The sequence below is a fragment of the Rhopalosiphum padi genome, chromosome 1 (assembly GCF_020882245.1).
Source record: "Rhopalosiphum padi isolate XX-2018 chromosome 1, ASM2088224v1, whole genome shotgun sequence".
Taxonomy (NCBI): Eukaryota; Metazoa; Arthropoda; class Insecta; order Hemiptera; family Aphididae; genus Rhopalosiphum; species Rhopalosiphum padi.
The window spans coordinates 37,257,905-37,546,262 of NC_083597.1; the positions used below are offsets into that span (position 1 = coordinate 37,257,905).

Genomic DNA, 288,358 nt, shown 5'->3' on the forward strand with positions numbered 1-288,358 from the left:
AATTTTTTTTTACTTTAAAATTGTTTTTATTAAATAATCCGTTTACATAATCTTTAAATAAATAAAATAATAAGTGAATATGACAAAATAAAATATATTTCACAGAATGAAGAAGCTTCCCAGTGGAGAAACTTCCAACAATAAAATAACTAAAAATCGTAATATTTCGTTTATAAATAATATTTCTTTGGCATACTTAAAAATTGTTTGTGTATAGATTTATTTATTTTGAACTTTTTTAGGTTTCTGTAAACACAAGTTATTAGAAATGTTGTAACAATTGTTAAGCTTATTTTAACTTACGGAAAAATATTTTATATTACAAGGTATATATCATATAAATATGTTTATTAATCATATTTTCCAAATTTGAATTATCTGTTTGCTACTTCTATCAGTGTTTTTTGATTTGACTATTAATATTCTGGTACACATTTTTAAATGAGTTTCAGAGGTCATCGGAACGCTATAAATAGGCAAATATTGTATGGATTCAGAATCTTAGAATTATATTAATATATTCTATCTAATATATTATTTATTGTCATTGAATCTAAACGACGAAATCGAATTGACAACACGATATACGGTATAGATATATTTTATAATTTATTTTAGTAGTTAATTGTTTGTTAATTATTTTCATATATTAAATTAAGTTTAAAACATTTATCTTACATTATTATAATATTATAGTTTACAACAATAAAATCCAAACATCATCAAACAATTATGTAATTTAATTTTCCGTTTTGATAATTAGACATCCCATTTACCGTTAAATGAACAAATATTGTTCGGTGACAATAATACATTTTAACGTATGCAAATCGTTTAGTCTGAGCATGGTTGAACTAGTAACAGAATTATTAGCATATGCGTGTCTAGTGTAATAATTTTAGAGTAAAGGGAGTTAAAGAACCATCGACACGTTTATGCGAAAAATTTAATAAATAACAATAGACTATCTAAAATATGTAAAAAAAAAAAGCCTTTAAACAGTTTAAACTATAAGACATTTTTAATGGGATAATCCATCTCTCCTCATTGTACCAATTATTAATGGAGTATGCCGAGTATAGTTAATAATATTTCAATTTAAAAAATACGCATAACGCATCCGTGAAGTTCTTTGTGCATAAATTAATAATTGAATGGTCGCGGACGTAACGTTACGTACATATCAATGAAATAAATGCAAAAATCGAGTAGAGAGAAATCTCATATACACTTGGCACCGACCCCCAAAAACGTGTTGAAAAATATAATAGGATTAACAATTCGCAGTTGTTATTTATATAACAATATATTCTATGAGTTATACTGTATTACGCAGTACCTAGTTTCTCTGTCATTATGGTATTGGAAGTTGTGATACTTAGATTTAACAAGACATACGAGCACAAGTTTTATAGAAAAACCCGTTTGGTCAGCCGATCCAGAACTAATACCAACGCGAAAACGAGAACAGGGAAAAACAGAAACCCGTAACGATCAAACAAAGAAATTTACAAGCAGGTGTATTGTAACGTGATTTGGAAAAGATCAAAAGCCGAAAGAAAAACTTCAAAATAAATCGCGATGATGCGTAAACGGCCGTATCGTCGTCGTTTCGCGGTTTCGGTTGCTCCGAACTGCATCGTGTATAATATTATCTGCCGACGGCGGGCGAGGAGGTCGCGCGGTCTGAACCACAACCGCGAGAGAGCCGCCAAACCCGTCGTAACAAGAAAATAACGACGGCGACGGTCGTACAAAACGAACGCACTTTCATCTGTTGGCCTAGATATAACAGCAGACGAGACACAACGATTGCAACAATAAAAACAATGTTATTATACGGAACCCGGCAGCTGTGATACACAGCAAAGGTCTAGTGCTCTACCCGTGCAGTTCTCGTGTATTTATTCGAAATATGATTTTTGAATTTTTCAAGTAGGCTGGTTTCGATCAAATGCGATAGTTTCGCTTTTGTGCGCAAATTTTAATTCCGGTTATATTTTTGAAAATGTCAATATACTCTGAGCGAAAATTCACACGAGTAGTTTTTGGATAGATTAATAGCAAACTAACGACTAACAAGTATAATCTATTTTAATGTGTATCCATGAGTATACTACACATACATATAGGTAATATATATAATATCTGTTCGTATGTTATTCTATTCAAATGTCCATCAATTATCAAAAATTTCCTTATGCATTTAGAACAACTTGTGAACTATTCGTTTTGATTATTTGAATATGTAGACAAAGATTTTTAGAAAAAAAAAATCACTTGTTTAATTTTTTTTTTAAATATGTTTTTGATCGTTACGAAACAATTCTTTAACTTCTTTTAACGGAAAAAAAATCTGATTGTTAAAATAATTGATATATTATGTTCTTCGAATGTACATATTTAAAAAATCCGAAAATCTAAATTTGCTTGCAAATACGTGATCTGAGTATAAAAACGGCCGCACCATCAGGACGGGAAACCGATCGCGCCCGCCAAACCACGCATCGCATCCTAGGTAATAATCATCGACGTCGTGTGCGCACCGACGTTGACGCGTACAGTCGTGTGTTGTGTGTCGTGCCGATCGCGTCTCTCACTGTTACTATTATTATTATTATATTATCGTTTCCCTAGTCTCCGCCGACGTTAAAGTCACCGTCGCCTGCGATTTTATTTACCGGTATAGTTTTTACATCTCGCCGGTCTCGTTTTCCGATTTTGCAATCGAACGTTTTCGACGAATGTAGTTGACGAACGTGTAAGGATATCGCACACTCGTTATTGTCGTCGCCGGTGAGTACACAATATTATGAGTTATATCTAATAAGCGTAGTATTTTTTTTTTATGTTGTTGCTGTATTTTTAAAGTATTTTTATCAGTCTTGTTTGTTTGTTATTCTTTTTTCGTTGCGTTCTCGCGAATTGTTGACGTTCCGATGCGATGACAAATGACTCTCAAATAATAAGTATATACCTAGTGTATATAATATATATATATATATATATATATATATATATATATATATATATCGTACCACGCGTGTCTCTACAGCGTTCAGAACAGTTTTTTTCTTCCGAAATAACATTGAATTTATTGTTTTATTACGTTTTATTTTCAATAGCACATTTTGATACTACAAATACGTGTTAGATTATCCTGCATGTATTTTTTGTTAAAGATGGAAAAAACCTCAGTCGATCATTTTTTCCTCGATAAGTATAACGTATTTCCTTATTAATGGTTTTATTTTTTTTTAATATGATAGTGGATAATAATTACGCCACATTATTCATTGCTCTAGTTTTTAGTTGAAAACTATTTAAAATTTAATTTTTAATAAAACCAAAATGTAAAATATTTGTTTTTATGTTTGAGATATATATAGACAATAATGTAACTATTTCAAAAGTGTAATCGTTGGTTTACACTACACTATTATAGTATTAAAATAGTTTGACAAGTTTTGAGGTTTTAGGGTGCGGAAGTAAAGAAGTATTATTGTATGAAGATTGTAAGTAATCTCATCGGTCTAGTAAATTTTCATCTAGAATTCGGATAGCTCTGTACCAGATATTATTAAAGTTTTGTAGATATGCCTACCTACCATGACGTGGACGAATTCTCGATCTAAATGAGGAAAAATCGATTACAGTACACCGATTTCAACGTCGAGACGCGCTTCGTCGGCAACAGTCACGTCTCGTTTGTTTATTTTTTTTTCCAGTTTGATTATTTACTATATCCAATAGAGATATACGAACTAGCCACTGAAGTCTACTCGCTGAGTACGTGCTATTTTAATGCAGACGAGTCAGACTACAATAACATGGCATTACAATTTACAATGATGGTATTACAATATTAAATCAACGTATTCCGACCAATTTCCCGCTATTGTGTAGGTCAAAAATGTCTAACCATGGCTCGCCGCTCAACGCTATAGATATTAATTTTAAAAAACTCCCGCTATCAAATCAAACGATTTAGTCGACTGCGAATAGAAATGATTTTGGCCGTTTTATCGGCAAATCGATTTCGAGAAAGTAATTCATTGACAACGCACATCCGGCTAACAAACGCGTTGTTGTACGTACCTACCTACCTACGTATATAGCGTAATAACTAATAATATAATCTCGACAACCGAATCGAACGAGAACAAAGTCGATGCGACATGCATATAAATATATAATAATATACAGGACAGACTGATATAGTTGTAAGCCGTCTAAACTCAAATATTAATACGCGCCTATATTATTACAACCAAGTACCTATGTAGGCTATACAAGCTACATAATGTAGTAGCATTGATTAAATATAAATATATATATTATAGCTACCTATATATTATGTTATACCAATAAAAGTAATTATTAATAATTTATCAAAAGTTAAGCATTAAAAAACAAAATGTATGGCTACTTTTAATGCAACTTGTGTTCGTATCAAGTGACGACTTTGGCGTTTTTGTTTAATTGTAACATAGAAAAAATGTACTCTTTAACTTATGTGTTCACAATAATGAAAAAATAACTTTAAAAATAATTGTATCGTTTAAATCCGTTAGTCATTATAATGTCTAGACTTACAAAAATAAATATGTAGGTACAATGCATACTTTTTCAAAACAATTTCTAAATAAATCATACTTTTAAGGCTATTATTCATCGAATGATATTGTGGTTTAAAGGTAATACCATTAATACAAATGTCATATTCGGTTAATCGTATTAAAAATGACAAGGATTTGAATGACAGAAAAGTGATTCAAAATCATTATTTTAAAATTAATATAAAACACATATTTGCTATAAACATTGAAATAATAAAATGTTACACTGGTATTTTTAAAATTTTATTTTATTTTAATAATAAATATTGTGTATTTTTAAATCGTTATGAATACTACTATTAACCTTGAATTAATTTAGTATTCGTTTTGTTATTAACAACAAAATACTTAAACAAAGCTAAATATTAAAATATTATTTAATAAACAATAATTATAAAAGATAAAATAAGTACGTTTTTCTACTAATGAATAATATAATCATAATAAAACTATCTAAAAATAATTTTAACTATAATATAATATTCTTTTAATACAAAAACGTTAGATATTTTATTTTTTATTTTCATACATTTAATATAATATAAGCATTATATTATACATCGTATATTTTTTAAATTCTAATGTTCCCCTGGTTTACATTAGTTGTATTTGAAATTTTATTGAAATTTAACCAAATAATAAAAATATAGCACTGGCTATTTTTTATTTACTTTTAGTTGATTTTAAGTTATTTTTTCTATAAATTATTATTAATTATTTTATTCTACGATAATATTATCACAATATAAAATTCTAAAAAGTATATACATCATTCAGTATTTACTAGTTTCATTACAGTTTACATCCTTGCATGGCAAACATAGACATTTTATAGTTTGTTTGATTATCGATTCACATTCAAACTCAAATAACTATAATATTGTCTGTATATTATCTTCTCTTGGATATAGGAAATTATTCGTTTGTTTATTAAGAGTGTATAAAATACGTAAACTATATGCACTTATAAATAAATATGACTAATCATTCAAATATGAATCCATAGTTAAAATAAAATTTTGTATATAAAATCAGTTTAATTTGAGACCCTCATATTTCAATCACTTATAATCAACACAACTACGTTATAAGTATGACGATGTAAATTCAGATAATTCCAGTTATGATGATTAATAGTAATAACTTAACAATAATAACAATAGGTAATATTACCTATAAAAAAGCATTGATTATACATACACAATTATTAAATGTATATTATTCGATGTAGGTAAGCTTAGGTTAATTAAGCACACAGCCAAGGTTTGTTTTGTACGTTCAACCCATTAATTATAGTGAATATTAAAACAAAACGAATAGGTATGTATGAAATACCGTAAATAAAAAAATGCTATCATTATAGTATATTTAATATATGTGATATCACAATCTTATATAATTATGAATACTGATATATCTGTATAATCTTCATTAACCAGTCACATTTAAGTACATATTTATATACACATATAAATATTATTTTGTTTAAACTACGTTGAATATGCAACATTAACGTACATTTATTACTAATATATATCTTTGCAGTTTTATTTGTTTTTAATAATTAAATTGTACATACATAGTCTATAAATATACCAAGATCGAGTAAATTTATCCAAATGAGATTTATAATTTATTCCAGGTTTTAAGAAAAAAGTGGCCCTAACGACTTTTTAAAAAAAATTTTGTTCCTGACCATGATTGGCTTATAATGTTTTTTATAAATATCATATATTTATTTATCACTAACTTCTAGGGTAGTTCTTTTCAAAATAATTAGGAAATATGGGATTTTTGCGAAAAACTAGTTTTTAACAAGGTCGATTATGTTGTTTTGTTGTAATTTAAAAAGAATAACCGCAATAACTTGCATTTTCACTAAATATATCTTTGTGCATTAGTATTTACTAGTCACGTTACAAAGTTTAATATAATTATCTCTTTTTTGGTGTTTATAAAATATGTAACTTTTTAAAAATAATTTTGAATTATCTATGTATAGTTTTTTTTTTTTTTTTTTAATAATAAAGCCTGTTAATTTATTAGAAGGTCCCTCATAAGTTATTCTTTCTAGAAAAATAAATTTCAACCTGACTAACTAAATAAGATATCTATTGTTACCCAAATAAGAACTAACCCAACTTACTTACACTGAGACCTACCAGAAGCTAGTAGTAATACATAATGCTTACTTATGTCCGATGAACATTAAAATAGCTTATTATATACAAGCATAATATTCTTTGTCATAAATTATGACTCATAATTAATAATATGTTATTATTATTTATAATGAAATGTTATCAATCGTTTAAATTTTCGTACATTTTTATGTTCAATTCAGAAAAGCGAACGTAATAAAATTGTTATAAAACAAAATAGGTACGTGATATTAAAAATTACATATTATCATGGCATGGTACTTGTTATGATTCAAATACTTGTCAGTAAAATTATATACATTTATACAATATAACTTAGTGTAAGTGGTTTAGAAATTAATAATTCAATTAAAGCACATAGACTTGGGTTGAATATTCTAGTTAAAGTGTATAGGCTGACATATATATATATATATATATTTATAATGGTGTAATTATTAAAAAAATATCATTTTTTTTATTAACATAATAATACATACATTAAAAAATTTCGATTTTTTTCTTACGAAGATAATAGTTTATAACAGTTTCATAATAGTTTATAAATACAGAAAATTCTTCTTAAAATCTTGATAATCACCTGCACTCGGATTCTAATTAGATTTATTTTAAGTAATCTTCTATTTAGACTGTGACATGAAATTATTTACGAGAATCAATATTAAAAAAAAAAATACACATCATTGTAAAATCAATATTCTCTTCGTTTCGCTCAGAGTACAAAAAAAAACAATTCAAATTTTCTAAAGATTTCTAACAACATATAATTTGTATTTTGCATTCTTTTATTATAATATTTTTACTACATTAATTCATTATTATAACAACATTATTATAACATACACTTAAAAATTCCATATTTTTAAAATACACGCAGACACAACATAATATACAGTATACTGTTAGTAGAAAGTATTTTTTTTTTTAATTTTATATAAAAAAAAACTGTGTGAAAAAACCGGATTGTTTGCGTTTAAAGTTTCACAATGTGTTTTGTTTTCCACACATATAGGACTATGTGGAACCAAGATCATATTATTTTTGCTTTACGAAATAATCAGCTTGATAAAAATCGTCCATGAAACGCAATATTATTCATGAATTTACGACACACTTAATATATATTATTTTTTTTTTATTAGTCGTTATCTTCAATTTATGCTATTATTATGTGTATGCATACTGCATTTTTCAAATTTAGAATTGGTGGACAGTGGACAGATATTTATTTAATACAACTAAATTGAATACAAACATTTCCTTGACTCAGATGTTACAAAGCGTGAGCTACATTCTGTGTGCACAACTATTTTATGATTATTAATGATATTTTTTTTTAATCGGGTAACGTACGCTTTTATTATTTTTATTGAGGTTAAACGTTTTTCTCAATTTGCATAATCGACGCTTAAATGTATGCATAGATGGAATATGGTGTTCTTTTAAATATTATCAAAAGAAAGCAAAACACAATTTTCGTTGTTCTTGTACTAATACGATAATGTACGTACATTATAAAAATAATAATAGCAAGAAAGTAGGTAATAAATATAATAATATTATTATTATTATTAACATACATAACATTATTGTATTGTAAATAATTTTCTAATAGTTAAAAAAAAAAAAAAACTAAAGGTACTTAGACTGCTGTATTCAAACTTTTTTTTTTGGTTTTCATATAATATAATATATAAGTGAGTTAAACAATAATATTAGTATCGCACGAATACGTTAATGTCCTCTTGGTACAGGTAGGTACGCTTTCAATACGACGACAATTTAACCGCCCAACTAAGTCAATATATATTGTATTTAAAACAATTTCGGACGCCATACGTATAGGTTCTATACATCATAATCACCGTCGGCGCTTTTAAAAACCGTACCGGTTTCATTTCGAACGTTTCGAAAGTTGTCAGTGCATGTGCTCAACGCACGTCATAATAATATGTAACAGTGTAACAATTGAAATGTTCACACTATGTTTCTATGTTTTGTACGTATTTCGGACAATAAATTATTCATGGTTTTCCGGACGGTAGTCAAAAACTCGCGGATTAAAACATGCAGTCACGTAACGTATAATCATATAATATTGCAGAATATTTTTTCGTAGACATTAAAATTATTAATAATTATTAATAATGATCATGCACTTTTATCCGAATGTTCGAAAACATTGCTTTCCAAGCACAAAGTTTATTTCATACATCAATGAATTAAAAAATGTAACTTTTATTTTGCATTTTCTTGCAATTTTAAGACTTTTTTTGCTTATTAGAACATTTTTTTGAAATTTTTAGTGTATTTTTTATGTATTCAATTCATTTTATATAAGGAATTGACGGTAATTGATAAAAATTATGCACGACTTAATTATACAGTGCTATTATGAAACATAAGTTAAAGGTAGATATAATGAATGTACTAGTGTATATTAATTTTTTGGAAATAATTTTCAAAGTAAAAAAATGATAGAAGAACTAGAAGTTGATGAAAATGATAAACCAATAATTAATACCTAAAAATAAAATTTTATTTAATTAAACATAATTTTTTCAATGTTAAAAATAATTTCAAGAGCATTTTTTTACTGTATTTTAAAAAAAAATTCTATTATAAGTGCATTAAATCATATTTTTAAGGCATTTTTCTTGTTTTTAGAGCATTAAAATCTGTTCCCTAATAATGATCAAAAAATAGCGTTGTCCGCGTTATGTTTTTTTTTGAAAACTTATGAAATTAGGGGTTAGATAATAATTAAATATTTAAAAGCTCTAATATTTTACCGACGACAACGGCTAAATCGTATGTATTTTGTATAAATTATATAATATCTAAATATATATTGGTCAGTTTACAAAATTCTGTACGTTCACCGCATCGTATTATAACAATGAAGAAAGTAAGATGTTTATAGTGATATCATCTTAACATCGTGGTTCAGTGTGATTGTTAACGTCGAATAATATTATTATTTATTTTTGGGTACCGTTATATGCCGCCGCCTACTGAGTATAATACTCCTCTCACCATAATATGTGTTACGTTCAAGGTCAAAGATCAACCGAAATATTACCATATTATAATTTACAAGGTGTATATACATCATAAAGTAGTGGAAGTAGTCGAGTAGTAGTAGTAATAGATATAACAGTAGATAAGTAGTATTATTAGTAACGGAATAGTATAATATATTAATGCATAATATAAGACAGACACTGAGTGATTCTCTAAGTGTTCTTAACATTTATTCGAAACTTGATTTTTAAAGCTTAAATTAAACTTGAAGACAATATTTTAAAATATTCAAGTTCTTTGTGTCATTCTACAAATGTAATACAAAATGTATATTTTATTTTCAAATGAGAACTGCCCGCTTTCATCGTATATCGATAATAATCAGTTGTTTTTTTTTTTTTAATTTATCACAGTTCTAGAACCAATATTCAAATTAGAATATTAGTTTCTGAATTTATGCATTTAATAGGTAATATTTATATATCTTAATTAGATATAAACTAGTTATATACATTTTTTCACACTTAAATTATGAAGTGTGTGCTATTATTTCAGTACATTAATAATATTATATCGTAATGACATTATTATTTATAATGTACAGTTTATATTTTACGCTCGTCTGTTTATCCAATTCGCTCGCTATATTGTACAGTTGTAGTATACGCAAAGAGCGTGTTAAATTTTAACCGACTAGAAAATGTCGTCGCTGCCGTCGTCAAGCGTTTAATACGATAATCCAAACGAACGAAAACGATATGCGGTAGATCCAGTAGGTATGATACATCGTCCGAATCGTTTTTTAACCGATCTCTCTCGTGGAACGAAAATTGTAACGTTTAAATTACCATCGCGATGTCGTACATGTATTACACGCTCACAAACGAAACGAATAACCGTGATGATTGTACACATACACGCGTTTAATTTATAATGCTATATTTCTGTCTAACATGTTGAATATAACGTAATAATAATTTCGTACTTCGAGTATAGCTAATACTATATAAAATCTATCAAGCGTTACATACAGATACAATATAATATGTCAAATAGGTACACGGACATCGTTTTAGTTAAAAAAAATAAGAGTTTTGAATCAATAGTGTTATCACAAAATAATTCGACACTCAAGCATACGAAATTGAAGTACTTATGTATTTTAAACATGGTCCTTAAGTAGTACTTATACATTCGAAAAAATCAAAAATTGAATCCATTTATTATTTAAGAAAAAATAGGTGTGACATTGCTTAGTAAATTATTCTGTATATTTATTAATAGAGATTTTGACAATTTTACGCTGAAATTCCATATAAAAATATAATTATATATTCCAAATACCACTGTATTTTATCTGCACTTCTGTCATTATACGACTTTTTATTAAAATTGTTTTATATTTATTTTCAGCTACAACAACAATACGCAAAAGATTACGTTCATATCCCTCACCAATCGCCAACCAAATGTCACGTAACCCAAGTGTTATAAATACATAAATCAAAAAATAAATAATTCACTGAAATGTCTTCGTCGTACTTGTGGGTGGTTTGCACCCTGTTGGTCGGCGTCGTCTGCAGAGCCTCCGCTGCGAACAGCCCGACTAAAATATACACGGGATACAAGCTGAATCCAACGTCTCTTCGCATGATTTACTACCATGACCAGACCATAGCCATTGTTGAAATTGGCGAAGGTAAAGCTCTCCTCAACTGCGAGCTCGTCGAAATATAGTGAGTAAATTGTGATAAATACATAGTATAATAACGAGACTTATTTTTATACCAATTTCGGGGGCCAACAAGTATAGGATATACTTTCTTATTTTTCGGAAGGGGGAAGAGCTGGTGATTTAAATATTTTCAAGACTATGAGGCAAATAATAATTCGTAAGACTGCACTTTCATTATAATCGATCTATTTTTATGACTGCGATTGGCAGCTGTTGGTGACGTATATGTGTATTGTAAATAATTAAATTTAGTAATGCGTTTCTTAAGTCTTATAATATAATATATAATATTTTATATCTATATAATAGAGTCTATAATATTACGATGACACCTTTTAAAGACCTCTTATATGCACTGTTTTGACCTATTTGAACTATTTGAAAAAAATATTTTCTATACTTTCTGGGATTGAAGAAATAATAGTTGGAACCTATTATATTCATTTACCTCTATGTATAATAAAATATAATACAATTATTATTATGACGCATTGATTATTTAATAATATGTGAAGTGAAATATTTTATTTGTATGGAGTTTAGTAAATTGTACAACAATGATATTTAAACATTGCTTATTATTACTGTTGCCGGGAAATACATGACTTAGCTGATTGTTTCCTATTATAAGATTCCTTGATTGTATACATTTATAAGATTACGTTTTAATTTCATTATTTTTAACTTAGAAAAATCCTATGTTACTAAACATTTTTTTTAAACAATTAAATTTTTAACCAGTAACCACGATCAAATTATTTAATCGTATATAAGTGTAAATAATAAATACGGTAAATAGAACAAATATAAACTTACTTTTGTTTTTTTTTTCATCACATTATATAATATGATATCATGATAAATGTATCCATCATTATATAATCAATTTCTTACATAACAGTTAAACTCACACGTGCTTAAAGTGTTATCAAAAGTATTTATTTTTGATTTATATACTCACTTTACAATATATCTCTATCACTTTTCATAACTAATATTAATATTAAATAATACATAATTTTATGTTATTAATATCATTTATATAATATTATTTTTTTTTTTACAGTTGAATAACTACATTTTTAATTTTATATTCCTATAAGCAGAAAATTGTTTCTGTGAATTTCAATATACATAGTAATTAAATAAATCAAATTTCAAATGAGTAATAACTTAACTAGTACAAGTAATAAGTTATTAACGATTAGATAAGCTGAGTATTGAAAAATAATAATACTGCTGGGTACTATTGTAACAATTTGCGATATACCTATCTACCACGTATTCAAACTTTAAGTACTTATATAGCTAATTAACTGCTCGTTTAAAATTTGACTTTCATTAAACTATCATTTTTAAAAATTATTCTACTTCAGGATATGAAATTTAAAATAATACACGCCCCTTAAAAAAAGTACATACTTAAAAAATAAAAAAAATGATAAAAAATTATTATTTTTCATAAAATGTCAGAAGTTATATAATTATGCAAAAACCATATTTAAAAAAAAATACACTTCGAGATAATTATAATGATATTTGCTCTTAAAATAATCACTTTGTTAATTGCAATAATGTATGTATCGCATCATATAAAAATATATATACATATTTATATTTATAAAAAACAACGAATATAAAGTAGAAACGATGAGGAGTTTCGTATGTACAGATGAGTACAGATGAACAACAGACATTTATAGTGCACAGTTTTTCCATTGTCACCTAAATGGCTAAATCACCTGGTTTCCGCGGTTTCCAAGTGATTTTTACGCCTCAGGAAATGTGTATAATTAACGGTAGGCGCCAAGAAACCAAATTTCCGTGGCATAGAAAACGAACGACCGGTCGGAAAACTATTATATTATATTATAAGAAAAACGATGTCATTATTTAGTATAACTATAATACCATTCGACGCCACTTTTTAGCAACAATTAAAATTAAAAAATACGTAAATAATTATTACATTCACGCACCTAATACTGCTGATGTGAAGCAGCACGTAAGACGCTCCGAGGAGCATTCGTAGTGGTAGCATTACAACAGTTTCAAACCACATGTGGTGATCAGTAGGTGACTTACAGATGCTTAGGCCTCTCAGACAATTCACAAGCCGCTCTCCCAAATAAAAAAATTCATGTTCCGGTTCAACGAATATTGCAATTATTTTTAAGCATGACGTTATGTTGGAACTATTTATTTATGTATTGAATTCTAGAAAGCAGAATGTATTAATAAACATAAAGAACCTGCTAACAATTCATCATCAACAAAATCATTATATGAGATCTTAACGTACATTTTATATTAGACTTAAGTAACTATAACTTTGGCAGTGATAAAATAATAAACGATTTTGAGAGCAATTATAAGGTACCTACTGTAACCTGCCTACAGTAAATGGTAAAAATATCTGGGAAAAAAATATTCACGGAAAAATTATTTTGTAAAAGAAATATTCTCGATAATTATGCCCTGCGGAAATAATATACATGAAAAAACCCATGAAAATAATACCTGAAAGAAAAATACCACATAAATCGTAACAATAACTTCGGGACAAGAGTACTGCAGTGTACTTATTGGCTTAGTAAAGTAGCCGAGCTTAAACATAAATTTATTAAATTATTCAAAATATATCAAAATATATAAAATTCATTAAGTATGACTAATGTCTATTTACATTTTTTTTTTAAATTTATTGTCAATCGTTATTTATTATTCAAAATATCTTATTGAAAAAATATTCATTACAAATATTAATTTTTAATATTTTTTTCCATGGATATTCATTTTTTTGGATATAATATTTTTCCTATTTCTAAGATAGGATATGGAAAAAAAATTGATTCGCCCGTGTATATTTTAAAACGTCGTTAAACGGTGGAGAAGTTATATTTACGTAAATGTTTTTGTCTTTGTTTAAATACAATCTCTATTATTATAGATAACAATTTATACTTAGTATAATATAGGTATAATCTAGGTAAAATCTCTATCATAACTATTTTACGAAATGTAAACAAAATCCCGACTATAATCCAATTTATTCAAACGTCAACGAATTGGAATTAAAAGCAACGTAGTGTTATAAATACTTATAATATTATAATATGATGATAAAATATGTTCTTATTATTATGATGTATCGTCCGTAAAGATGATAACCCAATAAATTATACATTTATATTCTGTAATGTCTGCCTACAAATTACAATATATTATCATAAAATGGCCAAGGCCTAAACGTCCGAGTGCCATCGAAGAATATTATATGAAGCGTTTCTCTCCACATAGAAGTTATTGATTTATATTTTAATTATTATTTTCTTGGTATTATGTAATAGGGCAGTCAACACGGGTCTCCCGGCGAGACGCGATTTACTGTATTATATTATTATTTATTATTATTATGCATTATATTAAAATATTGTACGCACATAGGTTTTGGTGTGTTGAATTCGCTGTACGCACAACATATTAATAATATAATAATAACGTACGTTTTTGGTTTTGTTATACGTTCCCGGCACGTCGCTCGACGGACAATAATATTGTGTTGACCTCTGCAGCACACGTTCGCGAAATTAAAACATGCTCATTGTTACACATAATATTATTATTGTGCGCGCCACCAGGAAGTGGTGATGATGGTCGGACGGCAATAAATAATATAATAATACACAATAAAGTTACGCGTAGGTACCTCAACGAGCGAACCTGTACAAAAGCATAAAGAATAACGTTAATCACCGATGGCTATTATACTCCAAAAATTCGTGTTTATGCCACTCATCCAGACCGACCGATTTTTATACATATAAATGCACACAATTAGGTAGGTCTAATAGATTGTAGGCACATATCGCGTTTAGACAACAATCGAAAAATATTTTATTTTATTTTCAAATCGTATATACTATATACACAGCATAAAATTTTTACATTTCAGAAAATATTTGTGAGTTTATTTTATTGATTTAGACACTTTTAACCCCGCAACAAGTATAATATTATTTTAATAATGATTATTGATTTCGTATTATTTTATGGTTTGGTAATAAAACGACTTCCACTCCCTTCCGAGTATCAAATTACAGACTGAACTGCATTGTACATTTGTATTATTAAGTACATAATAATATCGTTTTTGTGAAAATGTTTTTGTTCACACGAATAAATCAAATAATACGTATATCCGACCAATAATCAAACAACGTAATACAAATTTGTAATTCGTAGAGGAATATAATATAGCAGACGAATAATATTTAAATACAACCTTTCTCTACGCACATCGTTCACGTCGCAATTCACATAGAGTTTATGTTATTAATAATTATTACTTAATAATAACACGTTTTATTTACATCCACAGGTGGGTATTGAAGTGAAATGCTTAAGGTTTGGTCCACTTACAGCACTTTTAATATTAATACATTCATTACATTAAATTAAAAATACTATATAATATAATATTATTTATTTGTTTATTTACATTAATTATATTATTATGCTCATATAAATTTAAGGGAGCGAAAACTAGACGATAAATTGAAGGTTGATGTCTGCTCGAAAATGGATAAAATCATCAAGCCCCCACCTATACATAGATACATTCGACTAAATATTCACCAATGGCGTATCACCTCGCGTCATAGTTATGTACCGACCTATGCAATCTTCTCACGGTCGTTCGAATTCAAAGTTTAACAAGATGACGGTGTTACCGCGACGTTACGTAAACACATTAATAGCATAATAATAATATTATATTAACATGACGTGTAAAATAAGAATCAGATCTACGAAAGTCTAAAATAGAGCAGACCAAAACTGCAACAACCGGTTATCGTCCATACTAATATACTATACTTATTATAATGTATTATCATTTAAAATAGTATGCAGTGCATGTGAGTTGATCTATCACCATTTCAAAAACCAGCAGCCTTGATGTGTGATCAATGATCATAGATCATAAAATTATATTTTATTTCTAATTGTCAACTGTATTATCTGTACTGTCGACTATACATAAATTGCGCGTGGCGCCATGGCGCATGCGTATGAAAGATTCGGTATTTTAGAGTAGAGTTAAAAAAATTTTAATAACATTTTATTAGTAATATTAATATACTTACTTACATCAAAATTGTCTGTTATCTTAAACTAGGAACTACTTACATATTGTCTATACCATAAACAATAAACATGAATAAATTTAAATACAGATTGCTATACAGACTTTGAAAATAATTATTAGTATTTAATTTTCGTTTTGTAATTTTGAATTTTATGTGGGATCAATGAGACTTGGTCAGGCATTATAATATTATCGCAATTTACCGAGAGCAGATTTTACTCGGAAAACCTATACATTATTATAATATTAGCAGGGCAACATAGAAATTTATTAAAGTGCTTCAATTAAGATTTATAGTACGAGTACGATATTATTAAAACATAATATAATATACATAATACATTTTTTTAGTTGTGTTTTGTTACGAGTACAATTTAATTTAATTATAATAATGACCAGATGCAATTTGCATATCAATCGATTTTCTTTAGAAATCGTAATGTTATTATTTAATAGAATAATAAATACGATAAATTCTGATTCAAAAGTATGCTTTAAAAGTATTTTAAAATGAATGCTACTAATTACTAATTGCATATAAATAGTTTTATTTTTTTACAAATATGTATATAAAATATATAAGTTTATTATATTATTACATTGTCGCTCCAGTGACCAGTGTTATAATAAAAATAATAATAATTGATTTATATAATATACATTATTATTTATTAAATAGTATTATTGATAGGTACCGGAACTATAAATATTTTTGATAAAACTAATTTTATTTATTTAAAATATTAACCAATTAAAAAATATATTGTTTCCTAAAAATATGTTATACAAATTGTTTAAAATTTCGTAAGTTTACTAAATAATTTATTTAAAATTCTTATATTTCCATTTAAAACAGTAAAATGTTGTCATTAATTTTATTAATTTATTGGTAAAATATAATGATAATATAATTTATTTTTCAAAAAATGTTCAGGATTTTTAGCAATATTTTTAATTAATATTTAGTTCTATAATTAAATATAATATAACAATACCTTTTCATTATTTTTGATAGAATTAAAAACACTATAATAGAAAGCAGTGCAATCAAAGGCAACTATGTTTAAGTGATATAAGCAATATACATAATTATAAAATACACTGGGCTTCTTCAAAGTTCAGAGTATTCATGTAGAAACGTTTTTTTTTCTCTGGAATAAAATATTAAAAATGGCCTCCTGTGCGTCGCCAAAAGAAAATAATAATATTACAGCGTACTTATTATGTGCATTATATTATATAATATTATCGTCCTTGCGATGTGACGAGCATATCCTTTGACTACTCTCGTGAGAAAGAATTACAATAATTCGTGTGCCGAAACTGTTATTAACAGTTTGTTAGATTAAAAATTAAAAAGAAAAAAAAATCGAAAACCATTTATTTGCTTATTAGTACCTACCCGTGTATTATACACAAACACAATCGGAATGACAATAGGCCATGAACGCTTATCAAGGTTACAAAGACGTATAGGACATATGTACCTAATCACTTTAGAATAATAGGTAGGTAGGCATGCGTAATTATATCCGATGCGTGTACAGTATACCTATGGACGAATTAAATTTCAACGAAATCGTATTAAAAGGAAGTAAGAACATTCCCACAAATTATTGTTTTTTTATTTTTTTTTAATCTAATTTTAAAGATACACCCGAATAACAAATTTTAAAACAATTAATTAATTTTCTATTCACGATATTATCAAAAATAAGAATAATTAATTTGGTTTCTATGATTGCCGTAGACCACTGACCAAGTCGTAGTTCTTTTTCACGCGAAACCGCTTTCTATAATTTCATAATAATATTATGCTACTACAATGATACTTGGCATTGGACCACTTGTAAGTTATTTTGAATTAGTATTTCATTAGGAGGTACCTATATTTAAGAGTTTATTGCCTTGAATTTTAAGTTTTAAATATTCTTAAAATTTTATTAAATTTGCCTATATCAACTCCCCGACAAGCTAGAGTGCGTGGTGCCTTCTTAATATTATGATACAAAATGATATTTTTTATGATTATCGTCTATCGTCGAATGTCGAATATCAGCTATAGAAAAATAACGCAATAATATTAAAACATTTAAAACACGTTTATCGGAAATATTGTAATTTTTCTGTCATTAGTTTAATATTATTATATTATTGCATACGTAATAATCTTTAATAATGCAAAAAATAATTAATATTTTCAGCAATGACGAAGAAGGCAAAGAAATGTTGAAAAATCTAACAAGAATCAACAAACCATTGCGAATCACTCTAGACCAAATGATGAAACTAATTGGCCAATGCGATCTGTTGGATCCACACCAAGTTAATCCCGAAGAGGTGAAGTTGCACGCACGTGGTGTTACCAGTGGTGACGAAATGAACTCAAACGGCGTTCCAACGACTACCTCCAGTTCGCTGTACTCGGGAATACTACCAGGTACGTTGTTTATGATTTACGAATCCTCGAATTTCCTTTTGAATCTTTTACGTTGGCTATAGCCACCAGATAGCGCTAACTATTATAAATTATAATATTAAATGTCGTTTATAAAATGTATTTAATTTTGAGTTCAACAGTGTAATTTATACATAACACCCTTGTATTATATTTATAATAATAACCATCGTAATAAATAGTGAATAACATAAATATCTTATTCAAATCGAAGGGGACTGCGAACGATCAGTTATTTTGATCAAAATTCAAATGATTCCAATAGTTTATCAATTGTAATATGCATGACATGCAAGACAACAACTCGGTATCAAATCCGCGTTGACATGAATGTGTGAATGTGTGCTTATTAATAATACGAATCATACTTACAACCCACGTAATTTTTGTCGGTGCAATACGGTTGCGCCCGGCTTACCTTTTTCTATTCAAAAAACGCAACACGATTATGCTCCAATATATAATGTGTCTCTTATATTATGTATTATAACATATACATATTATATTCTAACAATATTTTCCATTACACTATTTAAAATACAGTTGGACTTGATTTTCCTTGAGCTTGATTAAGTTGGAGTTTAAGTTAATAGTTTGAAGTGTCGACTATCATACTATCATTGACACATATACTGATGTCTACAGTCTACATATAAGAAAAATTAATAATAAAGTAACATTTCGATTACCGGTTAAAAATATATTGGGAAACCAAGTCCGACTTTACTTACAAATAGTGTATTAGAAAATTGTTAGAATATATATATATATTTAATATACACATAATTTATATATATATATATTGGAGCGCAATCGTGTTGCGTTTTATGCAGGTAAAAAAGGTAAAACGAGCGCGATCGTGCTAATTGGTCGAACGCAATCGTATTGCACCGACAAAAATGACGTAAATTGTAAGTATGAATCGTATGATATTATTAATAAGCACGCATTCACACATTCATGTCAACGCGTATTCGATACCGAGTTGTTGTATTACACGTGCGCATGAGAACTGCTCCTTTATTTTTTTAGACAATATAGTGAAATAGTAACGATCACTATTAGTTATTACTGCAGCGCACGTCGAAAACAAAACCGTTACCTATTGCAAGTGTTGTTTAGAAAATTGCCTATACCGAATTCCTTAAAACGGTCTATTTTGAATATTGAAATCGAATACTGTATAAAAATATTTAATAATATGATACAAGATTTTGTTATAGCATATTGGTATATATGATAAAAGTTCGTGATAAACAAATACAAATAAAATGTGGATAATATAACTATGATGTAAAGTAAACAATATAAATAATTAGAGGTTTATTTTTACTGGTAGATTAGGTACGAATACAATAATTATAAATAATAAATACGCTTTTGTAGGTAAATGATTGGTCAATTTAAAATACATTTTTATCATTATGTAGGTTTACAACATATATTCGGCGGTGTTCCTATAAGGTAAATATTGCAATATACGCACAAGTCTCAATGAATTCGTGAAAAAAATTAGTCATTGTTTATGTAGTGAGTGATTTATGTCTTAAATAAAAACCGAATAAAATATATTTGTGATATGGAAATTATTTTCCGCTGGCGGAAACTGTACACTATGATATCGTTCGTGGTTTGTCGTTGAATAGAATATTATTTCAATCTCACTGGCTATACTGTTAATAATAATTATTATAAAAATGCATATCCAATGCTATGATGACAAGTCCCTTTCACAGGACGCGCTTGTTCAGAATCAAAATAATAAACGAATATATAGATATAATTAAAACATGGATAATTTTATGGAAAAGTATATATTATAATCACATACATTTCAGAATGTTCCTTTCAGTAAAACAATATAAAGAATAATTAAAAAATGTTACCGTGGATACTTTATTAAATATAAGCAATGATGTTCCCGTTAAATTTCTTGAAGTAATACTCAGCACAATTTTAACAATTTCAGTTCAAAACTTTAACGTGTTAAAAAAAAAGTTTTTCTATGTAACATATAATATGACATAATATAATTGCTTTTATAATAATAATTGTGTGGTAAAAATAAATTTGGTTTATTCAGTAATCAGTGTAACAAAATCGTCACCGGCAAAGCAATTTTTAAATCGTAAACATTAGAAACGTTTTTTTTCTCTAAAATAATAACGATTAAAATATAATTATTGTTTTTGAGCTTTTATTTAAAATACCCTATCAGGCTATGGTACTAATTGTTATTGCACGTAGATAAATAGTTAAAGTGTTGAAACGGGTTTGTCTCCCTCTCCCTCAGAAAATTGTGTTTTACACTTTCACACCATTCGTACATCACTTGATCGTTACTAATTTACCATATTATACTAATAACATTATATTATGTACGTGTGTGTGTGTGTGTAGACATTGGTTTTCCCGTACTGTTCTCGTACTTGTTATAATAGTATTATAGCTATTGATTACGAGATCTAGAACAATTAAGTCGATAACGATATAATAAAATAATTTTAACAATCATTACCTATATTATAATGTGTATGTTACGTGGCATAAATCAATAAATACTTAATACCATGAACCATTATCTAAGCAATTAACCGACTATTATTATTATTATTTCAATGATTAGCAAACACATCTAACGTAACAATTATACACGATTTACGCGGAGCCAAGCCGTTTTTTTCTTCCGAATCAACCGATAGAATTTTAAATGTTTTTACACCGCGTTCCAGTTGCAACGTACATAAACATAATATAAAATAGAATTTAAATTATTTCACTAATATTTTTACACATAAAAAGTGTAAACGTAGCATGTACAATTTATTTCTAGTACCTGCTTGCATATATTACTTTCAAAACAATTTTACTTAGATATCAAACGAGTGAATGTTAATTATTAACCCAAATTAAATTTGTACAAGTTTAAATTTCATTAGCCAATAATTAGAAGTGAAAATATTTTGTATCCCTACAAGATTGTAATCTGGGTTCTATAAACATAATAAGGGTACAGAAAAATAGCCATCGTCATGATGTCAGATGTTTTTAATAAATTGTCTTTAGAAAGCCAGTGCACGAATGGATAATATAATGTTTATATAATCATTACCATTCATTATAGTTATTACTTGTAGGGAAATCGATCTCGTTTGTAATAAATATTTGATATTTTTCATTGCTCTCGTATAATAATAAACTATGGCTTTATATTTTGTTTTATTGTAACTTAATTACTAATTAGTGGTGAAATTTGTTTGATTTTCTAGGGAATAAAATTTACAGAATACCTCTCGCGTTAGTTTTTGGACTGTAAGAGATATATGTGGACAATGTATCTTTTGTTTAAACTTCTACATTGAGTTCTTTTTTTTCTATTAAAAATAAGCAAATTATTTTTTCGTTTATAAGTATGGTGTCTTACCATTTTGACCCTTTTCATAATAAAACTTTCTAAAATAAAAATATTGTGCATATAATTATAATTATTATAATAGTGGTTCGTATTTATTATATTTAAATTGTTTATATAAATTGTATTGTTTTTATCAAGTAGGTATTAGTTCGAATAATCAATTTTAAAGAGGAATTTCTATAATACATTCTAACAATAATTTATAAAAAAAAAACTATTTCTGAATATAATCGTTAACTGTTAATTAGTTAAATTTAAATGTATAATAAAAAAAAATTATATAAAGTTTACTTATATGTTTGTTTGTTTATTCATTTTTTTTTTTTTTTTTTTAATAAAATAGGTACAAAATGGTGTGGCAGTGGAGATCTTGCCACAACATTTTTTGATTTGGGACCAGAAGTCAAATTGGATATGTGTTGTAGAACGCATGATCTGTGCCCATCCAAAGTCAGATCGTATGCCACCAGATATAACGTCACCAACAATTCCATGTACACAAAGTAAGCATTATAGTTATAATTTAATACAGAACGTCTTATTATTAACCGTGTTCAAATTACACAGAGATTTTTTTTTCATTTTAAAATTTCAATTGTATAAATTGAAAGTATTTGTTATTGCATTTTATATTTTATAGTTATGCTTGTTTAAGTTAAAAACAAAAATAAACTTAAATTAATTAAGTTTATGATAGTAAATATATATATTTTATTATTAAACCATAAATATCTAAGAAATTCCTTAATTTTTTGTTCGTAGAAACATGTAGCACAATTTAAAAAATACCTAATGACTCATTAGTAATGAGTGATAAAAATGTATGGAACCAATGTACATTGTACATTGAATAAAAGTAATGATTTTTAGGAGTTCTGTGTAGGCAATATAAACTGACATTTTAAATAAAAACATGTCTATATTTTCATATAAATTTAGTCGTAATCCATGTACATGGAACATCAATACTACTTGATACTTGTTTGTTGTGCAATCAAAAATTGTTGAAATAACCTGTTTCTGTGTGAAAGAAGCTTGGATATAATTGCATCCTTATGTTTGTTATGAAACCAAATTTTCACTCAATAATATTGTTTAAAATAACTTTATAAATAGTTTATAGAACGTTCCATTTCAGGATCAATAAAAATGCTATGTATTATAATAGATCATTCTTAAGAGGAAACTTGAATCCATTAATTGTTTATTAAAATATATTTTGCGTTAATAAGAACTACTCAGCTAGGTTATAGACATAGTTTTAATTCAAAACAACAAATTTTCACTACTAAAAAAACTTTGACCATGAATACCGTTTAATATTTTTTTTTCAATATCGCTCAAATAACAAAATGTATTGATTTAATATTCTCTTCTTAAAAGTTTTACAAATTTAATATAAAATAAATTAAAACGATACTGCATAGCAAAACTTACAAAAGGGGATCTTTTTCATAGTAACATTTTGTTTCTAACCTATATACTATAACACTATAACAGTAGTTGGAAAATTTTTTTCACACATATAATAGCTTAAATGTTTAGGCTAAAATGTCGTGAATACACAATAATATTATCAATGATAATAACAATTATAAGTCACTTTAAATTAGAACCTACATAAATATATTTGAAATTTGTTATTATTATTTTTTGATTTTATTTTATTTTAAATGACTAGATATCTTCAAATAATGATCATAGTATAAAGTCGAATTTTTGATTTTTCTAAATTTTTGAACAATTTATTTTATTAACTATAGTCTTGAATATAATTTATTACAACATAACGCTATAAAATCTTAGTAATGTGCTAATATCAATAATATCATCTATACTGATGTTATTACATCATAAATATTACACATTTATCAATAATACCTATTTAAGGCGTAACAAGACTATTTAACAAACTTCCATTACAAATGTTACTATATTTGTTAAATGGTCCTGTTACACCCTGTGTATGTATAGATTATAACCATAAAATTATTAATTGAAAAAAATACACAAGATACATCAGTATTATTTAATATATAAGAAACGTATTATATGGAATTATTATTTTATTTTCTATTACAGATCACATTGCATTTGTGATAAGACATTTTACAACTGTCTGAAAAAGGCCAAACATTCTACCGGAGATCTCATGGGAACTATATACTTCAATATACTTCGTGTGCCATGTGTGGACGAAAGGAATGGAAAAACAGTTTTTAAATTACCACCAACATATTAAATTATCATTAATTTTTGTATAATTTATATTTTGTATTAGTTTATTTATACTTATTTTAATATTTATGTATGAGAATAATCTGATCAACACAAACAAATTGTATAATGTATATTACATCATCAAAATAAACGTTGACAATAATATTATTATTAATATTATTGCCAAAATATTAATTGTTATAAATTTACGTATTAAATTTTAATTTTATATATAAAAAAAGCAATTTAAATATCGTATTTATTTGGTACATAAGTATAAAATACAATTTGTTACATATTTATTTAATTTTTGGTCAGTGTTTGATCATATCATTATTTTACATATTATAATATGAGGGCATTTGCAGTAATCACGTTTAATTATTTGAGAAGATATTTTGTTCCAACATAATAATATAATATCTTCAAATTTGAGAATGGTTTTTATCATTTAATTGTATATATAATTGTACATTGTGTATTATTTTTGCGGTCGAAATTTTGTCCTCTATTTGGAGGTGTTCGCTATACAGAGGGAGTGCGCTGGTTAATATAATGTGCCTATATATAGATATATAATACACATATCATATAAATTTATACTGTTTGAATGTATGATTATGTATGAATATTATTACTATATGTATTACTATTTAAAACAAAATCAGTTTCCGAATGAGACGACCATTTGCCACGGCGGATAAGGCAACTATAATATAGTGTAATAATATGTACAAATAAAAAATGCACTTTGTAATAAAGTATACTTGGACAATATTATAATAATTAGGATAAAAATTATCAAAATTTAGCCATAAAAGTGTCCGTTATTTAGAGGTTTGTAATCAGTATAACAAAGTGACATGTCTAATACTTAAACATCTAAATCATTTCATGTTCCCCTGTTTAGTATTTATCTGTGACTGCTATACCGTATTAGATGTAGACAACGTTTTAATTGTTACCTACCACGTAACACTATGGTACGATTAAAGCAGATGATGTAAACCTAGGAATGTTTATGAAAAAATCTATTAAGGAGGAAGTTAAAAAAATTAAATATTGTAAGGGTTTATCGACGAGAACAAAAATCATTCTGATCGTCAGATTTTTATCTAATAATTAACGCGATAATAATTGGATTCAAAGGGGTAGACTGAAAACTCAAAAAGTTGGATAATATGAGAAAGATTAGCAATTATCTATGGCATGGCATGGTTTGAAGATAATTAAGTAGAAAAGTAAAGAAGAGTAGAGGTAATATTGTAAAAAGAAAGGTAAATAATGCAGAATCAACAAATTTTCTAAGTAGAAGCCAATGCCAGTTTCAGAAAACTATGTTTCGAATCAAATATAAATATAAATACATTATATATATTTTTTTGTGAATATAAAATGGTAGTATTTATAAAAATTTAAATTTTTTTAAATTTAAATGTTAATCAATAATTCTTGGAAAGTACCTTTTTTTATTTATTAAAGTTTACTATTTATATTTACTAAAATTTAATAATTGAAATATCTAAATTTAAATTAAAATGCAAGATTTTAGATTAATATAAATCAGAAATACTTGATTTAATGAAATTGCCGTTTCCGTGTTTTTTTCTGGTTATATAACTGTTTAATATATTATGTTTATATAAATACAATTTTAAATAGTAAAATTATATCAATAAAAAAATACGTTTATTATATAACTAATATTATTATTATTTTGAATACTTATATATAATATAACGGAAATCAAATGTGTATAAATTATGAAAAATAACGGGCGTATTATATACATTGAGATTAAAATAATATAGTATATAATATTATACATTATGATATATTAATACTATAATCTATGAAGTTAACTTGATATTTTTTTTGTACAAATCTGATTTTAATTGATGCGTGTAAGTATCTTTGAGATAAGTTGTGTCTTAAATATTCGTCACTGCGTCCAACTAATATATTATAATAACACATACGTTTACAGCCCGCATGTCTGCAATACACAAAATGTTTGAACACTGAGGTTCATCGCGTTTGCTATTTGTCAATTAGGATTTAGCTCAATATAGGTAGTATCTGGTATAAAGGAAACTAAAACCACCATCGCACCGCGGGGCAAAAACACGGCCCGTTTAATAATTGTCTCACGTGGCGTCATTTGTCAGTGTTACTACATCGTTTCGACGAATGTCGTCGTTGTTCACATTTCAAATTTTTCTGCAGACGGAGATCTTTGGCTGGTTGAATTCGCAGTGGTAAAGTTTGCATCATGTCTTTGAAACTCAATGGGCGGGCGGCATTTGCGTCGTCGTAGTTCAATGGCACTTCGATGGGCTGTAGCTTGGCGTTCGCGCCCATCCGGTCTGCAGTACCCGAAAAGTGATCGACGAAGTTTGTCTCCAGCATCCACACGATTTGCCGTATTTGCTTTTGTGAGGTGGTCTTAACAACGTCTTCTGAATTTTGGTCCACATCGTCGACGCCGTTCCCAATAGCCGCTGGGGCAACAGAAATTGCGACAGGGACGCGACACGTCTGGCCAACCCGGACCAACCGGAAGTCACGTTCATCGATGTACAAAAACGGGCCGGTCAGCTTTTTCTTTCCACTAAATATTTTCCACGACCATATGTCGTTAGTATTTTCTAATCGAAAGTAAACGGTAGTCCCTCCACCCGCGAAACTCTCGCCGGAGACGTCTGTCTGCCGGCGGTCCGTGCCGAGTATGACCATTCGGCACGGTTTCCGGCCGAGAACGGCTAGAGTACCAATGATCGGTGACAGCGATACTGGGGTCGTGTCGGGATTGTCTTCGTAAGACAGCGGATCGGAGGTGGAAAGTTCCAAACGGAGCTTGTACACTTCGCGGCAACCGTGGTAAGTGATCAACAGCCGGAGTTGACCCGGTCTGATGGATAGTGGGGCCAAGTAGAGTATATCTCGGATCGGGGGCGTCGGCCATCGGGAATGCCGACGAGGTTTCGGCTTTTTCACATCCGGTTGGCTGTCGCCATCGTCATCTGGGTCGTTTGTACCGGTTTTCTTGTCGGCGTCGTGATACGCATTGTGTTCTTCTTCCAGTGGTAATATGATCTCAGCGAATCTGTCGTTACTGTGCGTGTACACCAGCACGCGATTAGTGCCAGCATCGCCGATTACCACTAGCGGCCAGTCTAAGGTGCAATTATTCGCTCCATCACTTCCACCACTGTTTGATGTACAACTGCTATCATTTTCTTCGGAGTCCAGGTAAATGGACACTATGTATTGGAAACAGCTCACTCCAGGTCGCCACACCCGTGACAGACTTACAACGTCGATGATCTGAAACGTGAAATGCTACAGTTTGACGCGTTATTTTATAGCTGACATTTATATCTTGGAGTTAGACAAATCGATCATTTGAATATTTTAAATATGTCTAGATATTTTGTATGGACTACTATATGCGTGCCATAAATAATTAATGGGTTCGAAAAAAAACATAACAAAAGTCAAACAATTAATCTAATTACATTTTTATTGTTTTTAGTAGATTCTATATGATAAATGCAATTGATATGTAGAATAAGATATCAACCATACATGGTGGTTAAAAATAAAAAATGTATCTAACACGAACGCACAGTGTTTTGGACCAAAACATAATAAAAACCAGAATTACATTGGTCCATCAACACAACAGCCACATCAGGCGGATGGGTCTAACCAACTAGGTAATCGACTATTAACACTTGAATTCGTCCGTTTATTGTGGCATACCCCGTATTATAATGTTATGTACCTGGTTCGTATACACGTCGATAGCGACAAACTTTGGTTGCATCAGCTGATCGTCCTCGGACGCTGATCGATCACTATTGGGTGGCGTGTTGCCATGGCACGCGTCTTCGCCCCCGCGACCCGTGTCCAGAACCCAGAGTATCCGTCCCCGATCGTCCAGGAACGCGTCTACGGCGTTCACGATGCGCTGACGATCGCTGTTGTCACTGTAACGGTTATCGGTGGGAATTTTGGAACAGCGCCCACCGATTTCGTCCGATTCGGTGGTTTCCAGGTCCTGTTCCGTCACCGGTTCCGGATCCGGCGAGTCCGCGTCTACGAACGTCCGCCAATCCGGAAACGGCTGCACGACCGGATACAGGTTATTGATGCCGTTCTTGAGGCACACCAGGCCCAGTGAGAACTGTGCAAGCGTGCCGTCCGCGCAACACCTTCGGCCACCGTCCCCGGTGGGCATGATCAGCACAGCTGCCGTGCCACCGCGGATCATTTGCATCCGGCTTATGGCGTTCGGCGTCGCCGTGTTATTGTTGCAACTGTTTCTTCCGGTCCACAATGGCGGTGGCCATCGGCCTGCTAAGTTTCCCGTGTTTATCAGCCACTTGATGGGCGTCCGAGCCGAAGAATCGACTCGTCCGATCCACAACTGCGCTACGACCACGACGGCCGTGACGCACATCGCCGTCCCGGTGTGCCGTAGCATTACCATCGTCGTCTCGATTGATCGTAACCTGTCCAATGGATTTCAGACCAAGAGAAGTTCAGTGCACTTATTTTTATTATAATGTATTATACATGTTTCACTATATTAATATTATAAATTATCACCAGGATTATCGTGGGAGCAGAAATAGTCCGTTTCTAGGGTAACGAAACTATTACCTCCGATGACTGTGGTACTGCGTGTATTATTTAACATATTTTAATTTCAGACCATTTGTAATATTATATACAAACAAAATAAATATTTTAACATAAATAACTACCGTTATCGATCAATAACGATGTAATTCTTTTATCGTATTCATAAAACGTTCAAATTATACGCCTTAGAAGTTCTTAAACTTTTTTCGCATACCATTAACGATTTAAACTAAACTATTCAAAATGAAAAATCAGTAAAATATTATAATCAATTCCAGTGTAACTGTTATTTATTAAAAAAAAAAAAAAATTGTATGTGTTGTTCGTTATTTTATATTAATGGTACGTTTTACGTACTTTACTTCCATTTCGATCAGGTAGTCGTGCTTTACTTACTATCAATGGACTGCATACCATAGATGAAGAGCCTGTATTCTATACAATATCAGAAGTATTGTTAAAGTTTATATTAAAAAATAATTTTTGAACATATATATTTTAATTTAAAATAAAATCCAAGAACTTTATATAAGCCAATATAGATTTAGTCTTAATGTGTGACTATGAAAACATACGATGACGAAAAATCAAAATCAGATACACCGCCAAGCACAATAATTGTTTTTAACGAATAATACAATAAACTTGCTGTATTAGGTGCTAACCCATAAGATAGCAGACAAAAGTTAATAAGTACAACGGTTTTCTGAATCTTTAAGTAAAGCATATTTTATCCTTTAACCAGGGACATTTTAACAACGAAATATTTTAAACAGCAATCAAGATTAATCGATTAGATTGCCCAAATCAAAAATATCCATACAATTGTTATTTAAAGCCATACAAATATGTATTGTGTATATAAAAGGATAAATCTATAAACTGTACATCGTTTTAATGTGTATTAATTATAAAATTGTCAAGTGAAAACTATTCATTGTGGAGAAAATCATTGACGCATAAAATATGTTTATATATAATCCAAGTTTCTTAAATAAAAATCAATATAATAAATCTAATTAAATCAAATACTTTCAATTAATTATTGAATTTAGTTAAAATTAATTTTAAATGGTGGATTTTAAATGTATGTTATAACATAGTCGTAAGGTGATAAACTATATTAGGGAGCTGAATGGTAGAACGTCTAATATGGTTATAGCTTGATTTAATTCAATATGCATTTTATATCATGGGCATGTAAAAATATTTGTAAAAATGTGTTTATAACCAATATTATCAAAACACCATTGATTTGACGAAGGATAATAAAATATAATTTTTTTAAATGTCAAATGATTAAAGAGTTGAATATTTTGAAGTTTAGCGATTATTTATAAATTTAGACAAATTATTACTTAATTCAAACGGATTATAAATTGCATTTTGTTAGTCTTAAAGGCTTTCGTTTTATTTTAGCCTGACATAAAATGTCTTTCGTCACTTCAATATTTTAAAAATATACATGTTAAGCCATGGGGTTGTTTTATATTTATTTTTACGATAAAAATGTTATAAGTACTTATGGTGTAATTATTAGGGAAGTTATTAATTATTTTCTACGTTTTCGTTGAAAAATTTTAATTAAAGTTTATAGTAAGTTATTGATGCATGTATTTCGAAAAAAATCGAGTCAATGTAGTTATGATGTGTAATATTTGTAATAATATGACGTTATTATATTGACGATTTAATAAATTATTTTTTTTTGATTTGAAGACGGTAGTACTATAAGCATACTGAAAATTGAGTGAAATCTTATCATATTTTATGTTATTGATTATAATTAATATTTAAATAAATTATTTATTTTTGAAACGGTTACCGCAAATGGGAAACTTTATTTAACAAACAATTAGTTATTCATTAATTAATTAATTAGAATTATTAAAGCACAACAAAAGTGTACACATTGTAAAAATATTATATTATGTTAAAAATTGTGCAATGTAAATATTGTGGTAATTTTATTATCATGAATATCAAATTGTTTAAATTAATTAGCTGGCAGCATTTTTTTTTTTTAATAGTATAATCGATTATTCTACTAAAATATATAAAAAACATCATCGGTATTAAATAATAATAATAGTAAAATATATTATATATACACATTTTAGTCTGGTACATAATATCTATAACCACCCAATATAATTATAGGTTTAAATAAGGTTATGGTTTTAGTTTTAAACGTTATTACCTATTTATTAAAATATAATATTATGAACATTATTATTTAGTTAAGTTTTCAAGCAATATTTCACAGTAAAAGTGGGTGATAGATTTTTATAAACATTAGGTGGCAACTTAAAATCATTTTCATAATAAATATGTGATGTTCCGCAAAATTTTCATTTTCTTTTTCTGTATTATTCTCAGTAAATTGTATTATTCCATTTATTTACCACCCGCTGGAAAAAAGTTCAAACATTAAACATCTCAAAAAAAATATTAAATTTTAAATTATTCTTATAAACCACAAAACTCGAATTATTTAATCAACTAAAATACTTCGTAGATTGTATAAAAATGTTTACTGTTTTTAATATTAAAATCTCATTAACTATGTAGATTCATATATCCGTGGAATAGTGTCAGCGTGGACTAAAAAATCAAAACACCACAAATACGGTTCAAATAGAATCGCACTCAGAATATGCTAGTATTTTAAACTCTGATGTAAACTCTTAAAAAAAAAAAATAATTGTTACGATGTAATAGAATAGTTTTGAGTTATAGAGCAGGCCAAGATTTTGATTATCGGGTGAATATTAAAAAATGACCTTAGTAAGTTACAATCAGCGTAGAAATACAGTATTAAACTTGGTAATTTTTTTTAAATATTTAGATAGTGATTAATTATTATTCTTTGGCAATTGTAAACAATTAATATCTTGAAAATGTCAACGATCCATTGATATCAAATATATTTTTGCCTAGTTTGCTTAAAGATTAGGTAATGTTAAAAAAAACATTTTAAACAAAATCGATTTACCACGTGGGCACTAGAGCGATACGTAATACTTTTGGTGGCATACTGTACGTGAATACAGTACCAACGTCGTAAAACGGCGAGCAAATAAGAAGAAAAATAAACGCAACGAAACGATATCGGCGGTAATCGACGGTCGATACAGGTACGGTGTGTGCGAGGAGTGGTACGCAAGTGGCGAGTGTGATATAAAAACGTTTGGTGTTTTTTTCTTTTCACGGCCATCGTAGCTATTTCGCTGCGGTAAATACGAAACAGAAAGTTTTATAAAACCAATGTGCGTGGGCGTTTGCAATGTTATCCGCACATGAAGGTACGTATGAGGTGGTGGTGATTGTGGGGGGGGGGGGCAGTGAGCGGTTCCCCGGACGTGCGAGCGGAACTCACGCGCGACAAAAGTTTTTTGTGGCCCGTGACGGAGGTTTAAATAACGATCCCGACGCTGAGTGGTGCGTATATATTTTATATTATACGGAGTAATTCTTTTAAAGTAAATACTCATTTTATCGAAAAGTTCGTAAGATAATATTTGAAAAGAATTATATTTTATCTTTGTAATTGTTTAAGATTTTTAATGTTTTAAGCGACTGTATACATTTTTAATTTTAAGTTGAATATTTTTTTTTTAAAATTGAATCTTAAACGAGTGGGTGTTATAAGTACCAATTTAAAGTTTTGACGAGAGAGTAGTTTGGGTTATTTTTTTTGAACTTTAACAACTTTTTTAAAAATCTATATTTTACTATACGATTTTCCACGTACAGTTCTCGATCGCGTGTTTTTACAATTGTATCCCGTAGGTAATTACCTTATAATAAATATGTATTATTATTTATTTTTTAGTTTTACTAATTTAGTGCAAACTCATGAATATGAGTGTCTATTTTTATGATATATTTAAAATGTACAGAAAAACATTTTGAATGAATAATTTATAAATAATAATTTGATTTTCTAAAACATTTTATACTAATGTCATAGTTGATTGTTTTAAAGGTATAATGCACTTTGATTTAAGCCCACTTATAATACCTTATCACATGTTTATGTCTATATCATTAGTCATTACTCATTACCATTTGTAAAATAAATTAATATAGAAATACCTATAGAAATGTGTCGTAAAATATAATTAGTAATTCAGGCTAATGGATGGTTTCACTAATAAATGTTTTTTTCGTATGTAATAAATAATAATTACATTTAAATTTAACTTATATTTTACAATGACTTATTCATTGACGAGGTACACTCAAACACTTCTGCAAAACAATGCGGTTGTACCTAATTTTCTACTTTTTTTCTGTAATTTCTGATTAGTATTGATTACTTATAATTTATTATAACTTAAGTAAGTACTTATAACTTCTTCAAACGAAAAAATCGTCTTTTATAGGTCTTTATCAAAAAATTTGACCGAAACTCTTATATTATTATATTATGTAGGTACCTGTAAATAACGTGAAATGTCATCGCAATTGTTTATGTGGGTAGGTACAATAATATTATATGAATATTATTAATTGATAATACCTCGCATTTGTCGATTTTCGAAAAATCCAAGTACCTTTCATAAAGAGTATATGACTTGTTCTAAATAATTTATACTTACTCTTTCTCTCTTGCTCTATCAATATAATATATTATATACAGTAATGTTTTTGAAAACATTCCTTTTCTTCTTCGTTGGGGATCACGAATATTCGTTCTTATCGCCCTGAATATATTTATGAATTTTTCGAATTTCAATCAGAGAAGCCGTGGATCCTCTACATTTTACATATTCTGTAATAATATGTTATATATTGATATTATTAAATATTAAATTTATTTATAGATTTGCAACGAGAACGCTCGTGATATGGTATTAAGCTAGTAAATTGTATAACATAATAATATAATGAGGAAATTTAAATACAATTTTTCTAACTGTATAGAGTATTTGTTTATTTATTTAACTATTTTTATAGCTGATAGAATTATTTGTTGGATTGCTAATATATTATACAAAATATATTAGTTTATGATTAATGTAAATTTCAAGAAAATATTTTCTGAAACACTTTTATCACTAATTAAGTAAGTAAGTGTTTATCAAAATTCGATTTTTGGTTTTTAATTAATACATTTATTTTATTTTGTAACAATTTAGAATTCAAAACAATTATTTAAACAAAAGTTCCAGTTGAATTGTTATTGAAAATAAATATACATAGCAGCTATTGGTACAGACATTTTAGGTTTTAAGTTCTATAAAACAACAATTATTACTGATTCAAAATATCGATCATCTTTCAACACGTACCTATTTGTGTTTAAAATATTATTCAATTACACTATATCAAATACTACTTTAAATTACAATTTTCTCGTTTATACTTATATATTATAGTAATCAATTGTGCTATATTTATATTTTACTTTATTTATATTTAAATACGTAAACAGAATATAACAAATTGAATACTTATAAAACAAATTGTTTTGCCGATTATTGGATTCTTCTTTAAGTATACTATTATTATTAAAATAAATGTTCTATCTTATTCAACTGAAGTTAAGTTGTACGTTTTAAAATGTTCTTAAAATATATTGATATACCTACCATATTGTATTGAATAATAATTACAGTTGTATACGCTAAATAGTATAGGAATGTAAAAATAATGTGTACTGTACATTAAATACAACAAAATATTTTTAATAATCTAAATATAATATATTTTAGTCTTCTTAATTTGACTTTTAGGGATTTTACAAAATGTCACAATTTTTGGTTTTGTGAATATAAAAGACAAACAGACATAGTTTCTAATTACCTTAATAATAACCCTGAAAGTCGTATAAAATAAGAAATAATTTACTTGCATAGCCCTAAATATTACTAAATAATGTTAAATGTAAAAAAGTTCTTTGTTTACAATACAAAAAAAAAAAAAATAATAAAACGCTACAAAACAAATTGTATATATTTTATAAAGTCATTATAAACATAATGTACAATATTTGAATAAAAAAAAAAAATCGTAATCAAAACTCGCATCTAACAATAAATTTCTCATTACTAGTGTTGAGTTCCGTTTTTATTATAGTGTGAAGAGGATTCTCGTGGAATATTAATTGTATACAACTAAACGTATGGACATTTATTAAAATGTCTAACATTATTATATATATAAAGATAAGTGTTGTGTTATATTTTCATTTATGTATATGATATTTCATATATCATATGTGTTCTACTGTTACAAAAAATATAAATGGTTTTATTAAAATATAAAATGCAAAGATTTGAGAGTAAATTTGATATTACATTTTTCCTCTTCAGTTGATCGAGATTAAATCAGATTGCAGAGGTAGAAAAATGATCGTTTAATGTATAATATGAATTCATACACAACTCACCATATATTATTTTAAATATACTAGTTTTAATTTTACATTAATTCTTTTTGTCTTTATTATTCTCTCGTCTCATTTTTTTTTTTTTTGGCAGTGTTTGAGACATGGAATTTGATTTAAATTTATTTAAATATACTTAGATATTGTGAGTTCGGAATGAAAAAGTTTGAAACCAGCGTACCTATAGTTTATATAAGTACATATTATATTATTAAATGTTATAATGTTAAAATGTAGCTAACTTATGTCCAAAAATCTATTTAGGTTCATATTTATCTATAATCAGTTTATATGAAAAATCTATTATATTGACAATAAGAAAAAAAAATATTTTTGGCAAGACCGATATATTTAAATTTAATGGATTTTGATTTTTTTTTTAAATACTCTACCTATTTTATTTATAGGTAGTTATAATTTTATCAACGTGTGTGCTCTAAATAGTACTAATTAAAAAAAAAATCTTATCTTACATTGAAATACATTTTTTTATTATTACTGACTTTTGACTGCATAGAACTATTCACAAATTACATTTTAAAATTAATCGTTAAAGTACCTACTAATATTATTTATTTTTGGAGGAAAATTTTTAAATACAATATGCGTCTTTATTTGTTTCTTCTGAAAACAAAAACAGAAATAGAACCTTTTAATTTCAATCCCACAATATGCATGGGCACAATGTTATGTTACTGTTAATAGTGTTAATATAGTCTAATTAAAATAGATAGTTGAGGTTCAAATAACGGTGTGAATAAAATATTTAAAATGTAAACATTTTTATAGGTTGATTAACAGTTACCAAATTGGCTGTCGTTGGTTAACCACGTTCATATATATATATATATATTATTTAATATTAAATTAATTTATGATATTTCATTAAATCCATTAATAATAATATGTTGTTTCTTAATAAATTATTCAAGTAGTATATTAAATCAGAAATGCCAAAATGTGACGGTATTTATCGACCAAGGCATTAAAAGCATTGCTTGTAATCTAGATAATTCGATAAGTAATAACTATTATTCATAATCTGTTTCAGAGTTAACACTTTATTATGAGTCGTTAATTAGTGATCCATACAAGCATTATAAACCACGCGTTCGAAGTATATAGGTACTGTAAAATAATAATATAATAATTAATAAATAAACATTTTATTGCACTACACGTATTAAATGTAAAAAATACTATATAATATAATATAATACATAGTGAACATAGAAAAACGGTAAAACACTGTGATCCACACTGGGTGTATGTGTGTATGTATATATAATTAAACAAAATACTATTTAGATGTATTAAACCCATTTTAATTGTTTCCTAATAATAATATGTACCTTTATACCTACATAAAAAATTATTCAGAAAACAAACACTTGCAACATCTGCGAATGAAAATCATTTTTTAATCGCCCAATTAAATAACTTATTATATTATAGTTTTAAAACGCTTTTTAATAACGTTATTGCTTTATAGCTTATGGAAAAACGAAAATCGTAGCTATAGCAATGATAATCACGGTAGTTTAACTCCGTTAGTACCCGTACACCTAGAAATATAATTTATAACGAATAGACAGTGATGAAGGACGATTTCTGGACACTAAAGTATATCATAATGACAATATTATAATGTTTTGTATGTTTTGTTGATCGAGCATTTATTATTATCATTATTATCATCGATGCAGTTGCTGTTTGGTCCACTCGTCGATTGTGAGTTGGCGGTACACACATTACAATAATACGTTTCATACCACGATTACAAGGACGCAATAATATTATTATAATAAAATAAATACAAATTAACAACAATACATAAAATAATTATCATTAATAGATTTTCGGTGGTATTCAATTTCCCTGTGCCTCGTGTTTGTGTCAACTGCCAGTATCGGCCTGCGCAGAAAACAGTCTAGTCTGGATACTGACCGGTGAGATGTTTAGTTTGCAACTGGACCGCCGCCGTTCGGTCGCCATAATGGGCACAGTCAGCAAGTCACCCCCTCCGTCCCTGTCCGTCACCATGGCCGGGACGCTGCACATAAACACGGAAATGTTTTTTGTCATCCATCATTTACATAATAATAATATCATAGAACGCGGGTAGGGCGACGATTCATAGTCGTCACTTTATTATCTTATCGTAAAATTATCGAAATGGTACAGTATTAACTTGGAATCATCTCTCGAATCGGGACGATTAAGCTATTTATTTTGTATTTATTATTTCGAGGATACAGTTCGATCTATACCCATTGTCTACCACACTTTATTGTCGTGGTTCATTCACAAGTATATTTTGATTTTTCGTTGTAAACTATATTATATTATACGAGTATAATAATATATGACTTTGTACAGAGTCCTTTAAAAGAAAATAGTTGTCAGCATTTAAAGCAATCAATGTTAATCGAGTGGTTGATACAACTGCGTGCATGAATATCGTATGGTGTACGTCATGTTGTTTATGTTTACATTAAAAAGATTACAATGGCAATTTAAAAGAAACAGTTTATATTTTTTTTTAATTGTATTTTATCTATAAAAAAAAATATCGTGAACAACAACATTAGCAGATACGCTCGGTATATAACATATTATAATATAGTGTGACCAACAACTTATGTGATCAAACTGATTGTCATTATTTTATTTAATGTCGGATGTTCAATGTAAATTTAGGTTTAGTTCTGACTGAGTGTAAGGTTTACTTACCATAAATTGTCAGTGAGAAATTACATTCGAAATATTTTTTTAATACATTATGTTTGTATCCATGAAGAGGAAACCAAGTTATAATTGTTTTGCCTCAATAAAACTAAAATCGATTCATATAACAACCGATAATATAACACCACAATTAATAATAATTTAAACATAAAAATATATAAAACGTAATTAAGTTTTATATATTTCTTCGTTATTCTCAGCTGTGAGAGAGAACGTGTATATTATATATATATATATAATATTATATATAATATGTTTAATTATTAGCACATTTTGCACTGCTGTCTTTTTCTTTTAGTATATTAATAACGATTTGTTTGTAAAACGCACCGAGAATAATTAAAATAATATCATTATGAAACACCTCACATTTTACCTGTGAAAAAGACCATAACAATTTGTATTGTTTTTTAATTAAATTTATTAAAATTAATATTGGCTATTTAATAATCCGTTCACAAATTTATTAAAGTAATCCATTTTTTTTTTACTTTTTTCAAGTGTCATAATAACTTGGGACTAAATCTGTTTTATGACAAATACAAATAAATTATGAAGGTTTTTTAAAATGTTTTCTTTTATTTAGTTTTCAGGCTAATTAAGAATTATATATTATAGTTGTATGGATTCCTTTTGATGTTCTATTGAAAGTTTAATTCAGAACTATGAAAAAAAAAAGTAATGAAGTATTGAAAATTAATTGAATGGACTCGGTGAGAATAACTAATATTATGAAATTGATTTAACTTTAATTCCAATCATAAGTAAAAAAAAATTCATTCAAATCTTATTGATCTTACTCCTCCATAAAAGTAATTAAATATTTTAATTAGTGCTTATAATTAATTAGTTATTTATTTTATAATTTAATATTAAAATTATCTATTAATAAATTATTGTTGTAAGTATACGTTTTCTTGATAATGATCAATAATAACTATGGATAATTATAAATAATACTATTTAGCGTTTTATTTTCACATAATATTTATTTGAAAAAGTTGAATATGTTGTAAACATATAGGATCAATAATAAAACCAAATTACTAAACTTTTCGTATAAATGTTTACGATAGTCTACAAATTTAGCTAGAAGTCATTATTTAGAAATAAAACGAAAAACCCAATATTTTGAAAATAAATAAAACTTTTATAAACTTTTATAAACGTTTTTAATTATTCAACGTATATGAAATAATAGATAATAGTACCAATTTATAAGTTTATCAAATATTTATTTCAAGTAAAAGTTGTTGATTTTACAGCCAAGGCATGATGGTCTAGTTTATATCATGAAAACTATGTGATTTCAATGATTAAAACATCATCTGTTTTAAACTTGACAAACACCTATTTTGGTTTTATAAAATATTATTTATCACATCGGAAAATAATGAATTAAGTGTATGGTCTTGAATGTAAGTATATTTTATAGTATATTACACATAATATGTATCGATATAGGTACTTATAGCGTTTTTAAATCCCATTATTTATTTTTTTTTTTTATGATTAATGGCTGAAACAAAAATAGGGACTTCTGCACGAAAATTAATATCAATCCAGGTATTGAAATTTATGTTTCAATTTATATTTTAACCATCGCATAAAAATTAAATAAAAATATTACAGATATATCTTACATCTTACAATAATAAAATTTATAGAATGAACAAATCAATAAAGCATGCTGACCATCGATATCCGATGATTTTTTGAATATTAAATCATCGTATAAAATAGAATCGACCAATGAGATACAATTATAATCTATAAGGACGTATACCTACACCACTGAATTTTACGAATGCGATTTATGATGCGATCAATGTATCCAATTAATTATAGTCTTTGTATTTATATATAATCCTGTTGCAGCCTGTGGATTAAACCATTTAAATCATTTGAAAATACGTTTAAAAATGTCTCAAACAATCCTAGTATTCACTCAATTGTATTTTTTCGCCAAATACAACGAATCGTAGTTTTTAATTTTATATTTTCTACTTTTATGTTTTATCCGCTTCTCGTGCAGCGATACGTTTCTAATATTAATCTAAATTTATCACTGATAGCGTTCAAACTTACATTGCTGGTATTGTCGAGGCGTTCATAGCTTTAATTAGTTCCTGCTCCCAGTCGTGTTCTTTGCGTTCCATTTCTCGCCTCTCTAGTTCTTTCTCGCGATTATAGCATTTAAAATGTTGAAGTTGCCTGCTAGTTTCCGTGTCCTGAGAAAATCATGAAAAATTAATCATTACAATTTCCACAAAAACAAACATTCTTACTTCAATTGTCATGGAAGTTCTGAGTGACCTTTGCTTTGCCAAACGTCTAGGCTTTCGATGTAATGGGTTGGGTTCAACGATCATCTCTTCCAATTCAAATGTTGGATCACAGTTCAGCCGATCTTTCTAAATAGATAGCAAATGATCACGATAAATTAAATATTAAATACGATTATAGTACAAAGTATTCATATAATTTATTTAAATTTACTTTATACATTTTAAATGAGTTCCGAGTTCATTATGTTATTTAAAAATAAATTACTATATATTATAAAACAAGAACAATTTACCTTAATTTCCAAACAATGTTCATACAATTAAACTCTTGTTTTACTGAATTTTTTTTTTATTATTTCATTACAACTTTATTTATCCGCCTTAATTTATATATTTTTAGTTATTTTTAATAGCATATATTTACATTTTAAAACAAAATGTTACTTTAATGAAAAAGCTAGTTCAATTTAAACTTTAAATTGTATTTTGTTATAATAACTGCTGTTCACGCCTCATTATTTTTTAAGTGAATTTTAAACTAAACAATTTGAAAAAGTAATTTTAAAAACCATTGGAAAAGTGAGTGTTTCATAAATTATCTTTGTTATTATTATATTATTATTATTATTAGTATAATCTATAATTTCGAATTACGTGTAATATAGTTTTAAAATTATTTTGCAGATCCTCAAAAAAAATAATCATAATTTTTTATTTTTTATTTCTATTTCGTGACAGTATGTATTAAATTAAAAATTTTATGAATGGACAATTAATTTTCAAATTCTGAACATTCAACATACACGTAAAATATGTAAAACCTATTCAATCTTTATTTTCTTCGACGTCATGTACGAATATAATACATATAATAATTTAATTGTTTGATATTTGATACAAAATGATGATTTTACATTGTTCAATAATCCCTCTATTCATATATATATATAATATGATCAAATCTTCAAAACTTGAGGTATTCAATTGAGCAGTTTTCACACTATCGATCTTATGCACATTACGTATACGTATAGCTACTATATTATTATATAATAGTCTTGTTTCTTGTCGTTGATTGGGTAGTTATGATGATAACATTGTTTTGGATTAATTTATACGGATTTCATTGAGTTTGGTTACAATTATATTGTTTAAATTCATACTGTTTGCTTGAAATACATCATGGCGTTGAAGCGTAGAGAAATCTGAGAGCCAGATTTTCGGTTGTATTATTATGATACAAGTTTATACTGTAATATTATTTCATGCTTTTGAATACAATACTAATTAAAACATGTTTTGTTATTACTGCTTGTTTTGAAACTATTGGTTTGTATACGTCCAATACCTCTAAGTCCGAAACACGAACATTACAGTTCGATGTATAAGTATTATTATCGCGTGCGACTTACCGGCGGCGTAAACGGTGGCCTGATTTGTTTTTCTAATATCATTCCGAAATTGTATCGATTTATACATGGAATGGATTTCAGCTTCTTGACCGTAGTGATTCTTTCCTCTGGGTTAATGCACAACAGCTGAAATAATAATTTAAAAAAAGTATTATTATTACTAATAATAATATTATAATAGTAAAAATTCAACGCATCGTTATATTTTGACCACAGTTTGATGAAGAATTACGATGAAAAATTATTTTTAACTTTTAACTTTTACTAACGCTTAGTTATTAAATCATATTTTATACATAGTTTATTTAAAAATAAACATTCTTCCTAGAACTGAATCATTTTTTAACAATACGCTATTGGTTAAAGAATTTTTTGTTTTTTGTTTTATGTAATATAAATAGTGTTATGCGTTTCTTTTTAAAGGTGAAAACTGTATACTATTTTTTTTACATTTTTAATTTAATGTATAAGCCTATTAATCATTTTGTATTTGTATGTATTATATTGGTAAAAATAGGCAAATGTTTGTTTGCATTTAGTTTCATACAATTTTACTATGTTTTAAAGTATTTTTGTAATAAAATGTTTATACTTGATAATATTTGACAAGCTTTTTTAAACTATGATTTATTAAGTGTACTAAAAAATATCTGAACGTCTTTAAAGAGAAAAAAATAATCACACGGACAAGATAATAGAAAAACTAAAAAGTCAAATTGCACTTTCTTTGACTAACTTTATAAAGATAAACTAATTTTAGTTAACTAAAATTCAAAATCCTTATTTATAAATATCTAATTTATCTTATAATGGCATTCAAGTTAATTTAAATAGTACGTCGTAGAAAAAAATATTCACGCTACCTTCCTATCAAAAAAGATCAACTAATCATAAATCACAAAATGTATCATACATTAGTGAACCATTAGACCATAATATTTACACTTCTAAACATCCTTATATCGTCTCCGCATCCTCAACATTACAAAAAGTTTTATGATCCAAAACTATTCTAAACCACTAATTTCTAAACTTGCTAGTTGCTTCAGACAAAACCCCTGGAAAACCTTTCCGACAACTTAAAGGAAAATAAACTTTGGTAAAACTTAAAGGAGTTCTCATCATTTACATATTTAACACATTATAATAATAGTAAAATAAATTATAAAAAAAAAGATGTCATGTTCCTTATAATCAATACGTATTTCTGATTTCACACGTATTATAGTTAAAAATCTACAACAAACTAATTTTAATTTAATTTAATATTTAAATTCTGGGATTCAAAGATCCATAATATTTAAAAATAAATTAAAATTAATGTTTTCCAATCAATAAAAATGCAGGAATTATTTAAATTGTTGAAGCAACGACTATTTTTTTTGATTCCACACCACTATTGGTTCCAATTAATTCCGGATAAAATCACTTTTCTATTGTTTATATAATTAATATGTAACGGCTGACGTTTTCGTTTCAACATTTGCTTTAGGAATATTAATAAGACCACACACAAATTTAATTTTTTTTACCAATTTTTATTTTTATTTTAAATTATAAATAAAATAATAATTCAACACCATATTATATTATGATTGGTGGCACAATATTAATTCCACTGGTACTTGTGATCGTACTTTTTATACATTTGTAACTAATATACTCGTTTTTTCATTTTTTTTTCAACGAGCTTCTTTTATTACTTATTTTAAATGAATAAACCAACTATACGACAGAAAAAATAGTGTTAACTGTTATTAATATTTTATTATAAATATTATAACGAGTATGTCTAATAATATGTCTCTTATACCTATTTAAAATTGTAATTTAAAATTTAATTGATATTTCAGCCTATAATTACCACTTATCTGGATAAAAAGAATAATTATTTGTAAAAAAAAAAAAATATTATTTCAAATAATTCATATATTTTTACATAGTTGATGAAATTTATTACTTTTTATGTCTACCATAACATTTTAAAACTATATTGTATCTGAGAAAAAAATGAAAAGTATAATTCAGCAAAAAAGAAAAACGAACAAGATTAAAATATACTATTCTTATAAACAAACAATGATTTGATATTTTTCAATTTTTTTTTTGCTTCTTAAAAATATATATTTGTTTTTAATATATATGATACCAAATCAAAAAAAGAAAAAAAAATCCCATATTGAAAAGAAAATATATTAAAAGTGTACGGAATTCGGTTGGGTCATAAATGTGTTGACTAGCTGTGCTATGACAGAAACAAAAACTAAAAAAACATAGAGTTTATTTGTATGAAGTACATTCTTCAATGTCATATTCTTGTATTAATTGAAAATATTTAAGTAGGTAGTTATAATAAAAAATTGATATCTACTTATAATAATAAATAAGATTTTCAAGGATAACAATTTTAAATATTATATATTATTATTTTACTTACACGTGCATTATTGTGTACATAAAGTAGACACTATATATTACAACTAAATAATTTCGTAAAAAATTTAATTATTTATTTTCATTTTATTTCAATTTTAATATTACTTTAAAAAACAATTTCAACACAAATAATATTAATTATTTTGATGAGTATTTTATGTCTACAGGGTATTATGGTTATATATTTTATTTACAAAAGTAGTAGTAGAGACAACTGAAACCATTATATTACTGTGTTTCAGACAGTGTCAAGCTATTTGGCGCCTAGGGACAAGCATTTACAAGAAGCATCTTTTTCCTCATCATCCATTAGGTGGGTATAAATGGGGTAAACACTGTAAATTAGAAAAAAAAGAATTCTATTCTAAGTGTATTCTATAAAAAAATATTTATCAAAGAATAAAATTATCTGCCTGAACTTTTTTCTCTAACCATGCAAATCATCTTCTATTTTCAGTGTCCACTAATAAATTGGTGTATTAAAATATTTTACTACTACACTTCACAAAAATCATGTGAAATTTCAAAATATAATATTTTATCAATTAAAATAATAATAATAAATTAATGTTTAGGCGCTCGGCAGTATTTTATCAAGCTTAGGTGTCTCCTTCACACATTTTGAAATGCCTTGTTTTCAGATCTTTATGATGTTGAATTATTCTTCTATTAGCTTTATTATTCACATATATTGAATAAATACATGTTTTAAAAGTTAAAATTTATTTTAGAGTTGTAAAAAATAGATTCCTCTAGTAGGTCTATATTATAAATAAATATTAACTTTAATAAAAAGGCGACATTAGTGTCGAGGGATGAGGCCTAAACGACTCAGTCATGGTAGAATATAATAGATAGTATATTAATTAATTTCAGTGCATGCCGAAAAATGTGTAATTGATTTTTCATTGTTCCTTACTCTTTGAAATAATACGCTCAATTGTTCTGAACATTTTGGTGGTATTGCGGTGGACGCCGTCGAGTTCATCAACATTGACCGAACTTCCCTAGGCGTTGTACCAGAATGGATGTCGTACGGTCGACACCTTGACATGACTTCATAAAGTGTAACGCCTAGTGACCACCAATCAACAGGATACGAGTATCCAGCGCATTCGCCCAAAGAACATAAGTATACTTCTGGTGCTGTTTTTAAAAGAATTATGGAATTAGTTGAATAAAATTAGCTAGAATTATTAAAATTCTATAATATAATTACATTATTAGGTATTAAAAAAAAAAAAATAATAATAAATAATAACACTTATAACTACAATAGCTAATACATAATACGAAATATTGTTGTGATGTCAAAAATAATCGATCTGAGTAAAAACAAAATATAAAAATTTGATATGAACCGTTTTTAATTCTCGAGTAAATATATAAAGTATCAGTAAAATAGATTTTAGATTAATACACAGTGTAAGACAATAATATTATTCTATTAAAACACAGAAAACCTTTTAATTTGGACATCGTCCGTATTCGGAAATGTTACGGTTCGATGTCAGTAAAGCTTAGGAAATATGATCTATTGCAATCAAATCCCTGATGGTTGTTTTAGGATGGGATATTTTATAAGAGAAATCTTGATGTAAAAACGATGGCGTTAAGAGTTTAACTATTATATAACGTAACATTTTTTTACAGTGGTAGCTTGTTTAAGGAAAATCGTCATCGACTGTATGAAAAACGAGAATGACAATGATGGTTTTGAAATCTAATAAGTGTTCTGTAATGAAGTTGCCGTTTATCGAGAGGTATAAAAAATAAATAGAACACGATCATTATGGCATAATATGAATGTTGATCCGAATAAGCTGTTTGCTATTAATTTTTCAATGTGGCACCATCGTTTATTTTAGTAAAAATAAAATGTATAATCTTTTACCATTAATTATATTGATTCGATTATTTTAAGATTTACCGCAGTTTCCTTGCGAAGAAGTTAAAATTAAGGTAATTATTCAAAATTTCGCCATTTTCTCATTGCGAAAAAAGTAAAGTGCATATTAGATAATCTAATGTAAAATTAAAAAAAAAATCCCTTGAGTAGAATAAAATGTTAATATTTTTAAATCTGAATATGTAGTTAAAAACAAAATATATGATATAGTGTTCGAATTATTGCAATATTTTATATGTGAAGAGTTATAGAAAGTATAATAATATCATAAATATATTATATAAATCGTAATTTATAAATTTTTGTTTTTAATGATTACATTCATATTCTTTTCTTCAGTTTCTGTTTTTGATATCCCAATGATCCCAGTGATATTACAATTGTTGTATGCTTAAGGGCACTTTTTAAGTTTTGATTTTTTTTCTTGTTCACTTACATAATACTCGGCGGTATTCGTGTAATCTATGGTATTTGTATTAAAACTTTAATAACAAATAAATGGTCTTACAAATAAAATACTGTGTAAAGTAATCATCCAAAGTTTACTATTGTTCATTTTATTTTCACTGATATTGTATATATTATAGAACATTACCACGATAGAATTGGAATTCATTTTTTCATTTTGGTTTAAAAATAAGTGTAAGACCAGTTTTAATAATTTATAATTTAAGTTCAGTCGTACTTGAACTAGAAAATAACTAAAACAATATATTGTTCAATATATACGTCACATTTTAATTGTACCTATATTATTTATGAAGAATGAAAATCAAATAAAAAATGCCAGTTTCCTAATATTCTTTGAAAACTAATTAAATGAGTAAATAATTTCAATGTTTAGAAATGTATTAGTTAAATTAATTTATCTACTCTTGAAGTATTTTTTTTTTATATACAAACAATGGTATTGAAATTTAATTTATTTATCTTTAATACATTTTAATTTTAGGTAATTTGTCGTAGTTTTATTTTTTTAATGATTACCTATTATAAAATGTATCATGTTATTTGTTTAACTCATTTGTTATAACTAATAACAAATAAAGTAATATATAATTTTTATTGAATGTATTATTAGCTATTTTTAATTACTGAAGTTATGAACGTCCAAAATATTATTTTGTATTATTTATTGGCACACATATATTTTCTTATTTATACATTTTCACATTATAGTTATTTTTGTAATGATAGTATATATATATATATATATATATATACATAATATATTTTATAGAATACACAAGGCCAAAACTGTTATGATACTTACATTGTAAACAACAAAATATTTTTAAAAAACATGTATAAAAATTACGATATGGATAAACATTTGTATATACCTATGTACGGTTTGGTGCCGGATAACGATGATGCTAATTTTTTACCATGTAGTGTAGCTGCTATATTAAAGTCGGTAATGTGGGCATGACCTATAAAACAAAATACTAAGATATTAAATGGTGAATAAGTTGATCATAATATTTATAATTGAAATATTTGTTAAATGCTTTGTAGAGTCTGTAAAATTATATTACATCCTAAGCTCAAAAATACTTGAAACATTTTATAAATGTCATTAAATTAACAAATAGCTTAAAAATATTCTTGTTTTTATGGTATTATTTTAGGTATTAAATTTAATATCAATAAATTAAAATATCTATTTTCATACTTGAGATTAAAACTGATATGAGATTGTTATTATAAATGATTGGTATTATTATAATGAGTTTTTCTTCCTTTGTTTAATACTTTATAGAATACAAATACAGTATTAACAAATTTAATACAGTAATTCAAAAAGTAACAATTAAAAAAATTGATAATTTTAAATTTTAAATTATTAGTTTTGAGTTTTTTGTAATTTTTCTTAGTAATTTTTCACCATTAAACAATATTAAATGGTAAAAGGATTTAGGCAATCACGTGTTTTAATTTTTTTTTATAATATATGAAAAAAATAACATTGATTTTTGTGCAGAGACTATTTTCAAATACAAATATTATACAATGTGAACTTTGATGATTATAATTTTAATCGAGATACAATATTTTATGTAGTTTTTTCTAACTATTACATGAAATTATATGTAAAATAATATACTAAAATTGTTAAATATGTGAAGTATTGGATGCTAGGATCTTTAAATTTGTATAAGTCTTAATGTTTTAACCTTAAATACTAAACTGTTATTATTATATTAGTTATTTGGTAAAAAAATCTTTCTGATACAAACAAAATTAAAAACCAACAATCAGAAAAAAAAGCCGCAAGTTTTTAAAATTAAAATTAATTAATTTTTTTTTTTTTTAAGTAGGGGAGAAATAAGGATTTTTTAATTTTGATAGGTTAAATAATATTATGATGAATAATATCTGGTGAAATGTTATTTAAGTAAATGTTTTAAAGAGTGCGGTGATCTTTAGTCTCTAAAAATTGTTTTTTTGTAGTGCAACAGCAGCTAAATAATAACGTTTCACATTAATTGCCAATGTTATTTCCAGTCTACTGCGGCGCTGGGTCAACGCATTTATCGTGATAAAACTAAACTTTCTAGTAATATAATAAATGGTTTAATGGTGATTTTCAGTCACGTATGAATAACGTTCATCCACGATCATCCTGTAAGTTGAATAACATAATACATAAAAATAATTATGTCTATCCTTACCTTCTTCATCTAGCAAAATATTTTCCGGCTTTATGTCCCTTAGAGAGCATGTAAAAGATTATTGAATAAAAGTTATGGATTTTAATAATATTTTTTTCATTCAATTCATATATTAAACTTCAGTATTTTCAACTAAGTTTCAAAATCAATAATAGTTATTCTTTTAAAAATTATTTTCACATATTTTACAATCGATCATCTTGTAGCGGTCAGTTCACCATGATCACGATATGATGATTCAACCAAGGTGTATAATATCAAGTTTCGCTAGAGGCTCAACGCGAAAGAACATTAGTCGATCAAAACCTGGTTGGTTATTACTACTTTCGTGTAAAATGATAATATGTTTTTTTTTTTTTTTTTTTTTGAGATCACTCAGTGGCAACGACGACGCCGCACAATCAATCACCGGCAATGTACTCACACATCTTTCCAACATTTACTGAGCCGACCCGTGTATAACGAGAGCGTCCTCGTACTTATTCGTAACAGTGATCGCTCAGCCGTAACCATTCGGGTAGTGAATAACATAATATTGTGTATTAGATTGACACGAGAGTTATAAAAAAACTTTGCTGTTAATACAAAAACCACATTCATTTCTAAATAGTGGTTCTTTTTATCACTAAACAGCAGTTTTCTAGATAATTCGATGTTTCTGTAACTACTTTTTTTTATACATAATTTAAAATCAATACATCACACCTATTTTACTTTAGATGGTATATACATTTTTTTTTCAAAGGTGTTGTGTGTTATGTACAATTTATAATGTTTTCAAAAATCGATAAATTTACAGAAAAATTGACAATTGTTCAGTGCAATTAGAATATAACCGCCATGCACCTATGTACTATATGTAAAAGGTGAAGACGTTTGAAAGTTAAAAGTTTGAAGTTCATCTTAAAGAATTTATTAAAACTGAGGCGGACCACTAAGCTTTTACCACAGCACATTTTAAGTTTTCGATAGTAAACGTTTTCGCATATACGAGTATAATACCGTACATATAAAGTTATTTGTTATACCGTCCGTTGTATTCGAGTATACTATATTATATTATATTATATTATACGTATCTACAATCTAGTATACGGTAACATATATGTAAGAATATGATGGAATTAGATACATGAATGCGCGCGCGTGTCGCAGACGTATTTACTCATACAGTGTTTGAAGTGAAGTTAATGGCCGAAAAACCCTAACAATATAATCGGTGTGCTTAGCGCAGCCAGTGAACGTACTAGAAATACGAGAAAGATGATAAACAGTTGTGAATATAACAAAAAAAAAAAAAACCATTCGTCGCATTTGGTACACACGAATACAACGATTTTATAATAGATGATTCATCTATACACGAAATACACAATGCCCCACTTACATTTGTGTCATGTTTTTATTAAATTTAAATACTTCACACACCGTTTAATATTATTCGTTTTTAATAAAAAAAGTTTACTTTATATTTTTTTAAAAGTGAATATAATTATGTATAAATAATAAATGTTGAATTAGTGGATATTTATTTATAATTATTTAAAGTTTTAGTGAGCGTAAAAGTGCGTTTTGATTTTCCGGGAAATCTTTACAGCTTTACGCCTCTCACCTAAATTTAAAATTCTTATAAATAAATAAATAAATACTATATGTATATTCGTTTAATTTTGTATTTATTCGTCGAAATGATATAACAATAATATTCTGATTTTTATGTTATGAAGTTTAATAGAAAATCATAATTGTGACTTTGTGAGACATAGTGAATTATTCAATTTTTAATAAATTATATAAGTATGTATGAGTACTTTTAAATAAATATTATTTTCGAAAACTCAATAATAATTAGTAGGGAACGGATTTAAATGCTCTAAAAAACAAGAAAAATGCCTTAAAAAAATATGATTTAATGCACTCATAACAGAATTTTTTTTTTAAAAATGCACTAAAAAAATACTCTTAAAATTATTTTTAACATTGAAAAAATGTTAATTAAAAATATTAATTATATGTATCATTTACATCATCATCTAGTTCTCCTATCTTATTTTTTCTCTGAAAATTATTTCCAAAAAATGAATATACAATTTAGACAGTATACATTCGTTATACTTTTACTTTGTGTTTCAATAGTACTGTATAATCAGGTGCTGCTTAATTTTTATTGATTTTTATCGATTTATATATAAAAATGCATTATAAATGTCAAAAAAAAATTCAAAATAAAAGTTAATTTTTTTATTTTCTTAATGTATGAAATGAAATTTGTGCTTGGAAACCAATGTTTTCGATAAATTTGCATTTAAATCCATTCCCTAATGATTAGGTAGGTATTTCAATGAGTGGTTTTTGGCAATGGAATTATTATTATGTGCTATCTACGAATAACTAATATGATAATATTACTGTGATTTAGATGTTTATTCTAATGTTTTATTCTATTAGGTAGCTCTATTATTCGTGCTGAAATAGTTTAAAAAAAGGATTCGATATAATAAGCTGGTATTATAATTTATCGTTGATGATAAAATGACAATATTAACTATGGCCCAAGAGATAGGCATTCCTAAACGACTCTATCCTAGTCGAATCGTTTTATTTTGCCGTTATCACTGTAAATGTTATTAATTCTTATAATAATAAATATTAGACAGATTTTTGAGGCAAAGTTAATTCTAGGTATTTTTTAAACTTAAATAAATATATTTTAATATTTATTAATATTATTGACGTTTCTAATATGTTCAAAAATCTTTTAACCCGAAAACGTCTTGAATATCAAAAACAATCTACCTACATAATATCTACCTTCATTACAAAACTAATTAATACAAAGTCCAAACAAACATAATAGAAATGTGGTTCGTACATACATTTAGTATACATAATATATGCTTTTGCCTCGAAACTACGGCAAACATTGAATTGTTGTCATGTGTACTCACCTGTGAACTATGTGCTCGCTTTGCAGATATTCTAATGCAGAGCCAATTTCGCACGCAAACAGTTTTATTGAATTTTCACTGAATTTGACGTCTTGACCCAAGTGGTACCTTAAGTCGCCTCCCAATAATAGGTCTGAAACCATGAATAGGTCTTCCTCGTCTGGAATACAGTGGTTAATAATGTTTAACATAGTTTTTGATTTATTGTCATTGCACAATGCACATAATATTATTATTTATAGCGACAAAAACTACTACCAGTAGGTAATCAGAACGAATACAATAAAATAGGCAAATCAGTTCTATAATAATGTGAAAAACCCCCCGAAACATAACGATTGAATATCAAATTCAATAAAATATTTTTGCTCTACTATAATATTGTATTATAATCTGTATATTTGTTTTATTTCTATTTTATTATAGTTTGTAATAGGTAGGTAGTCAACTTTCAAACATTTAATTACGTATTTAAAACAAACGAGTTCTAAAAACATTTACTAGCATATTGGTTCAATTGATGGATATTTTAAGACCCATCAACCACAGTTCTAGTTGGGTTTGAACTCAGTAAATGGAATAAATAATCAGGTGTAACACGATTCCACTAAAAGTGTGTACCACGCGCTCTTCTATCTAATGCGATATTAACCGATTTTACATTTCCGCCAAAACATTATTCGTGCTATTAAATTATGTTAGCTTTATTTAAATTACTATAAAATATTGAAAAATAACCTGACATTATATTATAGAATTACGTAATATCGTGAGAATAATAAAGCAATTTATATGAACTCTGTAGCAGTTGTCGGGACTGAAGTAATGAGTAGGTACAGTGTACAATTATGTATACTGCAAAGATTTAAATAAAGTTAATTTTTTTTAATATTTTAACGTAATGGTAAACAGTTTATTATAAATATTCATAAATACAATAAATCTACATAAAAACAATTAAAATAATTTTTAAGCTGTAACGATAGTAAATACATATAATATACACAAGTATAATAATATTAATGTATTTTTTTTTCAAATTGTGGGATACGCTTTTTGTAAAATCGTACCTATAATACGTTCAACAAAATTTAATTTTAATAAATATTTAATAAGTATATTATTTCACTATACACAATTAACCTGTCAATTACTCCATTTCTGTAGTCGGTTATAACTTATAATCAAATCATTTTTCTTTTGTTAGCTTTATGTTTCACATTGTTTTATATTTGTATTTGTATTGCCCAAAGCTTTGTGTAGCCTTCCAATATTTATCGGATTTTCAGATAAAATATTTTTATGAGCTTTATAAATAATTTTTCTAAGTCGTTTTACGTTGTACGTCATCATTGATGAACTCAGATATACCTTATATTTAAGATAGTTCTTTTAAAATTATTTCTATTTTGGTTTAGAACACGGATCATTGATTACTTTGCTCTTGCAATTTGAGTTTATTATTTTTCTTTCAATGGTGGTTATTGTTAAATATGGTTTGTGGTTGTGAAAAATTAATTAGTCTGATATACTCAGTTTTTGCATTCATTTAAATAAACGAGTTTTTTTTATGTATCGTCAACGAATATTTTTGTTAAATGCATTAAATGGTAAAATAAAAAAAAACTGTTTGTATAATGAATTTTAACTATAGAATGTAGACATTTTTTTTTTTTGTGAAAACGTCCAGTATCATCTCATTTTTGGGAATTGGATCTTGCCTAAATAGTTGTCAAATTATATAATTAACACAATTAATTATTGTGTAATCGTCCGAAAAAAAATCTATTTCTTAAAATTAATGTAGTACTAATCTTTTAAACATTTCGATTTTGTCTCATTTAAACACCCGAGAAACTTGAACAAGTTCGTTTTAATTACAGGATAATATATTTTATAAGTTATATTATAATATATAGTACTGCTCTTGTGAAATACTGGAATCTTAGACATGATTATTTATTTAGTTCAACATTAAATGTAATATTGAGACAATACCATTATTTTATTAATCATACAATGTATTTATAAACGTTTAAGATAAAATATATCAATTAACCAATCATGAACTCATACGATAGGGAATTACTGAGAATTTATATCATTCAATAATATTTAATTTTAAACAAAACAACTACCTACATAAAATGTAATATATACGTAGGTGGATCCATCACAAACACATTTCTGTTGATAGAGATGTAAAAGTCAGAAAGAGAGTATATGCTAAATTTTGTATTATTGACTTTATAGTATATTTATATTGATTCATACCTTGAAAAGAGAACCATAGATTTACCAGGAACGGGTGTTCAAGCGTAGTTAATATTTCCATTTCTCTTAGAACATTTTTTAAGGCATCTCTTTCAATGCAACGACTCTTCTGCATGTACTTCATTGCGTACATTTGACGTGAATTTTTTTTTTCCACTATGCATACCTATAAAAAAAAAATCATACACAATAACCTTTTATCTAATTATAATGAAATATAATATAAAATATTTATAATACTAGTCACGTGGAAAAATAATATTTTTAAATAGTTTTCAAAACATTTATGATCGAGTATCGATTTTTAAAAAAATCAGTTTATACAATGTAGAGTTAATTCAACAATAAAATTCTGATAAATGATTTTTTTAATTAAATACACATCAACAAGTATATTAAACATATAGATACATATAGATATATATTTTTCATACATCATAATTTAATTATAGTCTACAAAATCACACCCCATTTACTTATATACTCCTATATTAATAAAATTCTTTGAAATCTAGACTCTCATAATACAAATCTATTAAAATTATATTCAAGTATTCGTAAAGATATATTATACTGGTTATCCATAATGTCCACAAAAAATGACTTTACTGTACCATATACCACCTTTCAAGTCCAGATATAATATTTATTTACTATACGATCCGTCAAAGACCGAAATCATATTCTTAGTACTATAATGGGTTTGACGCCTACTCATATATGTATCAGTGAAAATAATTATTGTTATTATTTGGTGACCAAATTGTTGACCAACATACCACGTACTCGTAAATTATTAAACAATTATTAATCTAGAAAAATATGATAAATTTCAAATGCATTGTAATTTGATATTTAAACATCATAACTAGTTTATATTTTATATTTATTTGGGAGAAGAGTAGATAAAATTAGTAAGTTAACTGTTAGGTATATAATTACTAGAAATTTGAATTTCTGAAATAATATTTAGTCTATGTCTTTTTTTTTTCATTTTTCTTCACTAAATCATATATGATAATAATACAACATTAAAAAAATAACTTGTACTTTCAAATAACTCTTTAATAATTTTTGTATCTATACTGTATATTGTAAAAAAAAAAAATTATCCAAGCGTAATTATAACTATTTCAAGTAGTTAAATTTAAAATAGTATACTCCCTATAATTGTTTTCGATTAAAAATATATACAAAATATATAGTTTATCGAAATTAAAAAAAATAATAATAATAAATAATCGTTTGGAAGAAAAATTAACAGTATAATTAGTTTAATATTGAGAGATGTACACGTCATATATTTTAGTGCGATGTTAGGATGTAATATCCAAATGACACCGTCGATTGTATTACACTATTAATTATGTTTAACGGATCCAATAATGTCTTGTTGGACACTATAATATATTATAATTTTTGCAATGTTTACTCATGAATAAAAGTAGATAGTATAACTTGAGAACTTACTGTATTATACTTATGAAATTCACTTTATTAGATATTATTGTACATAAATCATAATATATATAACTACATATAAGGTTTAATATATCGAGAAGTAATATTGTAGCAGTAAAAATAAACCAATGGTAGCATACAATTTGTAAATATAAGCATCAGATAGATATAGATAAGCAATATATATATAATAAAACAGCTATTCTCGGAACTGTAATAACGTTGCGATTATCCTGAAAATATTTACCTTCTGATATATAGCTTAAATAATATTATGAAAAGTCCATGTCATACAAAGGATAAATATTTTTATTATTGTGTACAAATAAACTATTTATGAGATAGAGAGTATGATATATTTATATCTCACTTTAAAATAATAAAATTATAAAATTGGTATTGTTTAAGGGTTTCCATTTATAATGAAATCAACAAAGACTATATATTAAAGAGACATTATTTATATATCTACAATCTAAATTGTATATACATTTATATACGTATATATGAATATAATATGTGTATAATTAAAAACATTGAATACGACATTTTCTGGGCTCAATAAAACGCTAATAGTTATTTTGGATGTTAATTATAGATAAAAATATAATTTAAATTATTTTTAGACAAAAGTTTAAGTGGACGGAATTATGTTCGATGAAATTGACTTTTGGAAAAAATAAATAATAATATGTATATTATACATTTATATTTATTAAATTCTACCCTTTTCATCATTTTATGTAATATAAGTAACTCTGTTAACGAATTGGGTGATTAAGAAAGTTGAAAACACGATTTTATTTCATTTAATATAATACGATTGCTATAAATGGTATTATGTACTAAATATAATTCTTTGTATCTACAAAAAGGTAGGTAGTGAGTATAAAATATAAACGTTCATATGCTGTCTAAATTAATTAAACGTTTAATTACTTAGTATAAATTTATGTAGCTAGGTATACAAATGTTATTATTGTTAGAATTATTTAACTTATGGTTCAAAACCATATATTTTATACATTGTATAAGTGTAGGACCTATTAAAGTAAAAGTAAAATAAGTTTTAGAGTTAAACGAAATCATTTTAGTGACGATGTAGGAATTAAACCACAATTATATAATAATTACTATTTTTAATATTTTTTTTTTTGTTTTGATCAAGTAAACAATAATTGTATGTAGTGCAAAACACATACATTTATATATATATATATTTTTATCTATTGATATTTTGTTAGACATACAATATTATATTATCATAATGTAGAAATTAATTATGCGTTTTTTCTCAACTATGAATTTTTTGTTTTTATAGTTTTATATAATTTAAAAAAAGTTATTTTATTTTAAATAAATGATTAATTAAAAATAACAATTTGCCAATTATTGTATCTAGACGTTTCGTCCACCCTTGATGTATTACAGCTCAAATAATAATCCTACATCACTAATCCAAATTCGTTAAATTTCAAAACAAAAACATAAAGCTACACAAATATGGGATTTAAAATTGTATATTACACAAGCGTGATGACTGAATAATAAATATTTTTTTATGAGATTAAAAAGAGAAAATGTTATTTATATATGTATATATATTTATTAATTAACTTAAAATAATACTCATTTTGTACTTAAAAATAAAATAAATACTTTAGAGAGTTTATCAAGATATTTTTAATATTATTTTACGTTGATAATAATGAATGCCATGTTTTCATCTTGAACATAGTTTATTTAAATTAAAATGCTTGTATTATATTTTTAACATTATGATTATATTCAAAATAAAACAAATAACAGTTTTTTGGTAAAACGAAAAAGCCTTATTAAATGTAAATTAAAAATATATTCTTACAGAACACATAAAGGGAATGCGAAATTGGACCTTTTTAGAAAAGATATTTATGAATTAAATAAATAAATACTTGTTTAAAAAAATAAATTAGAACTTATTTTTCGTTAAAATAAACTGTTGCTTACTTATAATGCTAAAAATGTATTCACGTTTACCAGCGTATTCCAGCTTACCTGATTTATGTATCAAAGTATTTGTCTTAGTATATATTTATCAAAACTAAAATATATAATAATCGTATTCTATGGACATCATTTTTTAGATAATTTTATATTTTTTAGGTTTAGTTATAATGTAATCTATTTTTAAGTTATAAAAATATCACATACTAGGTATATATATTATTAGCTATCAAAATCAATTTTTTCTCATTGATTCAAAATTGTAGCATTATTTTATTTTTATTAATAATACCTAAATTAAAATTAATAATTACTTCAAAGCCATATAACTTCATTTTTTAAAAATTTCTTTAAATTGTTTCAATTTCTTTATATTTTTAAAATATAAACACCGTGATTCTGAATATTTAAAATAATTGTTGAGTTATTTAAATTACATGTTATACATAAAATAATACTTATGTTTTATATATTTGCACTCGTAGTATTAAAATGTTTTTTTTTATGTGTAATCGATATTCTGAATAGTTATTTAAATATTTAAGATGTATTACTAAAGTTACTTTTTGATAGTAAGTTTTTCCACTACCCTAAATACCCTAAATAATGCCACATAGGTCTATCTTCTATAATTACCTATATACTATAAATGTGTTTAGTAGTGTAATTTCTGATTAGATTGTATACATAGTGCATATAAAATCTCGTAGCCAGTGTGTTTTAGTTATTGAAACTCCTTGGTCATATGTATACGAAAAATAAATTTAATATAATAATATGCATTAGATTTATACAAAATATATTCTCATATAGTCTCATCATTATTGATATTATTAATATAAATATAATATAATGACTATGCTGTAGAGTGTTTAAAATCACAGGTTATATTTAAATAAAAAATAAAAACACCCCTTTATAATCAGTTCTGGCTACGCCCCTCTGCACACGCACTAAAAGAGAGTTGCAAAAAATACATTGTGCATGAAATACAAAAACAATTTTAAAATAAAATTGTTTAAATGCATGTATTTCCAGGTTCAAAGTAAATATAAGACACATAACATTAAATGAAAAATATTAAAAATAAAATATAAAATTACGTAAAACATTTTTTTATGATTTATGGTTGTTACGAAAATATTAATATTTAATTAGGAACATTTGTGTAACCTGTAATCAATAAGCTGTAAATTACGACTGAATCTTTTTCAAAAAATAAATCAATCAACGAGTGGATTAAAATGGAAAAAAAATATCATAATCATCGAACAACCAGTAGGCAGTAAGTATTGACTGAGCTTATAAAAAAAATAAAATTTCATTGACTGTAATATGAATCTAACCGTCTAGACAATTTAAATAAGTAGATTAAATAATTTTTAGATTGCAATATATATATTTTATTTTAATACAATTAAACTGCAGTAATGAAACATATTATATAATAATATTCTTCTTCTACGTTAGTTAGTTTATTAGTGTTTATTTTTCAGTCGAGTTCATCATATTGATAATTTTAATACAAGGTTTATAAATTGCTATATCATAAAATTTCCCTCGTATTTCGTGATTAGATGAATATATTTTTATTACTTACATTCCAATTTTACCGTACGAATAAAATATTATATATTATTTAACATCATTCAAAATACGACATCAATATATATATATATGTATTTAGTCACTACATTTTTATTCTATTTTAAATGTCGCAATACATAAAATCAACTAGTTATTACATATAACTGGCACGGTTTGTTAGTACTTACTTTACCAAAACTGCCTTTACCGATTGCTCGCAAAATTTCAAAGTGATCAAAGTTTACTGAAATCAAAAAGAAAACTTTTAAAATATCTTTCAACATAACAATTACATACGTATTAATAGTAATTTATATCACGATAATTAAGATATATCATAATATCAATAAATAATTATAAACACCCTTTGCAGGTTATTTTGATAATTTTTTTTTTATTGTTGTTTAAATGTATATACAATTTTTTCCTTTAGGAACAATAAAAAAATGTGATAGTATAAAAAAGATACATGGTTATTTGATGAGAGAAGTCACCCGGTGATAACACTACCCTAACTTGATGAAATGTTGATATAAAAAAATAAAAATAAATAAATATTACTAAAAGAAATCAATATTAAGATCCAGATCCACAAACAAAATACGTTTTACTAAAATATCTTTAATATTTGTATATAAGAACTAAACAAATACTTAGAATGTTTGAAAAAATATAATTCAAATATAATATGTATGAAATGAATGCAATTATGCAAAACCTATTTAATAAAACGTTAAAATAATTAACTAAGATTATCTACTGTAAATAAAAAGACAATTATAATTCTATAAGATTTACTTCGATTGTCTATATTTCTTTAATATACTCGTATATTTATATAATATTATGTAAGCAAATATTTGTATCACAGATGAGATTAAAGTTATCAATACTATTTTTTTTTTTTTATATATAAAACAATAATGAATTCATTTTTGTAGAAAAAATCATGCATAATTTCAATATACTTAAAATATATTTATTTAATATTTTAAATTATCAATATTGATTTACTAGTTATTTAAATTTTCAATTTGTATAAGATAATCCGGTATATATTGTATTGCATATATAGTGTATTTATACTGTGTTCACAAAATAATTAATCCAAATGTTAAAATAACAACAAAACCTCAAAGAAATTATTCAGACATAAAAATTGTATAATATAATATGTAAGAATGTAACTTACATAGTTACATTCATGCATTTAATTTATAAAATAATGAAGGGTTTCTTAAGAATATTTATAATAATTTAAAGTGGTTAGACATTTAATTATCCAACCACTCTAAATAAGTTGTTTTTCGTGGAATAACTATTCAGTAAGTAATAAATAATTAATTAATAAGTTTGACCGGTGTTAGAAGATTATTTTGCGTTAAACACATAATGCAAATTAAGAGCTATGTACATTTTCTCGTTAAGTGCAATATAGTTTATATTTTTTCAAAATAAATATTAGTGTTTTAGTTCTTAAATAAAGATTAACATTTGAATATTTCAATTCTTTATCATTAAATATTTTTATGGTAATCATTTGCTGATGTAGTCTAAAATCGTTTGGTACCTAATTAAAATAGAGAGTATTTCTTGAAATATAACATACAATTAAAACCCAATTCTATTTGTTTTGTATCAATAAATTAATTTGTTAATGAATATTATGTACAATTATACTAAACTTTCAAATTAATAACGACATAAATATAATATGTTTATTGAACATATTTACGGTTTTTTTTTTATTAGTTTATAAAGACTTCCATATTTACAGCTACTAATGTTAACCTTATGCATCAAACTAGTATCAAACCATTTTTAAATAAAAGTTATAACATTTAAAAACGAATATTTGATAATTATGTATTCTGCTAATACTGTGTAATATTATTTAAACAGTTGTGTTTGAAAATAATAACACAAGTATCAATCAAATATATGATTAAATAATGTTTACATTCCAGGAAAATATTATACTATTTTTCCAACAGCGTTTGGAATTTTTACACTCTAATGTAACGAATATATATTTGAAATTAATTTAATATTGTTAAAACACTTTTAGATTATCCAAAACATTCGCAAATATCGTAACATTAACATGGCGTACAGTTTATAATTAATTGTTTTTAATATGATCTTGTTACTTGTAAAATATTTAAAGAAAAACTCTGGAATCTGACTAAATTATTTTAAGTATTTTTAATGAGAAAAATAATTATTCAAAGTTGTTTTTAAGCCAATGAGAAATAAATTAAAGATCGAATAAAATGCCAGATTTTTTTATTTTGTTTTTCTACAAAGAACAACTAAAGTTCTTAGTTATATTAATGATTCAACATATTATGCTTTAACATAAAATAATGTTTTGAGTAAATATGCTTATAATTGTTTCTTCTGTATATTTACATTTCATACTTGTCCAACGCTTGACATTTTTGAGACTATAAAAAAGATCAAAAAATAAAATTTTTTTTTTTTAAGGGTTTTTTGAAAATCTTTTTTTGGCATGCTGTGAAAATAAACGATAAAAGCATGAAAAGTAAAAACTCGCGTTTTCTTTCACCTAAGTTGAATATTTGTTTAAGGACGCCATTCGCAATAATATGTTGAAAAAGGGTAAAAAGTTCATAGAGGTAGAGTCTTATGAAAATCGATACTGTATCCTATATTATATAACATAATGTTGTATTGTGCTCTCTATACTTCTATACTACTTTGAAAATCAATGTTTCGTTTAGTTTTGGACCAAAAGCGATATTGCACTCAAGTTAATTTATCAAAGTCATACAAATACGTTTGAGTTATACTTTATTTATCTTTATAAAACTATTCCATTATATGTTTAATTATGTAAATCTTAGGAAGTTCAAGAAGGTGAGAATATTTGTAGTCATAAGATTGTATTCAACAGTGGGTTAATAAATGCTAATTTATTCGTGTTTAATATTGCTCTTAGCTATTTGAAAATAACATTTTGGTTATTTACAAATATATATAAATATAATCTTGGTATACCTAATAAAGTTTTATTTATGTACACACTAAGAAAACTTACGAGTTTTCTTCGTATATATATTATTTACTATTAAATTATAAGTTTCCCTGGTATTGGTATATTGTATATTATTAAATATAATATAATAATAAATTGATACGTTATAATTTATCCAATAACATTTATTTTACACTTTTTTCTTATAACCTATATTAAAAGTATTTCTTAAATACGTCAATAAGGGTTAAAACTGTGTATAAATAACTTACGTAGTTACGTGAGTAAATACATAATAATTTTAATTATAGATATAAATTATGAAAAAATCATTTGTCAGTAATATTATTTTATATTATAAAATAGTAACAAGTCATACATCAACATTGGTTTAAAATAGTATTGCATATTTAAAACAAAATACAATTATCAAGTAAATTACTGTCAACTAGAATAACACTTGATTATAGTTGATTAAAAAATAATATAAAAAATATTATCTTTAAGATAAATACTTAGCATATACGTACTCTTAAAAATGATTTAAAACTCAAACTAATAAATTTGTATCTAATTTATTGTTTTTTTTTTTTTTAAATAAAAAAGGAATATATATATATATTCAATATAATACATTGATTTATAAAATAAACTTATTTAGACAGTACAATCGAAGAGTAAAAGTGTTAAATTTTGTAAATATTTAATTTTTACTGTTGTCCTTGCAGTAGTATTATAGTATAATAATCCTTATATAATTAACTTGAGTCGTTCGTTAGAACTAAACTTCTGTTTTAAAATTACAAAGCAGATTATTTTTATAGTATACGAGATAAATTATCTTTTATATCATAAATTCATAGGAATGCGGGTCAAATAATCATAATATAAATATTTCATACGCGCTTCAAAAAATGTTACGAATCACCAGTATTATTATATTATATAGTTTGTAATATTAGACCAATTTTTTATTATTATATGATTATATTTAAATAAATTCAATTAACCAACCCAGCATATTTCATCTGATAAATTGAAAATATATCAAGATATTAATGTTTGATTATTTGATAATTTAAATGTATGATGTTTGGTTATTATTAATACTTAATGTATAATTATTAATTCTGCCTTAATATTTTTCAGACGTTCATTTAACAAATTTTAAAATGGACTGCGAAGAGAATGTGCGATTATACAATGATTAATTAAGTTTTTAAATGTTATCTTTATTTTAGAAATATTCGTTACTATTTGAATCATTCGTACATAATATAATTATAAACATTACATTAAGAACCTACCAAAAACTCATTTAACAAAACACTATGTATTAGTTTATATTTATAATATTAATGCAAATGAGTTAACAAACTAAGCATTTACACAAATGAAAATAAAATAAAATTGTTACAATTTCCGACAAACTATTAACTGCCAATTAAATAAATAAAAAACATTCAAATAAACAGAAAATAATATACATTGTAGATATTTTTTTTTATGTAATTGAAGGTTTAAAATAATTTTCCACCATATTATTTCTTATAGTTATGTGTCCATGTATAATTCATTTGATTCTTGTTTGTTTGTTTTTCGTGATTGTTCGACCGATAAAAAATATTTCGTAAAAAACGTATGTTTTTAATAATATTTATTCTTTAGAAATTTGCATAGAACAATGTTTTTAACGTACCTATACATATTTAAATCTAAGAAAAACACTTTGTATACTATTTTGAACATTAAGAGAATGTCTTACTTGCATGTGTTGTCTCTGTCTCACTAATAATGAATATACTAACATTTACGTTCAGCGTTTTTCAATTTCGTAACATATTAATTTTTAAAAGTGCACGTTACTCGCTTGAAAAATAAAATATTTTAAGAGTCAACGATATAATGGATTGTGATAATATGTCGTTGACTCGTATTGTTCTTAAATTTAAGTTTGTATAGGTCAGTTCCTTTGAATATTAAACTAGAATTGAAACTACTGGACACTAATGTGCAATCACTATTTGGAAATAATATGTAAGACGGAGAAAACACACGTGGATGAGACGTTATAAACGTCGATATGTTTTTTATTGGTTTATTTACTTTATTTGACATACAATTCTGAAGTCCGGTGAAAATATCAAGTGCCAATTAATTGTAAATGGTCCGATCCCGATTCCATCGTTTTATCTTAACAGATTATCTCTATTTATGTTTTCAACGTTACTCCGCTTTACAAAAACCTCCATTGTATTAGTGGAGTAGCTAAAGTACACTATAAAATATTTAAAAATCGTTTCCATAAACATTGGACACCCTAATCCTTTGATTTAGTGTATAGTTCTTGGTGGCAGTGGTCTTTTTAAATGTTTTCAACCTCCCTTCCTATTTTATACCAATAACAATAAAACTACTTTTCGCCCATCTACCTAGTATTATATACGACATCTATTCATAACCAAGACACAAATAAATTCGATTTTTTCCGATGCTTGCTAAACGAAGAATGTATTTTTTTTTTTATATATATAAAGAATATACTTCAAACTACCTCAATTGTATTTATAGATATTTATCTATGGCGGAAATTTATTCTTTGTTATTTTATCCATAGTCGTTACCTTTATGGTTTTGAATTTTATAAAATAAATACATTATTATTTCATTAAATTTATTGGCTTCGATTCATAATGAATTTAAAAATATTATAACGAATTTTTTATTTATGTTTCCAGTTGTATTTTAACGACCTTTTCGTAGATTACAGTTGTTTGTAGTATAAGAACGAGAATTGATATTGTTGGAATGACGATGTTATTTTTTTGATCATAATATAATCATTATTTCGTTTGTAACAACTAAAAATTATTGTTTTGGTTTGGAAATTGTTCTACTCAAATATCCTAAAGGATTATTATTGTTTCCATTCGACGCATTATTCTGGAAAAGGTCCGATTAATGTTCGTAAAGAGGAAATTCGTTCAGGCGCGTAAACACAAAAATAAAATAAAATAAAATAATTCCAGTTTAATAAATAGGTTTGCTGAAGAAAACGTTTAGTTATGCTCATTATCTTTATTTTATTTTTTATATTTTTACACAAAAATAATAAATCGTTCCATTATAAAATGTATAATAGCTGATGCCGTTCAACGATCACTTTTTGCAGAACGTAGATAGTTTATTTTTATTGGGTTTAGTGTGTTACAGTTTTACAGATAGACAGATTTATTCGTTGTGTTTTAAATTTTAAACGACATTTTTTATGATACCGTTTGTTTATAACACAAATAAAAGGTAATAAATGTTGTAAATAATTGATAGTATATAGCTAGTTATAATTATAGCTGTCTACATTTGTATTTTCATGATCACCTAACATTTACGTAAACGACTTACATACAACTTATTATATTAATTGATCAAATAATAGTGTATGTTATAATTTTAAACTGTATTACCTGACCATAAAATATTTTAATAAGGTTATCAACTCATAAAATGTCCTCATTGCGTAAAAATATAAAATAGAATGAAAATAATAGTAATTTTAAATTTGATACTTATAACTATAATCAATAGCTAATTAAATAAATTAATAATAACAAGTTCATTATACAAATATGAGACAATTGCAGGTGTATCTTAAATTAAAACGACATTAGATAATGAATATTTAAAATTGTGTAAACTGTTAAATCTTTGTATCAAATTAAAATTATGATATTGATATGTATGAATGCGTGTAAAGTAGAAATGTCGATTTCATAAAATTAAAATAAATTTATATCCATACAGTGTATATTAAAGGTATAATATTATTAAGTTATATTTTTTAATGTTTAAATTATTATGATATTGTAATATCCATATTCAATTGATGTTCATACAATTTATATCCAACGATACCCATATTATATCAACACTCAAATATTATTATGATTTGTATATTAAATCAATATTCTGATATCGTAAATGTAAAATGAAAAACCATATTTTTTATTCTATTTAATTTATTTTATTATTAAAGCCTTAACCATTAATTAAATTAAAAACAAATGAAAAAAAATGTTATGCATCGTATTGGCGAATTCTATACAGACTGACTTCTGTACATGATGACTGAACATGCATAACCAATCAATGCTGTGTGTATTTTGGTGTAGAAGTTATCGGAGAAATAAGCGTTGCCACTTTCAGTGGATTTTTTTTTTCGTGCGGTTATAATATTATAGTTGAAATAGGCAACGTGTCGACCATTGTATTGTTAGATGATTATCTGCTTAAGAAGACGTTATACCCGCATGTGTTGTCCCTGTCTATATAGATCATAGAAAATTTGCGTTCAGTTGAACACATTTTGTGTTGTCAGCTTTAATATTAGAGTAAATTTATCTGTAATCAAATTTAAAGGTAAGAATATTATCTAGAAAATGTCATATTATACTTTTATTGATATTGTCATTTTAAAGTGAGTTATAGCTATGTAAAATATTACAACTTTAAAATATTCATAACTCACTTTAAAATGATAATACTATCAATAAAAGCATATTACATTTTCTAGATAGTATTCTTACCTTTAAATTTTATAATAAGTAAATTTATTTTAATATTAAAGCTAACATCACAAAATGTGTTCGGCTGAACTCAAATTTTCTATAATCTACATTAGTAAGACAGAGACAACACATGTGGGTATAACGTCCTCTTAATTACTTTTTTAACTATATGCGATGGTATATACAAGACGATTCTTTTATCGTTAAACACTCATTATTTTGTCAAGTATTGACATTTTCATTTTTTTTTTCAAAATATGAAACAAATTTCATGCTTTCCTCAAACTATTGGATACTCACTAGTAAATTTTTTTATAATTAATAAGATTTATCATAGATTTTAAAATACTATTATTATTCTATATTTTTTATAATGGAGGCACGTAAACCGATAATATTTACTAAAAATCGACTCGTGAGCGAACGTATACAATCATCCCTTTCATAGTCATTCGTTCATTCGTATCCAATACTTACATCCACGGACGTTCAACGCATATCTATAATTAAATAAGTCAAATTCTTCAGCGTGTTGATTTTTCGATAGTCCTGCTAGATTACACTCGACTTCAGTAAGTCTAGTATATTTTAAAATCTTTTTTTTCCCTTATTATAAATTAAGCTTAATGTTGTATTAGATTTCACCGCCATTATTTCCCGATTCATATTACGTCATTCATGTACATTCGTACATTCATACGACAGCGAATATTATAAATAACGTTACCGATGATGAAGACAGAACATCGGATTTCGATCCAAATCAGCCTTTTCCATGGCACACCTAATTCAGATACCACACATGTGACCGATGATGAGATACTAAGTCCTTACTTGAGTAAGCCACTTGATATATATATATATATATTTATAATATAATATAATACTACGGTTTTTAAATTTGAAAAGTATCATTATTTTTTATTTTTTTTTCTAGATAATGCCCAGTCTTTTCATTGGTCGAATAGTACATGGTACGATAAAGAATTGCATTAAAAAAAAAAATTTACAGAGATTTCTGTAAAAATATTTTACTCTTTTAAAAAAAATATTTTATGTATTATAATAATAATATATCATACTCAGCATAAATATTAAATAAAATGTTTTTTTTTATTTCAAATAGTCTTAAACCTATAAGAATATTAGATAACACTCTAATTCTTTATTATATTATTATTATTATTCAATTTTTTGAAAAGATAATAATATATTGATATTATTTTTAAAAATTAAAATATATTTGTTACCAATTTCAGAAATTAATTTCATTATTAGTATTATTATTTAGTATTGAGATATTATAAGTAAAACAATTTTACTAAAACTTTATAAATTAAACCGTCATGATATTTTTTCTAATATATAAGTATATCCGTAAATAAATATTAAATAGAATAATTTTTATATCAAATTATCTTATACTAAGAATATTATTATTATAATTATTATAGATTACACCTTATAATATTATTATACAGCTCGTTAAATGTGTAGAATATTTCAATATTTTAGATACATTTCTAAAAATATTGATTGATGAAAAATACATTTATTTTTAAACATGAAATAATATTTAAAAAGCATATTGAATATAATACAAAAAACAGAAAATGAAAAAATATTTAAAAAAGCATTATTTTGAATAAAATAAAAAAAAACAGATTATTAAAATTAATCAAAAACAAAAATAAATGCGTTATACAAATTTGATAACGAATTTGTTCTTGTTTTTCGTTGTTGTCGTTATTGTCGCTGAAGCAGCAGTGGTAACAATTTGGATCTAGATAATAAAATATTATAAACTTTATTATTAAATTTTAGTTTTTGAAATAGTATTTTAATATCTGGTGCGCGAACATAATGTAATATATTAATTTATCACTGGTTAATTAAAATATTGAGATGTACTTGTCTTAGACGGTTGCTGGAGACAACTGAATATTGATCCACTGGACGTGATATATTAACTTACTATTAACAAAATCAACACCTCCCACTATCTGACATGACACCACATAATATTAGTCACCCGCAACGATCCTTGTTAGTAGACTTGTATACTTCACGATAAATATTATTATTATTGTTGTTGTTGTTGTTTATATTGAAAACAATTATTATAACGTATTATTGATGATGTCTGTGAGATTTGTTTATCGATTCTGTATTCCGTATGCACATAGTACATACGCAGTCCCTAATACTAAAGGCATTCTTCTCATGGCGTGAAAATAATATTATGGTATACGGAATCTCTAAATATCTGCTCATTATATAAAATGTATATACAGATAGTAAACATTATAAACATTCATAAATTTTAAATAAAAACGCTGCGAGAAAACAATATAATATATGCAAGTGTTTTATTCTAAAAATATAATATTATTATATAAAAAATTAAGCATGGTATATATGAATGTCTTGACATTGTTATAGAATGACCGGTCATAGTTAACAATTTTTAATAACTGATTACTTTACCCAAAACTAATGGGCACTGTGAACAATGCCCGACTATTCCACATTGCCGCTAACACACACACACACACACACACACACACATATATATATATATATATATATATATAAACGAGCTCAGTAACTTGAAGGATGCGTGAGCTATTCTAGACATTCAGTGCATACTGAGTGCGAATTTCAAATATTTGTCATTTGATAAAATAAATGTCTAAGGTGGACGTACACAGTCGCGCTAGACAACAATGGATTTTCAAGCACACCCAAACACCACATACGACTAAAAATAAAGCCGTGAACATGTGGTTGTATCATACTATCAACTGTTTATAGATTGCGGAGACGTACAGTGTTCTGAAATCGAGAGGATTTTAAAATCACTACATTTTGAATGTATTAACGTGAAAGGTGAAAAAAAAACGGTAGATCATTCAAGATTCCATTCCTCAAGTCAATGTCATCGATATGGGTATAGATTTAGGCTGTCCGCGACTGAACCAACTTCATCGGCAATTGGACTACGTTAATATTATTAATAATAATAATAATAATATTGTTAATCATATTATGAAAAATTGTAAACTGTTATTTCCTTGTTGTATATCTATAATCTGTATGAATTTAGATCACTCATCATGTACGCATAACAGAATTTTCGCATTACATAGATGGTTTATAAATAATATATTAAATAATATTGTATATCGTGTTTAATTGTACATATGTATAATTATAATAATAATAATGTATTATATTATTATTATTTTTATTACTAGGGAGAGTGCCAAATTTTAACTTATCAATTAACGATCAATACATTGGCGATTATTTTTTCGAGAATAAGTATTCCGGCGTTTGTTTGGGCCAAGGCGGCTTTTAATTTTATAATATTTTTGTTTAATATTATCTTTATGAATTCTATGGAGGCGGACGGCGGTGATTTAAATATTATTTTTTTTTTTTTAATGTTATCGACTATCGACACGAATACCAATTTTAGGTGGGTTATTTTCATTTCATTTACCCGAGCCTCTTCATTAAGTGTAGAGATTTTTATAATTTGTTTTGATTAAATTAGCATGTAAACTCAGTTCTTTTGTACATTTTTCGTCTATCGCAGCGATTTTCGTGTTATTAATCTCGATTAAATTAACATGTGAATCGAGTTCTTCAGTAAACTTTTCGGTAATGTCAGCGATTCTCTTATCCAGCCGACTAACCGGCGAACCATCGAACATATTCATGGTTTCGCGATAGCTATATTTATATTTTATGATCGTCTTTATTTATACAACTATTATGTTCGTCTGTAAAACCAAGCAAACGAACGAATGAACGCCGTCCCTTGGTGTGGATAGCTTTTTCCACCAGATAATTGTCGGATAGTTTTGTTTTGCGAATTTCTTCGGCATAAAAAGCCAGTGGGCTATCGAACTACCCGTATAGTCTTGGAGAATAAAATGTGCTCGGTGTTGTTCTGTTCACTTTAATAGTTGTAAATATTTCCGTAGACCAAGAATTGGGTAAATATTCTTTTGTGAAAACACCTTTGTATACGATAATGGATATTTAAGGTTATTAAATAATAGTGATGCGTTATCCTACTATAGGCTATACGTTCACGAGGTATTAAATCATGTATTAACACGTTTAAATTATTTATTATGATAATAAAATATTTATTTATTATAGTATTAAGGGTTAAAAGTAAATATATATATATATATATAAAATTTACTAGCAAACAGTATTATATGACCTAAATTCATAATCACATCTACAAATATTGTTAATCCTACAGTATTTTTTTTATCACATTTTCAATAAACTGATTTCCTTTAAATAATAGTAAATATATTATACATTTCGGATTCCATCTTGAGTGTTCGATCCATGAATTATCATATTTTTCTGAATTATGTAAGATAAGTCTACAGCAAAAACATTCAACGATATATTTTTTTCCTGAATATATAAAACCGCATTCAGCTAATGAGTATTTATCTTGAGATGAAATTAGCGGATATAAGTTGAATATTTTCAATCTTGATGAAAATGTAGTATATTTTGAATGTGCAGGATATGTATTGTTTGGTACTTAAGTAACAAATGATCAAAATTTGTTGCTACATTTTTGAAAATTCATTTTTTTTAAACCGAAAATATTTTTTTGTTAAAAAAAAAAACTTTGTATGATTTACAGGGAAAAAATTTGTTTGAGGACGATATTATATGTTAACTCAAAAATTGTTAGACAATTTTAAATTGTATTAAAATATAATACAAATAATAATATAAACAAAAATAACTAACTCAATTTCAACGTATAAAACTAAATGGAATATATTAATGTTTTTTAAAGCTATACAAATTGAATATTATAAGTATTTAAATTATGCAGTGTTCATATAACTATACTATATTTTATATTATAATATAATATATTCAATATCGTACAGCTTTCCGACTTGTTATATACTCACACTGGTGACAATTTTGTATGAAAAATTACTAGCTATAACACGTACACAAGAGAAATTTAATTCAGTAATATGGTATTATATTAAATATAGAATGTACGATGTAATATCTATGCACAGTTTTCTTTGAAAATAACTAAATAATAATAAAAAACAAACTGTTATCATATTACATTATTTACAAAACTGTTCATTCATACTTAATTTGAAAGAACTAAAACAATTTCAATTGGAAAACTTGTATTTTATCATATTATATATTTATTATTTATAAATTTTAAAATTAGTTTTGCTTTTATTTTATTATTTTCGTTGAAACATAATAGTACTTCAAAAATAACGTGTATATCTCAAATTTTTCACTTTGCCACATCACCGATTAAGAGCACATCTCGATGCTATTTTATCGAAAATGATACTCAAGATTATGAGTTGCAAATACGTTATAACATACGCCGACTTTTATTTTATTCGAGCCCATTGTTTTAATCATCTGCGGTTGAAGTTAAGCATTATCACCGTCACACACGTTTCTTACCCATTTATAGGGATTATACGGATAAAACTGCCATGTTTTATTTATTAACTTTAATTTTTCAGCAACATCAGTAGGTCAACAGTTGACTAACATTTAAACGGACACCACGAGCGGCAGAACATAATAGACATGACTAAAATGATACCCATAACCGTTGTTGTAATGTCCGATACGGAGACACGCGAAATACATCAACACTATGACCCAACTCAATATACTATGTATATTTTTACTATTTTATACATCGGGGACTATGTCGAGACAAAGTTACTGACCCTTACATCTGGTTATAGTGAACGTAAATAACAGAGATTGTAAATAAATTCACAAAAAACTACTACTAATACTACAGTGATATCTATGTAGAACGACCTCCACGGTGTACGGAAACTATGTATGGAAAATGCAGTACAATACCTTATATTTACTCAGTGGGATTCCCGGAACATTTTTAAGAACACGTACCGTGGTTTCACGAAAAAATTGTTTTACGTCGTGAATAAATGTAACACGGCGCTCGACGTATGCAATTTCGCAGCACAATTGTGTAGGAACCACGTGTGAGTATCATGATGGTGTTATAATAATAATATCATTATTATCTCCTTATTTTATGCAAACAAGCCAATTATAGTCCTCTGTCAAACAACAGTCTATAGCAAAAAACACTGAATGTTCTAACTATATTAGTTGGATTGATTTTTCAAATCAAATTCGAATATAGTTTATATATAACTGTGTAAAATATTTTCCGATGCATTTTGTTTATACATATTATAATTATTAAGGCAATGTATTTTTAAAATATATACATTTTTTTTTTAGATTACAGTACCACTATACTACTATTTAATTTGAATAAGTGCATAATAAATATTAAATTGAATTTATTAGCTTTCATTTAGATTTTTACTTTCATTTTGACATTTTTAACGTTTATATTGTTTTATTCTCAGAAAAAAAATGTCTTCTACTTATTTTTTTTTTATTCAATAGAACATTTACAATATTCATATTTGTAAATTATTATATATTTTTACTCAAGCAAATTTGATAATAATAAAATAGTTGTGGTATCAAAATAGACAAATGTTAATTATTATATATTTATTATTTTTATTTTTGGAATAATTAACGTGTAGATCACTAGATAGTTTGAAGCGTTAAGTTAGATTATTGAGAGTAGTTTAATGAATTAAACACGATTTTTGAATTTTTTTTTACATGTTATATAGGTTGTATACAATTGTTTTTATTATAATTTGTAAGTACCTATATTTAATAAAATTTAAATTTTGATATGGTTCCGGTACTTAAATATACATAACAATATGTTTTTTTTATTCTTTAATAATTAATAATGTTTATATTTTTAAATGTATGATATTTAAGGGATTTTTAAAATAATTATTTAATGTATTTTTAGGGATTTCAAGTGTATTTATCAAGGTTCTATAGCATATTAATCTATTATATTTTCAGCTGTAGTTATAATTATTATCTTATAAATGAATAACTTATAATATTGTATGTTTCATTCAAAAACCTAAATTTATACTGCTTAATAACTATTATAATAAATAGTTATTATTATTTTTATTTCACTTCGTAGGTAATATGATTTTTTTTAACCTTTTATGAATGTATAAATATATATTATACATAATTTGAGCAGAAAAACTCAAAAGTATTAACAACAACCATTATATTTGTGCATGAGATTCCATTTATTTATTTTTCCGGGTGATGAAGTTGGCGATCAAAGGCAATTATAAAAGATACGATTCTTATATATATATATCTGTAGATACTCAACTTTGTATTCAATACTCGTGTTTTGTTAACGTCGTGATAGTAATATGTACGTAGTCGTTTTATAAATTCAATTTTTCAGTCATTTTTCAATTTGTGATATTTTCATAGACGTACCTTTACAACAAATGTTTTTGATTATTTATACGTGCTTATATTTTTTTTCCGAGCACGAGGTAGAAAATTTCCATAAATCTCAAATAGTACTCCTTTAAAGTGCATTTGTTAGTTAAACATGTCAGAAAAGACATTTTATTTACTATGCGATCTAAATATTTTTAATATATATTTTCAAAATAAAATATTTATATATATATATTATACTTTTCTCAAATTAAATAATAATATATTAAACATGTTATATTATGTTTTTGGGAGATATTTAATAATATAATATATATATATAAATTTTAATGTAATATGATATAACCTATGACTTAACAAAAATATTAATTTATGAGCTAATGAAAGTTCAATGATTTTCTTTTTAAAGATTTAGAAAATCTACTTATTCAAAACGTTTAGGTCATTAAAATAAATTGTTTTCTGATAAAAAAAAACAAATGAATAACTTGTTTCGTATACACATAAAAAAAATCTATTGAAAAAATCAAAATATTTTAGAATGTGGAATTTACAATTGTAATACAAACGTTTATTGTTCATACCATTGTATTTTTTTTTCATGGTTTCTGAATAAAAAAAAAAAGAAGACAATTCTAGTATATTTCAGTTGAACAATGTTAAAATTATATTGAAAGTTGTTAACTGGGTAATTAGATTTAAAACAAAATTTCGATCTTAAACCCAGTTTTGATTCTTCTATTTATAAAAATAAACTGTTCATTCTATTACTATCAAATAAATTGTAAACTTGAATTTTATTTTGAATTATATAAATTATATTTTTTTTTATAGTTAGTTAGTATATTGATCACTAGATAATGTTTAAAATGTATGATAGTTGTATTTTTTCCTAGCTATGTAACACATTTTATGGTATTTGAAGTACTTCTAACTAATAAATTAACAAACTTATTCAGTTATAATATAATTTTAATTAGAGCTGAAAATATAATTAACTAATATACTATAGAATCTTGATAAATATATTTAAAATCCTTACATTAAACAATTATTTTAAAAATCACTTATTTATTCTGATATTCATCAGAAATTTTAAACTATTAATTAACAAACTTGTATTCTTACAAAAAAAAAATTTCATTAATAATTTAATTTAATATTATTCATATTTTTAAACTAAATTTAAATCATCCTACTTTCAAACATTTTACCCACTACGAATGAAGAAAGTATTATGAACCTTTTAAAAACTAACAAAATATTTAAATATTTTTAAAAATAAATGAATTTAACAAATTTAGTTATTTTACTATTCAAATTTCATTAAGCTAAATTTTTATATTATTCACATATTAATTTTAATGTTTTAATTTATATACATTCAAAGTATTGTTTTTCTCAGTTAGCGTATTAAAGAAATAAGTAAACTAATGTAACTTTAAGTTGAGAGCTTTGAACTTAGAAGTTTCTTGGTTCGTCATGAGATTGGCAAAGCATTATAAGCAGGAATCAACTGTTAAGTCGCTTTATTTTACATTAGTTCATCATATTCTTGAATAAAGGGGATAGAATTTGAGTAATATACGGTAAGAAGCACCATCCGATAATTACTGTTGATAAAGATGCTATCAAATTATAAATAGAACGATAGACATTCGGTACAGATGAGAAATATCTGAAACCTATTAAAGGTAATATTATTAAAAACCTTTCTTGTATGACATTTTGGGTTTTTGAATTAAAGCTTAAGGTTAATATTATGATGCATTAATATTTAGGAACAAGGAATAATTAATAAAATGCTGAAGAATGAAAAATACAAATGTCTACTTTGTAATATTTGTTTCACGAAACAAATTATTTACTTAAAATACATTTTTCTAGAATACCTAAAAAAATATATGATTTTTAAAACCTATCACGATACTAAATCATTCCAAGGATGAACTGTTTAATTTTTAAAACTATATTATTTTTAAAGCTCAAAATATAACTACTTTGTTTGCTTATAATATACTTTACTTGATACTTGCTCATAATTATTATAATAACATATTAAAAAAAATACACATTTGTTCTGTAAATAGTTAAAACATTAATTAATTTTCAGATACATGATTAAATTTTAAGAATTTTTTTTCAAAATAAATAATAAGAACCACTGTTTATGTTATTAAATATTAAATAGGAAATACCATTTATTTTTTTCAATTAGGATATTATACATTAAAATAATTTTCTAAAAAATAGAATTTATTTAAAAACATATATTTTAGAATTTATGTTATTGAATTTCATAAGATTATTATATATACTTAAATTATTATTGAATTTATTTTCAGGACATATTATATTATAAAATATAATAAAATATATTATTATTTATTTTTGTTTTCAAGCAATCAATGTATTGATTTTATTATGATGCGTGTTCTTTAATATTATTAATTTTTTATTTCTTTTATCACTTTTGGATTAGTAAAACCACTTAAATGTTTAACATCAATATTTGTTTTTCGTTTGAAAGTGAATACTGTTGCACTCTGTACGAGGGGTGGGGGTATCAAGTGTGATCAAAAACGTAATTTCTTACATGAACCAATTTTTCAATACGGCCAATTTCCTACTTTGTTAAATTTAAAATAACCGTAAACACTTTATATTTTCACTATTTGTTTAAACTAGCGTTTTCTATAAACAATAATTTTTGAATTTTCTTATAAAAAAATATAGACATTTGAAATATTCGATTTAAAATAAAAAATACATACACCCACACACACACATATATATATATATGATAACTCATAAAATGTTTGATATTATTATTCATTCGTAACATAAATTTAATACCTACAAGATTCCTGATACATTTATTTTCATCGAATTTTATAAGTTTTTTTAACAATATTACAATTGAAAATTTTGAATGTAAAATTCACACGTAATATAGTGATTTCTCTTCAATGATATTAGTTTTTGTTTTATTGAAAAATATATTAAACATAGAATCTTGAAACATTTCTTTGTTAATTACAAATCATCATTATCTATTTATATTATTCAATATAAGGTTATAAGGTATATAGGTCTTGGTTTTTAAAATGTTGATAAAATGTTTAAGCTTAGTCTAAAAGCTTTAAAATTAATATAAGATCCTATATTATATTAAAAATATTTAAAATTAATAGGCTTGATATTTTTTGATAATTGTTTGAAGTTAAAATTTTGAAATCAATTTGTTAACATCATAAAAATTAACAAAATATCGTATAGTTAAAAATATATAATAATTATGTTTTTATAATTGAACTTTGATAATTTAATAAGACAAAGTTTTTCAATAGCAGTTTTTACTAAAATCAAAAAATAATATATTAGCATAATTATTTTATAGATGTTTGAAGTTCAAACATTTACGAATATTTAAACTAATAATAACGATTTTAATTATTTTGATTTAGTTCAATAATATTATTTTTGGATACTTGAAATTGTTACCTATATTATTATATTCCACCAACCACAATTATGTTCTTAAAATATATATTCATTTTATGTTATTAGATATTTGTCGTGAAATAATCTTGAAATGAACTAAAACTTTAATGGAAATGATATATTATGTAAAATATAAATACTTTTATATCAAATAATATTATAATAAGTATAATGTTTTCGGCGAAACGAATTCAACCTCCTGTTAAATGAATTGATATGATAACAATATATTACAATAAAACATATTTAGTAATATAAGCTAAATTAATAGAGTTTTGACTTCCACCCCTCAGAATATTTTTTTCTATACAATTATCTATATCACAAAATTCAAATTGAACACAGTTATTACATTTATCTAATTAATTAAACGGTACATTCGACGCCTACTAATTCTACAGCAGAGGGATACCTACTTGGTTGATTTTTATTTTTTAATTTAATACTAGCTGTTTGCATTTATTTTAAAATAAACAACACCGAAGGTAATTCACATATGCTTTGAAACCGATTTTAAAAACTAAGAATATGCATTCAATGAACAAATAATTATTTTAGGTTAATACAATAAAACGTTAATTATACTTATTATAAATTGGGTAGGAACGTCAAAATTGAAAAATTTCCATTATTTCGCGAAAATCTGGTAATGTAATCGGTCAAAACCCATAAAACATTGTGTTTCGTTTAGAATCATTTTTAAATTACGATGATTAATCACTTTTTGATTGAAAAGATAACATTCGCCTCTAATAAACCCACACAGTTGACCTGCTCGAAATAAATAATTCAACAATGCGGACAAAATCCAATCCAGTATAAATCTGTATTAAACTGGATGAATATAAATATCAAAGTTACTATATTATTATTATTTTTTTTTTTTATGAATTTATAATATTCAATAATATGGTAAATATATAATTTTACCTATGTCACCGATAGCATCAGATTGGTAGAACAGGTGTACGTCATCATTTTACATTATTAACTATTTATATATTTTTAATATAATATAATATATATTTATTTATGTATATCATTGTAAATAAAAAAATCTACAACGACATTATACATTAAATTATTTAACAGCTTAAAATAACTCATTTACTCTATAATAATCGAGGATTATAAATAATTGTATGAGAATTTAGAGCTAAATTATGTACAGGCGATATTGATATAAAATATAAGTTGTGAAGTAGTGAGGTACCAAACGATATTCCTGGGATGAGCTGAATCGGTACACATTATTTTGGTAGTATTTACTCATCATACCGGATATCCGGATTAAAATATCTTTAAAAAATGATTTACCTAAATCATTGTAATTTCAGAGAATACTAAAGTATTTTGGAATTTCTATAGAATATATTTAAACCGAGCATTTTCCGCTTCAGACAGTAAAAAAATGTATTCCATTAATATGGTAATTGAGTCAGAATTCATAATCCTCAATTTATGTTTAACATTTTCATAGCATTGTTATATCGACACACTTCAACGGAATTCATTGGTTCCGAATATGATGGTATCTCGAGTTACTATATTAAATTATAAGCACTGTCTTGTATAGCTTAGACAGTTATTGTTATACATTTATACATCATTATTGATGTATAAATGCAATAATCAATAATATAAAATCGACTTGTCTTGTAAAATGTTAAGCCGAATTTCGTATCAACGTCATTAGTATATTATGACATGTTATGCAACTCGGAATTAAAAAAAAAAATATAAATATAATATAATCACGTCAAAATATAGATTTTTTTTTATGCGATACAACACACTGGTTCAATTGTATTTCTTCTATCTTGTATAATATGAAAAAAAAATATTACGTAACTTACTATTACCATTATTTTTTGACGGATCAATTTTTATTATTATTGTTGTTGTTATTGTTGTTGTTGTTTTATGGTATGAAACCGTGAAGTTAGTTTAGCCGGTTATTACGTTATTTACTATTACATTATGTTTCTCTATTTGTATTTGTACCTTGATTTATTAAGGTTAATGTTTATTAAATTAACAGACTGATGAGTACAGCTTCGATTTATTAGTTTTATGGGCGTATAAAATAGTGATTCCAGTAATTTTGATATTACTATATTATAATAATTTATATTACTTTACATATTATTATATGAAAAAAAAAACTCAAAAATATATTCAATTAGATATATAAGCGACTTGAGGAAAGAAGGAGATGGAGTATTTTGGAGATTGGTGAATCACCAAGCGCGCTCGATATCCTTATCTTTATTAATGCAATTATTCAAATCTGAGTTCTGAAATATTTTAATTTACATAAAGACGCCATATTTTCAAATACTTACATTCTTTATAGCATTAAAGGTATATCTTGTGGTGACACAAAATTCAATCAAAAACTCATTTTTTAGCTTACATAGTTTCGTGTTGATAAAAACTCCAAACTCGAATATTCGTATGCAGTTAATGGATTTCTAGCTACATATTATTATAACAGTAAATCCTGATTTCATTTCATTTTATATTATTGAAATATAAGAAAATCACATTTTCACTGAGTCTTTTTTTTTAGAGAAAACGTTCCAAAATACAAAAATCCATTTACTTTACAATCATCTTTATTCAAATACCATGATAAAATATATATAAATAGCGTATATATATTGGTAATATTTCATACGACACAATTTAAGGTAAGTGCGTTTTATCATCAACTATATGCATTGCATATGCATATCGATTATTTATTCAAATTACATTATCACATGGTGTATATTATATTCGAAATTCTAACAATTTAATCATATAGGTTCTCCTTCAAATAAAATTGTTAATTTCATTTTTGTATGATGGTCTGTGTTACTTTTACATTACAAAGCTCACAAAATATTTACCATAGTATAAAACCGCTATCTGCATGTACATTTATCATCCGTACAGGGATAAAACTTTTAAGTTTTAATAATTACGACGGATTTTAATAACATATGTCATCAATTATGTAGCAGCTCACAATGTATCGAAAACTCAGTGGTAGTAATTTAAATCATTGGTCAGATGACAAAATAAATATGTTCATAGGCGGAAATCCGATATAATTATTGAACTACATAATGTCTGGTGGTGCGAGTATGCATTTCATAATAATGGAGAGTTTTTTTTTCAGTAAAAGTATTTATTATTATTATCCTGAACATAATATTTTAAATACATTTTTATAAAAATTATTCACGATAAAGAAAAATATTGAAATTATTTTATAACTACTTGTAGAGGAGTGTAAAAAAATGTTTGGATAGGTTAAATCCTTATTATTTTTATCTATGTACGTATATAATACCAATTAACACCAATCTAAACGCGATTTCTTCGGTTAATTTTAAATTTTTGAGAAATGGTTATTGTATAGGATAAAATATAAATAAAATAATCGTGCAAAATTCACTTTTTCCATAACATTTTAACATATGAATAAATTATTTATTAGTATTTCCGTTACCGAGCAACGCGCGCGCGTAACTACTCGGTCGCCCTATATTTACACAGGCATTGTGTGCTTCCTGAAAATTGTAGTGCAATGGATGGGACTTTATCAGTCGAAGAATCCGCTTTTAAAATAAAGGTTGACATATAGAAAAAAACTAGGTGTGTTGTTAAAAATATACATATATGGATAAAACCCATTAAATATTATAATACTCGTTAGACGTGTATTATAATGCTTATAAATATTTATAATGTTCATATACCAGGTATTATCGATGGTTAACACGCCAAAACCTCTGAACACCAAAATCTTATAACAAAGCTGTCTTACATTCACAATTTTTAAATATTATTATAATTTATAGTGTTTTATTTTTTCTTGTTATCCGAACTAATTTGAATATAAAACAAAGTATAGTTAAGTAGTATTCTGTACATTTAGTATTTAAATATAATATGATGAATTAAATATTTATTATGATATAATAAATATATTTTTAATATAAATTAATTTGTGATAAATGTACATTTTTTCTCCCTAACTATAGATATACAAAAACTTGATTGAAAAATTTAAGATTGTTAATAATTATAATTTAAAAAAGGGTGGGTTAGTGGGTATCGCTCTGCGGTATGGTAGAGATAGAGAGTAGACCACTATAATTATATATGTGTTAAATTTGAATGCAATGACAGGTATCATTGTATACGAAAAACGATTCTGAACGGAGATGGTTTGTCAGTCTAGAATAATTAGTAGGGTATATTATATTATTACCTATATTTAAATTGTAATATATCGTTATTTTACTCGATTTTGTAAAAAAAATAAACTTCATACGCTCATAAAATGTTTTCTATTTTGACGCTGAGTTTTTTTTTACAGTTATTTGAAGAAAAAATTATGAAGAGCCTTGTGTTAGATTTTTTAACTTTAATTAAAATTATAAAAATTTTACGAATTTTTAACTCCAAAATTCCTTGCAAATTATCATGAATTTGACATATTTCGTAAAATTTTGAACCAAAATGTCAAGCCAATTTTTTTTTATCGGCCTTTCAAAAAAATATGACATGTAAATCTATTTATTGACTTATATTTTATAAATGTATGGCTAACGTTGGGGTGAATATTTAATAAATTAACATTGTATGTACTAATTTATTTTAGAAACTAGAAATACGACTTAACAAAATCCAATTACGATTATTCAACTTGTGCATAATAATATGGTTAAGGACATCAAATATCAATCACGACTCGTGTCGATTAATATTTGTTTATTAAGTGACAAACAAACGCATTGATTGCTCCAATCCAATTCTTTGACATTTAAATAATATATTAACAATACATTATTATAATAAGTACCTACTACCTATGTATATTGTATACTTTGATTACGTCAATAGTCATAGGCAATGAACCAACATTTAAATTTAAATCTACTCTTGACTTATTTTTTTATTCTTTTTGTGAAACAAACTGATTTCAAAATATTTCTATACAAGGGACTTAAAAAAAATAACCACTCATGGGCAGATCTGCGAGACCGTTCTAAACACGCCTATGGTATCAGAATCACAATACTCTACTCTAGTTAAATTAATTAACGATTCGGTCTGGTTATATCAACTATATTTCTCGCGGTTTTGAATCACGGAGCAATTATCGCTGATACAATGAATTGGGCGCCGCCCAATCCTTCTCAACCCCACAACACTCCACCCGCGGATCCGGGGTTGACAAATTGCGGTCGTCGTGCGTGCGTGCGCTTGTGAATTACGATGCATAATAATAATGTATTATGATATTATTATGACGACGACGACGACGATGACCGTGACGCCGTTAAGAGTTCACAGGTCGTTAAGTTCACCACAGACCAGGTTTGTCGAACGTTTCAAAGGATTATTAACGGCCCGTCGGTCGTCGCGTGCTTATCCCTATACGGACATCTATGTTATAACCGCAAACCCGCGGTGTTTGTGTAGGTAGGTATGTAGGTAGATGTGTACATATAGTCTTTTGTCGCGCACGATACGAGTCAATTATTTCAAGTGCTGCACTGTAACGTGTATACACGGTAACGGGTATGTTATACTTAAGTAATAATAATAATGATGTGCGGGGCGTATAAGTCTTGACCGTGATTCTTTTCGCTTCGTTTTTTTTTTCATTTCTCTACAATTGCACTTTATCCGGCCAGAGGATGAAAAAAAAAACATTTAGTAATTAAAAAAAATAAACTTCGTGTGCACACTAACTTATAAAATATAATACACATAACATACTGTGATAACGCGTGAAACATTTACTTTATCATTTAGTCGCATCATTATGTAATAATAGAAGCTCGCTTGAATAATTTATAATAATTATAGTAAGTACAATACTGTGTAAATAATATGGACGTAATAGCAATAAGAACCACAGTATATAACACCATTTCAGGACGGTTAGTGATCGATGGCGATAATGACTGGGAGAGGACAAAGAGTGAAATCCGCTACCACAATCTAGATCTTCATTTAGGATCCGGCCAAACACCGGAAGTCATCAGTAAAGTCCTGCTGGTTCTGAAATGACCCGATGACGTGGTACCGGCCAGGAAAATGATGACACAAAGTAAACAGAATAAATATAATATGATAAAATATAATAATGCAATATGTAATTTGTTTATAGAATTGATAGTATTTTATATTTGCTGTTTAATTTATTTCAAAATTATAGTAGGTAAGCTAAATCATAATTTTTTATTAGTAATTCACAATTTGTAATAATTGTGTAGAAAAATGAGTAATAATCTCTAAGTATAAAAATGTTTTAATTGTGCGTATAACTATAAAAAGATAATCTAGTATTAAAATCTATTATCATGGTTCACAGAGTTTAATAAGTAAGAAAATTTACTACTTATACGTATTTTAATTTAATTTAAATAAATCAACATTTTTAAAACAATATCAGCTAATTTATAAAAAAAATGTTTGTATCGCTGCAATAACTACCTTTTTAACGGTAAAACGATAATCAAGTATTAAAAAATATGATATTTAAGTACTTTTTAAAAATTTCAAAAATCCGATTTTAAATAACTGAATCATTGAAGATACATATGTGAATACATATATTATGCTTAATGAATCATCTTATAATTTGGCCAAATGTATAGTCCTACTAGTCCTACACGAATAACCTTATTACCTGCATATAAAAGATATTTTAATCTCCTACATGGACCTTTTTGCATAAAAAAAAATTCAGGTTATATCCTACACCCAAACATTTTTTACTTGAGTACACGATTTTGGAACTGAAAATCGCAAAAAGCTAAAAATGATCATAATTAAAAACAACTGATCTTAATTATACATACTAGACGAAATGTGTATAATATATGCGTAAATCAATATTGCCACCTTTGTCTCTTAAAGTATTGATAAAGTTTATAATACAATAAATTTAATGGATATTAAAACAAATCAATTTTAATAATTTGTTTTATCAAATGACCATGTTATAGTATTTTCTCGTATACAAAATTTAAAATTTCTCAGTTCTAACTGAAAATTATTATTAGACCGTACATTTAATAATTATTCTACAAAATATTTTCTGAAATTATTTACTATTCATGGTTTTAATATTCGAAATTATACAAAATGATATACCATTAGTTTTTGCTTTACCTCCTAACAAAATAGTCATATAATTTTTTTTATTATATTATTTTGTAGGAATTTACAATTTCCCTATAATTTATATTTATACATACATAATTCTTGATATGAAAAATACCCGACACATAACTATTAGGAAAAATTACCTAACTTTACTTCAACAACTCACAATTTCGTAAAGGACAGTAAAGGGGTCGTTGTAAAGGATACTGGTAATAATATAAAATATTAAAATATTAGCAGTCGCCACAAAATGTAAATTTAAAATGAACATCTAATAATTCCTATCAGAAAAACATCTCTAACGAAAATATTTCACATTCCATAACACATACAAATCAAAAAAAGAAATTATCGGTCGATTGAGATGGCACTATTATGTTTTATACATACGCATATAATGACGTAATATCACCTATATATTCGATTTATTTTTAATAGTATATACTATATACGACCATTATACACGATGAGTACAGATGATTTTGTACAATTTTGTCTAACTAATAATTTTCCCCAACCGTAGATAAACATAATAATATTATATGGTATGTGTATTGGATTCACTACAATCTATTTGTCGAATAATAATAATATACGTATTTTTATGAGATGGCTGCAGTTGGTCGTGTTTTTTTTTTACTAAAGGTAAAATTATAAATGAATATTATATTACGTATTCGTATTATTGCCATTTGTTGGAGTGTGACACATTCAATTAAACATTGGAGTGAAAAATCTAATCTATGTATATTATCACCGCCCGATTTAATAATTAATTCCGTTTATTTTTAATTGGTTCACATGGTAACACGTGTCAGTATGCGCAGACACATGTCAAAGTCGTAGGTATGTCAAGGTCACTGTTTACATGCCACTCAAAATTATAAAAAATTATGATGTCACCTGACATAATATTGTAAGACAAGGGTTAGGTAGATTTTAATTTAAAATAAAAATGTTGGCAAGTAGGTTCCGTTCTGCTGTACATTAGATATTGAGCGGTTCACTATAATAATGGGTGTGTTAAAATTGAATTCAATGATAATAAAACATATCAATGTATATAGAGGTACTAAGTAGTTATAATATCATGATATGTTATTTTAACGTTGCTAAAATGATATAATATGTATATATTTTGTACAACATTATTATATTATTGTTATCAATTTTTGAGTCATTATACCACCTTACCGTAGAACAGTGTAAATAAGTTCACGGTATACATAGGTGGTAATATCTTAAAACTAATCTACATATTTTTAAAATGTCATACCATATAATTAATAGTATGCGTACAACTTTTAAGGTAGCCACGGTTACGAAACTTTTATTTTAATAATAATATTGGATTTGCGTAAAAAATACTGGTAGTTCATCATATAATCCTTAATTTTTTGTTTGTTTTTTACGGTTACAAATAAAAAATGCGGGTAGTTTTTAATTTTTACATCTCTAAAATACATACAAGATCTAATTTTCCATTCAAAACCACCTTTAATGTTGAAAATCGAAACTTTTTCCAACTACTTACTGTGTAAACAGACACACAAAAAAAACATACTTTTTAAAATCAATACATTCATTGCTCCTTTCAGAATCTAAAATGGAATTTGATTCATATTAAGTTTATTGTGTTTTAATAAATAAATAAAGATATTGTTTTTCAACTAAAATATCAATAAACATAGATACAAAAATGATATACTTAAATTTTCCACTTAAGAAATGAACAATTTTCGAAATATTAAAAAAAAACTTACGTTAAAATAATATAAAACTGGTAAATAAATCACAATTAAGGTTTTATACACATTTTTAAGATATTAATACCTAATTTTTGTTTGAGTTTACTTTCCTTAAGACTTTTCGTAGGTGTTTTTAAAAGAATATTACAGTGTTTACAAACTAATAATTAATATTAATAATAATAATAGTTTTAATATTAATTATTAATAGTATATACAAAAATGTTTTGAATCGTTTAATATTGTATAAATATTTTAAAATATTTTTTTCCAAAATATATTTTTAAATGATTTCAAACTTATTTATTTTCATTGTCACGATTGAATTCCCTAGATATGTGGCACAGCAACATTACTTGATAACCATTTATCATCAGCACGTTTAAATTGAATACGGATTATTGCGATCCCGTGCTTGCCACATTAATGCAGTACAGCATCGCAGTAGGTATATGTATTTTAATTTACAGTAATAATTTATTATATTTTTCGTTTTATGTTATACGTTTGGTTAAAACTAAACGAATCTTGATATAGTAAAATAATGCGCAATAAACCAATCATGTTGATGTTTTTTTCTGTAAAACTACAATATATCTTCCATATTACCTCACCATTATTATATAACTCATGTATAAAATTGCAATTTAAATTAAACTATTATTTATATTATTTATGTTTTATGTAATAATTATTGCATTATTTTCAATATTATTTACTTCGTATTACTTTTTTTGGTCTGCTCAGTATGCATATAAGCATATTTATATTATATATATTTAAGCATTATTATTAGACAATTTCGATACGTTTCAGGTTTCTTGGAACAGTGTTAGCATTGGCTGTAAATACAACTTAATAAAAAGTATATATTTATCATCTATTAAAATAAATAAAATATCAGAACCAACGCCGAATGTAATTATAGTGTAGTATGTAAACGTCATTGTTGGTTATATTGAACTGTTGATCTTCGTCAACTTTATATTTATTACTGTCGTTATTAATTATTAACAAGCAAAAATACCAAAAACTGTAATAACCGAAAACTATATCGTATCATATTAATAATATGATATTATAAAACCGCTATTCGCCACGGAAACGGCTGACAGAATTATACATTTTGTGTGTACACATTTTATCTTAGCGTTTCCCTTGTTATAATAATTTACTATTCAATCGATATTTGTAACAAATTTAAATATGTAGTGAAAAATTATTATAATAATATAATCGTTGTAATAAATGGGGTATGTTATTTTTTGTAAAGGCAGAAACTGTACTCATTTATGACCAAAAAAAGCGTATTTTCGGCGGAAACGTCAACACTGGCGCCATCGCCAATGTAAAGTACACCTCCGGCATTATTTCTTTTTTACGACTTTATCCAATGTAATCGATAATTTCACTGTGTTAATAGCGTGTTTATTACAAATCGGTAGATATTATATTCATTATAAATATCGGACAAACCCGAGGAATATTTCGAATTACAGACAATATCAAAGCGTACATCCTTCTAGTATAATGTTGTAAATGTTGTATACTATTCTCGAATATAATGTGAAACCGAAAATACCAAACGCCTCCGTGACTTAAGTTCTCGGTGCACGTATATACCCAACCCGAAGCGATGATCATCAACATCCAATTTTGTACGAGAATTATTAAATATATATTATTATTAATTAATTAATATATTATATTATACAATAACAATATTTATGTATATTGTATACAACGATTATTAAAGATGCAGTATAACGCATATTTATCTTTCCCTCACTCGCTCTCTCTATCTCACACACACACACACACATACACACAGTTGCTATAATAATTATACTGTATTGTTATGTATAGTGGATCTTTATCATGGATAATAACGTGTCTATTATCGTGCAAAAAGTTCGCAAGAAAGCGAGACATATGAAAATCAAGACACGCCCTCCCGGACCCACAGACGCCGGTCGTTGACCGTCTAGTTCGATGGGCTCTCTGGCCACTTCCTTCCGGTTTCATGAAAATAATGTGCGTGGGTACTATCGGACGCTCATGTGCTCATCGTGGACAATAAAACATTGTATTCATTTGGAAGATGCTCTTTCAGAAGAACATTTATACGTAATTGCAAATACCGCTTTTAGTATGTGTTGAGAAAATTTGGTGATGAGTAACAAATCCAGGGAGTTGGTAAACGTCATGATATGATACATTATGTATAGACTTGTCGAAAAATATTAAAATTTAACGGTCTACCTATATTAACCTAACCGCCATGAATTCACTTCTGACCCACACTCGAATAAAACATTGTTATAAAAATAAAATACAATTTGTAGCATTGCAGATAGTATTATAGTAGTATATCAAATTGAATTACTATATCGTGTCTAGCAGTGGTAAATATATAAACACAATACATTATTTAGGTTTGGCTGCTGTTAAAATATAATGATTAACTCCACAATTTCGTTTTTATAATATGTAAGACAAGACACGTTGGTGTAATCAGAGAGTTTTGGTTCGATAAAACGGTTCGGGACAAGTGACCGTACGAGCGTACAATGGAAGTAGTTATACATTTATAATACGTATTATATTATATATTATGATAGCGTATTGGAATTTATATCATTGTGTTAAATGTCGTATTGCTTTCAATTCAATCTAATATATTATACATTCATCGTTAATTGCTAAGTTCAAATATTTTACCTTTTTTGTTTATATATATCATATAGAAATTATTTATCATATTAAAAACTATGATATTGCAATTTATATTCAAAATATTATTTATGTTTTTGAAAAATCGTCGATCCAGTTAATTGCAATAATTTAAGCAATTTGTTGTTCTAAAAAATGCCTTTTTTTTGTTTTATTTTAATGGTCAATTTTATTCCAATTCAATAAATCCATTGAATTTATTTACACTTCAGTGTTTTTCTTGGTATATTCTACTTCAGTGAGTTAAAAGAGTGAAATTAAAAAAATATTTTTTTTATACTAACAGGATAGATTTTTAAAATGATTTAATCATTGCTTATATAATTGTATTGTGTGTTGTCTTTATTTATATTGAGAAAATTAATATCGTTGTTAATTCAGGTACGATTTTACATTTTACTTTTTATTCGTATTATTTATCATATAACTGTAGTTTTAGAATTTAATGTTTAACAGGTAACTATTAACCTACTGTTTAATTGATAAAAATAACTCACTAAATAAAAATTAAATACATGCAACTATAAAAATTAGAGGGAAAAATGCTAATTATTAGTAGTAACTGTTATTAGTATTTATATTTGTTTTGACAATATTCAAAGCGTCTATAGTCTAGTGTATTTTTTTTTCATATAAATTATGAACACACATATAATATTATAAATTAGTTTTGGATACAAAAATAAATTTTGGAATCCTAAAGTTAAGAAATAAATTGTCCTAAGTTTTAAAATTGTTATGTTTTAAATTAAAAATAGTTTAGAATTTATCACGTATATTTAAAGAAATGTCAACTGAAAAGTATATAATTGATTATGTTTATGTTTTAAATAACGTACTCGAATACATAATATATTAATTTGTATGACTTTTGTTATTTAGAAGGTTAAAAAAATGAATTGTCAAGTATTTGGTATCGATTAGTCTTACACAGACCATTTTAATATACTTTAATTTTTATAAACTGAGTTACTGAGTAAATATAATTAGTTATTTAATTTTAAACGTTGTTTATTTTGTATTTGTAAGAGATAGATAACTAAATTTATTTTTTTTCATGACTGACAACAGTTTTAACATAACTATTCTTGTATTTATCTACACTTAATTGTATGATATTTAAAAATATGTTGTATACTTGTATAATAGTACTATATCTATAATTTATTTTTAATTTCGCATTTATACACAAACAACAATATTAGATTTTATTAGGATTTCTATTGAGCCAAATAACCTTTTTTTTTATTATTTTTATAAGCATAAAATATGAATATATTATGTATAAGTTCGGGTCTTAAAATTTAAGCTATTTATACATCAAATAACTTCAAAAACAACAAAACTTTCAAAAACATACAATTTTAAATTATAATCACGATTTTACGTATTTAAGTTTAATTAGATAAGTTTTGTCTTTTATTCGGACTTATTGATATTTTAAAATACATATTAAGTTACAATAAACAAAATTAAAGTTAATATACATAGATATTTTTCGTTTATAATTACTTTTTTTCAATTATATAATAAACTTGAAAAACAATGTGATCATTCAAAGATTAAAAATAAGACGATTTTAATGAACGAGAAAGATAATAAATTAAAATATTTTATTTAAAAATAGCATATACGTTAAATAATATATGTAAAAATAAAAGATTATACTCTGATGTGTAGTTTTTTAATATTAATATCATTTTACTCTATCAACTTAAAATTTGAATACTTAAAAATATAGGTTTTATATATTTAAAATAAATTATGTAATACATTTTGTCTATTGGGTAATAATTTTAACAGAATTAAATATGACTCACGTTTGAAATATAGAGATACTGTATTAAAAGCTAATTATAAAAACAGATCCTTATTTTGAATGAAAATTAATATCTCATATATTATTTATATACTTTTTAATGTATTCACGTATGTTAGTATGATATAGATTTAAGAATGTTGTGAAAAAATAAATTACTCGTTAAAAATCTAAGGAATTTTTTTTAAATGTATTTTATTATTTTTAAATTATTATTTTCAAAAGTGCCATGTGTCAGAACGAGATGAGTACACTTTCAGATCTGTTTAAAAATATACTCAAACATTTTATTATTTCTTTTTACATTTTTCAAAAATTAACTAGATACGTGAACCACTTAAATATCGTTACTGTTACGTCCACTTATCGGATATGAACTTTTTTATAATCTCACAAAAAAGCGACTTATGTATTAAAAATCCCTCCGAGTTCTCGAAAAAAATATACTGACTCTACTGAAATCCGAAAATTGAAATATCACGATTATATTTAAAATTAATTTTCCACACTTTTACTTTAACTTGAGATGTTTTTAAGGATTTAAAAATCGATTTAATGAATAATGTAAAAATAAAATCAGAAAAGTATGAACTATTTTAAACTATACAAATTTAAAAGAAGATATGGATGAATATCGTTCATAATATGTTATATTATAATAGTATTTCATATACAATACTAGACAATATAACTAATGTTTGTAGTCTATACTGCTGATGTTATAACGATTATAACCAAAATAATATAATTCTAGTAAATGTTTTTTATAAGTGCACATTAAGAATCTACGATACGATATTTCCATAATATATATGTACATATATATATAGATAGATATATATTACAAGACAACATTATATCAAAAATACATGCATTTTGTGAATGACTTTCAAGATAAATTTGCAATGAATACAAAATAGATATTATCCAATATAAATGAAGCTATTCACTGTATGCATAATATTATAATATAATTAATAATTTATGTACAATTACAATTTACTATTGATTCATTAAAATATATAATACATATTGCAGGATTTTAATGCACAAAAACTAGTATTTAAAATAAAGTTATTTTGAAAATGCTACACAAAAATAAATCTGAAACGTGGGCACCGACCAAGCTCTGCCAACTTGTCGAAAAAATCAATTACTATGAATTTTCATCATATAATCCATCTTATGTAACATTATTTTTCATATAATTTGTGATTTAAAACATACAATTATAACATAATAATTTTAATAATTATTATTTGTAACTTTATACTTCACGATAATTATCATTAAATAAAAAAAAAATCTCTGTTATAAATATGAAAGTTAAATCAATAAAATACGACTAATAAATAATTACACAATAAAGTAAAGTTGCCTCACCTACAAATTGGTTTTATATATTTTTATATTATGTATATATGTGTATGTTGAACGTGTACCTAATAATACTACACGTGCATCATCTTTGTGTGCCGTGTTAATAATTGTATGTGGATTTTTCGGGCAATTTTATTACATAACAAACATTTCTATAAACTCGTGCTATTAAATTACATACTTATAACGCCGTATGATTTTTATAATATACACTATTATTATATTATTATGTTCAATAATATATTTTTACATGAATTATTACACACTTTTTAATATTATAATATATGATAGCTGTACATTTATATAGATACAGTTTCAATTTTAGCTAAATATTTTTATACGATGTAAAATAAAAAATCAATTATATCGGCACGTAATCAAAACAAGATTCATAAATCGGCGTCTACAACAGTGACTATAAATTTATTTCGATGTTATATTACTAGGTACAGACAATATTAAATTAATAAAGTTTTTAAATACAAATAAAAATTTAAATTATGCATTTATAAAGCTAACTAATAAATATTATATAAACTATATAATCATTAGACATACAAATAATATAAAATTGACATAATATCACAGAGTTAAAAATTAATAAACTATTTAATTAAATAAAATAAGTATAATCTGTTGAATTTATTTCAATAGTAAAATATTATCGATATGACAATATCTTAAGTCATGTTAGTGACATAAACAAATAATATAATACAAATGCTGTCTAAAAAATTGTTTATAGAAGTAATATATGTGATATCAACTGTATACGGTTACTGTCTAATATGTAAATTCCTTGGTATATATGGTTATTTGTATAAAGAAATATTATTTTTACAATATATTTATACATTTCATGAATATACAATATCCTTTCATTAAATTTGTATAAACGAAAAATAAATTGTATTTATAAATATTTTACATATTATACAACACGATACTTTTAAGTGTAGATAGTATTTATTTGTACTCAAAAAAATATTAAACAATTCAATTAAGAAAAATATTTTTTAAAACTTAATTGTAATTATATATTTAATTTTTTTATGTGCATGGTATTAAAACCATTAATATGTGTGGATATATTAATAAAATATATTATTCATGCTTCCTTTCAATTTTGTGTAAAAACAATAAATTACATGTTGTAATAGAATTTACAACAAAGCAAAAGGATATATTTTGTATATTACATGTTGATAAACTAATAAGCACACTTATTAGTTTACTTTTTATTTTTTTATGAATTTGTTATAACAGAATTTTTACGAATTGACGAAAAAAAATATTATAAAATAGTAAAGTATAAAATATAAATATATTCTACTCGTCAGTTATTGCTAAATTGAATTAATAGAAACGAAGTAAATGTACATGTTTCAGAATAAAGTATAGGTGCTAAAGAAATATTATTATTTATTTTTCTAGATTATAATATATATTAAGACCTCCTATACATTTTTAAAACATTAACTGAATAGTTTTTTTTTATGCATATTATTGTGTTGAACACGTACATCAATCATCTCATTATATTATAAAGAAGTAGTATGTACTAATATATATATATATTATATATTCAAATATTAGATTACATATAATAATCAAAATTATTAGAAAACATTTATAGTATTACGAAACACAATCTTCTTGAATAATAAATAAAAACAATAAAAATAAATCATAACTATAATAATATTATATTGGTTGGTCGTTACATCACATCAATGCTTATAAAATTGGTTTCATTTTTAACGAATGAACGAAAATTGTTTATTCCTACGTGATACTAGGAAACAACAAACTGCATAACATTTAATACTCGTCAAAATACACTATAGTACCGTGTGGAAGTACATAATAATAATATAATATGGTCATAATAACGTGTACAAGTTAAAACAAAAACCGCATTAACCTAATTACGCGTATGTTCTGTGAAAATAAAATTATTTTAAACCACTCGACCCAGCTCTACCTACTACTACTACTACTACTACTACGAGATATGGATTTTTGAGTTTTCGCGAGTGCTTGAAAATATCTCGTGATGCAAAGTAGTCGAGAAAAAAAAAGAAAATTGCGCGACGATAAAGTTAAAAATCGAGTGAGTGTGAAAAAAAAGGAGATGATAGAAAATTACACTGACTGATTGTTGAATACTGTGTATCGATTGTATTAAGTATCGCGGATGTTTAATGTCAACCCACGGTGCAGATTGTGTCGCAGAAGGGCTGATAATGTGGAGTATCGATATGGTGAACATCATATTGTTTGTGTGTTGCATTAGTTTCTCGTTTTATGAAATTCATGTTTTGTAATATTACGCTAAATACGTTCCATGCACACATTGTAATATTGTATTTTATTCAACAGGAAATTATTTTCATAAAGCTCTCGATTTTTTTTTTTTTTTTTTTTTTTTTAATAATAATTTAAAAGTGTTTCTACTAGACAATCGTCATAATTACACCAGGTGTCGCCGTCGAAGAACTGAATCGAATTAATCACAAAATATCATTAAATATATTATTATCATGACAAGGAGATACTCTGGATATGGTAGAGCAAAAGTATATATTATATTTATCGTTTAATCACGAATATAGTAGACCAATATCACATAAAACTAAATTATTACTATTCCTCTTTCACCTTCACTATTAGCTGTTCACATATTATATTTATTATTCTGGTTGATCACCGAAAAGGGACTTGAGTATAAAAATTGCATTAGTTTGACTGCCCCCAAACATCTAATATTTAGCTTAATATGAAAAACGTATAAACCACAATTTTTCATAACACGTAATAATCACAATATTATAATAATTAATATCCTTATGCAGGTAGCATATACACGTCACGAAGAACACACCAATAACCATGCAGTATACAAAATTATATTGGTATTTGAGTAATTTAATTATTTAACTTGGATCATATTCTCTTTGCAGAATGTTAACGTAACAAAATGTTTACATAAGGAGAAGTTTATAATTGTATTCCCCGGAGTCCACTCTATCCGTAATAATATGTGTTTCATAATAATAATAATATTTACGTGTTGATTCCAACATGTATGCGTATTGTCTAGAGATCCCAAATCTATGAAGCACCATATTATTTATTATAATTTTTAAATATTATTATATTAAGTGCATGTAAAATAAAATAAAATATATAGTACTTTTTTGCGGTAAGTCGTATTTTAAAAATAACACATTAATTTAGTCATAATGTGTTTTTATAACACCTTTCATCGCTTTTAAGAACAATATATGTATGATGATATATCTTTTTTTTAAATTTATTTATTTTAAATGTATTATAATAGATTTTAAATTTTAGTATAATAAAATAAATCAATCAAGTACTTATTATTTTAATTTTAATACAATAATCACTATATTAATTAATTTGTCACTGCTGCCATCATAATAAAAGAGTCGCTCGAAATCTTCGTGACATAAGGGGGTCACGACCTCGAAAGATTGAGAACCGCTAGTGTATACTATGAGGCATGAATTCAGTATTGGCAATCCATTAAAGTTCTATGTTTGCACGAAATTTGTAGCTCAAAAAGTAAAGTTTAATCTAATATAATGATATAATTTGTCAACATAAAATAAATTAGTCATTGTAACTAAAGCAGTAAAAATATACAATGAATGCGTTGTACGCTTTACATTTTGAAATAATTATGATTAAAATAATAACGAATGAAATTTAAATTTATTATTCTTTGTATTGTAAGGTATGCATAAATAAAAGCATTGTTTACATACTACATAATAGTATGATACTGGTTTCAATTTTGCTTGAATATTTATACACGTTTATTAAAAAGGTAAAAAGATATGTATGTAATAGATATTTTGCTTGCTTCCGGGCACAAAGGAAATAATATTTTATACATAACATGTTTTTATTTAGTCAATATTTTAATGAATGTGATGTATTATATTATTTCTATAATTCGGGATTGATAATCTTTTTTAACTTAATATGATATGCAGATACTATACATGTTAAATTTAAAAGTATGTGATACTACATACAATAGCCTTATTCATCTGACTTAAATAAAAAATTAAACCAAAAGAGTTTTAAAATTTTTCGTTATTAATTTTCTTGTGACAATCAAAATTATATTTTTTTTTTCACATTTATAATATTATTGTTATTTCATAAAGGTGTTATTATTTTATTTATTAAAGATATTAAACAACTGTCAGGTCATCATAGATTCTCATAATCGATCTAAATTTGTATTGCTTTTATTGTCTCACATAATAATATCATCATATTTCATTTTTTTAGATGTATCTTTTTTTTTAGTAAACAAAATATACACCTACTCTTAAACAAAAACGATGAAAATTTAATATGCATTAAAAAAAAAACGAATAATAGTTTGTTTGTTTTTATTTCATTTTTTTTTTTTTACTATGTTGATGATATTATGCTTCAATAATTTATATCAGGCTCATTGTTACTTATTACTAGTTAAAATTAATGAAAGATTAAATTAGATAGGTAATTAAAATAATGTTATTTAAAATTTTATAATAAATATTTAATTATATTATATATATATATATGACTTATTTGCTACCACACCTTGAACAATATTATATTAATTGTATTTTTACATATTATAATAAATAAATAAATAAAAATTATTTTTTTAGCATTATATTCATGTTATTTTGATTATAAATACACTTTTAATCAATAAGTAAATAAAAATGTTTAAACAATTATTTTTAAAATCAAATTATATTACAATGTTTTGATAGAACTGCACCATGCTGGATTATAGTTTTTGTTTTACTATAGATTGTGTTTTCACCGTTGAAAATTGACTGTATAGTTTCATGTTTAATTGTTTAAGTTTCACAGGATATTTTATGATAGGGCATAGTTAATTAAGTCGTGCATATGACTAAGAAGGAGTACTCAGTACAGACACAATTCAAAGTTTTTACTTTCTTGTATAATATTATGTTTAGGTCGTTTAATGACAAAATACTTTATTCAGTTGGTAAATAATTGTTTAATTTGAATTTATTATTATTATATGACCATTATTTTTCGTTATTATTATTTTTTCTGTAATATGTTTTTATTGTACTTTGTACAGCACCCGGGGAGATGATTTCATCTTATTCTCTTATTTATACTTTGTTAGTTATTTTCATGCTAAATAAAATCTTAATATTATTGATATTTTAATAATCGTACTGTTTGTTTCACATTTATTTTATTGAGAAAAGGATAGGTATAATATAAAAAAGTCATATCAATTGTATACTTAAGGGTTACATAAAATACATAACTGCTTAAAGTATTGTGTATTAATTGTATATACTTCCTTTCTTCACTAGCCAAAAAATTTAAACTACCATAATGCACTAGTGAAATAATAAAATAAACTATAACAAGTAATATTTTCTTCTTTCAATATAATATAATATATATATATTTATTTTACTTAATTGCAAATTCTACAATTTTCACACTGCATATGCCTAATCCATTTTTAAATTAATCTATTTTATAATAGTATATTTTATTTTGCTTTTTATAAGAACAGTTTAGTTATAAAATTATAATAAAATACAAAAAGGGCTTAATTTTTTTTTTTTTTTTGTCTGAAATATAATACTACATATTGGCTTTATAATTTCATTAACAAATATTCAATTGATAGATTTTAATAGTTTTTGTAATGGACTTTTAAACTATTTATAGATAAATGAATTATAATATTCAACTATGCAATGTGAATAATATTATTATAAAAATATAGACACGAGAAGCTACAATACCATAACAATATATAACTTTATCTCATTATAAGAAAAAACGCGTAGTGGTTTGTGGTTTGTGGTTTTATACAAACAATATTAAAACGGCAGCTAACAACTAACAAGCCACTAAAAAATGACTTTGATAACTGATTGGCGTCAGTTGGATAAGCCTATGTGTCTCCACCAGCATGAACTTTTATCATATTAAATAAGGATATCAATAGTCTAACTATCAGTCCTAGTTTTTTTCGTATCTTAATCATTGCAACAGTTTTCTAGGACTAAAATGGGTATCTATAATATTTATGCGACATAATTATTTTAATTTAAAACATTTTATTATATTATTTGAAAAATGCCATTTAATACCTACTTTATATAACTACTTGCAATTTAATTAAAATAAGATGTTTATCTAGATTAATGCGATCACCCGAATTATCCGTTATTGCTACTTGATCGCGTATCAAGCGGCTTGCCACATAATTTACCATTAAGTATATTTAAACAGATAAGTTGTGTAATGAAAATTCAAGAGGTATAGAATTTATACCTCACCTCCATTCTGTATTATGTATTTATTTTTATACTTCAGCCTATTTTAAACACTATAATTGATCAGGGTTTCTATTCCATTGTATATAATAGTTATACTCAATTTAAAAATAATATTACTGTAGCAGAATATAACTAAGTGAACGATTCAAGACAAATTGTATACATTTGTACATTTTTGCAATTTTTTTAAGCTTTTTTTTATAATTCAAATTAGTTTTATTAATATTATATGGTTATCGTTGTTTGAACAATAAGACATTTTACAAATTAGATATTTTATTTTCATTTCTTACTACTATTTTAGCTGATATTTCTTTGATAAAAAAAAAAAAAATATATATATATATATAATTAATTTTGTAGTCTCTTAATATATCATACCAGAAAGGTTTACTGTATTTTTTAAATTAAAAAATTGTAGTATTTTAGTATAGACCTTTTTAATACGAAATCTATACATTTAAAGTGTAGACTGTAAAGTTTATTAAAAGTGATAAGGAATAAAGGAACATTTAATAATGTTTCAATTTTTAGTTTTAAGAGGGTTAATTCCTAGTAGTACATTTGAATTACTTTGTATTTAGGGGGATAAAAATTAAATTATTTTCAGCACTTTTCAAAAAATCGAAAATTTGAAAAAACTACTTTCTATTAAAATAATTATTTGGTTACTACGTTTACCACAATGTTAAACTATATCTTTGCAAAGAATAATATTTTGTATAGTTTCTACGATAGATTTATACATTAAATTTAAATTTAACACTTTTATTTCAGTGTCCAAGTCAATGACGTAATACATTAAATAATTACTTTAGATAGATAATCATCTAGAGCGGTCATATCTACTTTTCTACTTTAAACAATAAATAATAAATATATACAATATACACATATATATTCGTTTTCTAAAGGGTTATGTTTCATTTTAATTCAAGGCGAAGTAAGGTTAGGTATTGCATTATTATGCAATAAACAAATATGTATATACAAATTAAAATGCAAATTCCAAATTTAAATAATACAATATATATATTTCGTCTACCTAATCAAATATTTATTAGGATATTCAAAGATATTATAAACATTTTAAGTCTATAATATTAATTTTTATTCTTAGTTAAAACAATAAGGAAATATAGAAATTATTATTTTTATTTTTGATATTATGAAACGTTGAGTTTGTGGAGGTTCAGAAAATATGACTACCTGAATTGAATGACTCCCGTGTTGATGAAAGTAACTTTTGAAATGGATATTATTTATTTATATAAAATACGCCCTAAAGCAAACTATATAAATAACTAAAGTAGCTTTCCAGATAAAAATAAATCTGTTTGAAAGTTTCTATAATGAGTGATTTCTTTACATTCTATATTAGAGTTATTATTTGATATTTCATAATATTTTCATTTTTTTGTTTCACTGTTTTCTTTCTTTTTAAATGTTAATATTGAAGTTCAATATTTTGTTTATGTATTAATTTTCTATACTCGAACATTGAAGAATAATTTAAATATTCAATAAAAATTGGCAACTTTTTTTTATATAAACGAATACAAATGTATTATATAAAAGGTAAGATTAAAATATTAATTTTTAAGTAAACGGTGAAAAAAATGAAGAAAAAAAATTAAAAACGTGGATGATGAAAAAATGTATTCTACTCTTATTTACACATTGTTTGTAATTTTAATTTTAAAAGCTAGTGAAATACGGTGTATTTAGACTTTTAACTTTCTGAATAAACTGCAGAAAATAGAAAAACCAAAAGGTATTTAACGTTTTTATGTTGTTCTATTTTGCTATAGAATAATAATTAATTATATGTTTCAAAGTTCATAACATACATTTTCAAAATATAGTTTAGTATGTGTAGCAATTAAAATAATCTGTTTTATTTAAATTTAATATCTAAATACATCACAATGATTCATGTTAACACATTTGTATATTTTTCAATTTCATAATTTAACTATATATTCTATAAAATATATAATAGTGTTTATAAAATATATTACAAAGATAATGTAGAGTATTTTATGGAATTTGAAGATAAAATATGGATATACATATATGTATTTTCACTAAAACATTTGTATTTATTTTAAAATTGTAGTAGCATAGAAACGTTTTGTAAAATAATTATAATATAGTAAAATTATTTAAATAACTAATCGAATTACTCGTTTATCGCAGCTAATCGCGTATTATTTTATATTATTACAATGAAAACGTCAATGATACACATCTATATAATATTTGTATTTTAATAATCAATAGATATATTTACTACGATAGTTCAATTATTGCCAAAATCTAATAGGGTTAGAATAAGGATAAACAAAGGAAGTTAAATTAAAACAATAAAATACACGCAGAAACTCCAACCTAGGTCAACAGAAAGCAACACACAATTGGAAATGTAATCAATTAGTTGTCACTGCATTGTGAAAAACAGAGTTGTTGTTTTTTTTTTTGATAACGCTATCTCTTCTCCGTCATTCTCTTAAAGCAATTTAACGTTAAATCAAATTAACTATAGGGAAAATCGCATAAATCATGGTCAAATCAAATTAAGTCGTTGAATTACCTGAATTACAGAAAATAAAAAAGAATTACATCCTTTGAAATCATTTAGTTTACTAAATTTAATTTATTTGCCAACATTAAGCGATGCACATTTCGAAACCTAGTAATGAAGTCCATATCTTGTAATCTTCCCTGCTTTCACTTCCTTTAACATCCAATTATTTTGCAATAGAACATAATCTAATTTCTCGTTTGAATAATAATTTGCTGCGTGTTATTAAAAGTTAATACTGCCATACTTAACAACTGTGTGCGAGTCTTAAAAGCAAAATTATACCAAATTTTCGAATTGCAATATCATAACTTGCATCGTTATTTTTCATTCGATTAAAAAATTTCGTCAAAATTAAAACTTAAAATATTTCCAAAGAAAATCGTGGCCATTTATTTTCGATATTTTCAGAATACTGAATGACCAATTTATGAAGAATATTATATTAATTTTTTTTTTAAAAATATGAATTTTTAACTAAATTTCACTTAGATGTTGGCTATTTTTATTGAACAATGCATACACATAAAATATACTCTTGATAAAATTTGCTAATTGTTCTTATATAACATCTTGTTAAAAACAAATGTTATTATTAAAATATGGGTGCATTAAAATATATTCGACTTAGAACATTTATTTAAATTATACATTTTATCTCTAAGGTTATCAGCTTTTTATAATCAAACAGAAATATTATATCATCTATGACGTTTTAAAATTGTATTATAGAATACTATCAAATTATATTTTTATATCATTGTTTAATTCGGTTACAAAAATTGGTATAATATAATATAACTGCTGTAATTTTTTAACACTTAAACACTTATGATTTCATCTTTCAAATCAGTTAATGCCAGTAATTTACCCTTACTTGTAGGTATACTACAAATTTAGCTATACTATCATCGTATTATATAACCATCCAATTTTAACAGCTAATAATATTAGTATATTAGTATAATATAATTATTATAAATAAGTTTTTTAAAACATTAATTCTAGTTAGTAGAGAAATCAAAAATCTAATCCACTTTCAACGTAAATTATATTTGCTTATTCTATTAAAATAAAATACATATGCTTAAGTTAAATATCTGATTACTAATGTTCTAAAGAATAAAATAATAAATTAATAATAATAGTATTTTTACAATTTAGTTAACTTGATGTCTGAAATTTATCTTAACAAAATAGTTTATTCGTGTCTATATACTATATTAAATACACACGTTCTTATGATTATTAATAATAATATGCTAAAAGCTTATAAATAAAACAATCAATAATAATTTTTCAAAATGATCTAATAGAAAAATACACGTCTAAGATGATATCTATAAATAATATTGTATTATTATTACTATATCTGGTGTATATTATTGTAACTCCGGATTAAAATTATACTTAAATACGTAGTCTAATATTTATAGTCATCGGTATTAAACTATTAAACCATTGTGCAAATAAATGTTGATACCAAAGATTACTTAGAACTTTTGTGCACGTTTAATGTTTTTATTTAATGTTCAAAAGTACATATAGATGGGCTTTTTTATTTTTATTTTTCGTCTGTCAAACGAATAACAAGAATAAAAAGTGTTGGACATTTTTAGTACCATAAACGTAACCATTAAAACTTTATCACCGATGAAATGTATAATAAATGTATATAAAACGATAATAATATTTTACTTACAAGACTACTAAAATAATCGGAAAAAAATTATGGTTTTGTAATAGCGGAAAATGGGTATAGAATGAATGCAACACAAACATAAAACAATTTTATTTTTTGTTAGATAGGTTACTTAGTTTTCATCAAAAATGTATGAGTATTAACATTTTCAACATATTTTTGATCTTTTTCTTGGTTTTTTCAATGCATTCGAAATTGTAAACTTTTCTATTTATTTTTTTTTTATAAATTATCATAAAAAATTGTATACTCTTTTATAAAAAAGTTTGAAATTCAACAAATATTATTCTTTAGGGACTTAAGCTTTTCGTAATTCTGTACATTATTTTTTGGTATGCATAATTAAATTTTAAAATATTTTAATCCATTTAAAGCTATTTAATCCACGAAAATATCCATGCCGTCGTATTAGACTTATAATTTAATAACGATCTATTATATTATATGCAATAATTGTTTAATTATTGTCATAATATAATTTAAATAATTTAAAAAAGAATAAAATTAGTTTACTAATTGAAAAATATATAGATAATTCCAATATGAATATAATATAATACAATATGTTTAGAGGTATTGGCTGAGTCTCTGCTCAGAATCGTTTATCTTAAATTAATATAGGATGATTTATCATTTAATTTAAATTTAATACATATATTTTAATAACATACAATAATGAACAACACTCGTTAGGTTACCTATTTCAGTTTAATAACAACAGCGCGACTAATCCAGTTATTATTATTATTATTTTATTATCATAAATACACCGAACTTATATTATTCTTATAAAAATTAAATTGATTTTTTAATCATTTTTTTTTCAAAACTAGAATATAAATATACATCGGTTCTAAATATTTTTCGATTCAAGTAGCCTTGGATACATTTTTTTTTGTTACGAAACCATAATAATTTTTGGGCTGGGAAACATTTTATCTGATTATTTTTTGGAACCTAAGCAACTTATGGGATATTAAAGGGTCAACTGATCAATTTAATGGGGCTCATCAGTTTTCGTCTATCTACGTTTTAACGACCAGGTGGCTAACTAAATCGTTTAAATTTGTTTAATCGACTCTATAAAATAGAAAGACGGGTATAAATGACAATGGTGTCAGATAGAGTATTCTCAGCGAAGAAATATAATTGTAATGAATTAAAAAGATTATAATCTTTGCTTCGTAGTCCTCGCTCCGTTTGAAGTATTATACGATGCACAGATAGTCTTACTAGTTGCTACTAAAAACCATTGCTTGTACTTAAAGTAGAGACATTAAATAAGTTATCTACTGCGGATGGAGGATAATATCATCACTGAGCATTTTATTTTGATCCAATAATTAAAAAAATAGTATTATTATACTAATATACATTTTAGCTTTCTTTTTTTTAAATCATTATAGGCTTAGCCATATCATATTTCATTATAACTATTTTCTACAAATATGTGGTAGTGTATTAAAAATATTATTGAATCGTGTGTCAAAAATTGGTAGAAAATAAACTCATCATTAATGATCACGGGTAAAAAATGCATAAGAAATCTTAATTGTATTGTATTTTAAATTATTAATGTATTACATATAATTTCTAGGTATTAATTATTATGGTTTAACAAGTTTTCGACAAAACCAAACGTGTATAATATTGTCTTATTTTAACAATAATATCATGAAAATAATACTTTTTTGAAAATTATTATTATTAATAATATGTTATATATTTGTTTTGTTATTTATTTTTATGATATTGATAATAATAAAATAACAACTAATAAAGGTTTCATAATAAAGTACTCAACATAAATATTTCAACTAAATTGTCAATTAATATTTGAGTAAAAATAACATCCGAATGTTTCAAGTTTTTTCTAAAATATTTTAGGCTTTGTAGTTCAAACATTGTAATATAAAGGTGAAATTCAACCTCACGTCTTATTTATAAAATCAAAATTTACTTATTACTATTATGAATTAAATTTTTTTGGTATATATATAAAATAACTGTAAAAAACTATATAAAATGTATTTATAAATATTTTAGCTCTTGGTATCATTTTATTTATGTATTTGCAGATGTACATAAATTTATATGATTATATTATATTTTTATTATGTTATATAAACATTAAATCAGATTTATGATTTAAAATATATCAACTAATATATGGCACTCGTGTAAAATAGTACTAAAAAAGTAATGACTCGGTCGAATTTGATCTTTACTAATTGGACAACTACGAATAGCAAAGAGGTTCTATCCTGTTATATCTATCAAAAATCTGTTATTTTTGAGAAAATATATCAATTATATGCGATCATTGTTAAACTTTGTGAAATAGTACTGTTGTACATTATTCTACTGGCTTGTTCATTATTTTAGTAAATTAAATCATTAATTGTCGACGAAAAAGTATATTACAGTTTGAGGGTTAAACAAATTGTTTTATGTGTTTTCGTAGATTGAACAAAGAGTGGATAGTCCATTAGTCAAATGAAATAAACAAAACAACGATGATGACCATGCTAACAATAATAATAATAAAGACGAGTCACGAGTTACGATAAAAAAAAATCAGACAATAAAAATTATTTTTCAGATAAAAAGAGCTCAGTAAGTTAAACGAGACGAAACTGTCAAATAAACAGCTTTTCTATACAATATTATATTATTGTTATTTATTATCATAATGATCTTAATATTGAAGTGAGCGAGTAAAAAATGTATATATTAATTAATAGAATATTTGTATGTTTTGATATTATAATCAATCTCTCATAGAAAATAATATGTAGGTACTGAAATAAAACTATCTGTTTCCTATTATTAAACTCAATTTCAATACAATTTATGTTTAAAAAATATTAAAGTACCTACTCGTAAAAATAGTCTTTATATATATATTTCTATATAGTAGTATAAATCAGTGGCGTGGCTAACGGCTACATATAAAATCGACTGAGACAGCTGCTTCTGTTGTCTCTAAATTAGATACACCATTTGTATAAACATTCCAATTAGTCTAACTACTTGCAAAAGATAGTTTTCATTATAGATATAATTTAAAAATTTGCTGAGAACAAGTATACGAGTACTAAATATCGTGTTTGATAATTCAGCTGGCTGCTCTCAATTGTATTATGTTGATTGATTTAATAAAATTAAGATATTTTGGAAATATAAAATTATAGTCACATGTAGACTGTATAAGAACAGGTAAGCTATAAAGAGAGATGTGTGGGTGCATTTCACTGGGTTTCATTCGGGAAATTATTGAGACTGTGGCAACTCATGGACTAACGCACCGGAAATTGTATGATGTCTTTAATGCGTTGAAGATAACAGTATTCCAGTTGGATTTGTTAACCTAATATAACTAACCACAGCCCGGAATCTAAATTATCTCTACCATCAACCAGTGTTTCTCAACCGGTGTGTCACCGGGTAGTCCAAACGTGTCGCGGAAAGTATTAATATTAAATGTACGAACTTTGTTGACACTATATTTACAAAAATGAATAGTTATTATTCTTATTTTTTTTTTTATTGTATGTCACAAAGTATGAACATTTTTAACAGTGTGTCGCCATAATACAAAGGTTGAAAAACACTGCTCTATTCACCTAATAACGTTAATAAATAACCACCAATCTACATTATCTACATAGAGTAGCTCGTTCTGAGACACTAACCGGTTGATATACACGCACTATGGTGCAGATAGATTGTCAGCCATACATTTGACAATGATCAGTACTCGGTATCAGTCCATCATCGTCGATCATCTTAGCCAGGAGCATTTCAAACTCAAAAGGTTTCCACATTTCGGCTTCAGTTTGATCTCTGATAGCGCTTAGACTACGTCAACCTTGATCCGGCAGTAGTTGTACATTTTCTTTTCGTTCAAACCTTGCTTAAGATATACTGAGTTAAGCTCCAATGATGCATGGTCTACATTAACAAAACGTACGTCCGGTGTGATCGATGTGTACAGGACAGGTCAATCAAGAAGTCAAAAACGAGGAACGACCAGCTTACTTCCGGGAGGGCTAATGGTTAATAAATATAAATGTTCTTTCATAATACAGTAACAAGTGCGGTTAAACAATGTGGTGTTGCATATTATATAACAAGTTATTATTACTAATTTGTTGCTTGTATAACTGATTTGGTTTTTGAATAAATATTAATAAATTATAACATTCTAACTTTTTATTAATTAAAACTTGTATACACGTTATTACTATTATCTCGTGTAAAAAGTTAATATTATGTATATTGTATAATGTATATGTTATGTTGGATATTATCTAAATTTGTGGAAATCTACCTTTCCCTAGGTCAGCGCCGAGTACCACGACTTGACAGGTGTTAAGTTCAACTATTTTTCCACGATAATGTCCTGTAGTATAGGGCAATACAACATTGAATGTGAATTTGTCATCGTTTGTTTGCCTTGGCTTCCCTTAAAAAACTTGCCACACATGAATTTGTAAAATTAGTCACACAGAGGTCCATCCCGATTTGCCGATTTTAGCAAACACGGCCTTCGCAGGCGCCATACGACCACGTCGGATAGATTATGTTAACATAAACAGTAACAGTAGTTGTACCTGTAACGCTTGTAACGATTTCGGTGGTTACTAATTATTGCCACACGTTAGTGTCACGTTTTCGGCCCACATATTTCGATAAAATTGCGTACAAAAACGACAAAATTATTTTTTTTAATCGTTTTTAGACGGTTGTGAAAAAGGAATTATTAGACATTTTTTAAAATGAGGTTTCTTTGGTTGATTATCGTAACAACCTTTGGAAATTGGTAGTCAGTGTAAGATTATAACACACAACTAACAAATATAACATAAATAAAAATCGTGTAAAATTCGCATTATTTTTTTTTTTTAATACCAGAATTAATTATTTACGGTAACCGAATAAATAACGGTCAAAGAATAGCCCCTGCGAAGACGGTGAGATTAGATTATCAATGAATTAGAATTAGAACTTTAGGGGGTAGAAATGTGCGGATAAAATTTAGTAAATGAAAGGCGGTGGTGCAATTGGTTGTAATAATTGACCTAAACAATTCGTAAAAAATTAAGAAACACGAAAAATAAAGTACTTATTTTTTAATGTTTCTGTTGAAGACGTCGTCGACGCTTACAGACGGAAAAAACTTTAATAATGGAGAGACAAGATGCCATTTCAAAGTGCGACATAGTTATATATTATGGGTGTACGAAAGGGAGCACATTTACCACGTACCGAACAAACTAACAGAGTCATTTAGTCACATTTTTTAACTTGACATTAGACTTGGTTCATTTTTTTTTCAAAACATTACTAAACGCTTCGGTTGAAATATTGTTAAAGTCCGAGTTCAAATCGAGTCCAATTAAAACGCGATTATCATTACTTTTAAAAACAACATTTGATATATACATTGCACTTTGAACTATATAAGTATGTATAATAACTTTTTTAGTTTAAACTACACTGGAAATATAACATAGCAATTATAATTGAACATACAGGTACATAATTTTGTCTTGATCGCAAACATTGAATTTCACAAGTTTTTATTATCATATATTATAATATATTTGTTCATAAAAAATCCGACGTGTAAATATGAACATATTCAAACAAAATTGGAAATCTACTATTTTCCAATAAAACGTCAATGTGTATAGTTACATATTATGTATGTCTCTGTTATAGCTTATCGTGAGTGTTATAATCCTATTTTCGCGATATTATTATCTGCCTGTCAATTGGTTTTTAAATCGTATATCTTAACTGTCAAACCAAATGTCATAAAATCAAATCTAGAGAAGTATTATAAAAGTAACTTTGAACTACTTGTAAGAATATAAATGAATAACAACCATGAATTTTGACATTTCATTCAAAGTAATATTTAGTTATTAAAGAGACGTACAAAATATATGCTGGTATATCATACAAATAGACAACTTAAACATTAAATAATAATATAAAACTTTTTTTGAGTTTGTATAAATCTCCTATTATAATTTTGTTAAAACTGTAAAGTAAATGTTAACTATTGCCAACGAATGTTAGGATTTTTTTTTTTAATATTTTCAATTTCCTGGTAGAATAAAAAATAGAATATGAGAAATTGAATGACAACCCATGTTATTAAAATTGTTATAAAAAATTTTAGTGATTGCATAACAACCTACTGCCAAGGGTCTGCAAATTCCTTACCATTTTGTTATATTGGTAAAATAGGTAGCACTTTTAAAAGAAGTAAGTATTTAATAACTTGTGTGATCAAATGAAAAATATACCATGAGTACAGTGAAATAAAATATTTTAAACTTATTAATCGATCAATATATAATAAAACATTATATTTTAGTATAATGTGATACGCTTGAATCATAAAATCTTTATTATGTATTAATTTCAGACATAACAGTGTTCACACTCCAAGCAAATTTGAAAAATGATTTATCATTTAAAAGCAAAGTCTGTCCAATAAGGTTGTAAATTAAATGATTATAGAATGCCATTGGGTCAACGATAATATAATATAATTCCACGTTAATTGTCTGTCGACAATATGCTGTATAATTTGCTATTCCAATATAATATTTATCGATGGGTAATAGTGTAATAGGAAAAAAAATATTCTAATTTACCTACGGAGTAGAAAAACTGTTCCTGTTTCTGTAAACTATAATAATTGTTAAATATTACAATTTACATTAATTTCATAAACATATTAATATTATATAGTAATATTTATAAATTATCAAGAAATATTTGGTTGTGTTGTTAATATTAAATAATTAGTATATTTAGTTACCTAACAAATATCTATAAAAAGATTTCCAAACCGTTAAGTCTTAATGTGAAGATTTGATTTTTATTTTATTTTTTTAAATTTAAATGGATGAATACAAATTTTACAAAAGGGCAATAAGAAAATATAATTTTCTTCGGTCAAAATATATAATATATAACTATAATACTTCATCAACACGTTCCATGACAAACAAAAAGAAAACAAAATACAACAGTACTATCCAATATAAGTATCTTTAAATAAATATAAACGGTGACATTTGTACAGTTTTATTATATGTTTTATCTTCGATTTCTCAGCCGTTAAAATAACTTTAGAAATGACTACAATAAATTTCATTTAAGGATTTGAATTATAATTTAATCTGCATTTGTTAAAATGTCGTCATTATCGATGACCACATAATTATTATAGACACAAACATGATATCCATGTATCCGTGTATATTACAATCAATAAATGTGAACAATGCACACAATTCTTAGTTTACATAATATTATTATTATATCAGTCTACACATTAATATAATATATAGTTCAAACTACTCACCATCACCATCCAGCGGACATGAGCGATCCTGTCTATTTGAATGACCAACACCCATTTTAAAAAGTGTATTTGAATATATATATATTACGTGTTTTGATTAAACCTATAAAAAATAAGATAAAATTAAACTTTAGTATTATACAGTCATATTATTATAGTTAATATTTTTAATGTGTAATTATTTCTTATATTTCTTATATCTTTTAAATCATATAAATTAATGGTTATATTATCGTTAAATAATATATTTAAAGTTTAATTTTCTACTTGCTCTAATTGAACTTCGGTTTAGATATACCATGTTTATTGTGAAAAGTCCGTAATTCACGGGTTTTAAAATACGATAAAATAAAACGATAAACACTCACTATTCAACAAAAAACACACCACATTTTTTACATAATGGCAATGAATATTGACTAATAACTACATTGTATGGGTAGGTAAATCTAATTATGCTAATAGTGGTATACAAATAGGAGTGGTAATAATTGGTCAATTTGTATGATTAACTCGTTGAAAAATGTTAATTTTATCAATGTATGTATATTTTATATTACCTATATAGGTTTATCATAATATATATATATATATATCTAAATATATTTTGCTAAATTTGACTGAAATTATGAAAATGTATTTTTCAATATTAATACTTACAGATTGTAGATAAGTGGTTGTTTTTGTGACTTATAATCCGAAGCTTTACTTTTGGATTGACATATTATATATTAAATAAATAAAAACCAAAAAATGTACGTAAATCATTTAAAACACAAATAATACGCATTAATTATTTTTGTTACAATAATTTTTTAAAACTATTTATTATTAAATCAAATAGTATTTTTCTTATTGTCTATGAAAAAAGAGATTGTTGCATTCTTCAAATCTAATATCAAATTAACTCTATACATTGGTATGAAGATATTTTGAATATTATTATATAAAGATATTTAATTTTACTTTGATCAGCAAAAGATTTAAATTGATTTCAGAGTTTTTAACGTACTCAATTAGAATTATAACAGTCTGATATAAATAAGATACACCTAATAGCAAAAAAAAAAAATTCTTATTATTTATACTCTTGGGTGACGTGCTTTTTTAATAAATTTATTATTTTACCTATTTTTTTTAAATTTTAAATCATTTTGACTATAAATAAGTCATTTTTTATTTTTATTTGTATGCGCGTATATCACAGTGCGCATACAATAATTATTGCGTTACACCAATTTATAGAGATATTTTTAGTTTCAGTTGTAGAACATTTAAATTCCACTGGTAAGTCGTATGACCTGTAAAAAAATGTGTATATATATTGGCCAAAATCAATTATTGAATATACCATGTGTATATGTTATTTTCTTTGAAAAAAATAATAATAAGATCATATTTTTCCATTGATAGGTAGGTATTTTCTTAGAGATTTTTGGAAAATAATATTGAATCCTACTGCTGCAATGAAAACTCCACGTCACTTGTCGCTCAGAAATTCATAAAATACAAACTCAAAATACTAGTAAGTAAACTTGATATCGGCTTTTCGATAGCGTTAAACAAAAAAAAAAAATATTTGGGTGACAAAATTCAGTAGAATCGAATGACAATTGCGCAACGACCTTTCATTGACGTCACCAATGACCTGCTAGGATGTCGTGAGTTGAGCTAGCATTATTATATTTTTTGCCGATTTCGGTATATCTTCCGATTTATAATATAATATAAATATATTCGACATACTATTATACAGTTATAGGTTGTACGAGATTCATCAATCGTTATAAAAAAATAATAACGCCATTAAAGTATTGTTTTACATTTTTTTTTGTTTGCTTTGAGTTTTAAACTATCACTTGGTGGTGCGATAAATTTAAAGAATAAGTCTACGTTTACTAATAACTATGACCCGGATTTAAAATTCTTAAAAATAACGCAATAATAATGCACTAGAACAGAAGAAAAATATCAAAAACTATTAAAGCAAATATTATGAAAACAATATTTTTTAATTTAATATTTTGTATTTATAATAAAAAATCGTATTGAAATATACTCTAAAAATTAATAAAATGATCTGAAATTCTAAAAATGCTCTTAAAACAGAAAACATAAAAAAAATCCAAAGAATACATAATAAAAGTTTCGATTTTAAAGTATTGGTCACGTGAAACGGTTTATTTACTTGGAATGCAATAACATACAAATAATAATTAAATTCGCATTTAAATCCGATCTCTAAGTAGTTATACATAAAAATAAGTTTTGAATAATCAACTTAACTAATAATTAATAAGTAACTTAAATAAACTCAACACCTAGCTGAAAATAAAATATAAATAATATGTATACATATTTAATTTTTACCGAATACTTCATTTTAAAAAAAAATCAATAAAAAAGAAAATATTTTAAACTACTACAATGAAATTAATAACATAAAAAAACGTACAACGTGAAATATTTAATTAAATATCATTAAATTGATAAAATTAAATATAACTCATTTTAATTAATAACACACATGGGTGTCTTGACATAATATATTAACACTTATAAGTGTGATTTTATTATAAATTTAAGTTATTTATAAATATAATATAATACTATAATAGTGTTATAGTGAAATATTCAGAAGCTTGTCCCTCGAGAGTATACTCATTATTTTTATAGATAAATCACTTATAATATCATTGTGTTTAGTATAAGCCAATACTTATTAACTTGGGCAGGTTATGATTTCAGACATCATAGGTCTTATCATGTAAAAATGTTAGTTATTTACATTATGTTAATTTCAATAACTTTTTATCAATTAGATAAAAAGTTGGGTACTTTATATTGCTGAACAAAGTGAAAGTTCCTGACATTAGGTAGAATAAAAAAATTTAAACCAAACGTTATAATATTATTAAAAATTCATACGGTTTCTAAAATTGGAAATAAAATTAAACATTTGAAACCCATTATACCATAAAACTACTACATTTACATGTATAATATGAAACAATTTTATGCGAATGCAGTTCAAGTTTCACATTATTAGTTTCGCTATCATATTGACACATTTGTGTATAAGTTCCGATTATATAGAAGTGAGGAATACATCGGCATCAAAATTATCTTCTTAAATAAGGTTTATTTTCACACTTAATCATTTTTTATTTTATCTAGGTCAACTTTTGTGAATAAAAATTCAGAAACTTATCTCAATGTCATGGTGTGATGAAAATTAATAAATTAATTTTTTTCTATCTTTAATAGTTTTTTAAACTTATTTCTAAACCTTGGCAACTTTAAAACTATAATTCAATTTACTTAGATTAACAGATGATAATATTTTATAAAATTACACAACTTCTATTTAATTTTACAATTACAATTTAAAACCAATGCATATTTTTAAATTATATCAAGTCGTTTGGAACAGAACGAAATAAGACAAAATACTATGATTTTTATTGTAAAAGTACGATAGTTCTATAGATTTGAGTCACACATTTGTAAAATAAGTTTCAATCAATGGAGAACCCTTACGGTAAAATAATAATAGTATACAGAAAATCAATTCAAATTGTGTGAAGATAAAATACAATATACGGGAATTTTAAATTTATGTATATTTATTATAAAACAAATTGCAAAATTCAAAGTTTTTGTATAGAAAAACCATAATTAATTTATATGATTTGGCTTTAAAATAAGTAAATTGAAAGTTAAAAAAACAACAAATAATCGTTGCAGACGATTATACTATACATATCAAGTACTAATGTAAATTAATCTTACATTGTATTTACATACATTATAATCTATGTTATACGTAACATTGATTAATAGAATACAACGCAATAATATATGTAACCTAAAAAATAAATAAATGATAAATATCAAGCATTTAATGTATTGTAATTTATAATGCATAAATTATCATTATATTCATTAGCTAATTATTATATTTTATTATTTGAATTTTAAAACCTTATTGGATAAGCCATACTATTTTAAAACCATAACTTATGGTTTTATACAATATAAAACTGTATTCTTGTCATGTCTCATGTGTATAAAATTTATCGCTTATCGTTTGCCAGAAAAAAAAATATAAATTAAATAATGATTATACGCGTCATTTTTCACTAGTTTTTTACAATTACCTAAAAAAAAAGTTTAAATCATAAATTATTTAGATACATATTATCTAATACATCATATTATTATCTACAGATAATAAATCACATGCATTTGCGATTTTTTTTTACATTTTTCTTCAACAAAATCTAGTAAGTATAAATAACTACAAATTTATTCGTAGAGCTTTTGTATTATTTTCATCGTAATACTATAAAATGTACCTTTTTTTTAAGAAAGCTGTATCCAATACAAAATGTAATCTTACCTTTGTATTAGAATCTTTTTGATGGTCCTCAAATATTTCAATCAAATTTATTTTAAAACTTTTTCGTTGCTACGTGAGAGTTTCGACGTTTAATTGGAATTAAAAATTATTTAAACATTGGTTTAAAATCTGTGTTTAGTTATTATAAATACAAAAATTAAAACGTAATAAATAAATAAATGAACTAGAATAAGTGCATAAGTTGTATATATTTATATGTAGCAGGTCGATCAGATATAGCATTTTAACTCTATGATATAATATGTCATAATTAATGCATTTGTTTTTTCGAATATACTACTCTTATTGATCAATATCAAGTTAAGTATCATAATTATTCACCTTAATATCGAATTGGTAAATAATAGATATTGTAACATTACCACATAGAATACTGTAAAATAAAACTTGTATAAATATTATACTTGGCTTTATATAATTTTGGAAATTATGGCGTACCTAAGTAAGATGGACTTTGTATAAAATAAGTTTAGTATTCTTTTTCGTTTAGAAAATAAAAATATATACATATTTTCATTATCATATTTTTTTATATTCAACAAAATATTTACCATTTACGTAAATACGAATTTTTTTTTAGTATGCCATAAAGTATATGAAAAGTATTAAACGACATCAGTGTGAAATTCATATATAATAATACATCGAGTGACTTTAGGTATAGTGTTTGCAGTGACCTAATCATCTTTCGTTTGTTACGTTCAAAAACCCAGTATTGTTTCAACAGAAGGACTGTGCGTAATCCGGAGAACGAAACATTCCTTAGGCACAATTAAAGCACGTAGGTATGCCCTTCTATCGTGATTGATATCGGGAATAGATTAAGATCGTGTATTAAGGCGTATGAGTGATAATACAATATTGTATTGTATAACACACGTACTTTTATATTATATTTAAATATTTCACTTATAAAAAATCATGCTGTTTTATTTAAATGTTAATTATTACCTCATATTATAGTAACTACGCAATTTACATTTTATTTTTAATTATTGTTTAACGAATTTCAAATTCAGTATAAATAGTCAGATAGATAATCTGGCGATAGAGCGATGTTACTAATCGACTATCTTCAAAAGCTAAACTATTACTAGAAAGTATTTGAAAATAAATTATTTGAAAAAAAATCTTAAAATATTGTATCATACCTTAGTAAAGTAATTTTTAAAACTATGAATTTAATACAATTATTATTTTTATATAACCAAAATTAAATAATCAGGTAGGTTTATTTATTTTAAATTGCTCAATGGTTTTAAAGGAATTAACAAAATAAATTAAAATAAATCTTAATATCACCTTAATAAGTGACTTAACCGATTTCACATTATATGCAATTTTAGTTTTTCTTCATAGTGATAAAAATGTGTATAACTTTCAAACAATAATATACAACAAAAACACTTTTACACTTTTTCTTTTTACAAAAAATAATAATTATTATAGTTCAATCATTATCTATGAGTAGTCAATATTTAGTTTCGTAATTTTGTATTTCATTTACAATTTATGCATATGATTAATAATATAGAAGTAAATACAATTTGTATAATATTTTTAATAATAATAAAGTTAATTATAATATATAAAATGAACGGTGATTATATATATTTTTTTCTATAGTTTATTAAAAACTATATACTTTAACAGTGTTTTTTTTTTTCATATAATAACACGAATAATCATTAATAGTTTTTATAAAGTAACCGAAAGTTTTTCATTTATTTCCAACGCTCTTTACTTCTAAGTGCAATGCAGTGTACATTAAGGTCATAAATTGTTATAGCCTGTATTTTCAAGACGGCCGTGGTACCGATACATTATTTAAAAAGCCATAATGTGTTACATCAATTTATACCATAACTGTTTATTTAAATAAATCATATTCTCCATTAATTATGAAAAATTCAACAGTTCTTTGAATTAAATACAATAATATCATTAAAACATGATATAAAATATTAAAATTGTTACAATTATAATATGAATAATATTTATTATTATTTTTTTTTTTGGTTTTTACTGCAATAATAATTATTTATTAAACATATATTACAAATATTTCTATTATAATATTAATGTATAGTTATTATTTGAAAACTGTTATAATAAGTATACATATTGTGTAATATAAATTGAAATTAAAAAGAACTGACATATTATAATTAAATAAATGACTTATTACGTAATAACTTATTTATTTTATTTTTATCGAAATCTATAAAATTAATTATTATAATACAATATATTATTACTATAAAAGAATACGTTTTAACCTAGTTATCGTAATATTATTATAAATTAGGTATACAAATTACAAAATTAAAATTAAAAAAATAATAATAATAATTTTATCAAAAACAATAGTATAATTACATAGTAAATTAATTATATTTGTGGACTTTATTAGTTACACTATAGTTGTATACTACTAACAAATAAATAAATTCCGTTTTTCTAGAAATATCAGTGAAATAACCAATTAGGTAACTAACCACTATAAAATTGATAACTTTTCGAATAATTTATCTTAAATTCAATAATACATTAAAATTAAAATGCATGTAACATATTACTGTCTCTCCAAAAGGAAATTATAAATAATAAATTTTATGTCAGTATTAAGTATTATTAAATAAATTTCCATTACAAATAATATAAATATTTACAGTTATATATATTAGATAGAATATAGTATGTGAAATTCCATCTTGAACTAGTAAGGTTCTTGTACGCCTAGATTATATGTGTTGATAACACATTTATATAATAATATGAAAATACAATCTATGGTAAATTGCAATATTTTCAACAAGGAAACCAATGCGATATAATACAACTGTATCAAGATATAAATAAATAAACAATGTATACAAAATCAATGTTTAAAACAGATTTTCTTTAAAATGTGATTCACATTTCCCCAGAGACTAAAATACGAAATACTCGCAATACTCAAAGCTTTCCCATTACAGTAGTTATCTGTGAGTATAATGAATTCAAAATGAACTCATTTGTAAGTTCATGCCTTGGTTTCCATTATCAAGGGTACTAAAAATATTGCCTTTGGTAAAACTGTGTCAATAATGTAACATCAAAATATCTCTTTTGAATAACATAACGAATACATTCCGGTAATAGCAAGATGACAACTATACACGTTATTTTTGTCAAACAATACTGTCTTAGGAAATATAAAATGACTAGGAAAACATCTACTTTACTATAGATATAGATAATAATAGGTATTTAGACATGGGACTATATTTTTATAAAATTTATCGATCAATACATTACCGACTGTCATAAAAATCAATATGAATAACCGCTGTACGAAAAGTTCTACTATAATATACTATAATATAATTATTTATGTTTTGAAAATATTAAAATAGTTTATTTCATAAAAAATTAATCTAATTTTCTCAACTTTGAGAAAGTTAACGTGAAATGGGTTTTATTAATTATCTTACGCTGTCCATTTTCACTCTTAACCGTCATCCATGATAGGGTAACACTAAAACTGTATGTGTACTGTACAATTTAACTTATTAGAAGCTTAATTAATTTAACCTAACTCTTTTAAATTATATGTTTGAATATTTAGAACGTAATTTGACATATTAGAACTGGTTAATGTAATGCTAAATGATCAATGATTTTATTGCGTCAGAAAACTACTGTGTAAGTTGATGTACTAAAACCATGTTTCTTCAATACAACTAAAAAATGAACGAATTATAAACTATACTTAACAATTATTTGTCCATTAAAACCATTAAAAATGTGTCCATAACATAAATAAATAATAAATATAAAATATTTATATTCTTCACCACGTTAAATTTAATACTATATAAATAATAATATTATATGAATAATATAATATGAAAATATTTTAAACTCTAAAATAGACTATTGTATAGTAATATGATGATTTGTTTTATTTATACAATTTCAACACACTATTTGTTTGCTTTTCCACCTGGATCCATGCATTACATGATAAGTATGATTTCGATAGAGCAAATTTAATGATTTTAGATATTATTCAAGTGAATTATAAAATACTAAAATTTTAATAATTTCTTATGAAATTAAAAGATCACTAAAGAGTTATGAGATGAAATAGACAATATTCTTTATTAAAGTTTGGTGATAAGTTGATTCACTCTAATTTTAAAACAAACACTACAATATTGTTTATATTTAACGTAAATTTGCCATGTTTCACGTGTTCTATAGAGAAAAAACAAATAGTGTGCTGTGTGCTGATATTTCATTCTGAACATTATTTGGTTGATAATAAGAAATACCCAAGTACATCATTGTTAAAATATATGATAAAATTTAAACATTTATTATTAATCCTGTACTCGGTTTATTTTAAAATAGCTCGAGTATAATATTATGTATAGTGTTTTTTTTATAGATAATTATGCAATCACCAATTTTGTTTAATTTAATGAAGATTTCGAAAAATCGTCATTCAATATTAAATAATAACGACAGTAGTAATTATAATATTTATTTTCACGGAAATTCCATTAATTTATATCAAATGGTTTCAAAAAAGTAAATCATAATATCATAAAGAACTTAAAGCCTTGATAATGGATTTTAATAATTTACTGACATGCATATTTTTTTTTTTTTTTATGTATTTATATATTAGTTAAAAAAATAATCACATTCCACCTGAAATACACTGAATAATTTGCTTTTTTGAACTAACAATATAATAATCATCATCAATATTTCCTTTGTAGAATTTTGAACCTGGATGGGATTTTTTCTCTTGTAATTTCTTTCTATAAAATGTTTTTAGAATTTATTAGTAATTCATAAAAAAAAAAGTACGTTGTATTCTATCATCAAGCTACATTATTATTTTTCTATAAAATATAATAACGAATAATATTTTTTTATTTAATATTTCATTATTATTATTATGCAATTTTAAATCCTAATTTAGAGAGATATAAAGCACATGCGGCGCCACATCCTTACACTATATGAATGAATCTCGATTAATTTTAGTATAAATAAATAATAAAATATTATAATAAATATTGTTTAATTGTTATATTCAGACCAAAAACAAACCAATACAATAACAGTGAAAATATGTAATGGTTTATATATAGTGTCGTTATTCAACAGTACATCGTACATTTATTTTCCGAAATAATAGTAAAATGACATAGCATCCCACTAATGTTTATACATTGACGACAATGGTACAGAAAGATATACATTATTTTTTATTTTTAATAATAAACATATTTATTTGCATATCTATACCTTATTATATTATGAATATTGGCTATAGAAAACTATATTATGTAATTTGTGATGCATATTATATTATTAGAATGAAGAAAACAAACTTTACCTATAAATACTAAGTACTAATATAAATAAAATTATATTTAATATACCTAATTGTATTAATACTGATTACGATAATTTGTGTCAATTATTTGTGATTCAAATTGATTTATTACAATATATTATGTGTTTAACCATACCACTAACATTGTTAGTAAAGAGATAGATTAGGGAGAAGATTCAAATCTAAATGGATTTTCTTATATTTTTTAATACATCAATTGCATAATCAATGGATTAAAAAACGTGGTGTATTTTATCAAGAAAAAATTCTTAATGATAATTCATTCAGTTTAAAATATATAAAAATATATCAATATTTTATAATAAATATGCATTTATTGTTTAACATTATCTATGTTTATCATCATCATAAAATTATATATTAAAAATTAAATGTAAATTTCAAAAATGTTATTTATTAATTTAAAATGTTTTTATTATATAAATATATTTTTAAGACATACAAGTGAAGTTGGAAATACCACTTGAAAATAGTTTAATAAAATGATTTATATTCCAGTCCCTTTCTTATCTACTAAACCTTATAGATTAAATAATTTATACCTTTAGGTATATAGTCTATATAAAATCGATGACTAAGTGTTGCCATTAAAATAATTTCAAGTGACACCTTGGAAATTATATTTATGTATTAACTGACATATTAGGTCTTTATGTTACTTTCATGCTCTGTAAGCATTTTTTTAGTTAATATAAGCATATATACTGCAAAGTAGGTAGAATCTATAAAAAGTAAAACATTGTATTTACAACATTATTTTAGTTAATTAATGATAAAAAACTAATGGTCATTCGCTCATCATTTTATTCTTTTTTTATAGAACGAATATATACCAAAGTTAAATTAAGTTTCTAATAAAACCAAAAATATAATAAGTTGATCAACGACAACGATCGATCAATTTTTACAATAAGTAAATAAGTAGTTTCATGCCCTCAAATTATACGATAAATATATATGAGTAAGGCATATAATATATATATATATATAATACTATAATAATATAAAATGGTAAGATGAAACGAAAAATAATTTACTTAACCTAACCACAATACTGAAACTTCCCCTCATTATATGAATTGCATTGCCCACCAGTTGCGTGTATTTCCATTATCATACTTTATATAAAAAGGGCGAAGTAGGTAACCGTTTTACTGTTCACTAGGAGTCAAGTGCACCGTGCTGTTGAGTATGAACGTGTTAAATTTTAATTTAATGATATATCATTGGATACGAAAAACCGTTCTGAAAGAACACAAACCGAGTATTGGTTATATCATAAAGTACTTATAATATATATAATATTTGTATTCATATATTAATTAGTATTGTAATATTTATTTTACTATATTCCTATAAATAATATGATATAAACTATAAATATACAAAAGTGCGATTTTTCACTAAGAGGAATTTTTTTATCAACATTTATAAAAAAAAAAAAAAAATTAAAATTTCAAATGTCTATAAATATTGCAAAAGAGTTAAAATATTTTTTAAATTATACCATAAATAGCAAATAATGGTATAAACATTGAATGAACTATAATTATTCGTTTTTGAATTACTTACAAAAAATTAAATAAACCAATTTTGTCAAAAACTGATTTAAAGAATCTAGTTTTTTCCTAATTTTTTTTAGTTTCCCAAATAATTAAGAAATTGTCTAAATTGTTTTTACTCTTAAATTAATAAGTACCTATCAATCAGATTTACTTTCGTACTGGACAATATTTTGAAGTAGAAAATCTAAGAAATTATTTATGTTTTGTAAATGCTTTCAAAATATCAAAAACATCCAATTTTTTTTTTTTTTATCAAAAACCACTTTCAAAACCTAATCATTATGACTTCTCTAAAAGATAATGACAGATAAAAATTAAAAAAAGAAAAGAAAAATATGTATCATTATAAATTAAATGCATTCACGATTCCACTCTAAATAATAATTTTAGATTATTTCATTTTAAAGTTCTAGTAGTTCTACATGACTACATTATAAATAGTAAGTCATATCATGCATATTAATACTGTATAGTTTATATAGTACTATATTAAACCGTTTATCAATAATTTAATTTGTATAATACGTCGCCTATAATTCTATAACTAAGAAAAAAAAACGTAACTATAAAAATAAAAACTAAAACATAATAGCTATACTTATTCAAATATACTCAGCACAAATATATTACTCGCTATTATATATTTTATATTCTATTTCATTATTTTAGTTTTAAGTGTAATATTATTCTTGTATAAATAATTTTATTAAAAACGATTTTCAATCAAACTAATAAATTGAAAGTTAAAAACTTAAGTGAATTATGTTCATCTGCTTTTATTTTATACCATAGGTATTTTAAAAAAGTATACAAAATATATATTTTTTAGCTAGTTTGTATGTAAATATGTATACAATTTCGATCTTTTACATTCAGATATAACAAATAAAGAATAGTCATAACAAAACAGAAAACAATTTTAAATGTATTCGGTTAAAATATAATAGATATTTATTTATTTTGAATAAATATGCTATGTATACTTAAAACATACATAAAAGTATGTATCTAATTAAAATATGAATAAACCATACGATATTACGTTAAAATATATTACTTAAAATGCAGTACTGTATTTAAGCTTTTGATAATTTCTCATAGTATGTTAAACACATTAAATGGATTGGGATGTGGCTTAAACTGTAATTGGAATATTACAATATTTTCTTATATAGAACGAATAAGATGATTTGAAAATCTGAAATTGATTAACACATAATAAATCAGATGCTTAAATTATATAGATTGTAATTAATTTAACTAGGAAATAAGACGTATAAGCCACTACCAAATTATATCCTAAATATTTATCAGATTAAAATAATGTGAAACATCCCATCACAATCAACTTTAGTAATGTAAATTAGTAAGTTAGTACTTGTACCTGATGATCAATTCACAAGATAAAACCGACAAAACGTAAGTATACCTAAGTCCTAAAGACAGTTTGAATTTCAGAGAAATGTGAAGTGAATTAGATATATTACGTATTAACAACTACACAATATATTTAAATTGCCTGCAAAAAATTCATAAGAGTTCAAAATATCAATTATATCTATTATAATTACTATAAAAAAGTCTTAAATGGAGTGTACATGAAAAATTTGAAAATGTACGTTTAAAATATATATGTCTAGACGTTTGTATAAAAAATAAAATAGAAAAAAAGATTAATATTGGTTAATATTATATAATTTAAATTATCAGTGACTGACCGCAAACCACAGTAGATATATCCAAAAATTGTTATTAACTTATTAAAATTAATTGAATGACTTAAATATTTAAAGTATTTATTGTAATTACTTAAGATTTTCTAGTTAATTTCAAAAATAATTAAGTTAAAAATATCATAATTATAGGTGCATAATATATTGTTTTAGTTAGGTAAATAAATTTAAATTCTGTGAACCTATTTATTTAGTTGTATAAATTAATTACAATTCTAATAGTTCTAAAAAAATAATTTTTTTTTTTTTTACTTTTTAACCAGTGCATAATATAAACGAGGTGGTGAACAATTACAGTATGAAGTCGTTTTAAAAGTAGCATTTGCTCAGTTTTAGTAAACATAAGTGATTTTAACTACTACTTTATACAAAACAAGGAGTTAATTATGTTTATGAATACGGAACTTTATGAACGTAATACTAATAATTACTATATAGAAGTTAGTTCCATTTGTTTAAATTGTATATATTTACTTATTTTAATTATAGAAATTGAATATAATTGATGTCTAGTCAACAAAAGGTTTCAGCCCAATTGAACGATGCGCAAAAAGTCGTGCACGGAAGTCAATGTAATATATTTTCGAAAATTATCAAGAGCTACAGATGGAAAAAGGATGTAGGTATTTAAATAAATATATAATTATTATTATTATTATTATTATCGCTGTATAGGTTGGAATAAGTTTTTTTTATTCAATTGAAGAATTGTAAATGTCCGTTATTTAATTTGGGTTGCACTACAAGTTCTAAACTAACATTTAATTCTCACAGACATTTAGGAACAATTATACAATAGTGTAAGTCATTAATCATTGTTTTATTAAATTAATTCAGCGACTACAAAAACAACGGACTAATCAAATAAAATACAAACTTGTATTTTAACACGAGACGTGCCTGTACTACGCAAAACTATAATTCGTGAGGCAGATTTATCTGAGCAATATATAACATGCGTACGTGCATACAGTAAATTTTGATCACTAATTATGATTGATCATAAATTCTTAAATACGTTATACGTATGTGTTGTATCAGTCGTTTATGTCAGATTTTCGTTTTTAAAAATGAAATAACATAATGACAAACACCGCATTACCTGTTTCGAGGAACTCGATGTGTATCACGAGTGAAAATGTTACGAGCACATGTGTATGGAAAAAAAAAATTACAATTTTGAACGAAAATTGTCAACGTGATGACGGTAAATTAAAATGGTCTATAACATTTCATAATAGGCCTACTTGGCCTCGTGACAGTCTCGTAGGTATTTAATTTTAGAAATAAATGTACACAACCACTTAGATTTCTAACGTCAGCGACGGCATGGTGAAACGCGAGAGGTTCGTAACCGACCACCGAAAGCACACTACTGAAATGTGTGTGTACGTCAAACACGGCCCATACGCTTACGGCTACCCTCTTCAACCCATAACACCACCTCATCCCTCACTAGACGTGGTCGTCCGGAGGCACCTCGTGACAAGGGGATAGAGTTAGGACGAACGACGGCAACGACAACAGTGCAGCCAGTTTGGTCCATCGTCAAAATCTTATAACATTACATTTTTATCGTACGGCTATGTAAATTTGTATGGAATACTTACACAAACTATACGTGCGTTAACACTATCTACGGCTGATGATTGCAATATTTTTCTATAGATACAAAGATATGAAATTTTTCAAGACCAAAAGCTGTGCCACGACCACCACAGGTTTTCGCAAATTATTTTTGTAAAATACACCATACTTAAAAATATGTTGTCTACACGCTAAATCTAAATGTTACAAAAAATAGAAATTATAAAATTAAAACAGGTGCATAATATAAACAAAAATAAAAATAAAAACAACTTTAAGTAATTCAAAAACTAATTTGAACGAAATCAGCTTACTAAGAGGAACATAAAGCATGAAAATTCAAAATTATTAAAAAAAAATACAACTATACAACTATAATAACTTTCATTATTTAATTTAAAATAAGCTCATGAGTTTTATGTTTATATGTCTATTTCGTTACTTGACTGTCGTGTTAATGTTGTCAACACTGCACTGTAATATGTAAATACTAATGTTTTTCACCTTTTAATTATTATTACTTTATGTGTCACATAGGAAAATACATTTATATTAGCTTATTATATATTTTAATTTATACATTTTTTTATATAACAAATATAATACTATATAGTATTATAGTAGTATAATTTACAGTTAATATCGTATATACTGTTTGCAGTTAATTACGATTCAAAAATTAATTGTTTTATTACTGAATTTTAATTATACACACCCACACACCACGTCACTTGTATATTACAACATGGACAACGAAATCATTCGAATTTTTGTGTTGAAATAAAATAACTGCGAACACACAATATGTGAAGTAGTTGTTGGCCGGAGGGCTTGTGAGGGTGAATAGATGTGTGTGAGGATACGGTTGACATATTTTGTTTTAAGCTTTTCAACGACCGTTGGGTACGATCGTGTGTTATAGTGTATAAACTTTTCATATTCAGATGACCACTTTGAAAAAAAAAATATATATATATAATATATTATATAACACATTATCTATGTTATTCATAAATGTCAAAATCTATATTTCGAACACTCTTTTATACATATGCATTGTTTTAAAGTTCAATTATGCAATCATTTTTAGATTTAACAATGCAAAAGTATATTGTAAATATTTTTTAAATTAATGATTTTAATATTTCAAATTACTATTTTTTTAATAATTGTATATATTATGCAAATGCACCATGATAAAACAATATAGGATACTTGAGAATATTTTTTTTGTAACTTACTAAATCAATGAAATATTTACTATATTTTACAGTAATTCTTAATATCTAGTATCACTTTATAATAAATGCATATCACGATACATAAAAACTTTATTTATAGATATCAAAAATATTACGAATATATTATCTAAAATTATAAAATCCTCTATTAGGGTTAAAATATATGATATATTATATTTTACTACATATCAAAGAGACAATATATTCAAAGTTATTGATTCAAAGTTTAATTAATGTGAGTTTGGACATATTCTGCATAATTTAATTGTTACGTCCAAATTATAATATGATTCACATTGCATTAAATAATTTAACAACTAATAAAATATATGTTTACGGTAATAAATTAGGTACCTATATTATGATAAATTAATGTACATGCTTCTATAATTATATATATTTATATATTGTATAATAATTATCTATAATATCTATAAGAATAACAAATTTAAAAAAAAAAACTGAAATAAAATGATTTGTAAAATATTTACTTCTTATATGTAACAATATTATACAATCATAACTCATATTTTATAAATTGTAATTTATCAATACGTGAGTAGAATAATGAGTAACCCAAAAATAATATTGTACACAAGAGACTATACAAAAATGAAAGCTAATAAAAGACAATTGATCATTTTACATATTAAATTCACGTTAAAAGAAAAAAAATAACGTCATCTAGAATCCACCAGCCAGTATCACTTAGAAATATAAAATAATAAAGTGTGCATTTAATAACAATATACGCTTCTTGCGTTCTATAATAGTGGAAAAACATCTTCGTAGAATGGAAAATGTATAAAAAACTACGAGAAGAGCTAAACATAAGCCGTGATATCGGAACAAGTCTAGGTCCAAATCCAGACAACGAAATAAACGTTATAGAATTTTTCAAAGCAATATAAATACTGCAATTATTATACGATAACCCAAGAACTATATGAATTTAATTAACACATAATTAATTTATATTTTATAGACGTATATATATTTTTGTTATCTGTATGCTACAAAATGTAATGCTAATGACCTTAGTTGTTGAAGTAAAAATGATTGATAATTTCAAGACCAATAAAAAAAAACGATTGTCAAGTCAGAGAACGGCATTTAAACTTTCTTGATTTTCAATTTTTAGAAATTTATTAATTGTATGCAATATATATGTATAAAATATTTTATTTTCATTTTCATTTAGTGAGATAGATCTGTAACCGAAGAGCGGATTTTGTTGTTTGGGATCTTGTTAGATTCACATTGGTTAGGAGAAGTGCAGCAAAGATTTTCAGAACTTTATCTTTTATAACTAATTCACTACATAGCTTCAAAAAAAATTAAAACACATTTTATTGGGCATTTTGTATGTTTTTTAGCTTTATAGCTTTGTAGTGAATTAGCGATTGAAGATAAAGCTCTGAAGATCTTCACAGCACTTCTCCTAGTCAATGTGAATCTAACAAAACCCCAAATAACAAAATCCGTTAGGTTAACCTAACCTAATGGTCAATTTAAAAATATTTCTTCACTTTAATAATTTTTTGACTGCGATATTGTGTTTGCCGGAAATTAAACCTCGGAGATAGTTTAGTCATCGGTATTTAGGAAGAACTAAATACACACAATATTAAAGAGTCGTTATTAACAATTGTATTATGTGTAGACTTTACATGTAGTACGTCGATGCTGTTAAATAGCATATCCAAAGCACCGGATTACTTTTGAATATTGTAAAACGTAAAAAAAATGTCCGTAAGTCATTCTTAAATCATAGTATTATTGAAATATTTATAAAATATACGTGAGTAACATTTAACAAGGTTGACAATTTAAAAACAATACGTTCATAAGATTGCATGGATGGTAAAACATTGATATATCATCCTCAAAAAAATAATATTGACCGTCTCTGCTAAAGTATATTTCCATAAATAGTTACGTAATTAAAAAAACAACTTAAATTACTTTTACTGGAATACATTTTAGAAACCAATTATTTTAATTTTCAGGCAATATTCAGGCTTATTAATACTACCTACGTTCAATAGTGCCTTGAAATTTGCATATTTTGTAAGACCATACGATAATAAACGGTGATAACAGTCGGTATAATAGTAATATAATATACATATATATAAGTAAATAGTTGTCTTTAATAACTATGTAGTTTTATGAAAACTATTATTTAATGATACATTTATTTGACAAATATTTAAAGTCATTTAATTTTTAAATTATTTAATAATATTAGATATTTGATTATTAAAAAAAATAATTTATTGAATGATATATTTGTATAAAATACAACTATAATATATACATACTAAAATAATTACTATTTTACTCTTAAATTTACTAATTTTTCAACCCAGGGTTTTCTAACTTTGAGGCATACAATTTTAAAAGTCATCTAAGACTTCCAAAGTAATAATCAAAATTAATTTATCATTATCATGATAAATAATAATTTATTTTTTATACATATTTTTTACTAATAATTTCACAAGGTAATCAATATGGCCAAAAAATACATTTTTTTTTTTGTTAATGTAGGAGAAGCATAATATTTTTGAAAATTTACAACGGTGGGATAAAAATATAATATAAAACATGATAGGGAAACTGCATTAACTTAATTATTTATTGTTATATGTATAATCATTTTTTTTAATTTAATTTAATTAGTATTTATTAATTAACTTTATTTTTGATAATTAAAATACCCAATATGTAATTATATTATGATTAAAATATTGTTTATCGTTATTTGTACACATAAAATTGTAGGAAACTATGTTACGCTATGATATAATTCAAATAATATTTAGTGGACATTTTATTCCAAAACAATGTATTTTGGTGAAAATGGGAATCACAATATTTTTGTTTTTTGTTGAAAATATCAACGTTTAAACATGGGAACCGTTTTTTACCGAAAAATACCATATGTGTGGTTGTATACTATCAAACCAATAATATCAATAGCAAACATTAAACATTTTTACCAATAATAATAATATTTAAAACCAATACGATTTAAATGTACTTAATAATATTAATATAAAGGAAAAAGTATATTACCTATTTAAAAGGTGAGATTACAGTTTAAATATAATCTTATTTATAGATGATAATATAAAAAACCTATTTTATAAGTTGTTTAATTTTATACATCTATCATTTCATAAAATAATACAAAAATATTTAATTCCATAATCTTTAACGTATTAAACAATTTACGACCTTGAATAAACTTTCAGAAGAAATTATTGGTTATTTGTATAATTAAAAAAAAATATATAAAAATATAATTTGATTTGAACTAAACAAAATAAATAATCAACATTAAATGCATCAAAAATTGTTTTTTCCTTTCATGTTTTGTTATTGTTCACAAAACTTCTGAAAAATTTATAATTTGCTTGTTTCTTTCAAGAATTCATATTTAATAATTTACATTTATTAATCAATCGATTAAAGTGCTTAAGCTAAGATTTAAAATCAACAGTTATCATATCTTAGCTTAGTCTATAAAGTAGAACTTTTAAAGTTTCTAATTTTAACGAAAACATTGTAGGTTATCAAAAATGCATATAATACGGCGGTATACCTACACATAATTAGTGGCGTTTCACTGTAGTTTTATGATAATTTATAGTAACAGTTAGAATAACAGCAATTAATAATTTGAAACATGTTTTGTGTATGTTGCACGTCAGTTACCAAAAGTTTTATTCTACATCATAAAGTTCTCATGTTCTTAACAAAACTAAAATCGTAAAATATGATTACAGTCTTTATGAAATTTTAATTATAATAATAATGATATAAGAAAGAAACCGGCAACGTTGAAAGTGCTTTATTTTGTGGATAATTTAATGTTTGAAAATGGTTTAGTTTAAAATTCATTTTAAGAATAAACTAAAGCACAATAACAATCCACTTGGTTTAGGATATATTCAGATGATGATATTTTTCAAAAATGTACAGTAGTTCACGAATTTTGAGTTAGTATTATAATTATAATAACAGTTTTAGTAGTAATTTAAGTGTGATAAATCTAAAATATTATAAACATTCTTGACAACAATTTTTACAAAAAAAAAGAAAAAAATTTAACATTATTCTCATTTTCAATATAATATTATGATATTTTAAGTTTTATTTTAATTTATTTTTCCGTTATAATTTAAGACTACCTTAAAATCATTAAATAATAAATATATAATATATCATACTCGTCCATGAATTATTGCTATAAATACTGTACAAAAATAAATATAATAAGGTTATCAACATTACAACTTAACGGCGTAGTATGTAAATTCTTTATTTTATGCGTTATTTTGAATACGTTTCATCATTACCAAAATTTTGATTCGACCTGATTCAAATGCGTTCAATTAGCATTCCTAATGTTATGCATACAATATTTTGGGATATTACAAATGTGTATGTAATAATTATTAAATTATATTATGATCTACTGTTATATGTATTTAAACAGGTAGAATACATCTGACTAAATTTATTGTAATTTAATATTTAACGTAAGGGCTGATTATTTAAAAACTTTGATGAAACACACACTATATATACGTTTTGTTACAACAAATATTAACATTATTATATGATACGCTAACCTTTTTTTTTTTTGACAAATTACTAGTAAAATAATTAATCATCTGTATAAATCAATTATAAATGACAAGATAACATATTGTGTTAGAAATAAGTAGAACTTTGCAGGTTAAATAATATACATATTGAACTAAAATCGTTTAGTTTAGCAGCTAGTCAAATTTAATAACATGACACCATAATTTACATGTGACTTAATTTTTTTTAGTAAATGAATAATATTATCAAACACTTTAGACATTCAATAATACATTGTATGCACAATGTAATATTAATGGATTTTAATTTCTAACATAAAAGGTTCGCTGTTTTTTCTTCAGTTCACGGTACTACGCAACAAAAATATTATAAAATACCTTGTATTGATCTTTGAAGGAATACTTTATTTTATTATAATAATCATTATCAATTATTATCAATATTATTATCAATACAAGTTAATTGTCTGTAATTAAAATAAACATTGGCCAACCCTCGTACTATGCGTTATTTTATAAGAATAATTATATTTTAATTAGGTTGATTAGCTCTTATAAAACTAATAACTTTTGGTCATTGAATTATAATATAACATTTTTAAAATTCAAGATCATTAAACAAGAGTAATTTCCTTTTAGGAATCAAACATATTATAATCACAATATAAACATAGCGATGTTGCATATTATGTTGTATATTATTAACAATAATTTTAAAATTTTAAACACCTAATTAGCACGTACTTTACTCTGACACCATTGGACATTAGAAAAAAAAATACCATATCACTAATTATTATAGCACGCCAGTATCATGCAATTATTACGAATTTAAACAATCCTTATTTTCAAGCTATTTATAAAAAAATCGAAAATTCACGAGAGGGGATGATGTAATGTTACTGCAGCACTCTTCATGTTTTTTTTATAAATAAAAAAAAAAACACAGACAGTGAGCTGAATCCGGGCACGGAAATAATATTTAATTTTGTGTTTTAATATTAAAGCGTTGTCAACCATATTTTGATTCACTGTTTTATAGTTGTACTATTTTTAATATATTTTCCTCGGTGTTGATCAAAAACTAGTTAATTCACAATTTTTGATTCAAAGAGGACTGAAGTAAATTAATTTAATATTTGAACCAATAATGTATGCATTACACTGCTATTATCGTTAATCTTTCATATAGTCAAACAAAAACAGTTTAACTGTAAGTCATTTTTAGAGTTATAAGAGACTTTGTAATACGAGTATACGACAATTAATAATGAAATAATATCTTATACAGACGATATGATTATATTAATTTAGTTCGGGGATATATTAGTACACGGATCAAGTTAAAAACTATTAAATAATGATTTTTTTCATGGAAAATAAACGTATTATTATTGATATGAAATGAAATAAATACAATGAAATAGAAAAGGTAGACAATTTGATAATTATTGAATATTGTTATTCGTAATTTTAAAGTTGCAAATACTACTTATGAGGAACTTTTTATTATATGTTCAAACCTCAGCTTTAAAAATTGCTTTATTGATAAATTTTCAACTACAAAACTAATTTCAAATTTGTACGATTTAAACCAACTTTGTCAAAATTTAAACTTCAAATCCTTATAAAAACAAATTGCGACTATATATTTAAAAAAAAAAATGTATATATCTAAAAGAAAATCTTATGTGAGATTTTGTATTACATTTTTAAGATGTTTGTCTGAGTATCCACATTTAAAAAAATAAATCTAAAACAATTAAAATATTTTGAAAAGTTTTTACACACAGAAAGTTATCATATTAATATTTGGTGAACATTTCAAGTATCTAGGTTATTTGTTTTTTAATTAAATCGTTTGAGAAGATATATTTATTTTACGTGTAAATATGATGCAATGTCATAGAAATTTATAATTCAGAGGCTCAAAAAATTTATATGACTTTTCAGTACCTGATTCTTTTTATAATAAATATTTGATAACTTTTAAAATACCTTGCATTACATTTTAACCAATATTTACAAAAAAAAAAAAAAAACAATTTAAATTTAAAATGTCAATCGAAATCAGTCGAAAAATTTTAAAATTATATTATGTTTAGAAAAGTAAATACAAATGACAAACGAACTCAATTTATGTTTTCACAAGCGTTAAAATAGACATACAAACAACAAAGCTAGGAACAAATATGGTATAAATAGACTCTAAGTACCTAAGTGTGTATGAAAAAGTATTATTACTTATTCGCTTGGTAGAGGTTTTATCCTGGTTTACATAATATTAGACACCGCATGTGCCCACGCTATCTGTATATTGTACAGCTGCTACTAAATACGCACAGAGCTTACCATGGATTTGGTCGGGTAAATTAACGATATAATAATTAATTAATATTAATACACGTAAGCAGTGTATACGGTTAATTCGCGGCTTATAATATTTGATGTGCATCGTGTTACAAGTTGAACCGAAGTCATTAGTCTCTCGGACCCGTATCACAAATTAGGTACCTACTCGAGAAACCTCTATACCCTATACTCTAAAGGTTATAGTTTGTACTAATGATCGGTCCGGTGGCGTGTACGAGCAAATAGGTATAGACTGATAATTATTGAGTACAACGTGAATACCTGCAACTATCCATGATAATATTGTATCATGACTCGTGATAAATGAAGCAATAATAAAATAAATTATATGGCTAAAAAGGGTGGTAATAATTAACCACTCTGCTTCACAATAGGTATCGAGTTTACCTCATCGTCGTTGAGTATGTTATAATTTAATATAACAGTCAAGTTTGAATTTGATGATAAATCATTATACAATTTACTCACGAAAAATAATTCTGAATGAGGACCAGTATTTAAAAAAATAATATTATAGAGTATACGAGAAAAAATGATATTTAACTAATTAATTTTACTGTTATTAAAACATTAGATTGAATTGAATTGTGTCAAACACATTGCATTTGCAATTTCCATTACGCGTTGAAAATAATAACCGTCAAGTTTACAAGTCCTCAAAAAAATATTTTTGAATTAGAATAAAGCAATTAAAAACGTTATTCTTCGTTTAAATATCTAATTTCGCATAAAAACAAACTTAAAATGTCTATAAAAAAATTATTTTTCTTATATTATATTTTTTATATTCTTTAGTTTTAATATAAACTATGAACTACTTATATGAAAACTATTTTATGAAATTTTAAAATCTAAACAATACAAATTGAATTATTTTTATACAATTCAAAATACAAAATTATTTTAAAATGTTCATAATGCAAACGAAATTTATCAACATTTTAACTTAATCCATTTATTATAATATAAAAATGAAATGCTGTTTGTTAATAAAACTGATGGACCGATTAGACTAATTTATTTTCAAAATGTTCGCAATAGTCAATAGTCAGAATAAGTTATTTACTAAAAGAAAAATTAGATAAGTTCTCCAGAAAAATTTTAAAATTTGGGAAAAACTGAAAGTACTTTTTCCGATGGGATTTTTGTATTAACTATCAATCATATACGTTTTTAAAGTTTTCCGGTCAGCTATACTATAATTCTTTAAATTCAAAACAACGTTTATTATTATATATTATACTATCATAATAAAGATGAAGAGTTAGTTAGTTTGGTTGTTTGTTTGAATGCGCTAATCTCTGGAAGTACCAGCCAGATATAAAAACTTATTTTTGTTTTTGATAACATAATCATTGAGTAAAGTTAAAAGCTATTTAACATCATGCTATAACCCTTAGGGGTCGAGTAAAAATAAAAATATATTTAAACAGAACGTTAGAAAAAACGAAGTAAAAGCGTGGGCCAGTGACACAACGTGGAAGTTGGGAAGGCCGACAATCTCCACAATGTCAGTCAATGATGAAATACATTTTGAAAAGTTGGTAAAGTTTCAAGGGTTACGAAGAATAGAGGTACTGTTAGTTAGCAGCTAATATCGATATAAGTAATGAATAGATATTGATAGTTTTTAATTAGTAAATTAATAACCAGAATAACTTATAAGAAATAATGCATTAAATTTCCAAGCTTTTTGGCCAAGTGAATATTTTTATAGAAATTTATTTTTATAAGAGAAAAATATTGTATAAGCTAATGTCTGTAAATTTCTCAACAATAGTCAAAATATTATTATGTAAAATATAAAATAATAATATAAATATTTCAATAATCTGTAATTATTCGTTCTTATACAAATCAAACAAAAAAAACAAATTTGATTTTTTCAAGTTAAAATTCCTATATATTTAATTTTCCAGATTATTTTCTACGTTTATGGATATTAATTTATTTATAAAAAATAGATATTATATTAGCTCTAAATTATTGGCTAGATCAAATTTTCTAATAAAAATTATCCTCGAGTTGTTAAAGAATTTTTACTGCCACAAAAGGTAAAATGATAGATAAAATATAATAAAAATAAAACACTCATCAATATAAAATCAACTCATTCATTGCTTCGTTTAGAAACTCAAAGTATATTTCGTGATATGTTTTCGATACTGCTAATAAAGATATGTTTTTCTATAGTAGTGTATTATAGGTTAATATAGTATTAGACAAAATTTACATTTATTTTTAATTTATTTTTATAATATTTATTTATACTAAATTATATACTATTATTAACTTTTGAATCAATACTCCCTCATATACTAAAACAATGTAATACTATCATACTATAAATAAGGAAAGTCTTAAAATAAGTCTTTAAATTTTTATAATAACATCACGTACAGTAAAATGCATAAAAGTTTTAAATTCCCTCAAATAATTTTTTTGAGTTAAAAGAAAATAATTAAAATTGTAGAACTGTAAATTAAAAACAAAGTATGGTTTGAATTCACATTAATTTATTATGAACGACTTAAGTTTAAATTTTTACAATATTGGATACTGAGTTTTATAGTTACTTTCCGATGTTTATCAATTTTTAGAGCAGAAATCCCAATTAATCACAACAGAATTTGATTAAATAATAAAAAAAAAATATTTTATTGTACATTACGAGTATACTTAATTCATAATAAGTATAGCGTATTAAAAAAAAAATAGAAAACAAAAAATATTTAAACATAAAATGAAATTGCAGTATTTTTTAAATTGTTTGGTTTATTCGAAGCTTAGTAATTGCAGTCCAAGCTAATGACGATTTTCTAACCACTTTATATCAATTTAAGAAGTAAGATAAACAAGGCAAATTCAAAATCATTAAGAATAGTATTCGTCTTTAAAATATTAAAATATGTCCAGAATTAAGAAAGCAAATCATGATTGTAAACCATTATGGATTAATTATAGTTACGATGCTCATAATTATTTTATTTTAAGATTTTTTTTTCATATCTATATTTGTAAAAATTATTTATGCGATTTTTCTTCCAAATATAATAGTGATATAATCAGAAACCATTTAAATAAATAAAAATCGATTAGATTTTTCTGGATCAAAACTTTAAATATGTACGAACAACCGTATACCAACCTTTAAGGGTTGTAAAAAATATTATAAACATGCTGTGAAATTCATAAAACATAACTTTTATTAAAAACTGTCCATGTATTTTTAAGAACAGAGAGACCAATCAAATTTTAATTTATACATATATTTGTGTGTTAGTGTGTGTGTGTGTGTCGTAAAAAGAAAGCCATCGAGGAAAAAATATTTGATAGCATTTTAAATACTATTGATTTATGATATTTAAAATACTTTTAGAAAGTATTCATAACAAATATGCAGCTGCATAAATTACCTGAATTTATACTGAAAACTAAAATTTAGTTTATGTGTAATACAACATTTTTCGAACATTAGTGTCATTGTAACAAATTTATGATGCAGACATACATTATTAAACGCTGGAAAATTTCTAGCTAGCACCTGTATTATAAAAGGTGCATATGCATAATTTTCAAATAGTTATTACTTATTACTCAATACTTATTATTATTTACTGTATCTAAGCACTAATAATTATTTATAATGTTGACTACAATGTTAAATTGACAGTAAATTAGAGCAATGTATATACCGTGAGTTTTATTATCCATTAAGTTAATTAACTCATATTAAATTTATAAAGTAAAGTAGATAATACTATAATAATAATAATAATAATACAACATTATTGATTTAATAATTATCGATTATATTTATCATTATTTACTTAATTACACTATTATGCTCTGTAGTAAAAAGTGTCCTAAAACAATATTATTAAGATAAAATGTGGAAGTTTCAATAAACTGTATTGAATACTTATTGAACTTTGGTACCTAGCCAATATAAATATGTACTGTTATGAATAAGTATTAGGTAATAAACATATTAAATGCATAATATATACCACATAGTGTTAATTTTTAGGAATATAGCATTTATAAAACAATTTGATACAGCATAAAATAGTTTTAGTGTAATACAAAAATTACAGTTCTGAAATTGTAAATAAGAATTTTTATGTAGAGAGATTATACTCATTAAATTAAGATTTAAATAGTACTGAAATTGAAGAAAATACAGAACCATTATTCTGGAAATATTCAACGTATAAAAATCATCATAAATTGATTTATATTAGGGACTTCTCATTCGTCTAAATGGTCATTTGAATCCGATACTACCAATGTTAAAAGCTGATTATTCATAACAGTGCCTATGAGTTTCTATACTTGAATATAATATGGTCATAACACAAAATCAATTAAATTTCAAAATTGTCTTAATTTTTAAAACATATATTAAATATTAGAAAGCTTGTTTGGTGTTTTTCTACATACTAATAAGTAACACACCTAAAACTAAAAACGAAATCGTTAATTCTAGGGTTGAAAACAAATTAGATTTATATTTAGAAACAAAGAGTAACATGATTATAATATAAAGTTTTCAAATCAAAATTTTAAATTTTAAGGGTATTCGGAATGCTGCTGTGATATCACTTCAACATCATGAGAACTAAAAATAAAACTACCATTTCTGGTCCTGGAAATTAAAAAGTTATTAATTTATTATCAAAACAAAATGTTTCTAAACATTTTGCCAAATAGTGCCTACTATTAATTTTGAATCAACTTTTTGAAGTCAGGGTGTTGGTGTAACGTAAATATTTATAACTATTTAAATATGAATAAAACACATCCGATGGATTTTGTAAAATATAAACGAGTAGTTGTTACTTTACCAGCGTAATTATCAGGGGACAAAGATCCTAATAGTTTCTATTTTAAAATTTTTAAAGTTAATATATTTTATTTATTTTATGAAAGTACAAAATTATATAATTAATGATCTACAAATCAACTGTGAATAAAACAGATATTTTTCCAACAAAAAAAAGTTGTTAAAAATGTATTTTTAATAAATTATTATGAAATAATATATCTTTTAACAAATACCAATTTATATAATAATTGTTTGAGTAATTTTAATGTATTTTAAGAACTTTAAAATCTAGAGAGAGCATAGAAAATAAAACAAAAAAAAGATTTTGCGCCAACTGATGACAATTTTTTAAAACCGCTAAATGGTTCAATTGTGTTTTTCCAGCATTAAATATATCACTTCTTTTGGATAATTCATATCTACATTTTATAATAAACATTATTATTATCTATATCGGTTTCATAAAATAAAATACTAATTAATTACCTAATTAATTTTAAAATGTAGGCACTGGTTAGATAAAAAAAAAGGTTCGTGGGCCGCCGGTAGCCCATTTTTGGTCTTTACGGACCATGGCTATATATAATTTGACGTGTTCTAAATAACTTAAAATAACAACGATGATTATAGGTGAACAGAAAACTATGTATTTATATGAAAACAAAAATAATTTACCTTATCAATTATTTTTCTTTATTGTGAAACTTAGATACCACGCATGTATAAACGAAAACGTTCAACTTTGTACACATATTACTAGCACCGCCATCGCAATTAATATGTAAAGGACCTCTTTTTGAGTACCTATGTGAAACATGACGATGAAACAAACACCTCTTGACACTAGCATCACGAGCAAAGAATACAAAATACCGTCCGGAAGAGCAGCTTTATTATACCAATAGTCAGAGGCGTGAAATCATTAGGTATACAAAATACATAATCTACGTCTCAAATATGAGGAGAATTAAAACAAAATATTCAAAGTTCCAATGTATTAATACATTTTAAAAGGTAGACAATCGGGTACCGTTCTACTGTACAATAGATAGGAAAAGGTACGAGTACTACTGTAATTTTCGAGTGAATCATAGTAAAAATTCTAAAATATTTTAAAAATTATACCATGTACAGAAAATGTATTTCATTGATGAAAATTTAAAGTTTCTTAGATTAATTAGTTAATCAATTCGATTCAATTTCAAATCAAGTCGATCAATTAGTTTTTGAATTATAAAAAAATAAGGAAATCAATTTTCTCGAAGACTAGTTTAGTGTAAATATACTTGTTTTTAACTATTTTTTTTTCCAATTGATTAAAGAGTACTGTACATTTTTTACTTTTTACCCCCAAAATACCAACTAGATCCAAAATTCTACCAAAAACTAGTCTAAAATTTAAAGGTTAAAGCATTTTAATACCGCAGAAGACATAAAAAATAAAAAAACACATCATTATAAAATCAATGCGTTCATTGCTCCGCTGATAATAAAAAGTTAAATAACAAAAATAAATAGATAAATAAACAGATAAAATATAATAAAATAACTGAATACGAAAGTATATATTTCATAATGTATATTTTACAATCACAAGCCGTTTACTATAAACGATGTGTATAAAAGGTACATGTTGAGTTTATAGTTGGTTTGTTTTGAATTTTTAAATATATTTTAATATGATTTTTAGGGTATGATTTAACAAGCATAATGCGCTGGTTATTTACTGGGTTTAAGGTCAAAATTAATCTGAACGAATTAATTACTACATTTTTCTGTATTTACAGCTGGTGTTGTCATATTATTATTTTTTTTTTATTAAATATTCATACGATATGATGTTGATTAAATTATATTTAGACACAAACCTAGTGACAATGGTGTAATTTGTGATGTAACCGTTTAATATTATGTACGTTAAAATGTTTAGATATTGCATCTGAAGAAAAAGTCCAAGACTTGTTTAGAATTATTTTTATTATATATTTTGTGTAACCAGTATATTATTAATTATAGGGATCTAAGACAATTCGCCGTGGCCGTTTCTCCGTGGTAGTTTCGCCGTGGTCGTTTCGCCGTGGCCGTTTCGCCGTGGCCATTTCGCCGTGAGAACATTTAGCCGTGGCCGATTCGATGTGGTCATTGAATATTTTCGTCATTATAATAATAATAAATGTCTAAAAAATAATAATACATTTAAAGTATATTTCGTCATATTCAAAATTAAAAAAAAAATTAATAAGAATAATACATTTTTTATACTATATTTCGTCATAAATAATAATTAAGGTAAGCAGTAATCATGGTAGTGAGATATTATACGCTATACCTTTTAAATATGAAATGTATTCTCTACTATCATATTGTTGTACTATTTTCAAAATACGTTTATCTAGATCTGCAAATTTTTTAAATTTTTTAGGTGGACTTTTTCCTGCAGTTAACTGAGAATAAAAATAATCATGGCCAGATTGAACTTTTTTCAAACAATCAATAAAAGCCCAGATTGACGGATGGCATACTCTCATTTCAACATTAAGTCGTCTATTCGCAACTTCTGCATGGTTATTAGTCCTATCTTGGGAATTTAAAACTCTATTATAAAGGTTCCAAATATCAGGTGGAAAACGTGCGTGGCGTCTACCTCTACCATTTCTATTTACCCTTCCAATATAGTTGTCTTCGAACCATTCTAATAAAGTATGAAACTCTTCACTAAGGTATTCTGCCAACGCGTCAACAGCAGCATCAAGATTTTCTAATTCAACGAACGCTAATGCAACAATCATTTTTACAGAAACTGCAAAGTCGGAAATATTATTATACTGAGAAATAAGATGTAATTCACCGAGTTGTTTTCTAATATTTTTCGTCAAATGAAATAAACACCCAAATATTTGAACGTTAGGAAATGCTATTTTAATTGATTTTATTGCGGCTTGTTCAAAATCACATGAAACAGAACTAGGATTTAAATCGAGTCTTAAATTTTTTAACATTGAAAACATTTTATCATACGTTTTTGATTGTTTATCTGGTAATAAAATATATACTAATGGAAGTACACTGTCTAGATATTCGGCAAGTATTACATATACTTGACTAAACAGGGGAGGTGCAATTTTAAATGTACCGTCTACATACCATATTTTAGAGTTCTGTAGTATATCAAGGCTTCGGGAACGACCAAAAATTAATATTCTATCCGGACTTGGACCACTATCATCTTGAAAAATAGTTCCTCATTTCCTGTCGATGAAGTGTACATACGATATGAATCTGGTATTTCTAATATGGTTAAATTTTCCGGATTTTGTGGTGCAGCTAGAATTTCTTGTCTTTTGCGTCGAACTTGTTTTTTTAATGCAGCATTATTTTGTAATGTTGCCTGATAAATAAATAATATTATAGTTATAAAATATAATGTTCACCTAAATAATAGTTGTTTGTTATTACTAACTTTGGCTGCTTCAGACAATGGAGCAATACACATGTTAATCAAAGTAGACGTAGGCTTCATACATTTAGTAGCTTTTCTTTTTAGATTTGTCACAGCGACATCTGCTTCGATTTTTGACGCTTTCGAGTCATGACAATGTTCATTAATAGTTTTTATGACTGTTTAGTCATTTATTTCTGTATGAATTGTGCTTTGCAAAAATTTCTATTACGGCAACGCCAAAACCGTATTGTTTTATTAAAATTAACATTATCATAAACATACATAAAACCATCATATACAAATATTTCACGACCACGAGTAGATTTTACTTGGGATTCCATTATGTTATACTTATGTAATGCTCATTAATTTACTGCGAGTTGTGTTGCCAGATGATAACTGATTAAAACTTTATTGCAACAATTTTAATTGTGATCGTCGTCATCGAAGGCCATGGGCGATGTGTAGACATTTTAAGATAAGATAAGATAAATAAGAAAAATCCAATAATATCAATAATAATATAACATATTATAACATTATATAGGGTGAATTTAAAGTTAATATTGTTTTTATACACAATTTTTCGACCACGACGAAATGGCCACAGCGAAATGTCCCATTTCGTAATTATAGTGTTGCTATATCTCACCCTTTGCCAGTATACCATATTAAAATATGGATGGTGCAATAGCAAAGTACATTACTCAGAGGAAATTTAAATTAATTAGTTTCCTAGATATCATGAATTATAGTTGATTAATTTTGTTAGCTTATTGATAACTTTACTAGTGTAAATTTTCCATTTTAAGTGTTGTCCTAAAATCAGTCACCGCAGTTATTAATCGAAGTATTTTTACATTTTACTAATCTAAACGGTAATGCAGACTCGAAAAAATTTAAACACACATCATTGTGTAATCGTACAATCATCGTTTTGCTCAGAATGTAATAAAAATAAAAAACTATAATAATTATTTTAATAAACAAAGAAAAAATATAGTGCATAAGATTACAATGTAAATAATGTAAATTTTAATATTATAATATAATGTGTATAAAAAACATTTTACGTATACTTTGTGATTAAGAAAAAAAAATACACTTTAATATCACTTTAATCAGAACTACATTGAAACAAATATAATTTTTATTATACTGCGATGCAGTATTAAATTTAGTATTTATTATAGCCTATAGATATATTATACTCAAAGCATTTACAAATTTTAAAATAATCGTAGATTGATATTATTAATCATAATACATTTACCAATCGTCATGGCCCTATAATCATTCCTAACCTTTTATTCTAAGTACATAATGTTTAATAACTCAGAAATTACTCGTTTACATTTGCATTTAGATACATGGAAATATATCAAGAAAAAAATTACTGTTAAATAATCTAAAATGGATATCATTTAATAAAAAATAATAGGTAATGATACAAAACATATAAATTCTTAAGTATATGAACTTAGAGTCCAAATTTACTTAGGCATTTAAAAATTTCAAACATTAGACTTTGAATAACTGTTTAAATTATTAAAGAGAAAAGGGATAAGTATGCTTGGTTGATTGTCCTGTATATAATACATAAGGGTAAAGTATTATATACCAAAGTCCTCCTGAGAAAAATGTATCAATATTTTATTCTTAAGTGGTATAAACATTAAACATATAATATTTATATACAGTACGATGCACTATAATACAGGATGTTACACTGTAATTTTAGTAGCCCACATTTTGCTCAATGAAAACTACGATTTTAATTTTTAATTTCATAAGAGTGTGTGTAGAATACCCATATATTTTAAGATTGAAAAAAAAAACTAAAATACTGAACATTAATAAATGTTAATATCACTGTAAATATTAAATAAATAATAATTTACAACAATTTCAATTTCAAAATGACATGTATGGAAAAAGTTTATTGAAATATTATAAAAATTGAATATAAGATCATACCAATATGATAGTATTTTCCTCATACATACCCATCCACTTACAGTATATATAATAATATAAGCTACTTACTTACACCACTCTATGAATAACCAATGACAATTATCAATTAAATTCGTAAAATATAATCAGAAATTAATTATTCGCTTTACAAAATGTGTATCTCTGTCATTTAAGTAAAAACCTTAGTTATTTATTTTAAAATAAAAATACTGAGACCTAAGTTATGATAGTAATAATAATAATAATAATAATAATATTAATAATAGAGGTCTATAACTAATACGGTAATTATTACTTTAAAAAATCATATTTATAAAATATAACGATTAGAAAAACAGATATCGACGATTATAAACACAATGAGACTAGTTATAAATTTATATTGTAATAATATAGATATTTTTATTTAAATAATTGATTTTTTTTTAATTCTCTTTTTTTCCAGATTTTAACGCTATGAAAGTTTATTTTTACAAACAATTACTATATCTTTATCTCTATTATTAATATTTGATTTATCAAATTGTAAAATATTTAATTCTAAATGATAAATATATTAATTTTTCCATGATGTGGATTCTCTTTACAATATACGATAAATTATAGTCAAAAAATAAAATAACATTCAAAAATAACTTTGAGGTTTCTGATAAGAAATTGGATCAATATTTAGTTACTTTAAAAGGAGGATGTAAATCGATTATGTATAGACATTTAAAATTCAAGTTTCGCCAAATTCAATATTCAATTACAGAATAAAGATTTTAGCTATTTTGATATTTTTTAAAAACATTTGAGAGATTTCAAAGTATTCGAAACATACGTGTATTTTAGATTCTGAACGTAGTGATGAATGTATTGATTTTACAATAATTTTTTTTTTTTGTGTGTCTGTCATCACATTTTGGAATAGTAATAATGCTTCGATTTTTAACTTCAACCCCTCTTTGAAAAGTAAAATTTATCTAGTTGGTATTGTGGGGGGTCAAAAGTAAAAAATATCTAATAGTTTTCAAAAGCGTCGGGAAAAACCCTGAAAAAATAACGGAAAAACGGGAATTTTTACGCATAACCACTTTTCGACAAAATCGATTTTTGATTTTGCTGTAACTCAAAAACGAATCGTTGTAAATATTTAAAATTTTCATCAAATATTTATATTAGCGTTATATATTTACGATTCAATTTTCAAAATATTTTGACCTTTTTTAAGCTACTTATAGACAATTGAAATGTTCCACTTTTTTAAGTTTTTTTTTCTTAAAATGCCGGTAAAAAAAATTTGGCTATCCAAAAAATCTTTAAAATTTAATACAAGGTTTATTATAAGTTGTAATTATCGTAGTAAAAAAAAATCGGAAATTGTTCATCACAAATTTTGTTTATAAGCATTTAAAGTTCAAATGTTTACAAAATATATCAAAATCACGAAAATTTGCAAGGAATTTTGAAGTTGAAAATTCATAAAATTTTTGTGATTTATACTTAAGGTTCAAAAATCCAATACAAGGTTATCCATAAGTTTTCGTTTAAGTAACTGTAAAAAAAAATTTCAGCGTCAATATAGAAAACATTTTATGAGCGTATGAAATTTAAATTTTTACGAAATCGCGTAAAATAACGTTATATTACAATTTAAATATAAGTAATAATAATATAATATATCCAACTAATTATCACTGACTGACAAATCATCTCCGTTCAGAATTGTTTTTCGTGTATAATGATACCCGTCATTGCATTCAAATTTAACACATCCATTATAGGGACCAGTGACCTACTCTTCATCTCTACTATACAGCAGAGCGATACCCACTCGCCCACTTTTTTTATATATAATTTTACATACCTCTTCAAAGTATATATATCTCCTTAAAGTATACATAATATTGATTGTATTTTTAGGCAAGAGAGTAAGGGTCAACCATGAGAATTTGCTTGAAATTTTAAAAATATCTGAACTACTACGTTTCTAAATTATTTTATACCGATAATGATAAATTGATTTATCAAATTAAAAACCTCATAAACTATTAAACATTGAAATAATCCTTGTTACGGATATAAATAAGACAAGTACTCGTATTTACCAATTAATATTACCAATATGTTTTATAGACATGTCATATTTAATACAAAAAATGAAATAAAATAATGAAACGTACACTTTTTAATAACACTAGAAATTCACACTATTAACGTTGTCAATTAACTAACAAAATTAATCCACTAATACGTGATATCTAGGAAACTAAGCAATATAAATTTACTCTAAAGTCTAAGTAATATACTTTTCTATAGCATAAATCTTTATAATAAGATGGTATACTTGCAGAGGTTAGATGTAGTATGAAAAATAATAATTAAAAAATATATAAAATAAGAAATAAAATAAGAGATACAAATTTTATAATATCTGCAGTAAATACAGCAAAATTCAGTAGTTATTTTGTAAAATTTACGGGTAAATAGCTTTTATTAACTTTTAACCAGGTATGAATGTATGAGAATATTTAGTACCTAACCTTGGCACCGGAGATATTGAAATGGTTGATGTTTGGCTCGGGGTTCTTCGATTTTCATTTTTAAGTAGTATAAGACGTGATCGATATTAAATACGTCTCTGTTGGCTCTAAGCCTACGAAAAATAACGGCAGAGGTTGTTTGGTGATGCACTGTAACACATTTGTTATGTTGTGTGTCATGTGCCCAAGGGCAGTAAGTTCATTTTTGATTTCAGAAATTGGAGTTGAGTGATGGAGGTTTCTAATGACTACTCTAAAGGCTCTGTCTTCTTTGAATGGAAACGTATGAAAACCGGCTTTAATTACAGTGAGATATGAATCAGTAGAGCTAGTGACAGTTTGATACCGTTGAGCTTTTGCATAAAAAATTATCACTTTTGTTATTTCTTTAATATTGTCACAAAAGGCATTGTAATACTTAACAGTACGAATAAATATAGATAGTGGAGATTTGATTCCAGGGGTGGGGGGTTCGTTTAGGTCTGGATCTTGTTCCATTTTTTTGGTTTGGTCAGCCGACCCAGTGAATATTGAAAAGTGATTTTGGGTGGCAAATTTTTTGTTGTGTTTGCTACTGGGTTTGCGTTTGGGGATGGAGAATGCGGATTTACACGTTTTTTCGAACTATGTTTTATGGACAACGGTCGCTATGAGAGACCTTTAACCAACTTAAACTTATTTTTCACAAAAAGGCTAGTTTTTTTCGGGTATTAGACAATTAGGGCAATAACCGAATTAAAAATTGTGCCGATTGATATAAATTACGAAAAATTCCAACAGATTTAACGACACTAGCTTATACACATAACACGGAGGCTATAAACGTGTGCGTACTGTTCCGCTGTCCGCGCGTGACTATTTTTATGATTAAACTCATTATTTCAAAAAGTATAGACTTTTTTCAAATTTTTTTATTTCACCCTTATATTTAATAGTGAAGTCACTAACAACTTTTACTTTTTTCACTATATTTAAAATGCCATGAAATAGTAGGCTATTTTTTTATGAATTTTAACGTTATAATTATTATTTTTCATTTAATCGTTAGTGAGTTTTGGCTGTTCAAAGTTGAGGGGTTTGAGGTTTTCAGATGTTCGTTATAACAGTTTATTACGACTTTGAGGCGTTTATTAGAACGGATACACACGAATTGCGTACAAAAATTGGTAGACTTAAAAATAATAGGTCGAACCTTTTTTAACGAATTTCGTCCGGGACGCAAGTACTTGCCTATTTCATTATTTAAGAGACAGTCTGAAGCCAAGCCTAGTTCTTATATTTTTCTCCACCAATATTTTTATCGAAAATATCTATAAGGCTGGAGCTATACATGGCGTAGTCCGCTACTTTGTCCGTCGAACTCAAAATGCATTGGTTTATTTTTAATTCGATGGAAAACGTCGCGGAATACACTGTGCTTGTATATATCCGGCCTAAAAGTACAAACTACTAAAAGCAAGATTAATATTATGTTAATAATAAATATTTATTTATTATTATTTTTTTTTTTTTTTTAATTTAAAAATACCAAAAATAAAAATAAATTTGAAAACCACTGGAAACTTAAAGAAAAATGTTAAGTGCAAAGGTAACACGAATTGCGTCCGGGACGCATTTCGTTCAAAAAAGTTAGTCTACCTGTTTTGGTGTGCAATTCGTGTGCACCAATTAGAACAACACAATTATTATTTGCAAAGACCAGTAATTCAAGTAATAAATCGTTATCGTTCAACCCAAGGTAATAATATCTTTATAATTTTGTACCTGCTTCTATATGTTCTATCTATTACACGAATACGAAAGAAATACGGACTATCCGTCACGATATACCATCGTGGTCTATAATATGTCAAATTATAATAGTTAATCAGATGTAACAGAACATAAAATTTTCAATTTTTTGTTATTGTGGTTTCGTGGTTACAATATCATAATATGAAAGTACATCCTAAACCACTTGACAAATGACAATACTTTAGTTTTAGATAAACTCTTAATGAACCAAACAGTTGGGTATTCGCGATAAAAATGGATAATACAAATTTTCAGTATCTATTTCCTATATCAATCATAGACCTTTAAATATTTACATATCTATGATACCAATATGCCAAATAATGTTGTTAACCTATAATTTTGAACATAAAAAAATATAAAGTTTATTTGACATTTTAGTTCAGTCAAAAGGGCTCCAAAAAAGGCGTTGCCTTACAAAAAATACTAAAGTTTTAAAACTTGCCAAAAAGTTTTGTCTCGAGGCCCTGATTGTCCAAAAAAAATGTACCATACCTCCAAGGTCCGCAACCGTCCGCCATCTTGGATTTTAGGTGAAATTTTTTACTTTTTTACGGTTTTTTTTTACAATATCTCTAAAACTATTAACTTAATGATATAAATAGCTTTTATAAAAATTGAATATCATAACATTTTTGACAAGAAAGATTCTTTATATTTTTAACTTAAAAGTAATATATAAGCGACAAAGTCCATCCGCCCGTCATAGAATGTGGCGCCGCGTGCTATAATGACGTATATAATATATAGGTACTGGTGTGGTCCTTATTTTTGAAATTTGAAATTGTTGTTGTAGGTCCCCTCACTTTTTTCATTGTGATAAGAAAATAATTTTGGTTAATTTTGGTTCGTGACTCTCTTCCAGTGCCTCTGGGTGGTTGAAAAATGTCCAACAAGGGTAATTTTGTTATTTTTTCGACCTAACTAAATAAATATTTAATACTTGGCGAAAAAATGTATAGAGCATAAATTGTAGAACGTAAAATTTTCAATATAAAATATGAATATATTATTTATTGTAAATCTATTTATCTATCTATTTTTTTTTTTTTTTTAATAATAAAGAACATTTTTAATTTCTTTGACCAAATTGATAATTTTTAGTTATTCAAATATATTTGTTGGATAAATAGAGTTATAAAAACAATGTTTGAATATAAATTACATAAAACTATATTTCCTAACAAAATGTTTATATGTAGAATGTTCATTGGATCCTTCATTTTATTGTTGGAGTTAGATTTATTAAATATTATAAATATTATGCTAAAAGTCGGTATTATATATTATATATTTTTTGATATATAAAATTTCAAAGTGAAATTACCGGTTTTTTATGATAATATTTATAATATTTAATAAATCTGATTCCAACAATGAAATGAAGGATCCAATGAACATTCTTTTTAATTATCAATTTGGTCAAAGAAATTAAAAATGTTCTTTATAAAAAATTCAATATTTAGCATATTACTAAGTAATTAAATAGCCAATAGGTAATAAATATAATGTTAAAAATTTATTCACTTATCAATTTTTGTTTATCATTTTAAATTTTCTTTAGGTACACATTATTTATTGCAGTAGGTTACAGTGTTCCCCAGGAATGTAGTTGGGTAGACTTGATTATTTTATGCTTCATTGAAATTAACTAGATTTATAATAAAATTTTATAAACAATTTATTAGATTTTTTCTGTCTTTCAATGGATTATCTAGTTAATTTCAATGAAGCATAAAATAATCAAGTCTACCCAACTACATTCCTGGGGAACACTGTAACCTACTGCAATAAATAATATGTATCTAAAGAAAATTAAAAATGATAAACAAAAATTGATAAGTGAATAAATGTTTAACATATTTATTACCTATTGGCTATTTAATTACTTAGTAATATGCAAAATATTGAATTTTTTGTAAAGAAAATTTTTAATTTCTTTGACCAAATTGATAATTAAAAAGAATGTTCATTGGATCCTTCATTTCATTGTTGGAGTCAGATTTATTAAATATTATAAATATTATCATAAAAAACCGGTAATTTCACTTTGAAATTTTATATATCAAAAAATATATATATAATACCGATTTTTAGCATAATATTTATAATATTTAATAAATCTAACTCCAACAATAAAATGAAGGATCCAATGAACATTCTACATATAAACATTTTGTTAGGAAATATAGTTTTATATAATTTATATTCAAACATTGTTTTTATAACTCTATTTATCCAACAAATATATTTGAATAACTAAAATTTATCAATTTGGTCAAAGAAATTAAAAATGTTCTTTATTATTTTTAATTTTTTAATTTAATTGGTTAACATTGCCTACTCATTTTTTGCTAAACATTAATTATTTTTTACTATTAAATTGAATATATTATTAGTGCCATTTAAAAAAATTATTTACTATTATTTTAAGTCTAAGGTTAAAAGAAAAGTTATTTCGAATTTGACTACATGTTTATCATTACTCATATTTTGCATGATCGCAAAATATTAATTTTCATTCAACTGTGTCGTCAAATTTGGAATAGATTTTCCATAATCTTGGACTTATAAAAATATATTAATGTTTTATAGTGATCACTAGTAAAAATATAAATTAAAATAAAGTATATAGAATTACTTGTGTAAATCCCGGAATTAGATAATACGTTGCATTATGTATAGAGGTAAATGGGAGATGTCACTTACCATAGCCAATTAAGTTACCGTTATACAAATTTACTCTCTATAACCATCGCCGAAAACCATATCGCTTCAAGCCATTTTGCGAATTGCTATTGTTATTTTCTGTGACTGGTTTTTTGTCACTATTAACTTTTATAATAAAACGAGGATGTTGAAGTGGTTCATCTGTGTTTTGCTCCAGAAGAACTTGACGAGTTGATAACTGATCAGACACAACATGTACCATAATTGAATTTGGTTGTGTGGTGTTTTGAGTGTTTATATTTGAACTATAAAATCACATAAATTATAAAAATATATATTTTATTTTTCTATTATTTGTACATAAATATAAGTGTATTAATAACTATTTTTTTTCGTTAATATGATAATTTAATAGTGCTAAAATTATGACGTAAACGTTAACATGTTGTAATTCGTCGATTTTTGAAAATTTTAAATAACCTACAACATTAAAATCGACGAGAATTTTTCATTTTAATTTAACAGCCATGTTTACAATATGTAAATAGTGCTTTAAGTCTGAAATATTTTATGTGAAATATAGGGTGAAATATTTCACAAAACTGTGAAAACATTTTTTTTTTTTTTATAGTACAAATATTAATGATACTTATTTATTAATTAATAATAATATAGTCGATTAGTTATAACATTAGTCATTGATATAATATTTAATAAATGTGAGAATTCACCACTTGCCTAGTAAGATTATTTTGAAAAATTTGCTAAAGACAGAGAAAATGAGCTACAACTTCTGCCAGAGATTGAATATGAAGTCAATGCTCATAGTGACTGTAGTTATAACTTGGAAAACGAAGAACATAATTTTGATAATTATAGATAGTACCGAAATAGATAAACTTATGACTATACACTAAAATAAATTCATAAAGTAATATCATATTATAATTTATATATTGTTTTATAAATCTTTCTAAGTATATAAATATTAAAATATATAATTAATTAATTAATTCCGTATAGGCTTTTGATTAATAATTACACATTTATAAATAGAATTAATAATGTGATCGTAAAGAAAAAAGTTATTAAAATACTTAAATATTTTAAAATTGAATGTTTCATAATATCATAAGACCTATTTATATAGTTTAACGATTTGCTTATAATATTTACAATTTATTAAGTATATATATACAGTAAATTTTCAGTTAACGGTCACCTCTATGTAACGGTTAGATTTTTTGGTCCCATCAAGTGTTATGCCATGTATTGTCACCGCTATAGGACGGCCACCTCTAAATAGCGGTCATTATTTATGGTCCCTTCGATGACCGTTAATTGGAAGTTTCACTGTATATATATAAATATGAAAAAATGACTAGTCAAATTTAACTAGATAAATTTGATAAATACTAATAGTTATGAATTGTGCTTTACAAAAATAATGTTTTTATAAATACGAGCCCTAGTTATATTAGATACTGGAAAAATGGAACCTCAAGTATGAATATCATGATAATATTATGATCATAATATTTTATTGTACAATTGAAATGCTTGTTAATAGTAAATATAGCCATATAGGAGGGAGTTATAATAATTATTTAAAGGTTGAATGGATAAATATATGAAATAAATATTAAAATATTTTTATTGTTTAGATGTATATATTATTCAGTCTTGTAAAATTGTTAAGTATTGAAATAAATGTAATGTAATAATTTTTATTTCAATATAATTTCGAATACATTCTAATAGGTTATTCGATACGTACCTATAATATATATGTATATTTAATGATCCACTTATTTTTATTCATGTAGGATTGTAAGAAATACTTAATAACAGAAAAACACAAAGAATTATATAAGTAGTAACGTACAGATTATTTCTGTTAAAATATTCTATCCCTCAAAACATTAATCTTAAAATTTTACTCTCTATTTAGAAAAAACACTTATTAAAAACGATTTATTTAAAACGATAATTTCATATATTTATATAGTTATATTTAGTGAAAGACAACAGTAGGAACGATAAAACCGATACTAAATATAACATCATAATATATGCAAACTCAATGAATATGTGTTTGAACATTTTTAATAATTTTTATTCTAATTAATATTATATATTATTTGTGTTTCATTTTTTTGAACTGATATCCATCAAACCGTTAGATAATTATTGTCTATTATATTATATTCACCTGTCAAGGTTCACGTTGTAAGAGTATGATTTATTGATCAACTTCAAACGGAACAGTTTGAACAGCACCATTACCATTACGATTATAACAAAGGCATAGCTGAGCAAATAAATCCCTCTTTTGAGTGCCGAATTTTCTAACGTCAAGTATTCTTCAAACATTTTGTTTAACCAAGTTAGACCCTTAATCAGTCGGTAATCACTTTCTGTATTGGAAAACTCCATAACAGATGGCGCTTGTTGGCAATTGCAAAAGCTACTTATCATTTTTTCATTAGTTCTGTCGTTGATCTAGAATAAACACACAAATTAATATTATTATTGTAGAGCAGCTTACTCGCGTTAGGTAAATACGACCAAACAAAATTGTTACTCGTACAATATACTATCAACCCAAATGTTTGGTATGCAGTGGTATGTAAAAAAAAATTGAATATCTGACATTATCTATTAATTATACCGAATTGTATCATACCTTTGAGCCTACACTTACAGATTTTGAAATTTTATTAGGCTTTTTAATTTTTATAAAAATAAAAAATTTGGTCAGTTGATCTGTGTTTGTAAGTAAAAGAGTGTGTACTAAAATTAAAAATTAAACAAGTTGAAGCAACTAATTAAATTAAATATTATAAGACATAGTATAAAACGAAATTCATAATGAAATATTTTAAAAACCATATATTTACGATGTACTAAAAAAAGTAAGAAATTAGATCGGAATACACCGTATTACCCAATTATATTAAATTAAGTTATATAAGATATTTTAATAAATAGAATGCTTAATATATTGCTTAATTTTAAATGAATATGGATTTGTCCATAAGACCGCGATTAATTAATCTGAAAATTGCATGGTCCAATAACTATAGAAACGCTCTAGAGATACGCCAATAATGAAAATATAATATTAATACACATGGAACCATTAGAATCCCAAATCTTAACTAGAGGACGAGCAGCGGTGCTATGTACAACCATACTGAATAACAATGTATTTAATTCATTCCTCAACGATGTAATACACATACAAATATAACCGGTACACTAACAATGAAAACATTGAAAACATTTAAAAAATAAAATATTGAATTATAAAAATAAGATGATTTTTATTTGTAGATAACATTATATTAGTTCAATGTCAAATGACGGTAGATAGCATATTGCACGAGTATCACAAAATCCAACCATATAACATTATTTTAGAACTATTGTGTTTTAATGCATATTACAATTTATTATTTTACATTCCATTAATTACGAATGCCTAATAATTATTATTATTTTTTTTTTACCGGCTTAATACAGATCCATAAACATTGGCCACAGCAACAGTGAGTTTGAAGACTACCGCCATCTGGGCATAATTGCACCGGATACAAATGAGATTTTAACCATTCAGGCATAATACTATCCATACTTAATCCTGGTTTTAGATACTTTAGAGTATTGAAAATGGCACTATAACATTAAAAAAAAATTAAAAACTAATATTCTACATTTATTTTTTTATTTATTGTTTTCTAGCGAAAACAATGTAACGGTATCTAATGATCTACGTTAATATGCATTAAAAATACAAAATTAATCGTCGAACGTTTTTTGATATTTGAAAATTGTATCACTGGTTTAAGAATGAATTTATAAAATCTATCACAAAATTAAATTCCTATCTAAACATTTTTTAAATATTGCTTATTAGTTATGAGTTGTTTAACGTAAAACTGTAGCATAATGGCAACAAACTCGAAGAATGAAGTAATTCCTCCTATAAATCTACATAAAGGGTACATTTTGTATTTTTCAAAATATGAAATTAAATATTTTGAAATATTTGAATTATATTTGAATCATTTGATGTGTTTTTAAAAACCAAAAATCTTTAAAATCAATATTTTATATTTAAAATATGTTTACCTGTTATCGTTTACAGTATCAGCGTCTAATTGTTTGTTCCATATCAAACGTTGCGGTTTGAACATCGAAATTATTATTATAATTAAAACAATTAGTTTACAGTGTTTAAGAAAAACGTTCGCCAATCTATAGATTTCTGAATTTTCTAATATCATAACCATATTATTATCTATAGTTTCCGACTGGGTAATTGTGTTATCATCAGTTTCGACACCACGATGCACAACGCATGGTGCCATAACGTGGACCGCCGAGACGTTGTTATTGCCGTCCACGGTTTTAAAATTCGGTCTAAGTTCATTTCCGCTCAGGTCACTTGTTAAGTTCTCAACTATTCCATCAACCTTAAAATTCCACGCATTATTATTATTATTATTATCTCTAAATCAGTTTATACGGAAAAAGCTAGATAATTTTGATATCAAATCATAAATCATCTAGATGTATTATTAACCAAAACATTTTCAAAAAAATATACATATTATTATACCTAATAATATTTAAACGTTTTTATTTCAATTAATGTATTATTTTTATTGATATCTTAATGTCAAAATTTAATATTTTTAAGCTGTAGAAACTTAAAATCATAGAACATAGTTTAGGCAGTGTATAGGCACGCGTTATGTGTATGCTAAATAAATACATGGCCAAACATATTGTCAATATATTTGGAAAAATGTATCTGGATAATTATCATTCAAATAAAAATATATTCAAAAAGAAAATTATTAATGAAATATATTTAAAATTAAACAATGAATTTAAAATAAACCTTGGTCATCTTCAGATTATCATTAGTTCCATCGCCAAATTCTTTAACGGGTGGTGACTTCACATCAACCGCCGAAATTTTGACCATACAGTCTCCCATAGCATAGTCATCCCGTTCGGGTCGACCGTCATGAACGTCACGTGCTACGTTCGCATTGATTCCATCGACCTAAACAACGACCATACATTCATACATATTATTATTATTATTATTACGATCGGTCACTCTTGTCTCTTTGAAGCAAATTATTTGACAAAATATTTGAAATGAAACAGTGTTTTTTTATTTACAAGTTAGATTAGGTGCATTGCCTAAGCTTACAAAATAAACAAACAATTAAGCAAAAAAAATCCACATCATTTACTTTTAACTCTTCGTGGTTCTCAATTGACGTATTCATCAAATCTTCGTTGATTTTGGTATCTTGAATCAAAAAAAAATATTTTTTTGTATTTATAAAATATAAATAAATTAACCTGAATTACCTAGTACAGAAAAAAGATTTTTTTTTATATAGAAACGTTAAGATAAAATTATTATAAAAATATTGATAGTAACAACTGTTTTGGATTTTTTTTTAATAATACATCACTAAACGGTTTTCAATTTATTGAACAATAATTAATTATTAAATCAAAGTTGAAATACATACTTGCATAATAATATCTAGTGAAAAGATTAACAAATAATAGATGTTATAGAAAAATTTTAATTGATGTAATATCGAATAATATTAAATCATACAATATGTTAATACAGTCGAGACACATTTTCATACATAATGCCTATATAGCCTTAAGTCTCGACGTTAAAATTTAATGGTAACTTATAAATTATGATATTGAATCCATAAATCTAATATTTTTTCATTAATTAATATTAGAACTTATTTTTCTATGTTTAAGAGTAATTACCAAAATACAAATAAATAAAAACTAAATGCTACGTACATTAATGTAGTGTAAAAGATAATATTAAATAACAATAATATCATATTTTGTGTTTTTTTTTAAATATAATACTTTAATTATAAATTATAATGTTTAGTTTCAAATACCACTGTTTACTAAAATTGGATAAAATGAATTACTTGTCTTTTTATTTTCTAAGTCAATCTGGTTTTCTATCATTTTGCACAAAAAATCCTCAGACGATCTTTCTTGCTCCTTTTCTTTTTCATTTGATAAAATGTTAACCAACTAGTAAAACCAAGAATTATTAATATTTTTTTAAATAATGAATCACATTTTAAACTATTGTATGTTAAATAAAAGTTTGTGATGAAACTATTTTTATAAGCACAAATACCAGTTATAATGTATATTCAACACGCAATCAGCAATTTTTCCTTGGCTATTAATTTTAATTCTAATGTTTGTAATTTGTATGACGTTAATTAAAGATAAATTTTATAGTATTAAAAAAATTGTGATGCAAACTCTTTTTTTGAAATGAGAAACACCTGTTTAGTTTTAACTGTAAATCAGTAATTAAGTTTATTTAGATTTGAATGTATATAAATCAAAATTCGAACAATTTTATTGATATGAAAATAAATAGGGATAAAATATATAAGAAATATGATAAGTTTTAAAATGAATCTATATTAACATTGTGCAATTTGTTTAAAATTTACCGAATACCAATAATAAGTACAAGACTAAATTTAATATATTACATCTATTTTATATTAATTATTATTATTCTAAATGCATAAAGTTTAATATTTCAGAAATATAACCATCATGTTTTATGGTTCTATGATTTATAGGATAAATAGGCTGTATCGCCGTAGCCCATGGATATAGACATTTATATATTTTAAAATATGTTCTAATTATAATTAAAATAACACATCAATTAAATTAATTTATCAAATTTATTATAAGAATTAAATACTATATTTTACAAATAAATAATATCTACTTTTACTGTATATTATATTAATTTTTAAAATTATTTTAATAATTTATAATATCGTTTCTCAACCTGTGGTATTATTATGAATATTAAATATGATTTTGCTTATTCAATAATTATATAGCTATATAATATTTTCATAATTATATAGGGTCCCTAATAAAAGGCTCCTCATGTGAAAAAAAGTAAATTATTAGATCAATTATTGAAGCGTGAATTTTCAAAATGGGTAGGTGGTATTTGGATATAAAAAAGTTGAGAAGCACTGAGCAATAAAATATAAGTAATTGATTAGAATATTTGTCGAGTTCATTAAAAAAAAATATTTTATTACTTATATTTTAATAGGTTAAAACTAAAATTGTAATTTTCTTACATATAAATAACATGTTTTTAATGATACTTTTTAATTACTGTACAAATAACTAATATTTTGGTTTCTATTAAATCAAAAGGTACCTCGTTGTGTTTTTTTATTAAAACTTCTTTTTCTATTTCCCAGGTTAACTTTTGTATTTCTAACATTTTCACCTTATCTCTGAGTAATAATAATTTACTTGGAGATTTAGTTTTTGGGGTATCTTTTATGGATTGTTTTATTGCTGACACTGCTTTAGAAAACCGACAAGTAGACATCGACTCCTGTAATAGTTACTCGGAGATTATAACTGATTAATCGACAAATTTTATAAGTGTATTAATAATTAAACTAACTCCAATGCATTGTTGATTTAATACTACAGTGGCGATCATTGCGGTAGCACATTCAGTACCTAGTGAACCTTTGAGTACAGATGTTATTGTTGAATTACGATAAGGCACGTGTTTTTTAGGATTTGCTAATACATTTATAACATGATTTAGATGATGTAACGATGAATTTATAAATCGAGATTCGATCAACGTCTTTTCGTTATTTTCGGAATTTGAAATACGTTCAGACCTAAAAATAAATAGTAAATGACGTGTAGTATTTATAAAAATTAATATTTATTTTCGCATGACTATAGATACAAGAAATATTTGCATATTTAAAAATAGAAAATTGTTTGTATAATATTATTATTTTTAGTAATATTTTTAATAAATGCGTTTTTACAAGTAGTACCCCAACTCGTGGTCGTCATACGTTAATTATTTTATATTAATCTGATAATATTACAAGATTAAAAATATTTTAAAACTGTATCATGTATAGGAAAAATCAATGTAAACATTTCGTAACGATTTCAAGTATCTACGATTATTCCTTTTTGAGTACAAAATAAAAAATAATTTTTACCAAAAACTAGTTTTTTATTAAAATTCTTGTTTTTCCTAATTATTTTGAAAAGTACTGAAAATGTTTTAATTTTGACTCCCCAAAGGTTAGTTGGTACTATAATCATTTTGAGATCAGAGACACACATAACTGAAAAATCAATACTTTCATTGCTCTGCTTAAAATATAAAATATATAATTACCCAGCCAGATCAACCAAATTTAGTTTTGTTACAGGGCCGCCTTTCATTTTTGACAAAGTGACAATACATATACAGTGGGACCGGCTTGATTGTAGATTCATAGTGGTGGAGGAAATCTTTTTTCTCAAGTTGCCCGATTCGATATGTTGTAAAGCATCACTAACATTAATAATTGGAGTATTATTTAGATTTTTATATTCAAGATCTCCATTTTGTTGAATGCTGTATTTTACTTTGTTACTGTAAATTATATAAAACGCATTACATCACATTTTTAATTGTTTTATCTAAATCAATTATTTTTTTATATTTAATGATTAATTAATAAACTCACTTTAATGTTATGTTTTTATTTATTTTATTGAGTAGTATGTATTTCTTAGTTTTTACTGCTAGCAAATCGTAAACCTCTTCGTTATAGATTTCGATGTATTCCAGTGAGTATTTGTAATTTGGATGATCTACAATTGGTTTTTTTTTTTTTTTTGTATTATTTAGGTTTAAAATTAAAAATATATAAATGAACTTCAATAATTACCTTTTATACATTTGAATAAGTATTCAAAAGTCCTAGGTATAATACCTTGGTCTTCCTTGGATCCGTACATTGTATGCGTCTTTCCACTACAAGTCTATGGAATAAAAACAATCAATTATGCGTTCAAAAAAAAATATTTAAAAAAAATTCTCATTACTTGTCCATATGTAAAAATGGTGCAGTTCATTCCGGATAAAAATCTGAAATAATATACGTGTAGGTATGAGGTTTTAACTAAAGTGAATCAAATTTATTAGTTATATATAAATATATATAGGACATAGCCATACATTTTTCAGAATCTATTTATCATTAAAAACAGTATACATGATACATGTATAGGTAATTTTTTCGAAATATTATAAAAATAAATATATTATACATCAATGTTCGTACCTACACGGGATTTATATGGATGTTAAGTCGATTCACAAATTTTCGTTTCTTTATAAGAATAGTCTAACATTTTAAATATACCAGTCTAATTAAAGAAAAAACTCCATTCCCTCCAACCTTGCAATAAAAATGTAACTTAATTTTATAATTGAATAGATTCTTTAATCTATGGATAAAATATTATGAGATAGCTTATCCTATTTAATATATCCCACTTAATCTTGGATAATAACATTCATTTTATAATATAGGGATGACCAACGCCCAGAAATAAAACAGTAACTGTAAATTGCTAGCAGTCGCTTTAGAGCGCTTTCTGTGGTCGCTATCAGCTGAGGTATTATCCCTGTCCTAGAATATTGAAATAGAAAGTGACAGTTAAACTAAAACGATAAAATAACTACTACAACCCAGAATTTTAAATACGTTTTTTATACATTTGTTTATATTATTTTATAACATAATAGCTGTATAACCCAACTTCGCCGATAAAAAAATGTACAAACATAAAATTGTGCTATATCGGCTTATCATATCGAGTTATCAGCATTAATGTTACTATATTTTAAACTAGTATTTCAGTTTATAAGTTACATATTATATGAACATTGACTTTTATTGTATACATTTTTTGAGTAATAATAAAAATTAATATTTTTTTTTTATTTTATATTTTTAAAATTAATCCATAACAAAACATGATGGGTCGAATAGTTCATGTTCATAAAATTTATATTTTATTTCTGTAACTAACGACACCCTATTTTTTTTTTTTTTTTAATCGAAAATGAAATTCACATGTGAAATCGTTCCTGCAATTTATGTGATTAACCGTTGGTAAAAAACAGATTTTACGTATATATATATATATATGGATGTATAGATTTGTATCCAACTCATCAATGAATTATGTTAACCAGTATAAATAATTTTTATGTATATATAATATATATATATATTATATTGTTAATATAATTCATAAAATATAATTAATAATATATAATACGGTGTATGATAAATTGATAACAAACACAAACGAACCTCATATCCCTTACCCGCGTTGAAGATGATCTAAAACTAATTATTAGCTATATACCTACAATATAGATTATGATATTATCTGGTGTTGTATTCAGTTATTATTAGACATACAGTTATTTTGAAAATAAAAACAACATTTTTTGAACTTATTTACATAATACAACAATAATATTATAGCAATGGTAAACGGCTAAAATAGAAACGCAAATGTAAAATCGTGAATTAATAATGGCGAGTTTAAAACAAGGGCGAAAATACATAACAGAGAAAATATAGTATATTTTTTGAATACGGAATTATAATAAAAGAAATTTATATATTTAAAATTTATATTATTAAAAATCATTAGGTATTAAATTCGATTATAATAATAATAAAAAAAAAAAAATGATATTAAGATAGCACATTAACTAGTGGCAACGACCGATACGGTAGCAGGTTGCAACATAAATAGCAAGTAAAAAAAAAAAAATTATATATTTTGAAGTTTTCAAACTTCAAAATATAAAATTGAAATTGTAAAGTAGAACATTTAAAAATATATGTAATTTTTATTTATAAGTTTCGCTATTATGCATGATTGCTTTTTTTTTTATTCTCGCTATTATAAATTCGCGGTTATTGTTTTTGCTATTTTAGCCTAGACCCTACAACAACGTCTATCAGATTTTTATAATTAAAAACCTGGTTTACAAAAAGTACTTTTATATGAAAAATAATATTATAAAATCATTGATAATCCTATCACCGACATCTACAATATTATTACTTATTATATTGGAAATATTTACTTGTCTAATAATGGTACAGCCACAATATCAAAAATCAAGCTTTGAGAAATGTTTTCCTTAAATACTCCATGATATCTAATTAATAATTAATAAAATGTATAATCAATTTCCTATGTTCTATATCAAGGGTCTTCAACCTTTTAGACCAGTGGTGCCCAATCCGCGGCCCGCGAAGGTATTCTGTGTGGCCCGTCACAAATTTATAAATCAGTTTTTTATCATATGTTGATATACTGATCATTGTACTTTTATATTTGGTGGCCCGTTCGGAGATGATTGTTTACCAAAGTGGCACGCCGAACAAAAAAGGTTGGGCATCACTGTTTTAGACCATGTGCCACATATTATTTTTAAGAAATCTCACAAATGAAAACATGTTTTAAAGTTTAAACGATCAAAAATATGTTCACGGGCCTTAAATAAAGATAAGATCGAACTCGGTTTATGATCCGTCGGTTGAAGACCCTTCCTTTATATTACGTTTTATACTTACTGATATTTATTGTGGTGGTTATTTCTAGATGATTGGTGTTTTAAATCAAGGACGTCTATACCTGATACCACGTCATTAATGATTTCATACTATAAATTAAAAATTATGAATATAGTATTATTATACTCAATGTATAATAAAAAGCAATATTAGCTTACCTCGACAGATGTATCATTCTTTTTTAATGGCTTTAGTCTGCAGTATACTTTAATACTTTGTAGATTGGCAGGCATGTTGATTGTTATACAATTAGCAATAACTAATTAATATCTGTATGAATTAGTAATTAAATAATTATATAACGAGTTATACGATATTATAAATTACAATCAATAAATACAGTAAACGTTTAACGCGCAACACTAAATTCGTAATTAAACACAATTAACGTATTAGAACTTTGTGATTCAAACACTATTAACGTATTAGAACTTTGTGATTCAAACACAATACACGATCTATACGGTTATACTATTTATGTTATAAACAAACTGCAAAAACAACCTTGGTTACTAGAAAATAAAAATAAATACTTTTGAACCAGAGAATAAAGTTTTTAAATTACAATAAATAAAATATGTTATAATAGATTATTATAAAATTTCTCAAGAAATGTAGGACATTTTTAAATTGTTGAGTCTTTGGAAATCAAAAAATCTTTATATATATAATATATATGTTACCTATTTTATAACTAACTGTGATTACTGATTATTGGCAATTTTTAACTGGACACGAGAAGAAGAAGAACAAATGTTTATAAATTTAGTTAATCAACAATTTATATTTTGTAAAACATTAATCTTTATAATCTATTATATCAAAGTCACTTACCCTGTATGTATGACATCAATTATCAGAGCTGTGCCGTTACGATTTGGCGCCCGAGGCACAATTAAAAATATTCACCCCTATTTTATTTATCATTATGCACTTCATTCCTATTTAATTGAGTTTTTTTTTTTTTACAACTTTTTTACAACGTATTTTAAACATTGATCTGACAACATTTAAAGCTGATTGCAATAATAATTATTAAACAAAATAGTTAGGCATAAAATAATTAAAAATAAATACAAATCACAAATTATATTGTATTATACATATTATGTCATAAGAGTATCATAAGAGCGTATCATATACGTATCACATAGGTACTTAGTTTAAAACCTAATTTATTATAAAGCCAAATAGTACAATAATAAAACGTTGCGGTTGACTAATGGTTATATTACTCGACCATAGTCGAAAATTTGTTCAGAAAAAATTTGTAATGGTCCATAATAATTGTAAAACAATATATATAAACAAAATATGGTTTGTTTGGAGTTCCTAGTTTGGACTAATTAAAAATACTGTTTGGGTGGTATGAAAATGCTTATTATATACATTCAACAATTAGTTATTTACATTTTTGATAATAGTGATTAATAATGATTAGCAATAATATTATATCACCCGTATCTGACACCAGGTTTTTACCTTGCATAAAGGTAAAAATAATTTCACTCACCCGAACGGATTATTATTTTTTGGTCAAAATTATTACCTTTACCCAAATGACCACCGCCCAATTTAGAAGTGGCACTATGATAATTATGTATAGAATTTAGTAATAACCATGAAGATTAAAGATAAGGAGCTCGCACTCACATTGACGGCCGTAAATAAAACAGACCCGTTTTCGTCCGCACGATAGTTTTACTAGAATTTGAAATATTTTTATAGATACCTATTATTAGTATTATTATTGATATGATAAAAGATGTATAATAATGTATTTACACGAGTCATGATAAAAATGTATTATTTTATATAAAATACAAGCGAGTAGTAAGCACCTAATATAGTAATAATTATAAAAATGAATTGTTTTGTACATGGATGTGTATCCTGGCTATACATAAATCAGATTGGAAAACAAAAAAAAAATGGAGTAAAAAATGTATCCGTTTTCAAACCAAAGGTAATTAATTTTTAATTTAACATATACTTAGTATATATATACCAGGGTTGACACGAATGACACGTATTAAACACATTATAATTATAATACATTATTCCTAAATTGAATAATTAACATTTTTAATAAATAAAAGTTAAAATTAAGATGCAAGCATTACAAGCTGAGTTATCTGTTTATGAGTTTATATAGAACATAACATTTATGAATTATATTCTATTATATTCAATATTGAAAATTCTTTAGTCAAACGTTTAATTCCAAAATAATAAAGCAAGAGATTATTGATTGATTAGTAATAAATAATAATTACGTTAGAATTATACCTTTTTTTTTTATTAAATAGCAATCCGAACTACAATAAATAAAATGTTTTTTCACACCCTAGGTAGGTATGTATTAAATATTATAAATGTAGTTGAGTAATAATTTAAATATTGTAAAAAAAAAAACTAAATAACATTTTATACATTTTGCACATGTTTGTAATATTGTATACCTAATACTATACAGGGTATTCCAAATTTCATGTGACCGCAGATTTCAGCATGATTATGCTTAAATTAGGAAAAAAATGATCTATATGACGTGAAAACCACGATGTAGAAAAGATCTTAATGTTCAGTTCAAGTTTAATAGTTCAAACCCCGTTCCTAGAGTTATGAGATACACCACATCATACTTCTAATATGGATTATAATTCTAAAATAATACTATTTATCTTGACCATTTGTATGGTTTTTGACAGATACGTCTTTAATGAGTAAAAAAGTATTAAATGCCAATGATGATATTATATTATATTCAACAGATCGCTCTACCATAAAAGCTCTTTCTGACGTGAACTTATACGGTTTTTGTACGACAATGATTTGTATTCGATGTATTTAAAAACCCGAAACGGAAATTTGTAAGATTTTTCGTTCGTAGGTATTTATCGGCCTCGCAATATACTATAGGCAAGTAGTGTTTAGTATATTATTAGTCCTTCGTTCGCCACTATTTCGAAGTCTTCCGTTTCACCGTCCTCCCATTCTCCGCATTCAGCGGTTCTTCCTTCGTCGTCGGTGGCGTCGTCGTCGTAGTCGGCCGAAACGTTGGCCGTCGTCCGTACCACGGCCGTCTCCGATGCCGGCGCCGCTGGTATAATGTCGTAAAACGACGTGCCGGGCGGCCGGACGTTTTGGGCGAACTTAAACAGTTCGCAAAAGGCCAGTTGGCGGACGACCTCGAACCGGTCAAGCACGTCACACTGGTACGCGGCCATCAGGCAACCGTTCACCCCGGTCCCACCGCGGCAGGGCCGTCAAGTTCCACAGTTGGTACGAATGGAACCACAGCGGCACGCCGGTTTTGGCCCGTCGGTGCGCGGCGTCCATGCACTTGGCGAACACGTACTCGTCCCGGTGCCGTCGGCACGCGTCCGCGTCCGGCACCGCTGCCGCCGGTGACGACATTGTTGGCAGTCGTCCGTCGGAACCGGAACCGTCGTCGCCGTATGTCCCGGCCAGCTGTGCACTGCCCCACAGGAACCCGACGAACTGGTAACCGCTCAGGCACCAGTTACCGCGTTCGCTGCCCGCGGACGGGCACAGCCTGTAGGACCGTATCACGTAGTCCACAACGTCCAAGTACCTGCGCCGAGCGGACGGTATAATTTAGTACTATTTACCAGGTAATAGGTACGGGCGCAGACCACCCAAAAGTCGCCGGGTGTTTGTCTCGATATATTTTTGCAAATTAAAACACGCTTTTACAAGGGCGACTACTGCGGTGTACGAGGTGCGCACTGTAATGTCATCGCTTAGCACGTCCAATAATGTTTTTCCCGTACCGATTTTCACCACACATTCGACTGCCACAGGTTGATTTTTTTTATCGGACAGCGCCTACGGCTATAGGGGATGGGACTGATGGTCATCATGAATAATGATAAAAATTGGAAATCGCCAGATCGGGTACTGCTGCCAGTCGAAAAATGACAATCGTTTGGGTAGTATACAGAGTGATTCTTTTATCATTATACACTCATCGTTATTTCGTCAAGTATTGATTTTTTTCATTTTTCTCACCCTTTTATTCAATAGTGAAACCTCTATTATCGACTTTGATTTTTCAAATGGTAAGCTATATTTAAAATATCATAAAATAGTAATATCTAAGGCTATTTTTTTTATGAATTTTAACGTTAAAATCACTATTTTTCATTTAACCATTAGTGAGTTTTATAGCTGCTTAAATTTGAATGGTTTGAGGTTTTTAAGTGATCATCCTACAGGTTATTACGGCTGTGAGGCATTGGTATAATTACAGGTACAAAGTTCATCACTCCGTCGATAGTCGATAACGAGTTTATTACGTATGAAAATATTATATACCTCTTAAGTCTTAATTCTTATTATATATTATCTTATCACTACTGGTGTCCAGAAACAAGAAGTATTATAAAAACCAAAAACCGCCAACATTGAAAAGCTATACCTCGCAAAAAAATGAACGAAAAATAATAATTTGAATGTTAAAGTTCATAAAAAAAAAAATAGCCCTTAATTTAGTACATTTAAAATGTAGGTTACTATTTGAAAATAAAAAGCCGATAGTGGTTATTCGCTATTAAATAAAAGGGGAAAAAAATAAAAATCTCATACAGTTTGAGAATAGCATGATACAAAATATTTTGAAAAAAAAAAATGAAACAAAGTCGTCAATACTTGACGAAATAATGAGTGTAGAATGATAAAAGAATCACTCTGTATATTCTGCGGACGTTATTGATAAACCAGCCGCGCGGTAAGTATAGTGATGATTTATCACCCGACCTATTTACACGTGCAGTACCGTCCTGTCTAGGAGGTATCCACGATTTGAATATACGAACTGTTGCAGCCCCCCCCCCCCCCCGCCGGCTCAAACGTCGATGTTACGAAGGGGGCTGAAATGCATTACTTTTATTCCGATTACATAATTATATAGTCTGTATATGTATAAACTAGATGAGGTTTTCCCGGGGGACATATTATGCGTTTAGTTCGATTTATGGGATATCGGAGTCTATAGGTATGTTTTGATTATATAACGTGAATAAGGTAATTCGTTTTATTATACCGTAACACATTATTATCAAACAATGACTTTTAACCCAACACAAGTACCAAAATACTTAATTTGGGTTTTTATTTTTTTTTCTTCGTCCGAATCGAAATCGTTGTTATAATAATTAAGAAGTTCGTACATTTACATACAAAATTGAATGACACTTAGACACCTATACAAATCCAATCACAACATTTTATTTTGCATAATATTAACGCTTCAGGGTATTTTTATTTATAATCGTTTATTTTTCAAATTGTTCGCTATTAATTGCATATATTAAACTGAAATATTATATAATTGTCAAAACAAATTACTTCTAAAAGGGATGTCGGTAAAATATTTATTTACAATTGTATTTGTCGACATGACACCGACCAGCACTGATCAAAGTTTTTGATTGTGAATAATCAATAAATTTAATATTTAAAAAACATATAATATAATTTAATAATTTTCTATTTAAATTATTTTATTTCTAAATGTAAAATAAAATAATATTTTTAATTATCATTCAACGACATCTAAATAACAATTATACCTATAGTAGAATTAAAAGGGTTTTTACTCATATTTATGTACTAAAAAAAAAGCAAAATATTATATTATGTCGGTAATTTATAGTGCATAAACTTAAAGTTAATTATAATTATAATTATTAACTAATATTTATAATACCAAATCCCTAAGTGCCCCTAGTTATAATTAGTGTTTTAAGTCTGAAATATTTCGCTATAGGGTGAAACAAAAATGTGAAACATTACATTTTTTTATACAAATATTGATGATAATTATTTATTAATTAATAATAATATAAGTTGTAGCTTTAATCATTAATATTAATATTTAATAACTATATTGAAAAATGCATAGAAGTATTTGCTAAAGACAGTGATAAAAAGCTACAATTTCTACCAGAAATTGAATATGAAGTCAACGCTCATGTGAGTAATTAATTATATTTTAACTTGGAAAACGAAGAAGAATAGAGTTTAGACATTGAAATAGATAGTACCGAAATAGATGATTATGTTATGATAAATTCATAACATAATATTATATTTTAATTTATATATTGTTTTATAAATAATTCTTACTACTTATATAAATATTAAAATGCAGTCGAGTCACGATAACTCGAAAAACTCGACAACTTGAATTTTTTTTTATTTTCTTAGAAATATAAATTATATATAAATTTGAGTTATATATCTCAAAATCTCGAATAATACATATTATCATTGATTATGATATAATCAATGATATTATTATCTCGAATCAAATTTTGATCTCCTTTCAACTTTGAGTTATGGCGACTCGACTGTATATAACTAATTAATTAATTAGGCTTTTAGTAAATTAAACATTTATATAAATGAAATGACAATACTAATGTTCGTAAAAATAAAATTAATTTTAAAAATAAACAAATTGTATTAAAATATTGAAATATTTCAAAATTTTATACTTCATAAGATGTCCGAACACTATTATAGTTATGAGTATAATGATAAATCATAATGCAAATGCACCTGTCGAAGATCACGGTCACGATGAACGGTTCGTCGGCCCACGTCAAGCGGTGAAGCTTGAACAGCGCCACCAGGAAGACGCAAAACGACAGTTCGTGCGCCGGCCCGTAGGTCATCGTCACCGGGTCGCCGAAGCTCCGCTCCAAGTACGCCGGAAGCATGACGCTCCGGTAGTCAGCCCGGCCGCAACCGCTATCGTACGTCCGGTCCAACAGGGCCCGTCCTTCGGCCCGCAACTGGCCGTGGAAGTGGCCGAAATGCTCGGCGGCTGACATCATTGGCAAGTGATCGTGGCCAGCAGGCTCGCTGCACCGTTTCTCCGCCCACTCGCCGACCACCCGCAACACCGCCATCACCTTGTCCACGTTGCAGTCGCGGCCGCGTTGCTGCCGACGCCGCCATCGCCGCCTGGCCGCTGCCGCCGACGGGTACCGCTTCACCACGTCGTTCATGTGGTGGACGAACACCAAAACGTCGGCCCGCGCTTCGCTGCGTTCCCAGTCGAACATGTCCCGCGGCTGGTGCACTCGGCGGCCGACGATCTCCACCGGAAGACTGGCGCCGATCACCGGAACCGGAAACCGGTCAGTGTCGTCCGCGTCAAAGTCGGCGTAGGTCTGCATGACGAACCGTTTGTGTTATTATAGGTGCATAATATGTATAAATATTATTCGAACGTCGTCCGAAGTGAACGATGCCTAATAAATGATCGAAAAACGGAAATCAGAAATTCGAAAAGAAAAAACTCCCGAACGGCTATTTCTATAGAAATATATATCTGTATCAATAAATTGATTTTTTTTTTTTTTTTGTTGTTCAAACAGACGACGTTTATCGACTATTAGTTATTACACATCACCGTTACCGCGTAAAATATATAGCGTCATAAGTCATAACGTAGCTGGACACACAAAACACAATCATATTACACGACTGCAGCTGTTGTTATGCTAACCAGTGTTATTTTGTAGCTGTATTATAGACTATACAATAGTTGTAGACGTTGTGGTCTAAAACGTTTCGCACCAAACGGTGTACGTTATCAGAGTTTATATTATAGTCATTCATAGATCTTAGATAGGTATTTCGATAGCTAAGTATGGAAAACGAATAAGATAAAAAATGTTTATTTTCCGATTATTCATTAATTATTTTTATAATTTGATTTTCCCTCCTTAAATGCATTGGCAAGTGGGTGAAAATGTTCCTCTGCTCATTTATTTTTATATTAAACACGCGTTTATTAATTTTGTATACCTTTCTTATACATTTGCCTGACCATTCCTAATATTCCTATGATCGTTTAAATATTTAATAATGTATTTCTTTATAATATTAAGATTAATAAACTGCATTCTTCTCCTCGTAAAACAACACACATCAATAATTAATTTAATTATTTAGCTTTTTAAACTTCATTAAACTGTATTCTTTCGACCTGCTGCATATAAATGTACCTACCGCAGTTAGGTATGTACCTATCTCTTGTTTTATCGGTTATTGTTCCGTGCATATTACTACCATCATGTCATCAGTAAACTAAAACATATATAACCTATATTAACATTTTATTTCGATATAAGTACGTTAAATTGTGAATAATTGATAGGACTATAGGTATTATAATATTTAATAGTCTATAGTTATCAGTGTCCAGTGACACTAAGTCCAGTGGACGGTTTTTTTTAACAAAAAAAACTAATTTTACCTCTTTTTTACAATGAAAGGTATTCACGGTACAGTTGCAAATAGGCAAACATTTTGAAAGAATCGTCACTTTACCTTTAAAACAATTATACCTAATTGCGGTTATCTCAAAATGTACCACTGAAGGCCTCGAAAAAACCGTTTTTTTTTTTTTTAAAAACTACATTTTATGCATTACCGGGTGTAAGAGTAAGTTTTTAACTTCGAAACTTCTCATCCACGATCAGGCGTGTTTTCCGTAACGATATAAACATATAAAAAGTAATAAAAGTCACATTTTTTTCTTCTCATATGGCTCATAACCACCTGTAGACGGCGTTTTCAAACAAAGCTAATGTTATGTCTTTTTAAGAGTATAGGGTGTTTGTGAAACTTCTGCAGATAGACTACCTATATAAAGGAACTTCGCCCTACCTTTTAAAACAGTAATATGTTTTACTTTTTTTACTGTATTTTGGTTGTATTTTGGCAGATCTATTTTAAAACTGAACTGGCGCCTTTGAACATTTTATTGTTACTATCACGTAACAGCTTTACATAGACAATTCAAATTTTTTGCTTTTTAAAATGCATTTTTCTGCGGGCAACCGTGTTTTACTACCCACTATAGCTTATTATTTTATTAGGTATAGACACTGGAGTTAATTCATTATTATAGGTACTTTTTCCATCTATATCACCATATGAGACATCTGGTATGGGCACCTACCTTATTCATTAATGTAATCATTCATAACCTACCTCATTAGTTTTCTAATTCACCATCGGTTTATATTTGAATAGGTACATTTTTTAAATGCATTTTCCTGCTGATATATAATCACTAGTCTAGTATAGTAGTATACCTAGCTAGTAACTACCCATTGATAGGTAGGTACAGTCACGGTCTTAAGAATATAAGGTCAGGAAAGTTGAGTGTAGTTGCAAAGGCCTCTTAATCATGTCGACTATTGTTCAATTTATCTATTTACCACACAATACTTAATAATAAAATCGTATGTTTATATCAATATAGTATGGAAGAATACGTAATTTTACAAGCTAGGTATAATGTGATACATAGGTATATCATATAGGTACGTACAGGTACTGTTTAATGATAAAAAACAGATCTTTCTTATCGTAATACAACAAGTCTTGTTAAGTATTCTAATATGTATAATTTTGTAGTATTTAAATACTTTTTAAAAGTATTTTTAACAAAATTTAAATACTAAAAAATTTGTTTTATTAATTATTTTTCACAAAAATGTTTAAAATTAAAAAAATGCCACAACGTATAAAAATATGTATCCAATACATCTGTATTGAATTTTTTTAAGAAAAATTAAAATCTAATAATTTTATTAATAGATATTACTGATATTAATTGAAATATATGCGAATGAAATACATGTTTACATAGACGTATTTATCTTTAAATGGTCAGACATGTTATAGTATTTGTGAAATTGTTAAAATCCATGATAATTACTATTTAGTAACATAATAGGTATTAGGTATACGTATAATACTGATATAGTGATATACAATATACATATATATTATATTATAGTATACAATTTAAGAAAAAATTACTTATATTTATATTCAAATACTTTGTAAGTATTCGTAAAATATATTTTTATAATAGTATTTTTACAAGACTGGGTATAACGTATAACTACAATTCTGGTTTAAAGTATGACAACTGATGCAACCCATAGTACAATTTAACTACTAATCTAATCTACCTATCACCACATTTTAATTTTGAGACAATTGCCTTGCGATAACCAATCCATTAAGACGAATCACAAGTTCTACTGTTCACGGCGATTAGATTTTAATGACTTTGTGAACACAAATAATTATGTATTTGTGCAAATTATGTAAATAATTATGGTATATTGTATTTTTGTTTATTATCACTTAATGACTTATATTCAATTAAATAATTGAAATATTTATGAAAAATAGAAAATATTATATTTAATAGTTTCTTTTATATCAAATACTAAATTACATAATTTACATAATCCAATAATTAATGATATGTACAATAAAGAAATTAATTAAAATCAATAAATCATTTTATTTTTGTATTTCAAAATAATTATTGACATTGAGTGCTTAAATATTACATAATTATAAATATATATATATTTAAAAAGTTAAAAGAATATAAAACAAAATCATGTAATTTACCGTTTTCTTGCAAGTCTATCATTTTCTTTCCCTTCTTCATTTCTTCTTGTAGATCTATCATTTTCTCTTCTGTCATCATTTCTTCGAGATTTTTCATTTTCATTTCTTTTAGTTTTGTCAATTTCATTTCTATTATATCTATCATTTTCTTTTTTTTCTTCATTTCTCCTCGGTCTATCATTTTCCTTTCTTTCTTCATTTCTTCTAGGTCTATAATTTTCCTTTCTTTCATCATTTCTCTTGGATGTATCATTTTCATTTCTATCTTCATATTTTCTAGATCGGTCATTATCCTTTCTTTCGTCATTTCTCTTGGATGTATCATTTTCATTTCTATCTTCATATTTTCTAGATCGGTCATTATCCTTTCTTTCGTCATTTCTCTTGGATGTATCATCTTCATTTCTATCTTCATATTTTCTAGATCGGTCATTATCCTTTCTTTCGTCATTTCTCTTGGATGTATCATCTTCATTTCTATCTTCATGTTTTCTAGATCGGTCATTATCTCTTCTTTCTTCATATCTTTTAGGTTTATCATTACTTTCCTTTCTTTCTTCGTATCTTCTAGATTTTCCATTTCTATCTTCATATTTTCTAGATTTATCATTATCTTTTTTATCATCATTTCTTTTCCAATTATCATTTTCATTTCTGTCTTCTTTTTGTCTAGGTATATCATTATCCTTTTTTTCTTCATATTTTCTAGGTTTATCAATTTTATTTTTTTTCTCATTTTTTTTAGGTTTTTCATTTTCCTTTTTTTCTACATTTTTTTTAGATTTATCATGATCTTTTCTTTTTTTATTTTCTGTAAAATATAAGAAAAGTATATTTATTAAATTCTATATATATATAAAAGATATTGTCAAGTCACAATAGATACATTTTAACTCATAAAATGTCTAATAATTTTTTTTTTAAATTCCAATACCTAAATACATAATTTTTACTTTTATCATTTTATTTAAAACTTTTTTTTATTTTCTAAAATATTACATTAATAACATACTTAAATGTATGAGAAAAAATATATATTTATTAAAAAAAAGATAAACTAATTAATTAAAAAAAATATATTCTATAAAATAATATGTTATTTCAATTTGTGATATAACAAACGAAACTAATTCCCTAAAAAAATATTGTGATATAATATGAAAACCGATGTAATAAACTCTCAATATAACAAACTTTTATTTATCCCTTAAAATTTGTTACACCATGAGCTGACTATCAGTATATTAGCTAAATCATATACAAACATTTAATTTAAATTTAGATTATTTATAAGTGTCCTTCAATAGTTCATTAAAAATAATATTGTTTTTGGACTTGGAAGACTTGAAAAATGCTTAGAATATAAGACTTATATAAAAAATCAATACATAATATTCTGAAATAAACATAAGTATAATTTTTAATGTTTTATATGTATTTATAAACAATAAAAAAATAAATGAATAACTTGATTTACCTATATTTATTCTTTATTATAACATAGTATTTACTTATTTTATTCTCATTCTTACTTTTGTTGCTTGAACTATTGCTACTGCTGCTGCTGCTGCTGCTACTGCTGGAACCACTACTGCTGCTACCACTACTGCCGCTACCACTACTGCTACTACTACTACTGCTGCTGCTACTAGAACTACTGTCACTGTCACTATCTGATGATTCTGACAGCTGGTCAATGATTGTAGCAACAGCGGGAACTTGTTTGGGTTGTACTTTTAAAAAGTCTCTCAATTCGTCACTATAATACCAAATAAACAATTGATTAAATAATATTACTTAAAAATATTAACTATTATTAAAATTTGATAAAATATTATCAAAACTTACGTTAAGCCTCCTAAACCAATAGAGGTGAAAAAATTGATAGAAAACCTAGTATTTTTTGGGTTATCTTTAGGGAAAATTCCTTCAAAAGCTAGTTTTAATTCCCTGAAACAAATTATTTATACATTTACAATTAATGTACCTAAAGTATATAAATAAAATAAGTGTTAAGATAGATTAAAATAATTTAACTTACGGATTCTGAACTCGAGCATTCAATTTATTAAGTCCCATGTGTTCAGCTAGTTCTTGGAACAGAATCTTAATATAAATCCTACTAGAAGAAGTTGTCTCCTCTTCATTTAGATGTATTGTGGATAAGACAACCCATGATATAGAGTCTGTAAACAATAAATGTGCAAAGAATCTTGCAACATTGCGTAATTTGTTTGTCTCTAAACGGTGGACAGTTGCATAACTATCGATAAAAATTTTTTCTAATGGCTCAATAAACATATTATTTATTTGACAAAATCTCTGAAAATAGTTAAAAATATAAATTAAGTCATGAAGAAATAAAAATATTCTAATGGATAACATAAAATTGTTTAAAATATTTTTCAAAATCAGTGGTTCCCAACCTCTTCTATTCTACAGTTCAAAAATCTTGTGCCTCTTCTATGAATTGAAAAAAACGTATAATTTCTTTCCCTGCATTTTAAAATAAAAATAATTTAATAAATACAACTTTACTTTGTAATAACTGTTTGTGCCTCTTCAGCAATATTTACACGCTCACCCCCAGATTGAGAACCACTAAACTAATTTAAAGCTAAATACTTACTTGTGCTAAAAGGCCGAAAAATTTTTCGTAGGTTCTTTGTTCACCACAACAATCCAAAAACATATGACACATTTCTATTTCTTGACCAGGTTTCAATTGCATTTTCATCAATTTGTGAGCACATTCCTCATAATCCAATGATGAATGTATCGTTAAGTAAATTGTTTTACGTAATGATATCATGTTTGTTTCTGTATTATCAATAATAACTTTACCTTCTCCTTCTAAAAAAAAAATATAATATTAATAATATTACACTTTTTTATATATCTCTAATAAATTTTATTAAAACTTACAAATTATACATTAAAAAATAAAAAAGTTAATATAAAGGATACAGAAAATTATAAATTATAAATTATTTTAATACCACAAAATTCACATCTATCTTAACTAAAACCGTGAATAAATAATTTTTTTTTTTAGTTTTTGTAAATTAACATTATTTACATTTTATAATAAGATACCTACTTTAATAATTAAATATTGATAAATTATAATATTAATATAGTCATTCAGATAAATAAATAGAAGTATAGAACAAAATAGTAAATATCATATTTCAATTGAGAAGTATTTGGGATGAATTTTGAGAAATGTAATATAAATTGTGAATTTCAATTTCAATAACTAACCTTACAAACACACCTAATTTTACTATTCATCCATAAAATCAATAACTGAAGCTTTAATTGTCTAAAAAAAAAATGAATAATTGTTTTAATGCAGCTTTAGATCTTTCATATTTATAAATTTGAAGACCTTGGCTTGTCTACCATTAAAAACAGTTTTTAATAACATTAAAAATTATAAAAATCAAGAGAGTCCCTATTAGTCTTTAATTAAAATTTAGGTTTTGGGATTAGTTCAATTGGTGCAGTATATATAAACATAAACAAACTAGAAACTATTTTAATGATCATACAAACCCTCCTAAATGGTTTTCATATTTGGGTAATAAAATGGTAAGTCGCAGTGAACCAACAAGAAACTCTATAGTACTATCTATTATATAAACTATATTGTATTGCTTACATCATCCTAAAGACTAAAACTCCATTTACCCTTAAGATTGAAGACATTATATAAATATCTTGTTGTAACTTTAAACTTAACTGGGATCTCCATATATCATAAATTTGCTTTATTAAGAAGATAGCATGCTTACATATTTTGTCTTCGTCTTGTATTTTAAAATTGACATTTTTTAAGCAAGATAATATGATCATTTTAAAATTAAAATATTCTACATTTTTATAACTTATATTAAAATTAAATATTAATAAAAACCCATGATGTGCCCTAAATAATATACATATCTTTAAGTTTATTGTTTAATAATAAGAAAATTCACTCAATTATTTAAGCTAACAACACATAATTGGTTTTTCTAAACCCAAATTTACTATGTTGTATGTTTAAAACACAGAAATAACACATGCAGGTAAAATTTTTTTATAGAAATAGAAAAAAATCCTTAGTTAGAAATATGATTTTTTACAATGGAAGCTAGTTATTTGCTCTTTACTTTTTCTATCTAAGAAAAACTGTGAAAAACTAGAATAATTTCCAATTCATTATGGTTCATACAAAACAACTAGGACTTGAAAAATACCGACAATTGATAATTTCATTCAAACAATAATAAAATCATTTTATAGACGTTTTTGTTATCAAATAAAGCACAAAACTATGAATTAAAAACACATACATCATTAATATTTTACTAAAGATTAAAATTAAATTTAAAAAAAAAGTTTTATATTTAATTCTGTAACTTGCCTAATTACTATAAATAATTATTTTTATTTTACCCAATATATTATATATAGTTTTTAACATATTAAGAAACATAACGTCTATAAATATGTTAAAAACAATACAATACTTATATCTATAATCTTTGATGAATCATTCTCAATAAAACTTAATTAAATAATAATTTTAAAAATCTAAAATTTTAATGTATATTAAATTGAAGATATGACAGAGACGTTAACACTTTATTTTAATTGTGTAATCAACTAAAACATTATTGTTTCCACAGATTATTTTAATTTATAAAGCAGACAAATGTTCAACTCAATGTTAATATTAAATATTTTATGTTTATAAATTTCAAAAAACTAATTCAAAGAAATCACATTTTAACTATATAGATTTTTAGAAATGTTTTATTTAAAATTAATTATAACTTATTTAAATTGTAACAAAATAATTAAGTTGTATCATTAATAAAATAAAACAATTGATCTTAAATTAAATATAACTGTACCTTTTTCTTCGCCATCATCTTCATCATCATCGTCATCATCATCATCACCATCATTTTCTGACCCACTTTCCTCTTCATTGTCTGACCCTAATATTTCAGCTCTCAGTGATTTATAACGTTCTTCATTAGCTTCAAAGTCCGGATCAAATTTATAAACATCTATAAAAGACATATTTTTAAAATAAAATATTATTTTAGAATAAATTTAATATTACTGAGAATATCTTGGGGCTCTTTAGCAGAGTCTAAAGTTAGTAAATGTGTAAACTGATCCTCTTCAGGTACTAAATCGAGTTGTTCAATTACAGCTGGGTGATCTTTAAATCCATCTTTACGTATTTGAAACATTACTTCTATCATGTATTGGACCTAAAACATTTTATCACATCTTAAAAAAAATATTAAGCAAGCATGCATTTACGCAAGGATTTAAGCACTTTAATAAACAAAAATATAAACATAAATAAAAAAATATGAGCTTATTATTAATTTTTATACCTGAATTTTCATATTTTTAGAATGAAAAATTACAATCATAATTACTTTACTTTAAATTTAAATTTATTTATAATGAGTAATCTTCAGAATTACAATTAATTTTATACTTAAAATGCAATGGTTTGATATCTTAATATTATATAATATTTTTTCATACAAATTATCTATGTTTATATTTTTATATTTTATAATTCACAATTTAATTTGTATTTAAAATAATTAAAAATAAATAATGTATACTTAAATTATATCTATAATATTATGTACTTACCCTTTTGTCAAGTTGTCCATCATGTAATATATTGCGTAACATATCAAAAATGGCGTTCATTCCTTTTTTGCTAACTTGACTCATTTTCTGCCCACATTCTTTCAAAAATGCCACAGCTACCTCTATAGAATCTTCCGTAGGTGTCTCCACAAATAAAGTTAATAATTCTAAAGCTAATATTTCATGTGCCTAAAATACAAAATAAAAATAATTATATTAAGATGCAAGGAAGTGGGTAACTGTGATAAAGATGTAATAGATGAATTAAATTGAAATTCAATAATATATCATTGTATACATTGAAAAACAACTCTGAACAAAGATGGCATATCAATCTATAATAAAAATATTATAGATATAATAATATATTTCATGTTATACTTTTTGATTCCACTGCTCAGAATTTAATAATTAGTGAAATGTGATTAAATTAAACACAAAATAAATGAACAAATTAACACTTACAACACTTTGATTGATTAAATGAGCAATAAATGTTACTGATCCTAAACATTGAGATTTCTCGTTTCTGCGATATGCTCTTTTAAACTGTACAATGCACCTTGTCAACAATAATTCTCCAATGTTTGGAAACTAAAAATATTTTATTACAATAGTTATTTAACAAATTATGTTTATAATGATTTAATATTTTTTAATAAATTTAATTTAATTACTTTTGTGTTTATAATGGCCACTAGAGCAGCAAACACATGAGTATATGTTGTTGAAGCTAATTGGGCTTGCATAATGGACCGGCATAATAAACCTCGACCACGAACAATGTTTTCTCGTAACAAATCTCTAGTAACTTTTCCAATATTATCTACATTAATTTTGTTAGTCAGACCATGTATTGACTTTTTCAATGCCTCCCAGGCAATTCTCTGGTATGCAGCACTAAAATTACCATAAATTACAATTATATAAAAATTAAAACTTATTATTATAATTAAATAAATGTATAACATATAATTACAAAAAACTGTTTATTGTATGTGATAGAAACATTTTTACTTTCATAAATCTAATGCAATATTTATACATTTTTTTTGTATCAACGAGCTACTTTTATTTCATATTCTTCATACATACATGTCACACACAAAACATTTTTTTTTTAATTCATAGAATAATATTTACTTAATTGATATACTTCACAATACCAATTAACTTATATCGCACAATACTAGTATATTGTGACATAGTGGTTGAGAAACACTGATTAATTGTATTATAAGTTATCACCACTAATTCATTAGTTGATGCTATTATAAAATTATAATACAATATATACTGTATAAGTAATTTATTTAAAAACTTGATTCTTAAGTTATTTGAATTGACAATGCTAATCATTAATTAAAAGCACAAAACATCTGGATTTCATAGTGGTAATACTATTTTAAAATTCAAAATAACTAAGTGTAAAAACAACAATCTATTCAAACCTAATGTATAGACCACCGTTTCCTAAAGTGTGTTCCGCGGAACCTTATGGTACCGTCAGATATATCTGATTACTGAAAAAATAGTTTAATATTATTTAAAAAAGGGGGTCCGCGAAACACAAACTATTTCTCAGGGGGGGTCATAAAAGTTTGGGAACCGCTGGTATAGACATCACTCTCATCAATATACCTTAGCAAATGTTTAGTCTATAAATATTTAAAATATAATAGGTAATTAAATTTGTTAAACACCTTGACTTATCTGTGATACTTTCTTGCATCATTCTCAATTTTGCAGGCGGGATATAGGCACCTCCAGTTTTAGATGTTAATAGTTCCACAGTTTTTTTCTGATGTAGCGGTACATCGCTTACATCATCCTGAAAAAAAAAAGTTTTATTTATATTTACCATTGTTATGTTGATTATAATATATACATACGTTTTGTCTTTTATCTTTTTTAGCGTATTTGTTCCAATAGTTTTCACTATTCTTTCTTTGAGAATCGGCGTTTTCTGTAGAATAGTATCGTTGACCAATTTTATCATCTTCATCGTCACTCGTTTCTTCACCACTCTCACGTTCATCAATACTTGCTATTCCACCAGAATAATATGGAGCACCAATTTTTTCCTCTTTTTTACTGTCTGTATTTTTAGATCTGTTTTCTTTTTCTTGACGATCTCTACTCCTATGACGTCTTCTGTGTCTAGATTCATCGTTATGCCGATCCTCGCCTTTACGGTAATCCGATGCAGTACCACCCGAATAGTATGGATCACCTACTTTTAACTCTTCGTAATTACGTCTACCACCCTTGTCATATTTATCTTTTGTCGATTGACGATCTCGACTAGAGTTTCTTCTTGTTTGTTTTGTATTTGTATTATCGTCATCGTCATCACTGTGGGTTCTCTTAGCATTAATAACTTTACACACTTTACTTTCCATGTCTAAACATATGAAGATTCAGAAATGAAACTATAAAAACAATGACAAACACAACTTAACTCACCACACTACTACTAAAGTACAACTAACTCTAAAGTTAAGAATCAAATAACAATCACTCAATCCAATCTTAAATCAAAAGCAAAAATAATAAACATGGATACGGATCAGATAACGTTCAGGCGGGCAGACCAGTGAGCAAGCTGCAGCATCAGGCACACAAAACAAATCGTGTTTTGTGAGGCTATTGGTACCGTAAGAACCATAGTTGTGGTAACAGCAACAGTGATAACAAATGCGCGCCCATTTAAACCATTTTTAAATTGAATGACGATACACTGATATTTTTATTGTTTATACAATATTTGAATATTAGTAATATTACATTATTACTATTTACGAATTTACGTATCTAATTATTTCAGTTAGTATTAAATAAAACCGAAGACTTTGGGTCGACTCTTACAATACTAAAATATAAACATCAATAAAACATACTACTATACCCAATACCCATGTCCAAATGTTTATATTAATTATTATTATTATTATAATTTACTTTGTCAACATAATATGTTATATTATTATGATATTTTTTTTATCTAATCTTTTATATAGAAACGTTAGGCATTATTTTCATATTCTAATTAATATCATTAATAATCAGTGTATCAAACTATTTACATTGAACTATTTGTACTATATACCTATACCGTCCATTTTTAATAATAAATAAATAAATAAGTAAACAAAGTTGTTGATAATTTACCTACTATTTTCCATACGTTCATAAAAATGTATTTTTAGATTCTGAACGGAGTGATGAATGTTTTGATTTTACAATGTGTGTTTTTTTTTTTAATTTTTTTTTTATTTTTGTGTCCGTCATCACTTTTTGGAGTAGTAATAATGCTTCGATTTTTGACTTCAGTCCCTCTTTGAAAAGGAAAATTCATCTAGTTGGTACTTTGGGGGGTCAAAAGTAAAAAAATTCCGCGTCGGGAAAAACCCTGAAAAAATAACGGAAAAACGGGAAATTTACGCATAACCACTTTTCGACAAAATCGATATTTGATTTTGCTGTAACTCAAAAACGAATCATTGTAAATACTTGAAATTTTCACCAAATGTTTATATTAGCGTTATATATTTACGATTCAATTTTCAAAATATTTTGACCTTTTTTAAGCTACTTATATAGACAATTGAAATTTTCGACTTTTTAAAGTTTTTTTTCTTGAAATGCCGATAAAAAAAATTTGGCTATCCAAAAAATCTTTAAAATTTAATACAAGGTTTATTATAAGTTTTAATTATCGTAGTAAAAAAAAATCAAAAATTGTTTATCACAAATTTTGTTTATAAGCATTTAAAGTTCAAATGTTTACAAAATATATCAAAATCACGAAAATTTGCAAGGAATTTTGAAGTTGAAAATTCATAAAATTTTTGTGATTTATACTTAAGGTTCAAAAATCCAATACAAGGTTATCCATAAGTTTTCGTTTAAGTAACTGTAAAAAAAAAATTCCAGCGTCAATATAGAAAACATTTTATGAGCGTATGAAATTTAATTTTTTACGAAATCGTGTAAAATAACGTTATATTATAATTTAAATATAAGTAATAATAATATAATATATCCAACTAATTATCATTGACTGACAAATCATCTCCGTTCAGAATCGTTTTTCGTGTACAATGATACCCGTCATTGCATTCAAATTTAATACATCCACACGACCAATGACCTACTCTCCATCTCTAGTATACAGCAGAGCGATACCCACTTGCCCACTATTATAAATTGATTTTTATGAGAAAAATGAACACAAAATAATAATATGTGTTATACTATTATGATACTATTTTTCGTATTTCCTTTTTACTGGCCATTTTTTGTCAAAAATAATAAAATTGCTGTCGTCAAGGAAATGATAAGCTTTATTGTTTATTTCTTGAGTATGAAATACGAACATTTATAAATATTTTAGATCAATAAAAAAAAAAAATAATAATAATTATATGTATAGACTAAAGTTGAGTAGTAAAGCGAGTATAATACTCCTAATCAGTGCCGTATCCAGGGGGGGGGGGCTTTTGGGCTTAAGCCCACCCCGAAATCTTTTATTTTAAATAGTATGTGTATATATATGTTTTTAATTTTTTTCCTATTTTCCTATAGAGGTAAGTAGGAATGTTTAAGCCTCCCCCGAAAATAAATCTTGGGTACGGCACTGCTCCTAACCTATTAAATTATTATACCTATTATAATTACATTATAGGTAACCTATTACCTATAACATTAACACAGAAACCGAAAAAACAATAATTATATTATAATCATAGGTATTATATCAGTAGGTAATATAGGTAGGTACCTAGCGTGTGTAAATCATAAATATTTAACTCAGTTTATACGAGTAAATTCTTTGAATTCCAATCATGATAACTGAATGTAAAATTAGTAACTATAGTGAAAGCAATAATTTTATACCTATATTACTATACAAATTAGCAATTATACTCCTTAAAAAATATAGTACACCGAGACCAAAATATATATTTCATTTTGCAATAAATATAAAAATGCCATTCTCAAATTGAATGTGTTTATTTTTTTATATTTAAATTTTAAACTATTATCGGTTCAGTATTGTATCTTGTATCTATATATTTAGATAGTTTTTTTTAAAAATGAACTGTATCTATTATGTAGCTTTAATACAAAATATTGTGTATCTTAATAGAAGTATCATGTATCTAGGATAGTTTTTAAAATACGATTATAACTATGTAAAGCGCTGAATAAAAACTTAACTGAATTAGACCTTGAATACAGAATAATAGAGTAACATCAGATAGTTCTGAAAATTATTTTTTTGAATATTTAGGTTTAGAGTATAAATGATGAAAATACTGTAAATTATGACTCAAGTGTTATAGACATAGAGTGTTTAAGTCATTTTTAAGAAAAAGTTCAATTAAAATACCCTAAGGCATTTAGTAATATAGTTTATAATGTATTTATGAATTAATATAGTTCATAGATACAGATGATATATTATTATATATCATAGATTTCCTTTCTAGCGCTTCAGTTGAGCGACTATTTAGTAGAATAGTGCACACATTTTAACCCAAAATAGATGTTTACTTTATGATGAAATTGATGAGTGATGACTAATGTTTTGAAATTTTACTTCATTTAAAAATGAACACAAAAAACTAAATTTATATTTTTATGTTATTATTAATTATGATTTGATAATTATTAACGGGCGGCCAGGTGCGTATTAATACATTAATAATATTCATTGGCTATACTTAATCTATTTTATTTTCTTAAACTATGATGAATATATAAATAATAAATATATAACTATTATTATTTACTTATTATATTTAGATTATTATTTTGACAATGACTGTTTATTGTATCTATATGTTGTATGTATAAAATTATATTCGAAATCTGACATAAAAAAAATTGTTCCTATTTTAAATAATGTATTATTTATTTTATTTTAAACTATTAAATCTTTAAAATAAAAATAGTTTGCTTTTAAATGTATTTATCTAGGTACTAAAATACTCATATCTAGAATATCTAAATTGTTATTTTCTAAAAAAAAATCTGTATCTAGATACTGATTGAAGTATTTTTTACAACAATGGCTATTATAGATAATTTATAATTCATATTTTAATGGCTGCTACTTGTTTGCGCACAATCCATAATTTTTACCTGAAAAATCGGAACTCGTTTGCGCACACGAAAATATAATTATATTTTTGTCACGCCTGCACCGAAAGTTTGGTTTTCTACTGCAGTTGAAGCATTGGAAAGTGACCTTTTTCCGTCCAGCGGGTGGAAAAGTGAAAAATGCTAATAGTGCTGGTCGGAAAAGTGGAAATCCCGACAAGTGCTGGTCGTGTATCTCATTCACATCAGGCATTTTAACCAACAATTTTACACTCCACATCCTAACATACACCAGGTAATAGACGTAATTCTTAAAGTACAAACCGAAACAGAATTAAAAATAACATCAATCGACAAAAGTATAAATAATTATCGCCGTTAAGGGGTCAATAGAATCAGTTGAACATCGCATAAACTTATGAACAAAGTATACATCTGGCGAAATTGACCAAATTAAATACATTCAAATAATGGGAAACCGTTATTGCAGAAAATAATAGACACGTATATATTATCCTATACGTATATTTACCAATCATGTTATATTAAAATTAAAATTATCATGCATTTTTAACTTGAACAAGTATTAAATATTATTTATTTCAATTATTAGAGAAGGAAAATGCATGTAAGTACTTTAATAATAAAGAAATATTAATATGCGAGGTATTAAACTATTAAAGTCTAAAAGGTAACTGTACGCAAACCATGTGTATGATTACGGCTCGACTGTTCCCAAACGAGTGATAGTTTTGTGCCCAAACAAGTTGTCTTTTTGGTATTTGTGCGCAAACCAGTACCGCTCATTTTAATAATATTATGATTATCAACTATTTATTTATTAGCTTATTACTTGTATATTGACATATTGTACGTCATGCATATTATGTTTTCAGAGCTTGTAAAATAATAATAATACATTATAGGTATATTCTACGAATATATAGTATACCTACTTATATTATAATAGTAATATATATTGTGTTCCTACATATAAAGCTAAATAATAGCATTCCATTTCACCCTTGTAACAAGATAATGGTGGAATAATGACGCAGGACATATAATGGTCTGATTTTTTTTATATATATATTATTATTCGCACAGAGATCAGAATACCGTGACCGAATTAGGGGCGAAAACGGCTCTGGCAATTTCAAGGAAGACTAGCCGCAGTTATATGCTCTTTGACTTTAATGTCGTACTGCTATTTCAAGCCCCATTTAGTTTCCTTTTTTCAGTTTGCTAATGAGAACCAGATTAATCCCAAGACTGCAAGAGTTTGGTAAATATGCTTAACGATCACACGCACTATTTACACGCGGTTAAAACGAAATTTTATATTCATCGAATCGATCGGAAGTGCAGCCTTATTTAATGAATTAAATAATTCGTGCAAAACTATTAGCATACATTATATTGTATACAAATATATACACGCAGCAATTTGTTATACATTTATACGACTCAGTGTTAATAGCGGAAGATTCTCGATACAACGACGCTGTTAATTTTTAAGTACACTGTTGATTCAATGGTAATAATAAGCTTGTTATAGTGATTTAATAACGTTTTATAAAACGAATAAAATGAAACCAGAAAATAATAAGTAATCTTTTATGTATGTGATATATAATTTTTTTAAATTTAGACTTCTATAATATATACAAATAATCCTCTAGTTATCAAAAATAAATTAGATCAAATATCAGATTTGTATGAAGGGTATTCTCGATACCGATCGTTTTTAAGGCATTTAGTATAGGCAATTTTCATTGCACTTTATAACAAGTAAATGAAATAACTTACTATGATAATATTATTAAGTATTAACGTGTTTAAATGTAGTCTAAAAGAGATAGTATTTTTTAAATTTTCTTACTTTTAAATAGAACACTAAACTTTACTTTAAGTCATAAGTTATGACTCATAAATCGTACTTCGTAGCTATAATATTTTCGTATTTCGTGAAATATTATAGAATATGTTTTTATAGTTTATATAATATGTTTGATAATATTATCAACTAAATACATAAAATTAAAAAATATTCATAATTATTAAGTTATGATGGTTGCATAGATCAAAAATAAGTATGAACAGTTATTTATGCATATTTTTGATATCTTTCGTATATACTTATGTGTAGTTATGTTACTTTGAAAAGTATATTTTTAAATTTTAAAATTTCTAAAAAATGTTTATTGAAATATCCTATACAAAACTCCTTAAAAATGGATGTATTGTCCTTTTAAATATTATTATGCTTAATCTATATGACTATATAACTTATAAGAATATTATAGTAATATGAAATTACAGTAATTATGTAAATCTTTTTGGAGAACGTTCTCCGAAACAGAGAAAATACTGAATATTTTATATATTGTAATATATTTTTTTTATTCACAGCTCATAGATTTATTATTATTATTATTATTATTATTTATTTATTTATTTACGGGCTGGAGTCCTATATAATTCACAAAAGTATTAAAAATAGTATATCTAAGTTGGTGTAACACGTCATAACCAACTTTACAATTTGTTGTTTAAAAATAATTAATAAAAGTAATGTATGTGTAGAATGTAGATATTATGTATGATAAGGCATAAGGATAATAGTATATTATAAGTATTGAAATAAGTGTGAGTGATTATTGCCAAGATGCATCATTAGTAGTAATTACTACCATAATTTGTACTATGAGTAGATACTGAGTAGTGATAGTAAAGAGGTTAAACGATTGGGTAAGACGGGCAGGAACTTTAAATTTAACTTGAATATTAAATTTATCATTTTTTATAATATACATTTTCTAGAAAGAAAAATATATTGGTATTACATAACATATAATTAAAATATATATTTAATACTATTAACATTTTTTGTAGAAAAAAATATATTCTCGAAAGAAAGATAAGAAAATAATGTCTCACGTTTAAGGGTACTTTTGGTGGGGAGGGAATGCATTTCGTCACGTTTATACGGAAATTGGAATTATTTATTTGTTTATTATTATAAATATAAGTTGTTGGCTGCATAATTTAGCTTTTATATAGACAGTAGACACATTATACTTATATAGTAATAAATACTAACTGATGTATAATTAATATAATATTATAATATTGCAATACGTATGTCGTATATATATATATATGTATGGTAACGGGCTACCGTAAATAATCCAATTGCCATTTAATAAAATATATAATATAATGTACGCGTGCGGCCCCTGCAGTTAAGGCCCGACACAGACAGGCACGCGGTTATTGAGCAGCTGACCGCGCTCCAGCGGTTCCCGGTCGTCCGGAAAATGAACTCTCGGCCTTTTTATCCTACGCGCGCGTCGCTTTTCACACTCGACGAACGTTATTTATATCTCTATATTTCCGCCTATCTATCTATCTATCTATCTATTTATCTGTATACAACCACCGTCCATTCCGCCGTTTTGTCCTATTTCCCTTTCTGTACGTCGGCGTTGTTGTATACTATTTTGTTTCTCGAGGTTTTTGATTTTGCTTTGCTGTACACGTTTACATGCTATTATAACAGGCGTAGTCAATTATCAACGCATAAACTGTATAATTATTTAGAGCAATTACATTCATTAACACTAGAATAATATATATTATATATTATCATTTTAATGTGCGTACATAGGAAAGTGGAATAAAGTATTGGACAATAAAAAAAAAAACTGTACGACAAATTTGTATAATCATCATGTTATAATTATAACAACAAATATAAAGAATTTAGCTTGCTCGGCATATTGCATGTACAGTGTACATATATTTACAGTATTAGATTGATCGTGGGTCTACGAAAAAATTAAAAATAATATACAAACCACCTATAAAATAAAAATGAAATTGAAATAATTCTTTTTAAATCACAAGTGTAATAGTAAACAAAAATATTATAATTGAGTTTAACAATAGTAGGTATTAAAATAAAATAAAAAATTTTCAAGCATTATAACTAAGTTTTTAACGATACATAGTAATAGTTTAATAGCAAAGAACTGCTAGAGTTACACGAAGAATTTTTTCACTTTAAACTGAGTCTACCGTGTTCACGCAGTTTGCAATTTTTTATTATACCTATATAATTTTTAAGTAGCGGATTGACACAATATTTTTTTAAAAAATTTTCAAATATTACAAAAATGAACAATATCCATTTTCCTCCAATTGTTATGGTAAATTAAACAATGGTTAAAGGTCTAAATAAATCATATACGATTTCTTTTCATAATACTAGTCATACATACAATTGAAAAATAATTAAATCATACAACTATTGAACTATAATTTGTTGGTACATGTATTACAACATTTGTATATTTAATATAATATACTTCTTATTACTTCTCGTTCTCGAGAAGCGGTAACAAAAACTATAACAATAATATATTATGTATGCAGATAATAATAAATTATTATCTGCATACAGAGTTGGGCGTCATTCGAATAAAATTTTATTTAGATGATTATTTAGATAATATTTTATTCGAATTAAAATATTATTCCAATGATTATTTTTCAATAATATTATTCGAATAATTCGTAAATAAATAAAAAAATATTCGACTAATTTTCAAATACAGTTATTCGAACTGCTGAATAATTTTCAGTTATTTTTTCTTAGTTGACATATGGTTGGTATTTTGGTAATAATTAAAAAACAATAGTTAGAATTGTATTTTAAGTTCACGATTGTAAATCTTCTTTTTTTTTAAATAAATAGAAAAATACTATAAATGAAACAAATATAGAATTATCTAAAGAAGAAACTAGAAACTAAAGAATTCAAATATTGAATAAAATTCGTATTTTGTATTAGCATTATGTTTGAAAATTATTCAAATACATTTTTATTCGAATACATTACTTATACCTAGATAATATTTTGCCCAACTCTGTCTGCATAATAATTATATAATATATTAATGGTATGTCAACGCATAGGTCATAAACTCATAGGCAATACTCAATAGAACGTGTTTAACTTTTATGCCTTCGTGAATACTGCAACATTTATCGAAAGAAAAAATAGACATAAATACGAAAATACACAAAATAGTCGGGTCTGATTAAACCGAAAACTGGCTAATCTGAAAGACGCGATAATCTAAAAGAGCTTGAGAATTATTGTATCGCGTCATAGGTATCTAATTCAAAATTTCGAACAAACCGGTAATTCGAACGACTTTTTTTTCCCAAACCTCACAACGGATTAGCGAGATCTTACTGTACCTATTGGTATTAGTTATATAGTTACTAATAACATACATAAACTAATTATATGCATAATTATTTTTAATGTTATAAAACACGCCAATTAGTTAAGTTTATAACAATTTTCAATTTATATCATGCAATTCAATTTATTCAGTTATTAACTTCTATTTTATTGATTCCGGTTTATGTTTGGTTAAAAGAATAGATTATTTATCAAAAAATCAAAATAATGTTAATAATTTTATAATAATAATTTCTGCTAAAAAAATTCTGGGTTTTTTTCTTATTAAATTTCTCGATACCATGTTAAAGTGTTATCGTATTATTATATTATACTATAAATTTTAAAGAATACACATACCTATATATTATTGTTGTTTGAAGTATAATACATAATAAATTATACGGATATTTTTCTATTGACACAAGTTATGTTTAAACACGCCCAACCGCCGTGAATAATATAATTAATTAAATCTAACTTTGTGATTTTTTTTTTTTTTTGTATCGACCATCTAACGGTTCGAGAAATTCACTGATTAAATCCTTTTGCGGATGCGGAAAGAAAACGAGAAATTGTTTTGGGATTTAACGGGCAGTCCGGCAGGCAATTACATCCGTGAAGCGTCTGTCGGGAATTGGCCGGCAAACGCGCGCGTATTGGAAACAAATCTGTAAACAAACTATAGCAGCCCATGTATTATTATAATATGCGCGTGTTCGCGTGGGCCACGGACGACGAATAAGGGGCGGGGGTGAGAGATATACACCTGACACCCCGGAAGGGAAAAAAAAGTCGCTCATTTGTATTCATAATAATTGAGGTTTAATTTTTAATTAAAAACCCCTGCACCGCGGTGTGGTGACTGGATGACGGTGACAAAAAAGGGAGTCCCCGACGCCGCAGTATATCGATGACAATAATTAGACCGATTCGGCTCTCTAACGTACCGCCCGGCCAAAAAAGGGCGGATCCGCCTGTCGCGGTCGCGTTGCGGCGTTGGGGGGGGGGGTGGAAGAAGAAAAACGTCGATGATAAATCACTGCCACCGGTGCAGCCGCCGCCGACACTGTTTTGGGCTCGCACGCATATACATATTATAGTAGTTGTATGCGTTTGCGTGATATCTCCCTAATTGACATCTTGGAACCCCAGGTGGATGCCGGTGCCGGAGATGGTGGCCGGTCGGTCCGATGGGCGTGGATGAGTGGCGGTTAGAACAGAATGATTAGGCGCGGGGAACGTCGGCCGATTTAACGACGGTGTTGTATTACCCGTCAAAGCGCGTACATAGATACGACTGCACGAGAATAAGCCCGAGCGGCGGACGAGTGAACTCTCGACGAAACGGTCTGTGATGGGCGATGGCATCACGTATCACGAACAATTTCGAATGATGGGCTGCGTATTGTAGACTGTATATAGTACACCAGTACCTATATATTATAATATCGTAATTATTCTGTCGTATAATAATATGTTGATAATATGATAATACATAATTATATTCCTAATGATAAATGATTATTATTATACTTATTACGCGATATTATATAGATGTACTGTATAAACGAAACGAAAAGTTTCATAACGATTATTAAAATTATATATATAGATTGTTATTTTGGATATACCATATTTTAATGATTTTTTTATAGATACGTGAATAATTTACGTGGAATCTTTTTTTAAGGAATTTTGAATAATTAAGAAAAAAAAACTTAACATTTTCCTTACCTATAAATAACTCAATAAGTCAAAATATTTTGAAAATTATATTTTGTCTATAAAATTATAATAAAAACATTTAAAAGATTATTTGTAAATTTATTAATTATTATTTATTCTTAATTCTTATACATAAGGTAGCAATTACTAAAGAATATTGAGTTGAAATTTAGACTTCTTTCAAAAACGTGAAAATTAAAAAAGATTATATATATTGTAAGTATATATATCTGAACTGACTGTACTCTAATTAAAATTATTAATCTACATATCTTTCTATTCGAAGTTTTCCTTGGACAAACCTTATCTAAACGGCTAAACTTAACAATTCAAATGACTCTGCAGTGCTGGTTTTGTGCAATTTTATACATATAATCGTGTTAGTTTAAAAATCAAAGCACACTAAATTTGAATGCTTTGCATTTGTAATACGTGAGATAAAAAAATAAAAACAAATATTACTAAGATCGTAAATAATTGCAAAAGAGTCATTTTTCTATAACTGTTTAAGTAAACAATGCTTTTAGTAATGTTGTTAGTGAAATGTACATACTGAGAAAAGAAAGGTTTTCCAAACACGATAAATGCCCGCCCACTAAATCTACAATATTGTATTCATATATTTAGGAAAAAAGTTATATCCAATCATAATACTATTTTATTTTCTGTAACCAATGACATCTCTGTAAATGTAAATGTACAAATATTTGTGAATTGAAACAAAATGTATGTATAAACCGACATTTAGGAGTTGAATTCGTGGATTAAAAGCAGCCTATATATAGCTTTCATAAAATTGTAAAGGGAATTTTACATAGATAGATAAAGCATACATAGATAAAAATTCGATTAAAATTAGACCGGTATATTTTAAAATCTTTATAGATTCTATTTTAAGATTACCCTGAATAAAATACGTATTTACAGCTATTTATATTAGTTTATATAGATATAGATGCTAATAGAATAGTGCTACTTGAACAAAAATCATGGATAACACGAAAATTGATCGAAAAACAGTTGTTTATAATTTACTTATAAATTGTTATTTAAAAGCTATTATATTTTTTATATAAAATTGTAACTATAAATTATAATTCCTTTGATTCGTATCTAAATTGGTACTTTTATAGTTTTATCATACAGTATTGGACTTTTTTAAATAAAAAAAGAAGAGACAACTTGGCACAATTTACTGTTCTAGGTTGATTTATTTTAAGTGGTGAACTTCTATCAATATGACGTTTTATTAAGAAAGAAAACAACAAAAATTAACTTAAAATTTATCAATATATTCTGGCAACGAACCTCTGAAATATTTTTTAAGATTGAATTAATAGAATTTGAACATTTTGCTATAAATCATGAAATTTCGGAACATTCAATATTATCTTCGTAGAGACGTATAATATATAGTCAATAATTTCAATTCTTACTGTACATAGGTATATATATTTTTGTTTATTTGATATATATTTTTTTAAACATAATTTAAACAATAATATACATTTTCTATAGTTATTTTAGTTTTACGAGCAATTGGTGTGCGATTTTGGCGGGGTGTAAGTATATTATGCGAAAGACACATATTACACATATTAAGCGAGGTAGGTACTCGTGGGTAGTGAGTTGGGGAAATTATGGTCGAATTACCCAAGGAATACACAAACTATATAATATATATAAGTACAAGTGTGCGTGCGGGGTAAACCTATATAGCCATAGCTATACCGCTCCAGGGAAGACATAAAATAAGAAATCGGACAGAAAGGAGAGTCGGCAGTGGCGGCGGCGGCCGATAAGGACTCGTTTTGGCGGAAGGGTGTCAGTGTGCATTATATTATATACATAAGAAGTATACACGGGCGGCGGAGAGCAGTTGTCGTTTGGTCCAACGGGTTTTATCTCGCGCGGCGCCGGCTGAAAGTTATGCGCTCAGGTGTTCACGGAGACAGGGCGCAATTGTAATGAGCGGCTAACGGACATTAAGATAAACGCGCTATTAGCGGTGCGCCCGGAAGAAAGTTAATCTCGGCCGGAGTCGACATCCGCACGCAGCAGTGCCACAATAGCAGCAACAGAAGTAGTATATGTATATATTATAGTCGCCCCGCGCCGGAAGTCGCTTGGGTCTTAATTACTTTTAAAGACAAATTAGCCGACTTGACGGTTTTGTTTATTGCTGGTTCGCGCCGGGCCGCCGATTGTAAATTTAATGTCTTCCGCCTCTTAACCGCTGCCCCACTGCTCTCCGCGAAAAGCGCGTATACCTACACCTATATACCGTCAGGTCGCTGGAGGTCATGGGGCGCGCTCGCACACGATACAAGTTTATACCGCGGTGTAGGTATAATATATCCGGTATATATACCGGCTGCAGTGTGCGGTGGCCGAAACCGAGTGACAAGACTTATGTGAGCGGTTGACTGGAGATGACCGACAGCATAAAATCTAAATCTAACAAACGATTTAGGCTGTTCGTGATGCGAGCATATAATATAATTTATAACTTTTGAGTATATATTATTATTAAAATTATAGTATATACATAATTATAATACGAATAACGGATAGTCGTTTACGACCGACTGCAGCAGCCAGCAGTTGGTATTATAATATTATAATAGAGTGTAAAATATATATTATATAATTAATAATTATTATAATATTATGCGTCGCTGTGTTATAAATAATCATTGAGTTTTCAAGAAAAAAGTCTGCAGCAGTGCTGCCGATTTTGTATTATATTCTACAGGATATTTTTTAATTACGACATCGACCTGTTTAGTATATTGCCACACACCATCTATTACCTATAAATTATGAACAAAACATTTAAATTATTATTATTTTTTTTTTTATCGAAAATAAATGCTTCAATAGCTAGGACTTTAGTAGAAATTTTACATTTACATTGATTAATTAATGGCAATTATTTGTTTAATTACGACTTACGAGTATATAATATAATATAGTGGTAGAAATAATGTATGGGTTACATAAATAAACATTAGTTTAGTACCTTACCTAACTTAACCTAAGTTTTTTCTATGGAATTTCATCTTATTTATAAATGTTATCAATACTAATAGTTCTGAAAAAACCATAGATTTGATCTTATAGTGCTGTGATGGTTAGGAATGCGTCTTGCAGTGGTGATAACGAAAATATAGGACTATGTTTATTAGTGTAGTGGTTCTTTGATGGTCTGGGTCAGGTTGTTGCTTGAAAAGGGTTTATGTCACATTATATTATTACATTACATTAAAATATAATTACTGGAAATAATATAACCAACCAATTTGTGATTATTAGTTACACTCTACAGAGATATGGTTATGTGGTTCATATAATATTGAATACGTGTACTTATAATACAAGATGAAAATATATGAAAATATCTTTACTAGAGTTAAGAGAAAGCTACATATTCATAGATACAATCTAGTTATTATTATTGAATGAAGTTCACTTGTTGATATTATATTGTAAAATACGTTTGAGAGCGATCTATTTGCATAGATCTTCATTGTTTAGTAATAATTATAAAACTACCTATTACAGAAAGGAGGAAATCGTAATGACGTGACTTTCAAAACTATGGAGTATACATTTTTTATATTTAAATTCTTTTAAAAATATGAAAATGATAATTTTTTTTCCGTTTTTCAATTGCACATTTTTAGGAAGTTAAGCGCATTTTTGTTTTTTTTTTTTGATATTGTCCTTAAGAAGTCATTATAATTGCCTATATAAAACCCCTTTAAATGGCGTATATCATATTCGAGTTATAAATAAGTTTTATATTATTAGATTATTAGAATGAGCATTTGAAAAATTCGGTTATAATTTAATAAACTAGAAATGAATTGTCCTATACATTTTTTTAAAAATAAAAATTGTTTTTTATTATCAATTGTATATAATAAATAATAACGTAACATGTTATCAATTCAAATTTAAATCTTATAAGACGTATTGATCGATATATTATAGTTGGAGATTACAATATTGAGTAGTTTGATAGTGATTAGTAAAACAAAATATGTGATAAACCGCATAAAGTGAAAAACATTACACTTACAGTAGGTACTGTAACGTAAAATATGAATAGGTAATAATAATGTAGTCGTAACATTCAAAACTATAGCATTGATTTTATAATATTTTAAATACAATGACTGTACCTAGTAACTATATTCTTCTAGGTAGACATAGTATTTTTCCTAATAAAATATTTGAATAATTATATAATTTTTAAAATTAAAATTAAATTTAACATTTATTACCATGTTGTAAATTATAAATTATCACGGTTATATGTAATAGGTATACAAATAAAATATAATATTTCAAGTTTTACCTTTGCTACAATTTCAAATTTTCCCAAAGATAAATGTTTTATTTGTTTAATATAAAAACAAAAATCAATTTAAAAATACTTATTGGAATACTTTTATAGTATTGTACAGGGTACATTGTCCTCAATAAATTATAAAAATTCAATAAATAAAGACTTAATTTTTATTAATAATGTTAAAGACAAATATTTATTTTTTCCTCCAGCTAATATTTTAATGATGGCTGGAAATAGTATAAGTTTAGATTTATTTTATTGTCCAATAATTAATACAATTGTATAAACTCGGCGTTAAATTTATAAAATAAATATTTATATTAATCCACAGATTACTTTTGATTATAAGTACTTGAAGATAATAGTTAATGTCTCTAAATTATATATTATGTTTCTATCGATAAGACCGTGAATTTTGAATATTATTTAATTGATGTTATACTAATATGTGGATTATTTTTATATATTTTTTGTTGTATTTTATTATTATACATTTATTATTTTTCAGTTTATCGCGATTTTTTAATTTAGTATACCGATGTGCAACATACGTTTTGTTGATGTAATTTTTTTTTAATTGGAGTTTACTCCGTATAACTATAAATAAATTAGTAAATAAATTAATACTTTATTTTAGAATACTATTTTTTTGTAAGTATTCCAGTTCGTTTCAAATATTTTTTAAAAGTATTTTCCCAAGTTTACTAGCTTACTAAGGGTATTCGAATTCATTTTTTGGATTTGATGCTTTTTTAAGTATATCATATAATATTCCATAAATCACAATGTACAAATAGTACATTATACTTATTCACATATTATATACGAATCAAATATACCTCCATTTGATACGCCTGCAGTTCCGTGTGCAACGGACACACAAGAAGATTTAATCGTTGAAAATATAATCAAAGGAAGTAATAAATATTAAATATTAACGGTCAACACAACAAGTTATAAATAGAGGAAGAAATTAGAATATTCAATTTCATTCGTCGCAGATAATAAAACGAAAAAAACTTTTAAAACAGATGAAATGGCATTTACAATTTACATAATATAATGAATTTTTAAGTTACTTCAGTTACAGTTTTTATATCGTTATACGAATTACGAAAATATTATTATCTAATATTATTTATTCAAATATATTAAAAGGTCCGTGTAGGAGTGTCGAAATAAATTATACAATATTTAAATACAAAGTAAATTATATACCATATAAGTACTGTAGTAGATACCTATATGATATATTATACCTGAACTATGCCTCCCTAAAGCTATGATTAGTTATGCTACGTAATTGGCAATCGGCTAGATGATTGTAAAATGTTTATTTTTTGCGAAAAAAGTAAATTTGGTACTATTCATAAAATATAAATACATTTTTGATCCATATTATAATATTATAATAGGTATAAAATTATATTAACTTATACGTTAATAGACAATACAATTTACTATTTAGTAAATAGTGAATAAGGCGTTTTTAATAAAATAATAATGCAGCGTATTTATATGATATATATTTACACTAATGATACACAATGCTATTACACATTTTCCTAATATTTTAAGCCGTTTATCATATTTTTATGTGAGTGGTAACAATTATATAAATACATTTATTTATGCTTGATTACAATTCACCTGGTATAATATCGCATTTGTGTAATTTCCCACGATTATCAGAACGATTAAGTAACTTAAAACTTAAACGATTATCAGTCAGTTAACAAAATAATGTTCATTAAAAATATTTATTAATTTGTATTAAAAAAAAAAAAAAAGTTTCAGTAATAAAGTTACTTACGGGTGTAAACAGAATTTTATCAAGTAGGTACAGCAGTGAAAAAACGTTTTACTAAAAGCGTAAATTGCGTTATTTCATCGTACTAGAGTATAAATTATATACCTTTACATTGTATCTGAGATATATAGTATAATATATTAAACCAATCTAATTACAAAAGGGTATGTGCGTTACTTCAAACTATGTTGCAATTACAAAGGTATTAACGAAAATTTCGTGTAGTAATTGATTTTTTTTTCTTTTCAAAACAACAATAATTTTGCAAACCAATCGATAAAAAAACAATGAAACAAAATACTTCCGACATTAGTCACAAAAGATCCGTTTCCAATTAGTGACTTCCTATATGTATATATATATATATATATATGATGTGCCTACTGAGATTATATACGTTTATTAAACTGCATGCTCTAGGCCGGCAGTTTTTAGCACTAATAATGTGTCACCCTATAGAACATAATATGTATATACATAATAATATATTGTAGTAATGTCGACGACAGACAATTAAATCCTCGGAAAATAAACCGGAGCACAATCACTCTATTGTCCGCCATAACATGGTTAAAAAACAATTTTCCGCACGGCCGGGTATTGATTTTTTCCCTCTTTTTTTTTTATTATGGACGAATCTTCTACAAACCGATTAGAACCGTTTGTCGGTTTCACACTCACGATCCGATGTAAAACGTTTTGTAATGATTGTTAATTAAGTGAATATCGTTAGAAGTGACCGCCAAAGGTATAATATTATAGGCCACATACAGAATATGCCGCCTATGCTGCACCAATTAGATAAGCAATATCCCAAAAAGAAGAAATAAGTGGAGGGAAAAACACGTGTAAGGGACCCGCAAAAACCTCATCAATCATCATTGTTATTTCATCGGATCCTAACGATTTTTCTACTGTATATCGCTTTATATATATGAAAAAGTATAACAGACGATAGAACGAATAGTGTTTAAATTTAGATTAACGAGTGTAAGCTACTATGCGCCGAACTACACAAAATCGATATAAAGTTATAAATTATTTTTAAAAATTCAACAAAGTGCATTTTTAGAAAAAACAATATTGAACTAGGAAATTACTTTTAAATTATTAACAACAGTTATTTCAATATAATACAGTATCATCTATAATATGTTAGTACATGAAATACATATAATATTTTTCGATAGCTGAAAATGCCTACAATCAAATATGTAGGTATCTATCCTTAAGAGTAAATGTTAAAATTTTTATAATACATAATATTCATCATTTAGATGTTAAATAAAAGAAAATAATAAGTTTACAATTTCTTGAACAATAATATATACGAAGAGCAATATTATGTAAATCCTGTTAGAGTTCTATTATTATATTTAAGTATTTAATTATACCAAATCCGGCCCACGGATTATTGAATAGATATTTAATATATTTTTATGATGTATTAGGAGATTGAGATAGCGCTTATTGTTTATCGCTGTTTACAATAATCGTCATGATAACACAACAAATTATTAATTAATATTTAAGTTTTCTTCTGGCATTCGAAAATTTTTTAAATTTTCTAGACCCGCCCTAGAATTTAATTGTCGACCCCCAATATATAGTACAAAAAAATATCAAAATTAAATTTAAATCTACGTCGGTACATAATATCGTTGGATAATGATGGGCTTGGTATGGACCTAATCTGTAGTTCTTGTTAATCCCCAGAGTATAAATTGGTTTTTGAACTTAAAAAAGTGACAGACATTTCATAATGATCGTTTTGTAAATAAAAATGAAACTAATTAGTGTCTTTATAGCCGTAACAATTTTCTCGTTTTGACTATAGAATATAATCATATTATACATTATGAATGAAATTACTTAAAAACATACTTATACTAGTTACACTCATACGGTTTATAGTTATTATTTAAACCACAATAGTTTTTATAGATACCATGGATACTCCACAATAGAATAAAACTTAAAAACTTTAAGAAATATTTATATTGCTATATTTTCTTACACGACTCACGAGAATGTGTCGACACATAATCTAATATTATTTTTATTTTCGGCACGCTGCAAAGATTAAAGCATAGAAAATCGAAAATATACAACATTATACTAATTAATATACTATATATATACTTTTTTTCTTCTGTTCAGTGCATCAGTCAGTCGAGATGTGGTCATATTATACCGTTTGAACAGATGCCCTCGTTTCAATGATAATTTATTTCAGTGAATGCAAACAAAATGTTGGTTAATTTGTCGGTTGGCGCACAAACAGAAAACCGATGCCAAATAATAGGGCTAGTGCTCTGTTGTAATGACAAACTAATTCCTACGGGTCGACCGGCGGCTGCAGCTACCGCGACCGTGATAAATATTTAAGCATCGCAGACGCTCAACTCCCCTCCCCCCACTCCGAATCATGGGGTAGGTAGATGTTATACATATATTCGTACTATATTATTGCTGGGTACCTCCTATTTTGTATTAAACGCACATGACGTATAGTGGTACTCTAATATATATACATACATATATTTGAGGTCGAGTGTGTTTTCAACGAGTTTATTAATCAATTTAATTTATATTCGGTACCTAATATTTATTAACACGTAGGTTAGGCACATAGGATATAATATTTAGTTTAAAATATACAATATAATTAATTATAAATGTACACAATGTGTCATAGTTATGTCATAACTGTTTCACTTGTATATAGCATATTATACAGTAGGAAATAGGAATACGTATAATTAATGGTTTTTAAATTGTTTAATCCCATTAAGGAACTTAGGCGCATATTATAAATAAAAATATGTTTTTAGTTTTGACTTTAGGTAACGGAGAAAATACTAAGTATACAATATTATTTTGTCAAGGTATTTTAAAAATTGAAAATGTTTTTCAAAAATATTGATTTGAAAAAATATATTGAGAAAGACAAACGGTGTATATAAAGACCTTATCTGGCTGTACCATTATAAATACATAAGTCCTCGGTTGTTCAACTTAAGATAAATAAAATATTTTAATAATTTCTTTGTATTCGAGTTTAGTATTTGTAAGTTTAATATTTATAATGTAGGTATATAATATAATTATATACAGGATTAAATTTTTAATTTGGTTATTATGGTCAATACCAAAATTATGAATACATATATTATATATTATCATGTAACTAATATTATGTTACATAAATTAAGTGAACCTGAGTCAGTGGCGGTCCAACGGGAGGATGATGAGGGGGATAGATCCCCCCATGAATTTTTTGCTTTAATATTTATAACAATTAAATTTATGTATATTGTACTATAATGTTAATGTATTAAATATTGTTTTATTATTTACGCCATATCCCCCCATAACAAAATCATTTGACCGCCACCGTGTAATATGATTATATTATATAACTACTAAATTTAAGTTTGATTATTTTTATTATATCGTTATTGTTTACAATATTTAATTGATATCAAATTAAAGACAGGAAATAGAAAGAAAAAAAAGGAAGATTCTTTGTTTGGGCGTGTAACTTTAGTGTAGCTACATGCATTTATCTAAATCATTGTTCAGATATTTTATGTACTACTTATTTGCCTACGATTTAGGACAATCTTATTTAATATTTAGGATCTGAATATTGTATTGAATAATGATACGCAGTGATAGCTAACACAAATATTAGAGGAAAAATATTATGAGAGTGTGTAAATTTTAGTTATGCTATTAAACTACATTAATTTGTTCTTGTTAAAAAAAAAAAAAACGATTCCAAGTATATTTTTTCTAATTAAGTTACTTATAATAAATTTTAAATTATGTTGAACCAACATATTTATATTAGATTTTGATTAATGAAGAGGGACGCAAACACGTAAATAGGTGCTTATTTTTTTATGGTGGTAGGGGGGGATGCTCTAAAACTACTTGCCCGGTGGAATGATATCATTTTTTCTTGTTCCAGACGACTTAATGCCTAAATTCTACCTCACAGATTTCGTCGCGGCGATCAACGTCATTGCTTATGTCGAGTATCTATGTATTTAATATATTATTATTTACATTCACATTATGTGTTTTTTTTTAGATTTTTACAAAACGTATTATAGTCATAATAATAATACATTATTATGTATTGTCTTATAGTAGGTGATGCGATTATAGCAGAATACACTATCCGCACGCGTTATAATTAAATAAAAAACTAAAACGCCGCCCTAAAAAAAATCGTCGCTAGGCGCAGCTATAAGTACCGCGGAGACTCGCGACGGCGGTCGACGGCCGGACACCACAAAGTCGTTTCGCGCCGCGTGTTCGCCGGTATGTTTACAACGTCCGTGCGTTCGCGGCGACTGCACCGCCCCGGCACGGACGGCGGCGCCGGCGACGGCCGTGCGGGCGACGGGTGGTGGTGTGGGTGAATGCTGCGGCGGTAATCTCAGCGGTTTAATTTCGTTTCAATTAAAACGTAATGCCGGCCGTAATTAAAAGCCAACAAAAATGGCGGCGGCGGACGATGAGGAAGCGCAAGCGCGCGCCCCCCCGTGCCGCCGCCGCCGCCGCCGCCCGTCCACCACCGGCACGAACCTCGGGCGCGCGCGTTGTTTACACAACATTCTCTTCTGTCGGGCCCCGCACCGGTGTAGTGTACAAGCAAAATATATAATATATATATATATATAAGTATAATGTATACGGTGTACCTACTCAAATATATACGTATTTATATATATATACACCATAATAGGTATATAATATGTTATATATACACAGTGGTTGGTTGCAGTGCAGTAATAGTGCGGTGGCAGTATATTATTATTATGGTATATAACGCGCGCTCGTGTGTGCGTATATATATATAGGTACGATTTTAATAAATGCCTTTCCTGCCCCCCCCCCCCCCCCGCCAACACAACTGGCAGCAGTGAGTGGGTACACACGCACACGTATATAATATAATACGCGCGTGTGTGGGGAGGGTATGAGTGCGTGTTGTTTGCCTCCGTCGCGCGCTCGCCCGCGGGAACGACTTCTCCTCGTCCTCCGCGGCCGCAGTCGAACCGCGAGTCACACGCCTGACTAATCATCATCATCATCATCATCGCCGTCATCGTCATCATCGGTTTCCATTTAATCATTTTCCGTGTGCCGTTCCGAGAGATTGCACCCGCCGCCGCAGCCACTGAACGCCGCCAATGCAGCGGCGCACGCGACTTCACCCGCCGCACCGGCGTAATTTGTCTCAATGATTAACTAATTGATGTGCAAATCGTACGCACGCCGCCGTCGCGCCACCACGAAATTCTCCGAACGCTCACTCTGAAAATATAAAATATATCCGATTAATATGATATTGTAATTATAAAGACTGTATTTAATCGATTTAAGTACAAAGTACGCTTGTTCAGTTTTTTTTTTTACGTGCCTGATGATAAGTAATTGCATCTGTTCAAACACGCAGACGAGTTATTAATTTAGATAATCCTTATAGACTATACAAACGAAATAATAAAAATAAAAATTTTATTGCGATAATATGATGATAGGAGAATTGGCTAGCATTTATTAGTTTTATAGTGAAATATCGTATGATATACGTTTAAGTGATGAAATATGAAAATAATAAAACATAATATTATGTATACATAGTACATACTTTTATACTATTGATAATTTAGTATAACGACAATATAAATACTGTCGATTCTACTCACTCACCCGCGACTGTCTGTATAAGTGGTGTTTTAACTGTTATAAGAAAGTAAAAACGACTACCTATAATACTCTTCAGCACCGCAATTTTCGGGATCGTCGGAATAAAATCAATATCATATAATATAAGTCGTTTCTCGTTATGGTCGATGATAGATAATAGTATAATACTAATATGCTCGTGTATATATACGATAAAACAAAATGTTTTCTTTTGACTTAAATTTATATATATATATATATTTCTATACGCCAAACATCCTACGATATAAATAATGCATATTCTATGTATATCATTATACAAACGATTTCGAACGATGCGTATTCGGTACAATATGACTATTATTTTTATAGTTTATACGAAACGTATTAAACGTCAGACACGTGGCGCTCTATTCGTTTCGGTTGACTTAAAAATAATTGCTCGTTTATTATCATAATACACACCAAGTGTTTTTTTTTTTTTATGATTTCTTTGGATTTTTTTCGCACGATGCAGCCAAATGCACTCGCACGCGTATATCGTATGCACGAACATCGTTCAAAAAACGACCGTCACCGTGTACGGGTGTCACCCGCTCACCATCCACTCGATAATCATATAATATGGTATTATATCCGCTTGCACGTCTGGCGCGAATAAAATGCTTGTAGTATTAAACGATTTACTTTTTCAGATACGTCGTGGGACCTTGTCACAGTCGTTGTATACATATATATACAGGGTGATTCACCAATCATGTTCGTCATATTTTTGTTCTTTAATAATATATGTATTTAAAATCTTTTTTTTTTAAATTTTTTAATTATATACTTAAAGACCTTATTTTCAATTAGTTTTTAAAACTACTCAAGGCCTAAAGTGACCTGTAAAGATACAAAGTCCTGTTAATTAAAAAAAAAAAAACCATTTCCATTATAAATAGCGGGTTATTTATCTGAACAGTTTTGACTTATCAATATCGAAATTTAAACGAGTAGTTATTTAAATATGCGTACTAAAGAAAATAGGTACACAATATTATAATAAATTTTTAAGGTATAAATATATAATGGATATGTTTTGGAGTAATTTAAAAATGTTAGTAAGTATTACTAATCTATCAGAATTTATAATCTATAAAAATGATTCATCTTTAATAAATATTTGGTCCAATATTACATCTAATTTATATTATTGTAAGAACATTTATTTAAGGAATATTATTCATAATATATATAAAACGTTAATAGCTGAAAAACCATTCGTTTGAATATCGAATTAGGTACATAAAATATTATAGAAAAATAATTTACATTGAAAATGGGAAATTCCATTTAAAACACAGAACTTTGTATCGCCAAAAGACATCACTCCCTTAGTAGGTACTATAAAAATTCTCAATAATTTGAAAATATGGTGTATAATTGGTATATTTAAAAATATCGAAAATCAGAATTCGAATGAATTCGTCATTAAATAAAAAAAAATAGGGTTACGCATGCCCGTTGCAGAGTCATCCTGTATAAAATCCGTCGTGTATATAGTCGTCGGTACCTATATATATAATATATGTATATAGGACTGACGGGCGTTACGGACGGGGTGTGGAGGCGGCCGAGTTCAATGGGGTTCTAATAAAAATGTTAATGAAGTAGTTTGTATACCGGCGGATTGATAAGCGCGACAAGGGGCCATGTCGCTAACACCCCAAAGTGATTTTCCGGTCGGCTGCAATCGAATTGCCGGCTGTAGCTTTCCATCCATTAACGAGTATCCCGGCACAATCCTTCATCCGCCGCCGCCACCTGAACGACTATATAAATTCGGAACACCTCCCCGCCACACGTCACTATCGCTGCGCGCTATATATCATTATACTATATTCCCGCCGATCGCGGGTCCGCTGCCGTCCCGCCGTGTACAGATCCTCCCCGGCGCCGTGCCGTCATTTTCCACCGTCTCCGGGGGACACGTCGAACTCGAACAAAACGGGAAAAAACGGTTTCTCGTCACGTGTTACTTTATTCGTTTAGGAAAAGAAACACACACTCGCCGTGGCGTCCGCGTACAAATCGACTTGTCTCTCTATATGCTGCTGGGGACCGTGTCGACATTTTTCTCTCTGGCATTTTTTTTCTTTTTTGGCTGTTTGTCTGAAGCGCGGAAACGTCTAGGACGACGGCCAGGTGCACAACGTTTTGTTTCGATTAACTTTTCGACGATAACTCGTTACGCGTGGACTATTATAATAATATTATAATATTTATGTACCGCGAGACTCACGAATAACTATACGTAAATATGTAATAGAATTATAGTACATTACAATCATATGAGATAATTCAAAATGTTCACGAGGTGTTTATCACAATTATTCTTAAATATTATGGGTTTTTTTTTTATCCGAACTGTTCACTTATATAAAATAACAAAAATATTAATATAATATTGATTTCCCAGCGTAAACATATATTCCAGATAATACATTAAATATGGTAATTTTATAATATAGTACAACTATACGTATTACTGTATATTGTGTACTGCAGTCTGCAAGCTCCATTTATATTTTTTTACATATTCGATCATGTGCTAATAAATAATGCTATTACTATTACCACTATTTTATATAGTATATTGGTTAATGGATTAGAATGAACGGGGCATATGAGAAAACAATAAAAAAAAGTTTGTTTGATTTTTTAACTCTGAGTGCAGATAGCAATGTATTGATTTTTTTTTTTCATCTTTAATATATTTTAAATACATATTTATATGTGTTTACTTATATTCACAATCAAAAATCATAAGACATAAATTATATACATTAACTTAGCAAGTTTAAATACTGGTTCATATGAATTTAATAGTAAAATCAATTGTACAACGTACAAACATATTATATTATATAGCGTGAAAAAAATATTACTCGAAAAACGATTTTAATATTTTAAAAATATGTGTTATAATCCAAATAATGTGCAGGCAACATTCAGAAACATACTATAATTTATAAGTGTACAACCTTATTTTTTAATGGAATATTGTACGTTTACTCATACTCAATAGTGAACGTATATTATAAATTATAAGTGAACGTACGCATTACAGTTTATAATATTATTTGGTATTATTTACCATTTGGTATATTGATATTATATTATCATGTGTGATATCAATAATAATGCTATATTATTATTATAATATGCGTATTACATTTTAAATATACGGTTCGTTTAATTTTATATATAAACAGGCAGAATAACGAATAACGATAATGTAAACATGAATATTTAACTGATATGAACCATTATTAGAATACAAATTAATATTATATTGTAAAAAAAAATATTTTTTATTATCATTGGAATAAAACTTAATTGATGTCATGAGAAAAATAATTTGAACATCAATATTAATATAGTGGGATGAGTGACAGATTTTATATTTTTATATAGTAGGTATATTGTGAATGTATATATAAAATAAAAATTAATTATTTGTACTACTTGCTGAAATTATGATAATTTTTTACGTCTTTATCATAAATCATTATAAATAATGAAGCAGATTAGTTGCGTGTTTGTTTGACTAAGGACTAACAAACATTTTAAACCTTTTAAATAACATAGACATTTCTTTAGCTGATGCAGCATAAATTTAGCTGTGACAACATTTTAAACTATTTAATAATTTTAATTTATTATATGAGCTAACATTTGTTTTATTTATGTAAATGAACGTTACTAAGAATAAATAATATAATTAATTATGTAACGACTACCGAGTACAAATATGTAGTAGGTATAAATATTTCATCAATAGGTTATAGATCAAAACGACATTACGTAGGTTCGTAATTTTAATAATTTTCAATGCGTTATTGAATACTGATTAATACAGGACAGGTGTTAAAAAAAATTGTAAGAAGTTCATTATTTTAAAGTATTCCAATTTCCAATACCTTAATGCAAGTCAACGTCCAGAACATTAAGTATAATATTTACAAAAGATTGTATTATGTCTTGATTTGGAACATAAACCTAACTCAATTAAAAGAAAATAATTTTTAGGAATGCATATTATAGTGATTGTGTAACTTTTAATTGTTTAAATAATTAACCATTTGCCCGTTTCATTGAAAAAGCGTTATTCTATTTATTCTTATTTTACATTTCAGTGATTTAGGTAAATTTATATTTGTATTTAATGATTATTTATTAAACAAAAAACTAGTTTACTATTATTTAAAATAATTGTTTATAGCGTGATAAGACTAATAATAAATAATTAATTAGTTTTAACTATATAATTTTAGATGCGTATGTTATACAAACATGATTTTAACGTGAAGTATTATTTTTCTAACTAACTGAACAATTAAAGTTAATATATATTGGTAAATTCGTTTAGTTAGGTTATAATGTTACTTAGAAATCAATTTATTGGTCAAGACAAAGAGTTAAGAAAATTAACTTTTTCATGAATTGAAATTTTTCAAGGGATGTGCCTTTTGAATATTAGCGTTTTATAATATAAGATAATATGCAGTAACGATTATTCAATAAACCAGCTATATCGTGTCGTCTGGAATGGTTCCAGAGAGGCAATCAATTATGATTTTTCGTTGGTTTTAATAGTCATTAAAAAAAAATGAAACTAAATAAATCACTATATTTTCGAAAGAGGTGTATTAAATGAAAGTTTTAATTTTAATTTCTTTCTTCTCTTGCGCACAGCGTATATAGACATATATATTACAACAGTAGCGCGTGCGTGCATAGGATGTTGGATCCAATTTGTGACTGAGCTAGCGAACCAATTACGGTCAGAGACCGGTAATTAGAAACGCTTGACAAATTACGTGTCTCACGTTCCTCGATGATAAATGACACACTGGGCTAGCCTGGGACCGGAGAAGTTGAAATGAAAAACAAAAAATATAAAACAAATAAATAATGTATTAAATGTCGCATGAGATGAGCCAATAACGATTTGGCGACAATTATACGAAATAATAAAAGAATCATATTTATTGCTGAGAAATATCATTATAAATATCATACCTAAAATAATTATTATAATATAATTGACCGTTTTGAGCAGAAATATTATATTATCGATGGCCAAACAATATATGATCATAATTATATGGGTTTATAAATTTATATTTTTATTTGATATCATCATATTTTATATGCCTACTAGGTACGCTGCACCCGGTTTGTGATGCTGCAGGTAGCAACAACCAATACTCAGTTCCGTGTACGCGTTCCGTGTTCATCTGTAGATAGGTACCTATACCTATATAAATGCCAGTAACGCGATGTTTCCGGTACGCCGGGGTTTATTTTTAGACGCCACGCAAATTGGCTGCGACATCTATTACGCTCTAATTAATGATGTACAAAGTTTTCCCCTTACAACCATTGGTTTAAAAAACCCCAGGTCGCGGCAAAAGACGGTGCCCGGTTCCGCGGCGGGTGGGAATAACTATTATTAATATAATAATAAATGGCGGCGGCCGAACGTTTTTTGTGATGCGGAAAATTCTTGTTTAATGAGCAAAGAGAAAAAAACGTCTGACTACGGAGTTGCCAATTTTAATAATTGGACGACATCAAAGATATATAACGGTAGGGCTAAACGGTATTTATTAGGAGCGAGTGAATGAAACAGAGGAAAAAACAAAATTTAAAGAAAAGAAAACTGCAGGTGATGCGCAAACAGAGTGCGCAATTTATACTCGAGTAGGTACAAAAAAAAAAAAATACAATAATTAATAAAATAAAATAAAATAATAAAATATACTGAAATGGAGTTGTGTTTTTATCGTGTAATTCTTGTTTTTTTGTATGAAAATAAGTTATATTTTATTTTGAGTTGAATAGTTTTGTTATTATACTAGCTTTTTATTTGAAACCTATGATAATGATAATAATAATTTGATTACTATATGATGAAAATAGGCGCATACTATATACACATAAATTAAATTTTTTAATTATAAATATTAACAAATACAAGTGTTTAAAATTGACATTCACAACAAATTTGTATTAATGACTATATCCTAGAAAATACTATTTTTCTTTTTTAACAAATTAAAAGTCCAGAGTTAAAAGTTAAATCTTTATCTTTATAATTTATAGTTCTACATAAAAATAATGTATAAAAACCGAGAAAAATAAATGTATTTTAGTATCTACATTCAAAACGTATTCACATAAAATATAATTTAACGTTTTGCTCCATTTGTCATTTTTAAAAGCTCTTAATTTGTATTTTGTTATGTTTTGACTGTTGGTTTTTAAAATAAGAGAGAACATTTTTTATTATTAATTTATACACGATGATAATATAATAAACGATCAAAAATCTAAATGGCAGCTGGTGGGTGAAATTTATCTGGCCCGCAGACAAGAAATTTTTCTGGTAGTGAATTAAATGATATTTTCGTTAATTTGATTTTGCATTTGTTTCTTTGGATAAACATGTAAATTAAATTATTTTGATGGTTCCCAAAAACTTAATTTATTCCGATACTGGCCTTCCAAAAATATTAATTGGTGATCCCTGCTATACATAATATATTGTTGAACGTTCGAATGAATTTTTTTTATACAATTGTTAATACTAAATACTAATTACCATACGTTTGTGAAGGTATTTCGCATAATAATACAATTTTCAAATGTCGTATGCTAATTTACGTGGTTTACCTGCTGGCTGCTTGGGTAACCCAACAGCGAGATGAATCATTTATGACTAAACCGTAATGACCATAAGTTGAGTTACAGCAATCTGATTACTCAACATAATTATAATATAAATTATTAACGATGTTGCATGTTTTAAGAGAAAATTAAATTATTTAATATTTACAATACTGTTAGGTCTAATCTAGTTTAAGTTAAACCATATTATAACAACTCATGAATGTAAATTGACCATGTAACTACAAACGTCTCATACATTTTATATCCATTAGGAATTTAGGGTTGAACATAACCCTGTAAGCGAAAGCTATTATGAGTTTGTAGTTGGAATTTAAATTTAGATAATTATTACTAAAACGCTCTTAAAAATCATTAAATGCCACAATTTCCGTAGTCCTTATTTAAAATATGCAAATATTAAAAAAAACTTTAAATTCAAAAATAAAAACTATTATAATTTTTCATCGTATACACACAATAATAATAATAATAATAATAACAATTATAAACCGTGATTTTTTTCTTACGTATTTGAATTTTAATAATGATACAACATTCGTTATATTATACGATAATTCCATACACAGTATTAAATATCTTAATTTCTATCTACAAAATATATAATATATACATATTATAATATTATAAAATTAATAGTATTAACGATAATATACCGAAAAAAGTAATTGGCGGAAAACTATAGTAAGGCTTTTTTCTGGTGAAGTGGCGAGACGGGTGGGTGAAACGTTTGGAAACTTAACTGTTATATTTTCCTTTATTAATATCGTCCATATTATAGAAGTACATAGATAAAAAGTGGTAAAAACTTTTGAATAAAAAAAATTACTCGTTTTTTTCCGTTACTGCATCTTGCGTGCTATTATACTTTCAAACAAATTATAAAAATTACTTGGAAAAATATAAAGTCAATATAACCACGATATACCTATGTACAGATATTATATATACCTATGCATATAGAACCATAAAGTAACTAAGTATACCAATGCATTTTTGTAATATTATTATCTGTTAAGAAATTGTAATAATTTTTTACGAGACGTATCGAGGAATTATGTTTGTATATATATATATATATATATAGTTGGGTACATATGTTAAAATTTTAGCTGCTCTCCTCCACCCACGTCTACAGTATATAAATTGTAGCAATAAAATATTATTAGTACTTATTATAATATATATATAAATCGATTCATTTATATAACGAAATCGAATACCAACTACTATACAACACAGTGGTACATCATAATAATATATGGGCGTATAGCCGTCGTTCGTGTTTTATGGACCGCATCTGGTCACTCGTCGGCGTCCGGGTCGCTGGGGGTCGGAGCTTCAATTTCGTCATCGTCTCCGGCGGCGGTGATAGCGGATAGACCGTACGGCAATCCTAGGTCGGCGATCCGTGGAAAGCTAATCTTCAAAACGTGGTCTTGGACGATGTCACCTACCACGGCGTTGACGAGCACCGACAGCGATACGACGTTGTTGAGGCCGCGGGCGTCCAACAGCTGTTCGCTGATAGCCGGCGATCGAGATCGGACGGGCCGGGTCCGGACCGCGGTCACGAAGTCGCCGAGTAACCGTATCCGGTCCAAGCGGTTTAGAGCGTCCAGGTACACGGCCGTCTTGCGCTGCACGCAAGTGTAGCTCATGGCCCGCAGGCACGCGATCATGTCCGGCGCTTCCGGTTCTGGTTCCGGCGCCGAGCTCGTCGACGGCGATTTGGGAAACGCCAGCACGCGGATCGCCGAACCTTCGGCAGACGACGAGACGATAGCCCAGTACAACGCCACCAGCGCAGTCCATCTGCACGTGGTTGTACGTCGACGAAAACGGCGATTACGATCCATAGTTCGTTTACGCCGACTGTCGAGTGACGCGATCACGATGTGCGACCGACTGTTATAAGAAGACCACTTGCCGTGCGTGTCCCCGATAACATAATATTACGAGGTAGGTAAATAATATTTTTGTTGTTATTATTATATTCTTGGGCTATTGCGCATCGATTGTCACCGTAAACATGTATCTTATTATAGTACATACATAAGTATACCCACGCGCACCCATATCGCATAATAATAATAACATAAGAATCGGACCGAATCTAACTGCGTCGAGACTTCCGGTGATATATCGGTATAGTTGATATGGTCTACAATAATAAGTGCATTGTGTTTAAGTGAAATTGCCATATTATAATAATTATTGATAGTTGTACGTATCGCGGGAAAGGTGAAAGCATGCGACGCACTGTTTAAGTTTCAGTAGGTACACATAAATAATATTGGTAATTAGAGCTTTGATTTAAATGACCACACATTTAATTACGCAATTAATAAACAGTTTATATATTGGAAATAGATGCGACAGCGATAATACAACTTATCAATTATTTGTTATTTGTTCTAGCCCCGTTAAGACTATATCTAATAACCAATGGAGATAGATAAAGATTAATGATTTTATAATGTTGTAAATAAAACAATTGATATTATTATGTACGGATGAAAAATACCCAACAAATATTAAAGCAAATAGTTTAAAAATAATAATTCCGGATATGATATTTTTAATTCCATTAATTGGTGAAAATATTATACAATGCTTTAATAAATTCACATAAATTGACAAAATTAAAAAATATCAGAAATAAAAGTTTTAACTTTAAATAAGTATCTATCACATGAAATGAATCATGTACGTAGAATGCAATGATGCCTTGCTCAGAGCACTCAAATAATAATGTACTTTGTATTGAATTCCAGGTCCAAATTATTATGCTTAGGTATACATAAAATACGTACTTATTATAAATCGTAAAAATCAATTAATACTACTTTGATTATATTTATCATTATTATATGACTTAATAAGTGTATTTTAAGTTTCTAAATATAAATTTAGAACACTTAATATCTCCATTGCTCCGTCCGCTATTAGTTACCAATAGGTACATACTACATAATTACTATACATATTAATATTTTAATATTACAGTTGAATAAATAAATAATTTTATAATGGTTTTATTCAAAGTAATAATTCATAATTTATATAGATGTACGTATGTGTGTGAGATTATAAATCAGGAATGCGTTAAAATTGTTTGTGATAGTTTTAAGTTTTCGTATATCTATAAGACAGTTATTTAATAAAAATAAAGTTTTGTACGTCGTGTAGCCGTGTAGGAATAATTATGACAGTCATATGACACTTTCTACAGTTGAATCGTAAGTGGGTTTGAAAGAAAAGTGATATTGTCGTTTGGCGCGCGTGTAGTGTTTCATTAAATGTGTTTATTAAAACACATAATAATATAGTATACAATTTTAAAATAAATCGCATGTCTAACATTTGAACTCGTCATGAACCGAAGGAATACCCACTTGTCATAAAATGTTTGACGGAGCGTAACTACCGTTCACGAGTCGTCGTATGGATTAGGTTCAGATATATAATATGAAGAGATGACAGAAATGAACACGAGGAAAATAAACTCATTTTCCATGTGTATTAAATTTCTCTTTCCAATGCTGAAAGGCACGTAGTAATATTACATGAAGACAATAATAATTCATAATAATTGTACACCATCATGCAAGAATATTATTATAGCATTACCTATACTTGTATTTAGCGTTGATTTAGATTTTAAGTATGTTTCATATTATGCAAAACCAAAAGTCAATATTTTTATCATGGACCACTGCAAATGAGCATGATTTAAATTTATTTTCCGTTTCAATTCTCAAAAAAAGTTGAAAATATCTTGACGAACATTAATTTTGAACAATGTAAAAAAAAAAAGATCAATATAGTTTAGTTTTACTATTATTTGATTGATAGAATTACTTTACTAGAGTGGTTGAAATATTTTTGAATTGTTTGGCTGCCGTTTGAGCATTATATCATCAAAGTAGACAAGCCCGTCAGCAAAACAAATGAGTAAAATGTTGAAAACTGTTTGTATAGAAGTAGAAAAGAACGACGTTTTAATGGCGTTTGGCCTATTAGTGTTTTAAAGTTTAAACTAAAGTATTCTCATATTCTAGTATACCATATAATATATATATATCCATGTGTATATTTAAGTAAAACAGGTAGGTAAATCCTACAAGGTCTATGTTGTGCGAAACGAGGACAACACACATTAAATGCATGCGGCGGCGGGAACGGGATCTATCTGCGTAATTGGCGGTTATCCTCTCGTCTCAGATAAACGCTGCAGCTATACATTTTGAAAAGTTGCCACGGGTGGCCCGGAAAAACTAATCACTCGTCGCTACTTAAACGCTAATGAAACGCGATATGAATAACACATGGACCGCATTATTATAAATAGAGCCTTGCTTCGTCCATCCGACGGGGGGGAAAAAAACAAACAAAATAATTTAATACACCGCGAACATAATGTTGACGAACAAATGGACGCCACATTTCAATCCGTAACTGTTTATTCAGCCAGCATTTTATCGCACGGCGAAGTGGATTTGTATTGTGTCCAAACGTCTCAATTTTTACCCCGCCCGTCCAGTCCCGACCGGCACGAAATTTACGATCGGCTCATAAACATTCTCACGCACCTAATAATTTGTCGTACTTAAGACGTCCATTTATGTCGCTCGCGATACATTATGATGATAACGTGCGTTTTATTATTTTTAAATGTTATATGCCATCGAAGTCTAAAAGGCACGCGTAGAGTTTGGTAAAAGAAAAAAAAATAATAACGAGCGCGCACTAATTTTGTGTATTATTGTCGTCTATTATACGGGAGTTATATGTATACATAATGTATCAATGTAGTATTATAATAGTATAATATTATGACAATTGTATTACCAATATTATGCATTGATATATAAGATCGTTACGAGGGCGTTGTGGTCTGTTTGTTCGTTGTTCGTCTTCGAATATTATATTAGGTATATATGTAGTTTTTTAATTGATGCCTTGACGGTGCTGGTAAAATTATTTCTAAAATATCTCCAATAGAAAAATGATATTAATAATTGTCATCATAAGAACAATAAATATTACTCATCTACTGCAGTGTACCTGTATATTATATTTGATACACCGTGATGTGACATCGATCTTTTTTTAATATTGTGTTGACGAGTTAATGAAATGAAAACGGATTTTTCACAATTTTTAAACTACAAAAATATTTCACGATATGGTCGCTTAAATATTATATTAAGTATATAAATGTGCCCACAATGTGGTCATTCACAGTGTAAAATAAAAATAAAATACATTTATCAAAGACAACAGTTATAATAGGTATTTAAAAAAATTATTTATTACATTTTTGTTTATTAATGGTTTAATGAGTAATGCCATGCATTATAAGGATTTTTTATGCTTATTTATTCAAATATTAGTTAAGTTATATTAATACATATAAAAAAACCATGCTATATTATTCATAGTTTTATTGCACTTGTATACACTTAACTGTTATTTATAATTTAGATAATATTGTAATCATATGTGTTGCAGAATCCTATGTCCTGTATATTATTTATGTAGATATTATAATACCGTCTATCGATTATTAAAATTAATTGACACTATAAAGTGTCTATATAATATACAATTTAACTGGCAATTGATATTGCACCTATATTTAAAAAAAAAAATTAAACACTTATGTAGGTATAATATACAAGAAAACATAGCAAATTGAAATTATTTTGGTTGATTAATATGCAGAACCGCACGAAACGAATTTATATAGATATTTATACAAATTACATTAATTCTGCCACGAATGCGAGGAGAGAATAGCGTTCTGTTAAAAATGCGATAATAGTGTTGTATATTACACGAGTGAAGTATGGTTAAGAAACGAGTTCGGGTTTTATGAGCGAAAAATCGTGTGAGACCGTTGATGCGATACATCGCGGATTCACAGCTTCATAATATAGCGCGTATATAGCACGCAGGACGTTTGATTATAGAAAAGCCGCGCGCGTTGTAATGAAACTACTCGGTTCGCCGCCACTTAAACCGCAATGAACCGAATTCGCGTATAATGAATCACTGCACAGCACTCGGGATTCTGCGATAAAATAACATACTAGTAATATTACATGCACGCGGGGACAACGTGAAACAAAGACAACGGCCGCCGAGGGGAAGGAGCGCGAGTAAAAAAAAAAAAATACACGAAAAAACCGTCGTCGTCGGTTACGCACGTATATTATGCTTATATAATTTATATATAATATAAAGTGAGTGTTTATCGTTGCGCGAAAATGACGACGATGACGAGGAACTGGCCGCGGCGTGGTAAATATGCGAATGCCGGAGAGATTATGTAATATAATATAATAAAAATTGCCGTTGCAGCCGGTGGTGGTAACCGAACCCGCGGGGACCTTTGCATTTTTTATCACTATCTGCCATCCCGTAAAACATTTCCCGGCACTGATTCGCGTAGAGCTTTACATTTCTCCACCGCTACCCCCCCTGCCATGCCTACATCACATATCGCATTCCCGCCCTCTCCTTCGTCTCGCTCCACACTCGTCCATCCACTCTCTCTCTCTTTCACCACCATCGCAGTTTCTCTCTCATTTTTGAGTTGTATTTCTTTGACTCCGCATTCGACCCCGTCACATCTTAGATATTTTTTTTTTATAAAAGTAACCACCAAAAATGCAGAATTATTTTTTTCAAACCATAGTCAAACTGTCCGCTTATTGTTTTATTAGATGTAATAATATGTATTTGAAATGACAGTCTTGCTGGTCTTCAAAATTATTACATATTTTTATAATTTAAGCCCTGTATTATTGTAATATTATAATAATATACTGATTATGCAGGTTAACCGAAAGTTAACCAAATATATATTAATTTTTAATAATGCGTACTTTCTAGACAGTATATAATTGTTCTTCCAAACTGACAGTGTGTTTTGCATTCGACGATATGTACAAGTACCTACCCAAAATATCAACTGTATGGCTTGCTGTAGCGGAAATTGGTTTCCATTTAGGCAAATTGGCTTCCGTTTGAAAAGAGCAATCTCATTAAAGTGAGCTAAATTGGTTCCTGTTTACATTTGTAATCTATCCAACTTATATACGTCGAATTGATTGCTACTTTCAAGCAATATAACCAAGTACGCACATTTAACTTTCAATTTTTACAATTTTATGTCCGTAAACTTAAATAATAATAATTAATAAACTTAATATAGAATTTAAGATTGTTAAGGTGATAACTTGAAGCTTTTTTCATATCTTTAAATCGCATAAGTGTCCCATTAATGCATATTCAGTCATATAGTTTTTCAAGTGTGATTTTAAACTGACAAAGTTGCTTAAAATTTAAAATTTGTACTATTTATATTAGTTTCATACAGAAACGGAAATCTATATTTTTGACGATAGACCATTTTTAAACGTGAACCTATTTGGTCAGTGGGGTGTATAGAAACTAACAAACTCAGAAATTAATTCAATATCAGCCGTGTCTGTCGTTAAACCTGTATCTATCTTTAAGATAAATTAGTGCAAGTATGCAATATGTGCAGTGCATAATAATATATATAGTATCCATGCACAGTGAATTTAGGCATTTTATGCGGGCGTAGTGCAATATTAAAATGCGTGGTGCACACATTATACATTATAATAGCGTCGTTTACGCGATGATTATTATTCGGAGGTGGTAAAGTACAACTCGTGCCAGAGACGATGAGCGACAACACTATATAATAATAATACGACATGGAGGTATGGCGCGATGAGCTGCAATTTGTCACGGGTTTCGCAACTGGACCTACACGGGCCACACGTGAACATTGAGCTGGATTCGCACCGCGAGTATGTAAAAAATTGGAATCGAGCCGCCCGGCATTTATAAGCACTAACGTCGGTCGTACGTTATTATACAATTATAGATATGTGGGGTAGGTGTAGATGTGTATAGGTTTACCATATCTACCTATAACCATATGTAAAATTCCAATGTAACATAAAGCCCAATTTCTATGGCTGTGACGATATGTGTTTAATACACGTCTGGACGGTGACATTTTATTGGTTCATAAAAACGACTATTATATTAAGCATTTATTGAATTCAATTCAAATATATTATTATTGCAAAATGGGCTAGATAATTAATTACGTGGGTATATACAACAAAAATATAGAACACGGAATAAACAAATACGATTTATATACTAATGGGATTTTTTTTTTTTTTTAGGAGAAAAATATTAAAAGGAAAGAGAAAAGAAACAAAGATACAGACAAGTTGCATCGCCACGAGGAGTGTTAACTGTATGATGAGTTAGTTGTGAGGAGGATGAGATAAATATAATATTATAGCTGGTGTATTTACTTAGTGAGTATCATTTCTCTGGATGGGAAAAAAATAATATACTAATTGAATTTAGATATATAAATAAAAATATAGCAATAGAATCCACGACTAACGAAAAGTATGCTAATCAAGTCCACACTTTAGAAAAGTATAATATAAATATAAACTAGTTAAAACAACTGAAATATATACTATAATAATATATTACACATCATATTAATCAAAAATTGTTAAATTAACATAAAAAAACAACTTGAACTATACTTGCGGGGTTTTTAGTTAAAAACAGTCTTGTGCTCTTATATATCTGTAAAAATTGGAAGGAGAAAGTTTTTCTTATAGTTTGACGGGATTCAAATTGTCTCAATTTGTATAATATTTTGAATTACGCATGGCTCAATTATTAGTGTGCACCACAAACAACGAAGAAATCAACCAAGTCTAAAAGGTTTTATTAGGACTCGCGATTCATCTGTTTAACTGTATTAGCGTATGAACATCATCTGCAGTGGTACCTAATATGGTGACCACGTACTACGAATACATACATAATATACCTATAATATATAGAGACTTGGTATTATTTTACGTATTTATAATTTTATCTACAACAATACAATTATAAATACATTCATAATACAGTTATTAAGACTGCTAAATAAATCTTGTGTTCTAAAACCCTAATATTAGTGTAAAAACAAATACCGAACACAAATTTTTAATATTGTAACTGTGGTGTAGGTGATTCGACAGAGAGCTTCTCGTATTCAGAGTTGAATTAAATAATTTTAATCGCATCAGTTTCTGCACGTCGTTTACTGAATATCGTATTATGTTATATATTATTATTGTTGTTGTTGTCGGGCGAATATTATGATACAGTATTATATAAGTGCAAACATCGCGATGCAATAACGTATATTATATTATTATACGAACTCGCTCAGTGTGGCCCATTATATAATGTATTATGATATATATTATGTAATATTTTGTTAATAAATAACAATAATAATTATGTATAGATGCTTAGTGTGATGCTTATTCATACTTCTGTGATAATATTTCTGTTATTTTTTATTATTATTATTATTATTATTATGTATATATAATATAAGCTCGGTGGACTGCTTTATATACGCGTATAATAATATATCGTCGCGCGCGGCGGCGGTCCATCATGCATAATACATCCGAGTCGGGTTTTTTTTTTCATTCGACCCGCGCGGTTTATCGCACCCCGGGGGACATTAGTTTTTAAACAAGTGCAATTCTCACCGTAATCACGTTTACGCGCCCGTTCCCGCGCGATGTAAGTATATTATATATTTTTCATGCCATATTTATGGGCTCGGCATCGTCGTCATCGTCATCATCGTCGTCGTCATCATCATCATCGCGATGGCGGGCAAACCGCGCGTATAATACATGACGTATAATATTGCGCGCGTGTGTATATATAATGTTATATAGCGTCGTTGCACCAGGCGAGTAAATATAATATATAGCGGTAAGGTTAGAAAAACGATCATTTTCCGAAAATACATATTATTATTATTATTATTATGGTATTATATACAAAACGCGTACCGTGCACAAACATAATAATATAGTCCCGCGGGGAAATAAAACTGATGTTAACACCCTGCGGACCATCATGGTGCAGCCTGCAGCGTATCGTATAATATCATCACACGATATGATGTAATTATTATTAGTTATTACTGTTATTGTATTTTAGTTATATATGTATATGTGTATATATGTATATGGAATCGCACAAGTTGTTTGATGAGGAAAATTTAATAACACTATAACATTATAGGTGTATTCCGTGAAGCTGAAAGTTGAATCATATATTTTAATAATATAATGATAATTAATATTAAATAACATGTTATATTACGTAATAATATATACCGTAACCGTATGATTCTTTTATCTAGTCTCATTATTTCAAAATCTATTAACGTTTTTGAAAATATTTTTGTTATATACTTTTCAGTCGAAATAAAACAGTATTTTTTATATATATTATTATATATTTTAAGTTTTTTACTTTTTTTAAATAACAACATACAAGTTTAATTTTCTATTCTGTAGCAGAATATTTTCAAAGTATTTTAATGTATATCAATCGAAATTCAGACTTGTAGTTTATGTGTTTATTAATAATACTCATAGTATTTAAAGTTTAGATGAGCGGAATAGTAAACAAACATTTTTTTGGTATCCCCGTGATACTCCGCCGCTTAAAGTTTGAATACTTATAACTCATAAACTTCTCGTCTGTATTTCGATTTGTATACATCAAAATACTTCGAAAATATTTTACTATGAAATCTAAAACATGTATTGTCTTTAATTAAAAAAGTAAAAAAAAATTAATACTTATAACCTTAAAAAAAAAATTAAAAAAATATTGTTTTATTTCGACTATAAATTAAACAACAAAAATATTTTCAAACATTAATAGATTTTGAAATAATAAGTGTTGTACTGTTGTCTAATAAATAAATAACAAATCATCATGTATACTATATATTATAATATTATAAATTTTAAACTGCACCATTAATTTATTAGAAATATAATTATGTAATATCATGTTATACATTAACAACTAAGTTAGATACATTTTTTGGTAAAGTTATAATAATTTTTAAGGTTTTCAATAGTCAATTTTATAAGATTATATATATATTGATTTTATGCCCAGGTAATATGTTAAATGCATATACATACATAGGATCAATTCGTCAACCATGTTTAATTCAATTTTATTGTTTAAAAATGCATTAAAATTTTGATCTACGACATTTTTAATTATACTTTAAATCCATATTATTTTAAAATAATTAGTTTTTTTTTCATTCAAGAAGTATCCAGTAGAAATTCAAATTTTATTTTTCAAGTGAAAATCACACGTTATATTATAAGTAATATAATTTTCAATTAGATGGTTTTTTTTTTTAAATATAATGACGCTGATGCATCTAAATACGATAATTAACTTTAGAGTTTTTAAACTATATGTAGTATGTACTAAAGAACAACGGACTTGACCATATGCAGTTTATTAGTCTATATATTATATAGTATATTATTAATGATTTGGTTTGTATTATGTATAATAATTGCTGGTTTAATGAATTTACTATTTTTAAATCTTATTGGTAAATAATCTATTATAACTATATTTTTTTATGTAAAATAAAGTGATTTACAGTTTATAAAAAAAATATATTATAAATGGCTCATATACTATATTTTTTTTTTTTCTAAACACGTTAAAATCATTTAATCACTAGATATATAAATAACACAAACATAATTGTGTGTTTTCGGGTTATTTATTGTTCTCCTTTATTTACAAAATTATTTTACAACTCATTATTAGTTTAAGTATACAAAACATTGCATAATTTTGTCAAACACATGACAACAAATGAACAAAAAACTAGTCGTGCATAAAATTATGAATTCTGCGTATTTATTTTTTTGGAAAAGTGATTTGTTTGAAATTTGTGTAAAAAATACGCTTTTTTTACTATATTATACCAAAAACTAAATTTAGAAAGTAATCAATTATTACAATATTATGAATTATGATATTTCATGACTATATCATATTTTAAATAAATACTGTTATGTAACTATAAGCGCAATAACATTCAAGAAACATTTCGAAAACGTTTTATTTTTAATAAGATCAATTAAGGATTATTTATCGTTTGCTGGGTGTTCTCTTTTTTTATTTCTGCGGTCTTGAAAAATTTCTTTCTCGTCTGTAAAAAGGAACTCTTAATATAATATATTAATATGTCAAAATCATGTTCGTCGTGTCATTTTCTTTGTGTGCGTAAACTGGTGCTGCTGGCGGATATTTGGCAGCTCGTAAAAATAATAATAATATAATACGATGTTCTGATTCCAATTAGTCGAACGACGACACAGGCACCGCTGACAGACAACCGACGGTGGCAGTGGACCTATACTAATAATACACGCGCACGCACACGTACGCACGAACCGATTTATTAATGTCAACTTAAAAACTAATTTACGCGTTTAGACGTAACCTTGTGTGGTTTTTGTATGCGTTCATTTTTTTTGTCGTATACTTATAATATATATATATATAAGTTAATTTTTTTTTCGATAGTAGGGTGGTGAAGATTTATTACTTGCGGCAACGACAAATAACGTTCCGTGCGAAAGGCGAAAGCAAGTGACACGGTTAATAGCACTGTAGTTTGGTACAAACTTGCGTTTTGGTTGAACGGATATGAGTTTTGAACGGGGCGAGCAGTGGGAATGGGTAACAGTTGGAAGCAGAAGCCAGTCTTCTTCTGAGTAGGTACTTCTGAAATGGGTCCCAACGTTCACACTCATAAAAAATTACAATATTATTTAGTAAATCTCGTGAGCTTTTTTTATATTTTAATTTGATTACAAATTATAAGCATATTAAAATTAAAAATAGTTTGTACATTTTAAAGATATCATAATTAACTATTGTACATGAGCATATAGTTAAAACTATTATTTAATTTTTTTTTTTTACTCAAAGATATCAAAATTTGAATTAAATTGTAACGAAAAAATTGATAATATTTAATGTTTATTTACGTATATTATATTTAATGATGTCTGTGAGTGTTCAATAATTATTATATTTTTAGTTGAAATATGGAAAATAATAAAATGTTCAAACATAAAAAAACAAGTAGCTAGTATAAAAGGTATTGTATATAATTATAATTCATTAAAGATAGAAGACCCGTAAAAAATCTTAGAAATTCAATATTTTATAGAACATTATACATAGTATTGATTTTATTGTTGGTATTTATTTTAATTGCTTATATAGACGTATCGTAACTGCCAGCGACAGCACTATAATGTGGTCAGCGGCACGAAAACGTTGTCCTATGCATAATCTCTGTATAAAGTTTAATTTTCCGAGCACAATTACACAAGTACCAGACTTTCAAAAGTTTGTTTATTATTACTACGGAAATGCCGTTATAAGTGTTGACTGTGGATATTATATGCACTTACATATTTTCCGTCGAGTTTCAAAAGTTTCAAAACGGTCTTCACTTGTTTAAAATAATTTGTCATTCCAACTATATGCATTATGCAATGACCATTATCTTTTATGAACACGAGTCCGCTGGTGATATTTTTTAATTATGAATGTTTCTGATTTCGCTTTAACCGATGATGAATTTTAAAAGAGAGTCACGCGCTTTTCTCCCGCTGGCAATATTATGCAATTATAATATCATACGCGACAACATAATATTATGCAGGTTTTGATTAAATTATTATTATCGTATGCGTTCGTGCAGCGTTTTAACATAATTGTAAGAATAGGTATATAAAAATCATATCGTATTAAAATTTGTTTGATAAAATTGTTTAATTTCATATGTGAACAAATAACAAAATACCAACCTCGTACTTCGCGTTTGAATTTTCCAAGGAAAGAAGTTGGATATTCGGAATGTTTTGTAAATTAACTTTTATAATAATAGAATATAGAAATGTTAATGGATCTAATAGTCACTCGTAGGCCGAAGGAGATAATAGCTAGTATTGCCAATTTATACAGGTAATAGTATAACGAGGAAGAATCATCATTGAATTCTTCAAAGATAAAATATTGCGAGTTTAAACATTCTAACAAGATTGTTGTGTGTTAGGTATATATAAATAAAATAAAATCATTAATAATTTCATGACGGTAAAGGTATAAGGCGGTATCGTTATTCACTATAGTTTATATCGTGAAAACAATTATTTTTTTTATTATTTTTTTTTTTACAAAATTGTCGTTCTGTTCGATTTAACGGGAGTATAGGTATAAAATAATATAATATACGTTTGTTATAACGGGTGCATATAGCGCGTGCATTGTGCACAAAATACAATGTTCACAATATATTATATTAAAGTCAATAATCGTATAATCCTACTCGACCTGTACGTCAAACCATACACAGGAAAAACAATTTGAATTGTGTACATAATAATAATTAATAACACATAACATTGTCTGCAGGTTTAGTTTAGTGATTATATATTGAGTTAACTGTAGGCGTGTATTATTATATTATAATATTATGCGTGCAATTTACAACTACGCGATTCGATTAATATTATCATTTACGATTATATTATTCAAACGTGCGTATATTATATAATATTATATAATACAATACAACTACGAATCATGCATAATATACTCGACGATTTGATAATAACCACAACACTCTATATACATTTATTATAATTTAGGTCTGTCAAAGTTAAATTTAATCAATTATGGTACCTATATTTATAGTGATTAAGTATATGAGACCTATACCAATACCATAATACGTTTATAAAATGTAATGTCCTTTAACTCAACTTTTATTTTTTTTTTTACATATTTTATCAAATAGTTTTTTTTTACTATAATTTTTTATAAGTTTTTTGACTTCACTAGTTAAGGTTTTTTTTACAAGGTGCATTTGTTATAACAATTAGATAAACATATTATTAATATATATAATTTTTTTTACGTTTTTAAATGAGATTTTTTTTTATTCTCCCGTCTACGCTTTGGCCACACCCTACTTCCTTCTCATGCCTTCAAACAAACTTTCATTAAATGATTCTCATCCTCTCTGCACACTCCACTATGATCCAATGGTTTGTGACATAACCTACCTCATCTTCAAGTGACTTCAACTGCTCCAGCCTTTCACTCCAACGTAACCACCTATTATCCCTTTTCAACACCTCCAATATCCCTTTCAACACCAAATATATCCTCTCTTGTCAACAAAAAAACATCATTGAAGTTGTAAATAACAAAGTTTAAATAAAAAAAAAAAAGAAAATTAGATTTACAATCTATACCTCTAGGGCACAATAAGTAAATGTGATATTGTAATGTAGTAGTCTACCTATAAATGATTAAATAAGCTATAGTCCACAATTAATTATACACAAAACGTGAAAAGTTTAAACAAAACAGAAACTCATTAGTGACACTTTTATGTATATGTATTATTATAATAATTAATATAAATATAATATAAAGAAAAAATAATATTTTAAATGTATATGAGTAACTGCTGTTTACAATGTTATATACTTATATAATATATATATAGCTTATTTAGTAAGTTACATTTGAAGATTAAATCACTAATCATTTCTACATAATATTATATCATTGTCATTGGCGTCTATCACTAACAATTTTAAGAGAGAGAAAAAATCAAAAAAAAATCTCAAATTTAAACTAAATAATAGTATAATATTATTTCAATACATAAATATGCTATTATTTATATATGTAATTAATATTTGTACCTATTCGGTATATTACAATTAATTAAAATAAATTTTAATAAGTACAGGAAATAAATAAAATATTATCAAATGTATTGTTTGGTGTCGGTAAATAAAAACTGCACATTTGTTCGTATCATTCATTTTATCCTAAAGTAATTAATCAATTTATTTAATATGTCTAAGTCATTAGGTAACAATATCATAGTAATAATTATTAAAAAATGAGTTAATTAGTAATTACCCTCACCACACCACCCGTTGGACATCCATGATTATTATTATTAATGAGTCTCAATCATAGTACGTCCATAACTTTTATCATTCGTAATAAAATACCGGACTTCTAAAAAAATTGTCACCTTTAATTAATTAATTAATTGACTTCGTTAATATTTTTCTTGAAGCTGTTTTTTTAAAATATTGAAAATATACTATACTTTGTTTTAATATTAAATTTAGTCTTCATGTAATTTAAGTGCGGTCAGAGTCTATAAAATAACTTCGAATGGTTGATTGGTATATATGCCGACTAAGTATATACTATGAGCCAAATATCCGTGTTCCACCGCTCATCACCTATGATAAATATAAGTTAAATATTTGGTCGTAGATCACATATATTTCACCACTACCAAACAAGAATAGTAACATAATCAGTCTATGGCAGCAAATATGTGGGGCTATTTGCAGCTTTTAACTATAGATATACTCTTATTAATATTATATACAATAATATAGTTAATAATGTACGACGCGTATATGTAAAATCTAATAAGGTATATTAACCTGGTCTTGGTGTAGTTGGTATGGTTGCAGCAGGTAATAAATTTACAAAAACTCTGTTTATGTACTCCTCAAAAAATATGAATTAAAATTATAGATAGTGTTTCGTCACATTTTTCATTGATCGTATGCTTTTATATGCATATATAGGTATACATGATTATAATATATAGGGAAACTCTGTCATCCCTCAACACACCGGCTATAACCGACGAAGTACCTACTTAGTTATTGATACAGTAAGTTTACTACCATAGACCATCTTCGATACTGAATAAGGTCAAAGCGATATTTCTAGTCAAAAAAATGTTGACATACGCGCAATACACACACGATAACACAATAATATCATTGTATAACTGCATATTTCGATGGCACCGCTGAGGATCAAAAACAGTTTAAAAGTCTGCTGGCCTGTAAATATTACGATGATGTATAGAATTGATTATTACAGTGTATTATATTAGACGTTGTATTATATTATAATGTCGTACATTTCCGTAGTGTCATCGCCGCTGTTTCTGCATCCGCCCGAAAAAATAAACAACCGCAGTCCGCAAAACGGGGTGGGGGGCGTGAATCGCGGAGGAAATACATTTTCGGAAGTGCGATGTAAATACATATTAATATAATATATGTGTGCGTGACTCGCGAGTATAAACGCATCAAAATAATAATAATATGATGTTATATTATTATTTTTCCGTGATATATATGTATATTATATACGTGTATTTCGGTATTAGTGCATAATATATTGCAGGTATATATACGCGTATACTTACAGCGATACCGATGCTGCGCCAAAGTCGTTTTTCGGCAACCCTCGGCAAATGACGGCGATAATATGATGTACCTATGTACGTGTTATGTGGAAAAAAAATTTATATGAATATTTTAATGTGACGTGCTCGTAAATAATGCGAAAACGAAAAAGTCGCGATGATGATATCCGCGCGTATAATATATGTATAGCGAACGTTTGCGCGCTAGCCGACAGCAGCTGTACCTTACACGGCTATACATAACTATCTATACGTAGCGCCGCACGCGGTATTCTTGTAAGGGACAATAATATCACGAGACTGCAGCGGCAGTGTATTTATGCGGTGGCCATAATATATTATATAATGTATATATAACTGCACTGTGCCGCGCTAAACGAATATAAATATATAGCTCTAAATATCCATTTGCACAACGCTGCTGCAGTGTGCAGCATAATATACAAGAGGCGGCGGCGGCGGCGGACGAAATTTATTATTCATATTCCTATTTCGGTTGGGGCGCGCGCTCGTTTTGTGACACATTGTTACGCGGGCTCTTACCGCCACCCTCCGCCCACACACACACGCGCGAAATATATGTGTGTGTGTGTGTGTAACTCAGGAGTATCGCGTGTATATATATGTATGTATGTATGTATATACGGAAGAATGCGGTCGGAAGGCGGAGATATACGCGTGTTATTGTGTGGGTACGTGTATATAGGTATGTATGTATATATATATATATATATTACACAAAGCGCGCGCGTGATGATAACGAGAAAACCGTTAAGGTTGTACAAGCCGTTTAAAATATGAATGAGATTGGCGTCGGGGGACCACCGGCGAGCGGGGCGGCGTTATATTATTATTATATGTATATATATACAGGGAAACGGAGATGAGAGAGCGAGAGGGGTATATAGACAGAGCGTTTGTCGTATATATATATATATTATACAGATCGGAGAAAGAGAGGCGACGACTAAACATATTATATACACACACACACACACACACACGCGCGCGAGGGGTGGAAGTCGGCGGCGATGGAGGTAGAGATATTAAACTCACCGGTTTCGATAAATAATACAACGGTGGAGGCTATATAATACGTGTACGCCCTCGTTATAACGCGAGCGCGGCTGTCGTTAACTGCTTTTCGCCCATTATGTACGACCCGATGAGTGCCGCGACAACGACGACGAAAACGCGCGATACGGCGTGTTACGTTTCGACCGCGAAATCGTCGGTTAAAATTCCGTTCGCGCGCCTCCGCACTCCGCGGGTCGCCGTAGCGCCGTGTGTGTGTATTATTCGTGTTTTCCGCCGCGACTGTATTTATGATATACTTGTACACCATGAGTACCCCCCATAGCCATCACGACTATACCGTAGTATACTAGAGACACGCTTTCCGTTGTTCTGCGCGTCGTATAATCGGCGATAATTGTTTTCGGTTCTCTCCGGAAGAGGTTTACGTGTGACGACCTGGAAATCAGATTGTTGTCCAAGTCGATATAAAAACATAGTATAATGATATTGGGCAGTACGTATACTCGTCGTCAGTGTGCAGCTAACAGCTAACCCTAATAGATATAATTATTATTATCGACTGTAAACGAGTAGTGTCATATCCTATAACGAGGCTGCAAATGCCTATACATAATTAGTCTTTATACTCACTTAATAATAATAAAAATAATACTAAGTGTTATAGCTACACTAAGATGGGCATAACATATATTTTAACAATAATTACGGTTATATAGTCATTTTATACTGGTTAGTGTATTTATAATTCTACGGTTAAGCTTACGAAATCGATGGCTACACAAACTCAATAAATGATTGTACGCTTTGAAGCATATTAAGTAAACTAAAACCCACGGAACAAATCGTTTACAGCAAAAAATTGTCAGATTTACAACTGTAAAAGAATGACGTCAGTTAGATGATTACATTAAAACATAATTGGTTTGAAGTTTCCGGATTGTCATAAATACTATATAAATTCTTAATTTATATACATTTTAATGACAATACAATTAGACAATGGTAAATACATTATAGAGAATAAAAAGTAGTAATAAGTTAGAATTATTTAAAATCAATTAAAAGTTAACATACATTGTACTTAAAATATTTTAGTGAGTAGAATTATGTGGTATAAAATTGATGCATACAAGACGACATATCCAATATAACATTAAATACCTAACTACCTAAGTCAAAAGCTCTTTAAATTTCACTTTATAATAAACCTATCAAATGTATTAAACTATTTTATTATATTTTTGCATTTAATAAATAATAGCTAGATATTAACCGACATGGTTAGGACCAAACGCAGTTCTGTCCAAGGAACTTTATTAGGTCTAATAAATGTTTTCCAATGATACAGTTATGTTCAAAGTGAATTTAGGTTAAATTTTTATTTTAAAATATTCACTTTTAACCACTACCATAAAAAATACATTACACTAATAAAAAATGCGAGAAGTGTCGAGCATAAAATAATAAGATACCATAAGTATAATAAATAGAAAAATTAAATAATTAAAAATACATAGTAATCTACATTTAAAATATGGAAATGATATTTATTACAATTAATGGTCTTAATATTTAGACAATATAGATTGATCAAAAGGAAATATTAGACTAAACAAACGGTAGACAGAATTATAGTATTAAACGACATTATGAATGGAATCGATTCATTATACCTACATCTATCAATCCATGTTATAACATTATATTATATGTTTTATTTTATTTTGTACAAAATACAATCAAACGTTAGTATTAAGACTGCAGTATTATGCATATTGCTCACATGAGCTAATTTACGTTAAATACTTAATAAATAAATAATGAAATAACTATCTTTTTCGTGTGTATAGTGAGCATAATATAATAGCCCATGTAGGATATGTACCATATTATGGGCCTTGAGTCCCTATATATATATTTCGTCTTACAAAATGATCGAAAACGAGATAAACGGACAAAGTATTTTATAAGATTTCACTCGTCGAAATGCATAACTATAATAAGTGCATACTTCATACCATAATATCCCTGCAGTAACTTCATATTGTATTTACATTTTAAAGCGGCTATAATATCTACCTATACTATAAAATTTATGTTACCCCTTTGAGTTTTCAATCTGACTTTTCTTAATATCCGTTTTGCTTTACGTTCTGATGATGCAATATGGCTTAGTTATCCGAAATCTGAAATATAAAATAAATATGCACCGACGCGTTTTATCGAGTAAACATCATCATACCATTTAATGCACTTATACGGTATACAAAAATATTGATATTATAATATATAACATATAATGTAAATCTCATAGTATATTAGACGCCTGATTTTATTAAAAATCTTTGACCGATGCAAATCGGTTCAAAAGTCCTCGGTACGTAGGTATACTTATATAGGATTAAATCGATATCGCCGCGGTCATCGAGTGTTCGTCTTTCCCACGTTTCTCTTGTTTATATTGTATACGATGGGCACTATTATCATCGATACCATCACCAACTGGCAACGATTCACGCCCGTTTATGATGCGTAGCACATTATTCCTAACATAATGTGACTTATTATCGTTTATACATACGCTCCCAATCCTCTTCCTCTGCTCGAAACGGCAATTCCTCCTTTTCTGAACTAGGTAGGTATATAGTATTATTCTTATCGGCCAGTGTATTACGATATGATAATATTATATATATTACCGCATCTGCTCATTGTTCTGTAGCGCAAATGTACTTCGATCGAATCGTCACCAATATTATAATATCATATATAGTAATCGCCGCCGCCGACCCAGCGGACGAACGTTAATTTCACGGTCCGCACTAAACCATCTCTCCGCGCCGCAACGGTCCCGCGTAGTACTCTCTCTCACCGCCGCCGCCGTCGTCGTCATCTATATCTCGCTTTGTTTTTTCTCTTTCCAATATTATCGCGAGTCGCCCGCTCACTTCCCTCCGTCATTATTGCGTACATTATATCCCGCGGGATTTATACGAACACTTGTTCGACAACATTCGCATCCACGCATTATATGACTTTAAAAAGCGGTCTATCATGCGTACTGCACCCCGCCGCCACCCCCGAGACGAGTGCACGCGAAACTGCCCCACCACCCCACCGCCCGACTATCGGCGACGTCTATCCGCACATATCGTTCCCGCTACTCCACCGCTGCCGGCCAGCACATGCGCATTATGTCAACACTTTGGGGTGTTTTACTGCGGTTATAAAAGAGTATCCCCTAGCGAACCATTATCAAACAATACAGGTCCCTTGTGTTGACTTAAAAATAAATCTAATTTCCCTCTATTTCGCTCTTTGTATATATATATATATATATATATATATATATATATAAATAAATATAAGTGCATGTGTACATATACACCACAGTATATATATATACATACTATTCGTGCAGTGCGGAGGGTCTCGGTATATGCGCGCGTATTATTTAATACGAAAAGGATCGTAGTCGGGTTGGACGAAAAAAAATCACAAAATCATAATCATCAGCTACGAGAACAGCGTTAATGATACGGAATCAAATGTTTTATTCAAGTCGATATTATATGTTATGTATACATCACGATAGCTTTGCAGGAAATCGTTTTAATTGTATTCGGAATTAACCATCTGTCGCTGTATTTTTTCGGCGTTTAAAATCGGACGCACGCGAAGACATATTGCAGTCCGATTCAGTTGGTTTTTCGGGACAAGGGTGCATGTGCGTATATAAATAACGTAACCTAATCGTGCATATATATTATTATTTAGAGGCATGGAATGAATAGTACCTATACGTTTTACTGCATTCGTCACGTTTGATATCCAGAAGGAAATATAATGATATATTATAATTGTTCCTATATATATATATATAATGCAGTCTATATATCATCACATTAAACAAATACACGTATGATCATATTGATGATTATATATACCCGTAATTTGAATTTAGAATATGTGTATAATGGAAAATCATTAATTGTAAATGAAAAGTTGATTGTGCATTTTTTCCCTACGACTGATGCGAGTATATAGGTATACTATTGTTGTGGTAAACAAATACATGCAACGTTGCGATTCGATTTGATTTTGACGATGAATAAATTAAAATCCATAATAATAGTAAAACTATCGTCGATTATAAAATTTGAAAAATATTTCATTCAACAGTCACCACTATATACTCACTATTTATTATTTAGGTGATATAAAATAAGGCATTTTCTTTTTGAGCAATAAAATTCCGTAATTAATTAGTTTTTTTATTGGCCAGGCCCTTAACTATACGGACAACAAACGGTAAGCAAACGGTAAAATAGAACCAGAACACCACCCCTTAAAATACCATTCGGTGCCGCCAAGAATTTTACCCGGATAATAATACATAAGTATATTATAGTTCTGTGATGTTTTATAGATTCTGAGTAGAGCGATGAATGTATTTTATAATGTTAAACAGTGTTGCAGTCACACTAATAATACTTTTTTGACTGCCATAAGAAGAGGAACACACCTGAAAAGCTATACAATTTAGGATTGTACCTATAAAAAAAGTAACAATAATATATAATAGGTATATCTGTCTAGGCAAAATAATTTTTAAACACTAGTATTTATAGTACCTATATCATATTTATTCTATATATAAGTTTATGTTGCGTATACCCGTTGCTGCAGGTTATAATGGTTATATGAATGTAATACAATAAATACAGTTCCTGATTTTGTATTTGCCTAATATAATTTATTAGTACTTATAACCGACATACTTGATGTGTAAAAATAAATTACCTATACCGCTTATATAGTTACTATATGAAATAATTAATCAATTACTTGATGGTATTATATAGGGACATGGAAACAACAATTAATATATTAATAATACTAATTATACCTACCCATACCCGCGTATAATCGAAACTATATATGTATATCAAATGATATTATATACTATAGGTAAATAATATAATCAAAAATAATGGCGTTGGTAATATATTTTGGATAATTTTTTATCTTTGTCTACGTCACAATATGTCCAAAAACGCTTAAAAAAAAAAAAAAAATATAAGCGATTTCTTTTGCGTTTGAAAAAAACTATCTATTGTCTATTAGAACAGTAAACGAAATTGACTCGCGTTTATATGTAGTACGATTTTCTAATGTAATTTAATGTATAGCTGAGTAGCAGTGTATAGCAGTGGCGTTATTTCAGGTTTTACTAAGCTCTAGCTATTACAAAACTTTAATCGACTCTTTTGAAAATAATAAATAAATGATTCTCCTGTGGTTGTATATATATTTTAACAATTTAGATAATTCCCTCGAGCGCCTATACACCGTGATACTTAGACAGTAGTTTCACTTACCAATACCAAGTTACCGCGACCGTATAATATTGTTATATATTGACGTTTCTAATACGGAAATTAAATATTTATAAGAATTACAGGAATTTGTCTAAAATATCAGGAATCTGTCTATATTATATAGTAGGTTTACAATCATAATTAACTATAAATCCTTACGATGATATATACTGCAGCCATAGCCCATAGGTAGTATAACTATCAGAACCCATAAATGTTTCAATTTATTAGACTTCGCCATTTTCCACCAAAATCAACTTTAGCCGCCAAGTTTGTTTAGTGTTTACCGAAAATAGGTATAGTATTATACATATTCCTGTTTTCCGTTACAAACCATTTCAGTTTTTAAATTTTGGAAATCTCTGATTGTAAAAACGTATATATTATATAGCTATATACCGTGTATAGATTATATAGTTTCACAATATATTTTGTTTTCTCTATAATCATAAATGTCAACTCGGACTGAACGTATGTTTTCACAGGTCTGCTGAAAAGACGTTGTAATTTCAAATATAACAATTATATAGCTAGGTATATGACTTTGAAGTTTGAACTCGGAATTAAAACGCCGTGTTCCTCTTTTAGTCCCAACCAAGTCAAAACGGCTGGTAGAAATTTAAGTTGGAAGACCATGAATTAGCTGACCCACTAGAGATAATAAAACATCAAACTTTCAATGCCTAATATCACTGCAGGTAATAAGACATTTGGGACCGACCAGTTTAAGAGATCGTCAGCCAACTAGATTTGTTATTTAACCAAACCAAATTATTCAACAAAATACATAAAGTATATAATATAATACTGTAAGAAATAATAATGTCTCAATTTATGAAAATACAGGGGAAATTATGGCATATATATTTCTATCATAAAATAGGCACTATCTAGATTCTAGAATATCTATTGTAAATATTGTATTGATTATCGAAATTAAATGTTTTGTTTTTTAAGTATAATTTTATTGTTGGTTTTTCTTTGATATATTACTAAGAAATTCTAAAATGCTATTGTAAAATTAATTAAATATGGTGCATTATTGGTGCGCGAAAATTGTGACTATATTTAGTTTTTATTTTGTAACTAGAATGATGTAAACTCATAAGAAACAAAATATGTTTTCAAAATACATAGAATATAAACTAAAAAGCAAGAAAACTTATAACAAAATACTTGCTCTATACTGTACATAGTATATATAGTTTAGTTATTTTATAGATACTTATTACATATAATACAGCAATATGTATGTTTTTATTTATTTAATTACTTGTAAAAAATCAATGGATTTATTATAATATACCTACTATATAATATAATGTATATATATATACTATAAATGTTATTATGTTATATAAATAATAGTGTTTGTAACTTTTTAAATAGGTATTTTTCATTAATATAAAAACGCATAAAAATTATTTTTTGTACATTATTCTACTAAAAATGTTGATAATTCCAATTTAAATTCACACGGATACAATGTATGCATGCTGTACCTATATATTATATCAATACTGCAGTCCTTTTCCCTAATATATATATGCATTATACATTAGAGCGTATAATAGGTATACACAGCTATTATAGAAAATTCCGAGCTGTTGCGCTAATAATAATAATAATAATAGATATTATTATAAAAGTTCTAATATCGCATATCATATCGTCATAAAACATTGCAATCGTATTATAGGCAGGTTTATTATGTATAGGTAAACCCGTCGATCGTATATATAGCGCAATGCACCGCAACACCGTCGCACATACCCACAGTGATTTATTGGCCAGCGCCGCGTCGGTTAACGGTTATATAGTCGAAATTACCTGGCTAATGATTATAATATTATTATTAGTAGAGTAATAATATGGTGCCGGGCTTAAGTAAACGTGCGAAATTAAGGTGGGCTCAATAATTATCTTTATCCGGTGCACGAATTTCCGGGGCGTCGGCGGACGAAGTGGCGGGCTCGAGGGCTGTGTTCGCGCGCGGTTAAACGAGCGGACGGCGGCAGCAGATACGCCCGTCGCGGCGGAAGAGTAAAGTGTGGTCGGCGAGACGGACGTGCCGGTGATGGGGTGTGGGGTGTGATGGCTGGCGGGGGTGGTTTTCGCGTCGCGGGGGAGGAGTGGACGCCGCGATTGTTGATCAACGCCCGGCCGCGGCGTAATAGTGTTAGGCGCGGCGCCGAACGTCGAGTGGAAACGAAAACGTAAAAACTCATCCGCGGCCGGGGACTGGGGAGAGAGAGGGGAAAAAAATCGCCGACTACCGGCCGCGCCCACAAATCGTCCGGCCGCCAATCGGACGGGTGCACGCCCAGCGCGGTGCCGTCGCCGCCGCCGCCACCGGCACGCTATAGCCGTCTCATCCCCACCCCGAAGGAACCGCCGCCAAAGCCGCCGACGGATCGACTGTGCGCGCGCGACGCAATTATTGCTACTCACGTGTTGATCCGTACCGTACCACGAACGTCGTCGTCGTTGTGGTGATCGTCGTCGCCGCCGCCGTCGTCGCGATAGTGGTCACGTTAGATAATAATATTATAATAGTTTGTTTCGCCACTGAATACTGTGTTCCCGTTTATCCGCGCGTTGGCATATCGAGTTTTTTTTTTTCGGAAAATTTTTCCCGGCGACACATGCACCGATAATATAATATTATATATTATATAATATACATATAGAAAAAACAAAACAATAAACATCACGTCATAATACCTATAGGCAGTGCGTGTTTTGTGTGCTTTCCGCTGCATTACTGCTCCGCATGCAGTGATGCGTTTCGGCGGCTTGCAATAGCAGTGATAAGCGAACCGCAATGATGACCATGATGATGATGCAACGTCTGCTCCAAAACAACAACAACTCCAACAACAATAACAACAACTCCAATAACAACAACAACAACAACAACGGTTACGCAGACGAGATGAGACTTAACGGCATACGCCACCATTCGGCAAGTCCATTTTCGAAACCAGCCGCCGTACAAGCCGCGGCGTCCGACAGCTGCGGCGGTGAACCGGACGCGCTGACGTTGCAGCCGTCGACCGGCCGCAACGAACCGCAACTACAGCCCGTCACGCCGCAGTTCGGTTGCACCGGTACCGTAGCGGCCGCCGTACAGGCCGGGCCGACGTGCACCACCGTGGTGACCGTGGCCGCGGCGGACGACCGGTTGACGTCCGACGAGGACGACGAGCTGAACGTGGACGAGCTGAACGTGGACGAGTTGAACGTGGACGAGGACCCGGTGGACCTGACCAACAACCGGTTGCACGGCGGCCGAGTCAGCGCCGGCCATCACGGGCTGCTGCACTGCAGCGACGCAGCCGCCAGCCTGCAGCAGGCCGGAAACGCGCCCGCCGTCGTCCCGATGGACACAACGGCCGCGGCCAACGATTACGAGACGAGCAGCGGCGGCGGTGGTGGCGGCGGTGGCGGCGGCAACAGCAAAGGCCGGCTCGCGTTTTCCGTCGAGAACATACTAGACCCGAACAAGTTCACCAGAAAACTTATGGCGCCCGCCGCCGTTCTGCCCAGGTGGAGGCCGCGAGTCGACTTCGTCGCCGACCCTTCCGGCACTGGTGAGTGTTGTTTCACTATGACTTACACGTAAACATACATACACATAACATACGTATAAATATATTATAATATATATCCTTCGCCATACGATATAATACATTAATGCGAAAACTATGCAAAGGCAACTCTGACGATGTCGGTCTGCTATATATACGTTTTCTAGGTAAAACCACAGAACCGATTTTGATGACAGTTTTTAAATCAATCGCTAAGGGGGTGGAAGAAAGTGGTAAAGTTTTCGTGGAGAATAATATTTTTACGGCTAAATTTACTCGAAACTGCAGCATCGATGTTCTTTGACACAATTAATAAAACGTGTATTTCGGCATTTTTCAAAATTGAAAAAAATGAAAAAGTGATAATTTTGGCTATGAATATATATATTTTTTTTTATATAAATAAGTGTTTACAGAAGTCCTGTAAAATTGAGTATAGTTGTTATTGGCATTTAGTTGTTTCTTTGCTTCTTTTACTCATCATCACTCATCATAACGTCATAATATTACTGTTATACAAGCAAAACTGTGATAAACAGTAGATATATATTTACGAAACGTTTAATATTTAGGAAAATTCGAGTAACAAATTTTTACAAATATATAAAAGTATAATATATACGTTATTTATCAACACAGTCTTTAAAATTATAGTATTACAAAACAACATGTTTGTTTATTTCTTTTTCTTTTTGAATTCGTTATACTATAAACAGTATAAGCGGCATTTTTTTAATTTTAAATATTATGCTACATACCTATATATAAATGTTTTCTAATACTGTCTTTCATGTCTAAATAAACTATCCCCAACTAACATAATTATAATATCTCAAATATCTGATTGTACTCGTATATTCAAATAAATGTACCTAATAATAATATAGGTATATATATATATATATAGGTGTACAACTTTAATTTATTATTAATAAATATAATAATTATTTATGTTAAAAAATAACTAGAGTAATGATAACAGTTAAACACATTATAATACATGAATTATAGTTTTAAAATATAAATCACAATAATTATGTGTTTTATTGACCATAAAAGTATAAGTAATTATTATAATAACATTATAATTACTATTAATTTATATTAACGTAACTAAGGTATTAATACATTCTGTTGTTTAATTTTACTTAAATTAATTAATACATATGCGTATCGATACTTTTGTACCGTTACTTTGTACAAACTAATGAAACTTTTTATTGAAAAAATGATATTCTTTTTTTGTTTTTTTTTTTTAATTTGATTTATGTGTTCGGTTTCCATTGGTTTAATTTTATAGTTAATAGTAATTTCATAATAATTCAACTTATAAGTTTTGAATTTACATAATTAACTAATAAATAACAATTTCAATTGCTCATTAATTTATCGATGAATGCAGTTTAATATTACACTTATTTTTCCTATTTGATAATATACCCACCATTTACTTATTGTTCGTGCCTACCTGTACGGCTGTACCTAATTACAGTACCTATAAATCATAATATTTGTCGTGTGTATAAATAATAATCACTAAAAATAAATTATATATATATATATACCTAATAGTAGGTATAAACAGAAGGGGTAAAAACAAAAAACGTGATTATTTTGAGCAGTTTTTTTTTTGAGTAATTTTTATTTTGAATATAATAATAAATCTACCTGCGTGTGCAATATTTTTAAACAAAATGCGCATAATACACCTGTCATCACAGTAAACCGTTGGCTTGAAAATAATGTAGTGGAAAGTTAAAAAAAAAAGCCTGTATAAACGTAAACAAAACGTCAGTTGTTTGTTACAAACGTTTTTTTTCAAAAGCTTTTAATACAAATCTTTTATTCGAGTTTGAAAAAGAATCTTTAACGTCGTTATTTAAAAAAGTAGGTACATTATACCTATACAGCAACAAAAATCAATAGCGTATTTAAAATAATAAAAAAAACAGTTAAGCAACCATTAAATCCAATTATGGCCAAGAGTTAATTTTTTTTAACTTTTATAAAGTGATCTAAATTGTATAATATAATAGTATTTAATAACCATTAAAACGATTATTTATATTTTAATTTTTTGATTAAACTTATTGTTTAAATTATAAAATAATATATGAATAATAATTTCGATAATACTGCAGAACTGTTGTTTTGTCTCTACGTGGTTATTATAGTTTTCAATAAAAACAAATATTGTGTCAGTTTAGAGATGGGTAGGTATACAAATAATTAAGGTATTTATTGTGTCCTTAAAAACGCTTGCGCACTGGAAACGTTATAAAGTTGTAAATAATTACTTACATTACTATGTCATATGTGTGTTAATTAGTTAAATCTCAGAGATATTAATAGATATTGTGTCTCATTAAACCCATGGTTATGGCATGGCGTGAATAATTACAAAAACAAATTATATAATTGATAAATTACATTATGGTAATCTAATAATGAATATATTGCGGAACAAATTATTAATAACAACTGCGCTTCCTACCGAAGATATAACTCAGAATTTGATAAATAACGTAAATATTTCTTTTTTATTTTATCATAGTTTTAGGTATACTTATTATATTTATTTGAATAAATGAATTGAAGATATAATAACTATGTAATGTCAGACTAAAATTCGTCAATAAACGCTGTTTTTGAGAAATTTTAAACAACATTTCTACAAAATAATACATTGTAATACTTCGAGGAAGTAATATATTAAGACAATACAAGCGTATTCATACTAAATAAAATCTAAATATTTACATACAATAACAATATCGATAGTGTTATGTTCGTAGATTTGAAGTTCTTTCAGATATTATATAGGTTTCTTTGCCACGCTGTAATAAACACTTGACATGTGTCGAACGAAGTGGTTGAAAACTTATACAAAACTTCTTTAATTTAAAACTCAGAAGTTAAATACTTTTGGCTGAGTGAAATATTACTCATCGCCTATAATATCTATTTAAATAAACAGAGGGTGTGCGGGGAGAATCCATGGTTTCTTTATCTGAGCCAGGCGTAAAAAAACTTTTTAATCTGATCCGCCAGTAAAATTAATTGAAATAGTTGAACCGAAAAAACGATTGTATTCCGCACTCCGGTCAAGTAGGGTAATTTTCAGAATTGCTTTTTCCCCCATCTGACTACGACAGCCGTCTGACCGGATACGCGATTTCGTTAAAAAAAATATATATATACTTATACATATATACACCTGAAACCCAAATAGATATATAATACTATAATTTACTATATATAAATCTATAAAATATATACCAAAATTACATATATACGTCACGCGCAATGTCCATAAAATTAATTCTATGTAAACAATTTTGTACTTAAAGTTTTCAAAAGCTATATAAGCGTACAGCGGGTTAATCATTAAACGGTGATTATTCATTGCTTGTTATCGGACAGTTTATCGGGTAAATTGTTGTGTTTTTACAAAATTTTAAATACTTAAGTAACGATAACATTTTTAAAGAATAAAAGACCAGATGAAACACAAGTTTCACTTGTCTTAATATAATAAACCTTACTATCAAAATTTAAAAATTTCATTAAAATGTATAAAACTGTTACTACAATATTTGATAATATATATTTTCATACGTTGACATTTTTATAAAAAAAATAATGTAGGTACCATGGATTGAAAATATAAGTTAAACAAGTTGAAAAATTGACAGTGTAAAGTGTTAAATGTTAATTCAAAAATCAACCGGTATAATATATCTTAACGATCAGCTATATGTATAGGTACATGGCTATATAATAATTAATAATACACTATGCAAAATAGTATTGATAGGTATACAATTGAAACAGTCGTGTATATAAATATTAAAAACGTAAACACAAAATAATTGAAATATAAGAAAAATAAAACGTAATTCTATCGGTTTTTTTATTCATAATAAATAGCTCCAATTATGGTCTTTCTTTGGTTGTATGTATGACAATATATATGTAAATGGATTAATAAAATTATCGCGGTAATGCGTTTTTAATTTTCCATTTAAATTCCCTTAAGTACCTCACTGTTTTGATAACAGTGGTTTAAAATCTTTACCATCTTATATCGACGGATTTTAAACGCCGGCTAACATTTTGCCCTCCCTGTCGCCCTCCACATATACCGTACAAAATACGTCAGAGGGAGGATTTAGATGATTTAAAATCCCATCATTTAGCCCCGCAACGCATTGTTCGCGTTTACCGACTGATTTCGGATTTTCTCGCCTCGCTTTAGCCGTCATACATATACATATAATTTTATGTGTATCATGTATATGCGATAAATATATTATATTTTATATAACGCGCGAGATTACTTAATCGGATCGCCGCCGTAACGGGTCCACCTATAATATAACTGGATCGTTTAAAAACCGTCGCAACTATAAATACATTATTAATAAACAGTTTAATACATAGTTATATTAATCATAAAATAGATGCGTATTACATGCTTTGAATAAAAATAGGTATAGGTACACATTGTATTATGTTAGATATACCTATTATTATACCTACCTACGATTTTTGCTAACAGTATATTTTTGTAAAAGCACCTCTCTGTCAGTAACACCTGTACGTGAATATATTATGTACCAATAGTTATAATACATATATATACTCCCATCATTTTATAATTAAAATACTATAATATTCACCGTTAATCAATACATTTTCTCCTGAAGCATTATATTAATTAGCATTATTAACTAGTGTTTGAAATTACGTTAATGTATCTACTGCTCGAATTGGTACATATACTATTTGTATATATATATATGCCTATAAATACACACTAGATACCTATATAATAATATGACATAATATGGAATGTTATAGGTATATAGGTTTAGATAGGTATGTAAATATTATTAAAATAATAATGTGTTTAATCATAAATTCATAACACAATATCAAAGACTACATTAAATTCAGCGTTCTCTCCAATCATAAATATATTAAAATAACATTTGGAATTTGATGTGTTTGATATGATATAATATTATGACCATGTAAATATAATAATTATTAAAGCGTTCAAGTATATTAATTAGGAACAAATTTATTTCTTGATGTTTAAGACACTTTTTACTCTGAAAATATATAAAAATAAAAATATTTACTTGCAAAGTATATAATACTAGGGATATGTATATAATGTGTAATGTAGTATATATTACATAACTTTTTAATTTAAAACTAACCTGTTTAAAGAGAGGCAACTAACGTTATAAATGTTACATCATTAATTATTACAATTACTATAATAGCTAATATAGGTTAAGTATTAAGTATTAAGTAATAATAGCTATTACTTATATAAACTCTAAGAAAAGTAAATTTAAAGATACATTTAGTTTCACTTAATTACACACGGTTTTGACCGTTCTCTTCTGTATCTATATGAACTTTTTAATACATTTTTAATTTCCAATCGATTATTGAACAATATACATTATATAATAATATGTCGGCACCAATTATTACAGAAAATCTATATATATATTATACACTATTCAAAAACACAAATATTTAATTTTATATTTTAGATAACGGTTATACTTATATTATGGTCTATATTTAATATTGTTTTAAATGATCCGTTGTTCATAATATTACACTCGCTCTTATAATATAAATGTAGATTCATTTATTATTTGATGTTTTGTTATTTTCTATGTTTTTTTTTTTTTATCTAAAAACATTTTATTTTAAATACGTATGTTACTGCTTTATTGGCCTATACACTTAGACCGCTTAAATTTTCTGTCGGCCAGTAATCTGTCAGTGAACCTAGCGCTGTCCTCGCAAATTACACATAGTTTAAGATCTCTAGCGACACGTTTACGTCAACATCCGAGTTAATTATGCGTCGTGTAGCGTACGCGTCTCGTTTGAGTACACACTGCAATTATATACATGTGTATACAATATAAATGCCATTGAACGCGCTCACACGTAATAATAACACAAGTAAAGATTACACAAGTATGTCCGTCTGTCCGTGTGTGTGCGCGTATGTAGGAGATGGATAGGAATAATGGTGGAAAAAGGTTGTCTTCGACGTCTCTCATAAAAAAATTCTTTTGAGTTTTATATAATTACTAAAATAGACAGTTTTAAATTTCTTTCATTCGTCTATAGCCAAAAATTCTTGTGCGACGTGTTTGATGATCGAAGGACTCGATATTCATAGCTTAATATTATTATAAACATGTACCGTCACGAATATTATTGCGATAGGCGGATTCGAGATTATTATGTTAAATGACGATATAGGCTATTAAACGATCTCGTCCACGTCCACTGTGTTTAAAAGAGTATAAAGTGTGCAGTAATGTTCGATGCTTGTCTTTCCATTGTCGCGTACACGCCGGCCATTGAAACGACCTTTCTCCGAGATGGGTTCCGCTCCGTAAAACTTTATGCGACGCCTTTAGAGTTCTTATCGGATTTCCTGCGATAATATAACATATAAACTATGGCATTAATAATAATCCCGCGCTCTCCCGGTTAAACGTTCCTACTTCCAAGACTATTTTTTCGATTGTTGGTCAGATTGTGTCCAAACAGTTTCCGTAACATCCCTCCTATATAGTTAGAAGGTTCCTTTGTTAATACTTGCAGTTTGACTAAGTTGTTCATCCATCGATCCATACATAATCTTATACGGGGTCGTAGCCATCACGAGATAAACATATTCAACTAACTTCAAACGTTTAAAATATATAAAATACCTATGTAATTATAAATTTATCGTAATAGTCTGACTGCACACAATGTTTAAACAAAAACTTTAATTCCTTTTTTTTAAAAAAATACATGCATATGGAATAAAATAATACTCATTAGGCCGCATATAAATAACATGCGGTGTAAAAAGGATTTGATAAAAAAAAAAACTTAAAACGGTAGACTAATAAATAGTGCTGATAACAAATGTAGATATAAATAAATTGTACACAATCAACATATATAGTATTATATAATATATACTAAACATAATAACTTTATAAGTGTTGGTGATATCGCATAACCCGTGTACAATATAAAAACATATAATATATTATAATATAGAAATAAAGTTCTAAAAGAGGGATATGTTCTTTTTTTTTTTTAACGCTTTATAATAACATATGACGATTCGTATATTATAATAAAACTTAACAGAAGAGATGTGAAACGGGAAAGCGAAATAATACAGAGTAGCCGTCGTTGATGTCGATGAATGAAACCGCCTGAGCTCTGTTTAATATCATCATGATAATACACAGTTCTTGTATTTGTTCAACAACGTTTTTAATGAACACGTCGAGACGGATATTTGTAAACCGAAATGACAGCGTTGGACGTAATTAATGCCACCGGAATGTCTTTTAACGCTCGTACCGCGTATACCTATAATATGTATATATATATATATATTTAAAAAAAAAAACACTGGCGGCGAACTATATAATATTATACACGCGACACTTTGTATGATGGCGCGCAAAGGTGTACGGTAGCCAATTAAACTCGATCGAACGATAAAAACATCATAATATAATATCAAACTTTTGGCCTTTATATTATATTCGGGAGTATTTAAAAATAAAATTGTTTAATTAAAACATCGTCGTATTTCATTGAGCGAATAATAATAGTTAAAATAATGCGGTACCTATATATATATATATATATATCACGTTATTATAATACACGCGAAGCGTTTCGGTCCATAATATTATAGTACGCACAACAACTGTGAACTAAAAAAAAAAAAAAAACGTTCTAAAACATCTGTACATCACGCGGTGAGGTCGCACGCTCGCCGGCGTGTTTATAATATATATTATAATAATATTGTGCGGTCGGTGAGCGTATAAAAAAAATAACCGAATAAAGTATTTAAGGACGTGTGTATTTGTGTGTTGTGAGTTCTTCAATGGTTGATCTCAATATTCGTATGATTATTCATTCATAATTTGTATTTATTAATTATTCCCTTTTCCCCTATTGGAATTTGAACTTTTAAATTCAACGGAATATTAAAATTTCATTTATGATAACAATTGTAGTGATAAAATATGAAAATAATTTCAGCGGTTTTGTACTCTTTGAGATGGTGGAGTAGGGGGAGTAATATCCCTCGAACATTTGGTAAAATAACGAATATTTGCCAACCGTTTTGCTGTTAAAAATTAATTAAAAACTACCTATATGTTCAATATTAATAATTATAATCTATTATGGTAAATGTAATACATTGTTTCTCGTAAATGGTTCTCAAAGGAATTGCATTAAACGAAAATAAATGATACATTTTCTGACATAAGCGTTTAAAGTTTAAACTTTGATTAAATTGGATATTTTATAACATACAAATTCTAGATAGTCTCCTAGCTTTTATCTGCAATTCGTTGTACCAGTTATTATTGACATTACATATACGTATTCAGTGGCGGCTTGAACTTTCTTTTTCTCGAATCACATTTAAAATTTTTTAATATTTTTACACCACCCACCCTAAAATTGGATAATGCGGATTATTCTCAAATAATTACGTAACGTATTGATACATCATCATGATTTCAAAACCCTGTGAATGAAAATATTTAATTTTTGGACTTGAAGGTGGTTATTGGATCGGACAGCAGCGGTTGGCATAGTTAAGCCAACATAAAATAAAATAAAAAGAAAAAACAGTGCATTATTTTCACCTTGGTAGTCGAAAATAAAATCACTTTAAACGTAATATACTCGCCGTGACTATAAATATACGCCCGCCGCCGCTGTACCATCAGTCGCCGCCACAGCCGTGGACGTGTCTATTCGTCATCGACGAAAATGCTCAAATATAATTTCATCCGATTTAAGATATACCAATCATTTTTATTTATTATAATATTATAAAATTATTAACAATATTAACGTTCGTCCACACAACACTAAATATTTTAAATTTAAATATATATATATATATTATATTTTTATTATTGATGATCTTAAGTTTTTCAACCTATTTCGATTCATGACCCAGTTCACGATCTTAATTATTTCAAGGTCCAAATCATCAAAAATTAAAAAACATATAATTTGCAGCACCACCTGGAATAATTTTTTTCCTCATATCTTTAGCAAATTGTCTACGAGGAAAACGAGTTTGTCATTTCAAAAAATTGGATATATTTTCAATATTATATCGCAATTCGAGAACTAATTACTTATGTATACCTATACTTACGCAATACGCACACACACAGACTTACACTACTACTGGAAATCGTTATCATATTATAGAAAATAAATAAATACCAAAGAAAATAATTAAATTTGTTGTTATGGTTAGCTGATAATATACTGAGTTATATTATTATATACTATTATGAGCTGTAATATAAATGTATAATCTATAATATGATAATAATGATAATACTGACATTAATTATATACAATACGCCCACGCATTAAAATTATGATTATTATTATTGTTATTATATCATGCGTACGATGATTAGATTAAAACCCGCCGTGGTTTTAGTTGAGATTCCGGCGCGCGGAACGTTTTGCCTCGTTCGGTTTAGCATAAATTTTACGATCAAAACGCTTCACTCGCGGTTCTCTATTATGACGTAACAATAATAATGATATTATAAACTATTATATTATAGTCAGAATATCGCCGCTGACAGATCGTTAAATACCAACCGCGATATTTTTGGTAACTGCACGACACGAGCGTTTATCGTCATTTCCATTATACAAATACAAAGGGACTATAATAATTATTATAGTAATATCTAATATTATTATAATATACAGAGTGATTCCCTTAAGCATGGCCAGTCTCAAATCATTGAAAATTTTCGAAATCTTAAGTAAAGAACTAAATAAAGTTAATCTAGATTTTCAAATTATTATTAATACTTTCTTTAAGTTCATTTAAAAAATTTAAAAATCAGATATTGAATAACTGCATTATTAAATAAAAAATTTGGGGTGGAAATTCTTGACGATCAACCAGTTTAATAGTACTATAGTACAATTTATGTGAGTGAGACACTCTGTATATCTACAATTGTATATTACGTAAAGTTTAAAATGTGAATTGCCGCCAATCTGCAAATCCCATTAAATTTCCTGGCGATTGAACTCATTTACTCATCCCAATATTTTATATACAGGGGATTATTTTTAAAGGAAAATACTTATTTTATTAAAAATTACCTACTCATATTAAAGATTTTGATTCAAAATATTTTCTAACACTATTTAAAATTATAAAAAAGCAAAATTTTTTGAAAAACATTTTCCAAAACATTAAAATTATAACTACGATAAAGGTAGTGTTTATAGCAGTTTATACATAATCATTTTAATATATTATGCTCAAATATTATTATTATATAAATAGATATATATATATATATATAGATCAGGGCACCCTGTATATAATACGAAAAAGTGTTGGGGGGGTGGACGGACTTCCGGTCCAGTTAAAGAGAAAAATAGTGTGGTCGCAGTGGTCATCGGGGTTTGCGGGGGAGGATTGTATTTATATATATAGGTACTATTACACGCTCGTGCAGGGGCGTGTTGTGCAATACAATCCAAATTACTGGGCATGAAATTAATTGTTGTCCTCTGGTTCCGGGCCGGAAATCGTTGTGTGCATGTGTGCGTGTATATCGAGTGGGGGCGAGGAAAATGCACACGCGCGCGCGCTCGCTCGTTTGCGAGATAAGCTTTGCGCGCTATCAAAGCACAATTGAAAGTTAAGCTCCCGCTGATCCCCGGACCGTGTTATACGATTGTCCCATAAAAATCGTCCCCCACACCTACACCACGCACTTAAAGACCGCACACCGCCGTGCACCGCCAATCCTGTCCCTCATCCTGCGTTGCCAACAGTCGTCCTGCTGCTCTCTTCATCATCGCGGCGGCGCGAACGGTACGTAGGCGGTCCTACATGTACATATAATATTATACAGGGTATGTCTCACCGGATTTGGCCTCGTTACTAATAACAGTTATAACCACGAAAAAATCAGAAGTAATGTTTGAATTTAATATTTTATTTTTAATTCACTATACCTATAGACAATTAAAGGTTGTGTGAAATTTTGGAGGGTAGGAGTTTAATGCCGCTGTCTCTCCCCACCCGATACTAATTTTTTCATATCGATATTTTTCCCGACACCACTTTTATATGATTGTTATACCTTTATAATAATATTAGTACCTTTGTGTATATTATGATTAACATTTTTAGACTTAGATACATACCAAAATTAGAGAAAGTAATGCCAACAGCAGTCCTTCCTCCGGTCCTCGATAACATGAAAAAAAAAAGGTACATACCAAATTAAAATGATTTTCAAAGATGATTTATCAATTATGTATGAGTATGTGAACAAAAATGTAAGTTCTTAACTTGGACAAACGTATCGAGACATTCCACATGATATTATTATATTATAATGTATATTATGTGGAATTCTAAATTTTAAACCAAAACAAACACTTATTAGCGTTCAAAACGACTATTCTTAAATAGATTTGTAATTATTAACGTACAATTATTGGCTAAATAACTTGTATAGAAATCTTTAAAAGCTGCAGATTTCCGATAATTAAGATTTTCTGAAGTGTGACTTAATATCCGAAACCTATCTGGTCTGTGATGATTTTTTCACGCCCCAGCGTATAATCTGCAGTGATCTGCAAAGTGTACAAAACATAACGATTTACTTTTTTCTTTCGTTTCGTAAAGTTCCGTACAGTTAAAAACACGATTCCGCCTTCTCAGACGTGGAATATAATAAAATAAAACGCTCGTGAGCAATTTGTGCGTATATATGCTGCAGCAACCGTAGCACATTAATTTGTCGTCAGCAGTTATCCGGACGTAAAATTGGCTGCACATCAATAAGCTAAAAAACATTAAATGCACTGTTTAGTTATTTTAGTTTACCACAGTCGTATAACATTATGTTATTATTATTAGTTATTATTCGTGACGGAAGAGAGTGCAGTGTAATACACGTACCTACAGCTAATAACATAAAAATATTTATACAATATTATATCGTTCATAATTGTCCCACTGTGGTGCATTTATATAAATTTGTAATGTAGGCATTTAGTTATAACTTTATAATATTCTATGCTATCATAGTTTAGATATATTTATTATTTGAGTCGTCAAAAATCATAGTACAATACACATACAATTTTAATTAGGAAAGGGATTTTAATACACAAATAATTACAAAAAAAAAAAAAAAATTGAATAATATAACATTAAATTATTGAAAAACGCACAACAAAAATGTGTTTAAATTGTGTTAGAGAGACTTTAGTAATTTAGTAAGAAGAAAAAATTATAAAGTTTAAATATATTATTTTATTTTACATAATATATTTTACTTAAATATAATATAAAAAAAAACTACTAAATTTAAAATATTGTTATCGATTCATTCATATAATATCCTATTATATTTTGCGATCAAACACAATTTTTTGTTTGTTAACTGTAATATAATTAATAGATATAAATTCGCTATTATCTGGCAACTATGTAAAAAACAGTTTTAGACCAAAAATACAAAATAAAAATTACACTAAAACAATCAGTATCACTTTAATCACATTTTTCACCCAAGGAGCGGAGTAATACGTTTTAAGAAAACAGTGAAAAAAAGACATTATCAATATCTCAGTTTTAATCACTATGTAATAATATATTATAAAGTATATGGTTTGTGTACATATACATCTGCAGTGTGTTTAATATGTGCATTTTGTATGGGTATGATCCACGTTTAATATTATAATATATTATTTATTGGGGCGCAGCAGTAGATGTTGCAGTTAAGACTGCTATGGATATTTTACGTGGCTTGTTACAACACGTCATGTCACCATACAATAATACTGCAGAATTTACAAAGTTTACAGTGTTTTTCTAAAAGGTTAACATATTATATTTATCAAATTTATATTTTTAGTATTTATTTTTTTAAATATCCAAGTATACGCATGAATAAATAGACAAATCTCGTTAATTTTATGTTTTTTTTCGTTAGTTCATTATACGGAACAAATACTCAAACAATAACGTCACAAAGACTGTTCGTTGATAACGTCGAAGAAATGGGTGATAAATATTTTCATGCACTTAAAAGTTTTGTATAAACTTATATAAAAATGTGTATAAAATAATAATAATTTTAAAAATATCCAACTAGATATTCTAATTTATGTCCATTTAGTTGGTATGCTTACTATTCGTTTGTCATATTTATTTAATAAATTACAGTTTTTAGTATGTTTGTCGTGTATTGCAATAATGCGCTTGTTAGTTTTTTCGTTTCGTTCCCAACAACTCGAATAATTAATTTTCCGTTTCCGTGAAGCGGTTCGAGTCGTATACCGGCGCAGGGTATATATAATAGTTGTGTGCAGATAATATAATATGAACGAAAACGGCTCGAGTGCTTAAGTTGTTAACAGTGTACTGCGCGTTGTACACAATACATTATTATTGTATACACGAGGTAAAACGTAAACAATAATATTTCCAAAACCATTATATATATATATATATATACGCATACACATAACACGCCGATCGATAGCTACCGCGACCGAAGTTTTAACGCGAAATTATATATTATGTTTTAATCGCAACATTAATATGAGTGTACAATGAAATAATGACGATGATAATAATAATAATTGCCGTCGTAAAGAACAACTTCACAACGGTTTTCGCACACGTGGGAGGGACGAGAGGCGGTCGAGGGTGGACAATATAACGCATATACAGATAGGCGGATCGCACACAGAAAGTACGAATAATAATAATAATAATAACGTATAAGGGTGGAAATATTCGTCGGGCGACGAAGACGACGGCCCGAAAGTTTCCTCGGCGGTAAACACTAAAATACGATTATTACGATATGATACAGTTTCACTGTATGTATATATATATAGATATAGTACAACTGCAGTTATACCGTTACATTGTACAGGGCAAACGGAACGGTATACGACCACAGAAGTACAATGTCATAACGGACGCCGAAGTGTTCGTTAATAGTTAACTTTTGCAGTAGTTTTCCATCACGCGCGTTCATAGACTATGCTTATAATATATATCCTCCAACCGACAGTATAATATTATTGTATATTATATTTTCCGAGCTATTTATCCTTGTTGATTCGAGGAACGCCGGTTTAACCGCGGCCTGGTCAGTTTAAAATAGTATTTACGATGAACGCTTAGCTCGAACGATTTAGTCAAATGACAATAATATAAAATTTAGGTACGTTTTTTGATCGATGATCTGGTTTTAATAATGCTTCTCCGATCCGTTGTGTGGGGCGTTTAATACTTGTATTACTATTTTCACGTTTTTGGCATTCTGTTGAAACAATTTTGTCAAGAAGCGATCGTGTGTTGTAAATGTGTTTCTCTAATCGAAGGTGAATCATAATAATTCAATCGCTAATTGTATTTTATTTGTTTTACACGAGTATCGCAATAATATTTAAACGATATATTTAAATTATTATAATACCTACACATTTTACAGCGATAGATAATATATTATATTTCAAAAAGAATACTGCAGGGCCTTATTGAATTTTTCACATGGTCCCCTAGATGTCTGATTTTTATACCTCTAGCTTATACAATATAAATGATAAAATATCACACAAATTAATAATATCATGATTATGATATGTTTTCAATATGAAAAATGATTGTTTTTTTTTTGTGCTTATAACATAACTCAATGATATTTTAATTAAATACGTGAAAATCATAATACTTAGTTATTCAATGCTCAATAATTTATTATAAAAATAATTTAATAAATGTATAAGAATAAAAAATAAATACTAGTTTTTAGAAGTTTGGTGCAACCATCATGATTATAAATAACAGTAATTAACACAAGTGTGACAGATTTTATCGCTAGCAAATAGTCAAAATTGCATTTGTTTTCGCAGTGTTGGGTCTATAATTTAAGGCTTGAAAAGTTATAAAGGATAAAATAGATAAAATATCTAAAACGAAAAAATTAAATATAATATAAAACAAATTATTTGAAACTCAAATAAAAAGCGGCAATAAATACCGATCTGCTGTATAATTATAAGTAAAGTAGGTAACCGTAATGAATATGTTAAATTTAATTACAATGATAAGACAAGTATAATATTATTATGTATAAAAATAATTCTATGCCAAGACGGACTGTCAGTCTTTATCACTAACTTAATTTCATAATATGCATTTTTGATATAGATATTAAAGTCATCTATTTGACTTTTAATATTACAATAAGTTGGTTAAATTTTTTCAAACTAAATGCGTTTGTTATATTATTTAAATAGTAAAAAAATACTAAAACAATATTAATAGTATAGAAAATAATATATTTATAATATGAACACTTGAGTAAACATTGTATGTATGATTATTCGCTTTTTAATAATTACAACAAAATAAAAAAAATTAATTTTGTCAAAAACTTGTTTAGCGTGAAGTTCCTGTTTTTCCTTATTTTTTTTTTTGTTTTTCCTGAACATTAAAAAATGTCCTGGAAAATTTAAAAATAGATCCATATATCAAAATCGTTACTAAAAATCACCTCCAAAGTTAAAAATCAAAGAACTTTTATTAAAAGTATTGACCATTTGCTACTTTGCATATACCTTTGAAAAAATAAATTACCGATGTTAAATATAATTGTGCATAAAATACAAAATACAAAAAAACTAATATTTATAATTATTTATAAAATACTAAAATATGAATAAACATTTTTCTAAAATTTCTAAAATATACAAAAATATTATACACAACAATTTTTCGTTTTTTAACTCTTCATTATAATTATTATATAATGCGTTTACAGTTCTGTCTGCTATAAATCGAGAACATAAATCTAGAACTCCTATAACTCCCATGCCTCAACGATTATATTATATTATATTATAAATAAGTCGCGTCGGCGCCACGTGCAGATTCTCTTTGCAAAACGTATTATTATGTATATGCAAGCGGAACGCTAACGCCACGCGATAACCGTGTGCCGATTATGTAGATTAGACGTCGTCGTTAACTTAATTTACATTGTTGTATACTTATATAATATATATATATATATTTGTATTTTGTATATGTGCGCGTTATAAATTATGTAACAGTCAACGCAACTACTCGAAAACAATGTAAGGGGATAAAAAAAAAACATACATATACACCACACAAGACCCCCCGAGTTGACATAATAAATAGGTAACGAATCGATTGAATAAATATTGACGGGCGCGGTCCGAACAATATTGATCGATATACCTACGTCACATTTCTAGACGTATTTTTTTTTTCGGTCTCTGCATTATTCTCGCTGCAGGATTCGTCGACAATATCATTTTCTAGATTCCCGGAACACAGTAAATCGAAAAGTCCAACGGCGTTTGAGCGTATATTATTTACCCAGTCGGATAACACACTACAGAATGGAATTAAAAATCACGACGGTATTTAATTTTTTATTCGCGTTTATCGATGTAAAAAAACGCACCGATATCGACTAAATGTGTATAATATGCTGCGGAGATACGCTCACGACCGTTTAGTGACATAAACTATAAAGTCACCTATATTGGTAATACAATAAAATTACCACATGCACTAGTAGGGGTATATGGTAAATGGTTGTGAACATATTTTGGACTCCAAAAAAGATAGATAAAAACCATACACTTTTATCGGCTCATTGGCCATCAAAATATCAAACGTAATTTTTAATTTATAGACGAAATATATTCGAACGTTGAACATTTTTAGTTCAAGGTAGTTCGGTAGAAACACTAAATATTATCTTACATTTTAATATCCTAAAAGCTAAAAAATGAAAAACCAATTAGGTACTTATATGCTTTCATATATATTGTCATAGTACATTTTATTATGACATGTAAAAACAATTTAGAATATTTCTATAATAACATTATTATTCAAATAAATATATTAACAATAAACATTATATTTTTAATTTAAAAACGTAAACATTAAGTGATTATACATTTTCTTGGTTTTTTGGATTCAACGTCTTAAATAAGAGTATAATATTATACCAATTAAATCTATGTCACAAGTGCTGATGGGAAAACCGGATTACAACTGCAAGGAGCATTGAATGACAACTAGGAATACTAAGTATTGACGTATAGTATAGTTTAGCATATAGTTTACTAAGCCACTACTCTCTCTCTCAAAAAAAAAAAAAACGATTTGATAAAAAGAGTTTTGTCTGTCGGATTTTACAAACTTTTTGAATGATTTCTAGATACGATAATACACTTTGGATATAGGATACGCAATACCTCTCAACAATTTTAGAAATTCTTTGAGTTTTACATTGCACGCAACTATCGTTTTAAAAGTTGAATAAATAAATATACAATAGTTTATAAACAACAGGTGTTATAGATATATTTTTTTAATGTTTATAACGAACCGTCGATTGATCCGTAACAAATAAAATGACATCCGTTGTCTGGCGGAAAATATTGCGAGCTTTGGTCAAACGCGTTTTTAAGCGCTAGTGATGCTCGGAATATTTGGTTGTTTTTGCCGTTGTTGTTGTTATTATTATTATTATTATTATTATTATTATCGTTACAACCGTTCGGAAGGCTTTCGAAAAGTACTCGGCGAGGGCGGTGGCTCGAACGGCGTGCGAATCGTTTCCCGACAAATCAGGAGTGACTGATCGGTGGGGTGAGAAGGCGGGAGATCTACACGAAAATGGGGTGGGGGTGGTTCTGGCGATGAAGGGGTGGGCGACAGAAGCCTCCGGAAAAACAATAGAGACTGTGTAAACAAACGATAACGTTACCATGGCTACCATGGAGGCGGTGGCGGCTGCTGCAGACCCTATTATAAGCGGTAAATAATTGTGTTTACCTATGTATATATGTATATATATATATATTATATGTATGTATGTATAAAATATAAACAATAACAATAATAATAATAGTAGGTAATAAACAAAAATATTCAAAATAATATTATAATTTGCCTGGTGTTCACTTTCCGGTTTCTATAAATGTATAATATTTTATATAATAATATATAAATACATTATATTATACGCCCTAACGCGCCGTCACTGGACGGACGGTAAAATAATATCTTTCCGAGATGAGTTAAGGTCCTTTACAGTATTTTCTTATTGGGCGAGTAAAGTAGATTCCTGTCGAGGCTGCAGCAAGTATCAAATATACCGGCAGCCCAAATACCGTCCACATATATATAATATAATATATTAAAATACCGTATAATATTACAGCAATATACAATATAATATGCGTGACGACGACGATGATGATGATGATGATAATAATAATAAAGTACGACGTGTTGGCAGCGCCAACTAGACGGCCGTGGTGTTATATACGAGTAAATTCAATCTCGACGTGTGCGAGCGCGCTGTTGACCCGACGCCAGACGACGGGAATACGTCTTAATATACAATAACTACCCTTCTGCACCATCCCTTAACTATTTCACGAGCACTCGCATAATATTCATGTACACTTCTTTGACACTACGGGTGCTTGTACATACAGGGTGATTTAATTTTGTAATAACGAGTTTATTCAAACTTTGATTTTTGGTTTTTCTAAGTATAGGTACCTATTTAAATACCGTATTATCAAATATTTAAATTGATTATACCACAGAATAAACCATCTTACCATCTTACCATCTAAATGATAAAAACTTTTTTTTTTTTAAATGATGAGAGCCACGTAGTGTGATCATTGTGATCATAGTGTAAATTATTGAGTAGATGAATTTTTGAATATTTTGATGTATCTATCGAAATGTATTAGTTGGAATGAAATAAATAGTTGACGAATTTTGTAAATTATGTACTTAAAATAATATAAGACCCTGTTAGTACAGGTTTTGAAAGATATTGAGGCTACGACAATATTAAATTAATTAATATTATTAACTAAAATAAGCTTTAGATATACTCTAAATACGATTGTTATATTAATTTTATTTTTTGTGTAAAATCAGAATTATTTTATATTTCGATTTAAATACAAAAAAAAAAAAAATATCAAAATAATTATCTGCTAGACAATTTATAATGAAAAAAGGATCCTCATTTGAAGCGAAAAAACACGAGAAACTTTTAAATATTTTACCAAAATAAAAAAAAACTAAGTATAATAATATGAAAATATGATCCTTATTAAGTATAATAAAAATCAGAGTTTGAAAAAATGCATTATTAAAAAAAAAGAGGGTTAACACTCTGCACGCTTGGTGAATCACCCTGTATATACGATTACCCTGAGGTATATACTATATAGTATATATACATTATTATGTGAGACGACGACGACGACGTTACCTTAGCGACCGTTTCCATCCGACCGTATCGCCGCGACGTGTCATTATTATAATATATTATTATAATCGTTTGTATTTTATATGGGCAATACCATTACGGTGAGTGGGCGTAATGAAAAGGAAGGAGGATAACTCTGCTATGCCATTTATAATATTATAATAATATAATATTGGATATAATTATACCGTCACTGCAAAGTCCTTTTCTGTCCTTATTCGTGTCACTATTTGGGTTCGGCGCGTGCAATATAGTTGCATGTCGTTATTAAATCACAGCTGTGTACAATGAACCGCGCGAAGTATTTACGGGTACATGACCTATTAAAATGGTTGTACCTATACCGTTTCAATAAATATTTATGATCCGTTTTTACGCGTTGGCCGCGAAGTAATCTCTCGTGCCTCCGCGTGTCCTGCAGTGAGCCAATAATATTATAATATTATTAATATTAATTTAGCCGACGTACACACGCACTCGGTCGGCAACGGTTTTCATCGATTTGATCACAACAACGGTCTATTATTATTATTATTATTATTATTATTATTGGTCCATCGTTACGTCACACGCTCACATCATTATTTTCGGGACAGTCCTTTGTGTACGCAGATATATTAATACGAACGCCATCTCATCAGACATTTTTGCGGCGTATTTAAATCAATATCACAACTATTAATTGGAACGAGCACGACGGCAAACAAACGATTGATTTTCTTATAAATAAATCGTCGGAATGAGAACTAATTAATTATAATATCCAACAGTCAGACACGCGGCGATGTGTGCCTATATAGGTTAGGTATTAGCTATTTATTATTCATTACGGGCGGTCGGAAAAAAAAACGAAACACACATAAAACGATATTGTATTGTGCTTAACTAATTTACACGGCGTATATTAGGTATACTGTATAATAATACGATACGCCGTCATTGGCGAGAACGGCGTTTAATCGCTATCGTCATAATTCGTTCGCTTTTACCAGGCGACACTTCTTGCGGTTTTGTATTTTTACCACTGAAAATGGAAATAAAATACCGAACACAATTCCCTACAATAAAGTTAATTTCTCAAAATAAATATTATTATGTACCTACCTATTATACCTACCCCTATGGATAGGTACGGTTTGCGTTTTAACTTGTACAAATAACGAATGCCATTTGTTTTCCGGGAAAACGAAATTGGATTGTGTAAGTATACAAATAATAATCTAGTTGAGTCGTTTGAATTTTTAATGGAATATTTTATGACTTTCTGCATAAAAGAAAATCAGACGGAGAAACTGAAAAACAGTTTCACACTGCAAGATATCTTCCCTTATTCGGTAATCATTAAAAAAAAAAGAAAAAAAACGCCACGCACGATATAGCTAATTTCGCCGAAAACGCGTAAACATTATCGGTCGTTTCGAATCGCGAAGGTATTTATATGTGTGTATAAAAAAAATAAAAGACAACTCAATAAATTAGTCATCGCAGTCGACAGAACAACGTTTCGGCGTCTCTTTTAAGATCTATTCAAAAACAACCCTTATAACGTTGGTACGCGATGGCGGCAACTACGTTACAATAATATAGTAGGCGCATTGCGAGGCGATTCTTTGAAAACAAAAAGTTACCCCTCCGGAAACGCGACTGACTTCATACAAACACGCCGTTTTGATGCGTATAAAATGTTTATAACGTTGTACGATACACTTGTACACGGACCACGAAAACGCGGTGTTTCGTGTCGAACTACATCGTAAGTGCAAAAATAAAATCCCCATTCGTACGGCATTTGCCCGCTCAGCAGTATCTATAACTGCACTTATATAGATATAACCCTGCTGGTTGATGGCACGTCATCGATGACGCCGCGGCAGTCCCTGTTTCCCGAGTCTTTACACGCGTTCTTCAGTTTCTAGAACACTTGAAAAATAAAAAAATAAATAGCTTGATTCACGGTTTAATAAATATACCAAATTCTAAAATATCCGATCCGTCACCGGTGGTCATACAAAATATCAGTCGAATTAATTCACAGAGCGATGAGGCAAACCGAAACCATTTTTTCCGTGGAATGGAGATACACTAAAACCGAGTATTCCTGTATGTATAACACCACAGTTTAAAATATTGTTCATGTTTTCCGGAGCTGCTATTGTAGTATTATTATAGTTATTTGAACATAATTTTGTTATTATTTTTATCGATTTAAAATAATTACTGTTCATAATTGGCCGCTATACATAGTAAACAATATTACCTAATACCTACAGCTATAAATGAACTGCTGGTATATATAATTGTTATTGTTATTGTTATTGCATACGAATCACGAAAAACTATTTTATTCGGATTTTCAATCAGTTTATCGTAACTGTCACTTCTCTTATTAAATTATCGGAAAAATAAACCGAAAAATATAAAATAATTGTCTTGTACTCGAATATTATTGTTGAGGAAAACATGACTTGAGCCTGAGAATGAAAGATCAATACAATATAATATAATTTTATTATGAAACTATTAAAGTTATATGCGTACATATTATAGTATTAACACAATTATATTCAATTGTAAGCTAAATTGTGCACTTGAGATGATTTTAGACGATTCGAATATTTTGTTGGTTCAGGTGTCAGTGCCGCCCATGTAGAGCATGACTGTTTTATATGTATTTTATCAACAACACCGTCATTCTGATGTATCGAAAAAACAAAACCAAAAGACTGGTGATACGTCTTATTGAACATTTAAACCATCTCGCCGGGACGAAAAAAAAAGTGTAAATTCGTGTCGTAAACGTGCTCAAGTCATATAATACACCCTAGTCGATTATCGCGAGATTGACAAAATGATACCAAAAATAGTGTTTTTTCGCATGCCAGCGACATTACGAATCGTTAAAAGTTTATTAATTTACGTTTATACTACTATATTATAAATTTTTTTTTTTTTCAAAAAAACACCAACACATTTAATTATATTATTAAACTATTGCAACTCACTATTATTACTATTATTGCATAATAATTACAATAATAAGAAAAAAATTATGAAATATAATCGTTTAATATATTTATTATTTATTTTCAAATATTCTTTTACTCATACATATTATAATGGGTACATATATATTATAACAAATACACCGGTTACTGATCAGCTAGGTGTCGAATTTTAGTTATTTTTACTTTTAAATTCTATTCGCGAATACCTAATTAAAATAAAAGTGCGTAGAAACCGGGGAGAGCAATATTAATAACAAATTTAATGGCAACGCTGTTTTTTCATAGTGAAAAAATCGCAAGGAGTCGCGTATATATAATATAAACAATATATTAATAGAGGATTTCCACACTGGTGGGCCTTCTCACGCAATTTCTTGCTGTTGTTATCTTTGTTTAATCTACCAAATTTACTTATTGTATACAATAATAGTAGTACGGATAAAAAACATTATGCTTTGTTCAAAATAATATTATAAAACAAAAAATACACGTTACATAAATAATATAATATAATATATCATTAATCATAGTTATTATTAATAATCGTTTTCTATTACTCAAGCCATCGTCCCCTGTGGTCGTATATACCGTAGTACGACCACAACACTTATTACGATTTATTTTTATTACGAATAATTATTTCACACACACACACACACACACACACACACACACACACACACACACACGCAAACATGAATTCGTTCTTATAATAAATCGTCGTGTTCGACTGTTTGTTGTTCGCAGGCGAGGAATGTTCGCGCAACTACATAATGGACGAGGACGACGAGGACATCAGCGTGAGCGGCGACGGGTGCGGCAGCGACATGAGCGACGACCGGGACAAGGTGAGCGGCGACGGGAGTTCGTCGACCGGCGCCGGCGGTGGTGGCGGTGGCATCGGGGGCGGCGCGAAAAAGTCCAAGTCTTCTTCCGACCACTGCGGCGGCGGCGGCGGCGGAGGAGGCGGCGGCGGCGGCAGTTCGAAAAACGGAGGCAGCGGCAAGCCCCGGCGCGCCCGGACGGCGTTCACGTACGAACAGCTGGTGGCGCTCGAGAACAAGTTCAAGACGACGCGGTACCTGTCGGTGTGCGAGCGGCTCAACCTGGCGCTGTCGCTGTCGCTCACCGAGACCCAGGTGAAGATATGGTTCCAGAACAGGCGGACCAAGTGGAAGAAGCAGAACCCCGGGCTGGACGTGAACAGCCCGACGGTGCCGCCGCCCGGCCCCGCCGGATCGTCGGCCACCGGCGGCCCGCCGTTCTTCCACCCGCTCGCCTACTCGGCCGCGCACCACTACCAGACGCAGAGCTACTCGGCCGCCGCGGCCGCCGCGTACTTCCATCACTTGGGCGCGCACCACTCGACCATCGGCGGCCACCACCCGCCGTCGTAATGACCCGTACCCGTTCCTGTTCCTATATATATATATATACTATGTGTGTGTAATATTACGAATCGCAATACAAAAAGCGACCGCCGTCATCGTCCACGGCCGCCAGCGCGCGACGACGGCGTCGGACAGATCTCAAAATAATAATAATAATAATAATGATGATGATGATGATGATGATGATTATGATTATGATTATGATTATGATTATGTACTATAATATTATTATGACGGTGTCGAGAGGAGACGACTTCGGCGGGCCGACCAGACACCGCGACGACAGTAACCAGTACCGCGGTCGCCGCCTGTTGGACCGAATAGCGTACCACATGCAGCAAGTCGACGTGTGCGGGTTCGACGCGTAAGGGCGAGTTTCCGAAATGTTTAGTCCGTTTTCCCGATTTTAACGATAAAATAGCAGCTGTTTTCGCTCCTCTCGTAAAAAGTGTTTTGAAATATTTTTTTTTGTTTTTTACACGATATGATAACGATATTTTTGAAAAAAATGTATCTCATATTTTTATCGTTACAAAAAATGTTCATAAACCACAACGTAGGTATTATTTTGAATTAAACATCATAACGAATATTTATTGGTACATATCCAAATTTATTTTTATTTTTTTTTATTAAAACGCATAATAACTACACGTGTAGTATATTTTTATTCTCGGAACTTTCCCTTCGTCGACTCGTCCGGCTTAATGTACTCAATTGCTGTGATCCCAAAAAGCGAATCCAATAGGCGGCTATACTATTACCGTATTCCAATACATAAAACGACGTCGTGTGCGCGGTAGTATGGTCGTCCGGAACGCACTTAAGTCACCTACGCGTGACGAAACCGCTTACCGCGGTCGAAATCTCCAAATGCAGACTGCAACCGCCGCGAGTATTCGTGGTGGTACCTGTTCAATGTTGTTGTAATATACCGAGTTACCGGTGAAGACCGCGAATACCCGCTGCACTCGCCACACGTCACATAATTATTTATATATTATTATGTAAGATGATGATGTACTCGCATATGATGACGATGATGTCATGTCGTCGTGATGTCATGATAATATTATAATATAGCTAATGTTTCCCGTACACCCCTTCTGCGCCCGTCCCCGCAAATCTATAAGATAGTATTATGTATATTAGGTATACTTGTGTAAACTATTACGATTTTACGTCTCTTATTCTTGTTATCACAGCATAATATCAATATAATATACATTTATAACGACACGGTAATGATCATTTGCAATGATCCGAACCGTGTCCGCAATAGTCGAACGATCGACACGTATGTAAAGGCATACTATTATTGTGTATCCGCGTAATTTAAAAATGTTGTTATCGTATGCTAACGATATATGTTATGTACCTATTTATGTCATGTAAGTAGTAATAAAATCCGGCCGGGCCTTATACAAAATGTATCGGTTGGTTTTCGAGCCGACTCTTAAGGTTACCTATATTAATACAGGGTGTTTCAATTGTATGTGGATCCGTACAAGTTTCGAGTATGATATTATTATCACGTCAGTGAGTGGATTAGAAATCTTTTTAGGCGTATTGCAAATGTTGGATTTTCAGGGTGCTTACAAGTTACAGTGCGTATATCTATTATTAATTCGATTTTCAAATTATTATAATAATAAATACATTACGAAACTCGTTGGCAATTTGTCATTCGATGTTTTTTTTTTTTTTAATTTAAGACACTATTTTACGCAACATTTAAGTATTTGGTTTTTGAGGACGCCTAATCATCTGATGGAAGTTATTTTTATTAAAATAATGATTTAATTTAATTTTTATTTCAATTCAAATCAAACACACTTATCGTTTAGTAAAATCTCTATTTTGTTAATATATAACCCAATTTTTGAGATTTTACGGCATCACGTGTCATTCCAGTGTCAAAAATCTTCAAAAATTGAGTGATATAATATTATAAGGGTTTTAGAAACGACAATTCTTGTGCAATATTTTATGACAAGTTAGTTGGAAATTGAATAAGATAGAAAGATACACTCAGTAGTCAGTACCCTTTAGAATCCCACATTATTCACAAAACACGAAGAAGGTTTTCGATTGCGTTCAACTGACATGAAATCATTCTCGAAGTTTTTACGGAATAACCTGAATCACTCTGCAGTATACATGTCAATGCATCTTGTGTAAACTCGTAAAATATATGTATATTTTATATTATTGTTGTTTTGTTAATCTGTTTTTATGTTTATTGTTTATATTATTATTATTATTATTATTATTACATACTCTTTGGCCAATTCAGGCAGAGGTATTATCGAAACAGTTTTTTTGTTTGATTTTACTACATATCCGATCTGCAAATGCCCATCAATTACATTTTGCAATATTATATCAATTTAATACAAAATATTACTATTTTTATACTCATTATTATTGTTAGATAATATTATATTGTTCATTAATCGTGTTCTTTTTTTTTTTTATTATTGTCATTATAATTTTTGGCTTTTAACCAATGACACAATATCAAACATTTAATGCAGTTAAACTATAATATATTATATTATTGTACCCACGTTATATTGTATCGTCAAAATATCGACTTAGCTACGATTTGTGAAACTTTAAACATTATCACGCGGCATAGTCGAACCGGTATCCTTTTTTTTTTGTTTCTCATACGTACCACAAATATATTATTATAACATTTTAATATAGGCGTGTACAGTGTACACATACATATTATATTGTACTATAGATTATCATCGTAGGATTAGGTCGGTTTTTATTGTTTGTTCGGTACACGTAAGTATTGCTATATGTGTAAATAAACTATGATAATATATAATATTATTATATTATGTTCGTTGTAAATTACTACCACATGTACAGTAATAAATTATGAAAAATAAACGGACTACCTATTATGTTCGCTCGTAAACACTCTTGTTTTCATTTGGCCCATCCCCCTCGCGACTGCGCACCCGATACCGATATCATATTATTTTATATTATACGTACGTACCCCAAATAGCGGCGACACATGTGTCCGTACACAAACATTATATAATGTTACATATTAGCGGTTGTTATTCTAGCACTTTTTTTCTCTCTGTGCGCTACTAAATCCACAAGGGATTAAATAAGCCTAATTTGAAAAAAAAAACATCGACCGCCATAGTCATTATATAATATATTAATAAAAACGTGTACGGCGTATTATAAACGGCGGGTGTCTATGTACATAAATCATTTTTTATTGGACTACTTTATTATTTTATATAACGATTGCGCACACCGGCGATCTCTCGCGAGACCGCACACCACGCGTGATAAAATATAAGTAGATCGATGATGTACGTAATGTATAAAAACGGGTGTCGGCGATAAAACACACGACATTCGTGCAGTTGAACTGCAGCAACTTTATACTGAAACCTCACGAATACTGATTTTGGACGGATCGTCGAAAAAATTATTTCTTATTTCAGACTACCTATAACCAATAATATAGTTGAAAAGATACTCTCTACACGAATCAGTTTTATGTACCTACCTAAATACGGTATATGTGTATGTGTTGACGGACACATGTACAATATAGGTATATTATATACTTAGACGTAGACGAGAAGTTATCCCGCTTATTTCTTTGTTTGATGACTTCAATATTGTAAGCTGCATCATTACACCGTGTCCTATGCGACCTATACGTAGGTAAGTACCGTGAACATACTTTGGATACATGATATTATAGCCGTGTTAAACTGAATTTAATCGTAAATCTGTGTGCGGTCATTGGTATAGTACTTGAAAATATTGCAATATAGTATCCCACGTAGAATTTAATTTTAAAAGAAGTCGCAAAAAAAATTGTGTAGGAAAATATATTGGACTGCATAGGTATAAAAAAATGTTGAGAAAAGCTGGTTTTAAATGACTGCATGTCGGACATGATATTATATTCGTATGTAATATGTATGCTACAGCGCTATACCAACGCTTACTGGTGTATGTGTGATTGGGCTCGAAATGTGCTGCGATATACAAGTGAAAATTAAACGAGCTATATGTTTATAAACAGCTACCTATGACCCTACACTAATGAAAACGATATAGGGGTTTGAATTGGTTTGAATACGTTTTCGTTTAACTCGTCATTTTTTCATCAGCTTACTGAAATCTGCCCAGAGATAAGTATGCCACGTGGACGACGATGGACTTCGAAATCACTCCAATAAAAGTTTAGGTTTGAAGACTGTACATACTACCGAATTTATTATAAAGTTCTGTTGTTATATTATATAGCTTCGTGAAAACACATCTACATACAACACGCAACATGCATAATAGTAATAATATCGACACGTGTTAAACATAGACGAGACGACTTTAACGTCTGTATACCAATGTTTGAATCCTAAAATAAATATCGACTTAAATTGTTTTGATAACGTGCTTGCTGCAGTGCGTATCGTTATTTTGTCAAAGAAAACATTTTTTGGTGAAATATTAATGTAAAAATGTATTTATGGAACGATTTTAATCACATTACGAGCTTAAGTGCTCAGTGCTGTTAGTGTTTACGTTTTCCGCAGTGTTAAATCTATGGATCTCGAACTCGTATTACCCGCGGCACTGTTGCAGAGTATATTCTAAAAATGTCGGAGCAACCTTTATGCAGTATACTCGTACACTAATAGTTTTTATTTTATATAGTTATGAGTTACAATCGAACAAACTTTTAATGTTTTAAGAAAAAAAAAAAATTTTTACTTTGATCGATTTTAAAATAAATAACTAAATAAAAATGTATAGCATTATATAAATATGTGATTGTGTGGATACGATAACAATTTCAAATACCAGTATCAATAAACTATTAACATTAAAATATTTTATTGAACAATAAGCATACGACATGCTGGAATTGTATTACTAAATTTGTATCAAACAAGGTAAGTTTATGACACTGTTTTGTACAATTTTGTAAACTGTCGAAAATATGTAAAAATATGTTTAGTTATTTTCAATACTTCAAGGCGTTCCTTAGGTAAGTTCACTGCACTTAGGTTATTCAGTGATTTCAATAAAAGCTATAAATAATATACAGTATTTGTGTTACAATGTATTAGTATTGTAAGTTATAAGTTTATAATTAACGGTTAAACTGTAAATACTAATAATGTTAAGGCGTTTGCATTGTTTGCAGTAATAAAGTTAATTAGAAATTGGAATCAAAGTACTTACAGCATTTAAAGTTAAAATTATTTGTTCACTATTATTTCTTAAATATTTAAATTTATCGACTTAAATAATTTACTGGATTTGTTATTCACAATTTTCAAAATAAATGAATATTATAAAAAATGTAGTTCTGGATCAAAGAAAAAAATGCCATGATATATTTAATTATAATAGTTCTTCTTTTAACTCGTATAAACAGTAATACACAAATTTATAAAAATCGTTCACCGATTGTATCCAGCAAAATAGATTTGAAGATGTGTTTTAAGATGCAATAGTACATTATTTAAAACAACATCAAATTACGATTTTATCAAATTACGTAGTACTAAAAATTAAATATCTTTAAAATCCTAACAATATCAAGTGTATAGTTTTCTTTGGAAATAATTTTGTATTTAATATTTGCAGAAATGTGTATAAATATTGTAAATCAAAAGTATTATTTGCCAAGTATAATAGTCATGTATAATAGATACCATTTAAAACCTATAAATACTGATAATATTATGAACACAAATATTGAACTTCAAACAAAAATACATTGAAATTCAATTGTTAAATTAGAGTGAAACAAATAAAATGCAATACATAAAATTTAATGTATTTTGAATCGACTAGAATAATACAGTTTTTCAAAAATAGTGAATTAATTACGATTTATCGTACCATCACATTGTATATGAATTATTTATATATTCATTTTTCTTCTTCTATAAACCACAACTCTGTTTTAGAACTGTATATATTTTTTGAAAGAACTTGCTAAAATAATATTCTGACTTTAATCATTTGAAATATATTTATAGCTATAAGTTTACTTTCTTAAAAGGTTTTTAATCAAAGTGTGATTTAGAATTCGGTAAAATATAAATTTATTTCACTCATTTACTTCTTAATTGCTGTTGAAAGACCTAATATGGTTTGGTTTCAGTAAATGTAAACATATTATATAATATCTCGAACAAGTTGAATTTGTATCGTGTTTGATATTATAATATACAAAAAATCAATAAATTTATTATTGGTAGAACTTACTAAGGGCGTTTTGTATGTAATTGATTGAACTGATTTTACGTAATATGCATTGTACTCGTATTCTTTCTCCATATGAATTAATCGAAAACCCTATTAACACAATAATATATTTATATACAACTATTTTCAGACAATAATCATGATTCATGATACATTATAATTATAATAATATTTGAAATAAATATAATATTCTTATTTAGTAAGCAGATAAAGTAATAATAACTACTAGAATCCTAGAATCCTAAAGGCGAACCTTTTGATAACTGCGTGTGAAATCAAAATGTTTGGTTTGTTTTTATTTGCCTCGCGTGTCAGAAACTTTTCAGACCTTTTTTTTTACTTAAAAAATAATTAATTAAACATATAAACATGATTTTATTTGTTGTACGTATTTAATTTTACGATATTAGAAAATCTCTTACGATATGTTACAATAATAAGTTAAAAATAATTTCAAATTATCAGTTATTTTTTTGGAAAGTGAAGTAAAAATTATGAATTATATTTAAATTGGCGTGTCATTGAAATAATGCGCGCGTGTCACTTTGTGACACACGTGACATAGGTTCGCCATCCCAAGCTGTACTAGATTATAGAAATATTATTTTAAAATGTCCATAATTATCTAAAGGCCGTTATTATTTATACTACTAATTACTATATAGTTATAGTAATTTAGTTAGGTTAGGGATAAAACCATTGAAAATAATATTATACGATAAACAACTTTACGTATAATATTTTAAATAATAATAATACATTTATTAATTTGCAATACATTGTTAAATGTATACGAGTACGAGGTATATACGGTATATAAGTGGTTATGGATAAAAAATAAATAAAACCAATTATTTATTTGTCATTTCAAAATGCAAGTATCGTGTTTCCAATAAGTCCCGGAGGCCGTTTAATATTACAGTGTATAATATTTAATTTAAAAATTACCCTCGGCTTTCCATCGACTTTTATGATATACCACTTTTATATATATATTTATATACTTACCCTATATAAAGTTCATAGGCTATTGATTTCCGTATTCGTCTCCTCAGTGTTATTTGTCGCATACAATATTAACAGAAATATAATAACATTTCAAATCACTGAAAAAAACTAAAATTGTTACTTTTTAGTTTGTACTCTTTATCATGTGATATTATTCTACGTAAAATAATAATATATTGATCGAATCTGTTCGCAGCTGCAGTTGTTTTCCCGTTCAACTATTTAAAAAACAATTTAATAGCGACGTAACCGAGAAATATTTATTTAGCACTACAATATACATTAGGTACCTATGATAAATAATTTATTAAATACCAACCGAATTTCATAAATATAAATATATTGGGTTAGGTTAATACTAATATACTCGTATTTAGAACGAACTTACTACCGTCTATCTGAAATTATTTGGTAGTTAAATACTGTCAGTTATTACAGTTAGTTTTCAGTTAGCCATCACACGTTATGCATGATATTTTTAGGGAGTGCGCAGAATAATTTTAGTAAGGATAAATCTTCCTTGACTTTTTTTTGGTTGAAACTGTATATAAAAAATGTATGCTTAACATTTTAGATTCTGAGCGGAGCGATGAATGTATTGATTTTTCAATGATGTGTTTTTTTTATTTTTATTTTATATTTCTGAAAACACTTCTTCTAGTAAGAAAAATGCTCCAATCATCAACTTCGAGGGAGGTTTCTGGTAACACATGAGATCTAGTTTATACTTTGGTTGGTCAAAAGTCGACATTTTTAAAACTATCAGGAAAACACAAGAGATAAATGCAAACATTTATTCGTTACATTTTAATATCATTATTAAATAATTGTTTATTAACCATATAGTTTAGTATGTAGAATTATTTGAATTTTACACACCGCGTAAACGTTGTTAATCGATAATATAGTAATATTATACTAATATATCACGGACCCTGATTCTCGGTATATGGACGAATGGAGGTAAATTTGTATCTTCACAGAGTTTCGTCGTATATATATTTCTGATTTAATCAAAGACAGCTCGTGGTAAAAATAACCAACAGCCGTTAAAGCGGACCGTCAACATATTATATAAATATATTATTCCAGAATGATCATCGTATACTACATAATTTAATTGGTCACATAAAGTATACTTATATGAATATAAATATATAAATTAATAGTAATTCTTAGTCAATACATTCGGCGATTAATGTTTTCTGGGATACTGTCATGTAGGTACGTTATAATATATACGATAGTGTCTGCGCCGCGATGTTTGACTTGCAGGATTTCTGTTACGGCACATTACGTTTGTCTGTCGACCGCTGCAAAATCGTTTCGATATTATACATACCTACTTGGTTCGGGATATTCAGTTATTATTTATTATCGAATCCATAAAGTTATTTGATATTTTGATGGCTTAAGGATATCAATATATTTTTACGGCTTATAGTTTTTGTGTACGCCCACCCGCTATTACATATTTGGTTTATGATATTCCGTACATAACCAATAGTATCTATATATTATATTATAATATTATTATAAGTATCGTGTTACTGGAAAAAATTCCGACATCCGATCCTGATACTATTATAATTGTATTTTTAGTTCCACATTTATCACTGAATGTTTTCGCCTAACTCATTTCAATTGTGAGAAATACTATTTGTTTTTATAAAAATATATCTCATCGATTTAGACTATTCAATTCAAAATAATAAATCATAATAACGATTATTATTGTTTCATTGGTCTAGTTTACCTATATTTTAAACTTTTCTTACAAGTATGTCATACATCAACGATGGACAATATTCTTAACTACGTTTCGAATCTGTGTATTTTCGTTATTAGTTTGTTTGCAACGAAAAAATAAATTTGCACATATGGATTAAAAAAAAAAAAGAAGTAATTTCGAGGGAGAACGATAGGTCTATAAAATAATTATTTTAATGAACCTTCAATTCACAGTCTACATATTATATCTTCCCACATACGAGAACATCCGGTCATATTATCTGCCATATGCCTCTTTAACTATATATTACGTATAATGTCGTGGTGTCATAATTTAATTTTGTAACATAAACATAATATTTAGGTTTTTCATATTTATTTTACACGATTGTCGCATATACTTTCGACTTAACTGCAGAACAAATTGAAAGGTCTAATGGAATAAAAAAAAAATTTAAAACTATTAATACTTACTCGTTTACGTTTTCAACTTCCGTGCGAGCAATGACAAATTCAAAATCGAGACTATTTTTTATATCGTTATAGTATACAGTAGTGTCGCAGAAAATAAAAAAAACGAAATCGGAAACCATCATAATCATTTCCGAGTTTCCAATCGTTTCTTGATCTCGTGACAACGACCGCACATCTACGGCCATTATAATATCCTCGGGGGGAAAAACCGTACGTATATAACAATAATAATGCACATCGCATATATTTATGCGACAGGTCGGTCGCGTACGGTGTGTATATATATATATACACGGAAGATTGCGATTATCATAAATCGCACCGGGGCGAAGAAGACCCGTCCAATTAGCCGACTATATAACCTATACGGTCCTCCGGGTTGTATGTCGTCATAATATAATCGACACTGCGGAAATAATACATCGATTGTCGTTTGTCGCATTGTATGATGTCGCATTATTATTATTATGGTCATCTGAGGAATAAAAGCGACCGGAAGGAGCTGCACAAACCCCCTCTTGGGGGTACAAACGCCCGTCCCTGGGGTGGCAGTTAGTTATAATTGGCATATAAGGGTCTGACGACGAACACACACACAGACACACGATTTAAAGTTAATACCATATACAGGGTGATTCTGCCATGAATATCACCATTATATGATAAGCACATATTACTTACACACGAACGTATATAATATAATACATACTTGATGGAGCAACCCAAAAGAACATTTTTTTCAGGGTTATTTATTTTTATTCTTGAATTAGTTGGATTCAAAAATTAATATTCTCGGTAGAGTCTGCTCAAATTGATATTTATATCAGCTACATGATTTACCGGCCGTTTTACACCACGTCCGCATCTACTGCAGTACTACTTATAATCGAATAAAATATTACGTGTATATATGTGCTTAAAGAAATTACCAAATACAATACAAAATTAGTGTGACCACGGACTAAGATATAATACTTTATAGTCCGTGAGTGGTGACAATTGCTGTTTGTACAATCATTGTTATTAATAGAACACACTCATGGAGACTAACGTTAAAAAAACCCCGTTTTAATTATCTATAAGATTTGATAAACTTTATTAAACCTATACCACAGAATAATTAAATCATTTTTTTTTTTTTTATCTATTTATGAAATTTTCAGATATTTCACCACATAATTAATATGTGTTATCGACGGCATATTATAATAATATATAATAACAGCGAGGTGGTCGTCGTCGCGGAAGTCGTTTTAAAAATAAAAATTTAAAACCGACCGCGTTTGTGTTTTCGATTTGGCACAGTCGTGGGCCGATTGTTTTTACGTCGACATCCGTTGTCGTAATATAGGTAACATCCTGTGCTTACTGACCAGCACACTATTAGAAATAATGGACGCGCGCACCGATTGGCGATTACGTTATATGTATATCGTTAGACCCGCCACTGAGGACCCCACGTCGATATATATATATTGGCTGTGCACACGATGTTATGGTAGCCGCCTCGTGACATAAGGAGCTGTATATAATAGTAGCAGCATCGCATGTAATAATATTATATTATGATACATATGTATACATACGACGCGGACACCCGTTTTTAGCGCTGTACCGCGACGTCTCCGGTGCAGTATACATAATGATATAACAATAATAACAATAATAATAATAACATGACGCTGCAGCGGTCCCGGCGCACACGTCTGCGTGCATCATTACGCGGGTCATTTTAACCATCGTATCGTAAAACATTACGGTACGTGTATATATATATATATATATATAATAATATATTCGGATATCGTTTGTGCAGCGCCTCCGCCGCTTCCTAAGTCACGGTCCCGTGCTCCGCGAAACAATCTATCCGCGTGCCGGGCACCTCTCCCCAGCTCGTTTCGATTTCGCGTCCGACGCATTGTGATTTGCAGTCGCTGCTTTGTCTGTGTCTTTGGGGCCGCGCGTACAAGCGAGCCGGTCATTAAACGCGATTATTGCGCGACGACGACGACCGCCGCCGCCGCCACCGCCCCTCGCGAACGCTGCGACACAATAATAAAATAATGTAATATTGTCATATATATATATTATATTATTATCGCGTATATATATAACGACCGCGTGACGGTGTATATAACTAGTCTGCATCGTTTTTCGCCACCCTGCGAGGTTTTCGGTGTATCGCTGATGGTTTCCGGACGACTACAATTTAACGGTAGCGTGCTTCCGGCATCTATATAAACATAATAGCTCACTGTACAGACTATATATATATATATGTATAATATGTAGAATTCGATGAACGTTTTACGCCTGAAATCTCATACACACGTTCGAATATATTATATTGTCGCATAATACCTTCTAATTAACGCTTCTTATAATATTATTAAACGTATTACATTATTTTCATTAACTTACTATAATAATTATTATTGTTATTATAGCGTGCTTGAATCGCAAGTGTCGAGTATGCGTGTTTGGAAACCCAAATAATATAGATATTTATTATTATTTTCTGTTGTACTTATGAGTCACATGATTTTACATCACATTTATTAATTGTGCACTGCGTACAGATAAGGCCGAGAGACGCTGTTCACCGTTAGTAACATAATATAACTTATAGGTATTATTACTACCCTGCTCAATACCTACTACCTACCAAAAATCAACGTATTATTAGAATAAAATATATGAAAATGGTCCAAAACAACGCCAAGCCACTAGATTATGTCAGAACTCATAAATAAATGCGATCAGAGTGCATAATGATATAATACTTGTTAGAAAATAGTCACACCTCAAGACTGCGGGCTATTATGTCTTAGTGTTGACTTGTGTCAGTCATTGCTATACAGCAGTTGACATTTCCGAAGGCATCTATGTCATTCCCGGCTTGAAAATAATTTTAATTTAATTGTTTAATTAAATTCAAATTGATGTATTATTAAAGTGCTATGTTAAATATTATTTTTACAACATCCGAGTTTTTAGTTTTTTTAGAAGAAATCCTGCCCATCATCACGACAACGAACTTGACTTTTACATAACATATAGTTCATGCGCTATGTCATAAATAGGAATCGGAAATCAATGCATTTGTATCTTTTATTTGGAATTTCTTACATGATGCTTTACAAGCTACAAACATGTTTCAAGTACTCCGTGTTCTAATCACAACATTTTTTTAGGGCATTTTTTTTTTGACGTTTTTAATGCATTTTTTAATTTATTAAGACATTTTCAACCTATTTCTTGTACTATGATAAAATAAAATTGACTTCATTGAAATATAAGTAGATACTACATAGTTGACACTACGTAATATAAATTATTTTCATTTTGAACATAATATCAGATAACCCAGTTTTAAATTAAACAAGGCTTCAATTTTAAATTTCTCTTATTGAACAGTTTAAGTCAAAAGTAGTTTTTTTACTCATTTTTTTATACTTTTGACCTAATAATTTGAATTTATTTAATAAATAATAAACTTTTGATATTTTTAGAGCATTTTATCAAGTTTTTAGGTCATAAATGCATTTTCTGAAAGAACATTTTTCTGTATTTTTAAGGGAATTTATATCCGAGCCCTAGTCATAAAATAGTTAAAAATGTAATACGTGCAGTGTTCTGCATGATTATGATAATAACTACGTATAAGTTTAAATTGAGCATTTTTTTTCAAAGCGCAAATGTGTATAAAATTGAATTTCAAGTTTAAAAAAAACATATTTTATATATATATATATATACTTATATATTATATATTAATTCGAGGTGTCTTATTTAATAATATTATAGTTTAAAATAATATTAACTAGGTATAACATTTTATTATCCATCTCATTGAAATCAATGAATAATCTATTTACTTGTTTTTATCTTGTCTGAGTAATCGGTATAGATAAGTGCAGTTATAGTTTTTAGAAACCAGAAAACTTTTAACAAAATTACATTAACTAATACCACGGGATCAATTATCTTCATGAAATCCCTAAAAAAGTGTTCATTCGTTTAACTATTTACATGAATAACTAATACATATATCGATAACTAAGTAAGTATTTGAATATTTGTGATAGCAATTTTAGATTTCGATCGGTAACAGAAATATAAATGTACTTTTACTATCAACACATTTTTTACAACAAAGCATAGTCTAAAACTTTCATATAGACCTTCTATATTCGGTACTGCTTATAAAACTTTCACAGAAAAAATAATACAAGATTAATATTACCATAATCTAGCTATTTATATAAAATAACTAGAAAATCCTAACTAACCTTTTTTCTTTGTTTAGGAACATTTTAACAGTTTAACAGTTGGATATCACAAAATGTATAATCATATTTACAGATACGTTTAATAGAAATGAAAACATATATCTAATTATTTTTAGATTGTTAGTTTCGTTTACCTACTATATAATATATTAGTACCTATATTAATATAATATAAGTTCACAAAAAACAATAATTAATAGTTATTTAAAATCGTCGTTTTAAGAATTCTAAAAATAATTTTTATTAATCTATACCATGCCATTGTTTTTAAATTAAAAAAAATAGTAATAATATAGGACCTTTAATTTTACCTAAGATATCAAAACAAATAAACGTAGGTACCTATATACGACACTCCCAGTCACTATATTGCCATATCGGTAATGTAAATTTTTAATTTTAACACCCATTTCCCAACCAACCATTTTAATATACAAAACAAATACATTTATTTATTTATTATGTCAAGTTATCATATATATATATATATATATAATTTATACATGAATTTATACATAAGTCCGTAAGTGTATGAAAATGAGATTATTTACAGGTTACGAGCTGATAAAAAAAAAAATAAAATAAAACCGCATTTCGCACTCATCTGTATTTTATAACACTTGCAGGCGTAGATGGAATTATAACAATAATATATTAGTGCGTAAAATGGATTTATAATAATATCGCATAAAAATCATTGGATATATATATATATATTATATATAAATAATATAATATACAATAATGCAATAGGTACATATGTATTTTACTGTTTCGTATCAAAATAAAATGAAAAAAGAGGAGCAAAGTAGCTTTGTTTCTTAAAAACCTTTTCCTCTCCGTTAAAAGCACTACGGGACCAGCTGCAGCAGCTGCAGCCGCGTGATCGGATACCGAGAGCACGGGATGGCAAGTTGAATATTTATAAACGATTGGTAAAAGGTTCAAGTCAGATGCATTTCACGGGATTTAAACCCATTTATAAAAGGGTATTGCATCTACCCTACTGATTCCCTATTCTTCCCCTCTCTGCGCCATCGTACCCTCCACCGTCATACCGGATTGGCAGTCTTAGATTGACGGCAAAGCTTTGTTAATGCCATGGGAGCGGTAACAACTGAACTTTTAGATATGTAAATAAGATTCTCCCAGCCTGTTGTTGGAAAACCTCGCCGACATTATTTTGTTGACCTATGATAAAAGTCGCTTTCGCTTCTTTAGACCTCCGCCTACTTCCGTTCTATAATAATTTGATAGAGTGAAAGAGGGTTTTTAAGCCGTTTAATGGCGCTATACGAGCGTAAGGATTAACACTTTACCCCCTACAAAACAAGGATCTCGTAACGATTCCGTTAATTGGTTTCTCATTGAAATGATTAAAAATCAAATAATTCAAATCGACGAAATGAAAGAAATCGAATAATAATAATTAACATAGTATTTAAAACGGCACTAAAATCTTTGCAAGGTTTAAATATTTATACTTGTTTAATGGGTAATGATATTGTCATTATCAACTGTTTAATAAAGGTTGTTAAAAATACAATTACCTAACCATACATAATAAACTTCGAACTTCTATTTGCAGGTTCACATAAAATATATCACTCCGACATTTTACTTTAGTTGGTATACCTACCCATAACCTATTAGTTGTTTGAAAGTTTGTACAGAAATTTAACCGGAACTCGAATAGAACGCATATAACAAAAATAAAAGTTATCGACCCTCTACTCGACTTATGATATAATACAATAGAAATCTGGTCTTTATTACCATCTTTGGCTGCTGTTCTTATCCAAAAGCTATAATCAATACAATTATATACCATTAAATCGTTGCATTATTATTTTCCTATATAATATACGGTTTTCCGATGTAAATCTCTTAACTTTTCGTTTTGACATTCTTATATTAAAATGTGATATTACGTATTGAACACAATGCATGTACTGCAGTGAACATACGAATATTTTCAACCACTTTTAAAACACGTATAATTGCTTGAGATTATCAAAACACGGTAATGTGGTATTTATTCGTATATATTATTCCACAAAATAGTAAATAAAGGAATAAAAAAATATACAAATTGCGATTTTTAGACCTTATTAAATATTCAAACAGCTAAATTCTAGCTGATATAATTTAATAATGATTCGAAATATTATTTTTGATATTATATGATACTATAGTCTTACACTCCAACACCAACAACGATCACGGGAATACCTAAGATTTCAACACGTGTTGTCGTTCATTTGATGCGTGCCTGTGTGTGTGTGTGTGTGTGATACATTACATGCTAAGGTAGTGAAGTTAGAACATGCAAGTTACGGCTCATGTAATATAAAATTAGTAAAATGGTGTAATTAATAGTCTCGTTGATATATTAGAACTTATTAACTTCGGTCGACTATCTTTTAACTCCCGGCACCGCCTCTGTCTTTAGTCTGCTACATATATTACGAGTTATAATAAGGCAACAGTCTTAAAAAAAAATGTAGCACTATTCGGATCATTACCAAACCCCCGGATTTAAATCTATTTTCGCATCTCTGAAGACTTATTTCTCGTGTTGTATTTTTGTATTCACGTATTGCGCATAAATATGTTTGAATCGCTGCAACTATAAATTAAATAACTAAACATAAATGTTTAATAAAATCTTAAAATATAAAACCATCATAGTACAATACTATAGGTAATACTCTATAAAGAATAATTATCACTTAACCAATAATGTTATGCTTACACTGATCACTAATGAATCATCTAAACGAGCCTATTGAATCATAATATTTTATATAATGTTATATTTTATTAGAAAAATAGTGCTGTTATTGTTATTAAAATTTAAATAAACATACTCGAATCAACACCATAACCAAATTTTAAAAATAAAGCAATATAAAGGACATGTAGGTACCAATGCAAGTTTAAATCGCGAATTAATATATTTATTATGATAAAGTATTATCATAGGTAATTTAATAAATATCACCAGTAATAATTAATAAGCAACAAAAAAAATAAAACAAATTTTAAATTACAATATTTTATAGTAGCTATACATATTAAATATTATAATTATTTAAAATGACATTTTAAATAAAACTATTTAAAATCATTTTACATAGGAATAGAACATATGGATTATGATGATGGCTGAAGATCTAAAAATAATATATTCAGTTAAAAATCTAGCAAACTCTAGTAAGGTGCACGGTAAATTTCACAGATCGTTTAAAAAAGCGTAACAGTTAAATTGAGGTCATTTAGCGGGCCTAATTTTTTTAAAAATAAATAATATTCTATACTTTCTGAGTATTAATTAACCATACACTTATTATTATTTTTTTTTTATACATAAAAATTGTAATAATAGAGTAAATAAAATATTAAACAAATTACAGTGGTTTATAATATCAAAACTAGTAAAATAAAATTAAACCAATGGATTTAGTTTTTATAATTAAAATGTTATAGAAAATTTAGATCTATTTATGAATAAGGCAAACAGGTATTTTTTTTTTTTTTTATATATATATAAAATATCCAACGTAATTTCTTTAATTACGTATTAAAACGGTGCGCGGCGGCGTATATACCTACCGGCGAATTATTAAATTGTGTAACAATATTACAATATAACAACATTAATGAATAACGAAGAGGGCGTTAATTGATGGCGTTGGTAGGTAAAGCCTATTTAACTGAGCTGCAGTTAACTTTTTTCCACGTTTTCCAAAATGGCGTCTCTGTCGTCGTGATTAATTCGTTTGAAATGAGCTCAGACGAGCTCGAGCCGCGCGTAGAAGGAGCGACGAAGAGAGAAGGCGCGCAGAGAGTGGTGAACGCCATTAATTAACAATTTCCATCTCACAAACTTTTGCTAGTGTAAATCCGCTTGGGTACCAAAGTACACGGTTTCCGTAGTAACCGATTAACCAAATTAAAATATTACCGAAACACAACATTTCGCGTAACGTAAAAACATTTTAAACGCCGCTTTACATTGAAAAAAAAACCACGATATACTTTACTTAGTTAATTGGAAAAAATAAAAAAAGGAAAATTACGTAAAGAGGCTTAAACGAGTTACGTCAATTTAATTATAACGAGAACGCGATATACATATTATATTATGTTATATTATTTAATATGCGTATACAATAAAACTACACCTATATATATATATACTCGTATATTATATATGACGTATACAAGTATTGGGTGAACCGGTGTTTTAGCGAATTAAACTCGTGCGGTTGATTTGCGCGCAAACGATCAAAGTGTATATCATTATACGAAGACTATCGCCGTCGTTTACTCGTTGTGTTATCATATTGTATATTACTGCGAAATTGCAGCGTATTATATATTATTAAATATCGATCGAAGTCGTCGCGCCGGGTCCGGTCGCGAAATGAGACACGTCGGACGTCCTGTTCGCTCGGGGTAATCGTCCGATCGAGCAAATCATTTCACCAGCTAACCTGTCGTCTGGCCGGGAGCTGTCGGAGGCGGGAGGAGGGCGAATCGGCAGCCGTCGACGGGACAGGAATATTCTGCGGGGCTGCACGCGGCCGGTGCACACGGTGCACGGACGGAAAATACGAGACGCGTCGAACAGACGTCTGCTGCATTCTGGAGAACGTCGCGCAGACGGCGGGTGTACAACGTGCACACACACAAACAATATTTATATATACATTGTGTTTCACGACGAACGGGTGCAGCGGGCGGTGTGTTTCCATAAGGGCGAGACGACGACGACGACGACGAAAACGGTCGTGTGTAGGTACCATATTATTATTACTGGTAAAGTCACAAACCGATTGACCCGACGATTGATTTATCGTGCGCACGTGAACGGGACGGACTTTGTTATATAATAATAATAATAATATATATACGCGCGCGCGCACACACACAAACACACGCACGCGCGCGTATATTCGTATAGATATATATATATTGTATACCCGGTAACTGTGTAAGTCTGTAAACGTGTACAAAACAATCGTCGAAGACGGTTTACTGGCAAATTCGTGGACTTGATAATATTATAACGATTCAGACGTAGTTTGCGACTAGAATATTATTATTTCGGTTCGGATTACGACACATTTATAACATTATTATATTGACACATTGCGGTCACAGATCGCCAATCCACTCGTATCCGTCGTACGACTAACGTCCAAAAACGTCTTTGCGATCGCGATTCAGTAATTAATATGCATTTCTTTGCGTGATATGATCGGTGGGATTATTGCAGGTTCGTCGTACGGCTAGTGGTGACCAACCGGTAACGGTATTTTTCTCGAACTCGTACAATAGTATGTGCAAGGGGCCACCCGGTTATAATCTTCGCTGATCGGCGGTGGTCAGCGATAATAACAAAATTTTATATAAATTCGTAGGTCAATTAGCGAATAAGGCAGTATAATATATGTTTCAGTTAGGCTGATATATAGACACGTTTTGTGTCAAGTCAATGGGGAAATATTTTCCCTCAATGTCAATTAAAGTACATTTATCGACACCTCACTTGTAGTAGTATTACACACGATTACTTATTAATTGAAAATTTTGTCTTTAAGAACTCAACGTCGGTTGTCTTGCTTTTGCATGAAGAGTATCAGTATATTTATGTAATATACGTATTAAATATATTATGCTTGATCACGAACTATAATATTGTAACGATTAAATTATAACGTTTTTGATAGACGATAAACATTATTATTTATTTGTTAAGTCCATACTTCGTTTCAAAAGAGAATACACCAAGCAGCGACTGGTTTCAATGGACAATTGTTTGAAGACGTATTTTTTCCAAAAACATTTTGCAAAAAATCCTCTTAAATCTTACTGTATAATACTAAACAAGCTGTAAATATCCGTTATCCTTATCCTGCTATGAAATATTCAAGATATTATCAGTATTTATGATCGTAAATTACACATTATGATCATTATAATATTATGACCTATATATGGATGTAATTACTTATTGTATTATTAATTAATTAATTATTATTGTAATTAATACCTATACTGCATACTCGCCTCAATTTGACCAAAATATTGTTCTTGTAGAAATATATATGATATATCCATTGACCATTACATTCGCGAAGATATTATATAATGTACACTTTATACACTAGTATACACTATGACCTGTATATGTGTACAGCATTAAATATATTATTATATAATAATGTAATAGATTGCCCGTCTGGCCGTCTAGCTTTAAAATTACACAAGTCCTAAAACTATAGATTTCTCAGTAAATTCATTGTGTTATTACTATGTAACATCAACATCTAAAACTGTCAAGCTTATCAGGGTTCAATCACATTATTGTATTATAGGCATTGAAATATGTGACTCATAAGCTAATAACACAATCACAATTAAACTCAGAGATAAAGAAAGAAATGTGTGAAAAAATGGCATAGGTATTCAAACTACAAATATTATTAATATTATATTATATAGCCGAAAAGACAATATTAACATACGACCACCGAGAATTGAATATTGTCAATCATTTATCGAGCACGAAAAAAGCCAAGTTACAACCAATCATGTGCTAAACCTCTCGCGATCGAACACTATAATATCCACAACGGAACTTGGAAGAACCACTAAAGGAACAAAACACCCTTTACATTACTTGTTTAAAATAATAATAAAAATGGCATGTATTGCCTGTAGATTATATGATGACTCCAAAACAACTTATTGAAGTCTATAAAAATAGTATATATAAACGTTGATATACATAATATTGTATATTAATATATCATCTGGTTTAAAGAATAATTTTTTGCATAGTCAATCATAGTATAAGGTAGATAATTTTTACGATTTAGGTGCTACAGCTGTACCTTTAATTGTCTTTAGTTTAAATTTTATTTTAATATAATATGATATGTATTATTCTATAGGAAATTTCGGAAATAAAAACAAATTGAGCAAACATCACATTTATATTTTATACGTACATATAATAATGTATATAAAGGCGGTAGTACGGATAACACGGTCATGCTTTTAATTCGTTTTAAATTCATTATAATCCATTGAGTAATATTATTATACACGAACATGGAACCAAAGCATTAGCGAAAAAAAAACTACAGATTGTGTTATTGCCCTAATTGCAAATAGGACTTAATGTGCGTGTGTGTTTTTTTTTATCAATTCGCGGTGGTAAAGGGGCGTATAATCGACGGGAATGATGTATATACGCCTTTCCTGGCTCAAATTTGATCAATCACCCACAGAACTACACACACACCCATACTGCTTTGTATCCTCCTCGTAACGACTGCATGATAAACGCGATTTTGATTAATAAACGTGGGTTTACTAAAAAAAAAAAAAAAATAATAATAACAATAAAAATAATAATGCAATGCTAAACGTATAAACAGTAACATCATATACATAATAAGTATTAAGCCTATCAACGTACATATTATTATACATACATGATATTAACGTCAAATTAAATTTGAAAAAATAGTTTAATAAAAAGACCATCACCTAATTTGTAAAACAAAATTTGTGCGAGTATACCAGCTACACCAGTGACATAAAAAAATACATATTTTAATGTCCATGTTTATGAGATTTGTAGAATATATTAAGAAAACTAAAATCTTTAAAATTACACATGTTTATGGTCTATAATCGTATTATTATTTAAGGTTAAAAAGTGTATTAGATTCTTTGAAAAATGTAAAAGAATTATTGATTTATAGGTACATTCATTTCAAATAATATATACTCCTCATCGGATACTACTTTAAATTGGTAAATCATTATAAACGACGAAGCACTACATTTCATATAGTTAATCCAATTCATAGGACAAATTAACGCGGCCGTTTAGACACGGCCGTTTGGACGCGATGACAAAATTAAAATTATTCAATTATTTTACTTTTACATATACCTATGACAATAATATAACGATATACATTTATAATATGTAACCTAACCAAAGCTAATCTAACATTAATGGTTACATTACACAAAAACTTTGTTACAAAATAATAAAATAATTTAAAATTTAATAGTTACTGTACAGATATATTTTGGGTTATTCTAAAAATGACAAAATTCCACTTGGTTCATAATTTTTAACAATTTTTAAAATCTTCTTATCAACATCAATTTAATCGTATGTTTAAACACTTTTATTGAAGAATATAAATTTGACGTGTAATTAAAACAAGAAAATATTTATAACAATTATATAATTATATTAAATCCAGCGATTTATTTTTAATTTTTAAATGAATATGTAATCAATTATTTTTTATTTTTATTTCAATGCCTATATCAATGCAATGCAACTTATACATTATAATGAAATATAAATAGTAACTTGTATTGTATAAAATAATTCAACTAATACCTCACCGTGTAGTGTAGAACAATTTCAAGAGTTATAACATATATTAAAACTTCATTCTTTTTGTGTTTTGTTGTTAATATAATTTCCTTTTTAAATCTGTACTTACAAACACGAAAATGGTGAATATTTTAGGATTATCCGGGGAATAAAACATCACCTCATGAAGTGCTCTTGTAAAATGTCTTAACCATAAGATCTAACTTACTAGAGCCCCGAACCGAGAGTGCCAATTCTTACCGCTTAAACATACACTCAAAAGTTTATAAGACTTATAAAGTAGTAATGAACGACAACCGACTTGGAAGAATGTAGATTATACAACAGTATAAGTTTACTAATACGACAATTAATGAGAGAAAATAACATTGAAAACATCAAATCATTAAAACAAATAATATATTAAGCAAGTCACCACTGATAACAATATTAGCATATAACCTATACTTATAACTATTATAGCAGAACAATAGTTAATTTTAAATTTTATTCGTGGTAAGCCGTATCCTGAACTTGTTATTCTAACCTAATCAATTATTTTATTATTATACATAGATATAGTTCCATATTAATATATCTAATACCTAACAACTACAACTACGAAGTTTGTTTATTAGGTAAATTTAAATCGATAATATTTATTTGTTATTAAATTATTAATAACTATTGTTGAGTTAAGCTATAGTTAAATATTATGAATTATTATAATGTATTATGTGATTTGCATTAACAACACTATATGCATTTGTATATATATACTATATTAATTTTAAACTCATCAAATTATATTGTTATAGGAATTGCACTCCTGATCCATTTAATATTATTTATTAATCTGTAGCCTGTAGGTACAATAGGTACATATAACATTATTGGTAATACCAATAAGTGCAAATCGTCAATTTTTGCCGGTAGCCTAAAAGCGCAAAACAATTTATGCTTTTGTACCTTAGTAGTTAGATAAAAATTTCAAAATAAATTATATACCTGATTGTGTCCGTTATCCTATAAATTTCAGTTTAAAAATTGACGCTAATTGTATTTAGTTCTCAATTATAGAATTTTTATATTTCAATAACAATAGTAATCGAGTTCAATTAAAATTAAGTGTAATTGTATTGTATTTTTGCGTAACAATTAAAATGTTGATGACTATAATTGATAATCATTTAAGATAAATAAACAATATAAGCTTATTACATCAAATGAGATTTTTGATAACTTTAAAACTACATAATTTATGATATGACTTTATCATTAGTAGTTTTTTTGTTTTTTTTTTTAATTGAAGCATGTTTGAATTTTGAGTCGAATATTTTAAATCGTACGCCATATATTCACTTATATCAGTTGGTTGCTGTCTGCGGCTTGCGCTACAATCGTGAACTGTGTGCGTATATACGTCAGCTCAATTAATAATGACTATGATTTTAGTATAAATTATTTGCTGTTATGAGATATATATTTTTACGCGTTTGGGTTGCATTTATAGGTCATATTTTGAGCTTATGGGTAACAGCTAACATTATTGCACACAATGTTCGAATTTTATATTAAATTAATAAGTGATTTTCATTTTGTCATTACATGTGTATGGTATCAGCCATTAGTTACATTATGTTTACATTTTCTAGCACAAGTAATTTATACAAAGTTTCTAAGATATTAAATACATCTGTCACATATAATATCTAACTAGGCACATGAAGTACGTGACTTGTTTAAATTGTGTGTAACTATGATAGTTTTTATATCATGTCCTGCAACTTTTGAGAAAAACTCCACTTGTTACTGATAAATGATAGTAATAAATAAATAAATCGAAATATTGATATTTTTTGGTCACAAATCATAAATAGTAATTAAAATTGTTTATACTTTTATAAATTTACATGAACCTATATCTTAAATCAATTATGAGATTGTTATAAATGCAAGTAACCACCCAAAAAATGTATGAGTATAACAGATTCGGTAAAATATTTAAAAAATATATATAAACAACATATTCCAAAGTAAATAAAAGAAATGTTAGTGTTATTTAAAATTATTATTGATTATGAAACAATTGTTTTAAATTTTAAAATGTAATCATAAAATTATCCAATAAATAAATACGGGTTATTAAGTAAATAAGGAAAAATATTTTATTTCAAGATTTACAGTATGAGTATTTACTCAATTTAATTTTCTTTGCAATCTATAGAGAATACAATATACATATATTTCAGCATTAATTTTACCCCCTAATTCATTGATATTTTTAAAATTTAATGGAACTGATTGTACACATATCCCAAAAGATTATACAGTAAATCATAATATTTGATAACTTTTACAATAGATTATAATGTACCTATATATACCGTGTACACTAGTAAATTAAAATTTTGATACCTAATATATATATATATATTGATATAATTTATTTTTAGTTTTTAAATCTTATTTTTATCAGAACATAAAAAAATATATACATTTAACTAGTATATGATATAAATAATATAAATTTTTATTTTTTATCACCATTCTGGGATTGTAATTTAAATAATTCAGTGCTAAAAAGTCCTATGGGCACTTCGGCTATAGCCTCATCCTTAACCACATCCCAACCCAAAGAATACGCAATTTATGTAATATAACCAATAACGAGAATTCCAATAATAAACTTTATGTTATAACATAATAAATAACTTAATAAACAATAAAATATTAAACAAACCAGCCGTTTTTTGTTATTGTTAAAGAAATGTCTGTTATGATTATTAATATTATAATAATATAAATATTTATAATAGTCTGCAGATAAATGTGTGTTTATATAAAACGCCATAGCGAGTTCACTAATATACACAGAATAAAAAGTAATAATTATTATGTTTAAATGTTTAATCAGAAAACTTAAGTTTTGTCGTTGACTATTTTCATAATAATATTGACTCGAATAATATTTTTCACTACAGAGATGTATTATAGGTATATAATATAATTGTACACGTAATAATTAAGAGAAAAACTTTTTACAGCAGTGACACAAAGTTTTTGAAGAGTAAAACTTCACTATATAATATATAATATAATTTATATTGATATAACTACTACATTAAGAATATCTGCATATTTTATTGTACCTACATTAAATCATATTTATGCATGTTATAATATTATCGTTTCATTATGCTATTGACGCTATTTAACATCACCAACATAAACGGCGACCTTTTAGTTGTATTTTTTTTAACAAATGTATAGTCAGTGTTAAAGTTAAATTTTCACGACGATAACATCAATACTTAGTGTAACGTTTATGATAATTCAGAAATGTCTCAATTTGTTTTGATAAATAGTCGAATATTGGTAAGTAATTATTAAATTCAGATATTTTATTTGGATAATTATTATAGCCTTTATATTATAACGTGACAGGGTTTTTATTAGACAGGAGAATAATATATTATATACATCCATCATATAGGAATAATAACATAAATAAATTGATATATAAGCATATAATATGTTCAAAGAAAATTTAAAAAAAAAATTTAACAAACTACTAGTATGAATAATTAAATAAACAACATTATTTTTAAATATTAATATTCTACTTGTAACTTAAGATGTTAAAACTTAAATATTTTACATCGCCTGGTCATTTGACTTGGTGAACTACTTTTACAAGTAAAATTTCAACTTTAAAATTATTTAATGGTTGAAGATGTTTTTTTAAATCAACCTTTATGATAATGTATATTATTATCTAGTTGTACCTAATAATCAGGAATGTTAAAATTTATATTCTATGTATAAATTCTTTCCTAATCATCAAAATTAAGTTATCAGTTTTTTTATTAAATTTTTATATTATTTTATGAAAACCCGTTCGCTTTTTATTGTTTATATCCAACAATCTGTAAGTTTGTACTTTATAATAATGTCAAATATATTTTAAATTGTTGACACGACCCATTCTATGAACGTTTTCTATATTATACATATATTATAATGTACGGTTGCATAGATTCCTATTCATTTTTTCCACAGCCATTTCGTGTACCTATACTTACTATACATGAACTGTTATTCGGGATGTTTCTTGTCCGTTTATATCGGTCGATGGTGTTTTATTTTAAACGAATACATTTTTTTGACTAGTTGGAAAGACCCCAGCAATCAGCTCGAATTGCCGCCGAAAGCGCGTCAATATATAAAACGTTGAAAAGACAATACGAGACTTCAGTGGCATTTTCCGGTTTTTTCCCCCGTTGGCCACTGCGTTCAGTTAATAATGTCCCCGGGGATGGATTCAGTTAACGCGGACCCTAAATGTAACGCAATGGATACCGTGTGCGCAAAAAACCCATTAGCCGCACGCTACCGGCTATAATACGACACTCGTCACGTCACTCGACACCTAATAACCTGATGGCGAATATTTGATATTTTATACTGCT

At 27.4% G+C, this 288,358-nt stretch overlaps 8 protein-coding genes and 1 long non-coding RNA gene across 10 annotated transcripts; 2 read left to right on the forward strand and 7 right to left on the reverse strand.

Annotated features, from left to right (window-relative positions):
- Positions 1–2,523: 2,523 nt before the first annotated feature.
- On the forward strand, positions 2,524–24,987 carry LOC132917121 (uncharacterized). Its single transcript, XM_060977699.1, has 5 exons — positions 2,524–2,796; positions 11,219–11,541; positions 18,894–19,129; positions 22,906–23,065; positions 24,645–24,987. Exons 2-5 carry the CDS (start codon positions 11,333–11,335, stop codon positions 24,802–24,804), a joined length of 765 nt encoding a protein of 254 aa, XP_060833682.1. The 5' UTR covers positions 2,524–2,796; positions 11,219–11,332; the 3' UTR covers positions 24,805–24,987.
- Positions 24,988–26,679: 1,692 nt separating this feature from the next.
- LOC132925644 (uncharacterized) lies at positions 26,680–29,277 on the reverse strand. The gene is made up of 2 exons (XM_060990022.1): positions 28,570–29,277; positions 26,680–28,109 (listed from the first exon to the last, which is right to left on the reverse strand). The coding sequence occupies exons 1-2, from the start codon at positions 29,275–29,277 to the stop codon at positions 26,940–26,942; spliced, it is 1,878 nt and encodes a 625-aa protein (XP_060846005.1). The 3' UTR covers positions 26,680–26,939.
- A 7,699-nt stretch (positions 29,278–36,976) lies between these two features.
- LOC132917735 (serine/threonine-protein kinase 32A) lies at positions 36,977–125,447 on the reverse strand. The gene is made up of 12 exons (XM_060978614.1): positions 125,167–125,447; positions 110,925–111,027; positions 59,739–59,794; positions 54,517–54,682; positions 52,243–52,402; positions 49,295–49,332; positions 47,963–48,052; positions 45,630–45,856; positions 42,275–42,400; positions 40,863–40,988; positions 40,663–40,805; positions 36,977–37,879 (listed from the first exon to the last, which is right to left on the reverse strand). Exons 2-12 carry the CDS (start codon positions 110,977–110,979, stop codon positions 37,723–37,725), a joined length of 1,344 nt encoding a protein of 447 aa, XP_060834597.1. The 5' UTR covers positions 110,980–111,027; positions 125,167–125,447; the 3' UTR covers positions 36,977–37,722.
- Positions 125,448–140,465: 15,018 nt separating this feature from the next.
- On the reverse strand, positions 140,466–142,533 carry LOC132918331 (uncharacterized). The gene is made up of 3 exons (XR_009660451.1): positions 142,173–142,533; positions 141,857–142,100; positions 140,466–140,889 (listed from the first exon to the last, which is right to left on the reverse strand). It is a non-coding gene; the product is annotated as an uncharacterized LOC132918331 (long non-coding RNA).
- On the reverse strand, positions 141,013–141,711 carry LOC132918507 (uncharacterized). The gene has a single exon (XM_060979763.1). It carries the CDS (start codon positions 141,709–141,711, stop codon positions 141,013–141,015), a length of 699 nt encoding a protein of 232 aa, XP_060835746.1.
- Positions 142,534–150,989: 8,456 nt separating the features above from the next.
- LOC132917056 (uncharacterized) lies at positions 150,990–160,148 on the reverse strand. Its single transcript, XM_060977577.1, has 13 exons — positions 160,109–160,148; positions 159,952–160,045; positions 159,748–159,874; positions 159,414–159,653; positions 158,664–158,892; positions 158,409–158,591; positions 157,120–157,228; positions 156,394–156,452; positions 156,030–156,197; positions 155,255–155,598; positions 154,633–154,798; positions 153,333–153,622; positions 150,990–151,425 (listed from the first exon to the last, which is right to left on the reverse strand). The coding sequence occupies exons 1-13, from the start codon at positions 160,136–160,138 to the stop codon at positions 151,197–151,199; spliced, it is 2,268 nt and encodes a 755-aa protein (XP_060833560.1). The 5' UTR covers positions 160,139–160,148; the 3' UTR covers positions 150,990–151,196.
- Positions 160,149–165,605: 5,457 nt separating this feature from the next.
- LOC132925653 (serine/threonine-protein phosphatase 2A activator-like) lies at positions 165,606–169,883 on the reverse strand. Its single transcript, XM_060990028.1, is given in 3 exon segments — positions 165,606–165,917; positions 165,919–166,270; positions 169,261–169,883. Coding segments are annotated over 3 exon segments (1,287 nt in total).
- Positions 169,884–173,021: 3,138 nt separating this feature from the next.
- On the reverse strand, positions 173,022–181,413 carry LOC132931513 (pre-mRNA-splicing factor CWC22 homolog). The gene is made up of 12 exons (XM_060997431.1): positions 180,720–181,413; positions 180,531–180,658; positions 179,505–179,727; positions 179,293–179,421; positions 178,828–179,016; positions 178,274–178,427; positions 178,059–178,217; positions 175,784–176,007; positions 175,196–175,476; positions 175,003–175,104; positions 174,687–174,913; positions 173,022–173,965 (listed from the first exon to the last, which is right to left on the reverse strand). Exons 1-12 carry the CDS (start codon positions 181,227–181,229, stop codon positions 173,151–173,153), a joined length of 3,141 nt encoding a protein of 1,046 aa, XP_060853414.1. The 5' UTR covers positions 181,230–181,413; the 3' UTR covers positions 173,022–173,150.
- A 55,233-nt stretch (positions 181,414–236,646) lies between these two features.
- Positions 236,647–264,618, forward strand: LOC132917375 (homeobox protein slou). Of its 2 annotated transcripts, XR_009660272.1 has the most exons (3): positions 236,647–237,821; positions 261,040–263,428; positions 263,531–264,618. XR_009660272.1 is itself a non-coding variant. In XM_060978093.1 (2 exons), the coding sequence occupies exons 1-2, from the start codon at positions 237,053–237,055 to the stop codon at positions 261,687–261,689; spliced, it is 1,419 nt and encodes a 472-aa protein (XP_060834076.1). In that variant the 5' UTR covers positions 236,647–237,052; the 3' UTR covers positions 261,690–264,618. The 2 variants fall into 2 exon arrangements, 1 of the variants encoding a protein (XP_060834076.1); XM_060978093.1 differs by having other exon boundaries at positions 261,040–264,618.
- The last annotated feature ends 23,740 nt before the right edge of the window (positions 264,619–288,358 follow it).

Bases quoted from the DNA above. Each gene is read 5' to 3' on its own strand.
- LOC132917121 (XM_060977699.1), top strand. From the start codon at position 11,333: ATGTCTTCGTCGTACTTGTGGGTGGTTTGCACCCTGTTGGTCGGCGTC. The intron at 11,542-18,893 runs GTGAGTAAATTG...TAATATTTTCAG, and splicing joins TGCGAGCTCGTCGAAATATA to CAATGACGAAGAAGGCAAAG. The intron at 23,066-24,644 runs GTAAGCATTATA...TTTCTATTACAG, and splicing joins AACAATTCCATGTACACAAA to ATCACATTGCATTTGTGATA.
- LOC132925644 (XM_060990022.1), bottom strand. From the start codon at position 29,277: ATGGTAATGCTACGGCACACCGGGACGGCGATGTGCGTCACGGCCGTC. The intron at 28,110-28,569 runs GTACATAACATT...TTCACGTTTCAG, and splicing joins TCGACGTGTATACGAACCAG to ATCATCGACGTTGTAAGTCT.
- LOC132917735 (XM_060978614.1), bottom strand. From the start codon at position 110,979: ATGGGTGTTGGTCATTCAAATAGACAGGATCGCTCATGTCCGCTGGAT. The intron at 59,795-110,924 runs GTGAGTAGTTTG...TTTTGATTTCAG, and splicing joins ATGTCCGCTGGATGGTGATG to TAAACTTTGATCACTTTGAA. The intron at 52,403-54,516 runs GTATGAATCAAT...ACTGTATTCCAG, and splicing joins TCTATGGTTCTCTTTTCAAG to ACGAGGAAGACCTATTCATG.
- LOC132918507 (XM_060979763.1), bottom strand. From the start codon at position 141,711: ATGTTAAAAAATTTAAGACTCGATTTAAATCCTAGTTCTGTTTCATGT.
- LOC132917056 (XM_060977577.1), bottom strand. From the start codon at position 160,138: ATGAACTGCACCATTTTTACATATGGACAA. The intron at 153,623-154,632 runs GTAAAAAAAAAA...TGTTTATTCTAG, and splicing joins TATGGATCTGTATTAAGCCG to ATCAACGACAGAACTAATGA. The intron at 151,426-153,332 runs GTGAATATAATA...GTGATTTTATAG, and splicing joins TACAACGTGAACCTTGACAG to TTCAAATATAAACACTCAAA.
- LOC132931513 (XM_060997431.1), bottom strand. From the start codon at position 181,229: ATGGAAAGTAAAGTGTGTAAAGTTATTAATGCTAAGAGAACCCACAGT. The intron at 180,659-180,719 runs GTATGTATATAT...TTTTTTTTTCAG, and splicing joins AAAAAGATAAAAGACAAAAC to GATGATGTAAGCGATGTACC. The intron at 176,008-178,058 runs GTACAGTTATAT...TTTTTTTTTTAG, and splicing joins AGATGATGGCGAAGAAAAAG to AAGGAGAAGGTAAAGTTATT.
- LOC132917375 (XM_060978093.1), top strand. From the start codon at position 237,053: ATGATGACCATGATGATGATGCAACGTCTGCTCCAAAACAACAACAAC. The intron at 237,822-261,039 runs GTGAGTGTTGTT...TGTTGTTCGCAG, and splicing joins CGCCGACCCTTCCGGCACTG to GCGAGGAATGTTCGCGCAAC.